Consider the following 288,358-nt stretch of genomic DNA (forward strand, 5'->3'; position numbering starts at 1 on the left):
AAGGAAAGAAGGAATTCAAAGGTCACAAATCCTACAAAGAAAAAGGTAAGAAAACTTGTTTTATGGCTAAAGTAATGATAACAGTGAAGATGAAATAGTATATATTGCTATAAAAGATGAATCTAATGATGAAGGAGATAAGATGGCACTTATCTCTCATTTTAGCAAACATGACACATGGATCATACATAGTAGATGTTCTCACCATATGACTAGAGATAAAAATAATTTTGAACATTTTGAGCACTATGATGGAGGTAGTGTAAGGTTTGGGAACAATGAACCTTGTTGCATAAAAGGGAAAGGTCGATCTCACTAACCAATGAACTTGTATGTGACAATACCTATTGGGTGGAAGGACTAAAACATAATTTTCTAAGTGTGGCACAACTGAATAAAATTGGATGCAAGGTAGAATTCATGAATGGCAAGGCAAGATTATTGGATAACCAAGGAAATCTTATTGAATCAAGAAGGCAAACAAAAGGTAACCTATTTTATCTTGACCTTGGTGATTGTTCATGTTTCATTGCTCAAGTAGAAGAAAGTTGGCTATGGCACAGAAGAATGTGTCATGTAAACTTTGATAATATAGTCAAGATCAGCACACTTAGAAGGGTAAGAGGTCTTCCTAGTTTGAAAAATCCTGGTGTTGAATTGTGCAAGAATTGCCAAATTAGTAAAATTAGTTAGAAGATGTCTTGGAAATTGTACATACTGATTTATGTGGACCCATTGGAATAGAAACCTATAGTGGAGAAAAGTTTTACATTTTTTTTGTTGATGATTATTTTATAATGATGACTGTTATGTATCTCAAAGAAAAATCAAAAGCTTTTGAGAAATTCAAATGGTATCTGGCTAGAGTAGAAAAAGGAACTGGAAAAAGATTGAAATGCTTAAGATCAGATAGAGATGGTGAATTCATCTCAAATGAATTCAAAAATTTCTACATTGAAAGAGGAATCAAAAGACAAGTATCAACCCCTTATGCTCCTGAGTAGAATGGAATAGCTAAAAGAAGAAACAAATCCATTATGGATTGTGCAAGGACACTAATGATTGAAAATAATTTTTCTATCAAATATTGGAAGGATGCTATTAGCACTGCAGTTCATACTTTGAACTAAGTTTAGTTGAAGAAGGACTCAAACAAAACTCCCTATGAGCTATGGTAGGCTATAAACCTAGTGTAAGTTACTTGAAAGTATTTGGTAGAAAATGTTATATCTTAAAAGAACATAGAAAAGAAAAATTTGATGTAAAGGGTGATGAAGGTATATTTCTATGATATTCTTGCAAAAGTAAAGCATACAAATATTTGACTTTATCCACTCACAAAATCATAGAAAGTGTAGATGTGAGAATTGATGAGTTTGCAGAAAAGACTAAAGAAGAAAGAAAAAAGGAGCCAGAAGACTATAGAATATTTGTCTACTCTGTACGTGAAACATTACCAAACACATTTGAGAAAAAGGAGACTTCATCTCCTAAGCTCTCCAAATCTCCATCAACTACCAAGCTACAAGAAGTTTGAATTGAGTCATAGGGACCCAAGTCACATTCAGATACTACCGAGTTAGTGCATAATGAGTCTAAAGAACTTGATCCACAAATAGAAGGACTCGAGCCAAAAGTTGAAATTCAAAATGAAGACAATGACTCATTCAAAAGTCAAAGAACTTGTATTGGCCAAATATGTTAGAAGGCATTATGCATCTGATTAGATTATTGGAGACAAATCTAATGGAACAATGACAAGAAGCAAATTAAAAGGTACATGTTTACTTGTTGAATTTGAACCCAGAAGTGTTAAAGATGTACTAGAAAATGAAAGTTGGATTAAGGCTATGAATGAAGAAATAGAGTAGATAGAAAAGAATAAAACTTGGACTCTTGTACATAGGCCCAAAGATAAAAATGTAATTGGTACAAAATTGGTATTCAGAAATAAGCTAAATGAAGTTGGAAAAGTGTCAAGAAAAAAAGCAAGGTTGGTATGGAAAGGTTATTGTCAAGAAGAAGGTATTGATTACGGTGAAACTTTTCCCCCTGTTGCAAGATTAGAAGGTATTAGGACTTTATTGACTTATGCATCTCACAAAGGATTCAAAGTATATCAATAGATATTAAATCTGCATTTTTTAATGAAATACTTGATGAGGAAGTCTACACTGCTGTAGTAGCAGAGCGGAAAATATGATAAGTAATGTTTTGCATTTTGTGTGTGTTTTAAATTTAAATGTTTTCAATAATTTCCTACATGTGGTGGCATACCTGGAGTAGCAATTCGATGAGCTCTCTAGATATAGCCACCTAGGACCAGGTGTGTGGATTTTAAAATTAGAATAGTTGTTTTAATTCATAGTTGTGCTAAATAATTAAAGAGAATTCCATCAAATACTGGTGATAGATAATAGGCAGTTACAAGAATATCCATAATTGCTGCATGGTATTGATGGTAAAAAGCATCTTTTAGATTCCTATTCTTAGCAATTACAAGAATATCCATGATTGCTGCATGGTATTGATGGTAAAGTATCTTTCAGATTCCTATTCTTAGCAGTTGCAAGAATATTCATGATTGCTGCATGGTATTGATGGTAAAATGTCTTTTAGATTCCTATTCTTAGATAGAAAAGAAAATATTTTTATTACTACTGGACAGCAAGGCCAGTTAGACTTTGGTTATTGAAAAGCCAATCTTTTATGTAAAAAAGGATTCGAACTTGGGGAGGAATGGGAAGTTTTATGTCCCCTTTGGTTTCCTGCATTTTTTTTTAAAGATTATGGTTCTACTATTATTCTTCATGTATTTCTCATGGCAATCAGTTTAGGGAATAACAATTGCAGAAAAAATGTACTTTGATGCGGGGTCAATATCTCGGGTTTGAACCGTTGGATTTCTCTCAAATTTTTATGTGTTGTTTGAAACCTAGTTATGCCAAATATTAATGGTTGAATTGAGTAAATCTTTTCTAGTTCAAAAGTTATTCATGTCTAAGTGTGGGTCTATCTGAAGGCAGCAAGAAGATATTTTGGGGGATTTATTTTAAGAAAAAAATGTACTCTGATGTGGGGTCAATATCTCAGGTTTGAACCGTTGGATTTCTCTCAAGTTTTTATATGTTGTTGGAAACCTAGTTACGCCAAATATCAACGGTTGGATTGAGTAAATATTTTTTTGGTTCGAAAGTTATTCATGTTTGAGTGTAGGTCTATCCGAAGGCAGCAAGAAGATATTTTGGAGGATTTTATTTTCAAAGTTTTGTTTATTGAATCTAATTTTAGTGTGTGATCTTGAAGGTTGTAGATGCCCCTTGAAGCAACTTAGTTGAGTGACTGATTCCTCCTAAGTTTTCCAAGGTGTGGCTCTGCATCATTTTTGGTATCAAAGCTTGAGAGTTGCAGGTTGTGAAGTTATATGTTGAACGCCCCTGATCAAGATTCTTCAATAGGGTCAAACAAGATGGTGACCAATGCAGAGTTAGCGAAGAAAGTCGAGGAGCAAGAAGAACTTCTCCAGAAAGAGAATAGAGAGTTGAAGGGGATAGTGGTAGAATTAGCCAGTAAGTTGGAATATATGCAGAATGTAGTTGAGAAGGAAGAAATGAAAGAAGAAATGGAAGAAGAGGAAGACGTAGCCGACAGTGAAGAAGATGCAATATCTGAGAACGAGAAGCCATTTTTTAAAGCATTAAAGGCTTTGGGAGGAAAATTTGTTGAGTTACCGATGTTTATCAGAAAGATGGATGCTGAATTAGTATTGGAATGGATTGAAGCTCTAGAGAATCATTTTGAATGTGAGAAAGTTTCAGAATCACAGCAAGTTAAATTAGCTAAATCTAGAATGAAGGGAGCAGCCCTTACATGGTGGAATTTTGTGCAAGAAGAAAGGGTAAAAGAGGATAAAAGGAAGATTTGTTCATGGAAGAAGATGGTGTCAATGATAAGAGAGACATATCTCCCTGAAGACTATGAGGTACAGTTGCATCAGAAGAGGCAGAATCTCAGACAAAGGGATATGGATGTCTGTACTTATATAGAAGAATTTCAGAAGTTAAGTCTAAGGTCAAAATTTGCAGAACCTGAGAGTATCAAGGTAGCAAGATACCTAAATGGTTTGAGGATGAACATACAAGAAGAGTTGCAGTTGTTGAGTCCTAACACCGTAGCTAAGTGCTATCACCTAGCTTTGAAGGTTGAAGAGAAAATCAAAAGGAGACAAGAAAATAACAACAGAGGCAGAGGAAGGAAGCCATTTAGAGGAAGAGGTACATTTACAGGAAGAAGTCCAAATTTTCAACCACAAATAGAGCTGCATAATGAAGTTAACAAGTTTGATAATTTCAGAGGAAGTTTCAGAGGTAGAAGGCCAAATTTCAGAGAAAGATCACCAGGAAGGATGAATGGACTAATAAGATGCTACAACTGTAATCAGGAAGGTCATATGGCACACAAATGTCTAGCAAAAGCAAGCTCTAGTACTCATGGAAAAAAGAGAATACACCTGGCACAAGAAGCAGATTTACAAGAAGATTCAAAAAGTTATGGTTATCCAGAAAAGGGGGAAGCACTTATGATGAGAAGAACACTATTGAAAATGCCTGTCAAAGAAGAACCACCACAAAGAAAGTCCATTTTTAGAATTACCTATAAATCTGGAGGAAAAGTTTGCAAGGTATTGGTAGACTCTGGTTCTAAGAAAATTTCATAGCTCTTGAAATGGTGGAAAAGTTAAAGTTACCAAGAATACCACACCCATATGCTTACAAAGTATCTTGGCTAAATAAAGGGCAGCATACAATAGTAGAAGAGCAAGCTTGGGTGGAATTTCAGATTGGAGCCTATAAAGATAGATTATTGTTTGATATTGTTAATATTGCTTTTGATTCTTCTTGACTTGGCTCAACTAAAGGTATCAATTCAATGACCTTTCCATTTTTTGTAATGGTATACGTATTCTTCACTCCATCGTGATGTGCCTTGAGATCATATTGCCATGGTCTGCCAAAAAGTAAATGGCATGCATCCATATTAACAATATCAAACAATATCTGAAATTTAGAAATTTCTGAAAGAGGTGAAAGGAAAGAAGTGTCCACTCTTTGCACTAGTTCCTGTACTCAAAAATAAATTACAAAATGATGCTGAAAATCAGACTGAGGAAGAAAATTTAGAGATGGAGTCTTCAAACTTGAAGGTGGAAGTGACAGAAAAGAAGAAGGAAAGGGTGCCTAAAGAAGTGGAACCAATTCTGGACAAGTACAAAGAAATTATAGCTGATGGAATACCAAGAAGTCTCCCACCAGTGCGAGAAATTAGTCATTGTATTGATCTCATACCAGGATCAACATTACCCAACAAGGCGACATATAAGCTAACACCACAAAAAAATGAAGAAATGGCAAGACAAATTGAAGAATTTGCTGAAGCTATTAAAGAGGTCCAAGATCAAGTCAAGTTGCAGGTACAGAATTCAAATCAGAAGTACAAAGAAGTTGCTAATCAGAAAAGAAGAGAAGTACAATTCGAAGTTGGTGATTTAGTATGGGAATATTTGAAGAAAGAAAGGTTACACCAAACAAAGAATACAAAGTTACTACCTAAGAAGGTTGGTCCTTGTCAAATTCTGGAAAAATATGGACATAATGCATACAAAATTCAGTTACCTACAGACATTGGTATTTCACCCATATTTAATGTTTGTAATCTCACACAATACAAAGGTTCTGAAATAGAAGCCATACATGAAGATTCAGTAATAGAAGATCTGCAACAAGTACCTAAACTAGCACCACCTCAATTGGAGAAAATGCTAGATACAAAAATAAAGAAGACTCGCAGACAACAATACACTCAATATTTAGTCAAATGGAAGAACAAACCAGTGACAGAGGCTATCTGGATGGATGAGAAACAAATTAACAAGTATGGTTCATCCATTCAAGATCTCATCTCAAGTGGACTTGAGATTCTTTCTACAGGAGAGTATGCTGCAATAGCAAAGTGGAAAATATGATAAGTAATGTTTTACATTTTGTGTGTGTTTTAAATTTAAATGTTTTCAATAATGTCCTACATGTGGTGGCATACCTCGAGTAGCAATTCAATGAGCTCTCCAGATATAGCCACCTAGGACCAGGTGTGTGGATTTTAAAATTAGAATAGTTGTTTAAATTCATAGTTGTGCTAAATAATTAAAGAGAATTCCATCAAATACTGGTGACAGATAATAGGCAGTTACAAGAATATCTATGATTGCTGCATGATATTGGTCGTAAAGCATCTTTCAGATTCCTATTCTTAGCAATTACAAGAATATCCATGATTGCTGCATGGTATTGATGGTAAAGCATCTTTTAGATTCCTATTCTTAGCAGTTACAAGAATATCCATGATTGCTACATGGTATTGATGGTAAAACGTCTTTCAGATTCCTATTCTTAGATAGAAAAGAAAATGTTTTTATTACTACTCGATAGCAAGGCTAGTCAGACTTTGGTTATTAAAAAGCCAATCGTTTATGTAAAAAAAGATTCAAACTTGGGGAGGAATGGGAAGTTTTATGTCCCCTTTGGTTTCCTGCATTTTTTTCTCAAGATTATAATTCTACTGTTATGCTTCATATATTTCTCATGGCAATCAGTTTAGGGAATAACAATTGCAGAAAAAATGTACTTTGATGCGGGATCAATATCTTGGGTTTGAACTGTTGGATTTCTCTCAAATTTTTATATATTGTTTGAAACCTAGCTACACCAAACATCAAGGGTTGGATTGAGTAAATATTTTCTGGTTTGAAAGTTATTCATGTCTGAGTGCAGGTCTATCCGAAGGCAGCAAGAAGATATTTTGGGGGATTTATTTTCAAAAAAAAATGTACTCTGATGCAGGGTCAATATCTCGGGTTTGAACCATTGGATTTCTCTCAACTTTTTATATGTTTTTGGAAACCTAGTTACGCCAAATATCAATGGTTGGATTGAGTAAATCTTTTCTGGTTCGAAAGTTATTCATGTTTGAGTGCGGTTCTATCCGAAGGCAGCAAGAAGATATTTTGGGAGATTTTATTTTCAAAGTTGTTTATTGAATCTGATTTTAGTGTGTGATCTTGAAGGTTGTAGATGCCCCTTGAAGCAACTCAGTTGAGTGACTGATTCCTCCTGAGTTTTCCAAGGTGCAGCTCTACATCATTCACTAAATAGCCAGAAGGTTTTGTTGATCCAGACAAAAGGGATATGGTTTACAAATTACACAAAGCCCTATATGATCTAAAACAAGATCCTAGAGCCTGGTATGAAAGACTACATAACTATTTGATATAGATTGGTTTTCAAAGAAAAAATGATAACAATGACCTATACATCAAGGAAGGACTGGATAAGAAGATTGTGTTGGCAGAAATATTTTTCGATGATACTCTATTCATAGGAAATGATGATCTATGCATGGCATTTTTAGAACAAATGAATAAGGAATTTTAAATGTCCATGTTTGGTGAAATAAAATTCTTTGTTAGATTATAAATACAATAGAACAAAAATGCTATCTATATCACTCAATCTAAGTACATTAAAGAGATACTCAAGAAATTTGGAATGGAAGATTCAAAACTAGTTGGAACCCCCATGTGTACTAGACTTAAGCTTACAAAAGATGATGACTCCAAAGAAGTAGATCAAATCCTATACAAATCAGCGATTGGGAAACTACAATATGTGGTACATACAAGGCTTGATATTGCCTTAGCAATTGGGATAGTGGCAAAATTCTCAACTAAACCTAGAGAAAACCACATGATGGCAATAAAAATAATCTTGAGATATCTGAGAGGTACTGAAGACTATGGCTTATGGTACAAACTTGGAGGTAACCTTGACCTTAAAGTATTTACTAATGTTAATTGGGAAAGAAATCTTGATGACACAAAAAGCACTAATGGTGGAGCATTCTTTCTTGGTAAAAGGCTAGTATCTTGGACAAGCAAGAAGCAAAATTGCACATCTCAATCCATAGCAGAAACAGAATATGTAGTAGTAGCAGTGAATTGTTCTAACATTTTTTGGTTCAAATAGTTGTTGGAAGGAATGAAAGTTGAAATCAAAGAATGAATAGTGATGTATTGTGATATTAAAAGTGCAATCAAAATAACAAAGAGTCCAAAGATGCATTCCAAAACAAAGCACATTGCTATCAAATATCACTTTGTAAGAGAATTAGTATAGGATAAAGAAATTAGATTGGAATATGTGCATACAAAAGAACAAATTGCATATATAGTCACAAAGCCATTACCTAAGGATACATTTTTGTAACTAAGAGGTAAGCCAAGGGTCATTCCCCTATTTGAAGTTCACTAAATAAAGTTTAGTGATGCATCAATAGGAACCAAGTTGAAGATCAAATTAGTTGATGTAGTATTGACAAAGACATATTGTAGATGAATTTGTACTCAAGGTATATTGGCACTAATCAAAATTGTCTTTGGAATGTGTTGTCAAAGAGGGAGAATTTTACTGTCATATCTTTCTAAAATTTTATAGAGGGAGAAGTTAAGCAATTCCTTCATAAAGGGAGAATACTAAAATCAAAGAGGGAGAAACTTTCTGAAAAAGGAAGTCTTGTTCCCAAAATTTCATTGTGCTATGACATGTGTTTCCATCAATGCCAAAGAGGGAGATTGTTGGATACAATTTTTTAATTGTGTGTTGTCTTTGATGTTGTACAAATGTCATATCAGTTGACAGTCAATGCATGCTAAGCTCACTTGGTCAGTGAAGATAGTTTTCATAGTCTACCAAGCATTCCCAAGTTTACCTTGTGCAAAAGGTAGTTTCTACTGAGCTCACTCAGGCATTGAAGGAAGTTAAGCAAAAAAGAGTGTTAACCAAGCTCGCTCAATTAACAAAGGGAAAGTTGAACAGAGTTAGTGTTAACTGAGTTCATTTGGTTACTAAAGGAATTTTGTAAGTTCACAGTGTTAACTGAGATTCTATTGGTTAACACAGGAAATCACTTCAGAATTAGTTTCTATCAAGCAAGGTCAGCTACCAAACGATTTGCTTATTTTGGCATGTAAAGCTTAATTAGTTTACCTATTGATTCTAGTTGACTAAGGTGATGAATATTGACTATTCTAATTTTTTTTTGAGCCAACTTGACAATGTCAAAGGTATAAGTAAAAGGTCAAGTTGTGATTTCAAAGTGTGTGTGAGATGCAATTGAATGTACTATAAGAAATAAGAAGAGAGGAAGTGAACTTGAAGGATAAGCATATAACCTTGTAGAGTAGAAAAGTTTCATTCGATCAATGAAGGACCAAGTATGAACTAGAGTAGAGATCTATAATAAGCAATCTAGTTACATCAAAAATTAGGTCATTTCAATTTTACTCTTTAACCATTGTAGCAGTGAACTAAAATCTCTTAACACTGTTGGTTTAACAACCATTTGTAAATCTTCTAACAAGGTGGCAATTCCATTGAATTGTTTCAAGACCTTTTGCAAGGTCACTCCTAAGAGGGTGATTAAATCCTTTAATAGGGTGACACCTAATAGTGTGTTTTGTAACCTTTAATAGGGTTGGCTCCTAAGAGGGCTCACTTTAGAAGAATTAAAAATAGTAACCAGTTCCATTAGTGGTTTTTCCCAAATTGGGTTTCCACATTAAATCCTGATGTCTTATTTGTTCATGTTATTTCTTTCATGCTTGCAAGTAATCATTGATAACATCTTAAGATTTACTAAAGTAATTCACACTATGCATTTATCGAGTTACAAAAAATTCTCTGTATTTACCGAATCTCAGTAGTGATCAATTTTATCAGTCTATATTTTATAGTTGACATCTAAGGGATCTAGGATTTATTTTAGTGGTAACTAATTCACCCCCCTCTCAGTTACTCCTCTTATATTTTAAATAGTAATCATACACATCAAACCCTACTATTTTCTTTTTAACAATTTTAGATAGTTTGTATTGAAATCCTTTTAATCAAAGTTTGACCTAATAGTTATTGGAGAACTTAATAATCTATGTAAATCCTTAACAAGGCGACTATCTAAATGGAATGATCAAACTCCTCTGACAAGGCCACTCCTAGAAGGGTGATTAAATTCTCTAACCAAGTCACATTTAATAATTTGTATTGTAAACTTTAATAGGGTTTTCTCCTAACATAGTTGACTTCAAAATATTGAAAAAGTGGTGACATGTTGCTAGTGGTCTTCTTCAAATTGGGTTTTCACATTAAATCCTAGTGTCAAACTTGTGTTGAATTTTTTTTGGTGTTTTACATTTACACATTTTACATTTAGCAAGTTTATTATCTTAGGACAATGAACTACTAGTAATTTTATTTATTAGTCAAAAATAGAGACCGATCTACAACAAGATAAGCATAACAATAAATGTTTAATGTTTTATTTTTCAAGTGATACTTATGGACCTTGAGAAACTAATTCACCCCCCTCCTTCTCACTTATTGTAAATATTCTAACAAACATCTCTCAGTTGAGAAGATCACTCCAAGAACTTTATTATGTTGGAAACAATTGATTAATTGTGTATTGTCTTTGATGTTACACAAAATGTCATATTATTGCCAATCATTTTATATTGAACTCACTTGGGCATTGAATATAGTTTCTTGTGTCTACCGAGCATTTTAAAGTTTTCTTAGTTTAGAAGAAAATGCCTATCAAATTCACTCGGGCAATAAAGGAAAGTTTCTAGAAGTTAAGTGTTAATTGAGCTCAGTCATTTAATGAAGGGAATGTTGGGTGGAACTAGTATTAACCAAGATCACTCATTTACTGAAGGAACTTTGTAAATATTTAGTGTTAATCGAGTTCACTTGGTTAACATAAGAAAATTTCTCTAAGTTAGTATCTACTGAGTAGGGTTGGCTAACAATTTTTGTTTTTGTTTTGGCATATTAAGTTCAATTGAATTGTCTATTGGTTCAAGTCGATTGAAAAGATGAATATTAATTATTCTAAGTTATATTCAAGCTAACTTGACAATGTGTAAGATATAAATATAAAGTCGATTTGAGGATTGAATGTGTAGAAGAGTATAGAAGATTTGATGATGCTTAGAGGAAGCAAATTAGAAGGATAAGAACAATATCCTTGTTGAGCTGCAAAGATACATTCGATCAAGAAGGATCAAGTATACAAGCCAGAATTGAGATGTAATCAGCAATTAGGTTGCACGAGAAATTGGGTCATCTCATTATTACTCTCTAACCATTTTAGTAGTGATCTAAATCTCTTAATAGAGTTGGCATAACAACTATTTATAAATCCTCTAAAAAGGTGGCATTTCTATTGAATTCTCTAAAGACCTCTAATAAGTCCACTCCTAACAGGGTGATTAAATCCTCTAATAGAGTCACACCTAATTATTGGAACAATTGATTAATTGTGTACTGTCTTTGATGTTATACAAAATGTCATATCATTTCCAATCAATGTATGATGAACTCACTCAAGAATTGAAGACTTGTTGTGTCTACATAGTATTCTAGAGTTTTTCTAGTTCAAAAGGTAGTATCTACCAAGTTCACTCAAGTGTCAAAGGAAAGTCTTGTGAAAGTTGAGTGTTAACTGATCTTACTTAGTTAATGATGGAATATTGGATTGAACCAGTGTTAACTAAGCTCACTTATTACCAAAGGAACTTTGCAAATATGTAGTGTTGACCAAGTTCACTTGGTTAACACAGGAAAATCATTTATGTGTTAATGTCTACCGAGTAGGGTTGACTAAGAAAGGATTTTCTTGTTTTGGCATATTAACTTCAATTGATTTGTCTGTTGGTTCTAGGCAACTGAGAAGTTAAATATTAATTATTCCAAGTTATATTATAGCTGACTTGGCAATATGAAATATATAAATATAAGGTCAAGTTAAAATTTAGAAACTGTGAGTGCAAGGAAGATAATTGAATATTTAATGATGATAAGAGGGAGAAAATTAGAAGGATAAGCATAATATCCTTGTGAAGCTGAAAAGATGCATTCAATCAAGAAGGATCAAGTATATGAGCTAGAATTGAGATCTATAATCAATAATTTAGTTGCATTTAAAATTAGGTCATCTCATTGTTACTCTCTAATAATTGTAGCAATGATCTAAATCTCTTAATAGAGTTGGCTTAGCAGCTATTTGTAAATCCTCTAACTAGGTGGTATTTCTATTGAATTATCTAAAGACCTCTAACAAGGCCACTCCTAATAGGGTCATTAAATCCTCTAACAGGGTCATAGCTAACATTATTTTTTGTAACCTCTAATAGGTTTGGCTCCTAACATGGCTCACTTTAGAAGAGTGAAAATCAGTAACTAGTTGCAATTTGTGGTTTTCCCCAAATTGAGTTTCTATGTTAAATCTTGGTGTCAAATGTGTTCATGCTATTTCTCTTATGTTTTTGCACCTATGTTAAACTAATAGTAATCATAGATAATATCTTAAAATTTTCACATTAAGTATTTTTTGAGTATTTTCAGTGTTTATTGAGTTAAAACATTTTTTTGTGTGTTTACTGAGCATCAACAAAGTTTAGTTTTTAGAGTTTATTTTGTACTGACATATTAGGGATCTAAAATTTATTTTTGTGGTAACTAATTCACCCCTCCCCTCTCAGTTACTCCTCTTATATTTTTGAGAATTGGTATCTTAGATTTTGGTGCTTGTAGAGAAGGTTTCAAGGACCTAAGCTAAAGTTCAAGATGTCTTACAGATGAGAGATTCCCAAGTTAAGATAAGACAATTTCACAGCATGGTGAGGACTTATGAGGTTACATCTAGCAACTATCAGTGATTCATGGTATAAGTATCTTGATACTAAATACAAGACTCAAACTACCAGAACATTAATTGTTGAAGATATAGGTGAAAATAAAATTCATAAGATCATGATGATTGACATTGCATCTGCTCTTAATTATGCCAAATTTGATAAAGTCAAAGACTATACTACAGCTTATGATATGTGGATTAAATTGAAAGACATATATGGAGGAGATGATAATGTAAGAAGAACTAAAGTAGAGAGTCTCAAAGAATAGTTTGATCAGACAAAGATGAGAGAAGATGAAAAAATTGCAAAATATGTGGAAAGAAACAAAGCACGTGTAAGTGCAATCAAAGAATCTAGAGGAGACATTGATCACAAAATAGTTGTAAGAAAAGTACTCAGAACCCTTCTTCCTATCTATGCAACTAGAATGTCTACTATTCAAGAGATGAGATGTGATTCAAATAGTAATATAAATTTGGATGCTCTAGTTGAAAGATTGATAGCTTTTGAGTTAGATAACTATGATAACTATGTTCCTAGTTCCTATGGTATTGACTCTAAATTTAAAGCCAAACTCTCACTCAAGAAAAAGAGTAAGAAATCAAAGGCCAATTTATCAGGAAGTGAAGATGAAGAAGAAAGTTCTAATCGTGATCTTAAAGTTGTTGAAGCCCTACTTGCAAGGATATTTTATAAAGGCAAAGCAAACTACAAAGGCAAGATTCCTCTAATTTTCTTTTCTTGTGAACAAGTTGGTCATATTATTATAAGATGCCCAAATAGAGAAAATAAGGAGGAAAAGAAAAGAAATAAGTACAAAGGCAAGAATAAATTCAAAAACTATAAGGACTACAAGGAAAAAGGTAAGAAATATTTTTTTATGGATAAAGATTCTGATAAAAGTGAGGATGAAATGGTATATATTGTTGTAAAAGATGAATTTGATGATGAAGGAGATAAGATGGCACTTATGTCTCATGTTAGCAAAAATGATACATTGAATATTGATAGTGGCTACTCACATCATATGGCTAGAGACAAAACAAAGTTTGAGCACATGGAACATTATGATGGTGGTAGTGTGAGATTTGGAAACAATAGACCTTGTTGCATAAAAGGAAAGGAATGTATCTCATTAACCAATGAACTTATATGTGATAATTCTTATTGGGTTGAAGAACTAAAGAACAATCTACTAAGTGTAGCAAAATTTACTAACATTGGATTCAAGGTAGAATTTATGAATGGGAAGGCCAAACTATTGGATAAAAAGGGAAATATAGTTAGATCTAGAAAATTATAAAAAGGTAACCTATTCTATCTAGATCTTAGTGAAAGTTCATGTTTTATTGCTCAAGTAGAAGAAAGTTGGTTCTAGCACAAAAAAATATGTCTTGTAAACTTTGATAATTTGGTTAAAATAAGAAAAAATAAAAAAGTAAGAGGTATTCCTAGCTTGAGAAAACTTGATATCGGTCTATGCAAAAACTATCAAATTGGCAAGATGGGAAAGACTGGCTAAAAAATTAAAAACTATCATTCTATAGAAGTCTTAGAGCTTGTGTATACAGATTTATGTGGACCTAGTGAAGAGAGAGTTATAGTGGAGATAAGTTTTTCATTCTTTTTGTTGATGATTATTATATAATGCTAACTATAATGTATCAAAAAGAGAAATTAGAAGCTTTTAAAAAATTCAACTGGTATCTAGAAAGATTAGCAAATAACTAGAAAGAAGTTGAAATGTTTCAGATCAAATAGAGGTGGTGAATTCATTTCCGATGAATTCAATGAATTTTGTATTGAAAAAAGAATTAAAAGACAAGTATCAGCCCCTAATACACCTTAACAGAATGGTACAGCTCAAAGAAGGAACAAATCCATCATGGATTATGTAGGAACACTAATGATAGAAAGGAATACTGCAAATCCAATACTAGAAGGAAGCGATCAACACTGCAGTACATACCTTGAACATAGTATAGCTGAAGAAAGACTCAAATCAAACTCAATCTAAACTATGATATGGTGTAGTGCCTGCCCCTAGTTCATATTTTGTTTTAATTGCCAAACTCTTTTAGGCCAGTTTTATACTTGATGTTTAGTAGCATTACTTTCAGATTATCAGATGTTGTTTTACACTCAATTTATTATATGATGAGATGACTTGGTACTCTATATTTCATGCATGTATGATGATTATTCAATGTTTTCAATTATCGGTGATGATTAGTTAGATGGTTTATTATCACATGTGCTTTCTTATGGATACTTACCCCATACTGCATGTGTATGGTGTGTGTGTTTGTTTTCTTTATGTATGGTGTCTCTGATGTGGTTAAGGAAGGGAGTCGTAGTCACCTGCTAATCGGGATCTACACGATGCACCACTTCCTGCCATTGTCTGTTTAGCTTAGAATATCATGTCTGTACATGCGTGGATTTTATGCAGGTTGCACGTATCGGGTATCGACTTCCCTGAATTGCCAGGATGAGCGTACCCTATCGCATTATCTCAATGGTAAGAGAGGGGAGATAACTCTTAAGTCCAAATCCTAAACCCTTTAGCCAATTGTCCTAATTGATAATTAGGGCAAGTATCTGAGTTAAGTACCCTCCGAATGCATCAAATGATGTTATTTCATGATTATAACCCTTTTGTTTGATTTAGTATGTATTTTTCTATGATGGGTTTTCGTATGTTGCTTTATGAGTCCTTGATGTATTTTCTATTAATTAAGTTATTTTAAAAAGGATTAATTAATGATTTAATTTAATAGAAAATTATTATGATATTTTAATATTTAATTATATTTAATTAATTGAGAAATTAATTAAATAAAAAGAATTAAATTTGGAAATAAACATTTTAAGTATAATTTTAGAATGTGATAATATTTATTTAATTTAATAATAATATATATTTAGAGTTCATTTTTAAATAAATGCTAAATATTATTATTACTTGAATTAATAAATATTTTATCAATTAAAGTTTCTTAAATAACTTAAAAGTGGAAAAGATATTAAATTATTAAAGGTTTCTAGATCGCATGATCTAAGCATGAGTTTAAATATAAAAGAAATTAATCAAAATGATTAATTAATGATTTAATTTAATAGAAGATTATTATGATATTTTAATATTTGATTATATTTAATTAATTGAGAAATTAATTAAATAAAAAGAATTAAATTTGGAGATAAAAGTTTAAGGATAATTTAGAACATTATAATATTTATTTAATTTAATAATAATATATTTAGAGTTCATTTTTAAATAAATGCTAAATATTATTGTTATTTAAGTTAATTAAATATTTTATCAATTAAGTTTCTAAAATAAATTAAAAAGTGAAAATATATTAATTATTAAAAGTTGTAAGATTGGATGATGCGAGCATGTGTTGAAAATAAAGAAATTAACTAAAAAGATAAAATAAGAGGAAATTATAATGTTATTTTAATTTCATAAAGTGCGCATGGGTTTAAAAGTAATAAAGATTAAAAATAGAAGTCAAGTGGAAAAATTAAATAAAGTTATTTAATGACTCATTTAATATGCATTAAAAAGATAAAGCAAAGATTAATAAAAGATAATTTTGAGTTAACTCAGTTGAGCAAAGAGTCCTCTCGGGTGAACGCACAATTAGTGCCCCGATTTGAGGAGAAAACTCCTTATCACAACTTTGGGGGGTTCATTTTGGGGGACACGAATTTGGATCGTGAATTTTGGAGACAGGAATTTTGGAGAGAGTTTTTGGAAGCAAATTTCAGAAGGAGAATTCTAGGAAAGATTTTCATAAGAAAGTTATTGAAGAGGAGCGAGTTCTCTTACAGATTTTGGGGATTGCGTATTAGCATCAGGTTCAGGTAGGGTCTGGTATTTTGACCCCTAAATGATTTAAGAAATTTAATATGTTTTGTCTACTTCGTGATTGTAAGAATCTTGTCATCTTGAATGTATCATTTCTTTGTTCTGGATCTTTTGCTATTCGATTTCATTTGTAATCTAGATTAAAAAAACTATTTAGGAAAAATGCCATCTTATAGTTTAAAGAAAGTAGGATTAAAATTGGGAGAGTTCGAATTTAAAGATGAAATTCTAAATTTAAAAATAAAAATAAAATAAATAAAATTGGATGGTTGGTAGTATTTTCTCTATTAGAGTTTAGAGGAAAATAATTTCAAAAATATATATATAAAAAAATATATATTATTAAATTGTTTGATAATTTTGTTTACATATTTATAGTAAAATAAATAAAATTTATTTTAAAAGAAAATGATTTTACATTACTATAATAACAAAGTTTCTTTTTATTATAAAAGTAGATTATATTTCACAAGAAATTGAGTAACAAATCATAACATATAACAAGTTTTATTAAAATTAATTAAAAATAAACTATAAATAAAAATATACTTACCCTTACCTACCTGTCGGCGGTCTGCACGAACTCCTGCAGTGAATCGCAGTGTACGTCACTGCTATGAGGGGGCTTTAAATGGGTCGCACGACCTATAGTACATGTCGACGACTGTTAATAAAAACAACGCCAGTTTTAATAAATCCGTGGGGGGTGTGTGATTTTATTTTATTTTTTTAAATTGATATGAATTTTAAATAAAGTTTGTTAAATCATGTTTATTGATGTTTTATTATTAATTTTATATAATTATTAGATATAGTATTAATTCATTTAAAAATATTTTAATTTAGTTAATTAAATTTATTTAGTAATTATTATTATTATTAATTAATAATTTTATTATTAATTAGTTAATGAATTAGTAAATGTTAGTTATATATATATATATATATATATATATATATATATATATATATATATAAAGGTTTAATTTAAATATTAATTATTAGATTAATTAATTAAATTTATTAAAGAATTTTGTAAATAACTTTGTCTATTACTTAATTAATAAATTAGTAAATAATTATTAATTATTAATTGAATTAATAATAAATATCAATTAATAATGTTAGTTGCATTTATTGTTTATAATTTAATTAATGGAGTTGGGAGTATTGTAATTGTAAATACGAGAATGGGTTAATGGTAAGGGTTAATTGCGAAAACTTAATACTTCAAACATACATGAAATTAGAACTTAAAACCTTACATTAACTTAACAATATATTATCATTCATGTCCAACTGTGTGATAATTCTATTCTATGTGACTTTTTCTGTTATCTATGTTTTGGGGGTTGTTTTAGCATTGACTAGTTTTAGGTTGTTACCAGAGGCTCAGGGTTTGTGAATGTGATGATATGATGATTTGGTCTCGATCTTTCTTAACTCGACCATGGTAATGTGATGGAGTGCTCTATGACATGATTGTATTTACTAGTTGTTATTGCTTTCAGTCTTCTTGTGCGAAGCTGAAGTGTATGTATATAAGATACCTGACTTAACCATTTTTGAGTCATCGATCAGTTATACTTGGCTTGCTTTTCGGTCGCTTGAGAGGACTGAAGTGTTTGTTATGTTCTTGATGATGTCATGTGTTGACTTGACCATTTTGGAGTCTTTGATCAGTATTGTGATTTATTTTGGGATACTTTCTGGTTGCTCATTGGATAACCATTGGATTTTGTGATTTATCATTGATGCCTTCAGTTGCTGATAGAGAACTGTTGTGATCATATGATTATTATTTGATGCTTACCTGTTGCTCATGAAGAACTAATGTAAATTTTGTGGCTTATCTTTTATGATGTTTTTCAGTTGCTTGTATAGGACTGAGGTGATTTTATTATGATTCTTTGATTTGTGATTTCATGAGCCTAGGGTAGGTTATCTATGTGTAGTGTTGGGAAGTGGCTTGCAATGGGGATCGGGGCCCTAAGAGGCTGCCTGGAGTAACCCATTGTAAGTTATTTTAACAAGTGAAAATATCTCACCTAAATACTAACTTAAATGAACCTAATAAGATAATTGTATGTTCTCTCCCATGCCTTGAGTGCTAGTATAGGCTAGGATGGGGTAGAGAGAACGCTTGGTTACGACCTTGCATTCCGCAGTATGCCTCGTCAGTACGAGAGGATACTAGTGGCCGCAAGAATCACTAGGGACCCGAGATTCCTAAGGGATTGCTCGGGTAACTTCTACGTGACTTTTGTGATGACACTTTCCCGCTTGCATAGCAAGTTTCCTACGTGTCTTTGTGGTGCCTCTGGGTCTAGATGTTGTTCTATGTTGGAACCTTTGAGTTAGTATACTTTTAGGATTTCCCAGACTTAGAGAGTACTTGTGTTTTGTGTTTTGATACCTTGTTGGGACTTGAGACTATCTCCTCAGTGCGGTGGGAGTGGACCATTTAGGTTCCACGTGGTCGGGTGGTAGTGCTTTTACTCTTACCATTGAGATCCGTCCGTGGTCACCGTGGCTGAAGCTTTCTTGGTTGGCATTTACCTTCACTATGTTCTTGGATTACTATGATGGATGGTTAGATTTTATGATAGATGTTTTATCATTATGGATGTATGGATGTATTGGGTATGTTATTAGTTTCATTTATTTTACTGTACTTTACATCATGGATTTGAGGATGATGTATCTCTATCTTTACATATGTATATTCTTTTAAGCCTTTCATACCCTGTAACATGTACAGTCGATGATTGAGCATTCCGAATTAAATTTCCAAGAGGCATTCAGAACAAATGTATATTATGGACATTGGACTTTCTGATTATTCTTTCATATGTATGTGGTAGTTGTTAGACTTAGAATTAATTAAATTTAAATGTGACTCAACGTCTTGGGATCCTTAAGGTGTAACTTGTGATGTATGTTTGTTGATGATTACATGTTATTGCTTCTGCTACTATGTGTTTGATGTGTATGTTATACTTTCTTACTTTTAAAAAAAAAATGTTTTGCAAACTTAGTGAAACTCTAGGTTAATTCTTTTGGATCCCTTGGTGGGGCGTTACATATGGATACAAACCTAGTCTAAGTTACTTGAAAGTATTTGGTAGAAAATGTTATATCTTGAAAGAATCTAGGAAAGATAAATTTGATATCAAAGGTGATGAAGGCATATTCCTAGGATAATCTTGTAGAAGTAAAGAATACAAATGTTTGAATTTGTGTGCTCATAAAATCATAGAAAGTGAACATGTGAGAATTGATGAGTTTGCAAAAAACAGTGAAGAAGAAAGCAATAAAGAACTTGAGGATTTTATAAGATTTGTTTACTATAAAATTGATACCCTGCCAAGTCTATCTAGTAGATATGAGGCTTTACCTCCTGAGTCCCCAAAATCTCCAAGAGCTACCGAGCTACACTCTGTGCAACCCGAATCATAATCTAAAGGACTTGAGTCACAATCAAAGGCTATCGAGCTATTACTAGAGCAAACCAATTCTGATGGATCTAAGTCATAGATAGTGGGACCTAAGCTTCATATTAAAGTTCATTGAGAAATTAGTAAAACAAACTCCAAATCCAAAGAGCCCATGCTAGCAAGATATGTCAGAAGACATGATGCACCTAATCAAATCATTGAAGAAAAATCATGTGGAATAATGACAAGAAACAAATTGAATGGCACATGCTTACTTGCAGAATTTGAACCTAGAAATATTAAAGATGCTTTGACTAATTAAAGTTGGATTGAAGCAATGAATGAGGAAATAGAACAAATAGAGAAGAATAAAACCTAGACTCTTATACCTAGACCCAAGGATAAAAATGTAATTGGCACAAAGTGGGTATTTAAAAATATGCTAAATGAAGATGGAAAAGTTTCTTGAAACAAAAGAAAGGTTGGTATGTAAAGGATATTATCAAGAAGAAGGTATTGATTATGGTGAAACTTTTGCTCTTGTTGCAAGATTAGAAGGTGTTAGAACTTAACTAGCTTATGCAGTTCATAGAGGATTTAAAGTTTATCAAATGGATGTAAAATCTACATTCTTGAATGGAATTCTTGATGAGGAAATCTAAATTGAATAACCTTAAGGTTTTGTAGATCCTAGCAAAAGAGACATGATAAATAGGGATCACCAAGATCATCATCCTCATTATCTAGAAAAGAGACTAGAAAGGATGACAAAGTAGTGGTAAGTGAAGTAGACTCTAGATACAAGGTATATACTGTAGGAAGGTGCTCATCAAACTAGACATCCCATTAAAATAGGACCTCTTTGGAATCAAGATCAAACAAATTGTAGGCCTTAACATCATTAGAGTAGCCAACAAAAATAAGTTGTTAGCTCTTCTACTCGATTGCTCTTCTCTAAGCATCTGGTACAAATGCCCATGCTTCACTACAAAAACTTAGAATGAAGATACATCAGTCTTTACATGAGACCAAGCCTCCTTAGGAGTCATATGTCAAATAACCTTGTGAGGCATCTAATTTTGAATATAGTTGGCACAATTGGCTGCATCTTCTCAAAAAGACAAATCCATGGACTTGGACTAAATCATACAGTTAGCCATCTCCCAAAGTGTTATGTTCTTTCTCTTAGCCACACCATTTTTCTAAGTGGTGTAGGGCACTAAAAATTGATGCTAAATACCATGTGTAAAGAAAAAATCCCTAAAAGCTTGGTTCACATACTCCCCCCATTATCTGTGCATATCCACTAAATATAAAGACCAGACTGATTCTCTACAAATTTCTTGAAGACTCAAATTGAATCAAAGACATCACACTTGTACTTCAAAAAGTACACCTATGTGCATTTGGAGAAGTCATCGATGAAAGTAAGCACATATTTGGCACCCAAAAAAAGAGTCAAAAATGATATGAGGTTACTATGAATCAACTCCAATTGTGTCAATGCATGAGTGGCTCATTCATGTGGAAAAGGATCCCTATGTCTACCAAGCACACAACTCTAAAAAAAACCATCTATGTAGGAAATTTGGGGAAGCCTAAGAATAAGTGTCTATGTACTCATGTACTAAAGATATTTATAATTGACATGGATCAAACACTCATGCCAAAATCTACATATTGAATCTGCGTGTGCTTCAAGATAGGAATTTGTGTCATTAGAATACTCAAATCCATCAAATCTATAAAGGTGAGATGCAGAGCCAACACTCCCAGTAGCCACAATCAACTCAAAATAAAGTAAGTCTCAAATAACCACATCATGTTGTAAGAACTCAACTATCTTACAAGAGCTAGAGTGGCGAATTTGATAAATAGACAATAGATTCATTGAGACGTTAGGGACAAAAAGAACATCTTGAAGACAACCCCCAGCTAATGCAATAGAACCAAAACCCATGACTGAAAGATGTGATGAGTTCTCAATAACAATTTGTGAAGTAGCACAAGGAGCAGGTGAGATGACCAAATATTGGATGTTTTTCATATGGTGAGAGGCATTGCAATCAAGAATCTAGGTAGACCTTTCCCTATAGAGGGGGATGAAGACTCAGGAGCTGAAATGTGATGCTCCTACATGGCTTCCTCTAAAACCTCCAAATTTTTTCAACACCTAGAAATGGGATGTCCATCCTCTCTACTAATTTCTTCTTAGTCTTGTAGGTAGACTCGATAGACTTTGATGAAGATTTATGCTTGGAAGGGTTAGTTGGAGGTTTGGAATAAGTTTTTGGTGTATCTTTCTTCGGTTTGGCTTTCTGTTTTGGGTTCCCTTGAGAAGTCTGAGCAACCAATGCTTGGCTAGAAGATCTAGAGGTATCCACCTATTGGATCTTCACATGTTCCTGTGTCAACTGATCACAAAATGTCTCGAAAGAAGGCATGTGTTGTTTATTAGCCAAGGCATGCATAGTGGAGCAGAAAGTGGAAGAAAAGATTTGTTACTATCCTCATAACTTTGAGAGTACCATAAAAATACAATCATCATCTATATTATTTTATTTTTTCCACATCCCTATAGAAAGAATGCAGAGAAGGAGGAAACTAAAGCCTCTACTTTAACACCAAAAAATAGGAGATCAAATAGATTAAAACAACATGAAACCTACATCATCATTGCTATCTTGAAATGAGCTTTTCAACACTTCTTTTAGATTAAAAAAAAAGACCTCTGTATGCTCAAGTTATGGCCAAAAAATGAATTGTTGCTCCAAAATCAAGCTCAATAGAAAAATATATTCATGGGAAAAATTTGACAGTCATATGGCCATCAAATGTTTATCGCTAGTAAATGATGTTAGCTACCAAAAAAGTGATGTTAGTGGCCAGAGAAGAGATGTTAGCAACTGGAAAGGTGACTTTAGCAACTGCCAAAATCATATGCCAGAATGATGATGTAGGCCTACCTGGAAGTGATGTCACTGCTGGGTTTCTATGTGAACTTGCCAAAAAATTACATTAGTAGGCCATCAGTGGCTAGGCAAAGCAACACCAATGGCAATGGTCACTGGGTGGTATTGGGCCAATAGTAGTGGCTAGAGGGTGGCCCACCAATGGTGGTGGGGAGCAAGTTGCATTGTGGCTGGTGTGTCAACTGTGGCTGAGCACAGGTTGGGTGTAGGTGGCACTCCGGTGACATCAAGGTGGTACCAGGTTGACCAGTAGGTGGAGTAGCATAAAAACTAATTTTTTTGATTTTTTTGTTTTTTTTGAAATTCGCCAATTTTTTTTTCAGAAGCTATAGTGTCCAAAAATTGATAATTTTATATATTTTTGACTGTACCAAGCCTTCTGAGCATGATGGTAGTATCTACCTTTGCTCAAAATGCACCAAAAAATGTGCCTCCTCTTGATTGAATAAAAAAACTCAAAAAGTAGAGGTTTCTATATGTAAATAATAGCTTCAAAATCTCCAAACCAAGAAGTAGCATGGATGCTTTGATACATGTAGAAGTTTTGAAATCCAATTTCATAGATTGCTAAGAATACTTGCATGCAAATAACCTTTGCTAAAGAGAAACTAGAGAAGGAAAAAGGTAGAGCTTGGAAAATCTCAACAATGTGAGAGTGAAATTGTATTCCAAGCTATGAAAACAAAAAGTACAAAATTTAAACCCTAAAGGTGAATGAAACCCTAAAGGGAAAGAAAACTAGGTTTTCACATTATAATTAATATAAAATATTAATTATATGCACCTAAGAGAAAGCTTAATTAGACTAGAGTAATACATGACTTAATTAACTAAATCAATATGATCTAATTAATACGTGTGAAAAAATAGTTACTCAAACATTAAATTTCCAAAAATGATGATTCCAAAGACATAGATTAGACCACATATTAATTAATGATTGGAAAATTGTAGTATGTAGTGCATACAAGGCCTGATATTGCATTAGTAGTCGGTATGGTGGAAAGAATCTTAGCAAAACCCAAAGAAAATCACATGATGGAAATCAAAAGAATTATGAGATATCTAAAAGGTACGAGAGAATATGGTTAATGGTACAAAATAGGAGGCTATTTGGATTTAAAAGTATTCACAGATGTTGATTGAGCAGGAAGTATTGATGATAGAAAAAGCACCATTGGTGGAGCATTCTTTCTTGGTAAAAGACTAGTGTCTTGGACAAGCAAGAAAAAAAATTGTATCTCTTAGTCCACAATAGAGGCAGAATATGTGGTAGTAGTAGTCAATTGTTCTAATATTTTTTGGTTCAAGAAATTGTTGGCAAGTATGAAGATAGAGATCAAGGATCTAGTAATTATATACTGTGATAACACTAGTGTAATCAATATATCAATGAATCCAGTGATGCATACCAAAAAAAAACACATTGCTATAAATTATCATTTTGATGTAGGGAGCTCCCCTTAATACCATAAAATCATAATAGAAAATGCTAGAAAAAAGTATGGACTTCTTATTTGCACCACAAATGTGGAATTACAAAATTATTAAGTACAATATGCTAACCCACATGGGCACCTTCAGTATAATAATTTGCAAGACAAGCTGCGAACTATCATTGGGAGTTGTCCTAGATAATGTTCGGGCCTTTTTTAAATAAGTAGTTTCATGTCACCTGAGAATATTCTAGATGCTCACTGAAAAACCCTAACAACACACATAAATTTGGCCAAATACGTCTTTGACAAATTATTTTAGAAATTCTAGTAGCCCAACTTTTGAAGGCCATAACTCACAGACCGTTGCTCTGATTGGCTATTATAAACATTTTTCAAAAATTTCAGCTCTTGATCCTCAGGCTCAAAATTGTGCTAGCGCCCTTCCATGAAATTTTTGAATCTCATTGTAGGCACTCTAAGGCCTCCAACGGTAAGGTTGAAGATTTTTTTGCAAGTTTTTCCACTAAAAATCTGCAATAATTTGTTTGATACTAATGCTTGAGCAATGAGATTTTTATGGTAGGCTTACAACTCTAAAAACTTTCCTATAGAAAATGAGAACATTCCTAGCTTGTATGACAAACTTGCCAATAATAGTAAGCTTCTATAAATAGTAACCACCTTGTCTACTAGTCATTATTAAAATAGAAAAGACTAAAAATGTTCAGAGGAAAACCAAGATAGTTAATGTCCTCCTTTGCTACCCATGATGAATCCTCAATTGGTCTCCCTTTCCATTTGACCAGATATTCCTCATAAGTTCTATTTTTGGTACTTTTCCAACACGACATTCTAGTATCTCCTCAATCTCCTTTGTAGTCAAACTAGCTGTTGGAATGCTCTACTATGCTTCTGCAACTTCATCTCCATCACCTCCTTCATAATACTCTATCAAATCTAAAATATCAAATATTGATGAAATATTCAATTCAACGGGCAACTCCAATTCACACACATTGCCAGAATCATGTCTCTTCACTATCTTGCATTTCAACTTATTATATTTACCCACTAGAAAATGCTCCTTTATCAAATGAACCATGACTTTGTCTCCAATCTTAAATTTCTTATATCTCCTTTTACAATCTAACTTAGCCTTATAATGTGTATTCATCTTTATGATGTGTTGCCTCACTTCCTCATGGATGTTCTTCACATGTTGAGCAAAATCTTCTACTTGAGCACTAGTTATCTCTCACTTATCCAACTACGTTAGTTCAAAAGCATTTTTAGGACTACTCCCATATAAAATCTAGAATGGTGATTTACTAGTACTCCTATTGATAGAATCATTATATGCAAATTTCTACTGTGGAAAAATTATATCCCATCCTTTTGGTTTATCTCCAACCAAGCATCTCAGTAAATTTCCCAAACTGTGATTGACAGCTTCTGTCTATCCATCAGTCTATGGATGATGCAATGAACTGAACTTCAAATCTATCTTCAACTTCTGCCACAATGTATGCTAGAAATACCCAATAAATTTTTTATCTCAATTTGAAACTGTACTCTTTGGTAGACCATGTAATCTCACTTCTCTAAAAATAAATCTGCTACATGAATAACATCACTAGTCTTCTTGCAAGGAATAAAATGTGCCATCTTTGAAAACTTGTCAACCACCACAAAAATAGAATCATGACGATATTGTGTCCTTGCTAATCCAAGAACAAAATCCATACTAATATCCTCCCATGGCTTCTTTGGTACAGGTAATGGCTGATACAACCCTATATTATGGTTCACTCCTTTCACCATCTAACATACTCTACAACTTTGTACAAACTTCATCACATCTTCATACAACTGTGGCTAGTGTTAATTTTCAGCAACCAAAGCTATGGTAAAATTTCTAGCCAATCCTCTACTATGCTTCTCCTTGATGAGATTCTCTCTCATTGAACTTTTGGGAATGCACAAATGGCTTCCTTTGAATAGTATATGATCTTGGATCATGAAATCAAACCACTTTGTCTTGTCAAGTGTGACATGTTCTATACAAGCCTTCCATGCTTTACCAAAGTTAGGATCATTTGGATACAATGTATTGAGTTTCTTGAACCTAACCACCTCTATCTACATTTCTATCGACAAAAGTTGTCTTCTACTAAGAGCATTTGCAACTTTTTTAGACTACCCACTCCTGTGTTTCAAAAAAAATATAAAACTCTGTAAAAACTCAACCCACTTTAAATGCCTTTGGTTCAATTTTCCTTGACTATTTAAATATTGTAAAGCTTGATGATCAATATACAAAACAAACTCCTTAGGAAGAAGATAGTGTCTCCACTTCTGGAATGCCTGAACTATAACATAAAATTTCTTATCATAAAAAAAAATATTTTCTTTTTGCATCATTCAACTTCTCACTAAAATAAGAAATAGGTCTACCTTCCTAGCTGAAAATAGCTCCTATTGCAATACCATTAGCATCACAATCTACTTGAAAAACCTTGTTAAAATTAGGAAGCACTAAAATAGGTTTCTCAGTAACTTTTTGTTTCAACAGATTAAAACTCTTACTAGCTCGTACAGTCCACTTAAAATCTTTCCTATCCCCTCTCATTATTTTTGTTAAGGGTCAACAAATATTGCTAAAAATTATTATGAACTTTTTGTAAAATTTAGCCAGTCCATGAAGAGATCTGACCATTGTCAAACTCCTTGGAGTAGGCCATTCAAGGATAGCCTTTACTTTTTTTTGGTCCATTTTCAAACCTTCTCCCAAGACTACAATTTTTAGGTACACCAGCTCTTTCTATAAAAAACTGCACTTCTTCAGGTTTATCATCAACTTTTCTTCCCTCAACTTATCAAACACCTTGTGACTATGAAAATGATGCTCCTCTAATTTCTTACTAAAGATCAATATATCATCTAGGTAAAAAATGACAAACTTACCCAAAAAATCATTCAGTACCTCATTCATGAGCTGCATGAAAGTGCTTGTTGCATTGGTTAGCACAAAAGGCATGACTAACCACTCATATAGTCCTTCCCTTTTATTGAAAGTAGTCTTTCACTCGTCAACTTCTCTGATACAAAACTGATGGTACCCACTCTTTAGATCTATCTTTGTGAAATACTTAGGTCCACTCAAACAGTCCATAATATCATTCATCCTTTGCAATGGAAATCTATATTTTATTGTGATCTTTTTTATAGCATGAGAATCTATGCACATCCTCCATTCTTCATTCTTCTTTGGTACTAATACTGGTGGTACAAAACATGGACTCGGACTCTCTTGAATCAACCCCTTCTACAAGAACTCATGAATTTTCTTGTTCAAATCTTCACTTTCTGCTAGTGTCATTCTGTGCATTGCCTTGTTTGAAAAATTGGCTCCTAGAACCAAATCCATCTAGTGATCGATCTTCCTTGAATAGGGGGCAATCCATTAGTTACATTATGTGATACAATATTAGAAAAATATTCCAACATATAAGCAAATTCTATAGGTACCTCCTCTATTTCTTTACTATCTTTAGGAGTTATAGAAAAACACATATGCTCATTTTTCATACCTTTAAGAAACTATTTTCCATCAACAAAACATATTCTGGCAGCACTACATACCTTTTCTTCTTTATCCTTCAATGACTTCAACTTATGTTTCACTTCAACCTTAGTTAGAGTGTAGGTATTTTCTTACCCATTGTGTATAGCATGCCTATCAAACTACCACGACCTATTGAAGAACATATGACATATGTCCATAGGTATGATATTGCAAAGTACCTCATCTTGGTAGCTTCCAATCTTGAACTTCACTAACTATTGCTCATTGACCATGACATTGTGGTCATCTTGCACTCAAGCAATACGATATGGAAATTGGTGTTTCTACCTCTATAGCTTCAATTTGGTGACCACCATTTCTGAAACCAAAATTTTAGTACTTCCACCACCATTTCTGACACCAAAATTTTAGTACTTCCACCATCAATGATCAAATCACAACACTTATATTCACATCTGCACCTTGTGTGAAACAAACTCCTTCTTTGTTTAGGTTCATTCTCACCACTCAGTAAGACTCTTTGGTTAATAAGGACTTCTCTTTCAACATCTTCAAAATGTTAGGATTTGGCATCTTCATCAATATGTGCAACACTTGCCTAACCTTTTGTTCTTTGATTAGTCCTTCCTTGGCGTTGGGTACATTCAAATGCTCTATACTCTTCTTCTTTGTAGTAAAAACATTTTTCATAGAAGCCTCCTCTTCAAAATCCTTGTCTGCTACCTCTTCCTCTCTAATCTCTATTGTTATGATCATGGAAATGATTGAAATTGTTTCCCCTCTGATTCTAACTACTACTTCCAACGTCATCCTTGTTCTTTTGATCATCATTACGACCACCATAAGATTGTCCACAAGATCTTTGACCATGACCTCTTCCACTATTCTTAATGTCAAACTTCTTGCTCAATTTCTCCTCAGCTCTTAGGGAAAACTAGTATGCCTCCTCAATACTGCTCATTCAAACTAGAGTTAGCTCATCCTAAATGTTGAGCCTTAACCCATTAAGATAATGAGTGACTTTTTCCTTATTAGTTTCTGCATTGCCAGTTCTAATGAGAACTTAGTAGAACTTCTCGGTATAATATTTTACAAATTTTCTTGCTTGCTTCAACCCTTGCATCTTCTTCAACAGATCAAGTTCATAACCCATAGGAATAAATTGTTTCTTTAGTTTATCATTCATCTAATCCCATTTAGTCATTTTGTCCTTTCCCTTTCTATTTCACTCCAATTAAACTTCCTGCCACCAGATCTTCCCATGTCCCTTTAGTTTTGGCTTCACAAACTTGACCCTATTAGGATCATTAATATCTTCATACTCAAAGTACTCCTCTAGTTCATTGATCTAATCAATCAGATCCTCTGAATTAAGATTTCTAAAAAATGTGGGAACCTCAAACTTAGGTCTTTTTCCAATCTTGGAGAGGGCCCCAAAAAGCCTATCTTCCTCTAGATTTAGAACTACCTCTGCTTCAACATTTTCTTCTACTTCATCCTTATCCTCACTTTCATTTGTTATGGGAAGATTTATTCCTCTACACATTTGTTCTTCGAATGCTTGCATTTGTCTTTGGAAGGCTCAGAAACCCTTAGGTGTAACACCTAAAACTCTTTTGCCACATTCTCTTCATGGAGGCATTTTTGTGCTTCCCTTGAAACCCTACGAAAAACTGCCTCACAATTGGTGATCTGTCTATATGCTCAGCCCAAGCCATGGTTGTAGTTTGAACTGCCTAGTAGTTAATGATATATCCACACACCCAAGAACTCTACCTCTTGTTGGAAATATTGAAGATATAATAGGTTACTAAGAGGGGAGGAGTGAATTAGTAACAATAAAACTTTTAAGTCAATTCAGAATAACCATATACAACATCCACTCATCTAGCCTGCTGCATAAAAGAACTATTAAACATTTAAACCATATATGCACAGAGATTTGGTGACCTAGAAACCTTCAAAAATAGAAAGTAAAATTGGGGTGGGGATGATACCCACAAAGCTTCATTACTACAGTATGAAGTTGGCCGGTTAAGGCTTACAATGATCACTTCTGGTGATCTGCCCCGTTAGGAGCACAGAGGATTGCTAGATCCACCTTGTTAGAGGATTTACAAACATACTTTACAAGTATGCACTCTGTTAGGAGATTTGAATAAAAATGGTTAAGTCTACCTTGTTAAAGGATTTACAAGAATGATTCACCTGTTAGGATGAACCAATAGATCAATTTACAACTTGACTAGATTCTTTATTATAGATCACCTTCTGTGATTGATGAAATCATTTCAACTACTTGTAGACCTTGTTGAGTATTCTTTACTGCTGATGAATTCACATTATCATAATTCCATATATTCCACTTCTCATATCATATCTTATGTCCCTTTTTTTTATGCAATATTCTATATCTTGTATTTCTATTGAATGATATAATACATTACATATATACCATTCCAATAATTATTCATGCAAGGTCGGCCAAACACAAGTAAACAAAATATAACTAAGTCAGCCAAATAGTAAAATAAACTCAAGTTTTTCAGATAGACTTGATGACCTTCTGATACGTGGCATCCACTATGTTACTCGGCATCATCATGCACTCAATAGAGGTAGGGGCTCGGTTCATACTAGTCATACAATGTTTCCTAGAACTCGGTAACCATTGGTGACTTGGTAGATATAGTGTCACTCGGTAGAAACTAACTTCTTCATTAACCTCCTGAGCTCGGTTATCACTGAGTCCTTCCTCACTCAGTTAATACTGAGTCCATCTTCACTCAGTTAACACTAAGTGCATCTTCACTCGGTTAACACTAAGTGCTTCTTCACTTGGTTAACACTAAGTGCTCGGTTTGAACTATGTCTTCACTGCTCAGTTTGGACTGTATCTTCGACACTTGATTTGAACTGTGTTGCCATCACTTAGTTTGAATTGTGAGATGAGTGTTGTCACTAATGGAAAATAACTTTATGCTACACCTCTAATACCACTTGATGCAGGGAGCTCCACTTAATACCATAAAATCATTATAGAAAATGTGAGAATAAAAATGGACTTTTTATTTGCACCACAAATGCAGAATTACAAAATTTATAAGTACAATATGGTAACCCACATGGATGCCTTCAATACAATAGTTTTCAAGACAAGCTGCAAACTATCACACAAAGCTATTGTAGACAATGTTTGGGCCTTTATTAAATAGGAGGTTTTATGCTACCTAGGAAGGTTCTAGATGGTCAAACTTAATACCTAGGGCTGATAGACCCTAACAATACACATAGAGTCTGCCAAATACATCTTTGAAAAACTATTTTAGAAATTTTGGCAGCCCAACTTCTAAGGCCATAACTAATGAACCGTTGCTCTGATTGGCTCAAAATTTTGCAAGTGCCCTTTTGTCAAATTTGTGGACCTCATGTAGGCACTCTAAGGCCTCCAACAATGAGCCTAAAGATTTTTGTGCAATTTTTTCCTCCAAAAATCTGCAATAACTTGTCTGATACTAATGCTTAAGCAATGAGATTTTTATGGTAGGCTTACAACTCTAAAATGAACCTTCCTATAGAAAATGACAACATTATGAGCTTGTATGAAAAACTTACTAAAAATAGTAAGTTCCCATAAATAGTAACCACCATGTCTACTAGTCCTTATTAAACTAGAAAAGACTAAAAAATAAAATACTTTTTGGGTGATGCAAGATTGCCCTTGCACCCATGATGCTACTACAACACATTTCTTAAAATAATTGGTACAAGACAAAGAGGTAAGATTGGAATATGTGAATACAAAAGAACAAATTGCAGACATATTCACCAAGCTATTACCTGAGGATGCATTTCTATATTTAAGAGGTAAGCTAGGGGTCATTCCCCTATCTAAAGCTCACTAACTAAAGTTTGGTGATGCATCAACCAAAGCATGTTGAAGACCAATTAGTTTGTGCAGTATTATAAAGGGAATATTGAAAATGAATCACTACTTGAGGTACATTGATATTCACTGATTACTATCTTTGGCATGAGATGTCAAAGAGGGAGAAGTTTGATGTCATATCTCATGGAAATTTAGTAAAGAGATGTATAAAAGTAGAATGAACTTGGTCTAACAACAAAGGAAAAGTTTGAAGTTATAGGAGACAAGAAGTTTTTCGATAGAAGGAGAAATTGAAGGAAAAAAGAATTTACACTACTAGGGGGAGTTCTCATGGATGAGAATTAGAATGAAACTAAGGATAATTTCTTTATTCTTGCTCAAAAAAATAATTCATTAAATTATGAAATTTTGTGTTGCCATAAATGCCAAAGAGGGTTATTGATGGAAAAATTGATTAATTTTGTATTGTCTTAGATGTTACACAAATCCTCATATCATTGTAAGTTAGTGTATGTCAAACTCACTCAAGCATTGAAGACAATTTTTTGTGTTTACCAAGCATTCCAAAATTTGTGTAGTTCAAAAGGCATTATCTACCAAGTTCACTCGAGCATCAAAGGAAAGGCTTGTGAAAGTTAAGTGTTAACTAAGCTCACTCAGTTAATGAAGGAATATTGGATGGAACTAGTGTTGTTTAGTGTGGAGATTGATCAGTCCCCAAGTGGAAGATTGTTAGATTATGGCGACTGATTAGGAAAGTACTGTACATACTTCATAATTAGTGGGGTTCGAGCTGACGTTGTAGTCGACATATGGTCGACATGTTGTAACCCTAAAATGGATAAAATACTTGTATAAAAGGGTTTAGGGTTAGGTATTTTTATTATGTTGTGATGAAAAATTGGTTCTTGCGATGGTATTGAGCTATAAGAGATTACAGACTATAATCAGGTTGTAATCACTAGATTGTAGTAAGATCGGACTTGTTGTTTGGTGGATGTAGCTCAAGGATTGGGTGAACCACGTTAAATCTTGGTGCCTTGTGTTCATTTCTGTGTGATCTATTATTTTTTGTTATTGGTTATATTTGCATGTAGTTTATATTTTTGTCTGTGGTTTATCCTAACAACCAGTATTAAGCAAGCTCACTCAATTACAAAAGGAACTTTACAAATATGTAGTGTTGACTGAGTTCACTTAGTTAACATAGGAAAATTGTTTGTGTTAGTATCTAAGGATTTTCTTGTTTTGGCATATTAAGTTCAATTGATTTGTCTATTGGTTCTAGCTAACTGAGGAGATGAATATTAATTATTCCAAGTTATATTCTAGCTAAATTGACAATATGAAAGATATAAATATAAGGTCAAGTTGAGATTTAGAAAGTGTGAGTGCATGGAAAATAATTGAGAATTTAATGATGCTAAGAGGAAGTGAATCAAAAGGATAAGAAGAATATCCTTGTGAAGCTGAAAAGATATATTCAATCGAGAAGGATCAAGTATACAAGCATGAATTGAGATCTATAATCAAAAATTTAGTTGCATCTAAATTCAGGTCATCTCACTATTACTCTCTAACCATTGTAGTAGTGATCTAAATCCCTTAATAGAGTTGGCTTAATAGCTATTTGTAAATCCTCTAACAAGGTGGCATTTCTATTAAATTGTCCAAAGACCTATAACAAGGCCACTCCTAATAGAGTGATTAAATTATCTAACTAGGTCACACCTAACAATGTGTTTTGTAACCTTTAACATGGTTGGCTCCTAACAGAGTTCACTTCAAAAGAGTGAAAATTAGTAACTAGTTGTAATTGGTGGTTTTTCTCAAATTGTGTTTCCATGTTAAATCTTGGGTTCAACTATGTTCATGCTATTTCTCATATGTGTTGGCACCTAAGTTAAAGTAACACTAATCACATATAATATCTTAAGATGTCATCTTAAGTATTTGCCAAGCATTATTAATGTTTACCAACTTACAACATTTTTCTACATGTTTGTTGAGCATCAATAGAGTTCAATTTTTAGAGTTTATTTTGTGCTAACATTTAAGGGATCAGGGATTTGATTTTGTGGTAATTGATGTTTACATTCAAATCATGTTTGTTATTAGTGAGATACACTTACTTGGATTGTGAGTTCATACTAAGCATATTCTATAGTTAAAAGTTTAAATCAAGCATTTCAGTTGTTACCAAGTACTACAATTGCTACTGAGTCCTATGGTTAGAGCTTAGTTTGAACCAAGTAGTTACTACAGAGTTGAAGAAAAATAGCGTAGATTGATCATCTTAGTGTATGTCAAGTTTACTAGTGTAAATCAAGTTGTGCAGTGTTTATCAAGTTCACAGTTGATATGATTTGAGTCTAGTGTTATCCGAGATACTTAGTGTTAACCAAGAGACTCAGATTATATTGAGCTCGAGGTGGTAGTATTTATCAAGCTATGCAGTGTGAATCAAATGATTCAGTTTATATGCCAAGTTTCATAGTATTTGTCAAGTCACCAAAGAAGACTAAGTTCAAGACTACTTAGAAGTGATCAGTATGGATCGAGCTTCTACATCTACCGTATGCATGAGGATGTCTAGCATTGATAGTGGATGTAAAGTATTAGAACCTCACTGAGTTAGTCTTTAGAGCCGAAGTTCCTACAATTTGTCTAACTTTGTAATATTTTTGTAAACTTGTATTGTGGCTAAATTTGTAATTGTGTAATTGGATTTGATATATATGTAATGTATTGTATCACATCCAAATAATATATTGAATAATGTAAGGAAGTATTGTAATAAAAAAAGAATAGTAGAAGAGAAAATTGTTGGATACAATTGTTCAATTGTGTTTTGTCTTTGATATCACACAAATTTCATATTAGTCATCAGACAGAGTCTACCGAGCTCAGTTGGTCAACAAGGCAAAGGACAGAGTCAACCAAGCTTAGTTGGTCAACAAGGTAAAGGACAAAGTCTACCAAGCTCAGAAGGTTAGTAAAGAAGGTTTATAGTGTCTACCGAGTAGATAGTTGTTACCAATCTTTTAAGGTTAAACAAATAAATTTATTTGTTATCGAGCTCACTCGATCATCAAAGAGAAATATGGCAGAAACATTTCTTACCGAGATCTCATGGATAGCAAAGGAATTTAGTTCTTACTGAGTAAACTCGGTAGCCAAAGGATTTTGCAGATGCTGCAATGTTAACTAAGTCAAGACGGTTACCTTAGGAAATTATTTGTGGAAGCGGTATTCGCCGAGTAGGGTCGGCCAATGAAGGATTTCATTGAAATAACATTTCTTTGTTTGAAGTAATATTTGTAGCCAACTAATGTATGGTTTATTGGTAAATGTAACATGTGAATGAGCTGACCTGATAATCTGAATGGTATATGTAAGAGGTCAAGTTAAAAATTCTAAGTGTAAGTGGTAGATTTGACATAATATAAATAAGAGGAAGACTGATTATTATGCAAGAAAATTTTGAAGAATGATCAAAGATCATTGAGGAGTAGAAAAGCTATATTTGATCGAGGAGGATCTAATGATGCAAAAAAAAGACTTTTAATTAGCAAATTTAGTTGCATCTTATTCAGGTCAATTCATTGTTACTTTCTAACCATTGTAACAGTGATTTCAAATCTCTTAACAACGTTGGTTTAATAGCCATTTTTTAAATCCTCTAACAAGGTGACAATTTAATTGAATTTTTCTAAAGACCTCTAGCAAGGCCACTCCTAATAGGGTGATCAAAATCCTCTAATAGGGTCACACCTAATAGTGTGTATTGTAACCTTTAATAGGGTTGGCTCCTAACAGGGCTCACTTTAGAATGGTGAAAATTTGTAACTAGTTACTTGATAGTTTTTTTGATATTGGGTTTCCACGTTAAATTTGATGTCTCTTGTATTCATTTTATTTACCATTGCATGCATGTTTTCTAGAAGATCAGTAACAATTTAATTTATCGAGTTACAACGTTTCTGTTATGTGTTCCGACTATTAGCAGTAACTAGATATTTAAGACATCTAAGGGATTTGTGGATTAGTTTTTGTAGTAACTTATTCAACCCCCCCCCCCCCCCCCCCCCTCTTAGTTACTCCATATTTAATCCTAACAATTGGTATCAGAGTTCTTGGTGCTTTAAGGAAAATATTTGAAGGATCTAAGCTAAAGATCAAATTGTCTTACAAGAGGGAAATTCCAAGACTTAATAGGGACAACTTCTTAGCATGGCAAGGATTGATGATACTTCATCTAGCTTCTACTGGTGATTTAGGACTGAAGTATCTTGATGAAAAATATGCAAAACCTACTGGTACACTATCTATCAATGATATTGCTGAAAAGAAGACTCACAATAACATGATGATAGACATAGCATCTACTCTGAGTTATGAAGAATTTGATGACATAAAAGATTGCAAAAATGCCTTTGAAATGTGGAACAAGCTCAAAGAGATCTATGGAGGAGATGATAATATGAGAAGAGCCAAAGCAAAAGTTTGAGCAAACAATTTGATCAAATGAGGATGAGAGAGGATGAAAACATTGTAAAGTATGTTGAAAGAGTTAAAGCATGTGTTAGTGCAATCAAAGCATCTAGAGGAGATATCAAGGAGGAGACAGTTATAAGTAAAGTTCTTAGAACTCTACTTCCTATTTATGCAATTAGAGTTTTTGTAATTCAAGAAGGAAAATGTGAAGCAAATCATAAAATAAATTTAGAGGCAATAGTTGGAAGATTGACTGCATTCAAGCTAGACAACTATGAAGATTATGTTCCAACTACCAAAAAAATTGAATCAAAATTTGAAGCCAAGCTTTCACTTAAACAAAAATGGAAGAAGATAAAGGATCCACAGTCAAATAGTGATGAAGAATCAAAACAGAGTTCAGACAGTGATCTTGAGGTTGTTGAAGCTATACTAGCAAGAAAATATTCAAGAGGAAAAGGGAAATACAAAGGTAAGGTTTCTCTAATCTATTTTTCTTGTGAAGAAATTGGACATATTGTTGCTAGGTGCCCAAATAAGTAGAACAAGGATGAGAAGAAAGGTCACAAGTACAATGTCAAGAAAGACTTCAAATCATTCAAGGATAAAGGTAAGAAAACATGTTTCATGGCAAAAGATTTTAATGATTCTAATGATGAAGAAGAAGATAAAATATTTTACATTGTTGTAAAAGATCAGTCTGATAATGATGAAGAAATGGCACTCAATTCTCATATAAGTAGAAATAATACATAAATTATAGATAGTGGTTGTTCTCATCACATGACTAGTGATAAAACTAAGTTTAAACATTTTGAAGACTATGATGGTGGCAGTGTAAGATTTGGTAACAATGAACCTTGTTGAATAAAAGGAAAAGGAAGAATATCACTGACTAGGGAACTTGTATGTGATAATGCATATTGGGTAGAAGGACTAAAGCACAATTTGTTGAGTGTGGCACAACTACTCAATAATGGATTTAAAGTATAATTCATGCATGGAAAAGAAAGACTATTGAATGACAAAGGTATGCTAATTGGCTCAGGAACTCAAACAAAAGGTAACTTATTTTATCTTGAACTTGGTGAATGTTAATTTTTTATAGCTCAAATTGAAGAGAGTTGGTTATGGCATAGGAGGTTATGTCATGTAAACTTTGACAACTTGATAAAAATCAATAAATTTAGGAAACTAAGAGGCATTCCTAACGTAAATAAACCTGAAGCTGGTTTATGGAAGAATTGTCAAATTGATAAAATTGGAAAGACTAGCTTTAAAAGCAAGAACTATTAGATTGAAAAAATTCTAGAAATTGTGCATACTGATTTGTGTGGACCTATTGGCATTGAAAGTTATACTGGTGAAAAAAATTTCATTCTTTTTGTTGATGATTATTTAAGAATGATGACTGTCATGTACCTAAGAGAGAAATCAAAAGCATTTGAAAAGTTCAAATGGTATTTGGCAAGAGTAGAAAAGGAAATAGGAAAAAGACTAAAATGCTTAAGGTCTAATAGAGGTAGTGAATTCATTTCACATGAGTTCAATAACTTTTGCATTGAAAGAGGAATCAAAAGACAACTTTTAGCACCTAGAACTCCTAAATAAAATGGAATAGCAAAAAGAAGGAATAGATCTATCATGAATTGTGTAATAACCTTAATAATTGAGAAAAATATTGCTATCAAATATTGGAAGAAAGCTATTAGCACTACAGTTCATACCTTGAACCGAGTACAACTGAAAATGGATTCATTCAGGACCCCCTATGAGTTATGGTATGGCTACAAACCCAATGTAAGTTACCTAAAATTATTTTGAAGCAAATGTTACATTTTGAAAGAATCTAGAAAAGGTAAATTTGATGTAAAAGGTGATGAAGGAATATTTTTGGGATACTCTTGCAAAAGTAAAGCATATAGATGTTTGAATTTATCTACTCACAAAGTCATAGAAAGTGCACATGTGAAAGTTGATGAGTTTGTAGAAAGAACTGAAGAAGAAAGAAAAAGGGAACTTGAAGACTATAGGAGATTTGTTTACATTGAACCTAATAAAATGCCAAATACACCTATCAATAAGGAATCTTCAACTCCTGAGTCTTCAGTAACTAAGTTGCAGGAAGTTCAAACTAAGCTAATACCTACTGAGTTGAAAGAACTCAAGCTGCAAACAGAAGCTACCAAATCAGTATCTACTAAGCCTGAGAAACTAGAATCAGAACTAGAATTTGAAGCATAGAAGGTTAACAAAGCAAGTCACCTAAAAGGCAAGGAGCCTGTGTTAGGCAAGTATGTCAAGAAACATCATGTACCAGATCGGATCATTGGAGATAAATCAGAAGGAACAATGAAAAGACATAAGTTGAAAAGCACTTGTTTACTTGCTGATTTTGAATCTAGAAATGCCAAAGATGCACCAAACAATGAATGTTGGATTGAAGCTATGAATGAAGAGATAGAGCAGATAGAGAAAAACAAAACATGGACTCTTGTACCTAGACACAAAGACAAGAATGTGATTGGAACTAAGTGGGTATTCAGAAACAAGCTAAATGAAGATGTTAAGGTATCAAGGAATAAAGTTAGACTAGTATGCAAAGGATACTCTCAAGAAGAAGGTGTAGACTATGGAGAAACTTTTTCTCTTGTTGCAAGATTGGAAGGTGTCAAAACCTTACTTGCATATGTTGCATACAAAGGATTCAAATTTTATCAGATGGATGTCAAATCATCATTTCTCAATGGCATAATGGATGAAGAGGTTTGCATTGAACAACCTAAAGGTTTTGTTGATCTAAACAAGAAGGACATGTTCTGCAAATTGCATAAAGCATTGTATGGTCTGAAGCAAGGACCTAGAGCATGGTATGAAAGACTGCATAACTATCTTATTCAGATTGGTTTTTGAAGAACTAATGACAACAATAGTTTGTACATAAAGGAAGGACCAGATAAGAAGATTGTTTTGGCAGAAATATTTGTAGATGATACTTTGTTCATAGAAAATGATGATCTTTGCAAAGAATTTTTAGAACAAATGAAAAAGAAATTTGAAATGTCAATGTTTGGAGAAATCAAATTCTTTGTTGGTCTTCAAATTCATCAGAGTAAGAATGGTATCTACATTACTTCTATGTGTATTGGATTAAAACTTACTAAGGATGATGAATCAAAGGAAGTAGATCAGACATTGTACAGATCTACATGATTGGAAAATTGCAATATGTAGTGCATACAAGACCAAAAATTGCTCTTGCAATAGGAATTGTAGCAAGATTCTCAGCAAAAAAAAAAAAAATCACATGATGGCAATGAAAAGGATCATAAGATACTTAAAAGGAACTAAAAATTATGGATTATGGTATAAACTTGGAGGAAATTTGGATTTAAAAGTATTCATTGATGTAGATTGGGTAGGGAATGTTGATGACAGAAAGAGTACAAGTGGAGGATCTTTCTTTCTTTGAAAAAGGTTGATTTTTTGGACAAGTAAAAAGAAGAATTGTACATCTCGATCCATAGCAGAAGTTGAATATGTTGTAGCAGTAGTAAACTGCTCAAACATTGTGTGGTTGAAACAATTATTGGAAGGTATGAAGAAAGAAATCAAAGAACCTGTTGTTATGTTTTGTGACAACACAAGTGCAATTAACATATCCAAGAATCTAGTGATGTATTCAAAGACCAAGAATATTGTCATAAAGTATCACTTTGTTAGAGAATTAGTACAAGAAAATGAAATCAGATGGGAATATGTCCATACAGAGAAACAAATTGCTAAAAATATACAAAGCCTTTACCTAAGGATGTATTCTTGTATCTTAGAGGTAAGTTAGGGTTCATTCCCCTATCTGAAGCTCACTAAAATATAGTTTTAGTGATGCATCAATAGAAATAGAATTGAAGATCTATTAGTTGATGCAGCAAACCAATGAAGACATTGCATATGAATCAGTGCATCAGATACAATGCTATTCAATTGATTTGTGCTTTCTTTGGCATGTGTTGTCAAAGAGGGAGAGTATATTATCATATCTTTCTGAAATTTGCAAAATAATAAGAGTTTGTGTAAGAGGGAGAGATTATTATGAAAGAGAGAGATTGCCACATTTGAAGAAGAGAGTGAAGTATTTTGTCAGTAATGACTTGTTTTTAAATTTCATTCTGCTATGACATATTGTGTTGCCATCAATTCCAAAGAGGGAGATTTTTGGATACAATTATTCAATTGTGTGTTGTCTTTAATGTTACACAAATGTCATAGTAGTCATTAGACAGAGTCTACCAAGCTCAGTTGGCCAACAAGGAAAAGGACAAAGTCTACTAAGCTTAGAAGGTTAGTAAAGAAGGTTTACAGTGTCTACCGAGTAGATAGTTGTTACCGAGATTTCAAGGTTAAACAAAGAAATTTAGTTTTTGTCGAGCCCACTTGGTCATCAAAGGGAAATATGACAAAAATAGTTCTTACCAAGCTCTCATGGACAACGAAGGAATTTAGTTCTTACTGGGTAAACTCGGTAGCCAAAGGAATCTATAGGTGTTGCAATGTTAACTGAGTCAAGATGGTTAACTCAAGAAATAATTTGTGGAAGTAATATTTGCTGAGTAGGGTCGGCCAATGAAGGATTTCATTAAAATAACATTTATTTGTTTAAAGAAATATTTGTAGCCATCTAATGTATGGTTTATTGGCAAATGTAACATGTGAATGAGCTAACCTGATAATCTGAATGGTATATGTAAGAGGTCAACTTACAAATTCTAAGTGGAAGTGGTGGATTTGATGTAATATGAATAAGAGGAAGACTGATTATTATGGAAGTGAATTTTGAAGAATCATCAAAGATCATTGAGGAGTAGAAAAGCTATATTTGATCAAGGAGGATCTAATGATGCAGAATAAAGACCTATAATTAGAAAATTTTGTTGCATCTTATTCAAGTCAATTCATTGTTAATTTCTAACCATTGTAGCAGTGATTTCAAATCTCTTAACAGAGTTGGTTTAACAACCATCTTGTAAATCCTCTAACAAGGTGACATCTAAGGGATTTGTGGATTAGTTTTTGTAGTAACTAATTCATCCCCCCTCTCAATTACTCCATCTTTAATCCCAACAAAAATTATAAAGACTATAATAGTATAAGGACCTGGGAAGATTCATCTATCACAATAGGGTAATTTGTACACTCAAAGGAATCTCATTCAGGAAACCAAGTTGCAGATCAAAGATTTGTTAGTGTCTCATCCTAATAGGTTGATCAATGAAATTCTTTAACAAGGTAGACCTATCATTCTTATGTAAATCTCTTTACCGAGTGAATACTTTAGTGTATGTTTGTAAATCCTTTTGCAAGGTGGACCTAGTAGTCCTTATTGCTCCTAATAGGGAAAATCATCAGAAGTGATCATTATAAGCCTTAATAGGACAACTTTATACTGTAGTACTAAATCTTGTGGGTATCATCCCCACCCTAGTTTTACTTTCTATTTGGAAGGTTTCTGGGTCACCAAATCTTGTGTTGAAGTGTTGTGTATGCTTTCATGTTTTTTAATTTCTCATGCATGTAGTAATATTAGAATTTATATAAAAGATTAATTGCTAATTTGGATAAATTTTTAGAATTTATTGATTCAGCCCTCCCTTCTCAGTTACTCCTCTTATATTTCCAAGAGTAACAATTTTCTTTGTAACCTTTAATAAGGTTGGCTCCTAATAGTGCTCACTTTAGAAGAGTGAAAATTAGTAAATAGTTGTAATTGGTGGTTTTTCACATTAAAATCTTGGTGTCAATTGTGTTTATTTTATTTCTTTATATGTTTGTAACTAAGTTAAAGTAATATTTATCATAGATAATATCTTAATTTTTTCATGATAAGCTTTTACTAAGTTTTTTTAGTATTTGTTGAGCTTCAACACTTGTTAATGTAAACCAAGTGCTTGTGTATTTGCCAGTTACAACAAAGTTCTATTTTTCCTAATTCTTTATTTGCATTGGCATCTAAGGGATCTATATTTTTAAAGCAACGGATTCACGCCTCCCCTCTTAGTTACTCATTTATTTTCATCAATTGGTATTAGAGCTTTTGGTGTTTACAGAGAAGATTTTAAGGACCAAAAATAAAGATCATGATGTCTAACAGGAGAGAGATTTTGAAGCTGGACCAAGATAACTTTGCAACATGGCAGAGACTTATGAGGCATGGAAACTATCAGTGATTTAGGATAAAAATATCTTTATATGAATACAAAATCTTATTGGAACTTTATATATTGAAGATATTGCTGAAAGGAAAAATTATAACATCATGATGATTGACATTGCTTCTACTCTTAATTATGCTAAATTTATGAAGTCAAAAATTGCACTACAACTCATGACATGTGGATCAAATTGAGAGCCATCTATGGAGGAGATGATAATGTAAGAAGAGCTAAAGCCAAAAGTCTCAGAGGACAATTTGATCATATGAAGATAAGAGAAGATGGAAATATTGCAAAATATGTTGAGTGGATTAAAGCAAGTGTGAGCACAATCAAGGCATCTGGAGGAGACTTTGATGACAAAAAAATTGTAAGCAAGGTACTCAGAACCCTTCTTCCTATCTATGCAATTAGAGTGTCTACTATTCAAGAAATGAGATGTGATCCAGATAGAAATATAACTTTGGATGCTCTAGTTGGAAGATTGACAACCTTTGAGTTGGATAACTATGATAACTATGTTCCTAGTTCCAAAGGCATTGAGTCTGCATTTGAAGCCAAGCTTACACTCAAGAAAAAAGGTAAGAAAACAAAAGCCAATCAATCAGAAAGTGAAGAAGAAAAATCAAGTTTAGATAGTGATCTTGAAGTTGTTGAAGCTCTACTTGCAAGGAAATATTTCAAAGGCAGAGGAAAGTACAAAGTTAAGATTCCCCTAATCTATTTTTCTTGTGAAGAAGTTGGTCACATTTTTGTGAGGTGCCCAAATATAGATGAAAAGATCAAAAGAAAGGTAATAAATACAAAAGAAAGAAGGAATTAAAAAATTTCAAAGACTACAAGGACAAAGGTGCCAAATATTATTTTATGGCTAAAGATTTTGATAATAGTGAAGATGAAATGATATATATATATATGTATGTATATGTATATATATATGTATATGTATATATATGTATATATATACATATATATACATACATATAGATATATATGTATAGATATATATCTATATACATATAGATATATATGTATTTATTATATATATATATATACATATATATCTATATGTATATAGATATATATCTATACATATATATCTATATGTATGTATATATATATATGTATATATATATATACCTATATATATATATATATGTGTATATGTATATAGATATATATATATCTATATACATATAGATATATATATATGTATATATATATATATGTACATATATATATATACATACATATATATACATATATGTATACATACATATATATATGTACATATATATATACATACATATATATACATATATGTATATGTATATATATGTATATGTATGTATATATATGTATGTATACATATCTATATGTATATATATGTATGTATATATATATGTACATATATATATGTATGTATATATATATGTATATATATATATACACATATATATACATACATATATATATACATATATATACATACATATATGTACATATATATATATATATGTACATATATATATATATATATATATATATACATATATATATACATACATATATATACATACATATATATGTACATATATATATATGTACATATATATATATACATACATATATATATATATGTACATATATATATATATACATACATACGTATATATACATACATACATATATATATATACATACATATATGTACATACATATATATATATATATATATACATATATATACATACATATATATATATATATATATATGGATCTGATGATGAAGAGGATAAAAGGGCACTTATCTCTCATGTTAGCAAAAATGATACATGGATTATTGATGTATTGTCATTGTTCATGTCATATGACCAGAGAGAAAAGAAAGTTTGATCAGATGAAATATTATGATGGTAATAGTGTAAGGTTTGGAAACAATGAAACTTGTTGCATAAAGGGAAAAGGATGTACCTCATTAACCAATAAACTTAAATGTGACAATGCATATTGAGTTGAAGTACTAAAGCATAATCTACTAAGTGTAGCATAGTTTAATAAAATTCGATTCAAAGTGGAATTCATTATTGGGAAGACCAAATTGCTAGCTAGATAAGGAAATCTGGTTAAGTCTGGAAAACAAATAAAAGGTGGTCTATTTTACCTATATCTTAGTGAAAGTTCATGTTTTATTGCTCAAGTAGAAGAAAGATGTTTATGGCATAAAATATTATGTCCTATAAAATTTGATAGCCTCATCAAGATAAGCAAAAATAGAAGAGTAAGAGCTATTCCTAGCCTAAGGAAACCTGATATGGGTCTATGCAAAAATTGACAAATTGGTAAGATGGGAAAAACTAGTTTTAAAAGAAAAAACTATCATTCTAAAAAAGTCTTATAGCTTGTACATATAGACTTATGTGGACTTATTGGAATAGAGAGTTATAGCTGAGATACATTTTTCAGTCTGTTTGTTGATGATTATTCTATAATGATGACTATAATATATTTGAAAGAAAAATCTGAAGCTTTTCAAAAATTTAAGTGGTATCTAGTAATAGTAGAAAATAAAACTGGAAAGAAGCTATAATTTTTGAGATTGGACAAAGGTGGTGATTCATTTCTAATGAATCCCATGAATTCTACATTGAAAAAGGGATTAAGTTACAGGTGCTAGTCCCTGGTACACCTCAGCAGAATAGTATAGCTGAAAGAAGTAATAGATCCATCATGGATTGTGAAAGAACATTGATGATAGGAAAGAATGTTGCAATAAAAATATTAGAAGGAAGAAATCAGTATTGATGCATACCTTGAATAGAGTATAGTTGAAGAAAGACTAAAATTATACTACTTATGAACTATGGTATGGCTACAAACCTAATGTAAGTTACTTGAAAGTATTTGGAAGAAAATGTTACATCTTAAAAGAATCTAGGAAACGTAAATTTGATGAAAAAGGTGATGAAGGCATATTCCTTAGATACTCCTACAGAAGTATAGCATTCAAATATTTGAATTTGACTACTTATAAAATCATAGAAAGTGCACATGTGAGAATCGATGAGTTTGCATAAAAGAGTGAAGAAGAAAGAAAGAAAAAAAATAAGGATTATAGAAGATTCGTTTACTATGAACGTAATACTTTGCCAAATCTATCTAGAAATTAGAAGGTCTCACCTTCCAAAGTCCCCAAAATCTCCAAAAGCTACCAAGTTGTAATTAGTGCAAACCAAGTTATATTTTGAAGGACTCGAGTTGCAGTTAAAAGCTATGAAGCTATTGCTAAAGCAAACTAAGTCTGATGGACCCAAGTCATAGACAATAAGACCCAAGTTTAATACATAAGATCGTGAAGAGCTCAGTGGAATAGACTCCAAATCCAAAGAACCTGTGTTAGCAAAATATGTTAGAAGGAATCATGCACTTGATTAGATCAATGGAGACAAGTCAAATGAAACAATGACAAGAAACAAATTGAAATGAACATATTTTCATGCTAACTTTGAAACTAGAAATGTTATAAATTCTTTGGATAATGAAAGTTTTAGTGAAGCAATGAATTTTTTTTGAGATTTTCAAACACACTGATAGTTGAACTATGAGAGTTGGAACCTTTATTTGAGCGAAATGGGTATCCAAAAATGTAAAGACATGAAACAGAAACTAAGTCTAAGTACATTTTTTTGGGTGACATAGGATTGCCCTTATACCTCTGGATGCTCCTGCATTAGACACCCAGGGTAGACTGAAAAGTGACCCTGTCACTTTATGGATGGTAGAGGAAATCCCAAATGGGAAACCTCAACTGCTGAAATCCAAGTTGAGTCCTCGATCGGCCGTCCTTTCCATTTGACCAAATACTCTTAATACTACCTATTTCTGGTACTCCTACCCACATGATGATCTAGAATGTCTTCTATCTCCTCATTCTTAGAAGCAAGAATTGGACATGGCTCTAAAACCAGCTCCTCATCTGCACCATCATCATGATACTCTATTAAATCTGCAATGTTGAAAATGGGAGAAATGTGAATACCATCTGGCAACTCCACCTCATATGCATTTCCTAAGTTATGTTTCTTCAAAAATTTGTAGGGGCCAAATTTCTTCATTTTCAGCTTGTTGTAAGTACCAACTGGAAATCTTTCTTTTTGTAAGTGCACCATGACTAGATCCCCTACTTGGAATTCCTTATGTCTTCTCCTTTGATCAGCCCTAGCTTTATACTCTTGATTCATCTTGATAATGTGTGCTTGAACCTCCTCATGTAGAGTCTTGATGTGTTCAGAAAATTCCTCAGCTTCAGCACTTGTTCTCTCCCCTTGTTCTATCTTCCTCAATTGTGGTGCAGTCCTTGGGCTATTCCCATATACAATTTGAAATGGTGATTTTCCAGTACTCCTATTTATAGAGTTATTATAAGCAAACTCTTCCTGTGGTAGAATCAAATCCCATCCCTTGGGCTTATCTCCAACTAAACATCTCAACAAATTGCCCAAACTTCTATTTACCACTTCTATTTGGCCATCAGTCTGTGGGTGATGCGTGGAACTAAATTTCAAGTTTGTTCTCAACTTCTTCCACAATGTCCTCCAGAAATACCCCACAAATTTAGTATCTCTGTCAGAAACTATACTCCTTGGAAGACCATGTAGTCTTACCAACTCTTTGAAAAAAAAGTCTGCAATATGGACAACATCATGAGTTTTGTGGCATGGAATGAAATGTGCCATTTTGGAGAACCTATAACCCACCACGAATACTGAGTCATTACCCCTTTGTTTCCTTGGCACTCCAAGAACAAAATCCATACTTATGTCCTCCCATGGCCTTGATGGAATAGGCAATGGCTGATATAGGCCAGTATTTTGACTAAACCCCTTGGCAACTTGACAAACCTGGCAACTCTATACAAACTTCTTCACATCCTGTGAAATTTGAGGCCAAAAATAATGTTCTCTAAGAATGGCAATGGTCTTATCTCGACCAAAATGTCCTGCCATCCCTCCACTGTGTTCCTCCTTAATCAGCTTTTCCATCATGGAACTCCTTGGAATGCACAATTGACTACCTTTGAACAACATGCCATCCTGAATCAAGTAGTCTAACCACTTGGTTCTATCTATAGCAATAGGTTCTTTACAAGCTTTCCATGCTTCAGCAAAATCAGGATCCTCGGGGTACAAATTCTTGAGTTCATCAAACCCAACTACTTCAACCTGCATTGTTGTAAGCAACAACTGTCTCCTACTTAGTGCATCTGCAACCTTGTTAGATTTTCCACTTCTATGCTTCAACACAAATGTATAACTCTGCAAGAATTCTACCCACTTCATATGCCTCTGATTCAATTTACCTTGGCTATTTAGGTACTGTAATGCCTAATGATCAGTATACAAAACAAATTCCTTTGGTAATAAATAATGCCTCCATTTTTTTAAGGCCTGAACTATTGCATAGAACTCTTGATCATAAACAGAATACTTCTTCTTTGCATCATTCAATTTTTCACTAAAATATGCAATAGGCTTACCTTCTTGGCTTAATACAACCCCAATAGTGCTACCACTAGCATCACAATCCACCTGGAATACTTTTCTAAAATCTGGAAGTGCCAACACAGGCTATTCTGTCACCTTCTTCTTTAGCAATTCAAAAATTCTTGCAGCTGCTGCAGTCCATTTGAACTCTTTTCTATCCCCTCTTATTGTATCAGTTAGGGGTGCACATATGCCACTGAAATTCTTAATAAACTTCTTGTAAAAACTAACCAGACCATGAAGACCTTGGAGTAGGCCATTCCAAGATGGCTTTTACCTTCTCTAGATCCATTTTGAGACCTTCAGGTGATATAACAAATCCCAAATAGACTAACTCCCTTTTTTCATAGACACACTTCTTTAGATTAATTAACAGTTTCTCTTCCCTTAGCCTTTCAAGGACAGTACGAATATTAAATAAATGTTCTTCCAAAGTCTTGCTGAAAATTAAAATATCATCCAAATAGACAATAACAAATTTTCCCAAGAACTTCTTAAGTACCTCATTCATGAGCCGCATGAAGGTGCTTGGGGCATTTGTCAATCCAAAGGGCATGACTAACCACTCATAAAGACCCTCCTTGGTCTTGAAGGTTTTTTTCCACTCATCTCCTTCTTGAATTCGTATCTGATGATAGCCACTCTTCAGATCTATCTTTGTGAAGTACTGAGCTCCACTCAAGCAGTCCATCAAATCATCCATCTTTGGTAAAGGAAACTGGTACTTGATGGTTATCCTATTTATAGCTCGAGAATCTGTACACATCCTCCAGTCTCCATCCTTCTTTGGTGCAAGTACTGCAGGTACTACACATGGACTCAGGCTCTCTCGAATCAAGCCCTTCCTCAACAGCTCCTGAACCTGTCTATGTAGCTCCTCTGTTTCAGTAGGAGTCATCCTGTGAGAAGCCTTGTTAGACCAACTAGCTCTTGGAATTAGATCTATCTGATGACTAATTTGCCTTACTAGTGGCAATCCATCTGGAACATTATCCGAGATAATATCTCCAAACTCCCCTAGTAAATTTGAAACTTCAAGTGGTATTTCACTACTACCTACTTTATCTTTCCTAGGAATCAAAGCATAGCACATATGTTGATGTTTCATGCCATCTAAAAACTTCCTTCCATCAACAAGACAAATCCTAGCACTGCTACATACCTTTTCACCTTCCTTTTTCATGGGCTTCAATTTGTGGCGAACTCCATCCTTTGTTAGAGAGTATGTGTTTGCATGTCCATCATGTATTGCATGTCTATCAAACTACCATGGTCTACCCAACAATAGATGGCAAACATCCATCGAAATAACATCACAGAGAACTTCATCATGGTAACTCCCAATTTTGAATTTTACTAAACATTGTTCACTTACCAGGACCTTATGATCATCTTTTACCCAAGAAATCCGATAGGGTTGGGGATGTTTCTCCCTTTTGATCTTTAGCTTAGAGACCATCTCTTCTGATACTAGGTTATCAGTGCTACCACCATCAATTATCACGTCCCAACATTTATCCTCACACTTGCATCTAGTACAAAACAAACTCCTTCGTTGTCCTAGTTCATTCTCACCACTTAGTAGGACTCTTTCATTTACCAAGGTCTCTCCTCTTTCTGCATCCTTTGAATGTGATGATTGTGCATCCTCATCCACATGAGCAACCCTAGCTTGGCCCTCAGCTCTCCTATCTGTCCTCCCTTGTCGTTGAGGGCATTCAAAGGCACGATAACCTTCTTCATTGCAATGGAAACAGGTACCATGGAAGCTTCCTCTTCCTTGTCCACGTCCTCTACCTCTTCCTCTTTGATTTCCAAAGTCTTGATCATGGGAGCGGTTGAAACCCTCATTCCTCTAGTTTCTGCTAGTACCCACATCTTCATGTTTCTTTTGGGTTTAATTGCGGCCTCCAGATGATCTACCGCTTCCCCTTCCCCCTTGACCATGCCCTCTTTGTCTTCCTTCAAACCTTTTACTCAGCTTCTCTTCAACTCGTAGGGCAAACTGGTATGCTTCTTCAATGCTGGTTATTCTTACCAGACTTAATTCCTCCTAGATGCTAGGTCGCAACCCACTGATATAATGAGCAACCTTCTCCTTATTTTCTTCTGCATGCCCTGCTCTAATCAAGAGTCGGTAAAACTCCTCTGTATATTCTTGGACTAATCTTCCTTCTTGCTTTAACCCATGCATCTTCTTAAACAGATCAAGCTCATAGTCCACAAGAATGAACTGCTTCTTCAATTTGTCCACCATGCGATCCCATCTTGTGATCTTCTCCTTTCCTCTTCTAAGTCTTTCCAGTTGAACCTCTTGCCACCATATTTTGGCATGGATTTTCAGTTTGGCCTTTGTAAACTTAACCCTATCTGTGTCCCTTATATCCTCATACTCAAAGTATTCTTCCAGTTCATTGATCCAATCGATCAACTCATCTGGTTTCAGATTTCCTGAAAATATACCCACTTCAATTGTAGGTCTTTTCCCAAACTTAGTAATGGCCCTGAAAAGCCTTTCCTCTATAGGATTTAGAACTTCCCCGTCAACTTCCTCTTCTAGTCCCATTACTTCCTCTTCATTGTCATCCTCACTATTGTCACCTACGGCAACATTTGCTCCTCTACGAAACTCCTCTTGCAATGCTTGTACCTACCTCTGGAGGGCTCTAACCTCCTTAGGATCAATAGCTCTGGCCCTTCCACCACACTCTCTTCGTGGAGGCATCTTCTAACTTGAACCCACAACCATACAGTCTTGGTGCAAACTGCCTCACAGTCGGCCCTCTGTCTACACACTCAGGAAAACCCGCTTTGATACCACTTGATGGGGACAGAACCCAAGAACAGAATGGACACAATAGAAAAGGGAAATTATATTAACTGAAAAAATAAGCTAGTACAAATAGTACAGAGAAAATAAACTTCAGAACATGCCCTAAGGGCTTACAATAGCATAAATCTGGAGAATATTTCTCCTTTTAGCACCTCCTCTCGAACTCCACTCTGAACTGCCTTTTACAATGCCAGAAATCTCCTTAAATAGACCCTAGAGGGTTAAGGACTGGGAGTACATTCTAGAAAGTGCTAGTAGGCATCCACCGACGAAATAGAAGGTTCCAAAAGCTGTGTTAGAAGTCGGTGCAAATCTAGAAGAATCCAGAAACGGTAACCGAACTTTCGAGAGGCATAACTTTTGAACCATAGCTCCGATTGACGAACCGTTTACATTTTTGGAAAGCTCTTGAAGCACTCTATAGCCCTATGGACAAGCCTAGCTTGTCCCCCATTTTTTGACCCTTTTCAAGGTCATTTAATGCCCCAAACCTGACTTTGAAGCATTCTTAGGAGGTCTCCAAAACCCGAAAAGCTACAATAACTTTCAAACCGTGGGGCCTATTGACCTGATTCTTTTTTTTGGAATGCTCTAAATCATGATTAAATTCATTTAGCCAATTCACACCTTCTAGTTTACCAAAATGATGACCCAAATACATGCTCCTATTTTTTTGGGATTTTCAAATGCACTGATAGTTGAACTATGAGAGTTGGAACCTTTATTTGAGCCAAATGGGTATCCAAAAATGTAAAGACATGAAATAGAAACTAAGTCTAAGAATATTTTTTTGGGTGACACAAGATTGCCCTTATACCTCTGGATGCTCCTACATCAATAATGAAATAGAATAGATAGAGAAGAACAAAACCTGGACTCTTGTTCCTAGACCCAAGGATAAAAATATAATCATCACATAGTGGGTATTCAGAATTATGCTAAATGAAGATGGAGAAGTTTCTGAAAAGAAAAGCAAGGTTAGTAAGTAAAGGTTATTCTCAAGAAGAAGGTATTGATTATGGTGAAACTTTTGCTCCTATTGCAAGATTAGAAGGTGTTAGAACTTTACTAGCTTATGCACAACACAAAGGATTTAAAGTCTATCAAACAGATGTAAAATCTACATTCTTGAATGAAATTCTTGATGAGGAAGTCTACATTGAACAACCTGAAGGTTTTGTAGATCCTAGCGAAAAAGATATGGTCCACAAATTACACAAAGTTTTGTATGGTCTCAAGAAAGCTCCTAGAGCTTGGTATGAAAGAGTTAATAACTACTTGATGAAGATTGGTTTTCAAAGAACAAATGATAATAGTAGTCTGTATATCAAAGAAAGACTAGACAAGAAGATTGTTTTCTCAGGAATATTCATGGATGACACTTTATTTACAAGAAATGATGATTTGTATGAGATATTTTAGAAGAAATGAGTAAAGAATTTGAGATATCTATGTTTGGAGAAATAAAATTCTTGTTTGGATTGCATTTTTAGCAATAGAAAGATGTTATCTACATTACTAAATCCAAATATGTCAAGGAGATACTAACTAAATTTGGAATGGAAGACTCTAGACCAATTGCAACTCCTATGTCTACTGGACATAAGCTTCCCAAAATTGATGATTCCAAGGAGGTAGATCAGAGCATATACATATCAATGACTGGAAAATTATAGTATGTGTATATGAGCAATGTTAGTATGCTAATAGAAACCAAATTTAAATAAAGCTTCTACAAATTAAACAAAATTCATAAACTTCAAGATAGACTAAGATGAGCTCTCAATTGAGAATATTAGCCATTAATGGGCTCTGTCAATGAGAAACTCTCTTGTAGAGTGGCTTTGTCTAAATAGATAGGATGTATGCTCAAGCTTATGCTTAAAAAAGGGCTTCAAATGGAGTTGGAATTTGGGTGTGAGTGTATGGTTTTGATGTAAAATGGATTCTTAAAATGGAATTATGATTTTACTTCATGGATTGTGTTGTTTTGCAAAGGGGAAGGATCCAATTTATAGGCAAGAGGCTTGAGGGATTGAGGGCTAAGATGCAAGGATGGAAAAAAGTTCATGGAGGGCTCAGATTGCATGAGAGGAGAGCACATGGATTGTGCTTCCTTACAACCAATTAGGGAGTGACACATGTCACAGGGTGAGAGGATAGAGGAAAGGGGAAGGATGAGTCAACAAAGGAGGCTCAAGGGATAAAATCTTCATAAAGACCCTCATAATTGCTTGTAAGAGCAATAAAAGGGCTTGGAAGAATCATTTATGGCCTAGTGGGCTTCATAAAGTTTTATGGTTGGGATATTTTGAGGGAGATGAGAGGAATTTCGACTTGGGCTTGATTAGAAAGGTTTTAAGCTTGCTTAGGATTGTGCAAATGATTAGAGGAAGGATTAGGATGGTTTAGGATTAGCTTAGGGATAGGCAAGTGGATGGCATTTAATGAGGCTGGGTGAAGGAGGAGATATTTGTTAACTTTGGCTTGGGTTAGTAAGTCTTAACCCATGTTTAGGGACTGTGACAAGGTTAGGAGGGGATTAGGATTAGGTTTAAAGACATCTTCTAGAAGAGTCTAGACTTTGGATGAGGATAAAGACTTTCTAGAATAGTCTAGAACTTCCTAGGATGAGGATGAAGACTTTCTAAAAGAGTCTAGAACTTCTTAGGATGAGGATAAATTAGATTTTAGGAAATAAATAAAGTTTTATTTATTTCAAGGGTTTGGGTTGAAGAGATATTTATTAAAACTTTTTTAATAAACATGAGGATTAATATTTAATCGTAATTAAATATTTTGAGTTGGGATTAGGGGTAGGAAATGATGGGATTAGCTTTTAATCAAAATTAAAGAAGGATTAGAAGATTTTGGAAGAGGTTAGTGGTCTTAAGGAAATTGACCAAGTTTTGGGCAAAAAATAAATATTTTTTTTATTTTGGATTTTTTGGTCAATTTATTAATTAAATAATTAATAAATAAGGAAATAATATTTAAATAAGATTTAAACATTTTTGGGAGGGATTCCTTAATTAAATATTTTTAATTAAGATAAAGAGATTTAATGGCATAAAAATTAATAAATAAATTAATAAATGATGATGTCATCGAAACTTTTTTTCAAAAAATAAAAATATTTTATTTTCTAAAGGATTTTTAGGTGTCTACAGTATGTAGTACATACAAGACCTAATATTACATTAACAGTCGATATAGTGGAAAGATTCTTAGCAAATTCCAAAGAAAATCACATGATGACAATCAAAAGAATCATGAGATATTTGAAAGGTACTAAAGACTATGGTTCTAGCCAATTAAGTTTAATTGAAAGGTACTAAAGAATCTTGTTTTGGAATATTAAGTTTAATTGAATTATCTATTGTTCTAGCCAATTGAGAAGATTTATTCTAAGTTGTATTCAAGATGGCTTGACAATGTGTAAGATATGAATATAAGGTCAAGTTGAGGATTGAATGTGTAGAAGAGTATAGAAGATTTGATGATGCTTAGAGGAAGAAAATTAGAAGGATAAGAAGAATATCCTTATTGAGCTACAAAGATACATTTGATCAAGAAAGATCAAGTATACAAGAAAAATTTGATAGCTATAATTGGTAATTCATTTGCACTAGAAATCAAGTCATCTCATTTTTACTCTCTAACCATTGTAGCAGTGATCTAAATGTCTTAATAGAATTGGCTGAACAACTGTTTTTAAATCCTCTAACAAGGTGACATTTTTATTGAATTGTCTAAAGACCTCTAACAAGGACATTTCTAACAGGGTGACTAAATCATCTAATAGGCTCACACTTAACAATGTGTTTTGTAACTTTTAACAAGGTTGGCTCCTAATAGAGCTCACATTAGAAGAGTGAAAATCAATAGCTAGTTACAATTGGTGGTTTTTACTAAATTGAGTTTCTACGTTAAAATCTTAGTGTCAATTGTGTTCATGTTATTTCTTTATATGTTTTCAACTAAGTTAAAGTAAGCTTAATTATGTTGAGCTATCATTTTACATGATGCTAAATGATAGATATTCTTCTGAACTCCTCCCTTGAAAAGCTGATTTCGTGAATCGACTCTAAGGTTTCGGGTGATCTTGCAACCTACTGGAATTTGCTCAGTTGAAGATCAATGTGAAAGTTCACAAGGAGGTGTTTTCTGGTTCATTTTGATTTTAGATGAAATGAAGAATTTGCACACTGTTTAAAAAATAACACTAAAGAAGAACTATGTTTTTGTATTTTTATGTTTTTTAAGAATGCAATCTAATAGTGCAGCTAGTATGAAATCCTATTTTAAAAGGGGGTTAGTAAAATAAATAAGAAGAAATTTAAAGAAAATAACATGAAATTAAAAGCAAATAATGTCAAATTCAAATCCTAACAGGTATAAGCTACAAAAATAACACGTCTGCTAGTTAATCTTTCAAAGAGATTGGTAGGTAACCAATGAAATTAGGAGCAATGCTTCCTCAATTCCATTGATGCAATTGTCGGTGAGAAACTTTAATGATCATATGATATTTCACCCTTCATAAAATTGCAAGGCCACAGAAAGTGTACTCATGTGAGACACAGAGTTATGTAGGCACAATTTGATCATTTCTTCTCGAGCTAGATATGTGAGTGGAATTTGTTAAAACCATAGCAAACACCAGAACTAAAAGATTGCAGAATTGGAAACAAAGAAATCAATCTTTTGCTCAATCACAATTCCATTAACTAGGATTGTGGATCCCTAAAGCTAAGAGTGATGATTGATTCTGAGAGATATAGTTGCACAAGCTGGGGTAGGAGAGACGGATGCTAGATATGGATGGGGGATAATGGAGATGAAGGGAATCCATTAAAGTTGTTTGAGCAAGGGAATACCTCAAAGAGAAGTACCACTATGTAGTTGAGTACTAGATTTTCTATATGACTGTTGGTTAATTGCCAAGGTTACCAAGAACATCAAGGCCTTTTCACCTACTATCCAGAAGACTAATGAACTGACTCAAAACAAACCTACAAGGATTGCCCCAACATCACACATGAATCTTAGAAGAATCAAAGTGGAACCAACACTAGGTAACCCACAAGCAGAAAGGAAAAACAAACAAAAGACTTGATCAAGACCTTATGCCCAGATTGCCCCATTCGCAGTATACCATGAAATGGAAGATTGTGGCAACCTTGAGGAGGGAACAAAAAGATTGTTTGGAAAAGATACTTCAAGACCCAAAAGGGAAGATTCCAAATCAAAAGAAAGAAAAAATCCAAAAGAGAACCATTTGCCAATGAGATGGGTGAGACGAGGTACTAAAAGACCAAAATCAGATATGAGGAAAACTATATCCTACAAGGATCTATTGGAGAGCACCTATGCTGATGGATCTAGATGAGTGATGTGTTTGGAAAGCTAAACTAAGAATGATAACACTTTGGTGATAGGATATCTAGCTAAAGGTGAAATGGAATAGCTAACCAAGGGTTGTGTGATGTGGGCAAGATGCTAATCAAGGAGGAACTGACACGAAAGCTAGATAGATACAATGGTACTAAGCTAAAGAGGATGTACAAGCTGATAGACTCAAATATGTTACAAATGTACAAGGTAGTTCATGTTTTGGTTTTGTGAGATGGAAATGTTTGTGAAGGGTGGGATGTCTATAATAGTTGATAGGAGGATAGGTAGATGGTTTGTGAAAAGCTTAAGGAAAATGGGATTCTTTGTGTGCATGTGATAGGCTACAAGCTAGGATACAAGCTTTGGTATATAATACAAGCTAGAATATTGTACAAGATGTGGACAAGATTTGGATATAAAAGCTATGATACAAGGGATGATACAAGATTTACAAGATGGGGTACAAGATTTACAGGCTGAGGTACAAGATTTACAAGCTGTATAGGAGGTATTTATAAGCTTCATTAGATTTTGGATATTTGGTTGGAACACCAAGGGAACAAGCAAGTGTTTTATGGGATGGTGGGTGAATGCATGAGGGATAGGAAAGTGATAGATAATGGATTAGTCTTAGTACACAAGGTGCTTGAATTACTAGGCTTTCACCAAGGTACCTATCCAAGGCACTTGAATTGCCAAGTTTTCACCATTGGACACTTATTTCTCTTTACTATTTTTTTGTATTTTTCAAAAGCTGGGTATACCAAGGATCTTCAAGCATAGAACTTCATGAGATGAATGATGTTAGTAAGATCATTCAAGAGTTCTCCTTCTGGTGTAGATAGCCGATAGGCTCCAGAGCTAAAGGATGCAGTGACAACATAAGGACCAAGCCAGGTAGGTTTAAACTTGCCTTTCTTTTCTTGATCTGCTTAGACTTTCATGTTTTCTTTGAGGACCATGTCACTCAGGTAAAATTGTTATGGAAGCACCTTCTTGTTGAAATTCCTTTTGAGACAATTTTAATAGACTATGAGATGATCATAGGCTTGTTGTCGCTTCTCGTCTAAGAGATCTAGCTGGGTGAGTCGAGCTACTCTATACTCTTCATCTGATATTTGCTCTTGGAAAGATATGCGCAAGGAGGGAAGTTTGACCTCTATGGGTAGAACTGCTTTGGCACCATAGACTAGGGAGTATGGAGTTTTTCCCTGTGGATGTACAGAAGGAGGTTCGATAGGCCCATAGGGCTGGATTTATTTGTAGGTGCCAATCGCAGCCGAAATCATTGACAACTTTCTTTAGGATTTTGACAAGGGTTTTGTTGGTTGCCTCTGCCTAGCCATTACCTTGTGGGAAATATGGGCTAGAAAAGTGGTGATGGATATGAAGGGAAGTGCATAGTTCTTCCATGTTGAGATTTTCAAAGTTACCTCTGTGGTCAATGAAGATGGTGGATGGGATGCCAAAGCGACAAACAATGTGGTACAAGATGAACTTGGAGATCTAAACTCTTGTAGCTGAGACTAAGGGGACTATTTCCACAGATTTAGATAAATAGTTTGTAGCTGTTATTATCCATTTATGTCCATCAGATGAGAGAGGTGTGATAGTTCCAACTAGATCAAGGCCCCAACAAGTGAAAGGCCAAGGTGGTGCAATAGGCTGTAGATCCTGTGCTGGAGTGTGCATGAGATTTGCGTGTTGTTGACATGGGAGACATTTTCTAAGAAAGTCACAGGAGTCTTCTTCGATGCTAGGCCAATAGTATCCTACTCTAAGTATTTTTCGTGCTAGGACAATACCACTTGTGTGGGCACCGCAAAGTCCATAGTGCATTTCTTTTAACACCATTGCAACCTCATTTTCATCTAAACATCGAGAGAGAGTGTCATGATAACCCTGACGATATAGGGTATTTGCTATGGTAACATAGTGGGATGATTTTTGGATGAGGTTCTGGCGTTGGGTATGTGTGAGGTGAGGGGATATGATACCATTGTTAAGGTAAGCATATATCTCATGGTACCAAGGGGATTGGGGACCAACCAAGATACAAACATAGTTTGAGTCATCATTCGGATAGGCAGGTGTGAGGAGCTACTCGACTAAAAACTCATACTACGCAGTTGCTTGGGGAATTTCCAAGAGCGAGCTAATAGTAGCCATAGCATCTACTGCTTTGTTCTGCATTTGAGGCACTTGTGTAAATTGAAGCTTTGTAAAATGTTGGGCTAGCTGATCAACTAGCTCTTTGTAGGGTAATAGCTTTTAATCTTTGGTTTGATATTCATTTAGGGCTTGCTTGATGATGAGCTAAGAATTGCCAAAGATTTGTAACTCAGTGATAATCCATTCTATAGCTATCTTTAATCTTGCTATGAGAGCCTCATATTCAGCTATATTGTTGGTGCTAGGGAATTGTAGCTTGAAGGCTTTTGGAATTTAATCTCCTTGAGGTGTGACCAACAATATTCCTGCCCCTGATCCATGAGATGTGTATCAGCCATCAAAATAAAGTTTCCATGGGGGCTGTTCTTCAATTAGATAGACATGTTCATCTAGAAATTCTATGATCAAAGGATATGCATCTATTAGAGGTGCATCAGCTAGGTGATCGGCTATAGCTTGCCCTTTGATTGCCTTTCTATCCACATACTGGATGTCAAATTCACTAAGGAGCATAACCCATTTGGCCAAACGGCCTATAAGTGTTGTTCTATAGAGCATATACTTGAGAGGGTCAATCTTGGACACTAGTTGGATGGTATGACTTAGCATGTAGTGGTGAAGCTTTTGAGTTGAGAAAACAACTATGAAACAAGCTTTTTTCATAGGAGTATAATTGAGTTCATAACCAACTAGGGTTCTACTAATGTAGTAGATGGCTCTTTCTCTGTCATAGTCATCGAGCTATGCTAGAAGTGCCCCTAGAGTAGTAGGCATTGCTGATATGTACAAGATCAAGGGACGAACAAGAACTGGTGGAACCAAGATAGGGGGATTGGTGAGATATTTCTTGAGATGATCGAAGCTATGTTGACATAAGGGATCCCACTTGAAGTTTTCATCCTTCTTCAGTAAATGTGAAAATGGCGTACACTTATCTACAAGCTAGGAGATGAAGCACCGAATGGATTGAATCTTTCCTTGAAGAGTGCAAAGTTGTCACAGTGTCTGGGGAGGAGGCATGTCTAAGATAGCCTTGACCTTCTTGGGGTCGATTTCTATACCTTGTTTAGAAACTATAAAGCCTAGAAGCTTGCTAGATGTGACCCCAAAGACACACTTCTTAGGATTCAACATGAGATGATATTTGGCTAAGCTATTAAAGACTTTCTCTAGGTCAGCAAGATGATCTAAGAAGGTGTGAGATTTAACCAAGATATCATCCACATAATCCTCCAAAATTCTATGGATGAGATCATAAAAAATGGCTGTCATAGCTCTTTGATAGGTAGCCCTAGCATTCTTTAGGCCAAAAGGCATCATGTTGTAGCAAAAGGTTCCCTAAGGGGTAGTGAATGTTGTCTTATGTTGATCCTCTTCTACAATCTTGATTTGATTGTACCCAAAAAATCCATCCATGAGGGACAAAATTTCATATCCAGCTGTAAGATCTACAATCATATCTATGTTGGGCAAGGGAAAATCATCTTTTGGACAAGCTTTGTTAAGATCTCTGAAATCAGTGCGGATTGAAGTCACCTGAAGGTTTAGTGACGGGGACCATGTTGGAGATCCACTCTGAGTAGTCAATAGGTCCAATAACCTTAGTAGCTAACATTCATTCTAATTCAACTTTGACCAATAAAGCCACCTTGGGGTGCATTTTTCTAAGCTTTTGTCTAACGGGCTTGATCTTTGGATCGACTGCAAGATGATGCACTACAAGCTTTGGATCAAGTCCTAGCATGTCCTGATATGACCATACAAATCAAAAAATGTTCTCTCTTAAGACCTCAAAGAGGAGGTTAGCTTGGTCTTGTGATAGGGATGTAGCAATGTGAACAAGTCTGGGGATCTCTAAAGAACCGATGTTGACTTCTCTAGTATCCTCAATTAGAATAGAAGACACCTTTGGTCGATTATCTTGAGGAGGCAATGCTAAATCCTCATGTTCAGCTTGTGACTCTAGATCTTCTTGCTGAGGGGCTCTCTTCACTACCTTAGCTAAACTTGGATTCACCTTAGTTCCAGTTTTGGGTGTATCAAAACTAGGTTGGGGATTTTCTCCAAAATACCCCTTGGGATCTGGCTTATAGATATAGGCAGAATCTGGCTTTGTTTTCTTGTGAGGTGTTTCAGCTTCCATGAATCTCAGAAGTGCTTCCTCTGATGTGAACTCATCAATGTGTATGACGCTTGATTGGTCCCAATCTATGACTTGTGGATGGGAGAGTGGTAGGTCAATGAAATGGATGGATAGTTCTTGGAGAACAGAGTCTCCCAGGGAGATTTGGTATAGGATATTGTCGTAGGCTCTCTTTTCAACTTCCTTAGGAATGTCTTCAATTTTGACAAGGTTGCGGTGAATGTTTGAAAAAGTGTGACCATTCTCATTGGTGCCCCCACTTGTGGGTATGCCAAAGCCAAGACCAGACTTCGATTCCCATTTGTGTGCATCGATGGGGCACTGCATGCCTCTTTATTCTGGTCCTAGACCACCACCTTGATAGTTCCATTTGTTAGTGATGATCTTATGTTCTTAGGGATACTTCTGGCTAAAGTGATCAAGGCGTGCTTGATTTCCTGGAGGTGCATCCTTATGTAACCAATTGTTGATATCTGGAGTGAGCTCCTCATGAAGAGGGATTTTTGAGGATACAAAGGTTGTTGGGCCAAACTATTTGTATCAAGGAGGTGGAATCTCCTTAGTTTTGTGATATGTTGATCATCCATGGGTGTGTGGATCAAGTGGAAGTACCTCAACAACAAATGCATCTAACATACTATACTCTCCACAACCTTTGTTATTGATCTTCATGGTAGATAATGTGGAGGCGAGGATGGTTTCTGGGTCATTAAAAGTGTGGGATGAGCTGGCAATGGCTATGCCGATATCAATTCCAAGGCAATGATTTGCATATGAGGCTTCAACCACATTGCAGTAAGCAAAGGGTTCTTGATCGGCATGGATGGTTACCTCAATGCCCTGATGCAAAAATTTGACACACTAATGGTAAGTGGATGGAATGGATTTCATGGAATGAATCCATGGGTGACCAAGGAGGATCTTAAATGGTAAGTTTAGATAAATAACATGGCAGACTATTTCTTGGATGATTGGCCCAACCTTGATTGGCAAAAAAATAGTTCCTTCTGTGCTTCTTTCCAAGTTGTCATAAGCTTTGATGGTGATAACCTCACTAATGATGTCTGCCTCAGTATACCCAACTTGTTTTATGAATTTTAGGGTGCAAATATTCAAGGCTGATCCATTATCTATCATTACTCTTTTTACGGAAAAATTGGATATCATTATGGCTATGTGGAGCGGAAGGGTGTGATCTAGCTTGACCACAGGTATGTTGGTGGGTTTGAATGATAGGGTACATGAGGAGGATAGGTGTCTAATGAGATTACAAAAATCAGTAGCGTTGATATCTGAAGGGACATGGGATTCTATGAGAGCACTCTCAAGGATGTTTTTGTAAACATGACTAGTGCAGAGAAGGTCTAAAATGGAGATTTGGGCTGGCATGTTCCCAAGGTGTTCTAAGATATTGTACTGGCTTTTTGATGGAGCTGATGGTGCTGGTGAAACTGGTGGGCCTACAATGTTAAATTGTGCTCTTTGAGTGGTGACTGCACACTCATTGTTTGGTCCTTAGATATTGATAACATTGACAGAAGGCTCTTTCTCAGATATACAACCTATGAGGCTACCATAATCTATATAGGATGAAGTGTGATCATTGTTCTTCCCATGCTGTTGGTTTGGCTGGCAGTTGTTGGTGTTGTTGTTGTTGGTTTGGATAGGTGATTTTCCAAGATTTTGGTCGTTGTGAGGGGGAAAAGCATTTTGATAGATCTGTAAGCCTACATTGGGAGAGGTTTGGGCACCAACGGTGATTTCTTTCCAATCAATGAGGTCCTGCACATAATCTTTTAGTTTCATGCATCTGAGGGTGGTCTGATCTCTTACCTTATGAAATTTGCAGTACTCATTGTCTTTGTACCATGCAGCTTTGGATTGGCTTGGGTCAATTTGCTGGGTAGGAGGAAATTTGATAAGATTTTCCTTAGTCAATTTCTCAAAAATGGCATCCAATGGCACCAAGGGGTGTATAATTTCTAGGTGTAGGTTAGAACTTGGGCTTTGGTCCTACAACTACATTGATGGCATTAGCTTGATTGCTAGACCCTTGAAAGTTGGGTCTTGGATTGTGGCCTTGATAGCTTTGGTGATTCTGGTGTTAGTAGTTGATAGTTTGTTGATTGTTTGGTTGATAAGGTGGGTTGGACTGATTTTGGGAAGGACCAACAATATTCACATGTTTGGCTTCAATGATGCTGTCTATTGCAACGTGCTTGTTTTTGTTCCAATACCTGGACTTTTCATTAGAATGTGATTGATTTTGGTTGGCTTCCTTGTAAATCTTGACCACACCATCTTTAATGAGTCCTTGCTCAAGGATCATTTCTTTTTCTTTGATATCTTTGTAGGTCTACAAATAGTTCATGGTCATGTGGTGAGCCAAGCTGGGATGGGCATTATCAATAAACATTTTCACCAAATGGCACTCTTGCAAGGTGCAAGATATGAGGGTGGTAAGGGTTTACCATCTTTACAGATATTCGAGAAGGCTTTCTCCACCTTTTTTCTTAGTGTGGACAAGATCAACTACTGATAGCTCTGTTTCAACAAGATGGGCATATTGGGCTACAAATGCCTCAGACAATTTAGCAAAGTTTTTAATTGTGCCATATGGTATTCTATAAAACCATTCAAGAGCTGGTCTGGCCAAGCTTTTGGGAAAGAGACACAAAAGGAAGACGTCATCGTATGCCACTTCTTGGTAGTGCATGTAAAATTCTTTGATATGTGTGATAGGGTCTCCTTTTCCTCTAAATTTGTCAAACTTGGGTGTCTCAAAATGTTTGGGAAATGGTGTCATTGTAATGGCTCTATCAAATGGGTAAGGACACACATTTTCAAATTTGAAGGTTTTTGGATCATTTCCTTCTTGGATGTTCTTCAAAGCTGTCTTCATGGCTTCCCATTCTAAATTAATGGGTGATGGTTGGGGTGCACCCAATGTAAGAGTACCCTAAGGTAGGTATGTGCTAGATGGGGCAATGGAACATGGATGGCTTTGAGGTATGGGCTGGTAGGGATTGTACATGGCTTGGGAAACTAAATGGTGGATGATGGGTTGCTAAGGTGGAGGAGTCACATATTGCTCCATGTGTTATGAGGCTTGCTGCTGATATGGGATTTGGGATAGGGATTGAGGAATGTAGGCTGGCTATGGGATAAATGGATTGCTTTGTGGAGGTAAGGTATAAGATGGTTGTGAAACTTGGAAAAAGGATCGGGGAGCTTGTGGAACTTGACTTGGGATTTGAGGAGTTTGACCAATATATGTGGGTTGTGCCCCCATTTGGGAGGGTATCATGGAAAAGGAGGCCAAGTAATTGGTGGTTGGTGGTGGTGGATTTCCTCCCAGAAGTGGCATAGAAAAATAGTTAGTAATAGGAGGTAATGGATTAGTTGGTGGTGGAGGTGGTGGGAATTGAAAGCTTGGAAATGGAACTGATGGGGTTTGATAGCTTGGTGGTTGGATTTGAAAGCTTGGTAGAGTGGTGGTAGGAGCTTGGATCACTTGAGAGCTTGGAAAAACATTGGTAGTAGCTTGTGGGGTTTGATAGCTTTGTGGAGTGAGGGTTGTAGCTTGTGGATTTGTGGCTGATGGCACTAAGCTCCAAGGACCTAGTGGAAATGATAGAATTGTGTTCTAAGCTAAGGTAAACAAGCTGGGCATGATGAAAGGTTGATTACTTGACCCCATGGGTGGCATCCCGATTGCATATTGCTGAGGTTGGCCAAAGATACTAGCAATAATTTAGGAGATGTGTGGATTTGGAAGGCTGGGTTGGAGAGCAGCAGTAGCAATAGCGAAGGGACTTAATGGTGAGGTGTTTTGGGCAAAGGGGGTTTGGGATGGAGTGGTATGGACCAATTGTGGAGTGGTGGTGGCTGGATTGGCTTGCGGAAGGGAGATTTCAACTTTAGTGGAGGCTGGTATGTTTGGGTCTATTGGATCATAAGGACTAGTTTGAGGCTCTTCTTTTGGCTCATATTGAGGATAATTTGAATCATAAGAGTCTATTGGGAGTGGTAGTTACCCAAACAATGAGTGAGATGGTTTTGATAAGGGAGGAGGTCTTCCAAAGTTGAAGACTCTGATGTTGTCCCTTCAAAAGTTAGCCATGATTGTTTCTTTGTTCTTGTCTATAATGGCATTCACTAATACTGCATTTCTTGGTTGGTTCATGAAAGCTTCAATGTTAGTAGGTGATGGTATAGTGTTCTCTGGGCTGAAGGATAGTTGACTACTCAAGGGGAGCGAAGCTATTTGATCCAAATGATAGGGCTCCATTATTTCCTTCTTCTTTTTACCTAAGTGAGTGGCAGGTGGCATGAAAATGTAGAATGTTTCCTAGGGATGAGATGCAAAAATATTGATGGATGCAAAAGGGGAAGGCTTTTCTATGCAAATAATTTCCTAGGTTGACACAAAACTATATGAAAAAACCTAAGGAGGATTGGGTTGGGGATTCTAACTTCAAAGATGTGTTGCCAAAGCGTGAAAGGTCTACTTTCCTATGTGCAAGCTTGGTGGTGATTGTGTCAACTTAAGGATAGACTGATGATCCTTTAGTAAGAACACAAGATTAACCACTTGTGGATCCCAACCTTTAGCTCAAGGTGATGAGGGATAACAAGTGACAAAGATAGATTACCCTAGACAAAGCTCTGTCCAAGGGATAACCTTGGTGAGATTGGTGGATTGGCAAGATGGTAGGAATGGCAAACTTTTGGCAAGGTGACAACAATTTTGAAGGCTTGGATGTGAAGCTTTTGGATTGCTGGCTAGATGGTTTGGTTCTAAATGAGATGGATGAGCTAAAATGCTTAAGGGGAGGACTAAAGATGGCTGGCTTAACTACAAGGATGACTCTAAAGTGGAGCTTATGTAAGAAGATGTGGAGAAACAAGGGGGTCTAATGATAGAAATCATGCCTAGTTGGTAAAGCATAAGTAGGGTTAACTCCTGGATGTTGGTTAAGTTGGATGGTGGGATCTAACTAGGCATCTTGAAGGGCTTCATCAGTAGCTTTGTCCTCTTCTTTGTGGAGTTATGCAATTCGAGGGCTTGGTGTTATTTCCTTTCTCTTGGTTGAAAGTTCTTAGTATGCCTGAGATGGCTTGAGTTTGGCTTTGTGAAACTTCTGTTTGGGTTTGGGTTGTTCTAACATGAATTCTTGAATCTACTTGGCTTTTAGAGATCTTAGTTGTTTTGCTTTGACTTGTTCAACTCTTGAAACAGGCAGTGACTATGCTAAGTATGCCCTAAGCTAGGATTGACCAAGTTTGGCAAACATTCATTCAACAAATAAAAAATCAAGCAATAGATAGGAACAACCAAATAGAAGTTTTTGATTCTTAGAATGTGATACTTGCGCCAAGGAGTGTGTATGTTTTACAAATGTTTTGATCAGTCACTTCAAACACATTATGATCCGATTGACGGATCTAGACTAATTGTAGTATTGAATACTTAACTAAAAAGACAACTCAGCGGAAGTCTTAATACATTTAACATAAATGAAATTAAGCATCACAAACTCAATAACTTGAGGTGAAATAAATAGAATTGAAAGAGAGAAGAAGATAGAAAGTGAAAATAAAGTTTGATTTCAGAGTTCACCACAAATGTGACTACGTCTCCGGTTCGGCTCCAATAGAGTACAACTGATCCAATTAATCTCTAGAAATCAATTACAAAGATGCACCAAAGAAAACCATTTCTTCTAGCACTTCGATAGCATAACAATACTTTGAAGTAAGAAAATGGCTCCAAAAAATTTCCTTAAAAAAATCTCCCTATTCCTTTGGAAAATTTCACCAAGAGAAATTTCTCTCCAAGTCTCCCTTAATTTCCTATTCCTCCAAATTACATCCTACCCCCCTTTTTATACAAAATAATTTACTTAAATTGGCTCAAAACCAATTAAGTTAATAATAGGGAATAAAAAAAAACACCCGCCCTCGAAAATCTCCTTTTCCATTTTTACATTTTGGCATTTATATAATTTAGGGGTTAATGTTGTTAAAAATAACAAATAAATCTATTTTAAGGGGGCTCCGCTATTTGATATAGGTTAAATAACACATCTACCATGCATTTAACAAGCCACATCAGTGGTGTATTGGCATGTAGCTATTTCAGGGGCAGCTAGGTCGAGGATTCAACTCCCACCTATGCATCTTTTCAAACGGCTTTGGCGGCATTCATAGTTTAAATAGAAAATCTATTACAAAGTTGCTAAATGCTCCACGTGGCCTAGTGACAAGGAGGGAAAGTAGGGAATGAGACATTGAGGGTTCAAACCTCCTCAATAAATTTTTAAAGCACCAAATTTGAGCTTGAGGTGCCATGTGGCACTATTTTATTTTCTCATATTTTTGACATGTGTCATCACTTGAGCTGCTGATATCATGAAGACATCATCACTATTACATTTTGCCTCCAAAATTCAAATGGACATAACTTTCACATATGAAGTCTGTTTTTGATGAAATGAACTCTGTTGGAAAGTTCTTATCAGGCTCTTCATTTTGAAATCCATTATTAACCACTTTCAAGATGGTTTGATTTTTCCCCTTATCTAGCCCTCTGGTCTACCTATTGACCAGTACTTTGACCGAGCATAACTTGCACAAACAAACTCCTTTTTGCTCTGTTCAAGTTGCATTGGAATCAAGACGCTGAGATATTTCTGATGGTGCAAAAATTTGAAGATTTGAAGACACTTCAATTTTCACTAAAATTATCCACCAGATTAGGCCTCCCCACTGAATACCTTTTGGACCTCCAAAAGTGACATTTACTCTGACATTAAGTGAGGACTTGGCCTCCCCACTTGTCCTGTATCACCTGTACATTTGAATACCTGACTCATAAGAACAATGAAGACTGCAACAACATTGTTGATCATAAACATTATTCTATCACTTCCATAAGCATCTACATCAATTGTCGTAGCCACTAACCAACAAACATTGACTAGCATCAAGTTGAACAATAATGCAAAAATGAAAGAGAATAAATCAACAACTTATCAATCCTTCATAACAAGAACATTTTTACCCAAGGAACCATCCATGCTTTCAATCATCATTCCCTCATGATGTACTAAAATTGCATCCTGCAACATCTAACCCTAGTTAGCTACTCCAAGTTCACGTGTAGAACCACCTGTACTGATAGACATAAGAGTTAACTCTTTACTTGCATTAATTACCCTCTTTAATTGCCCTATGTTTGCAAAAGAATGATCAGTCTTAATTCTGTGAGAATGTACAACATATTGAATGCCATCTTTAAACAAGTGATAATTATTCTTCTCCCTATAGAAAATTGCATTTCTATCATAAAGATAAGGGCTACCAAGCAATATCCCATAGATATCCACAAACTGTACTTTATCCACAAACTTACTAGTGATTGCAAATCGTAAGGTGCATTGTCTTGTTACTTGCAGCTTATAATTTTCACAAATCTACCCTAGTGGATAAGGTTTCTTATGTAATGTGGTTTTCAATCCCAAGTTCCTCACAATACTTTCAGAAATCAAGTTCACTTGAGAACCACTATCTATGAGTGCATCAATTTTAGTGTTCTTAGCAAAAACCCTTAAATGAAACAACTCATTCCTTTTCTTATCTTTAGAGAAATCATTAACTGTAGAAGTAGAAGCACAACTAGTAATAGAAACACTAGAACTAGGAGCTTTACCTTTCAAACCCATAGCTATTATCTTAGTCTCATCATCTGAATCTGAACCAAGATGCATAACAACATTTTCTACTTTCTCCTTATCTTTCTATTTTTGATCAAATTTTTGAGCCCACTTGGGCTTCAATTCAAGATGCAACTTCCAACAATGTTCTTCATCATGACCCTTCCTATCACAATGAGTGCAAGAAAGTTTATCATCCTTCTTAACTGTAGCTGCCTTCTTTCCTTTCTCTATCTATGCATTCTTAAAAGATTTATTTACATCATTATCAAACTTATCAATAAAAGATCCTTTACCCCTTAACTCTAAGTGTGTAGCTTGAACAGAAACTTCATCCAAATTACAAGGGTTCAATACCAAAATAGAATGTCTAAGGTAGGAATGAAGACCTCCTATGAATTTTAACAAAGTATCCTGGGTGTACAAAGGAACATTCAAAGCAATAGACCTTTTCCTAAATTCATGGGTGTACTCTTGGACAGTTTGATCTTTCCCTTGCCTAAAAATTTGCCAGTCCATCATTAACTATTGCATATGTCCTAGGGGATAAAACTGCTTCTTAAGAGCATTCACAAACTCTGCCCAAGTTAAACTAACTCTACCATGTTGTGAAACTTCTACCTTAGTCTTACTCTCCCACCAAGTTAAAGTTGTACCTCCTAACCGAAGAGTAGTTAATTGAATCCTATCAACATCATCAAATAGGTTTTGGACTCTACAATAGACTTCTACTTGTTGAATCCAATCATCCAATTTTTCAGCATCAAGTTCACCACAATACTAAGGCAAGTCAAATTTTACATCCAGTTTGATCTTAGGCTTATACCCACTCTTAGAAGAATTAAAAGAAGTAGAATGAGGAGAAGATGGAGAATAAGGAGAAGATGAAGAAGATGATGAAGATGGGGATGGAGGTTCAAGAGTGTCACTACCACCTCCTACTCCTTTGGCTTTGTCATCCTTTAATGAGGATTTTGCTTCCTCCTTCTTCTTAGCCTTATTTTCCTTTCTCAATTGTCATTTGTATCTCTCTTGGAGAAGAATGTCCACCTTAGCCTTCATCTCGATGAATGCTCTTCGAAATTCCATCTCACTGATCTCATCAGGAACCTCCATTCAAGAAATAGACATCTTTGGAAATTTCCTATGCTTCTTGATCTCAGGATTAAATTCTTCAAGCTTTCCTTCGCCCTTTTGAATCCTAGATTTTGTTAGCATTCAAGAAAACAACTGTAGTAATAGTCAACCTGGCTCTGATACCACTTGATCTGATTGAGGGATCTAGACTAATTGCAGTATTGAATGCTTAACTAAAAAGACAACTCAGCGGAAGTCTTAATACATTTAACATAAATGAAATTAAGCATCACAAACTCAATAACTTGAGGTGAAATAAATAGAATTGAAAGAGAGAAGAAGATAGAAAGTGCAAACAAAGTTTGATTTTTGAGTTTGCCACAAACATGACTACGTCTTTAGGTCAGCTCCAATAGAGTACAACCGATCTGATTAATCTCCAGAAATCAATTACAAATATGCACCAAAGAAAACCATTTCTTCTAACACTTTGATAGCATAACAATACTTTGAAGTACAAAAATGGCTCCAAAAAATTTCCTAAAAAAAATCTCCCTATTCCTTTGGAAAACTTCACCAAGAGAAATTTCTCTCCAAGTCTCCCTTAATTTCCCATTCTTCCAAATGAAATCCTACCCACCTTTTTATACAAAATAATTTACTTAAATTGGCTTAAAATCAATTAATTTAATAATAGGGAATAAAAAACCCCCCCCCCCCCCTCGAAAATCTCCTTTTCCATTTTTACATTTTGGCATTTATATAATTTTAGGGGTTAATGTTGTTAAAAATAACAAATAAATCTATTTTAAGGGGGCTCTGCTGTTTGATAAAGGTTAAATAACACATTTGCCATGCATTTAACAAGCCACATCAGTGGTGTATTGGCATGTAGCTATTTTAGGGGTAGCCAGGTCAAGGGTTCAACTCCCACGTATGCATCTTTTTAAATGGCTTTGGTGGCATTCATAGTTTAAATAGAAAATCTGTTACAAAGTTGCTAAATGCTCCATGTGGTCTAGTGGCAAGGAGGGAAAGTAGGGAATGAGAGGTTGAGGGTTCAAACCTCCTCAACAAATTTTTAAACCACCAAATTCGAGCTTGAGGTGCCATGTGGCACTATTTTATCTGCTCATATTTTTGACATGTGTCATCACTTGAGCTGCTGATATCATGATGATGTCATCACTATTACATTTTGCCTCCAAAATTCAAACGGCCATAACTTTCACATATGAAGTCTGTTTTTGACGAAATGAACTCCATTGAAAAGTTCTCATTGGGCTCTTCATTTTGAAATCTATTGTTGACCACTTTCAAGATGGTTTGATTTTGCCCCTTATCTAGCCCTCTGGTCTACCTGTTGACCAGAACTTTGACCAAGCATAACTTGCACAAAAAGACTCCTTTTTGCTCTGTTCAAGTTGCATTGGAATTAGGATGCTGAGATCTTTTTGATAGTGCAAAAATTTGGAGATTTGAAGACACTTCAATTTTCACTGAAATTATCCATCAGATCACATTAACACCCTAGATGGTTGTCTGCAAGACTGACAGTTGGTTTAGCTAGGGAGTCCTCGATATACCCATGGTATGTGAGGCTCAAATCTGTAGATGAAACCAAAACAATGTCACACAGCCGAGAGGAGCAGTAACCCACTTCTCCTCTTTCACTTCTCAAGGGTATAAAGTTCCTTGAGGCTTAGCCCAAGCAACAAAATCTTGATTTCAAGAGAGGTGTCTTTAGATTCACCTCCCAATTTTTATACTCTTTCGAAATGCTAGAGTTGAGGTCATCCAAGGGGTGATGAAATCCCCAAGCAGGCCTCTTAAAACTTAAACAAGATTTTGGATCCTAATCTTATGTACACAAGATGGCCTCAAAAGATGATAAGGGGAGAGAAGACTTGGATGATCTTGGGCTAAAAAAAATGTTTGTTCTTTTACCAAATGACTCTTATGTGTGCTAATCTAGACTTTGCAAGCACTCATGTTTAAGATGCAAATGTTCAATTCCAACTTTGAAATGTGCCAACAAAACAAAATCGATCGAAGAATGCGAACAAGAAGAAGAGTTAGGGTCAACAAAAAAGTAAACCCACATGCCCAGAGGCCCTCCATGTCAAGTATTGATTAATTTCCTTTAAGGTATTCAAGAGTTGGTGTGATTTTGTTTTAAGCCCAAAACAAAGATGTGTGAAACTCAATTGTCAAGCGTGCACTCGGAGGCCCTCCACATCAAGTTTTGTTCATTTTTTTATGCCCAAATGAAGTGTTAGCGAGACTAATGCTCATTCAAGAGATTTTCTAACTTAGAAAAACCACTAAAAACCTAAGTGAGTGGAGTTTGATTTGCATGGAGCACTTAACACCCTCTTAGGTAGACCCATCCCCATAGATGGTACTGAGATTGCAACCAATGGTTAAATTGATGGGTGATTAAAGAGGGTGAGTCCAACTACAAACTCACTCAAAGCGTCTTTAATTAGTTTTTATAACTTAAGAAATTTCTAAAATGTGTATTCTTTTTATGCCCCAAAAGATGAAGTGTGATGTATTGTAATGATTAATTGACCCTTTTGCATTCAAGACTGTGGTTGTTTGTTTTAAGCATGCATTCCAAGAAAAACATTGATTTTAATCCATGGCATTCAAGATTGTGTTTGAGCAACATTCATTTAAAGAAAAATGTGTTTAAGCATGCAAGTTCATTTTTCAAGTGCATTAAACCATGTAGGGAGAACCTACAAGAAACATGATTAGTGGTTTTATAGATGCTCGAACCTGCAAAGCTACAAAAGCCAATTTGATTAGTAACCAAAAATCTCAAAAATTTAAAACTTAACTATGAGGAAAATAAAATCAACTTTTTTTGTTCTTTTTCCTAGGCATAAAAATGCTTTAAAAAACCTCTACTCTATGAAACCACCAAAAGTGTAGGAACAGAGATGCTAAAATAAAAATGCAACAATAACAGGCAGAGATGATAGTTCATCAGGCGGAGATGCCAAATTGCAAAAATGTTGAACTAGAAAGATGCCAATCTGTGGAGACACTGAACTATGGAGACAACAGAGAAAGAGGCAGACACGATAGTTCAATTTGATAGCGCAGAAAATAGGAAACTAGGCAAAGACGTTGAATTGCAGAGATGACAGTTCAGTTTGGTAGCGACGGAGACAATAGAAGATTAGAGGCGATGACGGAGATGATAGAGTATCTGGCAAAGACAGTGAACTGAGGAGATGATAGATAAGATTGTGAAGATGATAGTTTTGGTGGCGATACCAACAACAGGAGACCAGGCAGAGATGCCAAATTGCGAAGATGTCCGTTTAGTTGCGAAGATGACATAGTATCAAGCGCAGATGATAGTTTGTAGGTGTAGACGCCAATATGCAAAGATGACACTATGTGAACAAAACTGAAATGCGCAAGTTTTTCTAGAATTTTTTATTTTATTTTATTATTTTCAAGTTTTAGAGGGTATGTCTTTCTCCCAAGTGTGTCCTTTAACTTGAAAAAATAAGCAAAACACCCTACAACCCACTCAAACAAAAGACACATTAGATGGTTAGTTTACAAGAAGAAAACATAGGGTGAAATGGATGGATGAATGTCCCATAGTGGAGTCCCACCAGGTGTGCCAAAATGTATATGAGCAATGTTAGTATGCTAATAGAAACCAAATTTAAATAAAGCTTCTACAAACTAAACAAAATTCATAAACTTCAAGATAGACTAAGATGAGCTCTCAATTGAGAATATGAGCCATTAATGGGCTCTCTCAATCAGAAGCTCTCTTGTTGAGTGGCTTTGTCTAAATAGATAGGATGTATGCTCAAGCTTATGCTTCAAAAAGGGCTTCAAATGGAGTTGGAATTTGGGTGTGAGTGTATGGTTTTGATGTAAAATGGCTTCTTAAAATGGCATTATGAATTTACCTCATGGATTGTGTTGTTTTGCAAAGGGAAAGGATCCAATTTATAGGCAAGAGGCTTGAGGGATTGAGGGCTAAGATGCAAGGATGGGAAAACGCTCATGGAGGGCTCAGATTGCATGAGAGGAGAGCACATGGATTGTGCTTTCTTAAAGCCAATTAGAGAGTGACACATGTCACAGGGTGAGAGGATGGAGGAAAGGGGAAGGATGAGTCAACAAAAGAGGCTCAAGGGATAAAATCTTCATAAAGACCCTCATAATGGCTTGTAAGAGCAATGAAAGGGCTTGGAAGAGTCATTTATGGCCTAGTAGGCTTCATTAAGTTATATGGTTGGGATATTTTGAGGGAGATGAGAGGAATTTCGACTTGGGCTTGATTAGGAAAGTTTTAAGCTTTCTTAGGATTGTGCAAATGATTAGAAGATGGATTAGGATGGTTTAGGATTAGCCTAGGGATAGGCAAGTGGATGGCATTTAATGAGGGTGGGTGAAGGAGGAGATATTTGTTAACTTTGGCTTGGGTTAGTAAGTCTTAACCCATGTTTAGGGAATGTGACAAGGTTAGGATGGGATTAGGATTAGGTTTGAAGACATCTTCTAGAAGAGTCTAGACTTTGAATGAGGATAAAGACTTTCTAGAATAGTCTAGAACTTCCTAGGATGAGGATGAAGACTTTCTAAAAGAGTCTAGAACTTCTTAGGATGATGATAAATTATATTTTAGTAAATAAATAAAATTTTATTTATTTCAAGGGTTTGGGTTGAGGAGATATTTATTAAAACTTTTTAATAAACTTGAGGATTAATATTTAATCTTAATTAAATATTTTGAGTTGGGATTAGGGGTAGGAAATGATAGGATTAGCCTTTAATCAAAATTAAAGAAGGATTAGAAGATTTTGAAAGAGGTTAGTGGTCTTAAGAAAATTGGCCAAGTTTTGGGCAAAAAATAATTTTTTTATTTATTTTGGATTTTTTGGTCAATTTATTAATTAAATAATTAATAAATAAAGAAATAATGTTTAAATAAGATTTAGACATTTTTGGGAGGGATTACTTATTTAAATATTTTTAATTAAGATAAAGGGATTTAATGGCATAAAAATAAATTAATTAATTAATTAATTAATGATGATGTCATCAGGAATTTTTTCAAAAAATAAAAATATTTTATTTTCTAAAGGATTTTTAGGTGTCTACAGTATGTAGTACATACAAGACCTGATATTAGATTGACAGTCGATATAGTGGCAAGATTCTTAGCAAATCCCAAAAAAAATCACATGATGACAATCAAAAGAATCATTAGATATTTGAAAGGTACTAAAGACTATGGTTCTAGCCAATTAAGTTTAATTGAAAGGTACTAAAGAATCTTGTTTTGGAATATTAAGTTTAATTGAATTATCTATTGTTCTAGCCAATTGAGAAGATTTATTCTAAGTTGTATTCAAGATGGCTTGACAATGTGTAAGATATGAATATAAGGTCAAGTTGAGGATTGAATGTGTAGAAGAGTATAGAAGATTTGATGATGCTTAGAGGAAAAAAATTAGAAGGATAAGAAGAATATCCTTATTGAGCTACAAAGATACATTTGATCAAGAAGGATCAAGTATACAACAAAAATTTGATATCTATAATTGGTAATTCATTTGCACTAGAAATCAGGTCATCTCATTTTTACTCTCTAACCATTGTAGCAGTGATGTAAATCTCTTAACAAAATTGGCTGAACAAGTATTTTTAAATCCTCTAACAAGGTGGCATTTTTATTGAATTGTCTAAAGAGCTCTAACAAGGCCATTTCTAATAGGGTGATTAAATCGTCTAATAGGCTCACACTTAACAATGTGTTTTGTAACTTTTAACAAGGTTGGCTCCTAATAGGGCTCACATTAGAAGAGTGAAAATCAATATCTAGTTACAATTGGTGGTTTTTACCATATTGGGTTTCTATATTAAAATCTTAGTGTCAATTGTGTTCATGTTATTTCTTTATATGTTTGCAACTAAGTTAAAGTAAGCTTAATTATGTTGAGCTATCATTTTACATGATGCTAAATGATAGAAATTCTTCTGAACTCCTCCCTTGAGAAGCTGATTTTGTGAATCAACTCCAAGGTTCCGGGTGATCTTGCAACCTACTAAAATTTTCTTAGTTGAAGATCAATGTGAAAGTTCACAAGGACGAGTTTGCTGGTTCATTTTGATTTCGGATGAAATGAAGAATCTGCACACTGTTTCAAAAATAACACTAAAGAAGAACTATGTTTTTGTATTTTTATGGTTTTTATGAATGCAATCTAATAGTGCAGCTAGTATGAAATCCTATTCTAAAAAGGGGGTCAATAAAATAAATAAGAAGAAATTTAAAGAAAATAACATGAAATTCAAAGCAAATCATGTGAAATTCAAATCCTAACAGACATAAGCTACAAAAATAACACGTCTGCTAGTTAATCTTTCAAAGAGATTGGTAGGTAACCAATAAAAGTAGGAGCAATGCTTCCTCAATTCCAATGATGCAATTGTAGGTGAGAAACTTTAATGATCATATGATATTTCATCCTTCATCAAATTGCAAGGCCACAGAAAGTGCACTCATGTGAGACAGAGAGTTATGTAGGCACAATTTGATGATTTCTTCTCGAGCTAGATATGTCAGCAAAATTTGTTAAAACCATAGCAAACACCAGAACTAAAAGATCATAGAATTGGAAACAAAGAAATAAATCTTTTTCTCAATCACAATTCCATTAGCAAAATTCACAAAAATATGACACATCTAGGAAAGAATTACTATACTCCAAATGCAAGCACCAAATGCATAATTTTATTGCAAAATAATGATGGCCTCAATTACATATTACAAAGGAGTATTTATAAGAAATTGTCTCCTCAATTTTTGTTGAGAGTGAGAGATATCTTCATGCAATAAAATTATTTTAAATAATAAAACAAACTAAATATATAGAAACTAACAAATCTAACTGGTGCTAAACAATACTCCATCCATATTTTATTCATTAATTGGATGCATGAGCTTTTACATGTTAAAAAATAAAGAATTATGAGAGAAGAAAGAATGAGAAAGCTTTGATTCAAATTGGGAGTGTCTAGAAGTGCATGGCATAGTGTTAATTGGCATGCATAGAGTGCAAGGCACGTGGTGCAGTTTGAAGGCTATGAAATGGTGCACACGTGAGGTTGCAAAATTGTGTGTGTGGGGGGTAGGGATTCAGTGTGGTGGTGAAGGTGACGTAGGTAATGTTGTGCATGAAATAAGTGTTCAGTGGGTGATTGTAGAATGCATGTGTATGAAACACATGACCCTTGTGAGCTGTGCGAAAAGGGTTTTTGTGATGGTGTAGCATTCTTATAGATTATTGCAGTAGGCATGGTGACAGGCCCATAGAGGTGCATCGCTAGGATTTTGGCAAAATGTGGTGAGCTCACAAATTGTGAAAGTGAGTGCACATGGATGGTGCATGTGGTGTGGTGCAATGCATAGTGGCGTTCATGTAATGATGCACACATCCACAGAGGAGTGTGGGGAGCATGTCGTTTGTGAGTGAAGACAAGGTGTGCTTTGATGTTGGGAATTTATTTGTTTGAGGTTGCATGGTAATGAAACGTGTAAAGTGTGTGGTCCTCAACAAATCTGACAAAGTGAGTGTGGTGCGCAATGCACTGCGGGAGTTTTTTTTCATGTTTATGCTTCATGCACTTTGTGCACCTTAGTGAAGGTGCGGAGTAGAAAGAGAGGCACTAGAATTCTTGTGTGGAGTACAAAGAACTCAGATGACTTTGGAGGTAGAACTGCAACACAAAAGAAATGAAAATAGTGGAGGGTTTGGTGGGGGATTTTAGGCTTATATAGCCTCACCCACCCTCGCGATGCACCCCTGTACAAGTGCGTGCCACACACCATCATGAGTAGTGCACCCCTCGTGCACCATATGAGGTGCACAGGTGAGTAAATTTTATTTTTTTTAAATAATATTTTTCTAAATGTTATATTCTTCATGACTTTTCAATTTTTTAATTTTTTGTTTTTTCTCAAATTTTCAACTCTTTAACATTTCTTCTAATCCTTGAATTGTGAGTTTGGGGACTCAAAAAAAAGTAAGGGGTCCCCATTGCTAGTAAGAAATGGGGTGTGTGTTGTGGAACCACAACAAATAGCCCCAAAAAATGGAAGAAATGAAAAAAGCATTTCTTCATAAAATATCCTTTCAACGTGTGTCAAACACCAACAAAACTTGAAACACCTCAAGCATATTTTGAATGACTTTGTAATAAAAAATCTAGAATCCAAAATCCTTTCGAGCTCAGTGTGTGAATTGTGTATACATTCTCTCTAACATTTAAGGACACAATCCATGAAAGTCTTCTAACAACATTATAAACAATCTTTCACTCTTCCTAGTTCATCCATTTTAGTTGTTTATCAATTGAAATCTTGACTAGATGAGAGAATCAATTTGAGGGCTCTTAGAAGGATGTCACCTTCTTTTATGCTTTTGAAATTTTTTTAATAATCATTCCATGTAGTTCACAGTGTTGCTATCTGATGAAGCAATGTTTTGGATACAAGATACTTTATTTTGAAAACATATCTTTTGTCATGTTAGATCTTTTAGAATCCTTCAGTCCTAACACCATTCTTTTCTTTTATTTTTTATCTTTTGTTTTAATCATTTTGTTGGTAAACAGATTTGTTCTTTTAGATTATTACTCTTTAATGCCCAATTTAGAAAATATATTTTCACAAATAGTTGGAAAGCTCTTCATGGATATTTTAGCTTTCCTCTGAATTGGTAGGTACAACTCCTTGAAATAGATATGCAATGAATTATTTTTTCTTCCTAAACTACTTTGGGGTATGTTCTTAACCCAAGAACAATAGAGGGTTAACCAAGCTAGACCTAAATAAAATCCAACTCAGGTAGATAAAAACTTCTCAATATTGAAATAGATTTATGTATCCATACATCTTATGAATCCATATATTCCATCCACATAATTAACTGGTGTTGAACTAAGCTGATTCAAATCTAGACTATGACTAATAAACTGGAAATGCTAGCAGAATCCTTTCATTAGATGAACTATAACAATACTTATCACATTCATCTATTTCCTCAAAATAGGAGAGGTAAAACTTTGTTCTTCCCTTGTTCCAATTCAAACAAAAGAGAAAACATGAACTAAATACAACAGTAACTGGAACACAAAATGATTGACATAAAATACCATTCAATTGTCTCTACAAGAAAAAGTACCTCACACCAAAAATTTTCCAACCTTTTATTAATATTTTCAATTCATACATATATAGTTTTTGAGATGACCATTATAACAAAAGTTTAATTGATTCATCTCCTAATGGTGAAAAATGGAAAGGTGCAAGTTTTTCATATTAGAAAATTTCTAAAGAAAAAAAAAAGAGGGAATAACATGAATCATTTAGAATTCTTCCCTTTCCTGTTTTTGCTCTATGTGACTTAGCAGCAACCATTATTGGAATCAGCTCCTCATGATTGAGCTCGTGTATATTTGTGAATCTCAAAACCTATTTTGTGTGTTCCCTTGCCAACTCTTTTATGACATTCAATTGATCTGACAACTCCTCCATGGCCACATGTATCCATCCACTAAGTACTTGGAGTTCTATAGTTCTATTCTAGCTACTAGAAACCACTATGGTCAAATTATCTAATAAGTTAGAGAAGTTACTTTACATCACTTCTACTCTAATGAGGTCCTTTCCTTGACCACTAGTTTGAGAGTCAATGTATAGCCCTCTCATCAGCTAAAATCCTATATCTTGAGTCTTCTTTAGTTTACCCTCTATCTCCTTGAGCCCCTTCTCAACTTCTTGGATCATTTCTAACTTGAACTGCATACTTTAGAACCATTCAAACAAGGGTTCATTCCCTTTCTTTAGAATCTTGGCTTCGACTACTTCTTTTTCTTTCATCTGGATGATCACCATTAAAAGGGATATGCATTCATCACACCTAACTCTTTCTCTGGCTAGAGTATTACTATTAGATAATATATTATCCTTTTATGTTTCAAGTCTAAGGATAACATTTCCAATTTGATCTATGAAAGAAATTCCTTCTGATTTGAGTCTCTCAATCCACTCTCTACCGATCTGGCCATAGTGCCTATCTTCTTGATGCTAGGAAATGAGAGCTTGCACTTCAGCTACACTAGGAGTCTAAGTCATAGACATATTAGAAATAGTTTCTAGTGGAGTGACTAGCTACCTAAAAAACTCATTCAATTCTTCTATTTCTACTTTCATCTTGATCTTTGACAATTTGAGACTCTCTAATTGTCCTTTTATCACTTCATTACTCGATCTCCAGAAGCCATCCTTTGTATCATGTTTGGCTTCCCCAAGGTTGACTGAATGCAAAGTAAAATCATCAGGAGTCATACCCTCAATTCTCCCTCCTTTGTTTGGCTTTGTTATCTCCATTTTCAAGTGCCTTGTTTCTTGATCTTGCCCAAGTATGGATAGAGTCTTCTACTTCTTGACCTTTGCCAATTTAGTCTTAGAATGAACCACGAGGAATACAATGTCTTTTGCAAAAAAATCTCATCCTTTCTCTTTCTTTTCCTTTATGAATTATCTTCTAGCCAAGAATCGATTCCTATCATCTTGGAATTTATTCTAAGTGATTAGATGTTGAACATCTTTTGCTTCACTGGAGTCATGGCTACAGTAGTTGAATAGAAAAATTTCTTTGAGTCCTTTGAGATGAGTCTAGAAGAAGAATCGCCCTTCTCCCTCTCCGAAGCCTTCTTCATTTCTTTGTCTAATTTAGTCGAATCACTGGTGCTACTTTTTCCATCCCCCAAGTCTATTATCTGTATGGGGGAGCCACTTGGTCTCAAAAGTGAAGCACTTACTAATGGCATAGGGCTATGATCTAGGAGTTGATCACCTTCGCCCACACATTGAGTTGGTCTAGTGGTTGAAGCTATGGTCACACCCACTATAGCACTTTGAGATGAAGTACACATGGTAGCATCTAGAGAGGCTTGACTGGCTACACCCTTACTCTGGCTCTTTCTGGTTGTCCACTCGACCCATTTCCTAGTTATCTCGATTATCCTTTCCATCATAACATTGAGACTCTCCTCCACATCCACATATGGCTCAGAACTGATAGGAATTCCCCTTAATTTAGTCAAATATGTATTGCTATACATATTTTGACCATCATCCTCTAATCCTTCTACATTGAGATCAATACCATATGTCTTAATTTGTTCCACCATGAGTTTGGAAAATGCATGATCACATCTCTCCAACTCATTTCTATAATCTGCCCAATAATCCTCTAGAGTGGTTACATGTTTGATCACACTCCTAATTTGAAGCACATCCCTTGCATATCCATTTGGATCAAACATGAGCCTCACAACTTCATATTCCTCCAATTTGTACTTATTCTCATATGTCTTGAGCATGCTTTTAGCATCAGACCGAGAATCACAACTGTAAGCCCTGACCTTTATGGGGAACTCATATCCCTTCTTCCTTAGACTGGCACTCAAGACATTCACTTGGATAGCTTGTCTTATGATCTCTATGATTATGATCATGTCACTTGGGTATCTAGGTAGCCTTAAAGGATATCCGTCGAAAGCTGCAAGATGCAAATATGAGAAGGATGAGAATTGAATGAAGTAGCTACCAAACTGACTAATGGCTACCATCACTTTTGGGCTAAACCTCCTCTCCTAGCATTGTTGTAGCTCCATGCAAATCCTCATTGTAAAAGAGTCATTAATCTTGACATACTCTACATAACTATTCTGTAACTGTGAGCATGAATAAAATTCATAACTTTTTACATCATCAAGAAAATCCTCTACTCCGGGAAGCCCTAACCACAATTGTGAAGAATCCAACATATAAGTTAGGACCTCATATGCCCAATCAACATAATGTGTTTCTGAACAAATGATTTGCATTAAAAAGAAATATTGTTCTATGAAATTGAGTCCTTCTACCTCACCTTTCAACTAGTGCAAAAGAACCAAGATGCCCATGATTTTGGGCTTGAGATTAGTGCCAAAAAGGGTCTAAGAAATCTTACTCTTTTTTCCTCGTGGCTTTTGGAAGCAAGACCTCATGATATCCTTCTGCCACACCATCTTCTTCAAGGAGAACTCAGACATGGCTCTTCCCATGGTCAATTCAGAAAATTCTTCCCATTCTAGAATTCAAAGGCAATTAATGACAGTTGGCCCATCAATTTAGATCAAAATTGTATGATACAACAACATAATTTGTTTAGTACCTGGATTGTAATAGTTAATGCATTCAACAATCAGGTCAAGGGTTTCAATTGCTACTAGAAACCTGACTACTTCTACTAGCATGGTTCCTTAAAATTTCTCTGTTATTGGGTGGATTGGCTCCATCTTCAACCTTCTTTAGAAATCTTGCATTTTGAAGAAATGGAGTGAAGTATCTATAACATTCTACATTGTCAACTTGATCTCATTCAGTCCATCACAACTAGTGAATCTTGTTGCCATCTTAACTAAGATAGAGATGAATTGTAAATCTTATAATTGAAAATAGTATAGAGAGTACAGCTTTATAGCTATGAGGATTCTAAAATCACTATTCAATTCAATAGCATAATAGTTCAAATAAGAAAGTTGTAGTTTGAAAATCTGTTATGTCCATCTCTATATAGAAATCCCAATCCACCCACTAATCTTCAAGATCTGTGCCACACAAGTGAATAAAAGGATATATCCCTCAAATTAGTAAATGCAGGGCTTTCTAATGGTTTTTTACATGTCATTTCACTATTCCTATTGGCTAAATAGTTACTTTCTTTTACTATAGACTTACTTTCTCATTTTTCACCAAGTTGTGGAGAATTAAGAATGGAGTAACCCATGGGGAAAAATCCACCCAGCCAAATTTTTTTCAAGATAAATTCCCAAATGTGATAAAGTGGTTTCCATCATCCTTTTGAAGTATCCTACAATTGATCTATGAGCCCAACATGCTTGCAGAAGTGATTTTTCAATGTATGCGAAAAATCACTTCAAAGGGTTCAAAATCGATCGTGGAGAAGGCAACTTCTATTTTTCTACCTTTGTTCTTATTTTCACTTAGTCCTTTAAGTCAAGGTGTCTCTAAGCTTCAAATAATCTTGAAAGGGCTACAAAAATGAAAAAGGAACCCACTTACTTGCCTTTCTCCCTTACAAATGTCTTTGTCAGAGAACTGACTTCTTGGGTCGAAAACCTACTATGGAGAAGCTACTTCAAAGTTTTCCACTAGATGTTATTCTAATAATTATGATGATTTCTAAGTAACTCCCGAGGTAAAAACTACAATGTAGGAACAATATATCCGTAAAAAAACTCATTTCCTCCTTGTTTTAGCTTGTCTATCTCTTTTGTGGACCTCTACAAAAAATCACCCTCACACTTTGAAATTTTGTCAAGGAGAAGCCAATGCTAGTTTTTTTGCAGACTTCATTTTCTTTATATGCAAACTATAATAAGTTGCAAGAAATTTCATTCTTGGAAATAACTTTGTGAAGATCATGATATGACCTAGGAATCTCCATCAGAAGGTTCCTATACTACCCATAAAATTCATGACAACAAGGGAAACCCACCCGGTTATGTAACGCAGGAGAAGAAGGAAGATGAAAATTTGATGGAGAGACTTTGCACTTGGGGAAAAGTAATAGACTAAGACATACCTAAACCCAATTAAGACACAAGACCATTTTCCACTTTTCATAATGGGTATAGGATCAAAAGTGGGGCAACAACTGGCTTTGATTGGGGACTTGGGTTGAGTAAACCCAAGGAAGGATCTCAAAATCTCTAGTTTTTTGAAGGAAGGTAAAAAGGTGGCAACACAACAAAACACAATGAGACAAAGAATAGGGAAAAAAAAGCAAAGGAAAAAAGACTAACTAGGAAACACAAAATGATACTAAGCCTAGCTAGAATACAAATACAAGGGTTGCCTATTTTCAGTTAGTAATTTGATAAAGCTTCAAATCCTAACCATTATAGGTTAGGGGTAGTACTTCGCAATCTTCATATGTCAATTTGAAAGAATTATTTTCAAATGCCTAAAGAATTCTGAATGGTCCTTTCCATAAAGTATCAAACTTCTTATGCATTCCTTTCAGCGCGCTTCACTTTTCCCAGAGCAACACGCTATCTCCTACCATGAATTTTTGGGGTCTTGTCAAATAGATTCTTCACTTGCATCTGGTGTTGTGTGATGTGATCTATGATTTCCTCCCTTTCTTCCTCAAGTTTTCTCAAGTACAAGATCCTCTTTTCTAAACCATCTTTAAAAACATCATCTTCAATCATTGTTCTTAGTTTATTTGTAGCTAATTCCAGAGGTAAGGGGAGGTTAGCTTTAGTTCTGTAAACTAATTCAAAAGGAGATATGCCAATTTCCCTTTTAGGTGTTCCTCTAACAACTGAAAGCACTTCATGAATCTTTTTATGCCAAGTCTTTTGGTTATCTGAGACAATTTCTTAACAATATTCATCAAATTCTTATTATTGGACTTAGCTTGACCATTTTCTTGAGGGAAGTAATTAGATGAATGTTCGAAGGTGATCCCATATTCAAAGAAGAAATTGGTAATTTCAATTGAAGAAAAATAAGATGCATTATCCATCACCAGTTTAATAGGAACACTAAACCTCACCAATATGTTCTCCTTTATGAATTCACACACCACTTTGAAAGTAGTTTTCTTAGTAGCCTTAGCTTCTACCCACTTGGTGAAGTAGTCAATCATAGTTATCACATATTGGTGATCAACACTAGATGTAGGACTAATCAAACCAAAGAAGTCAAGACCCCATTGTTGAAAATGTCCTTCGATGATAATAGGTCTCAATGGAAGAGTGGCTAATTGAGGATGTCTAGAGAACATCCTGCACTTCTCACATTTTGCTACCCAGGCATATGCATATTTAAACATCCCACGCTAATAATAACACTACCTTAGTATCTTAAAATTTATGACTAAAGATGAGAAATGTCCTCCACAAGGTTCATCATGAAATCTTTTCAACAGCTTTTATTTCTGTTGTTTGTCTATGCACCTAAGGAAAGTGCCATCAATGGGCTTTTTGAATAGTTTACCATCCCAAACCACATACTTAGTTGCTTTCAGTTTGAGATCCCTCCTTTGTTTTGTAATCAGACCCTCTGGTCATTCACCATACATTAGCAAATAAGAGATATTTTCAAGCCATGAATCATAGAGGCCTACAACCAACACTAACTGCTTCTCTCCCAATTCTTTTGATTCTTCAGTTATCTTGTTTTCTGTAATTGCCTTGCACAGAGAATTTCCCCTTATCAGCTTGGTAGGTTTTATTTTTATATCATACTCATGTATCTTTGCCACCCATGCTCCTCCAACATTATAGCCCACATTCTACTGTGTCAATACACTCTTTACTACTACATCTGGGACAAAGACCATAGAATGTGAATGCAAGATATAAAATCAAAAAAATTTAAGGGCTTTAACCACTACAAAGGTGTTCTTTTCATTCTGCAAATATTTCAATTCATGATTCTTCAAAGGTATACTCATGAAAGCTATTGGGACTTGTACCCCCTCATTATTTTCTTGCTTAAGTATGGCTGATAGGGTGTGTTCAGAAGCATAATAACAAATAATGAAATCTTTTTTATAATTTGGATGACATAACATCAGGGTATTAGCAATATCAGTCTTTATATCTTGAAAGGCTCACTTTCCCACCTCATTCCATTTCAAACTTGAATTTCCTTTCATCATATCCTCTATATGTTTAGTTGTTTCCATGAAATCAAGCACAAACCTTTTGAGGAAATTCACTTGCTCAAAGACAGATTTAACTCTTGTTTTCTTCAAAGGAAAGCTCAATCTTTGAATGGCCTCTACCTATTCAGGTTCAATCCTAGTGCCTTCTTGGGACACTATATGACATAGGAGTTTCCCCTCTATTACATAGAAAACTAACTTCTTGGGATTGAGACAAATTTTGTGCTCTCTACATCTTTGTAAAACTTTCCTCAAATCGTCCATATGATCTTTCCTTTTTCTCAAGAACATGGTGAGGTCATCCAGGTATATGACTATGATTCAATCTTTCAAATTAGTCAATGTCTTACTCATGCATCTTTGGAATGTAGCACTAGCATTGATAAGTCCAAAAGGCATTCTGTGATATGCAAATGTACCCCAAGGAGTAGTGAACATCATCTTATGTTGATCTTTCTCCTCTACCTTGACATGATTATAACCTAAAAATTTGTTGAGCATAGACATCATTTTAGAACCTACCACTCTTTGCAATAAATAATCCATATTAGGAAAAGCAAAGTTATCTTTTAGGGACACTTGGTTTAGATTGCAAAAATTGACACAAAATCTTATTTCTCTATTCTTCTTTCTGAAGAGTACTATATTGGCTATCTAGGTAGAATGATGAATGGGATAAATGGTTCTTTCTTTTAACATCTTATCTACTTCCTAGAAGATGGCATCTGCAACTTTAGGATTGTAGTTTCTTTGTTTCTGTTGGAAAGGGACTACATCAGGCTTTAGCAGGATTTGTTGTTTTACTTCCCCATCTCTATAACTTTAAAAATCTTCATAACTCCACACAAAAACATCTCTATATTCCATGAATAGAATTATCACAGCTCTTTTCTCTTCAGGTAAACAACACTTGTTGATGTCAATCATTCTAGGATTATGAATATCTCCAATATTAACTCCTTCATATTCACCCATTGTTTGCCCCTTTTCTGCTCTCTTCTACTTTATGTAAGCATCATGTCTATTAAATAGTTTTTCTAAAGCCATGAAATATGGAGGAATAATGTTACCTTTCAACTAATCTTCTCCATTTTGATTTCATTCCCCACTTGCAGCAGAGCTTTCATGATTACTTCCACTGGATTCATGCTCGAAATTAGACTTGTCATTTTCAAGGAACATCTGAAAACTGTTATCTACATTCAAAACTTGCCATGATTCTATGTTATCTAGAACTGCAGATCGATACACAATTTTGATCTAATACTTTTAGTCTTTGAAATCTGGGTGAGGAAGTAATAGGGAGGTAGAGACTACTAAGGAATTAGCTTTGATATTCATCTCTCTTGAAACCACTTCAATAGAGAAGGCATCTAGACCTTCAATCTCATCCCAGACTCTCTTTTTGTAATTCTTTAGCTTGTGATTTTTAATAGAATACTGCCCTTTTACCTACTTTACAATAAGATTTGCATCACCTTGAGCTTTTAAAATCTTTATCCCTCTTTCTTTTACTACTATTATCCCCAATAATAAGGCCTCATATTTCATGGTGTTATTTGTATTCCCAAATTCTAATTTGAAAGCCATAGGTTCAGGTTCTCCTTCCAGGGATATCAATACTACACCTACTCTAGATCCTGAGGTGGCACAACTTCAATCAAATTCAAGCATCCATATACCTGATGCATCTTTTTTTCCTTTAAAAATTTCCTTGCTTTGACTTTCATCTATTTGTTCATTCTAGCCTTCTTAAGTAAATAACATATAGTTGCCAAATTCTAGCTCTGGGTAGAGAATTTGAGCTTTAGGGTCATCTAATTTCAAGACTGTGAACTTTTCCTTCTCCTCAGGTTCTAATTTAAATTTTTTATTCCCAATAGGTATCACCACCTGAGACTACTCTAGCTTTATTTCTCCTCCTAAGTCTCAACAAAAACTTCTACTTAAAAGAAATCCATAACTAGCTGGAATATCAGCTACCAGAATAGTCAGTAGGAGCTTCTTCTTTGGGTGAGAAGCTAAGGCTACCTAAGCATCTTTAATCTGCCCAAGTAATGGAACTTGTTTAGCATCCATCAAGTAGCACCTTCCATGTACTTTAGTGAGATTGAGACCCAAGGCTTTGGCTATGGAATAAGGCATAACATTATATGATGTACCTAAATCTATCATACAATTACTAAGTTTACATCTATTGATATACAATGAAATATAAAAGGCTTAGGTTTTTGCCCTAGGGATGTTCCTAAGACTATAGAGTTTTCTTGGTTAAATAAACCAGATGTCAAGATTTCATCCTCTTTCTTAACCATTACATATCAATTCACATCTAATGTACTTCCTTTACACCTATCTACCAGTCTTTTTAACTAAGAAGGATGTGACTTTAAATAATCAATAGTGGAAATTTGAATTTTTGACTCTTCACAAAATTGAATAAAATCAAAGGATGTCTTGTCCTTACCCATTTGTGACGTAATTGTTCCTTGATCAAAATCTGTATTACTTATCAAAGGAATAGAGTCATTTTTGTGAGTGTGACTAGAGGATTGATTCTTCAACCTTTAGCCATGGGTAAGAACTATGTATGAAGTTCCATCGATGGTTGCATAACACTCACCTTTTGATTCAAAATCCGATTTGTATTTGAAAAATAAATTTCTAGAGTCACCATTTGGATAGGAATCAAGCTATGAACAAGGAGTCACAATGTTTGATTCATTAGTAAATAAAAATTGCATCATGCGGGTAGTCTTCAGACAACTCTCACTGTCATGATCTATGGTCAAATGAAATACACACATATTTCCTTTTTTTGGTGCCACCTCAATTTGCAACTTGGTTTGTGAACTTGTAAGCTACTGAAACCTACTTTCATTGCTTCTTCTCAATGAATTTTGATAATTATGCTGATAGGGACTATTGAATCTGGGTAACTACTTCATTGCTACCAACTCATTTGAAAATATTTGAATCATCTCCTTTGATGACATGGTATTACTAGAAATTCCTTTAGTTTGAAGTTCTCATTTGCATTTTCCTACAGAAATAAAATCATCCTCACACTCAATCACTTTCTTTTGTGTGTCAGCTAGATCCATGGGATGTGCTCTCCTTAAATCATAATTAACATCTGGAGGCATTGCACTAATAAAGAAGTTTTTCAAATTACTAGGTGTGGGTCTATGAGCAACTAGAATTCTATTCATAATCTTATTGAATTTGACAATGAAATCCCTCATGTTCATAGTTGGTTGCTTCTTAATTGAAGTCAACTATGTTAGCAGGGCATGTTCATCTTTTGCTATCTTAAATCTTGTCTCGAAGGTTGTCCTCAATGTATCCCAATCAATTATTGAGTTGTCAGCTAGATGATAAAACTAGTCCGCAGCATTATCTATGAGGGTCTCTATGAACAACCTTATAGCAACAACCTTATAAAAAAAAAATTCTTCCTAAACTACTCTGGGGTATGTTCATAACCTGAGAATAGTACAGGGATAACTGAGCTAGACCTAAATAAAATCCAACTTAGGTAGATAAAAAATTCTCAATACTAAAACATATTTATGTATCCAAACATCTTAGGAATCCATAAATTCCATCCATATAATTAACTAATGTTGAACTAAGCTAATTCAAATCTAAACTATGACTAATAAATTGGAAATACTAGCAAAATCTCTTCATCGAATGAACTATACCAATACTTTTCATATTCATCCATTGCCAAAAAATAGGGGAGGTAAAACTCTATTCTTCCCTTGTTCCAATTCAAACAAAAGAGAAAACATGAACTAAATACAACACTAACTAGAATAGAAACTCATTGACATAACATACCATTCAATTGTTTGTGCAACAAAAAGTACTTCACACCAAAAATTTGCCAACCTTTTATTAATCTTTTCAATTCATGCATATAGAGTTTTTTAGATGACCATTACAATGGAATTTTAACCAGTTCATATTTTGAGGGTGACAAATGGCAAGGTGCCAGTTTTTCATATTACAAAACTAAAAAGGAAAACAAAATGAGGACATAACATGAATCATTTAGACTTCTTCCTCTTTTCTATTTTTTCTCTATGTGATTTGGCAGCAACCATTATTGGAATCCACTCCTCATGATTGGGCACATGTATATTGGTGAATCTCAAAATCCATTTTGTGTGTTCCCTTGCCAACTCTTTTACGACATTCAATTGATCTGGCAACTCCTCCATGGCTACATGTATCCATCCGCTGACTGCCTAGAGTTCTATAGTTCTGTTTTGGCTACTAGAAGCCACTAGGGTCAAATTATCAAAAAAGGTAGAGAAGTTACCTTTCATCACTTCCACTCTAATGAGGTCCTTTCCTTGACCATTGGTTTGAGAGTTAGTGTGTAGCCCTCTCATAAGCTCAAATCCTCTATCTTGGTTCCTCTTTATTTTACCCTATGTCTCCTTGAGCCCCTTCTCAACTTCTTGGATCATTTCTAACTTGAACTGCATACTTTGGAACCATTCAAACAAAGGTTCATTCCCTTTCTTTAGAATCTTGGCTCTGACTGCTTCTTTTTCTTTCATCTGGATGATCATCTTTAAAAGGGAGATGCATTCATCACACCTAACTCTTTCTCTAGCCAGAGTATTACTATTAGATAATATATTATCCTTTTCTGTTTCAAGTCTGAGGATAACATTTCCAATTTGATCTATGAGATAAATTCCTTTGTATTTGAGTCTCTCAATCCACTCTCTACCAATCTAGCCATAGTGCGTATCTTCTTGGACCTAGGAAATTAGAGCTTGCACTTCAGCTGCACTAGGAGTTTGAGTCACTGACATACCATAAATAGTTGCTAGTGGAGTGACTAGCTACCTAATAAACTTATTCAATTCTTCTATTTCTGCTTTCATCTTGATCTTTGACAATTTGAGACTCTTTAATTGTCCTTCTATCACCTCATTACTTGATGTCCACAAGCCAACCTTTGTATCATGTTTGGCTTTGCTAATGTCGATTGAATGCAAAGTAAAATCATCAGGAGTCATATCCTTAATTCTCCCTTCTTTGTTTGGCTTTTCTATCTCCATTGTCAAGTGCCCTATTTTTGGATCTTGCCCAAGTATGGATAGAGTCTTCTGCTTCTTGATCTTTATCAATATAGTCCTAGAATGAAAAAAGAGGGATATAGTGTCTTTTGCAGAAACACTTTCATCCTTTCTCTTTCTTTTCCTTTCTAAAATATCTTAGCCAAGAATCGATTCCTATCACCTTGGAAGGTGTTCTGAGTCATTCGATGTTGAACATCTTCTTCTTCATTGGAGTCATGGCTACAACTATTAAAGAGAAAGGATTCTTTGAGTCCTTTAAAATGAGTCTGGAAGAAGCCTGGCCCTTCTTCCTCTTTGAAGCCCTTTTTGTTTCTTTTTCTATTTTAGTTGACTCACTGGTGCTACTTTTTCCATCCCCCAAGTCTACTATATGTATGGGGGAGCAACTTGGTCTCAAAATTGAAGCACTTACTGATGGCATGGGGCTATGATCTAGGGGTTGATCACCTTTGCCCACAAGTTGAGTTGGCCCTTGGGTGGAAGCTATGGAAACACCCATTCTAGCACTCTAAAATGAAGTAGGTGTGGTAGCTACTAGAGAGGCTTGAGTGGTTGCACCCTTACTCTGGCTCTTTCTGTTTGTCCACTCAACCCATTTCCTAATTATCTTGATTATCCTTGCCAACATAATATTGAGACTCTCCTCCACATCCACATATGGCTCATAACTATTAAGAATTCCCCATAATTTAGTTAGATATGTATTACTATTCATATTTTGACCATCAACCTCTAATCCTTCTACATTCAGCTCAATGCCATATGTCTTTATTTTTTCCACCGTGAGTCTAGAAAATGAACAATCATGGCTCTCCAACTCATCTTTGCAATCTTCCCAATTATCCTCTAGTGTGGTGACATGTTTGATCACACTCTTGATTTGAAGGATCTCCCTTGAATATCCATTTAGATTGAACATGGGCCTCACAACTTAATATTCATCCAATTTGTACTTATTCTCGAATGCCTTGAGCATGTTTTTAGCATCAGACTAATAATCAAAACTCTAAGCGCTAACCTTCATGGGGAACTTATATCCCATCTTCCTTAGACTGGTGCTCAAGACATTCACTTGGATAGCTTGTCTTATGATCTCTATGAGCACAATCATGTCGCTAGGGTATCTCAGCAACTTTAGAGGAAATTCATCAAAAGCTACAAGATAAAAATATGAGAAGGATGAGAATTGAATGAAGTAGATGCCATACTGACTAATGACCGCCATCGCTTCTAGGCTAAACCTCCTCTTCGAGCATTCTTGTAGCTCCCTTCAAATCCTCATTGTAAAAGAGTCATTAACCTTGACATACTTTGCATAACTATTCTCTAATTGCAAGCATGGATAAAATTCGTAACTTTTTACATCATTAGGAAAATCCTCTACTCTGGGAAGGCCTAGCCACAATTGTAAAGAAGCCAACATATAAATTAGGAAAGAAGACATGTAGAAGGTATTGTAGAACTTTGTAGCACTAAGAGGTTTGGAAAGATCTTCACTCACCTCATATGCCCAATCAACATAATGTGTGCCTGAACAGATGATTTGCACTAAAAATAAATATTGTTCTACAAAATTGAGTGCTTCTACCTCACCTTTCAACCGATGCAAAAGAACGAGGATTTCCATGATTGCAAGCTTGAGATTATTGCCAAAAAGGGTCTTAGGAATCTTACTCTTAGGTCCTCATGGCTTTTGGAACCAAGACCTTATGACTTCCTTCCATCACACCCTCTTCTTCAAGGAGAACTCAGACATGGCTCCTCCCATGGTCAATTCAAAGAATTGTTCCTGCTCTAGAATCCAGAGGCAATTGACTATAGTTTGCTAGTTAATTGAGATCAAAACTATATGATTTGGCAACATAATTTGTTTAATATCTAGATTGTAATGATTAATGCATTCAACAATTAGCTCGAGGGCTTGAATTGCTACTGGAAACCTAGTTTCTTCCACTAACCTACTTCCTCAGTGTTTCTCTATTATTGGGTGGATTGGCTCTATCTTCAACCTTCTTTATAAATCTTTCGTGTTGAAGAAATAGAGATAATTATTTGTAACATTTTGCAATGTCAACTTGATCCCATTCAGTCCATCAAAACTAGTGAATTTTGTTGCCATCTTAACTAAGATAGAGATGCACTGTAAATCTTAAAATTGAAAATAGTATAGAGAGTAGAGCTTTATAGTTGTGAGGATTCTAAAATCACTATTCAATTAAATAGCATAGTAGTTCAAATAAGAAAGTGGTAGTTTGAAAATCCATTATGTTCATCTCTATATAGAAATCCCAATCCACCCATTAATCTTCAAGATCCATGCCACATGAGTGAATTAAAGGATAAATCCATCAAATTAGTAAATGTAGGGGTTTCTAATAGATTTTTACATGTCATTTCACTATTCCCATTGGCCCAATGGTTGATTTCCTTTATTACAGACTTACTTTCTCTTTTTTCACCAAGTTGTGGAGAATTAATAATGGAGTACGCCACGGGGAAAAATCTACCTAGACAGATTTTGCTCAAGATACCTTACCAAATGTGATCAACTGGATTCCATCATCCTTTTTAAGTATCCTACAATTTATCTATGAGCCCAACATGCTTGTATAAGTGATTTTTTAATGGATGCAAAAAATCACTTCAAAGGGTTGAAAATCCACCGAGGAGAAGGCAACTTTTTCTTTTTTTGCCTTTGTTCTTATTTTCTCTTAGTCCTTTAAGTCAAGGTGTCTCTAAGATTTAGAAAATATTAAAAAGAATATGACAAGGAGAAAGGAACCCACTTACTTTCTTTTCTCCCTTACAAGTTGCCTTTGTCGAAGAACTAACTTCTTGGGTCGAAAACCCATCATGGAGAACCAACTTTAGATTTTTTCACTAGATACTATTCTAATAATTATGATGATTTCTGAGTAACTCCCAAGGTAGAATACTGTAATGTAGGAACAATCTATGCATAAAACAACTCAATTCCTCCTTGTTTTAGCTTGTATACCTCTTTTGTTGACCTTTGTGCAAAATCACACTCACATTTCAAAATTTTGCCAAGGAGAAGCCAATGCTAGGTTTTTTGCAAACTTCATTTTCTTTATATGAAAACTATAATAAGTCACAAGAAAGTTCATTCTTGGAGATGACTCTGAGAAGATCATGGTATTCAATCCAAGAATCTCCATCGCAAGGTTCCTATACAACCCTTAAAACTCACGAAAATAAGGGAAACCCACCTAGTTATGTAATGTAGGAGAAGAAGGAAGATGAAAACTCGATGGAGATACTTTGCACTTGGGGAAAAGAAACAAACTCAGACATACCTAAACCTCATTAAGATAGAAGACCATTTTCCACTTTGCATAATGGGTTTAGGATGAAAAGTGGGGCAACACTTTTGTATCTTGAGTATGCTTAGATTGTGTAGCCAAGACATTAGTGTCATTTCTTGGATTCTCTATTTTGTGAACATCCCTTGCATTCATCTTTTAGAACTTTAGAAACTCTCATGCCAAACAATGATCTTAGGAACCCTTTGAGAAGACACCTCCTATTTGAACCAATTTTAGTTTGAATTGTCCCTTGGTGCCTTCGACCTTACTTCAACAATACCTAAGATGGTTGATTCTTAAGTTTACAATGTGTTGAGAGCTCGTTGGTTAAGAACCCTGAACTTACGACTGAAAATCTCCCTATTTTTGCAAGCAACATCCTTTGTTTAGTTTGTATAAAAAACATAGTTGTCCAAATATTTTGGCAAAGAAATACCTCTCCCTAAAATTGGAACCAAAGAGTGGTTAGTGAAATATCTTAGGATAAAATCTCAAGTGCACCTTAACCTCTGGGACTGACACAACATTGGAAGCAAACATGTGACTAGAAGCAAACACACAATTGAAAGCAAATACACAATTGAAAACAAACAGTCCTATAGAAAATAAACACACTTGCAAAAAATCAAACCTAACTAATTGCAAAAATAAAACCTAACTAATTGCAAAAATAGAACCTAACTAATTTTTGTTTCTTCTAGGCTTCAAAATAATGTTTTAGAAATTTCCCATTTAGGGGCAATGGAAAAAATTCCCCTTGTAAGGAACTGAGCCTAAAAGTGTTTTCTCTGAGGATTTTTGCAATCTAATAAGGACCCATCCACACGTGCTAAAACTTTGTATGATTGCCCAACTTTTCTTTCACCTTATCTAATAATTGAACAAGGTCAAAAATCCTAAATGATTTTACAGTGGCTCTCTTGTCAAACCATCCCTTCATGACAGCTTGATATTTAGCCATCTGCTCCAATGCAATTGTCTATTTCTTGTCCATCTCTAAAAGATTCATCAATCGAATTTGTACTTTGTTAGCATCTTCAGCATACCCACTTATGAATTTCAAAATAAGAATCCTAAGGTTAGGTGGGAACACTAGTTCTTTTCTGTAAACCAGTGAGTATGGAGAAGTCCCCAAAGCATTTTTAACTCTTACACGATTTGTCCATAGGGCATATTTGAGTTGCATATGCCAATATCTCAGGTTCTCCTTCAAGAATCATCTTAGTACTATGATCACGTTCTTGTTTGTTGATTTTGGTACCCCATTTCCTTGCGGGTAATAATTTGAAGAGAACTTGATAGTGATTTGATTTTCAAATTCCCACTAGGTTAGGAATGTTGATGCAAAAGCAAACCTGTTATCACACACAAGGGTGAATGGCATTCTGAATCTAGTAACAATGTGTTTTTCCAAGAAGTTTATTACCACCTTAGCAGTACAGTTTCTAAATTTTTTTGCTTCCATCCATTCTATGTAGTAATTTGTAGTTGTGAGAATAAATGCTTGTCCAGTTGATGATGGTGGACTAACTAGACCAATGAAATCCAGCCCCGACTTTGCAAAGGGGCACACCTTGTACACTTTCTATAATGGAATCACCAAGTTCCATTCTTTATTGGCACCAGTTTGATAGATATGGCAAGAGCACACATGTTCAAAAGTTTCTTTGAATATCGAGGGCCAAAAATAACTCAATCTTAAAATCATGTGAGTCATTACTTCTGCTGAACCATGTCCTGTACCATAGTTGTCATGAAAATGTTCTAAGACTTCCTTTGCTTTTTCACGTCCTAAGCATTTTAGATAGATCCCTTCATAGTGCCTTTTATATAACGTGTTGTCACGTAACATGTAGGATTCACACTTCATTTTGAGTCCCCTATGTTGTGAACTATTCATCCAACTGGGACATTGGTCCTGTAGAAGATAGTAAACAATGTCTTGATACTAAACATCTATCACCACTATAAACAATGTCTTGATAGTAAACTCCTTTCTCAAGTGTAAAGAGAATTCCTCCGATCAAATTTTTATATTCTACAACATTATTAGTACATCTAAACTATAATTCATATGCTACATAAAAAGACTTACCTTTTGGGTTCACCAATTCTATACCTATGCTAGCCCCTAATTTGCATTTGGAACCATCGAAGTGAAGTGTCCAAATTTGATCTTCCTTGGAATTTCTAACCTTGTGATTGTTCATTCTTAACTTCTCTTTTACTTGAGAGTTAAAAGATTGTTTCTTGGGAACCCATTGCAACTTTTCGCAAGGTGGACTTGATGATTCCTCTTTGTAACTTGTTGATAGCAGAAATGTATGTTTTTCTTTTTTGTCTTGAATTTCTTGTATCAATTCTTTAATTTCATCTATTTTGGGTTTAGGATCAATGACAACCGAAGTACCCTTGGCCTTTTACGTAGTGTCTTCTTCTCTGAATCTTGATCATTCTTGGGGGAGGAGAAGACAAACCTCCACCATCTAAAGAGATATCACTATATGATAAATTTAGATCTTCAATTTCCTCTTCCACCTTCTTTGCTGACTCAGTTGAGTTTATAGGACTTTGATCTATTACGAGTCCCTTTTCTAGAATTTGATTGTCCTTGCCTTGCACCACATGTGTTAACACCTTTGTGACCACTTCTTGACATGATGAGAATTCAAATTTAGAGTGGCTAACTTTTTGTAATAGGGAAAATCCTAGGAGGAGTGAGATACTAGGATTGGCCTCTTCTCCCAAGCATTAAAAATTAGTCACCATGTTATCTATGAATTGTGTCACGATCTCATCCTTTGTGATTGATATATTGAGTTCTTTATCCTGATTGCTTGATGTTTTGGTGCAGATCGTATTGAATGCCATCACTTTGTATAATTCCAAATCTGGTTGGAGAAATGCGACCTCATTTGGAGCATTGTATTAAGTGACTATCATTTTCAATTTGGGTTTTGCATCTATCTTGATTTGATTGTTCAATCCCTTCCATGGTAACCATAGCTGAGTGAAATCCATAGAAAACCATGCTCTTAGGAATTTTGTCCATTCTCTACTTAGGAGCAACCCATATGTCTTTGGAATTTCAACTACATGTATATCAATGACATCTTGAATCTAGGGATCAATTGTTAACTGTATTCGAACGTCTTTCAATACACCAATGACTTTCACCTCTATTTTTTCCAATTGTATCACTATATTGGAAAGTTGACGACTTACCCATAACCTTTGTGCTATTAATAGTGGCATGAAATTACATGAGGCTCCTGAATCAATCAAGAAATTGTGGAGAGTCTTTCCATATATCCTAATGCTGAGCAAAAATGGGGGTATTTCAACCTTATCTTTAAACATAGTGGGCATCACTTCTGCAACATTGACTTGTTGAGATATTATCTTTTGAGGGACTGTATTCATGTAATGGGGTACCTTTGTATGATCCAGAGTCTTCATGAGTGCTTCTCATTATTGTAGACAATTTTGCAACATGTCAAACATGGACATTTTTGCTTTGGTTTGTTTCAAGTCTTCGATGGCACTATAGTTTTCAGTAGACCAAGTGAAATTTTTCAATATCATTTGCACATTCACTTGATTCTTATTCTATTGTTCTCCATATGGTGTCCTAATTGGTGTCAGATTATTACTCACTCTTAGATTAGGAGGAGTTGGTTGTAAAGCTAGAGGAATTCTATCTATCAAAGGTTCCTTTCTATTTCTCAGATTATAAATGTTTTAGTTGTCATTGAGAAAAGAAAACACCTCTTCATGCTGAAGGTCAGGTTCCTGACTGAATGGAAAAGAGAACTCTAAACTAATCGATTGTTCTACCTACACATTCTATGTAGAATCATAGGATTCTAGTAGCATAGCATTAAATTGTACAGGAGGAGCATTATCATTTTCTTGTGAATTTTGAGTCATCTCTTAATTCCCATTATAATATGAACCATCATTGTTGGGTACATTCTGACTATCATCATACTGATTAACATCTGCATACTAAACATTGTTGTTGTTGTTGGCAGGAATGCTCTCATTATTCGGTCGAGTGTTCCACTTTTAGTTCTATCTTTTGAAGCCATTATTGTGATTAGGAGGATTGAAGTTGTTCCTTCCATTGTTGTTTCCAACATTATTGTTTTTGTTTCAACTAAAGTTCTTGTTATAATTCTAGACATAATTGTTGTTGTAAGGATAGGCATTGTTTCTTTGAAAGTTGTTGTTTTGTCCTTGTGATAACCTTAGAGGAGTTAGTTCATTATTCATTTGGTACATAGTTTTTTTCATTTGACCAAATTTGGAAACAAAGCCATTGTTTTCTTCAGCGGGAGTTGCTAAATTTTTCTCAAAGAAGGCAGCCTTCAGAGGTTCAAACCCTGGATAAATTAGAGTGGGACTTTGCAGAGTGGGTGCCTATTGTAATTGGATATGTTGGAATCATTGTGATAGATGGAGTTGGAAGCATTAATCCTCTTTTGTTAGGATTAGCTTACTTAGTGAAGGTAATTTCTTCTGCGAAGACTTTATCCAATGTGTTGATATTCAAAGTAAGAAGTCTTCTCAGAAAGATGGCAGTAAGATGGTCCCTAGCTTTCAGATAAATCTAAATAGCGGATTCAATTAGTATAGTTTATGGTGCCTCTAGCTTGTGATATTCCATATGAAAGTGATGGTTGAAGTGAGAAACTCTTTAAACTGGGTCCCTTTTGATTGATATGAATTGTTGATCTATCACAGCTGGGTTGATGAATGTTTTGAATTGTTCTAGGAACAATTTTTTGAAAGTATTCCAATCTCTAGTACATCCAAGTGGCAAATTAACGTACCAATTAAAGGCAATTTCCTCCAAAGAGTAGGGGAATAAATGAAGAACCACATCCTCGTTAGCAACCTGCTTGCGGTTGCAAATTTCTTTGAATACTTTAATGTAATCTGTGATAGTTCATGTCTCACCATAGATGAACCTTAGGCAAAACTTCTCGGGATTCTTGGGGAGGTCATGGAGAGCACCTCTCAAGTTTATTGGTGAGTCTATAGCATTTGTGAAAAAGGCCATTAGAGGGTTTGGTGGACCTAACTATGGTTTTTGAGATTAGCTATTAGAATATGTAGTGGTCTACTAGGGGGTTGCAGTGGAGGTGGAGTTGAAGAAGATGACGAAAGTTTGACTAGAAGAGGTTGAATTGAGGGTATTCCCTTGTCACTATGTGGTTTTTTGAAGTGGGCAAGCTCAAGAAACTTGTGTGCACTTGACAAAGAGCACAATATTCACTAAAATGGGGATTCTAGATCAGAACCCTCCAGTTTGCATCAATTCTAGAAAAGTGCACCTTTGTAGAAGTACACTCTCTCACATCACTAAATTTTGTGCACCATAGAGTTTTGCACACCTACAAACTTGCATAGCTACAACTCTATGTAATTGCATACCTATAGACCTGTGGAGCTATGCACCTGCAGACCTATGAAGCTGTGCACCTATGCACCTAAATTTCTCAAAACTCAAAAAAAAAATTGAACTTGTGTGAAGTGCAGATTTTTGTAAAAAGGTACAGAATTTCAAAACTTTGGCAAATTTTCCTTCCTTTTTTGAGAATCAAAAGTTCAAGCCCTCCTTCTACCACCACTTATGTTGAGCTATCATTTTACATGATGCCAAATGGTAGGAATTCTTGCAAACTCCTCTCTTGAGAAGCTGATTTTGTGAATCGACTCCAAGGTTCTAGGTGATCTTGCCACCTATTGGAATCCACTCAGTTGAAGATAAATATGAATGTTCATGAGGCCTTTGCTAGTTCATTTTGATTTTAGATGAAATGAAGAATCTGCACACTATTTCAAAAATAACCCTAAAAAAGAATTATATTTTTGTATTTTTAGGATTTTTATGATTTTTATGAATATAATCTAATAGTATAGCTAGTATAAAATCCTAATCTAACAAGGGGGTTAGTAAAAAAAAAAAAAAAACTTTAAAGAAAATAACATGAAATTCAAAGCAAATAATGTGGAATTGAAATCTTAATGGAAATAAGCTACAGAAAACAACACATCTACGAGTTAAGCTTTCAAATAGATTGGTAGGTAACCAATGAAAGTAGGAGCACTGCTTCCTCAATTCCATTGATGCAATTGTTGGTGAGAAACTTTAATGATCGTATGATATTTCACCCTTCATCAAATCGTAGGTCCACAGAAAGTGGACTCATGTGCGATAGAGAGTTATGCAGGCACAATTTGATGATTTCTTCTCAAGCTAGATATGTTAGTCAAATTTGTTAAAACTATAGCAAACACCAAAACTAAAAGATCGCACAACCAAAAAAAAATCAATAAACCGTTGGCTCAATCACAATTCCATGAACAAAAATCACAAAAATATGGCACATCTAGGAAAGAATTACTACACTCCAAATGCGAGCACCAAAAGCATAAATTTATTGCAAAATAAAGATGGCCTCAATTAGATATTACAATGGAGTATTTATAAGAAATCCATCTCCTCAATTTGTGTTGAGAGTGAGAGATATCTTCATGCAATAAAATTCTTTTAAACAATAAAACAAACTAATTATATACAAACTAACAAATTTAATTGGTGTTAAACATGACTCCATCCATATTTTATTCATCAATTGGATGAATGAGCCTTTAAATGTTAAAAATGAAAGAATTATGAGAGAAGAAAGCATGAGAAAACTCTAAGTTTAATTGGGAGTTTCTAGAAGTGCATGGCATAGTGTAAATGGGTATGCATGGAGCGCAAGGCACACAACATAGTTTGAGTGGGATGGCATGCAGGCTGTGAAATGGTGCGCACACAAGGTTGAAAAATGGTGTGTGTGTGCGGTAGGGCTTTACTGCGGCAGTGAAGGTCACATAGGTGATGTTGTGTGTGGCACAAGTGCATAGTACGTGAGTGCAAGGTGCACTTGTATGAAACATGTGACCCTCGCAAGCTATGTGGCAAGGGTTTTTGCAATGGTGCAATGCACTGATAGATTGTAACAACAAGTGCAGCGATGGGCATGACAGACGTGTGCACCTTGGGAGTCAACAAAATATGGCATCCTTGTAGATTGCGGTAGCAAGTGCACATGAATGTTGTGTATAGTGTAGCACAATGTGTAGTGGCATTCATGTGGTGATGTGCACAACTACAGAGGAGTGTGAGGAGCACATCATTTGTGAGTGAACGTGAAGTGCACTTTGACGGTGGGTATTTATATGTTTGAGGTTGCATGGCAATGAAATCCACAAAGTGCACAGTCCTTGGCAAATTTGACGAAGTGAGTGAGATGTGCAACACGTCATGAGAGTTTTTTTCATGTTTATGCTTCATGCACTCTGCACACCTTAGTGGTGGTGTAGAGTGGAAAGAGGGGCACTAGAATTCTAGTGCGGAGGATGTGAGAGCTTAGATGACTTTAGAGGCAGAATCGTGGTGCAAAAGAAATGAAAATGGTGAAGGATTTTGGGGGGGTCAAGGCTTATGTAGCCTTGCCCACCCTCGGGGTGCATGGTACACCCCTGCACAAGTGCGTAGGTGCATGTCATGCACCACCATGGGTGGTGTGCCCCCCTCATGCCATATGAGATGCACAGGTGAGAAAATTTATTATTCTCTATTTTTAAACAAAATATTTTTCCAAATGTTATATTTTTTATGACTTTTTGATTTTTCAATTTTTTTGTTTTTTCCTATTTTTTGTTTTTTTCTTTTTTTTCTTTTTTTAACTCTTTAATATTTCTTTGGATCCTAAAATTATGAGTTTAGGGACTTGAAAAAAAAGTAGGGGGTCCCATTCCTAGTAGGGATTGTGGCATGTGTTGTGGAAGCACAACAAATTACAAATAATATATTAAGGTTTTCATGATAATCTTTTACTGAGTTATTTCATTATTTTTTGAGATTCACCATTTGTTAATGTAAACCAAGTGTCTATGTATTTGTTGAGTTAGAACAGAGTTTTGCTTTCCCTAAGTATTGATTTTTATTGACATCTAAGGGATTTGGGATTTAATTTTAGAGAATTTGATTCACCCCTCCCCTCTTAGTTACTCCTCATTTATTTCCATCATATTTAGCCACACTCAATTGAAAAAAACAAACACCTACTTCTAACTATATAAATGATGGCCCTATGCCACCAAGACTTCATGGAATCTTCTTACTTATGTCATAGACATGATTTTCATTAACACTCTCATGAGGCAAATTAGAAGTATCAATATCATTATTATTATCAAAAATATCAGGACCCTCGGTCAACTCATTAGAAAAAAAATGTAATTAATTTCTTCACTTTCATAATGCATATGCAAACTAGAATCAACTTCAAAATGACGTTCATTATGAAAGTACAGATCAATATACCCATGGAATTCTAAACCAATCTAAAAGTAATCCTCATCATGGAACTCATGCATGCTATCAAGATAAAAAAGGAAAAAATTATACTCAATTTGATAGAGGAATTTTGGAAACATTATGAAAGGCTAAGTTACTGAGAGGGGAGGGGTGAATGAATAACTTATAAAATTTAATTCTTAATTAGCAATTAATCCTTCATGTGAATTATGATCTAATTGCATGCATGAGAAACTAAAAACATTAAAGCATTCATAACACTCTTGACACACAATTTTGTGACCCAGAAACCTTTGAAATAGAAAGTAAAATTGGAGTGGGGATGATAGCCATAAACTTTACTACTACAGTATATAGTTGGTTGGTTAAGGCTTACAATGATCACTTCTAATGATCTACCCTATTAGGAGCAATAAGGATTGCTAGGTTCACCTTGCAAAAGGATTTACAAACATACAATGAAGTATACACTCGATAAAGAGATTTACACAACACTGTTAGGTCTACCTTGTTAAAGGATTTGATTGATCCACCTGTTAGGATGAAGCAGTGGCTGATCTCTAATCTACAACTTGGTTTGTTACTCTCTTTGTAATTCTCTCTTCTACTCTTCTCTAATTATTACATTACTTCCATCTCATGTGATTTTTATACATTAAATGTGACAAAATTCATTACATATATAACAATTCAATTTACAAATTACAAAGTCAGCCAAAATACAAGTTTACACAAATATTACAAAGTTAGCCAAAGTGTAGAAGCTTGGGTTCTAAAGACTGACTTAGTGAGATTCTAATACTCGGCATCCACTATTAATGGTTGACATCATCATGCACTCAGTAGACATAGAAGCTCAATCCATACTGATCACTTCCAAGTAGTCTTGAGCTTGGTTTGTACTAGTGACTCAACAAATACTATGAAACTCAACATATAAACAGAATCATTTGATTCACACTGCATAGCTCAATCAATGCTATCACTACAAACTCAATATAAACTAAGTCACTTGGTTAATAGTGAATAGGTTTGTTAACGCTAAACTTGCATCACATCAACTATGAACTTGGTAAGCATTGCACAAATCAATTTACACTGGTAAACTTGGCATACATTGAGATGCTTTATTTACACTATTTATCATCACCGTAGTATTAACTACTTGGCACAAACTAAAATCTATCAAAAGGACTTGGTAGCAATTGTAGAGCTTGATAGAAACTAAAATGCTTGGATAACATTGTTAATTGTACAATATGCTTGGTAGATACTTACAATTTTAATAAGTGTTTGTCACTAATAACAAACATAACTAGAATGTCAAAAATCTCCCCCTTTGGCATTAGTGACAAAAACTTATTAGTCAAAACTAAATTCAATAATGTTCAAGAACATTTTATATCTATCAGCTTATGTCTCCAACTTGGTAGAGTATACTATTTTTGAGATTTTTCATAATTGGTTTTGTAAGAGATGTATTTTTGTACATGATAATGCTCTTGTATACATAATATACAATATACTATACATCTTTTCACAATACATCTTCTCCCCTTTATACAATATACATTTTCTCTACAATCTTTCAGTCTTTTCCCTTTTCTCCTTACATCTTCTTACATCTTCTCTCTATACATCTTCTCCCCCTTTTTGACATTAATGCCAAAGATTTATGCTATATATTTACACAATAATACCAAAATGTGACAAGAAATTTGAATGTACCTTTAGGATAAGTGCCAAATTCTTGTCCTAATTCTCTTGTAGCACCTTCCATGCATTTAATGCAATCTGAACTTTTGCTAACAATTCTATCATATGGTCTACAATGGAAAATTTGATGTCATGGATAAGCATTTTTTAATGTACAATGTGCTTCTATAGTGCATCCATATTTGGGAGAATTATGTTCTGAATATCTATCAATGTTGATCTAATTCTTGCCTCTTCTCTTAGCAATTCTACCTACTTTTCTATCAGGAATATGATCTTATTGAAGTGGACAAAGCTTGAACTTGTGTCAAGTTGCAATTGTTGTACAGTTTCCTTTGAATCCTCATCAATTTTTGATAATTTATCTCTTATTTCTTTTGTGAAAATTGATGTATCACAAAGTTTACCAAAAAGTAAAGATGCATTAATGCAGGAGGTCTCTAGAGACCCTAGAATAGTAGATAATTCTACTTGATGAATGGCAATTTGTTTAGAAATAAGTTCTAAAAAAATTTCTCAAAGTTTTTCTCAGCTTTCTGTAACAATTTGTCCTATCCATCCAAATCTTCATTATATTTTTGGATTGCCTCTACTAACTGATACAAAACTGGTTGAGAAGTATGAACCTCTATGCCTAGAGCCTTTGCTAGAATATTCTTAGCATCCTCAGTTATCTTAAATTCCTTATTTGTTTCCTCTCTAAGCCTTTTCTACTTGGCTTTCTTTTGAAGAAATTCTCCAAAAAAATTCATCTAATCTGGATTGAGATTGGAGATGTTCCAATTAGGAATGACAATCTCCTCATCAAGACCTATATCTTCTTCCTTCTCTTTGCCTCTTACCAAAAATTGTGTGCTTGATTGAGGCTTAGTCTCAACTATCCTTGCACTTATTACTTGCATGGTAGGAACAGAAAAAATTGTAGAAATAGTAGAATTTTTTGAAAAAGTGGATACCACACTCATTGAAATACCAATAGTAGAAATGTCTGATGTGGCCAGAATTGATGTAGAGGGAAGAGCTCATTGCTTGGTAGATGAAGTGTTGGGCACTTTTATCAATGAAGTGTTTGTTCTTTTAGTGTTGATCACAAGAAATCCTATTGAAGCTATCTATGGGCTTGGTGTTTTCAATGTTTTTCTTGGAGAATGAGGAAGTGAGGCTATGGCCACTACAATAATCTTTACTAGGTCATTCTCCTCAATAACTTGTACATCTTCCTTAGTAGTTTCCTACCCCTATTCCTCTTCATCATCTACATTATCAAAATGAGTCACCTCTTCATTATTAATCTCTTCATCTTTCTCCTGATCATCATCATCATCATCTTTTTCACTTACATTAACTACAAAATCACTTGGATTGTGAAGAATATAAACATTCTTCCATATTTTTTTGTTGCATTCTTCACAACATGCTCAATATCCTTTAATAGTATAAGACAAGTATTGAATCTTAAAGTTAACTTTTCTTCATTTTTCTTCAGAGATTCTTTCTCCTCCTTGTCATCCAAATTTGGCATTAGTTTCCTTAGGGTCTATGCATATATATATTTTGAAATTTTCATGTCATGCTCCCATCTTGGCTTAATCTTTTCCATCAAAGCATTAGGAATCAGTTGAGCTAGCTAGTCAAGTGAGTACTTCCACTTACCCATTTTAGATATTAATATATCTTCTATTTTCTTTTGCTCCTCTATAATCTTGGTCTCATCTTTCAATGCCTTGAAGTTTGTAATGCCAGATCCTAATTCTAATTCCCTCATTGTTTCCTCAAAGTGGGTGGAGACCTCTTGAAGATTATGTCTCCCCCATCTTTATCTACTTTCTTCCTGGATGATCTTCTAGTGAACATAGCAATAGATATCTTGGTAGGTTTGGTAATAATTACTTTACCTTTCTTCTTTTGTGGCTCTTCTTCCTCTAATTTTACTTCTTCATCCTCTCCTTTTCCTTTAGTCAGTAGAAGAGTGGAACTAGTTTTCAATTTCGCAATTCTCTTCTTGCCCTTGTTTACTACCTAAGGAAGCTCGATTTCTAGCGCTATTATGGCCTTTTCCTTAGCATAGGTGCCAAAGTAAGAAGTCGTAGAATCAACTAGCTCATTTAACAATGCCTCAATTCTATTTTTGATATCATCAATATTCACCTCATATCCTTGAGGTTTTACTTATGCTATTATTTCCCTAACTACCTAAATGTATACTTTGTGACTATCAACCATGAAATAAGCATCATCTTTGTAATCTTCAACTAACTTCTTGAAATTCTAAATTTGTTATTTATTTTCTCTTTAAATGCATATATTGGAGTCGATGAAATCCAACTTTGAAGATGCCCAAGATCACCTACATGCAATAACTTATCAAAGGGAAGCCACTGAAGGAGGAGGGTAGAGTAAGGGAAAAACCCTAAACGGACATGAGAGAGAAAGATATTGCAACACAAGAAATATGTATTTACAATATAAAAAATGTGAAATGAAATAAAATGAGGGAGCTCAAATATAAAGAGCTCAAGGAATCTCCTTGAACAAGCTAGAAGACGTTAGGAGATAAGTAAGACAACTAAGCATACATCCACATGAGATAGAAAATCCTGGAACAAGGTGAGAGGATAAGTATGACTTAGTAGAGAACAAAATCTCGTATTGTCAACAACTTATAAAAAACTCCTAGACTACAACTAATAAATGAAATGCATTTACCTAAGTAAGCTTAAGTAATAGAATGAATAAATAATTATTAATTATTTTCTCTAACACCCCTCCTTAAGTGCAACTTAGGGAAATGCCTTAAGCTCACAAAACTCAGAAATGCACAAATGGGTCCCAGCAACAAGGCCATGTTAGGTACCCATGTACAACTGCAAAGAGATGCAACCTCTAAAAATGGAGAAAGAGAGAAAACCATGTGGGAAAAACCCTCCCCCAAAAAGAGGTAAGAACCTAGTCAAGAACTAAAGAAGCCTCCAACTAGGGAAATGTCCCCTAAAACAAGAACAAGGAGTGATCATGAAGAGCATCACTAAAGCATGAAGAAGCCACAAAAACTCTACCATAGAGAAGAAATTTTTGATTTGAAGAACCTCCAAGGAAGAAGAAGACACAAACTGAGCATGTCTATATGGTAGATGATCCATCTCACCCAAATGCATAGGTAGCCAGGTACTGCAATTGCCTTGTATACAAGATCAACCACTGAATACATAGTTCACACTATCAAACCATTGAACAAAGGATGCATTAGAGAAATAGCATAACCCCCCCTTAATGCAGACAAGGTGAGATGACAAGCAACAAAGAAGGTGGGCCAAAAATCTCCTACGGACGAACCAAGAATGACGAGAGAGGAAGAGGTACAAAAACCTATAAAGACATGGTCACAACGATGCTACATGGGGTTAATGTCATGGATGGATACTCACTTGAGAAAGGGAGAAGACCTAAAATAGAAAACAACTATCGCCCCATGGTGCTTTATAAAAATAGTGCATGTACAACTAACTCAAAAACAACATTTATGAACCTGAAATGCAAAAGAGACACTTTATCTTAGTGCTTGTACAAAACTGCTTACAAATGATGTCTACAATAATTAGAACAAGGAAAAAGCTAACCAAAAAGAAAGTACAACCTAAATAAAAAGAAACCATGTCAGGAAAATGATCCTCAAACTTGAAACACCCAAGATATTCATCATATAACAAAAATGCCAAAAACATGATAGAAAGAGCATGAGCTAGAATCTAAGGAAAATGACTACATTTCTGAAAAGGTGACAAAACCAACTTTCTAAAAATATAACATTTTCAAAAAATTGACATGGGAAGCAAACGATATGCATGTCAGAGTCAAAAATACAACTTCAGACTTCAACTAAAAAATGGGAAATAAAATTGCATCAAAACCTAAAAGTGCCTACACCAATGTCTCTATCTTGGAACTAGCTTTTAGACACTTATTTTGGATTGCAAAAATATCTTCGTATGTTCAAGTTATGACCAAAAAACCACAAGTAGGTCAAAATGACCTTGGAGAGGTACAAGGGTTGATGCAAGGATGATGTCATGCTGACATAAGTAGATTGTGAGCTTAAATTTGATAGCTTGGAGACTGTCACCGCAAAGAAAGAGAGCACATGGCATGCCACATGGTAGATCAATGTGGTAGCCACATGGCAAGCATATGATGTGGTAAGGGCCACATGGCAAAGTGTCATTTGGGAGCCCTGCCACGTGTCACACGCAGAATGGCTAAAAAAACCATGAACGTTGACTATGTCGTGACTACGCAAACAAAATCCAACTTGGCACTACTCACTGTGTTAGGTGGCAAGATTAGAGTAGACACTGGCAGAGAGGAGCATTCTAGAAGAAATCAACTGGCAAAACCCATGGTGGTGGAGGAAGCAGAAGCACCGCTAGTAGAAAGAACCAAGGCACTGTCGCGCAGGCAGAGGCAGGGACTAAGTGTCTCAAGGGTGGCATAGCCTATTGCAGTGGGGCATATGCAAAGCGTGAGTGGCCCCATAGTGGTTTTTGGGCAGAGACACGATGGTGCACTCTATGCTAATTTTTTAAATTTTTTTAAGCTTGTGCGTTCATACAATCTAATAGAAGGTCCTCCGAGCTAAAAAAAATTTGCCTCCCAGAGCCCTGTCTCCAAAATTGATGAATTTTATATGGATCCTAGTTGAAAAGTGCCTTCTAAATCCAATGGAAGCATCTATTTGGGCCTAATGTGCCCTAAAAATTTGTTGTTCCCTCGAGTTGAAGAAAAATACACAAACAAACTAGGGTTTGTGACTTCAAATCATAGCTTCAAAAATCTCTCAATCAAGCAATAGAAGGAAGGCTTTGATACCATGTTGGAGTTGATGAAATACAACTCTAAAGATGCCCAAGATCACCTGCATGCAATAACCCGTCAAAGGGATGCCAAGGAAGGAAGAGCATGGAGCAAGGGAAAAACCCTAAACGAACATGAGAGAGAAAAAGATATTGCAACCCAAGAAAATATGTATTTACAATATGCAAAATGTGATATGAAATATAATGAGGGAGCTCGAATGTAAAGAGCTCAAGGAATCTCCTAGAACAAGCTAGAAGACACTAGAAGATAAGTGTGACAACTAAGCATACATCGACATGAGGTAAAAAGTCTTCGAACAAGGTGAGAGGACAAGTATGACTTAGGAGAGAACAAACTCTTGTATTGTCAACAACTTATAACAAACTCCTAGACTACAACTAATAAATGAAATGCATTTATGTAAGTAAGCTTAAAAAATAGAATAAATAATTAATAATTAATTATTTACTCTAATAACGTCAAAGTAGTTGTCCATAATGCTTGCATAATTCTCTCCCATTTTAGCAATATACTTATTAATCTAATATAGAATGGGTACATCTTTTCTCCAAACTATAGTACCTTTTGATGGGAAGAACTTTTGAACATAGAAAAATAAATAGGTCAAGAGTGAACCAAACTTACATGGATTGTTTTTAGAAATTTTGATCCTCTCCATGTTTTTGTTGAAGTAATTTAGTAGTAACTCAGCAAGGTCAAGTGAAAAATTATTTTTGACCACTTTGTATGCCAAATCAACTTCTTTTCAAAATACACTATTCAGCTTGCTTGAGCTATAGATTTTGCAGGCGATGAAATGTATGTTAAATTTCAATTCTATGTCAATCACATAGCTTATCTTCATTCCCCTTCCATCCCACTCGGCTAGGGTTTTCTTCTCCAATTCAACTCAACCTAGGGTTTTAGTCATTTTCACCTTTGTCAACATGGGAAGACTAGTGATCATGTGGATCATCTTCTTAGTTAGCAAAATTGGTTGTTCTAACCACAACTAACCATTGTGCACATGACTAAGGATAAATCTTATCCATTTTACTTGGAAATCTAGTGGCATATGAGGAATGTGATTTAAAATTTTTTTTTGAGATGTTGATGCTTAGGTTTCAACACACCATCAATGCATAACTCCTTCAAACATTCATCCATCTCTAGTGTTATGATATCTTGAATAGTACATTTGAAATGTGAATGAATATCATTAATTAATAGTACCTTTGGAGGAGTTTGATACTATGCTCCACTCAAATCTAGGGTTTCTACAATGGTAGGAGTCAACTTAAAATTTGGTGCCTTCCATTCTACACCTTGAACCAGCATATCTGAACCTTTCTTCTTCTTTTTTATTTCTGGTGGATGCCATCTTCCCTCGGTAGGGTTTGAAAAAATATGAAAACTTTTAGTAACAATTTGTTCAAATCACTTGAATGCTCAAAAGATCACTCTACATAACTCTTGAAAATTCATGGTGAGAAATGACTTTGATTTCACCCTGTTATCAAATTTCTCCTTTTGATTGCCATAAATGCTCGATATGATTATTCACTCAAATGACAGACTATCATCTACTCCGTTTGCATTAAATACTTAGTAGATTCTTCCATGATTTAGGTAACCATACAAAACTTAGTTACTCCTAACTATGCTTGGTAGAGTCTACAACCTGACCTCCCTTGGTAAGGATAGTAACTCAATAGTGATTACCATCTCTTACTCAATGATCCCTTTGCATCTTGAATGCTGATATGGATCTTTCATCCTATTAACTGGAATTGATATTAGATTTCTTCTTCAATATCCTAGTTCCAGTTCTCCTTGGATAAATCATGTGGAAATGGTGGAGTCACCCAATTCTTGAGTGACTTGAACATCATTGCTCAAACTTGCATTTTTAGAAGATTTTGGAACCCATTTCTATCTCATCTTTTTTCTAATGTTATCAACTTTTTTCTTCTTTTCATCTTCAATTCTTCTAGTATTTATATAGTTCTTGGCAAGATGACCAAGTTCTTTGCCAATGAAACATCTTCTAGTAGTATCTCTTTTCCTCATGTGATGTTTCTCATAATTTATTCCAACATGTCCAAATTCTTAACAATAATAAAATTTGCACCAAGTGTTATAGTCCCAACCAAATAAAGCTTTTACAATTTGTTCTGTTGGATTCAATATCTTAGTTTTTCATTTTGATGACTTGTGTCCATATTTTTTACATTTTGTGACATTTACGTTCAAACTTTGGTTTTTCTTTGCATTCATTTGCCCTATGACATTGTTGATTACAATTGTAGCATTTTCCATTGAATTTTGCTTTCCCATGGCACCAACATTTGTTTGATGTATGACCTATCTTACCATAGTAACTACAAGTAGATCTTTGATTCTTTTGAGCTCTAGATGATTCACCTTCTTCAGTATATCCAATTCCTACTTTTCCTTTTTGTCTGTAATGACTTTGCTCATTCATCTAATTCATGTCTACTTTAGATTTCATCATCCTTTTATTAGTTTTTCTTCCAATGTTTAGATCATTCTGCAATCTTTCATTCTCTAATATTAGATTCATAATTTTTTCATTTGCATTCGTGAGCTAATAAATGAAGTCTACTTGCAGAAGGGATAGGTGTCGAATTTCATTATTCTTTCCTTCTATCTCTTCTCTTATCTTTTTTTCTCTTCTATGACTTCACATAGTCATACTGACTGAATTTCTTGCTCTCTTCTTAGTTTTCTTACTTCTTGAAGTGTGGTTTTCTTTTAAAATATTTCTTTAATTGCTTCATCATCTTCATCTAAATTTCTTGAATGGATGTCTTCAATTCTTTATTCAATGTAGAGTGGATCATTCATCTGGATTACAAGATCTTTTCTTCTTTTTAGGGATTGAGAGAGTTGCTCTTTTTCTTTTTCTTTTTATAGGCAATTTCAAATCTAGCTACTCATTGTCAATATCCTTGTCAAGTTTGAATACCTCCATTACCTCTAAAATATTATGAAAGGCTAAGTTACTAAGAGGGGAGGGGTGAATCAGTAACTTATAAAATTTAACCCTTAATTAGAAACTAATCCTTCATGTGGATTTTGAACTAATTGCATTCATGAGAAACTGAAAATATTAAATCATTCATAACACTTGTTGGCACTCAAAATTGCAGCAATAGGAAGTTGTGTTTGCCATTGAATATCTCACACCCAAAAAAAATTGTAACTCACCGCTTTGGGAATGTCTAGTGTCCATACCTAAGAACCTATGTTTCAGATTTTGAGCCGTTTCGAGTTTGTTTGACTAGGTTTTGAATCCCTCAAACTTGGTTAGTTACTATTTCGATACTTTTGCACTTTGCACATAATTGTGGGAGGCCCTATTTGACGAGTTATAATCTTGACTCAGTTGATCAAAATATTTTTAAAAAAAATTTTGTTGCATTAGAGACATTAGAGACTTGTTATATTTTGAGTTTCAAGTTATGCTGAATCCGTTTGATCAGTTTTGAAATATGATTCCAAATGCAATTTCTATCTTTTTACTGGTGTCAGCATTTGCAGATTTGTTGGAACCCCTGCTCATGATGCTATATCTTTAAATCCATGATAGGTGAGGTTTGATGGATTTTACCACTATATTTTCCTCTAAAAATACTTTAAGTTTTCTAGTTTTTAAGTCTTGAAAAATTCATCTACACACTTTTCCAGGTCCTTTCCATTTACAAAAAATCATTTTTTGTCATTGTTTCAATCTGTAGAATCCTAGTAGCCTACTCTGACTGCTCACCATTTGCGCCCAATTATTTTTCATGAGCCCAAATTACATATTTATAATTTCCTCATGATAGAGAAATAATGTCCTAGTTTTCATCTTCCCAAGTGTCCATTTGCCTAGTTTTCAAAGCCAAATCCGAACCCAAATTATTGCTTTCTGACATGTTTACATGCAGGTAATTTTGAGAGGTCAACTTTGATAGCGAATATATTTTGACCCCAGATTCATCATGAGATGATATTTGACAAGTTAAAAGTGTGTGGAATAGAGATTCAATGTGCCAAATTGCAAAGCTTGGTCAGGTGTTTGAGTCAATTTTTAAGGCCAGTCAACAGACTTCCTGGCATGAAATTGACAGTTTGCAGATTATGTAAAATGAGCTTCAAATTGATTATTTAGTAGTTGGATTTGATTCCAGTCAGTATCAGATGATGAATATATTAGTTTGAAGGTTCAGTTGTTCGAAAACAAATTTATTTTTTTAGTTGGACCCTCTCTGGCACTTGACTGACTCCAGTTAGATTGTCAAGATGTTTGGGCATAGAACAATGTATTCAGGGGTTGCAATGTTTGAAATGAAAATTTTTTAGTTATATTCTTTTCAGAAGAATATCATGTTGAAGTAATGTTTGGTGGTCAACAAAGGGATATTTTTTCTTTGATTGATCCTTCTCTTCTCTGCCCAATTGGATAAAGCTCAATCCAAAGTCATATGCATATTTGTATTTTGGTCAAATGAATCTTTTGACAAAGAGGTCCAAAGAATGGTGGTTGATTCTTCAAATACCTACCATAAGGTAACTAGTTATTTGCAAGAGTTTGCTCTTAGTTTTGTCAGCAGAATTGAGCTACATTCAGGAAAGAATTTGATACTTGATGTATTTGGCATGGAAACTAAATTGACAATTGACAATTTTCTATACAAAAGAGTGAATATTCCTAATGAAGGATACTTGTTGATTGAACAAATGGAGGCATTGGTTTCAATTGATGTCAACAGTGGTACAAGTTTTCTTAGTAAAGAGATGTGTGACAAGGCATCATGAACATAAAGGAGACCACAAGAATTTAAAGCACAATATCCACAGTGAGGCCATGACATAAAGACAGGGAATCCTAGCTAAGTTAAAATTGCACATTATCATTTTCTTCTCCTGATTAAAGACAATTATAAAGAGATCTCCAAGAGGATAATTCAATCCTCTGTTGTGTCCTATCCTCCTAATGCTACTATGGAAAGATATATTGGAGGCCTAAATTAGTTCTAAGTTCTAAATAAGAATAGTTAGCTACTTGCTATATGTCACTATTTCAATTCCCCTCCACACTTGCCCTTTCTTGCATTCTTCAATTGCCTCATCTAGAAAGTAACATCATAATGCTATGTTGGAAATCTACTACAAGGGTAGTTGACTCTAGAAAGAGGAGATAAGCAGTCAATAAACAAGGAGCAGTATCCACATTTTAAAGGGGGAGCCAAGCATCTGTAGAACACCCCATATTTAAAGGCAATAGTAGGTAGGAGTGGAAGCTGTTGCCAAATGAGCACATCCATGCCTAAAAATGGGAGTCATAGTGTTGATAGAAAGGGGATCGATGTTTTCAATGGTGGAAACCACTGACAAAGTAGAAAACGTCCACACATGAGCAAAATAGAACACAAAAAAGAAGGGACAAAGTTTTTAAAGAGAAGAAGATGGAATCCCATGCAATCAGTAGGGAAAAAGCAACAAGAAAAGATCTGCATTTGAAAAGACAGATGACATGCAAAGCCATGAGCAAAGACTCTCATGCTGAGAACAAAGAAAGTTTTTTGGTATAGTCAAAGTTTTAAAATGTAACCTCACAACAGGAAAAGGGATTAGTGTTCTCCGAAGATGTCTATGACATCACACCATTGAGGAAATCAAAACAAAAAATAAAATGATAGCCAATGCATATAAAAAGTCATCCTACACAGCAAACAAAGGAAAGATCCTGACTTCAAAGGGAGAACCATTGAAAACAAAGAAGAACTCCACGCCATGCCATAAAAAGACAAGCCTTCACACCATTTGTTTAAAAATAGGAGCTCACACATGGTCAAAGGCACAGGGAGTGGTCAAAGACCCATGTCAGCCAAATGGATTAATGGAGAAGTTGCCAAAAAGGAGAACAACATAGTCGGCATAGAGGAGAGCAGTTGTAGACCCAAAGAAGAGCTGCAACACAAGGAATAGAAAATTATGTCAATGGAGAAACACACAGAGGATGGGGGTGTCTGAAGCTAATTATCCCACATTGAGGATGTGACAAGTTTTATAAGGTTTAAATAACATCATGCATAATCATTAAGTGTCTAATGACAAATATCTTTTGAAGTCACATGCTCATGTAGAGGGGCATGTGGGGTCATAGTCCATATATTTTGACACCCAACGTATATGAGTGCAAGATAATGCAACTCGCGTGAGCATAAGAAAATTTCAATGCTTCTACAGGCTTACACTTGAGCATATGAGAGGAGTTTAAAAAGTAAAGGCTTCCGATGATATGAAAAAGCATGTGTCTCGTAGGGGAAAAAATCAAAATTTTAAGAGGCTCGATCTTTTGCTCAAGCTCAAGCTTGTAGGAGCGTAAAGATAAGGTATAAGGCATTTCGACTATATGCAAAAATGAAGATCCTGTGAGAACATAAAGGTGTATGAGCGTAAAGGAAACTTCAAAGAGTCCCGGTGATACAGTGATGTAAGAGAGTGTAAAGGGTAGCATTCAGCGAATGCACATAAAGGAAAAAATTAAAGCCTTCGATGCTACAAGAAGTGAAAATAATGGAATTAAAGGATTAATTAATTAATTAATTAATATTCTAAATTGTTGTAAGCCAGTCAACTTGCAACAAGTGGCAAGGGGACTTGAGAAAATGAATGTAAAATAAAATCAAAACTCAAGGAAAGTTTCAATGCATGATAATTTAAAATGAAAGTTTTGAATTATTTTGAATTTTAATATAATCTAACTATATGAATTTTTAAAAAAATTCATTTTATTGCAAAACCATGGCTCAAGACCCTGAATTTCAAACTGCCATAATAGGGGCATTTTTTGTCCAAAATATGCACTATAGTATACTGTTGGAACTGAGAGAAGCTGAATTTTCTAGTTTTGAGGTCATATTTTGCACAACAATTCACTGATTTAGTCTATAAGTAGTTTTGCAAATTTTGGGGCATTCTCGATGGAATGAGCAGAATTCAGCATGAAGCATCAAGATCAGATAAAAGGTAGATGTGAAGGCTTGGTGAAGTTTGGATGTGAAGAAAATCAATTCTAAATGGTTTTCTTGGCTTTTAGAAGTAATTTTTTAACTAATTTTCATTTTTACCATGGGTAAAGATTAGGCATGAAATCAGTTACTTGTTAAAATAGATATTTGAGATATTTTGTGCTTGTAGAGGCCTAATGATGAATATTTGATTCACCAGTTGAGGGGAGAGATTAGAGAGTTTTTTTTAACCTATTGAGAAGGTTTTCCAAGTGGACAGATGTCATGTTTTGATCAAATCTAGGAATTAACTCTTCTCCTATATCTTCTTTTCTTTTCCTCATTGTAAGGGTTCCAATTTTTGGAGAAAAACAAGTCACTACTGTGATACCATGTTTTGGATCGAGTTTTGATGTGTTTCCATACTATGATACCACATATTTTTCAACAAATCTCTCTTGTATGAACAACAATAGGAAGATAAATACAGCTAGTTCTAATATGTCAAGTGTTTTCATGTTTTGATTGTACGCATTTGATTGTACTATTTCAAGGAAATGAATACAAAGGAGCAAGAATTTTATTAGTTTTATTCTGATTCTCGTCTCTAGTCTTATTAGATTTTCAATGTTTTATGATCTTTGAACAAAGAGCTTAGGTCATAGTTGTAGTCCCTTAAGGTTGTATGTTGATTCATTGTTGCTTATGACTCAAGGAGTTATGTAAATACTTCAGGGAATCAATAGGGTTGCAAGTTTATTGAGAAGGATATCATGTAAGAATGAGATTTAGATTGAACATGGATGTCTATTTGTAAGGTGAATGGATAGATCATATATCTGAAGATACAAATATGTCTCAGATATCTATATGTATGTGACTAATTCATGGAATTTTCCAATAGATAAGGCATTGATCATTTATAGGATCACTTGTTCATGTTGCTGCATATTAGGGGTTTTGTTGAATTCAAAATCTTTTAATCAAATCAGTTTAGTTTTGTAGTGGGTTGAAAGGAATTAACCCTCACTCTGTTAGATTGTGGTGATTGATCAAGAAAGTACTGTACATACTTCATAATTAGTGGGGTTTGGGGCATCGCCTTGAAATTTTTTTTTTGGTACTATTCTCCATTTGTAGAAATTTTTTTGGTACTATTCGCCATTCATAATTTTGCCACTAAAGTTATGGCTAATCATGGCCGACATGTTATAACCCTAAAGTGGTTTAGTACTTGTATAAAAGGGTTTAGGGTTGGGTATTTTTTATTTTTATGGTGTGATGTGAAATTGGTTCTTGTGGCGGTATTGAGCTATAAGGGATTACGGATTGTAACCAAGTTGTAATCACTAGATTGTAATAAGAGTGGACTTGCTGTTTGGTGGATGTAGCCCAGGGATTGGGTGAACCAGGTTAAATCTTGGTGCTTTATGTTCATTTCTATGTGATCTATTATTTTCTATTATTGGTTATATTTGCATGTAGTTTTTATTTCTATGTGTGGTTTATCCTAACAAGTGGTATCAGAGCCTAGTTGTTTTTCAGTTATCCTCTGCAGGAAAGTTTCACAGTTGAGTGGGAGTCTCATGGTTGAGTGGGAGAAATGGCAGATGAGGGTAAGCTGAAGGTTGACAGGTTTAATGAGCAAAACTTTTCGTTATGGAAGATGCAAATGGAAGACTATCTATATCAAAAGGATTTATGGAAGCTGTTGGAAGGAAAAGCCAATAATTAGGGAACTATGTCAAAGGCTGAATGGGATCTTTTGGATAGAAAGGCACTTGGAATAATTTAGTTATGCTTGGCACCATCGGTGGCATTTAATATTACAAAAGTAAAGATGACAAAAGATTTGATGAAAACCCTAGCGACACTGTATGAAAAGCCCTCTGCTTCAAACAAGGTATTTCTCATGAAGTGTTTATTTAATATGAAAATGGAAAAAGGTGGATCTATTGCAGATCATTTAAATGAGTTTACTACTATTACTAGTTAGTTATCTTCTTTGGGTATCAATTTTGATGAATAAATTAGGGCTCTCTTGATTTTGTGTTCTTTTCCTGAAAGCTAGAATGGCTTCGTAATGGCGGTGAGTAATTCTATTTTTGGATCTAGTACCCTAAAATATGATGATGTGATCGGTGTTGTTTTGAGTGAGAAGACTCATAGGAAATCCTCACGTGGATCTACATCAGGAAGTGCTTTGAATGCATAAAGCAGGGGTAGAACGATTAAGAGAGGAAGTAACTCTAGAAATTGTGGAAAAGAGGAAAGTTAAATGGGAGGAGGTCTCAATCGAGAGGACCAAACGATTGTTGGTACTGTGGGAAACTAGGCACAAAAAGAAAGATTGATGGAATCGAAAGAAAAATGAAGGAGATAAATCAGATGGAGACAAGGAGGAAAATGTGGTAAGTAACAAATTCGAAGAGGATGCTTTGCTTCTGTCTTTAGAAAGTGTAGATGATTCATGGGTTTTAGATTCTGGTGCTTCATTTCATGCTAAACCTCATAGAGGTTATTTCATTTATTATGTCCAAGGGGATTTTGGACTTGTTTATTTGGGGGATAATGAACCCTGTCAAATTGTTGGAAAGGGAAAAATTAAGATTAAGTTGCAAAATGGGAATCATTGGCTACTACATGAGGTAAGACATGTTCCAAGGCTGAGTAAGAATTTAATTTCAGTAGGGAAACTCGGTGATGAGGGTTGTGTAGTTACTTTTAATGATAAAAATTGGAAGGTTTCAAAAGGTTCCCTTGTAGTAGCAAAAGGTGTGAAAGTAGGCACCTTATATCTTTGTACAAGTCATATTGTTCCTTCTACTTTGATTGTTTCAGAGAAAAATGAATGTTCAGAAACAATTGCTGCAGTTGAGCAGGGAGAACAAATAGCTGTTGTAGATTCTAATACAGCATTGTGGCACAATAGACTTGGGCACATGAGTGAGAAAGATATGAAAGTACTTCATTCAAAGAAAGTTTTACCAGGTCTAAAATGTGTTAATATTGATTTTTGTGAAAGTTGTGTGTATGGAAAAAAAAAAAGAGTGAGTTTTGTAAAGACTGGGAAGGAAAACAAAAAGGAGAAATTAGAGCTTGTGCATATAGATGTATGGGGACCAGCTCAAGTATCTTCCCTTGGTGGCTCTCATTATTATGTTAAATTTATTGATGATGCAACTAGAAAAGTATGGATTTATTTCCTTAGAAAAAAATCTAATGTATTTCAAACTTTTAAGAAATGGAAATGCTTGGTTGAAAATGAGACTTGTTAGAAATTAAAATGTCTCAAATCTGATAATGGTGGTGAGTATTGCAGTCATGAATTTGAAGATTATTGCTCCTCTAATGGTATTCATAGAAAAAAAATTGTTCCAAGGACTCCACAGGAAAATGGAGTGGTTGAATGCATGAATAGGACTATAATGGAGCTTGCAAAGAGCATGAGGTTGCATGTTGGGTTGCCATTACACATGTAGGCGGAGGCTATCAATACTACAATATATTTGATTAATAGAGGTCCCTCTACTCCTTTGGGTTGTGGTATTCTAGAGGAGGCATGGACTGGTAAGAAGGTGAGTTATTCTTTTCTCAAGACCTTCGGTTGTGAAGCTTTTGCTCATATAGACTCTGAAAATAGAACCAAGCTAATGTATATGAGCAATGTTAGTATGCTAATACAAACCAAATTTAAATAAAGCTTCTACAAACTAAACAAAATTCATAAACTTCAAGATAGACTAAGATGAGCTCTCAATTGAGAATATGAGCCATTAATGGGCTCTCTCAATGAGAAGCTCTCTTGTTGAGTAGCTTTGTCTAAATAGATAGGATGTATGCTCAAGCTTTATACTTCAAAAAGGGCTTCAAATAGAGTTGGAATTTGGGTGTGAGTGTATGGTTTTGATGTTAAATGGCTTCTCAAAATGGCATTATGACTTTACTTCATGGATTGTGTTATTTTGCAAAGGGGAAGGATCCAATTTATAGGCAAGAGGCTTGAGGGATTGAGGGCTAAGATGCAAGGATGGGAAAAAGCTTATGGAGGGCTCAAATTGCATGAGAAGAGAGCACATGGATTGTGCTTCTTTATAGCCAATCAAGGAGTGACACATGTCACATGGTGAGAGGATGGAGGAAAGGGGAAGGATGAGTCAACAAATGAGGCTCAAGGGATAAAATCTTCATAAAGACCCTCATAATGACTTGTAAGAGCAATAAAAGGGCTTGTAAGAGTCATTTATGACTTTGTGGGCTTTATAAAGTTTTGTGGTTGAGAATATATGTGAGAGATACCATGAAATTCGAATTTGAGGGTTTAGGGGGGTTTTAAGCTTGCTTAGGGTTGTAAAAATGATTAGAGGAAGGGTTAGAGATGGCTTAGGACTAGGCAAGTGGATGGCAAGTGGATTGCAATTAATGAGGGTGGGTGAAGGAGGAGATATTTGTTAACTTTGGCTTGGGTTAGTAAGTTTTAACCCATGTTTAGGGAATGTGACAAGGGTAGGAGGGGATTAGGATTAGGTTTAAAGACATCTTCTAGAAGAGTCTAGACTTTGGATGAGGATAAAGACTTTCTAGAATAGTCTAGAATTTCCTAGGATGAGGATGAAGACTTTCTAGAAGAGTCTAGAACTTATTAGGATGAGGATAAATTAAATTTTTAGGAAATAAATAAAGTTTTATTTATTTCAAGGGTTTGGGTTGAGGAGATATTTATTAAAAAAAATTTAATAAACATGAGGATTAATATTTAATCTTAATTAAATATTTTGAATTGGGATTAGGGGTAGGAAATGATGGGATTAGCCTTTAATCAAAATTAAAGAAGGATTAGAAGATTTTGGAAGAGGTTATTGGTCATAAGGAAATTGGCCAAGTTTTGGGCAAAAAATAAATTTTTTATTTATTTTAGGATTTTTGGTCAATTTATTAATTAAATAATTAATAAATAAGGAAATAATGTTTAAATAAGATTTAAACATTTTTGGGAGGGATTCCTTAATTAAATATTTTTAATTAAGATAAAGGGATTTAATGGCATAAAAATTAATTAATAAATGATGATGTCATCAGGGATTTTTTCAAAAAATAAAATACTTTATTTTTTAAAGGATTTTTAGGTGTCTACAGCTAGAAGCAAAATCAAAGAAATGTGTCTTTGTTGGATATGGCATTAATGAATTTTGGTTATAGGCTTTGGGATTTTGAAAATCATAAAATTGTTAGAAGTCGGAATGTCATATTCAATGAGAAAGTGTTGTACAAAGATCTGTTGTAGCAACATTAGAAGAAAGAAGATGATTATGTAGTGTTGGATGATACTCCAAAATCTATTGTTCTAGCCATTCCTCATGATGTGCAACAACTGCAGCAACAAATACCACACACACCAATGAATGTTAGATGGTCAATGAGGCAAATTAGACCTCCACAAAGATTTTCTCCCTCTTTGTATTCTATTTTAATTACTAATGCTGGTGAACCTGAAAGTTATGATGAAGCTATGTAGGTGGATACTAAGATTCAGTGGGAGTCTGCAATGAAAGATGAAATGGACTCTTTGTTGAAGAATAAGACATGGGATTTGTGCAAGTCACCTACATGTAAAAAGGCTTTATAGAATAAGTGGGTTTACAGGTTGAAAGAAGAGGAGGAGGTAAGAAAATATTTAAGGCCAGTTTAGTTGTAAAAGGATTTGCATAGTAAAAGGGAATTAACTTTGATGAGATATTTTCTCCTATTGTTAAAATGACTTCTATCCGTACTGTTTTAAGTCTTGTGGCTATTGAAGATTTGCATTTAGAGCAGCTGGATGTTAAAACAACCTTCCTTCATGGTGATTTGGATGAAAAAATCTATATGGCTCAGCCACAAGGATTTGAGCTCAAAGGTAAGGATAACTTAGTGTGCAAATTGAAGAAAAGTTTATATGGCTTGAAGCAAGCACCTCGGCAATGGTATCTAAAATTTGATAGGTTTATGCATAAGCATGGCTATAACAGGTGTCATTTAGATTATTGTGTTTATTTTAAGAGGTTGGTTGATGATAGCTACATTATTTTATGTTTATATGTTGATGATATGCTTGTAGCTAGGTCTAACATGGATCATATTAAGGGGCTGAAACGTCAGTTAGCACATGCATTTTCTATGAAAGATTTGGGGGCAGCAAAACAAATCCTTGGTATGAAGATTTGTAGAGATAGGAAGAACAGAACATTGATGCTATCTCAGGCTGATTATGTTGAGAAGGTGTTGCAATGTTTCTCTATGGAGAATGCTCAAGCTGTCAGCACACCTTTACCTGGTCATTTGAAATTGACTAAGGAGATGTGTCCTAAGACACAAGAAGAGGAGGATAAGATTTCCAAGGTACCTTATGCTTCAGCTATAGGAAGCTTGATGTACGCTATGGTATGCACTAGGCCAGATATTTCCCATGTAGTGGGAGTCGTTAGCAGGTATATGAGTGATCCAAGATTCGAGCATTGGAATGTTGTCATGTGGATTCACAGATATTTAAGAGGAACATCCAATAAGTGTTTACACTTTAGGGGATCTACTACTAATTTACAGGGCTATGTTGACTCAGATTTGGTAGGGGATATTGATACCAGGTAGAGTACTATAGGTTATGTCTTTACTGTTGGTGGGGCAGCCGTGAGCTGGGTTTTTAGGTTACAAAAGATTAATGCTCTATCCACTACAGAGGCAGAGTATGTTGCTGCTATAGAGGTAGCCAAGGAGATGATATGGCTTCAGTTCTTCTTGGAAGAATTGGGACATCCTTAGAAGGATAATTATTTGTTCATAGATAGTCAAAGTTCCATTCATCTTGCAAAGAATGCAACTTTGCATTCTATGACCAAACACATACAATTGCGGTACCATTTCATTCGATTAGTTTTGGAGGATGGATAGTTAAAGAAGGAGAAGATTCATACTAATGACAATCTAGTAGATATGTTGACAAAGGTTGTAACACTAGAGAAGTTGAACTCCTCTTCAGCTTCAGTTGGTCTTTTAGACTAAATATGAATAAAAGAATAGTAGAGTCCAGGGTGGTTTGATCCATTGGGAGCCCCATGTGGTAGTGGTATTGCTACAGGATCAGTCTCCAAGTGGGAGATTGTTGTTTAGTGTGGAGCCTGATCAGTCCCCAAGTGGGAGATTCTTAGATTGTGGTGACTGATTAAGAAAGTACTATACATACTTCATAATTAGTGGGGTTTGGTGACTGATTAGGAAAGTACTGTACATACTTCATAATTATGAAAAAAAAAATTGGTACTATTCGTCATTTGTAGAAATTTTTTTGGTACTATTCGCCATTTGTAGATTCGCCCCTAAATTTATGGCTAATTATGGCCGACAAGTTATAACCCTAAAGTGGTTTAATACTTGTATAAAAGGGTTTAGGGTTGGGTATTTTTTATTTTTATGGTGTGATGCGAAATTGGTTCTTGCGACAGTATTGAGCTATAAGGGATTATGGATTGTAATCAAGTTGTAATCACTAGATTGTAATAAGATCGGACTTGCTATTTGGTGGACGTAGCCAAGGGATTGGGTGAACCACGTTAAATCTTGGTTCCTTGTGTTCATTTCTGTGTGATCTATTATTTTTTGTTATTGGTTATATTTGCATGTAGTTTTTATTTATGTTTGTGGTTTATCCTAACACACTCAACTTGTGAGATTCATAGATTTGCATTTAGCTACTATAGATTTGTGTCATTTCATGAGTTATTAGGAGATATAAGGGGTTTTCATTTGTAGTAATTAGGTTCAGATTTATGTTTTAAATGCACTGGTACCATATCTTAGAACCTCAAGGTTAACCTACCTAGGTCTTGTAGAGCTTGAAGTGAAGAAGGAGTTATGCCTTAAAGTTTGCCCAAGATTGTAGTTAGGTGTATCTATCATGGGAAGTTGCTAGCCTTAGATGCATTTTTCTAGTTTCTTGGTTACTTTCAAAACTATTAAATCAGGAGCCTACAACACTTTTGACACACAAATTGCTAACCCAAAAACCTTCCAAATAGAAAGTAAAACTAGGGTGGGGATGATACCCAATAGCTTTAGTATTATAGTATACTATTGGCTAGTTACAGCTTACAATGATCACTTCTAATGATCTACCATGTTAGGGGAAATAAGGATTGCTAGGTCTACTTTGCAAAGGATTTAAAAACATATAATGAAGTATGCACTTGTTAAAGAGATTTACACAAGACTGTTAGGTCTACCTTATTTAAAGATTTGATTAATCCACCCGTTAGGATGAAGCAGTGGCTGATCTCTGATCTACAACTTGGTTTGCTGAATGAGATTCCTTTAAGTGTACAAATCACCTTACTATGATAGATAAAGTATTGCTACTCCTTATACTACTATAGCCTTTGTAATTCGCTCTTCTACTCTTCTTTGATTATTACATTACTTTCATCTCATGTCATTTTAATACATTGGATGTGACACAATACATTACATATATACCAATTCAATTTAAAAAGTACAAAGTCAGCCACAATACAAGTTTACACAAATATTACAAAGTCATCCAAAGTGTAGAAGCTCGGGTTCTAAAGATTGACTCGGTGAGGCTATGATGCTTGACATCCACTGTCAATGCTCAGTATTGTCATGCACTTGGTAGATGTAGATGCTTGGTCCATACTGATCACTTCCAAGTAGTATTGAACTTAGTCTACATTGGTGACTCAGTAAGTACTGTAAAACTCATCATATAAATTGAAACATTTGATTCACACTACATAGCTTGATTAATGCTATCACTACAAGCTTGGTATAAACTGAGTCACTTGCTTAACACTAGACTTGCATCACATCAACTACGAACTTGGTAAGCACTGCACAACCTGATTTGCATAGGTAAACTTGGCATACACTGAGATGCTCAATTTATACTATTGATCATCACCATAGTAGTAACTACTTGGTACAAACTGAAATCTATCCAAAGGACTCGGTAGAAACTGTAGAACTTGGTAGCAACTAAAATGGTTCATTAACACTATTAACTATACAATATGCTTGGTAGATACTTACAATTTGAATAAGCACATGTCACTAATAATAAACACAATTGGAATGTCAACAAGGACATCATACATGCCATGATTGTGCATCTCTTCTTGTACAATTGACTATAAGGAATGCATTAAATTTGATTTATCTTCACTATGAGAACAATTAACCTACAAATCATATTTTGGATGTGCATAAAATTCTTTACCATCCTCAAAAAACTAGTTAGTTACCACGTAAAAACAACTACTATGAAAGTGCTCACAAAAAGAAGGCTTATTAATATCACGGTCATCATCAAATACTTCAATAGAAAAAACCTTAAATGCATCAAAACCATTTTCATGTGATTCATCAACACAAGAAGAAAACTCAAAATTTGAAGAACAATCTTCAACACCACCCTCTTCATCATATGGAAAATCAAAGCTTATTTCATGTGCATAAATCCCACTATCACATACTTCACTCAAATCTTATGAAGAGCCAATTAATTCTTCATTAATCTCAACCTCAAAAACCATATAAGAAACTTCAATAGGAGTAAATCAAAATTAACACTTGTAGATATATCCTCAAATAAGATTGAAGAATTCAAATCTAACTTTAAATCAATACAAACAATGATAGTGGTAGCTCTATCAAATGCATATTGATCATGCAAGACTTCATGTTCATGCAGAGTTTCAACTTTATAACCAATATGTTTGAATGAACAAAGAATCTTTTTTTTGGTTATGGATCAAACCTTGGGAAAATAACTTCAATATAAATTGAATTAGATCCAACACACTTAGAAATACCTTCAATACTTTTTGGAATTGTTAGAGTAATACAATATTTTCTTATTAATTAAATCATGTTGGCTTAATTAGTAAGTCACTTATTATCTCTTGTTTACTTAAGCTAAACTTTGGGCATGTAATAATTAATTCTTTTATTAATTATTATATTGTAATCTAGGTTTTACCTTTTTACGATTTTTATCTCCTTTATAAGGAATTTTCTCTTTATACTAATTAATTCACTTTTGATAAAAGAAATTTCTCTTTTTTCTCATCAAGAATGTCTCATCTATGGATTTAGGAATTTCAGCCTCCATAGCTTTTGCTTCTCACTCTCTTTGATAGGTGTTAGCATGCAGGTGATTCTTGGGAGCTATGGCATTGATCTTTCATCAAATTCAACATGGTACCAAAGCTCTAGATCTTCATGCCCCTATTTTGTTTATGACAAGTTTGACTTGGCTTTTAGATCAATTATTTTTCTTTCAAAGAGTTTCATTTTTGTGAGTTTGATTATATTGGATCTAGGGAGTTTCCTTTTTTTGATGCACTTTGAGCCCAAATGGACCTCACCATTGAGCTCAGAGTTCCCAAAAATCATTATTTTCATATAAAATTTATCCAATTCAGACATAGCTGGAATATAAGGAAAAATAATTTGTTCTTGGATTGGGCATGCTTCTCAAGGCAACAATTTTATGATATTTTGGCATGAAAATCAAGTTATTTTGCACAAAATGAAAATTTTTTGGCATGGAAATCAAGGTTTTCTGGTACAAAATTGAAATTTTTTGACACAAAAATTGAGATAATTTTTAGTACATAATAGCATGCTTTTTGACATAATTTTGGTACAAAACTTGCACATTTCTTGAGATAGTTTTTGGTACAAACTAGCATGCTTCTCAAGGTAATTATTGGTATGGTGGGCACACTTCCTTATGCATTTTAGCATGTATATTGAGCCAATGATTTTTTGTCTTGTTATTATAGCTCTTTTTGACCTACCTATGATATTTTGGTCATAACTTGGTCATCTCAACTTCATTTTTGACAAACAAGATATCATCGAAAAGTGGACTCTAAGCACGTCATAATGTTACAATTTATTTGGACTTTTGATGTAGTTTGGTTTCTTGTTTATGAAGTCAAAGATAAAAGTTCTATTTTTCACTCTATGAGACATATCTTGAGCCTTTTTTAATCCAATTTAGGAAATCTTTATATCATTGGAAAGGTTTGTTAGAGCTCTTTCTAATGAGTCTAGTTATTTTTATAGATTCAGGTTTAGGCACATTCTATTCAATTTTTTATTTTATTTTTTGTATTCTAGTGGATATATTTTTTTTTGTAATTCATGTGATTGATTTTCTTGCTGATGATTTTTTATGGGTTGTACCATCTCTTGTATCATCCTTATACCTCTTTTGATCTTTTTTGACATCCTTTTGTAGTATTTTTGCAAACACACTAAGATAAAGTGCCACTTGATTTTATTTTGAGATGTTTCACATCTTTGTGTTTTTTTTTACTCACACTACATTATAAAGTTCCTTGGGGGGTTTCACGTTGGCCATATTTTCCATATTCCTTTGTCAAGTGAGTGTTCTTTCCATGATATTAGCCTCATGATGTATTGATGTCACGTGTCATTATAGGTGTTTGTACTTCTTTTGCACTCTAGATGTTCCTATTTCTTCTTTTTGCAAGAGATATTGCATTCATTTGTGTTCATGTCTTACCTCTCACCATTATAGAGGGGTTATGTTGGTTCTATTTCTTTCTTGGTTTGATGGAGTGAGCCATGTATTCATTATTTGATCCTATATTCTAGGTGACTGTAGTGGCTAGATACCTCTTGATTTCAGTGAGATGGATCATTTACCATATAGACATTATTTCATTCTTGTTTTTGGAGGACATGAAGATACCTTCCATCTTTGATTGGTCATCTCTTTAGACTTAGTCTTTTCTACCTGGTCATGTTCTATATAGTGGAGGTTCTTGAGATCAACACTTTGTTAGTGTTTGCAGCTTCAAGCTTTAGTAGTGTTCTTCATAATCATCTTTTCTTCCTATCTTCTAGGATATTCCATAGAATTTAGGCTTCTTTTTTCCTTCACTTGTTCTTTTTAGCATTATTTCCATCTCTTTTTGGAGTAGGGTTTTTCCCATGTGGTTTTCTCTATTTCTCCTCTTTTCAAATATTTGATTGTGCTTGGGTACCTCATTAGGCTTTGTTGTCAGGACCCAAATTTACTTTTAGTCATAATTTTGAAGTTTTTAGCTACTCCCTAAGTTTATCTGGGGGGGGGGAGAGGGGGGGTGTTAGAGTAATAAAATATTTTCTTATTTATTAAATCATATTGATTTAATTATTAAGTCACTTATTATATCTAGTTTACTTAAGCTAAAATAATTAATTCTTTAATTAATCCTTATCATACAACCTAGGTTTTACCTTTTAGGGTTTTGATCTCCTTGATAAGGATTGATCTCTTTGTAATAATTAAATCACTTTTGATCATAGAAAATTCTCTTTTTACTCATCAAGAATGTCTCATCTATGGATCTAGGAATTCCAACCTCCATAGCTTTTCTTTCTTTCTTTTTGTGATAGGTGTATGCATGTAGGTGATTCTTGGGAGTTGTGGGGTTGATCTTTCATCTACTTCACTAGGAAAAATTAACTATGAATTCACAATGGTAGCTACAACAATATAATTATCCTTGTCAAACACATCAACTTTATGCAACCATTCATGTTTATATAAAGTTTCTTCCACACAATGTACATGCTAAAATGAAAATTTAGGAGAATCAAGATATCCATCATACCTAGCATTTGTGTTCAAACTTTTTTCCTTGTAGAAACTCATGGATTCTAGTGCCAAATAGATCGAATGATCCTCAAATGTATATCTTTTGTAATCATGAGCTAATAGTACTGAAATCTTCTCACTACTTAGCAATGAATCCCCATTAGTTTCCCCTTCTTGGTTGAAAGTATGAATTAATTTATGTGGAACACTCATAACAACAATATCATTAAAAAAATAATCTACAAAATTTAGAAACATTTTTACAACTTTTAACCTTATCATCCACATGATTAACACACACCATTGTTACTACTATTGCAATATTCCTCCTCTACATACAAGCTATCATAAGAAACATTTTTAGTTATGTATTCATCTTCTTCATGTTGAGACTATTCTTCTAAATAGTTATATGACATACTATCATATTTCGATTTGATATAGGGAGGACTAAGGATAACTAGGGCCAAAGGCACACCTAGCTACCAAAGTCACTTGCAAGAGTAACAATAACAAAAACACAATACAAAGAACAACAATGAAAGAGATAGAAAAGAAAAGCACTTTATTGATTCATCAATTCATCCCAATACATGCTCAGTTGTAAGGCCTTCTGGGTTATGACCAACATTACTATTCAAACTTTGATCTTCAACGATGATCTTTGTATTCTCACTCTACTTCTACTCTTCCTTATCTACCAATCATGCCTAAGAATCTACCCAAGACCCCTTTAAGTGCATGCACAAACACATGTCGACCTATTCCAAATTAGTAACTAAATAAATCCTTACATTAAATGGAAATCCAATCATAAGTTGGCTCTCAACTAATATTAAATAAAAAAATTAAATATGAAAAGTCGGCTTGAATTGGAACCAAACATAGACAACTTGGCCAAAGAAGGACCAAAACAAATACTAGCACTCAACAATGCTTGAAACATACATGAACTTAACACCAGCAAAAACTCGATGACCACAAAGAACTTAGCACTAATAGGAACTTGGCACCAACAAGAACTTGACAACAACTAAGAACTTGTCACCAACTATGACTTAAACAACGAAAAAGAACTCGAAACCAACCAGAAGCTTGGAAACAAATAAGAGCTTGATAGCAATGTGAGCTCAACAATAATAGAGAAACAAGGAAAACATGCAAGATAACAAAGCAACTCAAGATTCTCCTACATTAGGATTTATCACATTCACTAAGGTTTTTAACATCCTCACTATCATTAACACAAGATTAAATGTGACTAATATCCTCCAACATAAGTGCATTAATCATTTTCATTGTTTTATGAATATGGTGAATATTTTCTAGTCTCATTTCAGCTAACCAATTGATTGAATCAGGTCTACGTATGCATAAAAATAAACAAGACCATAACACTTCTTGAGGTCTTAAAGATATATGAAATTTAATTATTTCTGATTTAAATTTATTATAAATAGAATCTCATATTGGTCTTTAGCATTTCCCACTCTCATTCTTATGAAGAAAACAACCCAGCTATTAAATTCTCTTTTCAATGTGGTAATTCCTTCACAATCACTTTGATAACTTAGTAATCCAGTTTTAGATGTAAGATCTATATCCATTTTAGTATTACACATCTTACTCTTTTTGCCAAAATCACTAAATAGAGACAACCATTTATGCCAAATAGAAGAAACATAAAAGATTTTTGATGTTCTTTACAATCAATAATCCATATCTAATTCTACAAAGTTTCAATAGTTACAAGATTTTCCCACATCTGACAAATTTGATATTAAATTTTTTGTAGTAGTTCTTCTCTTTCAACATTTTTTATACTTCAATAGGAGACTTCAATAAGTTGAAAATATGGCGTATGATAAATTACTTCTTGTGTTACATTTACCTATGGCTTCTAAGATAAGAAACCTGCATACCCTTGAGAAATTTGCAGCCACTCCTTACTTCAAGAAGATTGAAGGTCACCCATAGATCTGAACTATAATACATCTCCAACATATGCTATATGTCAATTTCTTCAAATATTTATAACATTGAATGTTTTAGTACCTTTTAGTACTGGTTAAAGATGAGAGTCACCACCCCATATAAGATTTGGGCCAAATCTTTAACAAGATCTTGCACAATACTTCAAGACTCATTTGCCTATGTGACTCAAAGCAGAATGACATGATTTTTCCTCAAGAAATCACAAATTTTCTCACTTAACAGGGAAGATTCAATTCACTTATATACACTTCAATGGACAACCTACTAAACTATATCAAAGTTGAAACTAGTATGGATGCTGCACAAATTTTCAACACCTCTAGATATGGTTTTTCTTCACTTTCCCTAGAAAAGTCACCATTTTCTTCCCTCCCAAAATTGCATTAGGTTTACACTACAAAATAAAAACCACCATGCCCTAGCTGAAACCTTATGAATTATCCTAATTCAACAATGAGGATAGAAAAAAATGGGGGTGGACCAACTAACAAGGTTTCTTATAAAACTTATATACTTTAGACCCAACACAACCTATGGGGGATTCCTTTATGCCATGATATTTTCATACACTCACCTCTCTCTTGGAATCAATTAAACATGTAGCTCCATTATTCAACTTCAACACATTAAGGACAAGAAGATTTGCACTAAGAACCTTTAGATCTACCTTTCACATGTGGAGGATGGAGCTGAAATGTGATGCCCTACTCGGAGATCCTTGGAAGCAAGGATGAAATACAAGCAAGATAAAAAAAAATTTAAACAATTGTAAGTATACATGACAAAAACATACATGAATCAAAAAGATCACAACAGAAGACTGACAATCATCCAAACACCAAAAGATCTCCAAATGCCACTACTAACCAAAACATAAATAATGAATCATAAGAGATCAACCAAGCTAATAGAAAAATGTTGACTCCTAAAAATTGGCTAAGTCTAAAATCCTAAAGCCTTCAAATTTGTCTAAGTCTAAATTTTTGAAGCCCTGAAATTTCATAGAATCTTTATTTTCGCTCATAGAGGTCTAGAACCTATCTCAAATGAATTATCACATGTATTAAAACATATATTAAGTATAAGGAATTAAATATACATCAACTTATACTTTAATGATATATTTTAAACCCCTTAGGAAATATGTTTTAACTAGTAAGATGAAAAACCAAGAAAAGTATCCAAAACCAATATCCAAACTTTTCTCTGACAAGCCTAGATAGCCCCTATTTTTCACAGGAAGACAAAGAATAGTAGATTTTCACATGAAGAAGTACCACACGCCATGTGAAGAAGTGCATTTTTGTGTGAGGAAGTGCATTTTGACATGAGAAAGCACCTTTCCAACAACATAACTGATGTTAGGTTTCATGCAAAGAAGTGCAAAGTTATGTGAAGAAACCCAATAGCCCACACAAGGACTTGCATTCTCACACTAGAAAGTACAATCTCGTGTGAGATCTCAAATTAGCATGCAAGAACAAAAAGAAAAAAAAAATAAGGAAGCTACAAAAGAAAGTTCCTCCACACTAGGGAGTACCAAATCCACATTTTGAGGTAATAACACTTGACATAAATAGAAAGAACGGAAAGCTAGAACCTAACCATCTAAACAACATTGAAAGAAATAACAAAAAGAAAACATCACAGTGTACTGAAAGCAACATCACATTTAAACATAATTAACATCACAATGAGAAAAATAAACAGGTAGTTCCTCCTAACTGTCAATGGCATCATAAGACCATCATGGGCCCTAGCCATCCCCCATCTGTAACATCCCAAGCCATCAATTAGATCATCAGTACTGTCGTAATAGGGATGTCACTATTAAACATGCTACAACAAGCATAAGGAAATCTAACATGCTAGAAGTAAAGCATAAGGAAATCTCACTTAACAGGGAAGATTCAATTCACCTATATACACTTCAATGGACAACCTACTAAACTATATCAAAGTTGAAACTAGTATGGATGCTGCACAAATTTTCAACACCTCTAGATATGGCTTTTCTTCACTTTCCCTAGTAAAGTCACCATTTGCTTCCCTCCCAAAATTGCATTAGGTTTACACTACAAAATAACAACCACCACACCCTAGCTGAAACCTTATGAATTATCCTAATTCAACAATGAGGTTAGAAAAAAATGGGGGTGGACCAACTAACAAGGTTTCTTATAAAACTTCTACACTTTAGACCCAACACAACCTATGGGGGATTCCTTTATGCCATGATATTTTCATACACTCACCTCTCTCTTGGAATCAATTAAACATGTAGCTCCATTATTCAACTTCAACACATTAAGGGCAAGAAGATTTGCACTAAGAACTTTTAGATCTACCTTTCACATGTGTAGGATGGAGCTGAAATGTGATGCCCTACTCGGAGATCCTTGGAAGCAAGGATGAAATACAAGCAAGATAAAAAAAAATTTAAACAATTGTAAGTATACATGACAAAAACATACATGAATCACAAAGATCGCAATAGAAGACTGACAATCATCCAAACACCAAAAGATCTCCAAATGCCACTACTAACCAAAACATAAATAATAAATCATAAGAGATCAACCAAGCTAATAGACAAATGTTGACTCCTAAAAATTGGCTAAGTCTGAAATCCTAAAGCCTTCAAATTTGGCTAAGTCTAAAATTTTGAAGCCCTGAAATTTCATAGAATCTTTATTTTAGCTGATAGAGGTCTAGAACCTATCTCAAATGAATTATCACATGTATTAAAACATATCTTAAGTATAAGTAATTAAATATACATCAACTTATACTTTAATGATATATTTTAAACCCCTTAGGAAATCTGTTTTGAACTAGTAAGGTGCAAAACCAAGAAAAGTATCCAAAACCAATATCCAAACTTTTCTCTGACAAGCCTAGATAGCCCTTATTTTTCACAAGAAGACAAAGAATAGCAGATTTTCACATGAAGAAGTACCACACGCCATGTGAAGAAGTGCATTTTTGTGTGAGGAAGTGCATTTTGACATGAGAAAGCACCTTTCCAACAACATAACTGATGTTAGGTTTCATGCAAAGAAGTGCAAAGTTATGTGAAGAAACCCAATAGCCCACACAAGGACTTGCATTCTCACACTAGAAAGTACAATCTCGTGTGAGATCTCAAATTAGCATGCAAGAACAAAAAGAAAAAAAAAATAAGGAAGCTACAAAAGAAAGTTCCTCCACACTAGGGAGTACCAAATCCACATTTTGAGGTAATAACACTTGACATAAATAGAAAGAACGGAAAGCTAGAACCTAACCATCTAAACAACATTAAAAGAAATAACAAAAAGAAAACATCACAGTGTACTGAAAGCAACATCACATTTAAACATAATTAACATCACAATGAGAAAAATAAACACGTAGTTCCTCCTAACTGTCAATGGCATCATAAGACCATCATGGGCCCTAGCCATCCCCCATGTGTAACATCCCAAGCCATCAATTAGATCATCAATACTATCATAATAGAGATGTCACTATTAAACATGCTACAACAAGCATAAGGAAATCTAACATGCTAGAAGTAAAGCATAAGATAATCCTATAAGTAGATAACATCAGCTATCATATGCTAATCAACATCATAAGGAAATGCATCAAAACTAACATCATCTAGCATGATATACAAGCATCCTTATAAAAGCATAAATCACAAGAAAACATACTCTAGAACTCAAAGTACCAAGTGAACACATCCAACAATGGTTGAGCTAGAACAATAGACTGTCTTTGTACACCTATTCCTAGTAGTAGTGAAGGTAGCTACACCTCCCAACCATGTGTCACCCATAGGTCCAAACCTACCATGCTGATGGAGATAATGATCCAACCACAAACACATGCAAAACACATCCAAGGCTAACACACACCCCAAGCAGTATGATGAATAAATCCAAGACATAGACAATGCATAAACTATAGGTCATAGTCAGACATCTCAATGGGCTACAATGCAGGGGTTGACATCATGGAGAGTCACTTGGCATCAACAAGCCCAAGCTAGTATTGGTAGCATCAACTTCCCAATGGAAGGCACATAATTTCGGGCAACCTCAACTTCCCAATGGAAGGCGCACAATTCCCACTTTTAATTATCTTATATTTTATTACCACACAAATATTTTAATTATAGTTATCACTTATATAAAACTTCTTCTACCAACCAATGGGAAGTAGTAACTAGGTTGTAGGATAGAAGCCCCTCCATATGCTACCCTACCCTACCCATGCTCATCCAACAATGAGTGCCCGTAGGCATGCAAATTCTCAACCCCTCCCAAATGATCATAACTTTGAGAAGTACCATGGAAGATTAGGCCCCACAAGTCACCCAACAGAGTACTCATGTGTGGTGCACCACCATCACAAAGATCATAACAAAAGGACTGGATGAGAACACAAAGCAGGAAGTCAATCAACCGAAAACATAATTAGGATGATAGATGTTACACACATCTTGATGCAAAACCAAAATGCAATCATGGTCTAACTAATATCCAAATGGATCATCTAGGTCCACAAACCACATTGTGTCAAGAAAACTAGAGAAAATAGGGTGGCACACAAAATAAGGTAAAAACCCCAAATTTTGGAAAAATTTCAAAGTTAAAACCCATTTGGCCTTTGGGTGGAAAAACCATAAAAATCCATTTAAATAAACAAATACAGACATCATATGCAAAAATGGCCAACATAATGGCTCAAAATCCCAAACCCCCCTCCTGAAAAGAGGGAAAACTTTCATACTCGATGAACTAAGCAAAACTAGTGAACAGAAATAGATGAAAACACTAGTTCTCAACCTCCTAACATACTACTACAAGAAACAAAAGCTAAAATGAAGCAAAAGCAATAAAATGGAAACGGCCTACCTAAAACCAAAAGGGGCAAAATCTATAAACAACCTAATAAAATAAATAACCCACTAAAACTGCTGAAAGTGGTAGCAAAGCAAGGTCTCCTTGAGCCGGATCCAATGACAATGACCTCATGAAAATCCCATGCTCACAACTCCTAGAATGAATAGAAAAAAAATCCTTAAGAAGAGGATTTCCAAAATAGCTCTCAAATTTCTATTACTAAAAAGTGAGAAGTGAGTAATGAATTCACTTTTCCAATACTTATTCACTTTTTGAGTGAAGAGTCAATTATGGAAAATAGCTAGCTGGAGTAGCTAAACTTTGAATAGACCCAAATGAAAATAGGTTATTATCTATAACAAAAATTCACCTAAGGCAAAGCTGCCAGAAAATAAATTTGAAAATATTTAAAGCCTAAAAACTCAAAAACACAAAAAATCACTTAACACTTTTGCGACAGAGCAAACCTCCAAATGCATAGACACACTCATAGGTCTAATCACATAATGTAGATGAGTTCGTATTTACTAATCATCGAAAGGTTTAGATTAAAATAAGGATACGTCGACCATACAAGGACAACATTGGTAAAATATGAATAGTTGAATCACTAACTCCATGTGCCACTACCAGGGATATAATTCTTGTACACTAAAATACACAATCAAGTGCAATTGCATATAATATCATAGTTGAAGCAACGTGTATTAAAATACCTATTTAATCCATTTACATCACTTACATTCATAGAAAGCATAAAGATACAAGAATGAAGTAAATAACCGTGGCATAAAATTCATCTCATAACATAATCAACAAATATGTCCAATAAACCATATAACTAGATACTCTCATAGATCTACTGTCATCTCAAAATAGCATCAACATGCAAATATGATAAATTGAACATCATAGTAGTAAAGCATCTATGGTACTGAATCAAAGTATAACATCTAACCCTTAGGTCATCTCAAAATACATATAATAAGAGTATCAAGTAGCTTTCGAATAAAAAATAGACAAGGTACAAACTACAAACACTAGAGGCACTACATGAAAAATAACTTATAATAAGTTAAACGTGATAGGTAAATGGTTGTTTTGATATCTGAAAAATTTATCAAGAACCATGAACTAAACAACAAGAAATTGTATGGTCCTATACTTGAGATCAATGTCTTATTCTCTCTGGGTAATGGAGTCATGAGGAGTAAAATATTACATAACAAAATTTGTGATAGCAATGAGATCTAAGATATGTTGTCTTACAATATTCTTTACCAATATTCATGTTTCAACGTTCTTATCAAAATCCTTATAAAAGGCTTATCAATATATGTCCTTTTCAAAGCATTTTAATTGATTCCTTGAATTAGAGCACAAAGGAGAAAAGATGTATCTCATAATAAGACCAGATAAATGAAGAAACCCTTGATTTAATCATCTAGAACTTGAGAAAATATGACAATAGAGAGATCTAAAACTAAATGTATTATTCAAGAAAAATCATGCTACCTTTTATCATACAAGAAATTACAACTCAAAGATACAATATCCTACAATGTCTCAACATAGATTCCATTAATCTGTAGTAGGAAATGTATAATGTGTTGTTCATATAGAAGAAAATGTTGACGAATGGTGGAATCACAATAATTAAAACTTATCTAATAGGATGAAACCCACCCTATACAATGAAATGAAAGAGAAAGGTAAAAAAGGAGAAGAATCTTAGATCTAGTCTATAAATACCATTTGTCTCTCTCTTCTCTCTTTCCCCTTCAATTGAATACCAAATATTCATCATTTCTCTCAACAAAGTTAGCAAAATATCGCCAAATGATGAAGAAACCAACTACCTGGAAGAAGCCAAATTGCTACTAAAACTTCTTCCAAAAACCCCACTAAATAACCTCCAAGGCAAAAAGGTTCCAACAAGAATATCTCTGCCAAATATTGAGATGACCTATTTCACCATTTGTCCAGAAACTAAATTTGAAGATCTACTGAAAAAGCCAAAATAAATTGTTAAGAAGGCCGTTGTTTTACAAAAAAAGGAATATTTTTCACCTTGTATGACCTACACTTATTTTAACTATAAAATCATGATCTACACTTTGAGACCTTTCCAATGACTTATCATATAGTCAAATCTATACAATAAAGTGTAAGAACATTAAAAATGTGTGTATAGGTCTTATTGAAAAGAGTAGGTGATATTGATTGGTTGAAACCCTTAACTTTTACTTTCACATGATTGGCCATCGCATTTTGTATGTGGGTCCCACTTTATTATCTTCATGTGTAAACCTTAATTTAATTTATTTCAATATCTCATGTTTAGCTTGGATGAGGAGATATTAAATAATCTAATGAAAATTTGAAATTTATCTTATCCCTCCAAACTATTGTTAAACATGGGTTGATTGCACCTAGGCACCACATTGAAACCTCTTATTAGCTCCTATAACTAACCATACCATTAATTGGATCACCACCTAATAATGCCATGTCACTACCGCTACCACATGTCACAACCACACAACTTTGTAACCTTCATGGTGGGACCTTCTTGAACATAAGAGAAGTTGTGCTTGCCTTCATCGCAACCTCATAACCATTTGGCCTAACTGCACACTTACCACTATGAAGTTGTGACTAATCGCTAGTGGTTAGTCTCAAACTCAAAACATTATCTACTAACATATTTTGTTACCATGAAAATTTGCAAAACCATTGTTAGCTTCCTCATAACCTCATGACCTTCTATTCCTAACCATGTATGGCCCTTGTGAATTTACACACCTTTATCCATGTGCCTCATAGTACTTGACTATTCACCGTATGGTCCAACTCATTACTCATGTCTATGCTATGATGGTAAAAATTCATTTACCTATGGCACCATTGGTCCCACATGACCCACATACATGTGCCTTCACATGATAATTGTTGGGTGAATTCACATTGTAAATGGTTAGCATCATTAATTAAAAATAAAATGTAATGAACTTACCCCCTAAATTTGGGACTAAGAATTTAAGAAAGATCTATATAAAACATGCCCTTGTGAACCTGCGATGGCCAAAATGGACCTTCTACTTTTTTTATATGCAAAAACAATATGAATGCCACTTTGAAACAACATTAATGTTGCTAGTTACACAAATATCTTGTGCTTGGCATAGAAATCACCATACATCTTAGGAAAAATAACATCAACACTCACCATGGGAAAAAATCTAATGTTTTCCATGCAATATATTCATGCCTCCACATGAGTAAGCTAAATTTTGAGTTGAGCATGTAAGAAATCCATATCTTATCAATGCTTTCTATATGTAGATAGGCCCTTGCAACTTGGGCATAGCTGATTCAAATTAAAATACTATTGTCTAGCCTGAAAGAATCTGATGATGTATCAAAATAATATCATCCTATGGTGAATGGGCTCTACCATGTGTTCATGAAGAACACAGGCTAAAGGAATCCATTTAGAATGACAAAGGAATCATCCTCTTTTGACTTGGACTTGGCTATCTACATGTCACATGTTGTTCACAATACATCATTAATTTAATTACAAATTTAAAAAACTCAAAATTGTAACACAATTCTTCAAAACTACACTTTAGATGTGGGTACAAACTTGAGGAGATCTACCTTCCATATCTTTCACTACTCCTATTAAAAAAAAATAACCATCAATCTTCAATCACTCACCCGAAAACAAAAAAAGGTGCTCAAATCAAATTGGCACTAGCCATCCAAAATGTATATTTACACAAAATTAATATTCTCTTATTGCCAATCATTTTTGTATACTTGGATGTTCCACGATGGGTAGTTCCCCTTGTTAAAAATGGTGCCGCCCTTTTAAAGATGCATTCACAATTGAGGAAAATGTAGCATTGGGTAGTGATCCTATTCAAACACCTACCACATTTGATGGTATGCACTTAAAACATGGTTGAATGCCAAAAAATTAGGCTCTCTCCCTTTTACCTCTACTTTAACTAGCTTTCTTAGTTAAAATCATATAAGAATCCTATGTAACATATCCCTAAGACCAACATATCAGGTTTGACACAGACATCATGAAAATTGATAGACTATCTATATCTTATAATGGAGAATGATTGAAATAATCCTCTTGTTTCTTGTTCTTGCAATGAGAAGATTGGGAAGAAGAATATAATAACAAAGGCTCCTAACTTAGTGATAATTAGAATAATAATCGTGCATAATTCACCTCTTCTAAATATGTTCCATCCCACTGATGAAAAATCCATAATAGATTATCTCATGAGAGAAGCTTTATATAATAGTCACATAGGAATAACCATAGGTGGAGTGGACTTCAGCAAGCGTTAGCATTGTGAACTCTCTGGTATGCTTAGTTACCTCTTATATTATTCACTACTAGTGTAATGTCATGCATCCAGTTGATCTTGAATGATGATACGTGTAATCATTGAAATTCCATGAGATTGCATCTTTCATTAAAAATATTTTTCTAGCTACATAATGTAAGATAGACATTCAAAATTGAAAGAATACCTTTAGTGATCAAGGCATCGTGCTTCTATTTGGGGCACATTATCCCAATTTGATGAATTCTTGACTTGGTTAGCCTTAAAAAATGATATCTTCATCTGAATAGGTATTTGTACCTGACACATGTGTCATCGGTCAAAATTCCACTCTACAAATTGTCTCCTCATGATGATCACTAGATAAAATGCTATTCACATATGAAGTTTCATATTTGAAATTATTCAACATTAAACATATTAGCTAGTGATAAATTTCACATGAATTGATCCTCAAAAAGAATTCAAATGTTCACTTGAAAATTTGCAACTCTAGATATAGAATATTCCCTATATAGAAATTATATAGGCACATTTTTGGCTAATGATAGAATACTGAGTAAATTTTGCAAGCATGCAAAGTTAGCTTCTTGGATTTGTAGAACTAGGTGTTAGAAAGTAAATTTCACTAGAATTAGTTATCCAACTATTAAAATGCTTATCAATTTTATTAATCCTTAATCATGTGAAAAATATAATCAAAGACCATAAGAAGATATACATACACAATAACACTAGATATGTTAACATGGGAAACCCTTGATTAGAGAGAAAACCCTGATTGGGATGGCACCCACAAAACGATGTACTAATATAAAATTTTCTTGTAAGAGAATGGACACTATTAGGAGCCAATTAAATACATTCATTACATATTAATCCCTATTAGGATATTCCAACCCTGTTAGGAGTTGTAGAAGACATAAGGACCCACTGTCCAAATAGCTTCAAGGGCAAGCCCACTAAACTTGCTATCCAACTAGTCTTTGCAAAATAATAGAAATGAAATAAATCCAGCTCCTCTTTCCTCTTCACCAAACTTATCCTCTTTTGATCTTGATACTAGATCACCAATCTCGCATCCAAATAATCCCTTGGATCACTTACATTCATTTACCAACTTCACATATCACTTGCACAGTTCACACTTCATATGTCACATAACACATTTCTTCACAAGGAAAATAATCTTCCTTTATATCACATCCTCAAAATAATTCCTTGATTTGGCCTTGAGGCTTTCCCAATTAATTATAATATGAGCTCATTAAGTTCTTATAAAAAAATACATATTTTCATAATTACAAATCACTGTTGGCTCGTACTATTTACAACTTCTCACATGTGTAACCTCTAACCTTGTGCACTCACTGATGTCATTATCAGGTTGTCTACTATCACAATCTAATTGTTGTCATCCTAATACTATCTCAGTTAAGATATACAAATTAATCACTAGAAACCACTTATCAGGTACTTTATCTACTTATTTTCTTCTGTAATTCTTAAATAACTTTCATATTTCTTTGAATCTTTGTATATGTACTTATCCACTTCATCAATATATTCCCTAGAACACATCCTTAACTATGCTTGACCTAATTGTCAAGAAATTATGTGTAGGACCTTGTTTGCTAAATGTTACTCTATCAGTCTTCACAAAAATCATACTATGTTGACATCAATGAAAAACACAACTATGAATGCAACATTGCAATCATAAATATTTTCTCCAATGTTTAGGATACTTGCCAAAGGAGTACCATTAGCATTGATGCTAACAATCTCCCTCTTTGGTATTGATTGCAACATAGATGAAAACATCTAAGTTCCAAGAATATCAAATCAAACTTTGTTGCTTGTTGTAGTTCTCTTTTCACAAATCCTCTTCATCAATCAAATTTGAAACTCATAGAAACAATGCTCTATCTTCTTCCTTATTCTTACATGGATGAAAATAAATTGTTCACAACTTCTTTCCCATTCAAATTTTCTCCCTATTAACATCAATAAATTTACATGAACAATTCTCTCTCATACATACATCTCCCACGTACTACCAAAATATGTAGACATGTACTCTCTCTCCCCCATTGTGCTAGAGGATGTTATTCATGAATACTTCTCCCCCATTTCCATCAATGAAAAAGGATTCATTATGTCAATCATCTTCTCCAATTCTTCAATTAACTCAAGTGTCCAAAGACACTTTTTGATATCATTTGAAAAGACTTCTTGATGACTCTGCTCATCTTAGATACTCCCCCATATAGGAGGCATCAACATTCAGTCTAAATAAACAAAGTTATTATGTACCACTATATTGATGCACTTGTTGCATCATCTACTTAGAATTAGGAAGGGGCATAACCTAGGTATACCTCACAATTAATCAAATGTATCTTTAGGAAAAGGCTTCATAAAGATATATGCAATCTTCTCTTTGTACTTACATACTCTAATATGATCTCTAAAATGTTCTCACTCAAAACATGATACTTAATGGACATATGCTTAGTCTTAGAGTTCAATACAAGATTCTTAGACATACTCACTATACTTATGTTATTATAGTGTATGATAACAAGTTATGAATACTATATCACAGTGCCCTTTAGCATCTGCTTCATCCACATGATCTGTCTATGACTGTTTGTTGCTACTACATACTCTTCTTTTGCTATACTTTGTGAAATACAATCTTGTTTCTTTCTTATCCAAGAAACCAATCTTCCTCCAAGGAAAAATGATCCACCACTAATTTTTTCCTATCATCCATATTGCCTTCCCAATCTACATTAGTATATGCACACAAAGTAAAATAGCTTGATCTATCATACCATAATCCAAAATTAGGTGTACCCTTCAAATATCCAAATATTCTTTTTACTGATTCATAATTTTATTTCTTAGGATCATCTTGAAATTTTCCACTATCCCAATTACATTTTTCATATCTAGTTTGATGTGAGCCATGTATTACAAATGTCCAATCATAGATCTACATTTCTTTTGCTCAACTATAGGTGTCTCATGTTTTCTATATAACTTGTGACAAGTTTCCATAGGTGTACCAACATGCTTACAACTTTCTAAGAAAAATATTTTCAATAAGTCTTTCTTATGCTTTTCTTGTGACAAGAAAATACCATCACTGTTTTGTACAATTTGTAGACCCAAGAAAAATTCCATCTCACCAATCATACTCATTTCAAACTCATTCTTCATTTCATCAAAAAATTTGTCACTTTCTTCATCATTACCTCCAAAGATTATGTCATCAAAAAATATTACAATGATCAGCAATCCATTCTCAATTTTTGTCAAATATAAGTTACTATATGATGTACCTTTAGCAAATCCTAGCTTTTCCAAATATTTGTACAAGTTAGATTTTGGAAAAATATTTGGAAAATATATGATGCACCTTTAACAAATCCCAGGTTCTAGGTGCTTGCTTTAGACCATACAATGTTTTTTTCAATCTGCATACCATGTCTTTTTCTTATATCAAAGGGAAAACTTCAAGCTACCCAATGTAGACTTCTTCAATTTCTCCATTCAGAAATGTTGACTTTACTTCCATCTAATATACTTTGAACTTCTTACTTGTTTCATAAGCCAAGAACATTCTTATTTATTCAAGTATGGAAACAATGACAAATGTCTCTTTATAATTTATGCCTTCTTTTTGTGAATATCTTTTGCATACCAATCTTTCTTTATTCCTCACAACTTCACCTTCTTCATTCATCTTATTTTTGAATATCCATTTAGTTCCTATAATATTCTTTTCTTTAGGTGTAGGAACCAATTCCCATGTCTGATTCTTCACAAATTGATTTGATTTTTCCTTTGTTGCCTAAATCTAATGACCATCTTTGCTTGCCTCATCTACACTCTTTTGTTCAACTTGATAAATCAAACATGATTTCTCATATACTCTATTTATATTCACCACTCCTTTGTCTTTACTTCCAATAATCTAATTCTCAGGATGATTCTTTGTCAAATTCGTATTTGGTGTAGGAGTTGTCGCTTCAATTATTATTTCTTCTCTTGGTTATGATCTTAGTTCTTTTCTTTGTTCAAAAATTTGAACATTATTCTACAAATTATTGTTAGTCTCAAAGAAAACTTCAATATTTTTTCTAATAGTTTTAGGATTATCTTCTTCATCATCATAAATATAATCTAATCTTATTTCTTTAACTCCAAACTTTTCATCCAATTTCACATTTGCACACTCAACAGTTATCTTAGTTCTTGGATCAAAATATCTATAAGCTTTTATTTTCAATGAATAGCTAAGGAACATACCTTCATCGCTTCTTGCATCAAACTTACCAATATCATCATCTCTCTTTATGTAGCATTTACTTCAAAAAAATTTGAAATATTTCACTAAAGGTGGATGTCCAAACCATAATTCATAAGGAGTGTTGTTTGTTCTATTTATAATCTATACTATTTTCATGGTTATACTATTGTGTTGAATGCTTCTCTCCAAAATGTCTTGGATACATCATTCTCAAACATCATTGCTCTTGCTACTTTAGTTACAAACCTATTTTTTCTTTCAACAATCCCATTTTTCTCAGGAGTCTTAGGTGTTGATAGTTGTCTCTTAATACCAATTTCTTCACAAAAGATTTTGAACTTTCTAGAAGTAAACTCTCCACCTCTATCTGATCTGAAACATTTTATCTTTACACTAGATTCATTCTCAAATATGTTCTTGAACAACATAAAATCTTCAAATGCTTCAGACTTTTCTTTAAGAAATGGTATCCACATCATTCTAGGTACATCTCTAACACCAAATGCACTACTAACCTTCAAAATATTATCAAAGTTTATAGGACAAAATATTTAATGCCAAAACCAACTATTATCCACCATTTCAACCAAACAAATCATCTCTTTAGGTTTCAATTATAAAATGTTACCTCTATATCTTGTACTAGTTCCAATCAACTTACCATATTTATCTTTGATAATACATGTTTTCTTTGTGAATTAAAATTGAAAATATTGAGTTTTGAAAATGTATGAAGAAGGTTAAGGCCAACAGAGTAAAGTTTTTGGTATAAAGGAAGACCTTTTGGTTTAGAAAATTTACCAATTGTATTGTAATGCTATGATTGACTTATATGCACTATGATTATATTATGAATGTGAAAATTAATTGGTTATATCAAAGAAGAGAAGATATATGAATGTTGTGTATGCAAAAGACTACAAGGACTGATCAAATATACAATATATCAATACAATCAAATTTTTTTATCTATCTATTTAACTTGTAAGGTTACATATTCATAATTGGCTAGTGGACTCAACTTGTATTTTTTATTTTGACTAAAACTATTAATAGTGTTGTGGCTTTTAACAAGGCCTAGACATCTAACTAGACCTTTGTTCCTTCTAAAGATCACAAAACTTTCATCCAATAATCCCTTGGATCACTTACTCGAATGCTATATACACTCTACTCCTTTTTGTACTTTGCACTTCATACAATGCTTAATACACTTTCCAAACAAGGAAAACATCTTTCCTTTATACCATATCTTCAAATTAATTCATTGAATCATCCTTAAGGCATTCCCAATTAATTATAACCACAATAGCACTATTAGCTCATAGTATATACAAAACCTCACATGTACAATACTAGGGCTTGTGCATATGCTAACATCATCATCCGACTATCCTATGTCACTATCTAACTACACATCTTCTTATTACATCTCAGATGAAAGATATAATACAAATATTAAAAACCTTATCCATACAAGTACAATCTCTCTGTATTATTCTACCAATTTTTTTAGACTTATTGCTATGTTGACATCAATGACAAACGTAGTGATGAATGCAACATGTCAGTTGTCTCTAAATCTTAGGATACTCCCCCAAAGTAGTATCATGAACATTCATACTAACATTTTATAGATTGTACATAAGTTTTGGACATGTGACACATGGATGTACATGAGATAACTAGGGCCAAAGGTACACCTAGCTATCAAAGCCACCTAGAAGAGTAAACACTACAGAAAATAACACAAAGAACACTAACCAAAAGAGATAGAAGAGCCAAATGCTTTATATACTCATCAAATCATCAATATACATGCCCATCTATAAGGCATGTTGGGTTACGACCAATATTACAATTCAAATCTCAATCTTGAATGATAAACTTCACATTCCAACCTTACTTCTGCTCTTCCTAATCTACTTTATACATCTGCTATGCTTTGTAAGACTCTACCCAAGACCTCTTTGAATACTTGCATGGCCACAAGTCATCTTGTTATAAATTAACAACTAAATAAACCTTTACATTAAATACAAACCAAACAATGAGTCAGCTCTTAACAAATACACATCACAAAATTATAAAGCAAGGTTGGCCAAAACTGGAACCAGACACATATAACTCAGTCAAAGAAGACCCCAAATAATACTAACACTTAGAAGTTCTAAGAACTTGGCATCAAATATGAACTTGAAAAACACCATGAACTTGACAAACACCACGAACTTGACAAATATTGTGAACTCAAAAAAAACCATTAACTTGGAAAACACTAGGAACATGGAAAATGCTAGGAACTAAAAAACCATCGCAAACTCAACATCCTCAGGAACTCAACATTACAAGGCATTAAAACTTGGCAGCACATAAGAAACAAGGTGAACATGTAGGATAACAATGCAACCCAAGATGCTCCTGCGCCAGACAAATGGGGTTGAAAGAAAAGATTCTCCTAAATCATTAAGATGTCACAACCTAAGTTGAATCCAACTCAGATTGGGAAATACATGTAGCATCTTCAATTGGTCTATTTTTTCATTTTACCAAGTATTCATAGTAATCTTTTCCTCTTGTACTCTTACCAACTTTTCAATCCAATATATGTTCAACCTCTTCAATTTGCTTCTTAGGATGATTATCTAATATGTATCAACTTCATCACCTAACTCATGATACTTATACAAATCAGCAATATTGAATATAGGAGATATATCCATGTCATTAGGCAACTTAACTTCATTCGAATTCTCATTGTAAAACTTTCTCAAGATCTTACAAGGTGTAGTGCCTCTCCCATTTGACTTCTATAAGTCATCCTGATGGATGCAACCTTGCTAATCTTTTGTTGTGATGGGATCATGATTGTGACCCTGAGTGGTCTACACTGTCAAGGTGTTTGGATTTATGTTTCTATATCAGTTTCTTTGATTATGTGTTTGACTGATCTATGAGATTATGATGTGATTTATGATTCACTGAGGTTTGTGCCAATGGGTACCAGGATTGATGTAGTATCATGAGGTTATTTCATGATTACCTTGAGATGTGTGTAGAGATTGCACCATGTACTATTACCATGCTACACTGGACTAGGTTCTTGTAGTAGTGGTTAGTCATGCTTATGACTATGGTTGTTTATGTGTTTAAATGCCTTTTTAATGCAGAGTAATCAATCATTATTAAATGCCTTATTAAATGGTTAAGTAATTAGAATGGATTGTTCATGTTGAGTTCTTTGGTTATGTATTGCAGACATTTACCTTGTTATATTTTGATCTAAGAGATATTTGTTCTTATGTGATGCTTTATTTTTTAGAGGACCTGAGGGTCAAATGTTACACCTTGATTCTAGTATCATGGATTTTACACTACTATGTTGTTCAGTTAATCATATTGCATTATGATGCCATTTTGAGATGACAGTGTGTTTTATGATGATATCTAGTTATCTAGTAATTGGACATACCTCTGGTTTTGTTATGTGATGGATTTAATGCTATGGTTATTTACTTCATTCTTGCGTTGTTATGCTTTATGCGAATGTGAGTGATGTAAATAGATTATTTTAATATAATCAAATAAATGGTTAAATTAGGTGATTTAATACATTTATTGCTTTGGCTATGTTGTTATATGAAATTGCACTTGATCATGTTGTTAGTGTACAAGAATTATATCCCTGGCAGTGGCACATGGAGTTAGTGATTCATCCTTTCATATTTTACCAATGTTGTCCTTATATGGTCGATGTATCCTTAATTAATGTTTAATTTAAACCTTTCGGTGATTATTAAATCTGAACTCATTTGCATTATGTCATTAGACCAGTGAGTGTGTCTGTGCATTTAGAGTTTTGCATTGTCGCGAAAGTTGTTAAGGAGAATTTTATGTTTTTGGGTTTTCGAGCTTTAAATTGATTTATTTTAATTCTGGTAGCTTTTCCATAGATGAATTCCTATTTATAGGAATAGCCTATTTTCATTTGGGTTGATTTGGGGTTTAACTAGGTTGGCTGATTATTTGCCCTAATCGATTACTCACTCGAAAAGTGAATAAGTATCCAAAGAGGAATTTAATTCCTCACTTCTCACTTTTGAATTAGAAAGTTGAAGAGTAAACCCTAAAATCCTCTTCATGAGGATTTATTGTTTTGTTCATTGTGGGAGCTATGGGCGTGGGATTGTTGTGAGGTTTGGATCATTGGATCCAGCTTGGGGAAAACTTGGATTGCCGCAATTTTTAGCTACTTTTGCAAGATATTTATTTTATGGTTCAGATTCCCATTTTTCCCTTTTGGATGTGAGGTAGGGCTTTCCTGTTTTATTGTTTCTGCTCTGTTTCTGCTTCTATTTTTGGTAGCCATTTGTTTGGAGGCTGAGAACTAGTGTTCCCCTCCGTTTCTGTATGTTAGTTCTACTCAGTTGGGTGGGTACAAACATTTCCCTATTTTTCAGGATGAGGGTTTGGATTTTTGGGCTGTTATGCTGGCCATTTTTGCATACAGTGTCTCATTCCTTTTATTTTTGGATTTTTGGGGTTTTTGAACCCAAAGGTCAAATGGGTTTTAATTTTGGAATTTTTTTAAAATTTGGGGTTTTTACCTCATTTTGTGTATCACCCTATTTTCTTGGGTTATCTTGGCACAATGTGGGTTGTGGACTTGATATGATCCATTTGGATATTAGTTAGACCACTATTGCACTTTTTTTTGCTTTGGGATGCATGTCACATCTGTACTCCCAACTTTGTGTTCGGTTGAGTGTTTTTCATACCTATTGTTATGGTTTCTGTTGGACCTTTTCTTTCTTTTCATGAGCGCTAGGATTTGTGTAGAATCTACACTCTTGGATTGAGGCTGGTTGAGTAAGTTCATGATGTTTGTTCTTGTTGCATCATTGGGATTCGTGTAGAATCCATACTCTCAGATTGAGGCCAGTTGAGTGATTTCATGATGTATGGTTTTATTGGCTTTGGGATTCATGTAGAATCCATTCTTCCTGTGTTGCTTTTAGTTGGGTGTTTTCTTTGCATTGTGTTTTCATTCCTATCCTTGTGTTGTGATCTTCATGATGGGGTGTGCTACACACGAGTACATGTGCATACATTTGTCAAGTGACTTGTGAGGCCCAATATTTCATGGTACTTTTGGAAGTTATGATCATTGGGGTTGGGTTGGGAGTATGCATGCCCATGGGCACTTGTCATAGGATGAGCATGGGTAGGGTAGGGTAGCATATGGAGGGGGCTTCTATCTTGCAGCTTGGTGACCTTAGTCCCATAGGGTTGGCGGAGGATAGAAAGTTTTAAATAAGTGATAACTAAATAAAATGCATGACTGGTAATAAAACTTAAATAAAATGTGTGTGTGGGGTCCTCTGTTGAGGAGTTGAAACGCACGATCCAAGCTTGGGCTTGTCGATGCCAAGAAACTCTCCATGATGTTAGCCCCTACTTAGTAGCCTATTGAGTGTCTGACTAGGACCTGTACTCCTTGCATTGTCTTAGGTTCTTGGTTGTAGCCATCATACTGTCTGGCGTGAGTGTTAGCCATGGATGTTGTTTTTGTGCGTTTGTGGTTGGATCATTATCTCCATTAGCACGGCGGATGTGGACCTATGGGTGCCATGTGGTTGGGAGGTGTAGCTACCTACACTACTGTTAGGGACTGGTGTATAGAGATAGTCTTTTGTCCTAGTGTGACCGTTGATGGATGTTTTCACTTGGTACTTCAAATTTCGGAGTATGCTTTCTTGTGATTTATGCTTTCATTGGAATGCTTGGATATCATGTTTAGATGATGTTAGTTTATTTGACACATTCCCATATTATGATGTTTAGCATATGATTAGATGATGTGAATTGTTGTAGTAGCATATCTATTGCTTATTGATGTTTAGCATGTAATACGTGATGTTATCTACTGTAGGATTATCTTATGCTTTTCTACTAGCATGTTAGATTTCCTTATGCTTATATTGTAGAATTTTTAGTAGTGATGTCCCTATTATGACAGTACCGACGATCGACTCAGTAGCTTGGGATGTTATGCGTAGGGGATGGCTAGGATCCATGATGGTCTTATGATGCTATTGATGGTTGGGAGGAACCGCATACTTAATTTGGTTGTTTTGTAATTGTGATATTATCTCTGTGCATTGTAATGTTTCTTATGTTCAGTGTGATGTTGCTTTCAATTAACTATGATGTTTCATTATGTCATTTCCTTGATGTTTGTTTAGATGGTTAGATTCCTTCTTTCTGTCTTTCAACTTTTATCTTGTGTTCTTGCCTTGAATTGTGGTTCCGGTACTCCCTGGTGTGGAGGTTCTAACTCTGTTTGGCTTAACATTCTTCCTTTGTAGTCTTCTTCTCTTTTCCTGGGCGACCATGTGTTAGCATGGTGCGATAAAATAAAGTGTCACACGCCCATTTAAACTCTGTCGTGCACACCTTGATTGTGTCGCATGCCTCTTGGAGTTTTGTCGTGCGATAGTTCACAGTATCACACTCCCTTTGAAGAAATGTCATACAATACACTTCCAGTATCACATGCCCCTTGGAGAAGTATTGCCCAACCCTTGATTGTGTTGCCATCCTTTTGGAGAAATGCTGCACAACACTGGTAAAGTACCACACAGTGTTGATAAAGTGTTGCATGGTTTTTATGAAACCTGTGCAGGTGGGTAGACGACACTTTTTGGTTTGATCTAAACTTTTTAGGGATGGTTTGATGTACCCTCTTAGGTGTTCTTCAATCCCTTGGTGTTACTTTTTGTTTTCTCTTGTGTGTGTTTCTGTAGTCAGTCTCTTGAGGTTTAAAATATATCTTATACTTAAGATATATTTTAATATATGCGATGAATCTTTTGAGATAGGTTTCAGACCTCTCAGAGATAAGTTAAAGATTCTAGGAAATTTTACGATTTCAGAAATCCAGACTTAGCCAATTTTTAGGGCTTCAAGATTTCAGGCTTAGCCAAATTTTAGGATTCTGCATTTTATTGCAGCTTGGTGTTTTGTTGATGAGTGGTCATTTCCTGAGCCCTCATCTTGTTGTGGTGGTTGTTGGCTTTTGTTTGCGTGTGTTAGTTGGTAGTGACATTAAGAGATTTGTTGGTTGCTAGGATTGTGGTGAAGTCTTCTGTTGCGATCTTTGTGATCCCCATATGATGTTGTCATGTGCATTCATACTTGTAAAGAAAAATTATGGCTTGTATTTCATCCTTGTTTCCAAGGACCTCTAGGCGAGGCATTACAAAAGGTCCAAACTTCTTCATCTTCACCTTAATGTGTGTTCTAGTAGGAAATCTTCCTTTCTTCAAATAAACCATCACCTCATCAATAACTTCAAAATCATGATGTATTTTATACTTATCAACATTCTCCTTGTACTTAATATTACTTTGTTCCAACCTCAACTTCACTTCCTCATGCAAAGACTTCATAAAATCAACAAATTCTTCCCCTACAAAATTTTCCTTTCTTCACCAGCAACATCCCTTAAATCTGATATCCCCTTAGGTTACATTCTAGTAACAATTACAAAAGTTGTTTTCCATGTACTACTATTCACAAAATTGTTATATGCAAACTCAACTTGTGCCAATACCGGTTCCCAATTACTTGGCTTATCTCCAACTAAACATGTCAAAAAATTACCCAAGCTTCTATTCACAACCTCTATCTATCCATCTTCATGTGGATGGAATGTAGAGCTAAACTTCAACTTAGTTCCCATATTCTTCCATAATATCTTCCAAATGTAACAAAAAAAGTACTATCTCTATCATAAATAATACTTCTTGGTAATCCATGCAACCTAATTGAAGAAAAAATCAGTCTTCTTACATGGTATGAAATGTGCCATCTTAGAAAATCTATCCTCAACAAAAAAATATAGAATCATACCCCTTTACTATCTTAGGTAATCTAACAACAAAATCCATAGTGATGTCACTCCAAGACTTATCAGGAACAAAACTAGGTGTATACAAACCAAAATTTTGACTTACTCATTTTGCGACTTGACAAACTCCACAACTCTTTACAAACTTGTGAACATCCTTATACATCTATGGCCAATAATATGTATCCTTCAACAAACTTAGTGTCTTATCAATTCTAACATGTCTAGCCAATCTACTACTATGCTTAATCATATCACTTCTAGGTATACACAACTAAATTGTTTTGAACAACATACCTTCTTGAATGAAATACTCATCATACTTATTCATGTGATTTGATAAGCTTGGTTCAATGCACTCTCTCCATGCCTCAAAAAAAAGGGTAGTTATCAGACAACTCCTTCATCTCATCAAAACCAAGAACTTCAACCTTCATCTCAATCAACAAAGAACATCTTCTACTTAATGCATCAACAACTCAGTTAGTTACTCCACTTTTATGCTTAATCACAAATCTGAAACTCTGTAAGTACTCAATCCCACTTCATATGTTTCTAATTCAACTTATGTTGGCTTCCCAAGTATTGTAAGGCTTTATGATCAATATACAACAAAAAATCCTTAGGAATCAAATAATGTCTCCACTTCTTCAAGGCTTAAAAAATTGCATAAAACTCTTGATCATACACATAATACTTCCTTTTAGCATCATTTAGCTTCTCACTAAAGAAAGCAATACGTTTTCCATCTTGACTTAATACAACTCCTATTGCACTACCACTTGCATCAAATTCAACTTGAAATACCTTGTTGAAATCAGGCAAAGCCAATACAAGTAACTCAACAACCTTTTTTTTCAAAGTCTCAAAACTGTTATTAGCTCCATGTATCTAGTTGATTTCCTTTTTGTCTCCTCTCATTGTCTCAGCCATAGTATTACAAAAATAACTGAAATTATTTATAAACTTCTTGTAAAAACTAGCCAAACGATGAAATAATCTTACCTCACCCACATTCTTAGGTGTAGGCTATTCTAAAATTTCTTTAACCTTCTCAAGGTCCATTCTCAAACCATCAGCTAAAATCACAAGCCTCTCCTCTTGCATAAAAGAACACTTTTTTCAAGTTAATCATCAGCTTTTACTCTTTCAATCTCTATAATACTTGTCTAACATGCTCAATATGTTCTTCCTTAGTCTTATTGAATATTAGAATATCATCCAAATAAACAATCACAAACCTACCCAAAAATCTCTTGAAAACCTCATTCATCAACCTCATGAAACTACTAAGAGTATTAATCAAACCAAAAGGCATTACAAACTATTCATACAAACAATCTTTTATCTTGAAAGTAGTCTTCTATTCATCACCTTCTCTAATTCTAATATGATGATAACCACTCTTCAAATAAATATTGGTAAAATACTTTACTCTACTCAAACAACCCATTATGTCATCCATCCTCAGCATAGGAAACCTATATTTCACTGTGATCCTACTGATAGCTTCGAAATCAATACACATTCTCCATTCTCCATTCTTCTTAGGTGCCAATACAATAGGTACAATACATGGACTCAAACTTTCTCTTATCAAACCTTTGTGCAATAACTCATGCACTTATTTGTTAAGTTCTTCATTCTCAGTAGGTGTTAATCTATACGATGCTTTACTTAGAAAACTAGCTCCAAGAATCATATCCATGCAATGGCTTATACTTCTCATTAGATGTAAACCATCAGGTATATCTTCTGCAATAATATCTCTATACTCATTCAAAAAAATTGTAATTTCCACTAGCACTTAGTTAATACTACCAGTTTTCACTGTCACTTAGTTACCACTAACTTCTACCACTCGATCACTACTGACTGGCACTTGGTTAACACTATTTTATCCTACTTAGTTGCTACTAGCACAACTCAATCTCCTAGGAATTATAGAAAAATAGATTTGATTCATCTTCATTTCCCTTTCAAATTTCTTTCCATTAACCATGCAAATTCTCACAATAGTACAATTAATCTCATTAGGACTTTCAATCAAAGGCAATAATATTTTATTTCTCCCATTCACCCAAAGAGTATATTGAGTCTTCCATCATGTATAGCATATCTATCATACTTTCAAGGTCTACCCAACAAAATATGACAACAATTCATAGGCATAATATCACACAGAATTTCAATAAAAGAATGTCCAATCTTGAACTTCACAATACATTGTTCACTTACCAATATCTTATGCTCATCTTTGATCCATGAAACATGATATGGTTTAGGATGCTTTAACTTGTACAACTATTACTTTGTAACCAATTCTTCTGATGCCAAATTTATAGAAATTTCACTCTCAATCATCACCTTGCAACATTTTCCAGCCATCTTACATCTAGCCTTGAAAATACTTCTTCTTAGGATAGGTTCCTCATCACTTCCCTTATTACATAAGGTTCTTCTCACCGTCAGACTTTCTCTAGCCTTTGGTCCACTTGGTGAACCCTCAATGTCTCCTTGAACCACATAATTTCTATTACCTTACCCTCTTTTAGAGGATCTACATTCAAAGGGTTTATGTCCCTCTCTACCACATTTGAAACAATTACCACAAAAATCACCTCCAAAATAAGAATTACCTCTTCCTCGGTAAGAACCAATATCTCCTAGGTAAGAATCACCACTTTACACTTCATCTTTCTTTTATCATCATTCTTCCATTCAAATTTGACCTTATCTTGCACAAAATTGTAAGATCTACCATCTTCACCATAAGATCTATGTCTACCTCTCTGGAATCAACCACCTCTTTGTCTTTGTTCATGCTTCTTCATCAAGATCTCCTTAGCTTTCAAGGCATATTGATATGCTTCCTCCACACTTTATAATTTCACAAAACTTATCTCATCTTGAAACCTAAATCTCAACCCATTTGTGTACCTTGCAATTTTCTCAACATCATCATCATCTACATGTCCATATTTGATGTCCAATCTATAAAATTCCTCAATATACTTCTTTATAGTCATGTCCCTTTGTCTCAATTTTTGCATATTTCCTAACAAGATAAATTGGTAATCAACAAGAATGAACTTTTTCTCTACCTTGTTCACCATTTTCATCCAAGTCCTAGTCTTCTCCTTTCCTCTCCTTTCTCTATTCATTTGTAGATGCTCCCACACCAGTGAAGCATAAACCTTAAATCCAGTAACTACACTTTTCACCATACTATTATCAAGAGTGTTTTCATACTCAAAGAATGTCTCTGTATCATATATCCAATCTAACATAGAATTGGTATCCAATTTTCCATCATAAGGAACAACTTCTATAGTTGGCTTTCAATTTTCCCTAGATAATACTCTAAACAATATTACCTCATCTTGATCTTATTTAGGTAATGGATTAGGGTTTGGTGATGTTTCTTGATCATAATTCACATCATAAAGATACACTCCTCTCCTTTGGGCCATCTCCACAACATATAATTTGGTTTCAATTTGTCTCAATGTATCTAATATGACATTGTTAGCATTTCATCTACCTCAAAGCATCTTTAAAATTAGGTTCTTGCAAGATCATAACCCTCTGCAAATTGTAGGTCAAATCTTTAGTTATGTCACCCCACGACCAAATCAACTCAGGGTTCTACATGATCCAATCTCTACAAGGATGAACCTTAAGCTCTAATACCACTTGACATAGGGATGTACATGAGATAACTAGGGCCAAAGGAACACCCACCTATGAAAGCCACTTGAAAGAGTAAAAACATTAGAAAAAACACGAAGAGAAAAAACCAAAGGAGATAGAAGAGCTAAATTATTTATAAATTAATCAAATCATCAATACACTTGCCCAGCTATAAGGCTTTCGAGGTTACGACCAACATTAAAAATTTAGACTTCAATATTCAATGATAATATTTACATTCCAAATTTACTTCTACTCTTCTTGACCTACTCTCTCCATCTACTATGATTCTTAAAGCTCTACACAAGACCTCTTTAAATACTTGCACAACCACAAGTCAACCTATTACAAATTACCAACTAAATAAACCCTCACATTAAATGCAAACCATGTCACAAGTTGACTCTCAAAAAATGCACATCATGAAATTAAATAAGCAAGGTCAGCCGAAACTAGAACCAAACACTAACAACTCAATTAAAGAAGACCCAAAATAATACTAGCACTTAGCAGTACCAAGAACTCAACATCAACTATGAACTTGACAAACACTGCAAACTCAAAAAACATCAGGAACTCAAAAAATGTTGTAAACTTGGAAAATACCACAAACTCAGCAAACACTAGGAACTTGACAAATGTCTAGAACTCAACATCCACAGGAACTCGGCAATATAAGGTATTGCAATTTGATAGTAACTAAGGAACAAGGTGAACATGTAGGATACTGATGTAAACCAGGATTCTCCTACATTAAAATGTGGATGATGGTGTTGAGAAAATTGCAAGATACATAAATGGATTGAGATCTGGGATTCAAAATGAAATAAATTTTGTGATGTTTGAAATTCTGGATGAAGCATATCAATATACCTTGAGAGATGAGGAGATCTTGACCAAGAAGCATGAACAAAGAAAAAGAGGTAGATGTGGTAGATTCCAGAGAGGTAGAGGTAGATCTTATAGATAAGGTGACAAATATGATAATGATGTGCAAAATAAGGGCAAATGAAAAGAAGAATGATGACAAGGGCAAGACCAAGTAGAAAGGTGGTGATTCTTATCGAGAAATTACTAGTTCTTACCAAGGAAGAGGTAATTCTTATTCTAGAGGTGGTAAAGAAGGGCATAGATCCTTTGAGTGTGGATTATCTAAAAGTGGCCAAGGTAACATAAATGTTGTGGTTCAAGGAGACACTAAGGGTTCACCTAGTGGACCCGACGCTAGAGAAAATTTGATGGTGAGAAGAACCTTATGTAATAAGAGAATTGATGAGGAACATGCCCTAAGGAGAAGTATTTTCAAGACTAGATATAAGATGGCTAGAAAATGTTGCAAGGTGATCATTGATAGTGAAAGCTCTATAGATTTGGCATCAAAATAATTGGTTACAAAATTTTAGTTGTAGAGGTTGAAGCATCCTAAACCCTATCATGTTTCATGGATCAAAGATGAGCATAAGATATTGGTAAGTCAACAGTGTATTGTGAAGTTCAAGATTGGACATTATTTTGATGAAGTTTTGTGTGATATTATGCATATGGATTTTTGTCATATTTTTTTGGCTAGACCTTGGCAATATGATTGATATGCTATACATGATGGAAGATTGAATCAATACACTCTTTGGGTGAATGGGAAAAAAGAAAATATTATTACCTTTGACTGAATGTCCAGATGAGGTTAATTGTACTATGAATATTTACATGGTTAATGGGAAGCAATTTGAAAAAGAAGTGAAGAAGAATTAATTTTGTTTTCTACAATTCTTAGGTAGCTAAGTTTTACCAGTAGTAGTCAAGTGACAGAAAATAGTGGTGACTGAGTAACAATTAGTGATGGCTGAGTAGCAGAAACTAGTGATAGTTAAGTACCAATAGAAAATGAAAACCTGTTGAATGAGTATAAAGATATTATTACAGAAGACATCCCTAGTGGTTTACCACCTATAAGAAGTAGAAGTCATTGTATGGATCTAATTCCTGTAGCTAGTTTTTTGAATAAAGCACCATATAAATTGACAACTATAGAGAATAAAGAACTTAATAGACAAGCACATGAGTTATTGCAGAAAGGTTTGATTAGAGAAATTTTGAGTTCATATGTTTTACGTAAAATATTAACACCTAAGAAGAATGGAGAATGTGTATTGATTTTAGATATAACAACAAGGTCATAGTGAAATATAGGTTTCCTATTCCAAGGATGGATAACATAATGGATTTTTTGAGTGCAGAAAAATATTTTACAAAGATTGATTTGAAGAGTGACTATCATCATATTAGAATTAGAGAAGGTGATGAATGGAAGACTACTTTCAAGACAAAAGATGGTTTGTATGAATGGTTGGTAATGCCTCTTGGTTTGACTAATACACCTTGTACTTTCATGAGGTTGATAAATGAAGTTCTCAAGAGGTTTTTGGGTAAGTTTATGATTGTTTATTTGGATGATATTTTGATATTCAGTAAGACTAAGGAAGAACATCTTGAGCATGTTATACATGTATTGCAAAAATTGAGAGAGGAGAAGTTGATGATTAACTTGAAAAAGTGTTCTTCTATGCAAGAGGAGATTATGTATTTTGGATCTTTGATTTCACCTAATGGTTTGAGATTGAATCCTAATAAGGTTAAAATAATTTTGGAATGACCTACACCTAAGAATGTGGGTGAGGTAAGATCATTTCATGGTTTGGCTACTGTTTATAGGAAGTCTATAAAGAATTTTAGTTCTATTTGTAATGATATTACTGAGACAATGAGATGAAACAAAAAGGATCTCAAGTGGACACATGGAGCTAATAATAGTTTTGAGACTTTGAAATAAAAGGTTGTTGAGTTACTTGTATTACCTTTGCCCAATTTGAATAAATTATTTCAAGTTGAATGTGATGCAAGTGGTAGTGCAATAAGAGTTGTATTAAGTCAAGAAGGTAAGCTTGTTTCTTTATTTAGTGAGAAATTGAATGATGCTAGAAGGAAATATTTTGTGTATGATCAAGATTTTTATGAAATTGTTCAAGCCTTGAAGAAGTGGAGATATTATTTGATTTCGAAGGAGTTTTTGATGTATACTGATCAAGAAGCTTTAAAGTACTTGGGAACTCAACACAAATTGAATCAAAGATATATGAAGTGGTTTGAGTACTTGTAGAGTTTCACATTTGTGATTAAGCATAAAAGTGGAGTCACTATCCAAGTTGTTGATGCATTGATTAGGAGACATTCTTTGTTGACCAAGATGAAGGTTGAAGCTCTTGGTTTTGATGAGATAAAAGAGTTGTATGATACCGACTCAAATTTTTCTAAGGCATGGAGAGACTTTGTGGAAGAAGATGGGTACTAAGATGATGTTTAATTCTATATTCCACCCATAGACATATGGATAGATAAAGCTTGTGAATAAAATCTTGGGTAATTTATTGATATACTTAGTTGGAGATAAACAACATAATTGGAAGTTGGTGTTGACACAAGATGAATTTTGATTTAATAATTTTATGAATAGGAGTACATGGAAAACATCTTTTGAGATTGTTAATAGAATGCCGCTTAGAGGAATATCTAAATTGTAGGATGTTTCTTGTGAAGAAAACAAAAGTGTGTTAGAGTATATAGTCCACTGATATAAATGAGAGGGAGGGGGGTAAATCAGTTATCCAACTATTATCACAATTATCAACCTTAAAAAAACTTAATCATATGAGTAATATAGAGTGAAACCACAATAGGATACTCATACACAATAACACCAAATATGTTAACTAGGGAAATCTTTGATCAGAGAGAAAACCTTAATGGGGATGGTACCCATAGGATGATGTACTAGTATAAATGTTCCTTGTTAGAGGATAGAGTTTGTTAAGAGTCTATGAATGTGCATTTGATACATATGGGTCCCTTTTACGAGTTGTGAAAGACCATTGCACCCACTGCCCAAACAACTTCAAGGGAAAGACCAATGAACCCACTATCCAAATGATTTTTGTATTATTCCTTGCAAAATAATAGAATTGTACTATACTATTGCTTCTTATTTCTCTATCATATCAACCAGAATTTTTCTCATTTTGATCTTATAACCAAAACAAAAATATCACATCCAATAATCCCTTAGATCACTTACACACATTCAGTAAGCACTCTACTTCTTTTCACACTTCACACTTCATACATTGATCACAACATATTAGAAAGGAGGAAAAAATGTTTCCTTTATACCTTATCTTCAAAATAATTCCTTGAGTCATCCTTCAGGCTTTCTAAATTAATTATAATAAGATAATTAATCACTTACAATTACAATAGCATTGTCGGCTCAAAGTTCATTCAAAACTTTAAACATGAGATACTAGAGATTATGCACTTGCTAACATCACCAATAGATTACCCTCTATCATTTCCTGACTACACATCTTCTCATTGCATCTCAAATGTAAGACAGCAAACAAACATTACGAACTAATTTCCCAATACTATGTCTATGAACTGCTCTGTGTATATTGGGTACAACTTCCCTAAGTCTTTGACGTAGACTCAATGCAGTTGACCACGTCATCATGACACAATGTAGAACATATCCATAACTATGCATCACCAAATAATCAAACCATTGTCCATACCATCAAGATCTTTGTCTGCTACTCAACCAATCTTTACCGAAACCATGCTATGTTGACATCAATGATAGACATAGTCATGAATGCAACATGTCAATACTCTCCCATGCTTAGGACTCTCCCCAAATGTAGTATCATCAGCATTCATGCGAACAAAGTTTTGTAGGGGTAGAATTTGATGATTTTATGGATTCTTTGCATAAAGAAGTGAAGTTGAGGTTGGAACAAAGCAATCAAAAGTATAAGGAGAATGTTGATAAGTCTAAAAGACATCATATTTTTGAAGTTGGTGATGAGGTGATGGTTCATTTGAAGAAAGAAAAATTTTGTGGTGGGACATACAATAAGCTGAAGATTAGGAAGTTTGGACCTTGTAAGATCTTGAGAAAGTTTGATAGTGGTAATGCTTATGAAGTTGAGTTACCTGATGACATGGATATATCTCCTATATTCAATATTTTTAATTTATATAAGTATCATGAGTTAGATGATGAAGTTGTTGTATCAGATGATTATCCTAAGTAGATTGAAGAGGTTGATCATATATTGAATTAGAGAGTTGGTAAAAGCACAAGAGGTAAGAATTACTATGAGTATTTGGTGAAGTGGAAGAACAAACCAGTTGAAGATGCTACATATATTTCTCAATTTGAGTTAAATTTAGTTCAGGTTGTGACACTTGCATCATTTAGGAGAGTCATTTCTTTTCAACCTTGGTTGTCTGATGTAGGAGTATCTTGGGTTGCATTGCTATCCTGCATGTTTTCCTTGTTTCTTTTTTGTTTTTGAGCTCTTATTTATTGTTGAGTTCTTGGTTGGTGTCGAGTTCTTTGTTACTATCAAGCCTATAGTTGGTGTCGAGTCCTTAGTTGCTGTCAAGTGCCTATTGGTGCCTAGTGCCTATTGAAGTTGAGTTCTCTATGGTTGCCTAGTTCCTATTGGTGTTGAGTGCTTGCTGATGTCGAACTTGTGTATGTGTCAAACATTGTCGAGTGCCACTTTTTCCTTGGTTCTTCTTTGACCAAGCTATCTATGTCTAGTTTCAGTTTGGTTCAACCTTGCATATTTAATTACATGATGTGTATTTGTTAGCAGTCAATTGGTGGCTTGCTTTGCATTTAATGTAAGGGTTATTTTAGTTAGTAATTTGTAATAGGCCGACTTATAGTCATGCATGTATTTAAAGGGGTCTTGGGTAGAGTCTTAAGATGTTTTTGAAGGAAGATAAGGCAAAGTCAAAGTAGAGTAAGAATGCCAAGATCATAATTGAAGATAGAAATTTATATTGTGATTTTGGTCATAAGTATTATTAGTTGAGTTGAGGATTTGTAATGGTGACATGTGTTAGTCTTCATTGAGTTGAAAAGATGAGAACAAGCAATATATCCAATAAAATCTCATATAATTGTCAAAATGTTTGGTCATCTCTATAAGTATTGATTGTGGAGAATAATGAGAAACACTTTCACAGATTAAGTATTATTAGCCACAAATGTATAAGGATGTTCAAAAATTTGTAAAGAGTTGTAGAGTTTGTCAAGTTGCAAAAGGAGTAAGTCTAAATACTGGTTTGTATACAACTATTATTATTCCTGAGAAACCTTGGAGTGACATTAGTATGGATTTTATTCTTGGATTACCTAAGACTACAAAGGGGTACATGATTCTATATTTGTTGTTGTGGATATATTTTCTAAGATGGCTTAATTTATGCCATGTCAGAAGACATCATATGTTGAGCATGTTACTGAGATTTTCTTCAAAGATATTGTTAGATTGCATGGATTACCAAGGAGTATTATTTCTAGTAGAGACAATAAGTTTATTGGTTACTTTTGGAAGACTTTGTAATTGTATATGGGCACCAAGTTGAAGTTTAGTTCTACATTCCACCCATATACATGTGGAAAGATAGAGCTTGTGAATAGAAGCTTGGGTAATTTGTTGAAATGCTTAGTTGGAGATAAACCACATAATTGGGAGTTGGTATTGACACAAGTTGAATTCGCATATAATAATCTTGTGAATAGGAGTACAAGAAAAATACCTTTTGATATTGTTACTAGAATGTAGCCTAGAGGATTATTTGAATTGTAGGATGGTGCTAGTGAAGAAAAGAGAAGTGTTGTAGGGGTAGAATTTGTTGATTTTATGGATTCTTTGCATAAGGAAGTGAAGTTGAGGTTGGAACAAAGGAATCATAAGTATAAGGAGAATGTTGATAAGTCTAGAAGACATCATCTTTTTGAAGTTGCTGATGAGGTGATGATTCATTTGAAGAAAATAAGATTTCCTAGTAAAACATACAGTAAGCTGAAGATGAAGAAGTTTGGACCTTATAAGATCTTGAGAAAGTTTGATAGTGGTAATGCTTATGAGGTTGAGTTACCTAATGACATGGATATATCTCTTATATTCAATATTTTTTATTTATATAAGTATCATTTGTGAGATGATGAAGTTGTTGTATTAGATGATTATCCCAAGAAACAGATTGAAGAGGTTGAACAAGTATTGAATCATAGAGTTGGTAAAAGCACAAGAGGCAAAGATTACTATGAGTATCTGGTGAAGTGGAAAAACAAACCAGTTGAAGATGCTACATAGATTTATCAATCTGAGTTGGATTCAACTTAGATTGTGATACTTATGTGATTAAGGAGAATCATTTCTTTTCAATCTTGGTTGTTTGATGTAGAAGCATCTTAGGTTGCATTGCTATCCTATGTGTTTTCCTTGTTTCTCTGTTGTTGTCGAGCTCTTAGTTGTTGTTGAGCTCCCGGTTAGTGTCAAGTTCTTTGTTGTTTCTGAGATTGTAGTTGGTGTCAATTCCTTAGTATTTGTCGAGTGTCTGTTGGTGCCAAGTGCCTATTGGTGCCGAGTTCTCTATGGTTGTTGAGTTCTTGTTGGTGTTGAGTGTTTGTTGATGCTGAGCTCGTGTATGTGTCGAATGTTGCTGAGTGCTAGTTTTTCCTTGGTCCTGCTTGGTTTGCATTTAATTTAAGCATATATTTAGTTAGTAATTTATAACAAGTCGACTTGTGGCTGTACATGTATTTAAAGGGGTCTTGGGTAGAACCTTAGGATATTTTTGGAGGAAGATAAGGAAGAGTAGAAGTAGAGTAAGAATGCGAAGATCATCATTGAAGATTAAAATTTGAATTGTGATGTTGGTCACAACTTAGAAAGCCTTATAGATGGGCATGTATATTGATGATTTGATGAATCTATAAAGTTTTTCTTTTCTATATATACTTGGTTTGTTGTTCTTTATGTTGTGTTTCCATTGTCTTTACTCTTGTAGGTGACTTTGGTGGTTGATTGTGCCTTTAGCCCTAGTTATCCATCGTCCTCCCTATGTCAAAAGATGAGAGTACATTATGAATAGCTATTATTCACAAATAATTATGTATGTACATAGTTGACTAAATATAGAATGTGTCAATAGTTGTGCATATATGGACATAGATTGAATATGAAATAAGCATTAATATATTATATTAATATTCTTGGACCAATCCATTGACTTCATAATTTATGCATCCATTTTTCTTAAATAAAAATGTCATGTCCCCTTTTCAAATAATTAAAAAATAATAATCTTTGCTAAGGCAGGTAGGCCCAAGAAAGTGAAGTTTCGGAAAAAGGGGGTTAATCTTTGGAAATCGTTGGACTAATAAATAAAAATTACTATTAAAATATGTTTCATTAACCTCTCTTGGACGTGAGTTACAGTTATGCCCTCTTTTAAGGAGTTTGGAGGCATTTTGGGCAGATTGGAGAACTTGATTTTTGCTCATTCTTTGTTATTCTTCAGAGGCTGCCAAACCTGTGGAGAAGGAGACCCAAGAACGGGAGTTTGTAGGTTTCCAGGGAGACCCAAGAATGGGAGTTTACAGGTTTCCAGGAAGGCTAAGGATGGAAGTTTGAAGCCATTCCATGTGCATGCTCATACAGAGTTTGCCTTTGTGTTGAACAGTGCAGATTTGTGGATGTTCGGGTGTATTTTTTGTATGAGTTTGGTGTTTTTAGTTGAGTATTTCATATCAGTTTGGGTTGCTTCTGTATTTTAGACTTTAAGGTGTTAAAATAGAGCTAAATATATGTATTGGGACCTGATTAAACTTTTGAGATAGATTATTAGTGTTTTTGTGGTGTTTCCGGGCATTTTTGTATTAATTTCGGGAGCCCGATGAGCATAGTTTTTTTTCTACATTTGTGAACTGTTGTGTAAAGGCTATACAGATATGGAAATGTCATTTTGTAGGCTGTTATGATGCTGAAATTTCTGCAAAAATGTCCATTTTCAGATTTATTAATAATTTGTGAAGTTGTGAAGCTTTTGGCACTATTTTTAGCATACTCGATTTGGGGTTTCTTGAGAAATTTGGTGGATCTTTGTGATATTAGTTGTTTGATCTTAAAGATCTGATTAGAGGTTGGAAATATCATATAGAATCAGAGAAAAGGGACATTTCAAACAATGTAACCATTTTGGTGCAATTTGATGTGCAATAAGAGCATGTGTGTACCAATAACTATGCACTTGTAATGTTTACTTAATGGTGTAATGATGCACTATTATTAGGTGTGCAAATTATTTATTTTTAACATTTATATTTTGTATGAATTGGGGATTCCCCCTATATATAATCTTTTAAGTTTTTATATTTTAATCATAAGAATATTTGCATAATTCCTAAATTAAAATATGATATTAAAAAAAATTGTGTTTTTATTAATGTATACATATGAACACAAATTGTGTTCTTTATCAAAAAGTATCAGAATTTTTATAAAATAATTATAATAATTAAAAAATTACCATAGGAAAGAATAAGGAGTTGAATACTAATAAAATTATAAATAATGTATAAATAAAATTGATGTTTGAGCTTTCAATTTATTGGAAAAATGAAATGACATATAATTAAAATTATTTTAATTATATTTTAGTAAATACAAAATAAAATAATTATCATTTATTATTAATTATTTTATTTCTTGAAATTAGGAAAAATAATAAAAATAAATATTAAAATTTATACTTTATTTTACAAATTTTAACATTTATATCTGATAATCATTTCTATTGTGTGGAAATAAAAATAATGTCCTAATAGTTATTATAACTTTACTCCGAATGAAATTGAAAGCAAAAGTCTACTAAATGAATTTAGACTTCTTGTAGAGTTCACAAGGAAATTTTTTACCTTCGTAACAAGCAGTTTTCTCAATAATTAAAAGGTGCACTTGTTGAAGACTGATTGCCCATTTCTAAACCCCTTTTGATTTAGTGGAATCTAGAAGTCCTCCAAAGGACAAAATTAATGTCAATAATAAAAGCTCCCTTTTTCCAAGCATGCCCCACGCAACTTGAAGGATGTCACTTCAAACTTTAAGGACCACCAATAAAATGTGCTCACTCGTACTCTGCTACAAACAAAGGTGGTACAAGTTGCAGGGAGACGTGATACGTTTATTAGATCATGTGGGCTTGTCCATACAAGACCTTCCTCTTATAGAAAGATATAATTGTTGTTCTACTACACTAAAATAGGTATATGTCCACTACCTAGTTTACGTACCTCAGAGGATATAATTGTACCACTGCTCATATTTTCTATCTGCAAGGAGCCAGTCTCTTGTCTCTTCATGTCTTCCATTGCCCTGCAACATGAAGGCAGTCCAACATTATTCAATTGAAACATGTATTATCTTAGGCTCCCCTAGTTGAGTTGAGGATTTATAATGGCGACATGTGTTAGTCTTCACTGAGTTGAAAAGATGAGAACAAGCAATATATCCAATAAAATCTCATATAATTGTCAAAATGTTAGGTCATCTCTATAAGTATTGATTGCAAAAAATAATAAGAAACACTTCCGTAGGTTAAGAAGAAATGTCTAGTCTATGTCATTTCAAAATGTGCAATGGGCACACTGTTTGATTCACCACCCTCGGCTGATACTGTTTTCAGCTGTAGCCGTGTTTTTCGTCCGGTTTCAGCTGTGAATTCAATCGTGGGGTGATCTTGTATCCCCTTTTTGAATTGTAATCTGAGTATTTTTTTAATAGAAAAGAACTATTCATCAAAAAAAATAGACACAATTTATTTAACCTTCATGACACGATGGCTATGATTCTCTGTGAAGGAGAGAAATTAAAACATGGTCACTTTTTCTCCAAAGATTAAAATAGGGGCATACATGAAAAAGTTTGAAGAATGTCCAAACTGTACATTTTTTGATTATAAATGTAGCATCTTGAAGTCTGCTATTCTATTTTAGGTGATTGTTTTGTTCGTATTTTACAATAGCTCTATTTTGCAAGCTTGTTGCATAGACCCCATCTTCTCACAAGTTGGGTGACGCTTTCTTTTGAAGTTGCCAATTCCATTTGTTTCAATATCTCAGTTTCATACACATCCTGAAACTATCTCATTCCAAGAGACAATATTACACTGACCTTTCACGGATGTATGCTTACGATTGCATCACAACTACAGAATTAATGGACGCGGCAGAAGTATGGTCTAACACTGTATCAGTGATGTGACTCCATCCAATTATCCCTTTCACGCTAGAAAAACTACGAAGCCCATTCGATTTGATTGAATAGGAAAGCTAGATATTTTTCATCATTCTTCCTCGCTTGCACTGTACTAATCATCATGGCTTATTAGCTAGCGTGCAAACCGTGTATATAAATAGAAACTGAACCAGACCAACTTGCCTGGACCTCTAAACGTTGTTATAAAAGGTAGAACAACAATTGAAGTGATCAATAAACTAGTTCTTGAAGGATTACTTATTAGTTAAAATTTTATGAGGATATGTATGTATCATTTCTAAGTAATCTTAGAATCATATATAGATGGGCTCTTGTGCTAAACGAATCTTTCTTTTTCGACAAGAAATTAAAAGTAGCACATAAGGGTCAAAGTGATTAATTTATGAGTTAAAATTTAATGAGGATAAGATATGTATGTATCATTTCTAAGCAATCTTAGAATCATATATAGATGGGCTCCTGTTCTAAATGAATCTTTCTTTTTCCATAAGAAATTAAAAGTAGCACATAAAGGTCAAAGTGATTGTTGCAAAGTGTCATTTAAAATATTTTTCTTGTTGTATTGCTATTTGTTTACTTTGACAATAAAAAAATTTACAATAATTTAAATGCTTAGCTACAAATGCCCCAATAATCATGGAGTATTGTATCATAAAGTTGCACAAAAATAATTCTAAACACTTTTTTATGTGCAAAAAGGATAAAAAAGTCATATATTGCCCTACCAGATGATTTTCTAGTGGGCTTTTAATTAATAGAATCCAATGACTAGTAATTAGAATATGAATGATAATTGGTGATTTTTCCCTAGCCAAAGCTTGATTCAATCTTATGCTTCTTCACATTCATAAGTTCGGAGTGTTCATGACCAACCAACTTAAAACAAAAACTATGAACATCTTAAATACATCTTGTTCAAAATAGATTGATACAAGTATGAGTGTGTTTCAATCATTGTGTTGTCACCGATCTCAAACCTACTACTTGCTAGTAAGACAATTGCTTAGATGATTTGAGTACTATCATTTGTTTGATCGATGAAGATGATTTGATCAAATGCAGTAATAATAGCACCTAGAGGAAAGGTTGAGATATGATATGCAAAAGGAGTACAAGGATCAGTTAAGATAGTGATGTTATAGTGCATTGATTATCTACTTAAGGTCATAAGGGACAAATACACTGATTAAGTCCAGAAGAATAAGTAAAACGAATTGAGTCTACCAAGCTTAACAATCTGCACAATAGGTGTTGAACAATATTAGTGTAAACCAAGCAAAAAATTAGTTGGAGTTGAGCAAAGTCAAATTTTAGTGTATGCCTAGTGATATAGTATAAGTCGAGTCAAGTTTAGTTGATGTTGAGCACCAGTAAACTTTAGTTTGTACTGAGTGATTTGATAATGGATACTAAGCAACATAGTTTGTGTTGAGCATCAAAAGCAAGTTAATGCCAAGTGTCAGTGTTATGAGAAAGATCGTGAATTCGATGAATCTGAGCTGACAAGTTTGATTTCTTGGATTCTGTGAACCATGTGGAAGATAAATTTGATGAGTTGGTGGCACACTATTGAAGATGAATCATTGTGAGGCGAATTCATAGGGGATTGAAGGAGAAGTTTCTAAAAGGGAAAAAATGAAAAAATTGAGTAGATTCATTGAATCCTACCTAATCCTACCTAACCCTAAAATGGACAATACAGGATGAATGACAAAAGATCTTAATTTTTTATTTATAGAGATTGATGGTTAGAAGCAAAGTTGTCATGTGTGAGAACCTTGGGAAGACAAGGAGTCTAAGGTATTGTTTCATTCAGTGACCAAAGAGAAGAGACTTCTATTAGCAAGATGTTGTCATGATTTTAGCCCCCTGTTCTTAAACTTCTAAGGTTGATATCAAGTTAAGGGTTAGGGTCTTATTTGGTTCTAGTTTTCAATTTAGGGCTTCTTCTTTCATCTCTTCCCTAAGTTTATATTGGTGGGAATCAATCAAGTTAAAGTACATTCCAGTCTTGCTAGGTGATTTAGGTGGGAGGGTAAGTATGAATCCATTCTTAGATGAGAGGGAAGCAATTCTAATTCTTTGAGAACTTCTAACTTCATGGTCAAAGGTCTCTATCTAAAAGAAGGATACATTTAGAAGAGATCATAGGAATATTTAGAGAAAATGGTAGAGGAGAGCATTAAAGACCAAGGCTAAAAGATGATATGCAAATCGTGAGAACAAGCTAAATACAATATTAGTTGAATTCTATGTAGAGTGAAAACTTAAAGATGTAGAAATGGTGAGGAACTAGGTCAAAAGTGGTATGACTCTTATTACAATCCAATTAATGAATTATATTTAATCTGCATATTTCCACACCTAAGTTGACAAGTCAAATGGCTTAGGGATTAAATTCAAATTGTCAAATGAAGATCAAATCGATGGATGACATTTTAAGATGAAATTATAAGTACTAAAAAATGCATATCCTTAGTTTTTAGATCTCACAAAGATCCAAGGTCATCGTTATGTCACTATGGAGAGTTGCACAAAAAATAATCATAGCGACATAATGATAGAAGGACACATGTTCCTCTGGGTCATTTCCTTTTGCGGCTGGTATGGTGTCAAATGAGGTGACAAGTGTCTTTATTTAATTGGTTCTATATGAGATAGAGTCAGGGTTATGAAGAGATTCTTTTCACCATTGATCTCTAGATTAATCGATAGTTTTCGCTGTATCATTATAAAAAGTTGCTCGATTGTTAACTATGGCAACATAGTGATAGAGCAACATGTGTCTTGATGGGTCCATCACTTTATATAGTCATCAGATTCTCTAAGCAATAAGATAGTCTCACTCGTTTGCTATGATGTACATAGTTGGAAGGTGGACTTGCACTGCAAACCAAACAAGAGATCTTTTTCACAACTATTAGATCTTAAACAATCAACACTTATTGTTATGTTGCTTACAAAAGATGCAAGAAAAATAATCTTAGTGACATAACAATGATTTGACGTGTGTACCTAGGTGGACCCATGGAGAAAGTCATAAAGGGAAATGGATGGGTTTTAATCATGATCGTTGGTTCAAGATCAACGGCCAAAATTCAAAATCATTGTGACCATTGAGATACAAATTATATGGATTTGGTACCAACAACAGAAAATGAAGGAAATGAAGAGTTTAACAGGGTTTTCTAAAGCCACATGAAAATGAATAGTTTATAGGTGTTCTAAGAGGTTCCATAGGATTAGGACATTGTCGGGAATGATGCCACATATCTATACCATGTTGAAGATTAGATATTTTTCATTTATTATTCATACTTTCTTTGTATTTTGCAATTGTTTCTCTAATAGAACTGAGGGAAGATAGAAAACTATAAATGTAATTTCTTTTAATAATATAGAGGTTGGAAAACTTGATGGTGAATTGGTTTGTAATTCCATTTACCCTATTTGATTGTCATGTTTTGTGGCCCATCCATAGAGTACTCTTGCATTAAGAGTTGAAAGACAATCATGTATGATTTTGTGTATAATCAGATGAATTTCATTTCACTTTGATGTTTGCAATATAGTGATTCCATTTACTTTCTTCATATATGGTTCTATTTATTCTCTTGTTAGTTTCATTGAGAAATGAAAGATAAATGTATATAAATCTATTAGTTATTGGTAGGACTCCATTTCATTCAAGTTTGATAGTGAAAGAAATTCTATTTTCCCTCATGTGCATATCTTCTTCATTCCTCTTCTATATTTAGATGTTAATTTGCATGTAGAATAGAAGTAAGGGTTAGAAATGTCAAGATAATCTACTACAATCATTCCATTGAGTGTGATAGGTTATTCAAACCCATCTTGCCTAAATTTTTTGTGCCTACAAATAATTTGGTTATCTTTTACTACTCTTAGGTTAAGAGCTTATAATGTCAAAACTTTTGATCACATAAAAAAAATTCATTTCATATCATTGCAAATCATAGGGAGTTGTACATAATAATTAAGAGGGTACTGATATAATACATACACTGACCCATTTGTTGGTAAACATCCTTTTGTCTCTCCAAATATTCGATATCAAAGAGTTAGGTTATAAAATCTAATAGGAGGACAAACTATTGACCAACACAAGAAAAGAAAGAAGGCTTAAGGGTATGGATGCTTGAAGGGTGAACAAGCTATCGAAGATGAAATGTGTGAAAGCCAAGTAGAATGAAGGATTGAAATAGAGATTTGTAATCTTAAAAGTGTGTTGTAAGTTGTTATCAAATCAAGCCTTACTATTACTTCCTAATCAGTGTACTAGTTATTACTGTTACACGTAAAATCATTGCGTCAAATGCATTATTAAATCTATTATGTTTCATGCTTACATATCTACAAAGTTGATTTGACAGTAACCTAAAAGTTTAAGTGATTGTACAATCTAATGGATGCATGCATGATGAATATATTTTATGGATATGGGTTTCCACATAAAATCATTGCGGTTTTCCCCAAATTGGGTTTCTACGTAAAATCATTGTGTCAAATGTGTTATTAAATCTATTATGTTTCATGCTTACATATCTGCAAAGTTGATTTGATAGTAACCCAAAAGTTTAAGTAACTATATGATCTAATGGATGCATGCATGATGAATATATTTTATGGATATGGGTTCACTAAGCTGTGAAAAGTTTTATTTGTACATCTGGACCTTGCATAACTAATTCACCTCCCTCTCAGTTATTCTAAATGGTGCAAGAGCACACCTAAGCTACCTCCTATGTTTGAAATATTTTTGGCTTGTACTTGACTCTACCCAAGTCAAGAGCATAGGTTAGTTTTATTTTATACCTTAGAAGGTCATTGTCATTGTTGGCTAGGTGAGTTAGTCACTAGGACTAAGGTCACACATATATCCATTGTTAGTTGTTATTTCAACTTCTCAGTGTTTAGAGGTAATAGTGAGTTGGAGTCTTTAAATGTGTCCTAATATATAAAATAGGTTGGAAAGATGCTATAAGGTCATTTATGTTTCTTATGCATCGACCTAGAGGGGTTAGAGGTCCTAGAAAAAAGGATCATGGCATAAGTGCAAGGATGTCAAATCTTGTCAAAAGGTTGTCATGCAACATTTGCAATTTATTGCAAATATTGCATGCAACTCGATTACCTTGGATCCCTTGAGTATGGGGAGTGGAAAATCCACTAAGATGGCCTAAAATCTAGGGAAAAAGCATCTAATACTTTTGAAGGATCAATCTCAAGTTGGGAGGTTGGATTGTAAGAAGTTTTTGTGAATACAATAGTGACTGTGACTGTGAATAGTGTGCAGATTGAGCATTTTCATCTTGTTTGGTGTAATATGGATCAAAAGAATTGATTTGATGATTGTATAATGTTCCTAGGTTAGTGTAGATATTTTTTTATTCAATAAGCAAGTTGATTGACAGTGTGCTGGTTATAAGAAAACAATTTTTACTTTCATGGCTCCCACATAAGATTCAACCCTTGAAACTTTGAAATTATTGATGAATCTTAGAGTGGATCCATTTTACATGATGTATAGCAAGGTAGGAGTCCAAGGAAGTCATGCTAGTATTTTAGAACTCAATCCCTAGGTGAGCTAGGAAGGCCCAATTAGAGGTTTGACAATGTTGAATCTAATGGTTAAGTATAGGGGATAAAAGTGTTGTATGGAACATGTACACTTCTGAGAAGGTTTTAGTTGTATCTTGACATTTCATGATCATTGAGGTCATACCAATCCCTTTGAGTGAGTTTTCAAACAAGTTTATGGTCTTGTCCTAGGAAATAGGCCTTTTAGCCCTATTAGACCTACATAATAGGAATCACCTATACAAATAACCTAGGAGTCTAATAACTATAGAATCATTTAGGAAATCCAAAAGGGTGCTCAAAACTAGAATTAATTTTCTCGGTTGTTTGGAGATTTTTTGCAAGAAAGTGGATTTAGCGATTTTAAGGGCTAATTAAAATTAGGCCTAATTAGGCTTCCTAGAGTTAAAACCTTGATATCGATAAGGAAGAAATCTAAAGATCTTTCTAAATGGACTCAATTTCAAGCAAATGGAGTGATCTCATGTTGATGGATGACCCTGGAATGAAGGATGAAGTTTTTGAGAAAGTTGCACTTAGAGCTCTCTAAGTGTGTGTGGAGAAGAGTACTAAACTAGAGTGTTGGCCTTTTGAGGGTAAGCACAAAGGATAAAACTCTTGGGGAGGAGTTTGGGATTTGTATTGGTTAATTACCTACACCAATCATGGACCTAGGAAGGCTAGGTTTTTATAAGAGACAAGCTAGGTTTCTTAAGAAGCAATGCAAGAACTCTTTGAAACACTCCCCATATTGGTATCAGAGATTGTTTTGATTAGGCTTGTGGTGGATGTTGTAGTCTACTGAATAAATGGGAGAGAATACACCAAGTGGAGAAATAGAACACAAAACCATGGTGATTAACATCGAGTTAATGAAGAAGGTTGAAGAACAATAAGAAGATAGCAAGTCACAAAGGGAAAGACTAGCTCAAATGGGCCAACTCTTGGGTGAAGTCCAAGGAAAAGCTATTAGAGTCAAAGAGAAAATTGACCAAAAGGAAGAAAAAGAAGCAAGGGAGAAGGAGCTAGAGTTGGAAGAAGAAGAACAGACACCTGACCTTGTTCTTCCTAAAGAACCAATCTTAAATGCATTGAGTGGCAAAGCTTTAGAAGGTGTGCCACTATTTAGAGGAAAAATGGATCGAGATTCAATTCTAGATTGGATTAACAACATTGAGAACCATTTTGAATGTGATGGTATCTCTAAGGCAAAAAAATTTATGGTGGTCAAGTCTAGATTAAGAGGTTCATCTCTTACTTGGTGGAAGTTTGTGCAAATTAAGAGAGAAAAGGATGGAAAAAGTCCTATAGTTACATGGAAGGGTATGGTAAAAAAAGTGAAGCAGACCTATCTTCCTAATGACTATGAAGTTTAGCTTCATAAGAGGAGACAAAATCTTAGACAAAAAGATTTGGATGTCAAAGCATATACCGAGGAATTCAAAAAGGTATGTTTGAGGTCTAGGATAGTTGAAGATGAAAGCATCAAGCTAGCAAGAACTTGAATGGCCTCAAATAGTCTATTCAAGAAGAGATGTGCCTACTAAATTTTAAAACCATTAGGCACTGCTACCAAATGGCCTTAAAGATTGAAGAGAAAAGAAAGAGGAAGCAAGAAACCTCTAATGGTAAAGCTAAGAGCAATGATAAAAGAGGTCAAAGAGGCATCTATGGTAGAAAAAGTTTAGATTCAAGGGCTCAAGGTGAGGTAAAATTTAATGAACAACAAGAAGTAAGCTCAAGTAGAGGTGGTAGAGGAAGAAACTCTAATTCTAGAGGAAGGAGTGGTGGACAAGGAGAAAGAGGCAACTGCTTATCCAATATGAAGTGCTACCATTGCAATAAAATGGGGTACCCTTCTTATAGATGCCCAGAGAAAGGTGGTTCATCACAAGGAGGTGACAAGAGAACAAAATTAGTTCAAAATGAGTCCAATATAGCAGGAAAGCATGTTAAAGTACCACTGGATTTAGAAGAAGGAGAGAACCTTATGACAAGGAGAAACTTTAATCAAAGAACCATTGAAGGAGGAGCCAATCCAAAAAAAGATATTTATTTAGAATGAAGTGCAGAATGATGGATAAAGTGTGTAGAATCATCATTGGCTCATGGCCAACTGAAAACATTATTTTAGAGGAGGTAGTCAGCAAGCTCAAATTGATGAGGATACCCCACACCAATCCTTCCAAGGAGTTCTCAATTGGAAGGTATATAGATAAAGTTTTATGTGATTTTCTCTTAGGTGGACCATGGAAATTCGATTGCCAAGATATCCATGATGGAGGAAAGAACTCCTACACTTTTAAGAAGGACAATGTGACTTTCAAGATACAATCATTTTTGGAAGAGGCTGAAGTAAAAACAACTGGTCCAAATGTACTTATGGTAAGCAAAAAAGAGTTATTGCAAACCATGGAAGAGAGTGAAGTTGTAGGTTTTGCATTGGTGTTGAGATCAAAGAAGGAAATGAAGGTAAGGAGACTAAGATGGTAGAGTTACCTAAGGAGATTCAAGGGATGTTACAAGCTTACCAAGGTATTGTAAGTGATGAAAAACCATCAACCTTACCCCCTAAAAGAGCCATAAGCCATAGGATAGATCTTATCCCAGGAGCTACCCTACCTAAAAAAGTAGCCTACAAGATGATCCCTCAACAAAATGAGGAAATAGCAAGACAAATACAATAACTCCTAAACCAAGGCTTCATTAGGAAGAGTATTAGTCCATGTGCCATACCTATTGTACTTATAACAAAGAAAGGAGGAACTTAGAGGCTTTGTATGGATTCAAGAGCCATAAATAGGATAACCATTAGGTATAGGTTCCCTATCCCTAGCATTTAAGACCTAATGGATTGTCTAAGTGAAAATAAGTACTATAGCAAGATAGACTAGAAAAGTAGTTATCACCAAATAAAGATACATAAAGGAGATGAGTATAAAAAAACCTTCAAGACCAATGAAGGATTGTATGAATGACTTGTCATGCCATTTGGATTGTCTAATGTGCCTTCCACATTTGTGAGACTCATGAAGTTCTTAAGGACTATATAGGCAAGTTTGTAGTTGTATATCTAGATGATATACTAATCCATAACAAGACAAGGAGTAAGCACCCAGAACAACTTGACATTGTTTTTAGTGAGTTCATCAAAACTGAGGTAGTGTACCTTGGGTTTGTTTTATCACATGATCAATTGAAAATGGATACAAGAAAAGTGGAGGCTATCATGATTTGGCCTACTCCAAGGTTAGTATAGAGGTAAGAAGTTTTCATGGTCTTGCACAATACTATAGGAAATTCATAAGACAATTTAGTGCAATTTGTGGTCCTATGTTAGATACTATCAAGGGAGGAATGAAAACTAAGTTTGTATGGAGTGAACATGCTAACAAGAGTTTTTAGTTACTGAAGGAGAAGATGCTACTCATCTAGTTTTAGTGTTGCCAAGTTTTGAAAATCTTTTCACTTTTGAGTGTGATGCTAGCAATGTGGCAATTGGGGTTGTTCTAAGTCAAGAGGGAAAACTAGTAGCTTTTCATTCTGAAAATTGGAGTGAGGCTAAAAGGAAGTACTCCTCATGTGATCTAGAAATGTATGCATTAGTCCAAGCTCTGAGAAAGTGGAGGCATTATTTTCTTCCCAAGGAATTCATTATGTATTCAGACAACCAAGCACTTAGTTTCTTGAATTCAAAAGAAAATTAAAGTCAGGAGCACATGCAGTGGGTTGAATACCTACAAGCATATACCTTCAATATCAAACACAAGAAGGGTGTTCTCAAAAAGGTGGTAGATGCATTGTCTAGAAGAGCACTGCACTCCAAGAAATTCAGTTGAAGAACATGGGAATAGATCATTTTAAGGATCTATATGTAGATGATGAAAGCTTTGCTAACCTATATAAGGTATATGCTAAATAAAAGAATCATTTTCATAGTAGGTATGTTGAATATGCTTTGCAAAGTGATCTCTTGTTTAAAGAGAATTGGTTGTGTGTTCCTAGAGGCTCTATTAGAAAGAATTTGATATAAGAAAACATAATGGTACTTTGAGTGGTCATTTTGGGATCACTAAGACTCAAGACCTTATTTCAAGGTTTTACTATTGACCTAGAATGAATCTTGATGTTAGGAGGTATGTGGAAAGCTATGTTATATGTCAAAAAGTCAAGGGCACTTCAACAAATATTGGTCTTTACCAACCACTACAAATCCCTACTAGGCAATAGAAATGTTTAAGCATGGATTTTGTATTTGGGTTACCCAAGACAAGAGGAGGCATGGATAGTGTGCATGTGGTTGTAGATAGGTTTAGAAAAATGACTCACTTTGTGCCATGCAAGACCACTAATGGTATCACTCAAATAGACTCTCTAGTTTTCAAAGAAATTGTGAGAATCCATGGGTTACCTATCAGTATTGTGTTAGACACGGAGACTAAGTTTATGAGTCATTTTTGGAAGACTTTTGGCAAATATTGGGCACCAACTTGTCTTTTGGATCAGCTCAACACCCCTAAACTATTGGTCAAACCAAGGTTGTTAATAGGAGCATTGGGAATCTTCTAAGATCTTTGACAAAGGAGTATAGATAATAGTGGGATCAACTAATTGGACAAGCTAAATATGCCTAAAATGACACCATAAATAGATCTACATGGAAGAGTTCATTTGAGATAGTTTATGGACTACATCCTAGAGGTGTCTAGGATTTGAGAGATTTGAAAAATGGAGTGAAGGCAAGTGGTTATGCTGATGATTTTGCATATGCCATGAATGAGGTTCATGAAACAGTGAGGACAACATTGACAGAGAACACCATGAAACATAAAGCAAAGGTGGATGAAAGTAGAAGGGTATTTGAGTTCAATATTGGTGGCTTAGTCATGGTGCATCTTAACAAGTCAAGACTAAATAAGGGAGTCCCTCTCAAGCTATAGATGAAGAAAACAATGCCCTATCCTATATTGGATAAGTATGGTGACAATGCATTCAAGGTTGAACTGCCGAAGGATAGTGGACTATCACTAATCTTTAACATTGTAGACTTAGTCCATTATAGAGGACCACAAAAAAAAGTGGATTAGACTTTGCATGAAGTGGTTAGAGATGTAGAGGATATCCAATTACCTATTGCTATAGCTATAGGACCACACACCTTTCTAGACATCAGAGTCTATAAAAAGACTAGAACAAAGGAGTACAAGAAAAACTTGATAAAGAAGCATGGATAGATGGATACTAATGTAGTATGGATAAAGGAATTAGAGTTCAATAAGTTGGAGATGGATCCAAATATCCTTAATCCAAGGGTAGATTGATCTTTTCATTTTGGGAAGGACAGTGCAGGAGCACAACTAAGCTACCTCCTAGGTTTGAAATATTTTTGGCTTGTACTTGACTTTAGCCAAGTTAAGAGTATTGGTTAGTTTTCTTTTAGACCTTAGAAGGTCATTTGCATTGTTGGCTAGGTGAGTTGGTCACTAGGAGTAAGGTCACATATATAGCCATTGTTAGTTTTTATTTCAATTTCTTAGTGTGTAGAGGTAATAGTGAGTTGGAGTGTTTGAATGTGTCTTGACACATAGAATAGGTAAAAATAATTCTTTAAGGCCATTTATGTTGGTTATACATTGACCTAGAGGTGTTAGAGGTCCTAGAAATAAGGATCATGGCATAAGTGTAAAGATGCCAAATGTTGTCAAAAAGTTGTCATGCAACATTTGCAATTTATTGAAAATATTGCATGCATCTCAGTTACCTTGGATTCCCTAAGTATGAGGAGTTGAAAATACACTAAGATGGCCTAAAATCTAGCTAAAAGGCATCTAATACTTATTGAAGGCTTAAGCTCGAGTTGGAAGGTTGGATTATAAGAAGTTTTTATACATACAATACTGAATGTGACTGTAATTAGTGTGCATATCGAGCATTTTCATCTTGTCTGGTGTAATATGGATTAAAAGAATTGATTTTATGTCTTTATAGTGTTCCTAAGTTAGTCTAGAGAATTTTTCATTAAGTAAGAAAGTTAATCTGAGTTAATCTTGTAGCTAGGGGAAAATTAATTTAGCTTTGATAGTATGTTGGTTATTAGAAGACAGTTTTTACTTTCATGGTTCCCACTTAAGATTCAACCCTTGAAACTTTAAAAACATGGATGAATCTTAGAGTGGAGCCATTATAAATGATGTATAGCAAGGTAGGAGTCCAAGGAATTTGGGCTACCATTTTAAAACTCAAGCCCTTGGTGAGCTAGGAATGCCCAGTTACAGGTTTGACGGTGCTGAATCTAATGGTTAAGTGCAGAGGATAGAAGTGTTGTATGGAATAGTTATAGTTCTAGGAAGGGTTTAGTTATATCTTGACATTTACTGATCATTGAGGTCATAAGAATCCCTCTGAGTGAGTTTCCAAACAAGTATATCATCTTGTCTTAAGAAATAGGCCTTTTAGCCCTATTAGACCTACATAATAGGAATCACCTATACAAACAACCTAGGATTCTAAGACCTAAAAAATCCTTTAGTAAATCCAAAAGGGTGCTTGGAACTAGAATTTATTTGCTAGGTTATTTGGAGAGTTTTTACAAGAAAGTGGATTTAGCCATTTCCAAGGGCTAATTAGGCTTTCTCAAGACAAAACCTTAAAATTTGTAAGGAAGAAGTCCAAAGATCTTTCTAAATGGACTCACTTGCAAGCTAATGGAGTGATCTCATGTTTATGGATGATCCTACAATAAAGGATGAAGTTTGTTAGCAAGTTGCACTTAGATCTCTCTAAATGTGTGTGAAGAAGAGTACTAAACTAGAGTGTTAGTCTTATGAGGGTAAGAACAAAGGATCAAACTCTTGGAGAGTAGTTTGGGATTGGTATTAGTTAATTACCTACACCAATCAAGGACCTAGGAGAACTAGGTTCCTAGAAGAGACAAGCTAGGTCTCTAAAGAAGCAAGGCAAGAATCCCTTGGAACATTCACACCATATTGGTATCAAAGATTATTTTGATAAGGCTTGTGGTAGATGTTGCAATCAACTAAATAAGTGGGAAAGAATACACCAAGTGGAGAAATAGAAGACAACACCCTACTACACAAATCATTGGAGATAAAGATGCAAGACCAATGAAAAGGAACATGTTGAGAAATGATACATGCTTTCTTGGCATGCATGAGCCTAAAATAGTGAAAGACACATTAGAAGATATGGAATGGGGTAAAGCCATGAAAGAAGAGATTGAATAGATTGAGAAAAATAAGACATGGACTCTAGTTCCTAGACCAAAAGATAAAAATGTGATTGGCACCAAGTGGGTGTATAGAAACAAGTTAGGTGAAAATGGTGAAGTCACAAGGAATAAGGCAAGATTAGTCTGCAAAGGATATGCACAAGAAAAGGGGATAGACTATGAAGAAACATTCACTCTTGTTACAAGATTGGAAGGAGTAAGAACTCTACTTTCTTACTCTACATACAAAGGTTTGAAAGTTTATCAAATAGATGTTAAATCTAGATTTTTGATTCACATATTGGAAGAAGAGGTTTATATAGAATAGCCAGAAGGATTTGATGATGTTAACAAAAAAAACATTGTATGTAGACTACACAAAGATTTATATGATTTGAAGCAAGCACCAAGCGCATGGTATGAAAGACTTCACAATTATCTTGTGAAAATTGGATTTGAGAGGAATGATGATAACAAAAATCTATACTTTAAGACATAGAAGGGAAAAGGTATTTTACTATCTGAAATTTTTGCGGATGATATTATATTTGGAGGTCAAGATACTTTATGTAAAAATTTTGCAAATAAAATGAAGAAAGAATTTGAGATATCTATGTTTGGAGAGATAAGTTCTTTGTGGGTTTCTGAGTATGTCACATAAAATATGGTATATAAACCACTCAATCAAAATATGTAAGGAGATATTGAAAACTTTTAGATTGGAAGATTGAGAGCTACTAAGCACACCTATGGTGAAAGGACATAAATTGTCAAAGAATGATGATTCAATTGAGTTGAATCAAACATTGTATAGGTCTATGATTGGAAAATTACAATATGTAGTACATAGTAGACTTGATATTGCATTATCTATGGGGATAGTTACAAGATTCTCTACTAATCCAGAGGAGAATCATATAATGGCTATTAAGAGAATAATGAGATATTTGAAAGGAATAGAAGACTATGCTCTATACTACAAGAAAAATGAGAAATTTGAATTGAGATCCTACACTAATGCTGATTGGGATCGAAATATTGATGATAGTGCTGGTGTTTTAAAATTCACAATGATAAAACCTTCTAGAGGGAAACATAAATGGGAATGTCTAAGGGTTAACTACTTCCATGTCTTCAACAATACCCAAATAGATCTGGAACAACGTAATGAAGCACAAGGCTTCCTTCACTTTTGGCTCTGCAATACCAAGGTAGGAGTACCTAGAGATCCTACTGTGTAACTAGTGCAAGCAACCATAGTCTAGAATCTGAACAAAGAAAATTAAACCGTTACTTCTCCTATTGACTCATGCAATAACATAGATCTACAATAGCTAAATGCAAGACAATGCAATTCATAAGCTGAGTGAGGGCATCCTGTTTTAGCTCTTCAAACATAAAATATAAATATTGTAGTTGATTAGTGCCTCATCCATTGGGAAATTCACAAATCCCTCTCATGCATTTTGGATATCTAAGACACATATTCTATGCAAAGACTCTAGATCCATCCTTCTACCTTATAAATTGGATATCAGTGTTCAATCTAAATCTCATTCTTACCTGATATCCTCCTCAATAAACCTACAACCTTGTTGATTTTCCTAAAGCATTTACATAACTCCTTGAATTATAAGCAACAATGAAACAACATACAAGCTTAAGGGACTACAACTATGATCTAGGCTCTTTGTTCAAAGATTATAAAACATTACAAATACTGAGAAAGGAGACAAAATTTGAAATGAAACTCAACACCTACTATTCTTTGTATTGATTTTTTTGAAATAATACATGAAAATGCATGAAATTGATTCACAAAATACCAAATAAACTAGATTGTACAATATACATATGCTGTCATACAAGAGAGGAAATGGGAGGAATGAGAAACCGATGGGATGGGAAGGGGGTATCACAGCCAAAGCATAGCTTCATGGTTTAGAACCAAAACATCCTAGATACTATCCATTCAGACTTCATCGATTCCATAAACCATTTCTACTAAATGTTTTCATTCCAGAATGTCTTTTCCAATTTCTAACTCCCTACTTTTCCCCTTTTTCCAACCTTCAAATGAAAGAGAGAAAATACATATATGTGATGAAAGAATTCAATCCTAACCAAGATATATTTTCCATTTCCTCTTTCATTCCAAAAAGATCTAATTCTTCAATAATGACTCCAACTTTAATCCCGAAATTCATTAGAGCTGGAAAAAAAATATTCATCATAACTAAAAATTGGAGCCAAATTATACTAGAATGACATAATATTCTCAAAACTAACCTAACAGACCTTTTACCATGTGTTTTTACCAGGCCTATAAATATATTTTAAATTTTCACCATTTTCATTGAAAAGACCCAACTTTCACATTTCTACCTATAAGTTGAACCAAATTTGGACATTGCTCAAAACTGGACTTCATGAAATGAATAGGAATGGCAATTTATCTTCATGGGACACATAGAGGTATTGAATGCATGGTGTTAGAAAAATTAAACATCTCTTATGCCTCACAACTATAGTTAGATACATATGCATTAAAAAGTGCTTACAGGGCTTATTTTCTCAACTCAAAAATTAGGGCTTCAAATTTGAGTTCCAACAATGGCTCTATCTGGGGATGCATGTCCCCTGTAGGGATGACAAGGATTGAGATTTTTGTGAGAAGCAGGCCACACACCTAACAACAAAAATTCACTCTCAAACAACTTTATTGAAAGCAAGAAAGCTACTCCTACTATGTAAAAATGTGGCCTTAGGCCACCAAAAAAATTTCAAAACTTCTAACCTCTATCAAACACATGATTCTCATTTACATCTCCCTGAGGTAAGCTTTAAATATCATCTCCATTAGTTTCACCATACAAATTAGATCTTCTCATCAACAGATTAGGTGAAACAACATCATTCTCATAGTGCATATAAAAACTTAAATCACTTTCTTCTGCTTGCTCAATATGAAAATGTATATTAGCATGCTCTTGAATATGAAAATCAAACTGAGAACCATCATGAATATATGATTGATGCATGCTATCAACCGGAAACATAAAAGTTTGGTATTCTACTTCATTAAATTTGTTACATGAATCAATTTGTAACTCACCTTGTGTATCTGGGTGTGAAGAGTATACAAAATTTGATCACTACCTACTTGCAGTAATGTTACTCATTAAATCAGATTTGTCTTTCATTGAAACCTCTTCACATTCTTCAAATAATGGGTTTCTAAAAACCTATCCTAAAAGTGCTGATCTAAACCATGCTGATCACAATCATTTTCTCCATCTAACAAAATGTTAGAATAAACCTTGAAATTATCTTTACAAGACTTATCAGTACATAAAGAAAATCCACATTCAAATTGACAACTTTTACTATTTTTCTCCTCATCATATGAAACATCAATACACATTGTAGTAAGACCAACATGAGAAGAATCTAAAACAACATCAAACTTCTCTTTAGTAACATCCCTCACATCCAACAAGTCATCATGCACAAAGACATTTGAGGTATTGTCATATACACCTCCAAAATCTGACAAAGATTGTTCGAATTCTATATCTTTTTCCACATCAAACTTTGGGGAACTAGCTTGACTGAATGAAGAAATATTATGATGGAAAATATGAGCATCCTTAGAAACACTTACATGCTTTTCAAAATCATGAGCCAACAAAGCTGAAATTTCATCAGGGCTCAAGAAGACTACTTCACAAATCTTCTCCTGGCTGTGATTATCATCCAGATGACATGAAGAATTCATAACAACAAAATCATTAGTATAACAATTTGACATACCAACATTATTACAACATTCATCCTCATCATGGAAAGAACTATTTGCACTGTTGTTATATAATTCCTCAACTTCATATTTACTTTAACAGGGTTCATTTTCACTTTCATATCCATCTTTTTCATGTTGATTGCAATATTTTGATTCATTAACATTTGAATCCACCTCTTCACAATCAGAAGACAAAGCATCTTTATATACAGATTCATTACATTCATTATTACCTTGACTTTCAACACACTCATTATTATCATTTAAAGATATATCATGAACTCTATAATTATCACTTTCCATCTCCACAAATCTTTCAAAATGCAAAAACTTTTGTAATCTTATAGGTGTTGGCCAATTAACTGAATCAAGAATCACAACATCAAGGAAAACACTAGGTAGAGAATACTCCTCAAGTCTGTAATAAAAATGCATCTTGTTGATTACTGATTTAATCTTTAGATAGCACTAAAATCTACTAAGACCCTTAATATCACCAATTGTATTTCTTATGCCAATGACAATATTATTATGAATCATTGTTTTCAGCCTAATAATATTTGCACAAACACTTTCAGGAGTTGGCACATCATTTTTAGACCTAGACTTTGAATCTATCTTTTAAAATCTTAAACGTCTACCTCTATTTTCTTTGTGTTGAAACCACTAGATGGAGGTGACCATTTTTATCATTCAACTTTAATGAAAGACAAATACATGAAAGCTAGAAATACCTTTATGTTTTGCTACATGAAACCTCTAATCTACTGATTGACACTATGCAAACATGAGGTCCTTCACACCATAGATAAAATCTTTGTAGAGTCACCACCTCCTTGAAGAGGAAAATGAAATCATAATAGTGATTCACCTTTTGAAATTAATTATTTTAGTAGATAGAAACAACCACATAAACTATCAATCAAGAAACTTATATTTCCTCTTTTTCAACAAACTAGATCTGCTCATAAATACTGAAAGCCTTCAATATTAAAATAAACCATGCACTGGCACAAAGATTTAGACTAGAGTCACCACTCACACTTTGTGAGAATTGATTTGAAACAATTTATCACATGTAAATTCTGAACCAGACTTTCAATATGAAAAAACTTGTAGATCATTAACACCTTGAAAAGAGAGTACACTTCATAAATCAATTCTTGACTTTTAAAATTTTCTCAACAGCATATGTAAAAACTAAACTAATAGAAGATAGACTTATAATAGCCATAAAACACAATTTACATCCAATTCTAACAACATACTGCTATCCACGAATAAAGCTTAAATAGGGAACACAAAACCTTGCATACAAAACTAAATATGCACAATATATCAGAGGTTTCTAGCTCCATAATTCAAGCATTTATAACCTTTGTCCCTAATAGAGTCACCATTTTTTTGGTCTTTTAAAATGCATAGTGATAAAACCTTCTAGAGGGCAACATAAATGGGAATGTCTAAGGGTTAGCTACTTCCCCTTCTTTAACAATACCCAAATAGATCTAGACCAACATAATGAAGCACAATGCTTCCTTCACTTTTTGCTTTGCAAAACCAAGGTGGGAGTACCTAGAGATCCTACTATGTAACTAGTGTAAGAAACCATAGTCTAGAATCTAAACAAAGAAAATTAAACCCTTATTTCTCCTATTGATTCATGCAATAACATAGATCTGCAATAGCTAAATGCAAGACAATGTAATTCATAAGTTGAGTGAAGGCATCCTGTTTTAGCTCTTCAAACATAAAATATAAAGATGATTTGAATTTGATTTGATTTTATGTGGGTGGGGAAAGTGGATGAAAACCAAGTATGGACAAAAGACTAATGATCTTGTAGCGGATCAGTGCCTCATCCATTGGGCAATTCACCAATCTCTCTCATGCATTTTGGATATCTAAGACACATATCCTATGCCAAGACTCCAGATCTATCTATTTACCTTGTAAATTGGATATCAATGTTTAATCTAAATCTCATTCTTACTTAATATCCTCCTCAATAAACTTGCAACCCTGTTGATTTCTTTGAAGCATTTACATAACTCCTTGAATTATAGGCAACAATGAAACAACATACAACCTTAAGGGATTGAAACTATGCTCTAGGCTCTTTGTTCAAAGATCATAAAACATTACAAATCACTAAGAAAGGAGACAAGATTTAAAATGAAACTCAACACCTACTAGTCTTTGTATTGATTTTCTTGAAATAATACATGAAAATGCATGAAATTGACTCACAAAATACCAAATAAACTAGACTATACAATATATGTATGTTGTCATACAAGAGAGAAAATGGTAGGAATGAGAAACCGATGGGATGGGAAGGGGGTATCATAGCTAAAGCATAGCTTCATGGTCTGGAACCAACACATCCTAGATACTATCCATTCAAAATTCATCAATTCCATAAACCTTTTCTGCTAAATGTTTTCATTCTAGAATATCTTTTCCAATTTCCAACTCCCTACTTTTCCCCTTTTTCCAACCTACAAATGAAAGAGAGAAAATACATATATATGGTGAAAGAATTCAATCCTAACCAAGAGTTTTTCCATTTCCTCTTTCATTCCAAAAGGATCTGATTCTCCAATCATGACTCCAACTTCAATCTTGAAATTCATCATAGTTGGAAAACACATATTCATCATAATTGAAAATTGGAGCCAAATTATACTAGAATGGCATAATATTCTCAAAACTAATCCAATAGACGTTTTACCATGTGTTTTTACTAGGCCTGTAACCATATTTTCAATTTTCACCAATTTCATTAAGAAGGCCCAAATTTCACATTTCTAGCTATAACTTGAACTAGATTTGGACATTGCTCAAAATTGGACTTCACGAAATGACTCAGATGATAAATTATCTTCATGGAAAACATAAACGTACTCAATGCATGGTGTTAAAAAATTAAACACCTCTTATGCCTCACAAGTACAACCAAGTACATATGCATCAAAAAGCACTTATAGGGCTTATTTTCTCAATGGTACTCAAAAATTAGGGCTTTAAATTTGAGTCCAAATAGATAGAAAGAGCACTAGTGGAGGAGCATTTTTCTTAGGAAAAATGCTGGATACATAGACTAGCAAGAAACAAAATTGCATATCTCAATCTACTATTGAAGCTAACTATGTTGCTATAATAAATTGTACAAACATTGTATGGATCAAATAGCTACTCAAAAGTATGAAGGAGGAAATCACCAAGCCTATGATATTTTATTTTGATAATATAAGTGTTGTAAACATATCAAAGAATCTTATGATGCATACAAAGACTAAGCACATTGTAATCAAGTATCATTACTTGAGAGAATTAGTTCAAGATAAAGAGGTGAAGATGGAATATGTTAACACAAAAGAGAAAATAGCTGATATCTTCACAAAAACATTACCTAAGGATACTCATGAGTATCTAAGAGGAAACTAGGGGTAATACCCCTATCCAAGGCTATTTAGACACATGAGAAGTGCATTGCATCAAATAAGATGCTTGGCATATGTGACACATTGATGCAGTGGGTCTTACTTTATAAGTTTCCTAAAGTAATCAAAGAGTTGGAGCTTCAAATCAGTCACAAGCTAGGTGACAGAAGGAGAAACTGCAAATGTTCATATCTACATATTAAGATGACATGTCTTTGGAATTTTTGTCAAAGAGGGATGTTATAGAAAGCATACAGGGAGAAAGAAATCCAAGGGAGATAGAAGATACATATAAAAGAAACATGGAATATCTACTCAAAGGGAGATGGTGTTGAGGGAGATATAAGAAGTGATCTAGAGAGAGTCATAAGGATGAGTTGATTGTTTGTTAATCAGAATAAAATTTTGAATTTTGTAACCTATTTAGAAGATGAAAGTTGTTGATAGAGAGAGAGATTTCAATATAATGAATTCTTTTCTTTTTGGCATTATTGTTGATTGTACTAGTTGAACTAGTTTTCCATCAATGCCAAAGAGGGAGATTGTTGAAAATAGATTGATACAAGTATGAGAGTGTGTTTCAATTATTATTTTGTCACTGATGTCAAACCTACTACTTGGTTGTAAGATAACTGCTTAGATGATTTCAGTACTATCATTTTTTTGATTAATGAAGAGAATTTGATCAATGAGGTAACAATAAAACCTAGAGAAAAGGTTGAGTTATGATGTGGAAAAAAAGTACAAGGATCAGTTAAGATAGTGATGTTATAGTGCATTGATTGTCTACTTAGGGTTGTAAAGGATGGACACATTGATTAAGTTCAAAAGAACTAGTAAAATGGATTGAGTCTACCAAGCTTAACAATTTGCATAGTAGGTGCTGAGAAATGTTAGTGTAAGTCGAGCAAAAAATTAGTTGGAGCCAAGAAAAGTTAAATTTTAGTGTATGCCGAGTGATACAATATAAGAAAAGGGAAGTTTAGTTGATGTTGAGCATCGGTAAACTTTAGTTCATGCTAGGTGATTTGATAGTACATGTCGAGAAACATAGTTTATGCTGAGCATTAGAAGCAAGTTAATGTTGAGTGTTAGTATTATGAGAAAGATCATGAATTCGATGAATCTGAGCTAACAAGTGTGATTTCTTGGATTGTGTGAACCATGTGGTAGATATTCTTGATGAGATGGTGGCATAGAATTCAAGATGAAATATTTTGAGGTGAATTCATAGAGGATTGAGGGAGAAGTATATAGAAGGGAATGTAATGAAAAATGGGTAGATTCATTGAATCCTACCTAATCTTATGTAAACCTAAAATGGATGATAGAGGATGAATGAAAAAGGATCTTAGTTTTCTATTTATAGAGATGGCTGGTCAAAAGAAAAGGTTGTCATGTGTGATAACCTAAGAAAAATAATGAGTCTAAGGTATTGCTTCATTCAATGACCAAAGAGAAGAGACTATTATTTGCAAGCAAAGCAAGAAGGCTTAAGGGTATCGATGCTTGAAGGGTGAACAAGCTATCAGAGCTGGAATTTGTGAAAGCCATGTAGAATGAAGGACTAAAGTAGAGATCTATAATCAACAAGGGGTGTTGTAAGTTGTTATTAGATCAAGTCATACTATTACTTTCTAATCATTATACCATTCTATGGTAAATCCTTTGGATTAATGTTTAATAACAATCATTTGTAAATCCTTTAACTAGGTAACATTCCAAGTGAATGATCTAAAGTCCTCTATCAAGGCTTACTCCTAATAGGGTGACTAAAATTCTCTAGCTAGGTAACATTTAATAGTGTGCATTGTAACCTTTAACAGGGTTGGCCTTTCATAGGGCATCACTTCAAAAGAATGAGAATGAGTAGCATGTTAATATTAAAAAAAATAGTCCACCAAGATAACTGAGAGGGGGGAGGGTGTGTGAATCAGTTATCCAAAAATTAAAACATTTATCTTCTTTAAAAAAACTTAACCATTCAACCAAAGTAAACAAAAATCATAATAAAATGCACATAGACAATTACACAAAATATGTTGACTAGGGAAACCCTTGATCAGAGGGAAAACCCCAGTGTGAATGACACCCACAAGATGATGTACTAATATAAATATTCATTGTTAGATGATGGACCCTATTAGGATTTTATTACAACATTTAGTACAATGAGTCCCTATTAGGAGACTTTAAATCCCTATTAAGAGATTCCAACCTTGTTAGGAGTTGTGGTATAATGTATGCAAGATGAGCCCACTACCCAAACATGCAATTTCAATTACAAGAAGATCTCACTACTCAAACACGTAATTTACTATTATCTTCCTCTTTCCTTTATTCTATCAATTGAACCAATCATTGTTAGACCTTTTAGACTAGGTCACAAAGCTCAGATCCAAATACCAAACATTAGATCACTCAAAAAAACCTCAACAATGAAATTTCCTTCACTTTCACACTACTCTTCTCAACTTCACATTCTGCACTCTCTGTTGCTTATAATAAATCATAACATAATATAATTCCATTACCATGATAAAGGAAAATGTCTTTCCTTTATATCAAGTCCTCAAAATAATTCCTTGAGGCAATTGTTAGACCTTCTAAATTAATTATTATAGGACCACATTAAGAACACATTACACTTAGTGATAACATTAATATTTTTCCGTGCAACTTGAATAACTTTTTATACATGTAATATTATGGCAATAGAGCTTAGCAACATCATCACCAACATGTATTCTTCATGTTGTCAATCTTGATTCTCAGAATAAAAACTCTGCTAAGAGATATAACAAGTTTACCAGAAAATGCTTATGTAAACTCTATCTCAAAACAAAAATCACCAAAACTTACATAACTTCTTCTAGACCTATCCTTTCTTTTTTTGATGTTAACTTCATATACTAGATTCTCACAAGTATCTCCCATGACCTTGGATGGTGTAAACACTCAACTAGCCATCCATGCCAACTTGATCTTTCTGTTGTTCTTTTGCGAGATACTACAAAAACTTTCTCTATTGACATCAATGATAAACTCAATCATGAATGTAGCATATCATCATAGAAACATATATACAATACTCCTCCATAGGAATATCATCAAAATTCATTCTTGTAACCAATCTTCTAACAATCTCCCCCTTTGGCATTGATGGTAACATAGATGAAAAACATCTAGTTCCAAGAATACCAATAAAAGACTATTCATGAATCATTCTCCCCATTGATATACCTCAATGTTCTTTTTGTCAAACTGTCATTCCATGCTATGCTTATGCCAAACATGCAAAAATTCAACATAATGTTTGTTATACAATATTCTCCCTCATTGACATCATTGTCAAAGTTTTCAACAACCAATATCTCTGCATCAAATGCTACACCAACTATTTCTTTCTAGCTTGAGTATCAAAAGGCACTATTCAAAAGAACATCCAATAAGAGTCCTAGATGACTCTATCCATCATAGATACTGCCCCATTCAAGAAGCATTAACATTTGGTCCAGAAAAAAAATGTACTTTGTTACCCTGGATTAATGCACTCTTCCATCTTCTACTCCAATGTACGAAGGGGTGTAGCCCCAAGCATACCTTGTAAATACTCAAAAGTCTCTTTGGGAAGAAGCTTAGTGAATATATATCTACAATATTCTCTTTAGTTCTTATATACTTCAATTTAATTTCCTTATCTACAACTTTCTCTCTCAACATGTGATACTTAATACAAATGTTCTTGGTCTTAGAATGCAACACTAGATTCTTAGACATATTTACCATGCTTGTGTTATCACAATATATGACAATAGATTCATTGATTTCTATCCTTATATCCTTCAACATCTTCTTCATCCAAATGGCTCAATTGCAATTATTTTCCACTACAATATGCTCTACTTCCACTATACTTTGTGATGTACAATCCTACTTCTTGCTTAACTGAGAAACCAATCTTCCTCCAAGAAAGAAAACTCCACCACTGGTGTTTTTTCTATCATCCATACTGCCTACCCAATCTGCATCAATATAAGCACTTAGAGTGAAATCATTAGATCTATCATACCATAATCCATACTCTGATGTTCCTTTCAAATATCTAAATATCCTTTTTACTCCTACATAATGTGCTTCTTTGGGATTAACTTGGAATCTTGCAACAATTCCAACTACATTTTCTATATGTAGCCTTGTGTGAGTCAGATATTGCAATCCTCTGATCATAGATTTATACTTTTTCTACTCAACAATAGGTGTCTCATCCTTTGTAGATAACTTGTGTTCAGTTATCATGGGTGTTCCAATGGGTTTATATGCTTCCAATCCAAACCTTTTAAGTAAATCCTTCAAGTACTTAGTTCAAGAAATAAATATTTCTTCTTTATTTTGTACGATCTACAATCCTAAGAAATATTTCATCTCTCCTATCATACTCATCTCAAATTCCTTCTTTATCTCTTCAACAAACCTTTTTCTTTCCTCATCATTTTTTCCAAATATTATATCATCAACAAATATTACCAAAATCATTAAACCATCATCAATTTCTTACCAATACAAATCACTATCTACCATACCTTTACTATATCCAAGTTTTGTCAAATGTTTGTCTAACATTATGTTCGAATTACAATAGGAAAGGTAAAATTTTTTTTTTTTTGGGGGTGGCGGGGGGGTGGGGGGAGGGTGTGAATTAATAGTTTAACCTAAGACCCGTAAAATTTTCACCACACATCCATCTCATACATTTAGCAAATAGATTGAAATACCATGTAAAACATGTAAACATATAAATATTCACACACATATGACACCAGAAATGATTACCCAGAAACCCTCCAATGAGAAGGTAAAACTAGGGTGGGGATGACACCCACAAATCTTCACTACTATAATAATAAAGTATATCTAATGAAGGTTACAATGTTTTGACCATGAAAGATGATCTACCCTATGAAAGGTCTACCCAGTTAAAGGCTTACAAAGACTGTTAGGTCTTACCTTGTTAGATGATTTCAACACCCTATTAAAAGTTTTCCTAGTGAAAGGACTTTAACTCACAATTAAGTTAGGACCCTATTAAAGGATTTCAATACAGCTTGTTAGGACTACGTTGTAAAGATATTTTGACTAAAATCACCTATCAGATTGTCTCAACATTGATCCTCCAGTCAACACTTGATTGGTTGATGATAGATCACCTCTAAAATGATGTATTTCTTGATTTTCCTTGATCATATGTCTCTTTGTTGTATCCTTTTCCTTTCCTCTATTATGCTCTAACTGATTCAACAATGCAATCTCACTTCATAACTCTTTAGCCACCATGAATGATCTATTTTTGCATGAAACTACTCTCTTTACAACTTGAAAAACTTATTTACACTCTTCATACCATAGATAGTTTAGGGTTTTTCCTCCTTAAAAAGACTTTGGTGACTTAGGGTTAGGTATGAATCCATGACTGTGATTCATCCAGTTTTCCACTTAAACCTTTGATTTTTCTAATTGGATACATGTAATTGCATTAGGAATCCAACTTAAGATTCATCCTTATCTCCAAAAATATTGCATTTCATCTTTAAGTCAGCTAAAAAATGGTTTACATAGTTGTTTGTGCCTTAAAAAAAAAATGTCAAAATTGTTTCACTTGACATTTAAAGTCTCTAATGCTTTGCATATACTGTTCTTTATGTTGTGACTCAACATCTATATCCCTCGACATCTACTATTTACTTATCTTTAGTGTTACTTAGCATACACTATCTGCTCAACACTTTTTGGGACTCAACATGTGAATGGCTTGACACTCACTATTGACTCGGTGTGCTTTATTAATATATATGTGTTATGCTGGCATGTACTACTTGTTTGACACAAACTAAGTAAATAACTTAAGTGCATTGACACTCACTTGTCAAAACCAATCTGAGATAAAAAATCTCCCCCCTTGACACGAGTGTCAAAAATACTTGAGTTTACATTAATATCCTTAATCTCACAAGAATAACATATCTCTAACTTGGCTTATATACAAAACTTCAAAATTTCAAAATTTTGTAACAACTTAGATACCTCAAAGATTTGATAAGTCCCCCTGAGTTGATAGGTCTATTCTGTATCCAAAATTTTGTACTCCTACTAATTAAATGTGTCTTAACTGATACTCTTTCATCTGATACTTCTTGTATTTTGATGCTTGTAATGCTTGCTTAGCTTATTCTATCTTTTCTCTAGCCCTTTTCTTATTCTTATCTCTTAAAATTTATGCTCCTTTATTTCTTATTCTCCTTATATCTCCCCTAAAATTTTCTCTTTCTTTTCTCCCCCTTTGGCTTATTCTCCCTCTTTATTCTATCTCTCCTTTATCTTACTTGGTACTCTTCCCCTTTTAACACTTATGTCAGAGGGCTATACACTTATAGTGTGTTTTTCCAAAAAATATTTTTGAACATCTTAGATTATCTTGAGAGTGAAATCCAAATTCTCACATGTAACATCCAAAGACTTGATTTGGATAGCAAGCTCAGTAGTAAGGTGAACTATCCATCTAATGTTGAAAGATTGGGGTCTTTCTTCAATAGAGTTTCAACATAACCTAGTTCCTTGTGAAATATTTTCAATGGGTGGTCAAATTTGTCTGAATGTTAATCAATTTAGCTCTTATGCTAGCCTCATCTGTAGCCAATGTAGCTAATTGACTTTGGGTTTGTAGTAGTTTTCTAAAGTGCTTTTCACTCTGAGCTAGTGTCATTGATAGTTGTGTACCTAATGGACTTATCTGACTTTCCAAGCTCAAAATGTGACTTCTAGTCTCTTGGGTGAAGAGTGTCGGATTGCACAATTTTGTGTATAATGAGAAGATATTCTCAAGTACCTTATTTACAACCTCAACCTTAGTTTCCAATGCAACTTGTGTTAGTTCTATGTCACCTGATATCTTTTCATTCACTTTTCTCTGAAATTTATTTTTTGACCATTCTAACAATTTTGCATTTGTATCTAGGTCGGTATCACTCACCTTTTCCACTATGTTTGTTAGTTTTTTAGTTAGTGGCTTGGTCTTATCTAGAGTTGGTAGACTAAATGCATCTAAAAAGATGTCTTTAATATCCTACATTACTTTCTTCTTCCTGTGCTCCCTTCTAAGCATTTCTTGATGCTTCTTCCTTGCTAGGGCTGGTTGGACTATGCCCATTTGGTCTATAGTCATTGTGTCATAATTTTACTTTGGTAGAACACTTTCTTCATCAAGGCTCACATCTCCATATTGGATTACTTCCTCTACCTTTGATTTACTCATACTCAGCATTGAGATCTACAATGGAGTTGCATTTGTGCTCAGCTTCTAAAGAGTTTGAGTGGAAAGAGTACCAACTATTGGTAAGGTTACTAGGGCTTGTATAGCTACTTGTTCCTTCATTCTAGGTGCCATCTCTATCTCTTCAGGCTTTCCCTTCAATTCCATAATGACTTATCATGCACCTTGATCTTGTGTTGTAGGTGCAAATAAGTTTATCTGACCCATTTCTTGATGTTCTTCAATAGTACTTGTGTTTCCACCATATCTTTTTCAAGTGTATCAACCTTGTCTGATATAGCTTTAGGTACTTTGTCTAAAGGTTTTACTTGAGTGACTTGAGGGGGCATTGTAGGGGGTTCTTGTGTATTCACCTTTTCCCTTATTGTATTAGTCATTATGTTTTGCAATTCTTCCATACTCACCAATATAGGATTATCACATAGTTTTTCCTGTAGTGTGGATTGATCTAATATCTTTTTGAGATCTTCCTCTAAAAGGGAATTTTGATGTTTTGAGCTATGTCATCAAAGACATCCTTAATAGTTAATGTTTCAGTATTCTCATTTGTTTCATGTTAGGGGTTGACACTAGGCAATTGTGTGTCTTGCACACTCTATTCTTCTTACTACTCTGGCTCAGTTGTTGCCTTGTCATCTGTATGCATTTTAGTTCCTCCCTCAATAGTGTCATCATGATCATCTTCATTATCATCATCCTTTACCTCTATGGACTCTTCCTCACCTTCCTTCATTGTAGTTAACCCATATGTAAGCTTCCACATCTAAGTGGTCTTCTTAACTACATCCTTAATGTTATTTTGCAAAATACTAAAGGCTTTGTATTTAGGTACAAACCTAACTACATATTTCTTCATAGCCTTAACAATTTGACCCTTACTTAGTTCAAGCATCACTTGTACAAGAGATGTCTCTCTAATTTTTTTCTCCAAGTTCAAACAATAGTGCCATTTCTACTCAACTCTATCATACAAACTCTTAAGCATTGAGTTGGAAATCTCTAGTGGGGTAGACTTGAATTTTTCCATCATGACATATATAGCCTTCTCTACTTGATTCTTCTCCACTTTACCAAAATTATCAAAATCTACATGAGAAAATCCAAATAGATCTACACTATTCTTAATATTTTATTTTCACAAAGGTTCTCAAGATCTGATAAAGGATTATGACTCACCAGTTTGCATTGGTTATTGTCATCTAATTCTATTTTCTCCTCATTTGATTAGGTTTGTCCAACATATTTCCTCCTAGGTCTTTTCTGCACTTGACCTCCTTGTTCTGTAGGCTTTGTCTTTTCTTTTACCTTTTGTGTAGTTTCACATGTACTAGCTTTGTAGTAGGTGCAGTAGGCTTGGCTTGGCTTGGTTTGATATTTTTCTTAGCCCTTGTCATAGGTTGGGCCTTGGCCTTCCTCTTCTTTTTTTTAGAGGGGGTAGGTGCTTCTTTGATTTCTTCTTCCTTGGCACCTTCAGTAACTTCAGTCTCCTCTTTTTCCTAGTCTTCTCCCACACCTTATGCAAGTGCAAGTGGTGCTTGTTTTTGAGAATCTTCTTCCACTTCATCATCATCATCATCATCTTCTTCTTCTTGCTCAACACCTTCTCCAGCTTTTTCTTTCAACTTCTTCACCAATTCATCTTTCTTCTTAATTACAGAAGCAATTTTTAGTTCCATTGAGATATTGGACTTTTCCATGTCATAATTTCCAAATGGCTTTCCATTTTTGTCAACCTCTTCTTCTAGTAAAGATATTATAGCTATAGAAGCTTCATCCACATTGATTTCATATCCTAAGGGTCTCAACCATCTCACCCTTGGTGTAGCAGCTTGTACAAAAGTATAGTCAGCATCTACAAGAAAATAGACATCATCATAATTCTTTTCTACTAGAGATATAGGTATTCTCATTCCCTTCTTCATTGATTGTTTGAAGTCCTCAAAATAGCTTGTCATCAAAAATTCAAAATTCTTTCCTATTTTCTCAATGTATTCACCAATCTATACTACCGTTGATCTATTTATTTTCAATGCAATTGTTCCAAAAGTAGGAAAAGTGTTCTGCACATAAAAGAATACGCATATCAATATAGAACCAAATTTACATTATGCAATTTTTGTCTTTTTGATTGCTCCAAGGTTCTCAACTAGTTGCTATAGTTGTAGCTCTGCTAGATCATATGCATGTTCTTTCTTGATAATTTTATATCCCACATCTACTGCTATACATCGCACACTATTTAATCTACTAGATGGGTAAAACTTGTTTGAAATGACCTTGAAAATATTCTCTATAAATGGATTATTAATTGTATCAATAGTCATGCCTCTCTTGTTCCATATAGCTCCAATGTTCTTCTCAATTACTTCCTTTGTATCACTTCTCAATGTCTTAGGTTGTTCTAGGGTTGGATAACCAAAAACCCTATGAATTATCCTCTTGGTTATTTTGATAGGTCCATTATCTAGCCATAATGAACTATCATGTATTCTACTCAAGACTATCCTAATCCATTCAATTTTGAAGACATTTGGGAATTCTAGGGCTCATGTTAACCCTTTCTTCTTAACAATTTTGAATTCTTCTTTCAAAATACCATTATCATAGAGCCTATTGTATGCTTCTACCATTGCTATAATTTTTTAGTTATAGCATTTTCTAACATGTTGTACCATTAAAAAATTTAGTTGTATCATGGATCACACATTAAAGGGGTCTTGCTTGTAAGAAATATCAAGAATAGCCTTGAAAATGGGTTCCTTAACTTCATTACTAACCAATTGAATGTTTAAAACCTCCTTATCCTCTACATTCTTTGAAATAGATGTCATTCTATGAAACTAGGGTTTATGAAAATATAAACTGTGTAGCTCGACTCTTGATAAATACCTTATGAGATCTAATGAAATGATGTAGAATCGTTGTTCAAATCTTCTCCAACTACTTTGAATGTATTTTGATCACCTTTGCTCTCCTTGCTCTTTCTTGATTTGGAAATGATGAAAAATGATTCAAAAATTGATCAAATACTAGTTGAAACCCTTACAATAAATATTGAGTGCTTACATAGTTGTAAGCTTAGCATAAATTAATTTTAGGCTAACTCAGCAACCATTAACATTTTATTTTCTTGGAAACCACTATGAGCTTGGAATCTTCTAGTACTTTACTTGGCACACATAGGAAGTATTTCATACTCGGCAAAGACATGAAAAATTTAAAGAATTTTCTTGAACATCTTGAATCTTTGTTCATGTACATATGATCTTCTTAGTACTAAATTTCTTTGGAACTGATGTATAATAAAACCTTTAAATATCAGTGTCACATACCTCTTGATTGTTTAGTTTGATGAGGTGTGATCACTTGACCCATTGGGTGAAGCGATCTCCTCTCCATTTAATGTGCTACAACCATTCTTTTTCTTCCATGCCTTGTTCATCTCATCTCTGATGTGTTCAAGATCTACCTTTCCTTTTCCTTTATCAAACTCATAGCTTGGTCCCTTTGAACTTTTTGGGAAATATTGATTGATGTGACTAGTCTTCAAGTAGCTAAAACTTGTGATTTGACTTAACCACCTTTTGTAGTCACCTTTGAAGTGTGTCCTAATACAATTATCAAGAACATGTCCATATTATTGACAATAATGATAGCTATATCTTATATTATAATCCCATTTATAAGAGTTTCCATTGTTCCTTACCTTTTCTTGTGATGGTACTCAAAAATGCATTCCCATTTTGAGTACCATTCCAAATTTTGAGTTAGTTTGAGCCCTATAAACAAATTTCCTTGCTTGTGTACCCAACTATTGTATTAAAGTCTAAAAGGTGTTTTATGTTTCTAACACCTTACATTAAAAATATATATGTGTTATATAATGTTAAACTAACATTCTGAACCATTCTATGAAGTTCCATTTTGAGTAGTGTTCAGTTCTACATTTTTACCTAAGTATCAAACAACAATAGGAGGCCTAGTTTTCATTTGAATATCTTGTACCTAATCATGTTTCATGACTCACCACTTTGGGATTATTTAGTATGGATATCAATGAACATATATTTCAATTTTCAAGTCATTTTGATATGTTTTGACTAGGTTTTGAATCCCTCAAAGTTAATTATTTATCTCTATCATGCTAATGCAAATTGTCTAGAAATCTGAGAGGCCTTATTTGACCAATTATAACTTTGACCTAGTTGACCCTACTGAGAAAATTCCTTCTTCATTGCATTTTAGTAGTCACACACTTGCCACTCTAGATTTGAGCTTATGAAAAATCCATTCGATCAGTTTTCAAATGTGATTTTGAATGCTATTTATAACCTTTTGCTGGTGTGATGAAATGCATATTGGTTCGTACCCCTATTCGGGATGTTATAACTTTAAATTTGTGATTTCCTAGATCAAATAGCTTGTACCACTATATTCTACTCTGAAAATACTTCAAGTGATCTAGTTTGTAAATATTGACAAATCCATCTACATTTTATTCTAGGGCCATTCCATTTGCAAAAAACACTTTTCTAATGTTGTCCCCTAGTTTGCAATTATGAGTAGCCCACTTCATGGCTTGCGAAATGTGTCTTGTGATTCTTCATGAGTCCAAATCACAAAATTATATTCCCCTCATGGAAGTGAACTAATTCCCCAATTTTTGAGCCTTCAAGCATCTGTTTGCTCAAATTTTGAAGCCAAAACCAAACACAATTTCTAGTCTTCTAACTTGTTTATCTAGAGGTAGTTTTAACTGAGCTACTTCGATGGTCAATATCTTTTGACCTCAAAATAATCATACGATGAGATTTGGTAGAGTGAAAGAAAATGAAACAAAGTATCAACATGCCAACTTTGAGAGCCTAGTTACCTATTTGGGTCAATTTTTAAAGCTAGCCTATAGGCCTTCCCGTTAGTGAATCACAGTTTGCAGAAGGGGGTGAAATGTGTTCTAAAGTTTTATTCATGGGTTTGAATTTGATTCTAGTTAATAATAAGGTCTTGGTGGAATAATTGGAAGAGTCAGATGTTTTATTTCAATTTTTTTTTTAGTCAGACCCACTTTGGGGTCCTACTATTTTTGTTAAGTCATCAATATAATGGGATGGAAAATGTTATAGAGCTCAAAGTTGATAGTAATACGATAGTTAAATGTCTATGATAAGTCATTTGACATCAAGTGGGACATGCAAAATGAATGTACAAACATGTTTACTCCAACTATGCTAATATTAAATCTATATGCCTTCATACAATGAAAATATTAAGGATAATATCTTGAGAGGAAATGGTGTGTTTTCAGATAAATGGGTTAATTGGAAGCTATTTCAAACTATTAGACAAATGCCTTAGTATATTGCTTTGCCCAGGGTTATTGGTGTAGAGACATCTAAGAAAGGAAACAATCAATTGAAGACATCAAGAATACATGAATGTTCAAAGACATCATTAAGGGTCAATTGGAATGTTTTAAAGCTGAGCATGGCCATATGTAATGATCAAATTAATATCATATGTCTAAATCCTAAAGGTCCTGATAAGAACCTTAGGATAAGAATGATGTAAGGGGGGCCAATAGTGCCCATATAAGATTAGAATAAATAAAAGGGTCTTATATAGATTATATTTACCTTTAAAAACATTGAGAACAAATTAGAATAAGGTTTGAATAGAATAAGGAATTAAAATGTAAGTTAGAAATTTAAATATTTGAATTCTAACAATTAGGAGCATTTAGGAGGGGAAATGAGTTTAGCTAATTAAACCACTTTGTAACCACTTGGTTTCAGTTGTGGAAGTTTCCAACCATCCTAGAAACATCCTTGAATCTTGGGAGAAGAAGAAGTACAGATTGAGGAAGCATTTGTATGGACTTCATTCTGGAAATGCAATAACATTCATAGTTTCTTGCATATTTGGACTTTTTCATTGTATTTAATTCATTCTTTGATCATTGAAATGTATTAGAGGATGTATTTGAAGTTTTTTTGATCCATTTTATTAGGTTTACATTTGAAGTTTTCATTTATTTAGACAAAGTGCTATAGATAGCTGTTTTCACATTGTTTCCTTTAAGAAAAATATTGTAACCATCCCCTTTTTGTTCTAACCATGACTTGTAGATGGATTATTAACATGTATAATATGTAATTATGCATAATAATTCAATTAAAAGTCAAATAATATAGATGATCATCCAACTGGACAAGTTTGGAGTGTTTGGGTGCATGAAAATGCATTAAATTTGATGCCATAGGTATAGTAGTGGGAGATCTGCTTAAAGGAGGCCATATTTTTATGTAAAAAAATCAAAGTACTCATCATAAACATGGTGTAGGATCAATAAATAGGTCTTGGAAGTGAATTCTTGGTCGAATTGAAGAGGCCCTAGTTTTTGGCCTTGTTTGGTGAGGGTTTCATAAAAAACACATATAGAGAGTTGTTGGGTTCAATCCAATTGAAGAATACTTAGTTTAGGATAATATTAAGATAATTTATGAAGTTTTATGGTTGGGGGATAGTTATTAAATATAGTTACTTTGTAAATGGAAGGGTTTTTATGCCTAAAAAGTGGCCCATGGTGTTACAGAACAAACATGGTCCAAAAAAAACATACCTCATATTTTGATATGTTATAGAGAAGCCAAATGGGTATCCTAATCTATAATTTATTTTCTTTATGTTATGGGAAGGTGTGGAGAAAAATGCAAGAAGACAACATTTGAGGGCTAATTAGGGCTTGTAGGTGTAATAGGTTGGGACGTTTGGTTTGCCTTAGAGATAGTCTCTTGATATTTGATAAACTGGTTATTTGGGGTGTATTAGGGTATCTAAAACCATTATATTAGTGAGAAGTCTTTGAAGAAGTCATTTACCTGATTTGGGAAACTTAAGCCTTATGGTTGCAGTCAAAAACCTTTTGGAAAATACATTGTTCAGAGTATTTTCAAATAGAACTTGGAAGGTCGCATCTTGCTCTATATTAGTTATCAAATCAAAATGTAGTTCACATGACAAGTATAGCCTGTAGATTTAAACAAAAAACAAAAGTGTGCATCATTGCTTTTGTGACTATGGAAAATAATAGATGTTTGTACATCTAGAAGATGTAACACTCAATTTCAATGAGGGAAGTTGATTAGATGAGGAAAATCCACCTTAGTTTTAGAATGATATACTCTACCATGAATGGTGAATTAGCAAAGGCATTGAGCCCCTTTAGCTAACCGCATCCATATTGAGAGCAAGATATAATGCAGATTTTTCATTTCATGTTAGGGAGGAGTGTCCATATGCCAAAAGAAGAGTAGGGAAAAGATTTGTGGCATCAAATGTTTAATGAATGATGCCAGAGAAAGGGACATGTGCCAAAGGGTAGAGTAGATCTACAATGCATATCATAACATGAGAAGATAGTTGTATTAGTCTAAGAATGGTTTTGACACTTGAGTGCCAACACACTTAACCACTTTCTACATTAAAGCTGAGTACACTATGTATTCCGAGCCACAGCTTGTGCCAAGTTAGGAAAGCCATCAGGTGCCAAGTGATCTTTAGGTGCCAAGAAGCCTTTAGGTGCTGAGTGAAGATCAAATGCTGAGTGACTACAGGTGTTGAGCATGATCCAAGTGCTGAGCAATATTCAGGTGCTGAGTCATAAACAATGCTGAGCAAGATAGGAATGATATAGGAGCCAAGTTACAGAAGGTGTTGAGCATTAGGAATCAGTAAGTTCTGAGCAACTTAGAATCAACATATGAGTTTGTAACTTCACAAACTCTAAACCATTTTCATGGCCGACATATGATGAATCTTGAAGGATTTAGGTGATAAGATCAAATCATTTATATTTCCTATGCAATCTACATGCAACCAATAAGAAAAATGGAGAAGGCATGCAACCAATGATAGAAGTGTAAGGAATGAGTGGGATATAGAGATTTAATATGGATCGTAGATCCACATCTAACCCTAAGTCTTCGAGTGTCTTTATGAGGAAGACTAAGTCTCATTGTATGTAGAGGGATGAAGGTGTGGAAAGAAAAACTATTTTTCAGAGTGAAGAATATCAGATCTATGAGGATCGAGATCATTTGAAAGCAGATCAAGTGCTTGTATTCAGTAATAAAAGGATTGTAAGCTATTAGGTTTATTATACCTAATACTCTTTAGCCATTGTATTAGAAAGGAAATCCTATGATGATAGGTTAGCTTAATAGCTATTTTGTAGATCCTTTAAATAGGTGATTAAATCCTTTAATAGGGTAACACTTCTTGTAAAGTGTTCGTAAATCCTTTAACCAGGTCACTATTGATACAGTGTAAAGCCTTTAATAGGGCAGATCATCAGAAGTGGTCAAACATTATTACTGTAGTGATTTTGTGGGTATCATCCCCACCCTAGTTTTACCTTCTTATTCTTGGAGGGTTTCTAGGTTACCAAAATCTCAAGTGTTATGTGGTGATGCATATTTGTTTCTCATGATTGCTTAATGTTTATATGCATGCATGTACATTTCAATATTATATTATTAAGGATTTGAGAAAAATAGGTTAGAAGCTAGTACTTCTGATTCACCCCCCCTTCTCAGAAGCATTCTTTCCATTAAGATATTCCAACAAGTTGCCCACGTTGAAGAAGGAAGACCACTATAGCGAAATGAAGGAAAGCATGAACTACATGCTATATGAACATTTCCCACTCCTATTCACATTGACTCATGGCTATGCCCAAGTAAGAGGGACCCATATTCAAGGAAATGTGGAGATGTAGCTTGAAATTTGAGACTAGGATCTCAATTGATAGGGAAATTGTGGAACTTGTGAGGAAAAGGCTGACCATATGGGGCATTCTTCTAAACATAATCATCTCCCAGGTGGAATCATTGAGTTCTATAGTTGCTAAATCATGTGGATCAAGGATTTTTATGTTTAGGAGAAGATCATATCAAATGGGATAGAGATATCACACAACAAGGGATCCCCACACAAAATAGAAAACCACCATAATACAGGAGGCCATAACATGAAAGGATCTTCATGTCCAAGACATGATGAGTGCCCTGCCATGTTGAAGAAGCAATCCATGTAAGGGAGAGAACCCATATGGAAGAGTGAGGAGATCAAATGACAATACCAATGATTGAATCAGGGTCTCCACATTAAAAATAAACTATAGTCAAAAGCGCTAGAGGAGCAGTTCATTTTGAAAACTGCCTTCAATGCTTTATCCCATATTGAACAAAAAATGGTTCAATAAGATTTTTAAAATCCACATTTCTCAATCAATGAAGTGTCTTCAAGACGTGCAAGGCTTATGAAAGTCATTTCTCATGTGGAGGGGTCCATCGTAGCTAGTTGGATGCAAAGTCAAACAAAGTTTTGACTTAGATTTTGAAGTGCCTTATTGTGTGATTGTGAAGTAGAAAATGGAGGTTTTTGATGTTACACAAATCATGGTATCATTAGAGGTAAAGTTTGGATACCTGATACTATGATTGGCATATGGTCAGGGATAAATTTTGATGTACTATGATGTTATGAAATCTCGTAAGATCATAGAAGAAATTTCAAACATTCACGATGCTAGAATGAGAATAGTCATCAAATGGTCAAGAAGATAAATATCGAGCCTTACGATTTTATGAGGGTCATCATGATATTGTAAAATGAAAAGTTGAGTCTTAAGATCATACAGGAGGGGAAGATTAAAAAATTTCAAATGGTTTAAAGGTGGGGCCGACCTGGGCAGTTGACGAATGAGAAGTAGACATGTGACATCATTTGATTGGAGGGATAAGGGAAGAATAAATAATAATTAAGTCAAAATATTTTCAACGCATGAATTTTGAAGTTGAGAGATTTGAATAAATTTAAGATCTTATATAGTTCAACTATGCAATTCTTAAAAAAAAATCATTTTAAGCTCTATTCATAGCTTGGGGGTTGTAATTTTGATTTGATCTCAGGAGCATGATTTTTGTCCAAGATGTGCACTATGATATACCGTTGGAACTAAGAAGAGATGAATTTTCCATTTATGTAGTCTTTTTTTATACAGGTTTTCACTAGATGCAGCTATAGGAGGTTTTCTGATTTTGGGACATCCTTAGTGAAAAATGCAGATTTTATTGTTGTAGACAAAATTAAAATCAAATATGGAAAGATTTTGATTAGGTTTACATCATATTCGATTTCATTGATAGTTATGAGGGATGATTTGATTGTTTTAAAGGAATTTGGAAATAATGAAGAGTTTTCCGACATTATAGTTGAATTTCATGGCAAAAGCTGAAATGACAAGCCAAAATTAGATTTGAAGCTCCAACACATTCTATGATATATATATGATTTTTCTTCAAAGGATATTTTGCTGATTGTTTTGAGGGACATATCAGATATTTTGTTACATCATTTATGGTTTTCATTACTAGTAGATGAAGAAGTTCAATTTCAACAACATCAGAATGAAGACATTTTCAATGGGACACATGTCAATTTCAGATTCCAGATCTAAAATATCTTCTCTTCTATATATCTTTCTTCTTTGCTCATTGTTAAGGGTTCCAAAGTTGGAGAATTTCCTAACTACTATGATACCATTCACAATATTCCTGTATTATGAATAGCAACATTGTATTTCTTTTGAAGCACTTTATACTACACAGCCATTCCTTGGTATTGTTTTCTAAGTTTTGATATATAGATGATGTGTTAGTTTCAATGAAATTAATACAAGAGCTTCATTTTTCTTAGTTTCATTATGATTCTCATCTCCTTCCTTTGTTATTTGCAATTTTTTGTGTTCAAGAATAGAGAGCTTAAACTCAATTGCAATCCCTTAAGATTGTATGTCTGGATAAATTTTCTATTGGAACAAAGGGCCAAGGAAATGATTGTTTAGCTTGACTAAGTTGCAAGTTTCACTAGGAGGATATTACAATAAGTATAAGAGTTTCTATGAAGATAGATGTCTATTTGCAAGCTAGATAGATAGATCAAATGTCTGGATATATGACTATACTACAGATGTCAATCTGTATGTTAAGGTTTAATTGATGCTTAATGGATAAAGGACTGGTCAGCTTAGAGGTTACATGTTTTTTCTGTTGCATAACTAGGTTATGTTGATGATTCAATTATTAGTTGAATATCTTTTCACTTTATGTTTAAAGAATTGAAAGAATTTTCTTTCACTTGGTTTATTAGGTTCATGTACCTTGTTATTAGCTATTTCATGACCATGAATGCTTGCATAAACATAGAAGATTAAGGGGTTTTATTTGTTATCTAGATTTAGTTGTATGCTTTATGGTACCATATAAAGAATCTAAGGCCCAGCCACCTAGGTCTTACAAAGCTTGAAGAATAAGGAATTATACCTTATACTTGCCCAAAGATTGTAGTCAAGTGCATCCATCATAGGAATTTGCTAGCCTTAGATGTATTGGTCCAATTTCTTGGTTATCTTTAAATCTATTAAATAAGGAGTCAACAACCTATCCTTTTAATGAGCACATGAGTTTAGATCTGCATTCAAAAGCTCTATGTCCATACTTTTGATAGTTATAGTAATATCCTTCAAATTTTTGTGTATGAATGGTCTTGGTTCTACATTCATGTGCTTGATGGCCTTTTTTGTTGCACTTATGATAGTGAACCATGTTCTTATATTTGACATTCTGATTTACAGTCTTGCTCCTACACACATTAGCAGTATGTCCTTTCTTACCACAATTATGACAAGTATGTTTAGAGTTCTTACCTTTGTTGCTCCTTTCTTTAGCACTTTTGGATGACTCTCCTTCTTTAGTACTTGTGTATCTTAGTCAAGATGTATCATTATTGGTTCTAAGAGATCTCAATAATTGCTCAAAGTATTTGATGGCTTCAATTGTTTTGTTGAAAATTTTAGTATATTCTTTTCCCCTTTTTAGATCATTCTACAATTGCTCATTCTACAGTTTCAATGTTGTTATCTCATTGTCCTTGACATTCAATTCATAGTTTGCATTCACCATTTGACTTAGAGTATCCAATTGCATCTTGGAAATTTTGTTTATCTTTGCTGACTTCTCTTCCATTTTTTTGCTCAAAATTCTTTTGTCTTCTTCAATCATGGCTTTGTCTTCCATAGATTTCTTCTTCTATTCAGTCACCTCACATATTAGTATGGCTTGTGATTCTTGCTCTAACTTGAGCTTTCTGATTTCTTTAGCTTCGACTCTATTCTTTTCCATTAGATCTCCAACTGCTGCATCAAATTTATTGGAGTCTCCATTTGTAAATAACTTACTAGTGTCTATCTCTTTATATTGTGTGTCATTCTCTGCAATAGCAATTTCTTTCCTTATCTTCAATGATTTCTTTAGTTCTTCTCTTGCTTCATCTAGTTGATGTAGAATGAGTTGTATTTCAATTCCCTAATTCACAATAATCTTTCACAACTTGTAGACTTCCATTTCAAGGTCTTTCCTCAAAGTTGCAAAGCTTCTCTTTTAGAGGACAAGGCTCTGATACCAATTGTTGGAATTACAATAGGAAAGGTAAACTTCGAAGGGGGGGGGGGGGGAGGGCGAATCAGTAGTTTAACCTAGGACCCATAAAAATTTCACCACACATCCATATCATACATTTAGAAAATAAGCTAAAATACCATGTAAAGCATGTAAACATATAAACATTCACACACATATGGAACCAAATATGATTATCCAGAAACCCTTCAATGAGAAGGTAAAATTGGGATGGGGATGACACCCATAAATTTGCACTACTACATTAATAAAGTGTATCCAATAAAGGTTACAATGTTTTGACCATGAAACATGATCTACCCTATGAAAGATCTACCCTATTAAAGACTTACAAAGACTATTAGGTCTTACCCTGTTAAAGGGTTTCAACACTCTATTAAAAGTGTGCCTGGTTAAAGAACTTTAACTCACAATTGAGTAAAGCACTTTGTTAAAGGATTTCAATACATATTAGGACTACTTCATTAATATATTTTGACTAAAATCACCTATTAGAATGTCTCAGCATTGATCCTATAGCCAAAACTTGATTGCTTGATGATATATCACCTCTAAATTGATGTATTCTCGATCCTTCTTAATCAAATGTCCCTTTGATCCTCTGTTATGCTCTAAATGATTCAACAATGCAATCTCACTTCATAACTCCTTAGCTACCATGAATGCTTTGTTTTCACATGCAAACTACTCTCTTTGCAACTTCAACAACTTATTCATGCTCTTCATATCATAGATAGTTTAGGGTTTGTGCTCCTTAAAAAGACTTTGGTGGCTTAAGGTTAGGTATGAATTGACGACTGTGATTCATCCATTTCACTGCTTAAACTTAAACCTTCCCCTTTTTTGATTGGCTACATGTAATTGCATTTGGAACCCAACTTAAGATTTGTCCTTATCTCCAAAAATATCATATTTCATCTTCAAGTCAACTCAAAAAATGGTCTACATAGTTGTTGTGACTTAACAAAAAAATCTCAAAACAGTGTCAATCAGCATCTGAAATCTCCAATGCTCGGCATATACTATTCTCTATGCTATGACTCAACATCTGTATCACATAACATCCATTATTTACTTAGTTCCTATTTTACTTGGCACACATTATGTACTCAACACTTTGAGTGACTTAGCATGTGAATGGCTTAGCACTCACTATTGACTCAACATGCTCTATTAATATATACATGTTGTGCTTGGCATGTACTAGTTGTTTGGCATGAACTAAGTAAATAAATTTAGTGTGTTGACACTCACTTATCAAAACCAATTTGAGATCAATGCCTTGCATACCAAGTTTTGGGTGCTTTCTTTAATCCATATAATGCTTTCCTTAGTTTACATACTATGTCCTTGTCATCTGTCAAGGGACATCCTTTAGGCTATTCAATGTATACCTCTTCTTCAAGTTCTCCATTTAGAAATGCTGACTCAACATCCATCCCATATATTTTGAATTTCTTCTATGTTGCATAGGCTAAGAATAATCTTACTACTTCTATTCTAGCCACTGGAGCATAGGTCTCCTTGTAATATGTTCCTTCTTCTTGTTAGTAACCTTTACATACCAATCTTTCTTTGTTTCTTATAACTTTTCCTTGTTCATTCATCTTATTCCTAAATACCTATTTAGTTCCTATCACATTCTTGTCTGCTAGTCTAGGGACCAATTCCCATGTCTCATTCTTTACTATTTGATCCAATTCCTCTTTCATAACTTGTTTCCAGTAATCATCTTTACAATCTTCGTCTGCATTCTTAGGCTCAACTTGAGATATCAAGCATAGTTCTTCATTGACTATACTTCTTGTCATCACTCCTTTATCTTTTCTTCTAATGATCTACTTGGATGGGTGATTCTTTATCATATTCTTTCTTGAAGTAGGAGTTTCTATCTCAACTCTTAGCTCTACTGAAGGTTTCAAGCTTTTTTCGTGCCTTGACCCTCCTTCATTCTACAAATAATTGTTAGTCTCAAGAAATACTTCATAATTCCTTGGCTTAGTAACAACATCATCATCTGAATTGTAATCAACTACTCTCTTTTGTATTATAAATTTCTCATCAATTCTCACATTTGCACTTTCCATAATAGTTTTAGTTCTTTGATTATAACATCAATAAGCCTTTCTTTTCAATGAATAACCAAGAAACATACCTTCATCACTTCTAGCATCAAAGTTACCAATATCATCATCTCTTTTGATATAACTATTACTCCCAAAAGTTCTAAAATACTTAACTATAGGTGAGTGGCCAGACCATAGTTCATAAGGGGTCTTGTTTGTGTCTTTCTTGACTTACACTCTATTTATAGTGTAGACTATTGTATTCATAGCTTCTCTCCAAAATGTCTTGGGTACATCATTTTCAGGTAACATAGCTCTTGTAACTTTTGAAACTTACTTGATCCTTCTCTCTATAATGCCATTCTATTCTAGGGTTCTTGAAGTTGATAACTATCTCTTAATTCCATTTTCTTCACAAAACATGTTAAACTCATTTGAAGTAAATTATCCTCCTTTATCTGATCTTAAACATTTAATCTTCATACTAGATTCATTCTCAATTCTATTCTTCAATATCTTAAACTTATCAAATGCCTCAAATTTCTCTTTAAGAAATGAAACCCACATCATTCTAGAAAAATCATCAACTAGAATCATAAAATACCTTTAACCATAGAATCCTTTTTTCTTTGTAGGACTGTTGAGATCTATATGTACAATCTCCAACTTTGATGTAGTGGTAAACTTCTTGTTGGGAAAAGAAGTTATGTTATTCTTTTCCAAAAAACACTCTTTGTAAATTGTATCAGTAGGCTTTATAATCTTTGACAAATCTCTAACTGCAAACATTCTACTAGTCTTCACAATACTATCAAAGCTTATATGACAAAATCACTTATGCCATAGCCAACTGTCACCTACCTTTGCAACCAAACATATTATTTTAGTAGGATTCAACTGAAATAAATTACCTTTAGATTTGGTTATTGTTCCATTACCTTACCATCTTTGTCTTTAATCATCCATGTCTTTTTTGTGAACTGCAATTGATAACCATTTTCTACTAATTGTCCAACACTCAAAATATTGTGCGTTAAACCATAAAAAAAGTATTCATCTTTAGTGTTAGTCTTGCCATCAAGATCTATAGATCCGATACCTTTAACTTGGCATGTTGCATTGTTTCCAACTCTGACAATTCCTCCATCCTGACTTTTGAAGTCAACAAACTTGTTCATGTCACCAATCATATGATGTGAACAACCATTGTCATTTATCCAAATATATTTCTTCTCAACCTGTGACACCAAAGGTACCTACTCTGGACTTTCTTCTTTAATTGCCACAAATCCAATTTCATCATCACTAGCATTTAATGCTTGTTCATTAGAATCATGATCTTTATTTACATAAAAATGTTCTCTATCCTTTCTAGGTTTGTGATTTCCCTTATACTTTTTCTCTCTTTTAGGACACTTAGATGCATAGTGACCATATTCACCACAAGTCCAATATTGAAAGATTTTCTTACCTCCTTTTCTCTTCTTACCAAAAGGGCTACTCCTTCTTCAATCTTTCTATCCTCCTTAGATCTACTACTACTAGAAAAATCTTCTCTATAACTTATGCTCCTTGATAAATTAGGTTGAATATTCAAGGCACTAAAAGCTATCTCTATTTTGGTTAATTCTCCAGATTGTCTAAGTTCATTCTCAATTACTTCAAGCCTTCCATGCATTATCTCCTTTGTAAAATCTTTGGTACAAGATATCTTCAACTGTATCATCTAAACTGCTGACTTGAATGGTGGTATTTGAGTCTTCAATATTTTCCATATAACTTCATCATCTCCTTTGGTTCCCCCTTGAGCTTTGATACTTGCAATAATTTTTTATATTCTACCTATATATGTTATTATAGATTCAACTTCCATCATTTTAGCATCTTGAAATGCACTAATCCAACTTTGTAATCTCAACTTCTTAGAATGTGCATCTCCTTCAAAACTATTTTCCAAAGCTTTTCAAATCAACTATGAAGTAGCAAGCGATTTTACCTGATTGTGCTCAATTTAAAGAAGTGCAGTCAATAGTGCTTCTTTAGCTCTCATTTCACTTATAAAAAGATCTCTTTTTTCCTTGGTACAAGTTTTCAAGTCCTCTTCAATAATGATTGTCTTTGCTGATTTTGTTAAGAGCCAATATCCTAGACCCATACACAATAGACGTGTCTTTATCTTTTATTTCTAGCTATCATAATTTATTCCATTGAACTTCAGACTATCTTTCCTAAACATATCCTCCATGGATCTCCCAAACTTTTTAAACTTTATCTTCAAGGGGCCAAGGTCTGATACCAATTGTTAGAAACAATTGTCCACCAAGATAATTGGGGGTCCAATAATTAAAACATTTATATTATTTAACCAAACTTAACCATTCAACCAAAGTAAACAACAACCATATTAAAATGCACATAGACAATTACACCTAATATGTTGACAAGGGAAACCCTTGATTAGAGGGAAAACTCCAGTTGGAATGTTGCCCACAAGATGATGTACTAATATAAACATTCCTTATTAGAGGATGCACCCTATTAGGAGTCTATTACAAAATTTAGTACAATGAGTCCCAATTAAGAGACTTTGAATCCCTATTAGGAGATCCCAACCCTATTAGGATTTGTGGTACAATGTATAAAAGATGAGCCCACTACCTAAACATGCAATTTTAATTATAAGAAAAGCTCACTGCTCAAACAAGTTATTTACTATTATCTTCCTCTTTTCTTTGTTCTATCAACCAAACTAATCACTGTCAAACCTTGTAGACTAGGTCACAAATCTTGGATCCAAATATTAAACAATGGATCACTCAACAAAACCTCGACAATGAAGTTTCCTTCACCTCCATAATGCTCTACTCAACTTTGCATTCTGCACTCTCTGTTGCTTGTAATCAATCATAAAATCATATAATTCCATTACCATTGTAAAGGAAAATGTCCTTCCTTTATATTGAGTCCTCAAAATAATTTCTTGAGTTGGTTGTTGGATTTTGTCAATTAATTATTATAGGACCACATTAAGAACATGTTACACTTAGCGATAACATTAATCTTTCACCTAGCAACTTGAATAACTTTTCGTAAACACAATATTATGGTGAGCAAACCTAGCCATGCCATCACCAACATGTCTTCTTCATGTCCTCAACCTCAATTCTTAGAATAAAAAATCTACTAAGAGATATAATAAGTTTTCCTGAACATGCCTATATAAACTCTATCTCAGAATAAACATCACTAAAAATTACATAACTTCTTCTATACTTATCCTTTCTTCTTCCAATGTTAACTACATATAACAAATACATAGAAGTATCTCTCATAACCTTGGATAATGTAAACACTCAACTAGACATCCATACCAGCTATGTTGACATCAATGAAAAAATTAGTCATGAATGTAACATATCATAATAGTAACATATCTACAATATTGCCCCATAGGAATATCATTAGCATTCATGCTTGCAACCAATCTTCTAATAGTTACTAGTAGTTTTTCCCAAATTGGGATTCCACATAAAATCATTGTGTCAAATGTGTTATTGAATCTATTATGTTTCATGCTTACATTTTTGCAAAGTTGATTTGACAGTAACCTACAAGTTTAAGTGATTGTATGATCTAATGGATGTATGCATGAATGTATTTTCTGGATATGGGTTCACTAAACTATGAAAATTTTTATTCGTACATCTAGACCTTGGATAATTGATTTAGCCCTCTTCTTAGTTATTCTAAAGAATTTTGACACATCTATCTAAAAGTTTTTCATTGTAAAATTGCTTCATATTAAATTACATTAAGAAGTATTTTACAATAATTACATGGACTCTTCATTGGAAATGGTGATAGAATTAACGTCTATGAGAAATAACAGTTACATAAAAATATAACTAATATTAGAAAATAATAAATTGCATATAAAAGAACACAAGAAACCAAGATTTAATGTGGTTCACCCAATCCCTAGGCTATGTCCACCAACAATAAGTCCAATATTATTTTTATCTAGTGATTACAACTTGATTACAATCCATACTCCCTTATAGCTCAATACCGTCACAAGAACCAATTTATGAAAATCTCTAATCCTAAGCCTTTTTATACAATCTTTTTTTGCTTACAAAATTAGGGCTAGAATAATAGAAAAATAGTAGTTGACACCTTTTATAATATAAGGTCATTTTTGATTTAGGGATGCTACCCTTGAAAACCCCATGTGGCTATTTCCCCTCGACACCACCTTGTACTATGATAGGGAGCACACATGGGGTGTTGCCCTAGGACCCCACAGGGGAGCTGTCCCTTAACCTTGTCTTGGGGGCACTTTACCCAAACCCCCATATAAATAATATAGGGAGAAAACTACATTGAATAAACCTCCGAGTCTGATTAGGCTCCACATCACAACAATCTCCCACTTGGAGACTAATCAAGCTCCACAACAATAACCTCCCACTTGGAGATTGATCATAACATTGCTAAACATGTAGCTCCCACTGGAATATTAAACCACCCTAGACTCTATTGTTCTTTCATTTTGTTTAGTCTAGAAGACCAACTGAAGATGAAGAGGATTTTAGCCTCTCCTTTTTTACTACCTTTGTAAACATATCTACTAGATTGGCATTTGTATGCATCTTCTCTAGCCTTAACTATCCATCATACAAAACTAACTAAACAAAATGGTACCATAACTTAATGTGTTTTGTCTTTGAATGCAAAGCTGAATTCTTTGCAAGATGAATGGCACTTTGACTATCTATAAATAAATAATTATCCTTCTGAGGGTGTCCTAACTCTTCCATGAAGAACTGAAGCCATATCATCTCCTTGGCTACTTGTGTAGTAGCAACATACTCTGCCTTTATAGTGGATAAAGCATTGACCTTCTCTAACTTAAAAATTTATCTCATGACTGCCTCACCAACAATAAATACATAACCTATAGTACTCTACCTAGTGTCAATATCCCTTGCCAAATATGAGTCAACATATCTTTGTAAATCAATAGTAGAGCCCCTAAAGTGTAAACACTTACTCAATGTTCCTATTAGATATCTAAGAATCCATTTTAAAGCACTCCAATGCTTAATTTCTAGATGACTCATATACCTACTAATGACTTCCACTGCATGTGCACTATTTTTCCTAGTACATACCATAGCATACATCAAGTTGCCTACAACTAAAGCCTAAGGTACCTTGGACATTTTGTCCTCCTCTTGTGTCTTGGGACACATCTCCTTAGTCAACTTCAAATGACCAGGTAAAGGTGTGCTGACAACTTTAGCATCCTTCATAGAGAAATATTGCAACACCTTTTCAATATAACCAACTTGAGATAAAGTAAATTTCCTATTTTTCCTATCTCTACAAATCTTCATACCAAGGATTTGTTTTTCTGCCCCCAAATCCTTCATAGCAAATGAATGTGTTAACTGTTCTTTTAACTCCTTAATGTGATCCATGTTAGACCCAACTACAAGCATATCATCAACATATAAACATAAAATGATGTAGCTTCTATCATCCAACCTCTTAAAATAAACACAATGATTTGAGTGATACCTACTATATCCATGCTTATGCATATACCTGTTGAATTTTAGATACCATTGCTGAGGTACTTACTTCAAGCCATATAAACTTTTCTTCAATCTACACACTAAGTTCTCCTTACCTTTGACCTCAAATCCCTGTGGTTGTGCCATATATATCTCTTCATCTAAATTACCTTGAAGAAAGGTTATTTTAAAATCAAGCTGCTCGAAATGCAGCTCTTTAGTAGCCACAATACTTAAAATAATGTGAATATAATTCATTTTAACAACAGGAGAGAATATCTCATCAAAATCAATGCCTTTTTTTGTGCAAATCCTTTTACAACTAACCTTTCTCTGATATCACTTGTTAGAATTAACCTCAGACAGAAATAACAGCTCCATGCTATTTGCGTAAATAAGTATTTACTATTTACACTTAATTAGGTTAATGCATTACTTTATTATTTTGTATTATTTTATTATTTATTTAGGTGAGACACTTAGGAGTTTGTGTACTCTCATGAGTTGTCATGTTGATAACACAGAAGTATGCAACTCTAATTTAGCACATGGTGTTTACAACACTAGAGTTTGCATCATTCACTAAGTTGTCATGTAGACAACATAGTAATTCACACTCCTAATTTAGCACATGTTGTCTACAATACTAATTTGCATGATACACCATTATACGCTTATCCTCTCATCATCACACTTACTTCTATGCTTAATAGAGGATAGCCCATATCTAGTGGACATGTGTCTAGTTGTATGATGTATCCTGTTGCTAACTTCTATGCATTCTAGAAGCTCTCTAGAGGCCTTTAGATATAGGCACTCCTAGTGTACTTTTATATGGCATATTGAATGAATATAAAATCATTCTAATCATACTCTTTCATTGGTCTACTATTGTGTTTGTGTTTGAGTTCCTTGGTCTTGGGTAAATTTTGGCCTAAGCCAAATTCTTACATGGTATTAGAGCTCAGGGAGATTCTCTACACATAGCCATTTGAGACTGTTTATGCTTCAACACCTTGACCTAATTCCAGAGTATCTACATAAATTAGGAGCATCTAGAGCTAGATCTGACCTCGCCATTGCATTTGAAATATTTATTCGATGAAGATTGACTAAAAATTTGCCTATGCTAGGCTAAAGTTGATCATGAGGCAATTTTTTTTGCAAAGTGGCACCCAAAGGTACCGATTGGAAAATTAGGTATGATCATTTAATTGATCTAATTATTTATTATTCAAATCTAATTTAATTTTCTCTCTACATTTTTTTTTTGATTTGGGTATTTTTGGATTTTTTGTTTCCCAAGTAGAAATTTGTTTTTGCAGAACTGGGTAATCACATCTCGACTTTGCAATTTTGGAGGAATTTTGTGTTTTCATTCGCAAGATATTATTCTCTCATTGGTGGTTCATGCATTATAATTTTGGCATACAAAAAATTGGACCAAGCACCAAGCACCACTAAGACATTTTTGGTGGACAAGTGAGCTCAATTAGCAACCGAGCCGCTTAGTTATTTTATTTGAAGTGGAAGTTTTTATTTAAACACTCTACATGAGTGTATCCCCACACATGTGGGATTATTCCAAAATATTTTTGGCATCCATAATATAGTCTTGACCCAATAAAGCCAAAAAAATCTGGCAACGTCAAAAATTTATCCCGATGTAGTTTGAGAAATTTTCATGACACAACGAAATCAGTTCTGTCCCCTGCTACAAATTCCTCTGGCAATGACTATAACAAATTTGGTCATCACACAATAAAACTAGCAACCAAAATAGATAGTGTACATGAGGACTCTTTGTAGTGCCATGCGGCAATTTTTAATTCGCTCTTGACAACCATGCCATCAAGTGATAGTGCATGATAGATTAATGCCACATAATCCCCTACATCGCCCAAATATCAATCCACATCATGCCACCTGTTGGAACTAAAAATTGCATGGTCAATTTTGAGAACCATTGAAAAAATCAAGCCCTTAAATGTTTTTAAATGAGATTGTACTTGGTTGTCAGTCTGAGGCCTAAGACGTGTTTAATGTTTCTAACACCTTTCATTTAGTGCATCTATGTGTTCTATGAAGGTAAACTGACATTTTGAACCATTCTGCGAAGTCCCATTTTGAGCTAGTGTCAAAATTTGCAATTCTGCCCAAGTGTCAAATAGTGATCAGAGGCCCAGTTTGAATTTGAATATCTTTTACCCAGGAATGTTTCATGGCTCAAAATTTTTGGGATGCTTAGTATGCATATCACAGAACCTATGTTTTAATTTTCAAGTCATTTAGAATCCGTTTGACTAGGTTTTGCACCCCCCAAAGTTGGTCATTTACTATTATGTGCATTTGACTAGTTGTTCACAATTCTGGGAAGCCCTGTTCGACCAATCATATCTTTGACCTAGTTGACCCAAATGAAAAAATTCTTTTTGCATTTTGTTCCAGGGGTCAGACACTTCATATGTTCCAATTTTGAGATGATGAAGAATCCATTTGATCAATTTGGTAACATGATTAAAAACCTAGTTTATATTATTTTGTTACGACTAAGGTATCCTGATTGATCTGTACCCCTGTTTGGCACGTTATAACTTTGATCCTGTGATTGGTAAGCCTAAGTGAATTTTACCATTGTGTTGTGTCCTAAAAATTCTTGAAGTATGCCAGTTCTTAAGTCATGACGAATCCTTCTACATACTTTCACATGTCCGTACATTTGCTAAAAATTACTTTTTGACACATTTCTCAGTTAAAATTTCCAAGTGCCTGTTTTCGAAAATTCACCAAATGTGCCCTGTGATTCCTCATGAGCCCAAAACATGTAATTATATTCTCTCCATGGCAAAGAACTTATATCCTAGTTTTCAAAACCCCAAGTGATCAATAACCCAATTTATAGTGCTGAACTTGAGCCCAATTTATGTTTTTTAACATTGTTTGCCTACAGGGTAATTGAAGCATGGATGTTCGGCAATTAAAATCTCATGATTGGGAATCCATCATGGGTTGAAAATTTGCAGTTTGATAGAGTATGCAGTATTGAACACTCATGCCGATTTTCCTGGCCTGGTTACTTGATTGAGTTAGTTTCTATGGCCACCTGGCGGGCCTTCAGACACAAATTTCACACTAGTGCGGAAATGATTTAAAATGAAATTTTAAATTGATTGTTTTACACCCAATCATTACAATGCTTCACTGTAGTCATTGCCATTATCTTAGTTCACTAAATGTATTAGATTGGACTTTTTCTCAATGATAAAAGAATCAAATAAATGTGAAGGGCTATTTGTTTTGACAATATAATGTTTTATCACAAGAAGAAAACTAAGAAAATGTGCAGTTGCATTGAGAAAAATAGAGGGCTTTCATGCCATAACAGAGGCATCACCAGGAAAAGAGTCATTCATCCACAGGCAAGGAAGAAGGGAAGCACTAGCTGAGAGTCTCACGTTTTAAATAAGATAACCAGCAAGGAACTCCATGTGTTGGAGCAAATCACAGAGCAGCCCACATTTTTGGGACATCCATATGTTGGAGGGCATCCAAAGAGCAGAATAAAGCTTACAAAGGGAAATGCCACTGTCCAAGGCAATAGGAACATCAAAAGGCTCCACGTTTTGGCAGATGGACCATGAAAAATGCATCTCATACACTGAATGGAGCCCCACAATTAAAAGACAAGTCCATGGTAGAAAATAATGCAGCGATGCACATTTTTGAGAGGGGCCATGTGAGGATAAGTGCAGGAATTTACACAATGGGGAGGCCCATCAGAGATGGTACATGATCCATGTATGAACAAGGGAGCTACTCACTCCAGCAAAAAAACATTGAAGTTGTTTTATCCCATATTCATTGTGGGAAAGAAGTTTTGATTATTTAAATACAAATCTTTACCTATGCTTAGTGTCCACAAGACAAAGGCTTTTGTAAAGCCAAAGCTAGTGCAGGTGGGCCCGTGGTTGGCTAGAGACAAGTAAAATTTTGAAGAAAAACGTGCAGACAAAAGGATGATGTCAGAAAATCTGATCGGGAAAGTTCAAAATCTGGCAAGTCGCCATAGTGCTTGTCGGAAATCTCAGAAAATTCGGCTAGCGACTTGGCAAGTTGCCGAAAAATTTCAAAATCTGGCGAAAGTCCAATGTGCAACATGGGGCCCTCTCAATGAATATGGGATTGACATTTGGCATGTGGCAGATTAAGGGGAAGTAGAAAATGATTTTAAAATTATATTTCATAATGTTTGAACGCTTGAGTTTTAAATTTGAAAAGAGTTGGAATATTTTTAAAGTTTTATATAGTTTGACTATATGAACTTTAAAAAAAAAATTCATTTTTTTTAATGCCTTTGTTCAGTCTGGGAGGCAGTTTTTCAAAGTGAGATTCAAGGGGTTCCCTGAAGGCCAGATATGCCTTATCATATACTGTCGGAATCGAGAAGAGTTTAACTTTCCAAATCTAGAGTTTGTTTTTGTATAGATGCTTCTTGGTCCAAGTTATAGGAAAATTTGTGAAATCAGAGGCATTGGTAACAAAATAGGTTGAGTTCTTTAGTGATGATTAAGATTGGTTAGAGGACAGTTTTAAAGATCTATTGCAATTTAAAAGTAAAGAAAATCAACTTGAGGTTGTTTTCTTGTCTTCTCAAGGCATTTTCAACTGATTTGTTACTTCTACCTTGAATTCATTTTTACATCAGGATCAATTACTTTTCTCATCATCAGATTTTGAGATATTTTTGATGCCTTTGAGAGATGGAATGAAGAGGATCTGATATGCACTTATAGAGAGAGGTTAGAAAGAAGCTTTTGTTCTTCTAGGGAAGGATTTCCAAACTGACAAGTGTCAATTACAAATTTAATCCAGGAATTGCCTTCTCCATATATATTCTTTCTTCTCCTCTGAAAAAGGGTTGTTGGTTGGTTTTCTAGTTCTAGTTTTTTGGACAGAGAAACCATTCTTCAGCATTTCTTCTTGTATTGAACAACATTTTGAGTTTTATGCAAATAGTTCATGTCTTCTAGGTCATCTATGAAGTATTCTGTACATCTTTCATGTATTTGATTTCAAAGAAAGTAAATAAAGAGCGGCAATGGTTTCAAATTCAGCCTGAATCTTGTCTCTTGTTTGTGTATCTATAATATTTTCTAGTTTATGATTAAAGACCATATATTAGGTTGCTTCTCATTTAGTGATGTATGTGATTGAAATACCTTGCTTATGAACCAAGAGCCATATAACCGCTTGGTGTTTATCACAGGGTTTACTAATTTCATGATGGGATATTCTGAGTATGAGATTCATTTTGATGCAGATGCCAGTTCAAAAAGTGAAGGATAGATCAGGGATCTTGATCTAGAGATATGTCTAAGATTTCTAGGAGATGTATGGTTATAATTCATTTAATTTCCCAATAGATAAAGCACTGATCATAGATAGGATCATTAAATTTTGCTGCTCATGCCTGGGTCTTGTTGTCATCAATCTATTAAATCATTTTCATTTTATGTTGAAAGGTATTCAAAGTATAACCCACACTTAGCTTTCCAGTTTCATGAGCCATGTCCTTAGCTATTTCATGCTTGTGATCTCCTGGTTGAGCATAGAAGAATTAGGGGTTTTTATCTACATTAAATAGATTTAGTGTATGCTTTGAAAACTGGTACCATATAACGAATCTATAGGTTCACCCACCTAGGTTTTGTAGAGCCTAAAGTGCAGAAGGAGTATAGCCTTATAGTTGACCTGGTGCCTGAATGGGCATGTTGAAAATGGGAGTTAGCTGCCCCTAGATATGTTTTGTTCTCATCGGGGTAATTGGAAACGGGTAACATTTTCAAACACCAACAAAATGGCAACTCTACTGGGGACTGTATTGAATCAGATTTAAGACAAACCTTGAGAATTTAAAAGAAGAGATTCAATATAGTAGAAGAAGTGCATAAAGGATTTACAACAGTAGGTTATTTGATGTATTTTTCAGGTCTCTTACTCAAATATCATGCACCCCAGTAAGTTTTATCCCTGGACAATAGTATGCTATAAAATTGGATGAAAATTGTGTTCTATGACTGTCATTAGTCTATCTTCAATCAGTTCAGTTTTAGCAAGTGTTGTTGCAAAAGTTTTAGAGTCAAGAAACAATTTATATAGTGTATTTTCTTTTCAAGGTGTTACTGATTTGTAAGTATTTCGTACATTGAAGGTCTGGTTTAGATTTGTCAAGTGACTAATTGTGTTTTATTTCTCACAAAGTGTGAGTGGCAACTCTCAAATCTCTGTACCAGTTTGTTCCTAGTTGATTTCATTGTAAAATTTTTGAAGGACTTTCAATTGTATGAGCAAATATGAAACTGTTGATGTCTCTTGGAAAGGAAGTTTTAAATTCTTGATAAGTTTTTAAAGTGCTATTTAAAATCTGTTGTTATAAGAAATTGAAGTGTAAAAGGTGAATCACAATAGTAATTATTATTTTCCTCTTGCAAAGAGGTGGCGACTCTACAAAGTTTGATCAGTGGTGTAAAGGATTTTCAGTCTTGCACCTATGCCAATGATGGAGACACCACCCACACAGAATGGACACAACAGAAAAGGGGAAATTATATTAACTGAGAAAATAATCTAGTACAAACAGTATAGAGAAAATAAACTTCAAAACATGCCCTAAGGGCTTACAATAGCATAAATCTAGAGATAATTTCTCCTATTAGTACCTCCCCTCAAACTCCACTCCGAACTACCTTTTACAATGCCAGAAATCTCCTTAAATAGACCCCGGAGGGTTAAGGAGTAGGAGTACATTCTAGAAAGTGCTAGTAGGCATCCACCGACCAAATAGAAGGTTCCAGAAGCTGCGTTAGAAGTCAACGCAAATCTAGAAGAATCCAAAAACGGTAATCGAACTTTCGGGAGGCATGACTTTTGAACTGTAGCTTCGATTGACGAACCGTTTACATTTTTGAAAAGATCTAGAAGCGTTCTATAGCCCTATGGATAGCTTTGATCATCCTCCATTCTTTTGGCCCTTTTTGAGGTCATTTAATGCCCCTAACCTGACTTTGAAGCATTCTTAGGAGGTCTCCACAACCCGAAAAACTGCAATAACTTTCAAACTGTGGAGCTTTTTGACCTAATTCTTTTTCTAGAATACTCTAAATCAAAATTACATTCATCTAGCCAATTCAAAATTTCTAGTTCACTAAAATGATGGCTCAATTACATACTCCTATTTTTTTGAGATTTACACGAACACTGATAGTGGAACTGTGAGAGTTGGAACCTTTATTTGACCCAAATGGGTGTCCAAAAATGAAAACACATGAAACCGAAACTAAGTCTAAGTATATTTTTTTGGGTGACATAGGATTGCCCTTATACCTCTGGATGCTCCTGCATCAGACACCCAAGGTAGATTGAAAAGTGACCCTGTCACTTTATGAATGGCCGAGGAAATCCCAAATGGGAAACCTCATCTGCTGAAATTTAAGTTGAGTCCTCGATTGGTCGTCCTTTCCATTTGACCAAATACTCTTCATATTGCCTGTTTCGGGTACTCCTACCCACATGATGATCTAGAATGTCTTCTATCTCCTCCTTCTTAGAAGCAAGAATTGGACATGGCTCTAACACCAGCTCCTCATCTGCACCATCATCATGATACTCTGTTAAATCTGCAATGTTGAAAATGAGAGAAATGTGAATACCATCTGGCAGCTCCAACTCGTATGCATTTCCTGAGTCATGTTTCTTCAAAATTTTGCAGGGGCCAAATTTCTTCATTTTCAGCTTGTTGTAAGTATCGGCTGGAAATATTTCTTTTCGTAAGTGCACCATGACTAGATCCCCTACTTGGAATTCCTTATGTCTTCTCCTTTGATCAACCCTAGCTTTATACTCTTGATTCATCTTGGTAATGTGTGCCTGAACCTCCTCATGTAGACACTTGATATGTTCAGCAAATTTCTCAGCTTCAAAACTTGTCCTCTCCCCTTGTTCTATCTTCCTCAGCTCTGGCGCAGTCCTTGGGCTACTCCAATATACAATTTGGAATGGTGATTTTCTAGTACTCCTATTTATAGAGTTATTGTAAGAAAATTCTACTTGTGGTAGAATCAAATCCCATCCCTTGGGCTTATCCCCAACTAAACATCTCAACAAATTGCCTAGACTTCTATTTACCACTTCTATTTGGCCGTTAGCCTGTGGGTGATGCGTAGAACTGAATTTTAGGTCTATTCTCAACTTCTTCCACAATGTCCTCTAGAAATACCCCACAAATTTAGTATCTTTGTTAAAAACTATACTCCTTGGAAGACCATGTAGTCTTACCACCTTTTTGAAAAATAAGTCTGCAATATGGACAGCATCATGAGTTTTGTGGCATGGAATGAAATGTTCCATTTTGGAGAATCTATCAACCACCATGAATACTGAGTCATTATCCCTTTGTGTCCTTGGCAATCCAAGAACAAAATCCATACTTATGTCCTCCCATGGCCTTGATGGAATAGGCAATGGCTGATATAGGCCAGTATTGTGACTAAACCCCTTGGCAACTTGACAAACCTGGCAACTCTGTACAAAATTCTTCACATCCTATGAAATTTGAGGCCAAAAATAATGTTCTCTCAGAATGGCAATGGTTTTATCTTGACCAAAATGTCCTGCCATCCCTCCACTGTGTATCTCCTTAATCAGACTTTCCCTCATGAAACTCCTTGGAATGCACAATTGACTACATTTGAACAACATGCCATCCTGAATCAAATATTCTAACCACTTGGTTCTATTTTCAGCAACAGGCTCTTTACAAGCTTTCCATGCTTCAACAAAATCAAGATCCTCGGGGTACAAATTCTTGAGTTCATCAAACCCAACTACTTCAACCTGCATTACTGTAAGAAACAACTATCTCCTACTTAGTGCATCTGACCCCATATTAGATTTTCCACTTCTATTCTTCAACACAAATGTATAGCTCTGTAAGAGCTCTACCCACTTCATATGCCTCTGATTCAATTTACCTTGGCTATTTAGGTACTATAATGCTCGATGATCAGTAAACAAAACAAATTCCTTTGGCAATAAATAATGCCTCCATTTCTTTAAGGCTTGAACTATTGCATAGAACTCTTGATCATAAACAAAATACTTTTTCTTTGCATCATTCAATTTTTCACTAAAATATGCAATAGGCTTACCTTCTTGGCTTAATACAGCCCCAATAGCACTGCCACTAGCATCACAATCCACCTGGAAAACCTTTCTAAAATTTGGAAGTGCCAAGACAGGCTGTTCTGTCACCTTCTTCTTCAGCAATTCAAAACTTCTCATAGCTGCTGCAGTCCATTTAAACTCTTTTCTATCCCCTCTTATTGTATCAGTTAGGGGTGCACATATGCCACTGAAATTCTTATTAAACTTCCTATAAAAACTAACCAGACCATGAAATGATCTTACCTCAGTAGCAGACCTTGGAGTAGGCCATTCCAAGATGGCTTTTACCTTCTCTGGATCCATTTTGAGACCTTCAAGTGATATAACAAACCCCAAATAGACTAACTCCCTTTTTGCAAAGATACACTTCTTCAGATTAATTAATAGTTTCTCTTCCCTTAGCCTTTCAAGGACACTATGAATATGCAGTAAATGTTCTTCCAAAGTCTTGCTGAAAATTAAAATATCATCCAAATAGACAATAACAAATTTTCTCAAGAACTTCTTAAGTACCTCATTCATGAGCTGCATGAAGGTGCTTGGGGCGTTTGTCAATCCAAAGGGCATGACTAACCACTCAAAAAGACCCTCCTTGGTCTTGAAGGCTATTTTCCACTCATCTCCTTCTTGAATCTATATATGATGATAACCACTCTTGAGATCTATCTTTGTGAAGTACTGAGCTCCACTCAAGCAGTCCATAAGATCATCCATCCTTGGCAAAGGAAACCAGGACTTGATGATTATCCTATTTATAGCTCGAGAATTTGTACACATCCTCCACTCTCCATCCTTCTTTGGTGCAAGTACTGCAAGTACTGCACATGGACTCAGGCTCTCTTGAATCAAGCCCTTCCTCAACAACTCCTGAACTTGTCTATTTAGCTCCTCTGTTTCAGTAGGAGTCATCCTATGAGTAGCCTTGTTAGGAAAACTAGCTCCTAGAATCAGATCTATTTGATGACTGATTTTCCTTACTGGTGGCAAGCCATCTAGAACATTATCAGAGATAATATCTCCAAACTCCCCTAGTAAATCTAAAACTTGAAGTGGTATTTCACTACTACCTTCTTTATCTTTCCTAGGAATCAAAGCATAGCACATATGTTGATGTTTCATGCCATCTAAAAACTTCCTTCCATCAACAAGACAAATCCTAGCACTGCTACATACGTTTTCACCTTCCTTTTTCATGGGCTTCAATTTGTGGCGAACTCCATCTTTTGTCAGAGAGTATGTGTTTGCATTTCCATCATGTACTGCATGTCTATCAAACTGCCATGGTCTACCCAACAATAGATGGTAAACATCCATCAGAATAACATCACAAAGAACTTCATCATGGTAACTCCCAATTTTGAATTTCACTAAATATTGTTCACTTACCAAGACCTTATGATCATCTTTTATCCAAGCAATCCGATAGGGCTGGGGATGTTTCTCCCTCTTGAGCTTTAGCTTAGAGACCATCTCTTCTGATACCAAGTTATCTGTGCTACCACCATCAATGATCACGTCACAACATTGATCCTCACAGTTGCATTTGGTATGGAACAAACTCCTCTATTGTCCTGGTTCAATCTCACCACTTAGTAGGACTCTTTCATTTACCAAGGTGTCTCCTCTTTTTGCATCCTTTGAATGTGATGATTGTGCATCCTCATCCACATGAGCAACCCTAGCTTGGCCCTCAGCTCTCCTATCTGTCCTTCCTTGACGTTGAGGGCATTCAAAGGCACGATGACCTTCTTCATTGCAATGGAAATAGGTACCAGATAAGCCTCCTCTGCTTTGTCCATGTCCTCTACCTCTTCCTCTTTGATTTCCAAAGTCCCTATCATGGGAGCGGTTGAAACCCTCATTCCTCTGGTTCCTGCTAGTACCCACATCTTCATTTTTCTTTTGGGTTTCATTGCGGCCTCCAGATGATCTACCGCTTCCCCTTCCTCCTTGACCATGCCCTCTTTGTCTTCCTTCAAACCTTTTATTCAGCTTCTCTTCAACTCATAGGGAAAATTGGTATGCCTCTTCAACGTTGGTCATTCTTACCAGACTTAATTCCTCCTGGATGCTAGGGCACAACCCATTGATATAATGAGAAACCTTCTCCTTATTTGCTTCTACATGCCTTGCTCTAATCAAGAGTCGATAAAACTCATCTGTATATTCTTGGACTGATCTTCCTACTTGCTTTAACCCATGCATCTTCTTAAACAAATCAAGCTCGTAGTCCCCAGGAATGAACTGCTTCTTCAATTTGTCCACCATGCGATCCCATCGTGTGATCTTCTCCTTTTCTCTTCTGTTTCTTTCCAATCGAACCTCTTGCCACCAATTTTGGCATGGCCTTTCAGTTTGGCCTTTGCAAACTTAACCCTATCTGGGTCCTTGATATCCTCATACTCAAAGTATTCTTCTAGTTGATTGATCCAATCGATCAACTCATCTGGTTTCAAATTTCTTGAAAATACACCTACTTCAATTGTAGGTCTTTTTTAGAACTTAGTAATGGCCCTAAAAAGCCTTTCCTCTACATGATTCAGAACTTCTCCATCAAATTCCCCTTCTGGTCCAATTTCATCTTCTTCGTTGTCATCTTCACTTTCATCACCTGCGGTCACAGTTGTTCCTCTACGAAGCTCCTCCTGCAATGCTTGTACCTGCCTTTGGAGGACTCTAACCTCCTCAGGATTAATAGCTCTGGCCCTTCCACCATGCTCTCTTCATGGCGGCATCTTCTTAACTCAAACCCACAACCACACAGTCCTAGTGCAAACTGCCTCATAGTCGGTGCTCTGTCTACACACTTAGGAAAACTAGCTCTGATACCACTTGATCGGGACACCACCCACACAAAATGGAAACAACAGAAAAGGGGAAATTGTATTAACTAAGAAAATAAGCTAGTACAAATAGTACAGAGAAAATAAACTTCAAAACATGCCCTAAGGGCTTACAATAGCATAAATCTGGAGATAATTTCTCCTGTCAGTACCTCCCCTCAAACTCCACTCTGAACTGCCTTTTATAATGCAAGAAATCTCCTTAAATAGACCCCGGATGGTTAAGGAGTAGGAGTAAATTCTAGAAAGTGCTAGTAGGCATCCATCGACCAAATAGAAGGTTCCAGAAGCTGTGTTAGAAGTCGACGCAAATCTAGAAGAATCCAGAAACGGTAACCAAACTTCCGAGAGGCATAAATTTTGAACCGTAGCTTCGATTGATGAACTGTTTACATTTTTGGGAAGCTCTCAAAGTGTTCTATAGCCCTATGGATATTTTTGCTCATCCCCCATTTTTTTGGACCTTTTCGAGGTCATTTAATGCCCCTAACCTGACTTTGAAGCATTCTTAGGAGGTCTCCACAAGCCAAAAAACTACAATAACTTTCAAACCGTGGTGCCTTTTGACCTGATTCTTTTTCTAGAATTCTCTAAATCACAATTAAATTCATCTGGCCAATTCACACTTTCTAGTTCACCGAAATGATGGCTCAATTACATAATCCTATTTTTTTAGGATTTACACGAACACTGATAGTGGAACTATGAGAGTTAGAACCTTTATTTGACCCAAATAGGAGTCCAAAAATGAAAACACATGAAATAGAAACTAATTCTAAGTATATTTTTTTGGGTGACACAAGATTGCCCTTATACCTCTGGATGCTCCTGCATCAGCCAAATTAGCAGATCGAAGTTCAGCATCAGCACTGGAGGTATTTTGATTTTCATGCTTCTTTTCATGGAAGTCAAGTGTTCAAAAAAGTTGCCTCTATTCAGTGATTTTCAGCACTAGAAAGAAGAGGTGGAAATTTTGTTTTATAATGGAGTCAGATCTCAGATCTGAGATTAGTTTACCAAATTCTGACGGTTTGGAAATCGTGAATAATAACATTGCTATGTTGAATAGACTAATTTACGAAAAGATTGTCAATATTATAAGAACTGAAGTAGGTAGTACTCAAGGTCTAAGTGTCGAACAATGTTATTTAAGGCTTAAGTCAATAATCAGTAAGATGCCTTTTAATTATAGACCTGAGGAATCTTCACTACCTAGTGTTTTCCTTGATGTTCTAGTACCTGATTCAGTCAATTGGCCAGCACCTATAAGGTTACAAATAATTTTGCAAATTGAAAAATTCATTGAGGAGATGGAAAGTGGTGATTACAGATTTCATGAAATATCTCCTAATGATAATGAGTGTGCTGAAAGCCAAGGTAGTAATGAATACAATGAGTCTGTAGAGAAAGATAATTTGTCTTCCGATTGTGAAGAGGTGGATTCAAATGTTAATGAATCAGGTAATAGTAATCAGAATGAAAAAGATGGATATAAAAGAGAAGATAAATTAAGTTACAGTACATATGAAGTTGAAGAAAGTTGTAACAACAATAGATCCAGTGATTGCCATGATAAGAAAGAATGTTGTAATAATTCTGATTTTCTAGATTTTTACACTAATGATCTTCCTGTTGCAAGTTCTTCATGTTACCCAGATGACAATCACAACTAGGAGAAGATTTGTGAGGCAGTCTTCTTGAGCTCCAGTGAAATCTCAGAATTGTTGGCTCATGAGTTTGAAAAGCACGTAAGTATCTCTAAGGATCTTCATATGTTCTCTCATAATACTTTCTCATTCAGTCAAATCAATTCCCCAAAGTTTGATGTGGAAAAAGAGGTAGAATCTAAACAATCTTTGTTAGACTTTGGAGGTGTAGATGACAGTACCTCAAATGTCTTTGCACATGATGATTTGTTGAATGCTGATTATGTTAATGAAGGGAAGGTTAATGCTATTTCAGGTTCTTTTCATGTTGATCTTGCTAAACATTGTTTTGATTTTTCATATGATGAGGAGGAAAACAGTGAAGGTTATCAATTAGATTATAGATTTTCTTCATGTGCTGATAAGTCTTGTAAAGATGAGTTCAAGGTGTATTCCGAAATTCAGTTTGATGAAGAAAATGATACTGATCAGCATAGTTTAGATCAACACTTTCAGAATGAATTTTCATGTATGGTGACTAATCAATGTTTTGAGTGTGAAGAGGTTTCAGTGAAGGATGAATTTGATTTAGTGAATGATACGACTGCAAGTAGACAACAATCAGATTCCAAACACTCTTTGTAGCCGGAGACACAAGGTGAGTTGCAAGTTTTTGGTCTTTGCAACTTGGTGAATGATGTAGATTTTGAAGTTTTTGTGTTTTCGATCAGCATGCATGAATCATCATTGGATTTTGATTCTCAGTTCAGTTTGTGTAGTCATGAGCATGCTGATGCTTTTTCTCATAGTGAGCATGAAGATGAAATGGTCTTTGAATTTTATATGCATTATGAGAATGAAGGAAGTTGTTTTATTTTGCCAAGTTATTTGTTTCAGTATGATGATCTAATTGGTGAAAAAAATGATAATGAGAATTTTAGTTTACCTTAGGGAGATGTAAATGAGAATTAGGTTTATGACCGAGGTAAGGAGTTCTGAAACTTTTCAGTGGCCCGGGTCATCGTGTGTACATAGTAGAGTAGTTTCCCTATTTTCAATAAAGCTGTTTGAGAAGTTTTTGCTATCAAGTGTGTGGTCTGCTTCTCCCAGAGATCTGAAATCTTGCTATGCCCACAAGGGACATGCATCCCCAGACAGAGCCACTGTTGGGACTAAAAATTGCATGGTCAATTTTGAGAACCATTGAAAAAATCAAGCCCTTAAATGCTTTTAAATGAGATTGTACTTGGTTGTCAATCTGAGGCCTAAGAGGTGTTTAATGTTTCTAACACCTTTCATTTAGTGCATCTATGTGTTCTATGAAGTTAAACTGACATTTCAAACCATTCTGCGAAGTCCCATTTTGAGCTAGTGTCAAAATTTGCAATTCTGCCCATGTCAAATAACGATCAGAGGCCCAGTTTGAATTTGAATATCTTTTACCCAGGAATGTTTCATGGCTCAACACTTTAGGGATGTTTATTATGCATATCAAAGAACCTATGTTTAATTTTGAAGTCATTTCAAATCCATTTGACTAGGTTTTGCACCCCCCAAAGTTGGTCATTTACTATTTTGTGCATTTGACTAGTTGTTCACAATTCTGGGAAGCCCTGTTCGACCAATCATATCTTTGATCCAATTAACCCAAATGAAAAAATTATTTTTGCATTGTGTTCTTGGGGTCAAACACTTCATATGTTCCAATTTTGAGATCATGGTGAATCCATTTGATCAATTTGGTAACATGATTAAAAACCCAGTTTATATTATTTTGTTACGGCTAAGGTATCCTGATTGATTTGTACCCCTGTTCGGCAACTTTGATCCCGTGATTGGTAAGCCTAAGTGAATTGTACCATTGTGTTGTGTCTTGAAAATCCTTGAAGTATGCCAGTTCTTAATTCATGACAAATCCTTCTACATACTTTTACATGTCCGTACATTTGCTAAAAATTACTTTTTGACACATTTCTCAGTTAAAATTTCCAAGTGCCTGTTTTCGAAAATTTTCCAAATGTGCCCTGTGATTTTTCATGAGCCCAAAACATGGAATTATATTCTCTCCATGGCAAAGAACTTATATCCTAGTTTTCAAAACCCCAAGTGATCAATAACCCAGTTTATAGTAACGAACTTGAGCCCAGTTTATGTTTTTTAACATTGTTTGCCTGCAGGGTAATTGAAGCATGGATGTTCGGTAATTAAAATCTCTTGACTGGGAATCCATCATGGGTTGAAAATTTGTAGTGTGATAGAGAATGCAGGATTGAACACTCATGCCGATTTTCATGGCCTGGTTACTTGATTGAGTTAGTTGTTACGGCCACCTAGCGGGCCTTCAGACACAAATTTCACACTAGTGCGGAAATGATTTAAAATGAAATTTTAAATTGATTGTTTTACATCCAATCATTACAATGCTTCACTGTAGTCATTTCCATTATCTTAGTTCACTAAATGTATGAGATTGGACTTTTTCTCAATGATAAAAGAATCAAATAAATGTGAAGGGCTATTTGTTTTGACAATATAATGTTTTATCACAAGAACAAAACTAAAAAAATGTGCAGATGCATTGAGCAAAATAGAGGGCTTTCATGCCATAACAGAGGCATCACTAGGAAAAGAGTCATTCATCCACAGGCAAGGAAGAAGGGAAGCACCAGCTGAGAGTCTCACGTTTTAAATAAGATAACCAGCAAGGAACTCCATGTGTTGGAGCAAATCATAGAGCAGCCCACGTTTTTGGGGCATCCATATGTTGGAGGGAATCCAAAGAGCAAAATAAAGCTTACAAAGGGAAATGCCACTGTCCGAGGCAATAGGAACAGCAAAATGCTCCACGTTTTGGCACAGGGACCATGAAAAATGCATCTCACACACTGAATGGAGCCCCACAATTAAAAGGCAAGTCCATGGCAGCAAATAATGCAGCAATGCACATTTTTGAGAGGGGCCATGTGAGGATAAGTGCAGGAATTTACACAATGGGGAGGCCCATCAGAGATGGCACATGATCCATGTATGAACAAGGGAGCTACTCACTACAGCAAAAAAGCATTGAAGTTGTTTTATCCCATATTCATTGTGGGAAAGAAATTTTGATTATTTAAATACAAATCTTTACCTATGCTTAGTTTCCACAAGAAAAAGGCTTTTGTAAAGCCAAAGCTAGTGCAGGTGGGCCCGTGGTTGGCCAGAGACAAGTAAAATTTTGAAGAAAAACGTGCAGACAAAAGGATGATGTCAGCAAATCCGATCGGGAAAGTTCAAAATCTGGCAAGTCGCCATAGTGCTTGTCGGAAATCTCAGAAAATTCGGCTAGCGACTTGGCGACTTGCCAAAAAATTTCAAAATCTGGCAAAAGTCCAATGTGCAACGTGGGGCCCGCTCAACGAATATGGGATTGACATTTGGCATGTGGCAGATTAAGGGGAAGTAGAAAATGATTTTAAAATCATATTTCATAATGTTTGAACGCTTGAGTTTTAAATTTGAAAAGAGTTGGAATATTTTTAAAGTTTTATATAGTTTGACTATATGAACTTTTAAAAAAAAATTCATTTTTTTTAATGGCTTTGTTCAGTCTGGGAGGCAGTTTTTCAAAGTGAGATTCAAGGGGTTCCCTGAAGGCCAGATATGCCTTATCATATACTGTCAGAACTGAGAAGAGTTGAACTTTCCAAATCTGGAGTTTGTTTTTGTATAGATGCTTCCTGGTCCAAGTTATAGGAAAATTTGTGAAATCAGAGGCATTGGTAACAAAATAGGCTAATTTCTTTAATGATGATTAAGATTGGTTAGAGGACAGTTTTAAAGGTCTATTGCAATTTAAAAGTAAAGAAAATCAACTTGAGGTTGTTTTCTTGTCTTCTCAAGGAATTTTCAACTGATTTGTTACTTCTACCTTGAATTCATTTTTACATCAGGATCAATTACTTTTCTCATCATTAGATTTTGAGATATTTTTGATGCCTTTGAGAGATGGAATGAAGAGGATCTGATATGCAGTTATAGAGAGAAGTTAGAAAGAATCTTTTGTTCTTCTAGGGAAGGATTTCCAAACTGACAATTGTCAATTGCAAATTGAATTTGAAAATTGCCTTCTCCATATTTATTCTTTCTTCTCCTCTGAAAAAGGGTTGTTGGTTGGTTTTCTAGTTCCAGTTTTTTGGACTGAGAAACCATTCTTCAGCATTTCTTCTTGTATTGAACAACATTTTGAGTTTTATGCAAATAGTTCATGTCTGTTAGGTGATTTATGAAGTATTTGGTACATCTTTCATGTGTTTGATTTCAAAGAAAGCAAATAAAGAGCAACAATGGTTTCAAATTCAGCCTGAATCTTGTCTCCTATTTGTGTATCTGTAATCTTTTTTAGTTTATGATTAAAGACCATAGATTAGGTTGCATCTCATTTAGTGATGTATGTGATTGAAATACCTTGCTTATGGAACCAAAAGCCATATAACCGCTTGGTGTTTATCACAGGGTTTACTGATTTCATGATGGGATATTCTGAGTATGAGATTCATTTTGATGCAGATGTTAGTTCACAAAGTGAAGGATAGATCAGGGATCTTGATGTAGAGATATGTCTGAGATTTCCAGGAGATGTATGGTTATAATTCATTTAATTGCCCAATAGATAAGGCACTGATCACAAATAGGATCATTAAATTTTGCTGCTCATACCTGGGTCTTGCTGTCATCAATCTATTAAATCATTTTCATTTTATGTTGAAAGGTATTCGAAGTATAACCCACACTTAGCTTTCCAGTTTCATGAGTCATGTCCTTAGCTATTTCATGCTTGTGATCTCCTCGTTGAGCATAGAAGAATTAGGGGTTTTTATCTGCATTAAATAGATTCAGTGTATGCTTTGACAACTGGTACCATATAACGAATCTATAGGTTCACCCGCCTAGGTTTTGTAGAGCTTGAAGTGCAGAAGGAGTATAGCCTTATAGTTGGCCTGGTGTCTGAATGGGCATGTTGAAAATTGGAGTTAGATGCCCCTAGATATGTTTTGTTCTCATTGGGGTAATTGGAAACGGGTAACATTTTCAAACACCAACACCACCTCAACCAAACCATATGTGAGTCACCTGTCATGCAAGCAAATACAACTACTAAATCCGTACAGTCTGTACAATACTGACAACATGCTGTCGCCATCATAGGTTTGAAGGTGTGCTGATGTTATCATTTTATGAGCCTAAATTTGATGGTTGTTTGACTATCATTCCTAGCCAAATTTGAACTATTGTGATAGCTATATGACTGTCAAATTTAACCCCATCGTTTGCTAATGCAACCCATGTCTAGATTAATTTTTGATTTTGCAGTCTGACTTTGGGAGGCCATATCTCAGTCATCCGAGCTCCAAATCAAGTTTGATTTTTTTTGAAACAGGGTAGAATTTCCTAAAAAATTTAATGGTGCATCTTTTTCCTTGTTTTGGTACATGGATTTGTTAGAATTTTCATTTTTTGGTGAATGTACTTGCATAATCCTACATTTTGCAACTTCAAATGCTCCGTACGAGCACATCAAGAGTTGAAAATAGGTTCTATTTTTTTCAAAGTGTGTTATTTTCTATCTACTTTCCATATTTGTAGATAGATTGTAGGGTTGTGTGGAAAAAAGAGTCATTTTCAAAAATAAGGCTTTTCTTTACTTTGTATTGTTTCAGAATTGTAGCACATTGTAAAGTTCTAGATTTGTAATTTATTAAGAGGTTGTAACAAGCAATATTAAAAGTCCATGAGGGCCAAAACTATCAAGTGGCCATTATAATCACACTATTGATAAAGTGCCAAAAGCATATCTTTTGGTGGGTTTCTTGATTTAGTGAAAAGGGGGGGTGTTCTTGGTGTTGTGTTCTCTCTTTTCTGCAATTATTTTTCATTTTCTACATTATAGGAAATTTTAAATCCCCTAAATTAACTCCACATAACTATACTACATGGTCCATCAAAATGTGGTATCATTTAATGCATAATGGAGTTTCTCAATATGTAGATGGTACACTTCCTAAACCAATAGGTGATAATGTATCAGCAAGTGATATTTTAGCTTGGGTAGCAATGGATAGGAAAGCCCTTGGTGATATATGTTTGGGGTTTGATGAAAAGATCATGTATCAAATTAATAAGTCTTCTACATCCAAGGAAGCTTGTGATACCCTTGAAAACTTATGTGGTAAAGTGTCTGAAGAGAATGTATTCAAAATTGAAGATGAGCTTGTCTCCTTAGATCCTAAGTCATATGATTCAATACAGGATTTCATCATTAAGGTGAATGAACTAAGGACAAATCTTACTAATTGTCAGAGTCCTATCAAGGATGAAAAATTGATCTATCTCATACATAAAAAGCTGCCATCGGAGTATTCCACATTTTTTTCTTCTTTTAACACCTCAAAGACTACATTAGGGTCTGCCTATAAGAAAGTCTCTTTTGATGAATATGCTGATCTATTGAATACAAAAGAAAATAAGTTGAAATCAATGGGGATTCTTAAATCACCTAAGTCTAAAGCATTGGTGGCCAACAATGAGAGTTCTCAAAATTCAGTTGGATAGTCTTCAAATAAAGGAAGGAGTAAGAAGAAGAAGTGGAAGAACAAATCAGAGGATGCAAAAAATACAACACCACAATCCAATCAATAAGGAAATTCTTCCTCAAATTCCAACAAGAAAGGGGACAACAATAAGGAGAAGAAAAGTGTGCCTATTGCAAGAAAATGGGTCATGAAGAACATGAGTGTTATCTTAAGAAGATTGATCAGTTGACCAACAACATGAAGAAAACAAAATTTCCATTGCCTAGAAGTTGAAATCAATGGGGATTCTCAAATCACCTAAGTCTAAAGCATTGGTGGCCAACAATGAGAGTGCTCAAAATCCATCTAGACAGTCTTCAAATAAAGGAAAGAGTAAGAAGAAGAAGTCGAAGAACAAATCAGAGGATACAAAAAGGACAACACCACAATCCAATCAATAAGGCAAGTATTTCTCAAATTCCAACAAGAAGGGGGACACCAATAAGGAGAAGAAAAGTGTTCCTATCATAGGAAAATGGGTCATGAAGAACATGAGTGTTATCTTAAGAAAATTGATGAGTTGACCAACAACGTGAAGAAACATAATGTTCCATTGCCTAATGATTATAATGATAAAGGGTCTTCTTTAGATTCAAAGGGCAAAGGGCAAGCACTCATGGAAAATTCAAAATTTTCAAAGAAATGGATACTTGATTTAGGTGCCCCCTATCACATGGGTTCTTCAAAAGAGGATTTTTCTTCAATGAATTAGTCAAAGGTACCACACATCTTTGTTGGAGATGATACTAAAATGGAAGTTGAAGGAAAAGGAAACATGGAGATGGAAAATGGAGAGTTTCAAGATGTTCCCTATGTTCCAAACCTGAGTTTAAATCTCCTATCAATCTACCAAATCACTCACCTTAGAGATGGACATAGAGTTGAGTTCCTTCCTAAATTAGTTCAGGTGCATAGTCTAAAAGATGACTCATTGGTTATAGAGGGGAAAGTGAATCATGAAAAAAGGTTATAATCTTTCTCCCATTTTGTGTCTAAGTCTCCTTCAAAGGCCTTGTTATCACAATCAAATTCAAACATGCAATTATGACATCAATGGCATGGACATCTTTCTTTCTGCTATCTTCAACAACTTTGCACAAACAAAATGGTCAAAGATCTACCTAACATCAACTTTTCCCATAGTGAATGTTCAACAAATTCAATGGATATGCATCCAGAAGGGAAGCTACAAACAAGGAAGTCTTCAAGAGTAATAGTTGTTCTACAGATGGTTCACATGGTATTAGCAAGACTTTTTGCAGCTAGCCAGGGTTGCTCATACTGACTTTCATTGATGACTTTTCAAGGTACACTTGGGTCTATTTTCTTCATAATAACAATGAAGTGTTGGAAAAATTTATAGCCTTCAAAATTCATGTTGAATAGAAATCGAGAAAAGTCATCAAAGTTCTAAGAATGGACAATGGAAGCATGTATGTAAACAGAAGACTAAAAGACTTTTGCAGACTTGAGGGAATTCATCTTCATAATCTGCTAGCATTCAGTCCACATAAGACAGATGTTTCAGCTTTGAGGATCCACACACTTGAGTCCATGGCAAGTTGCATGATACAAGCCAAGTCTTTTGATCCATCATTAAAAGTCGAAGAAATTAGTAGTGCCACTCACATTCTTAATCGGTCTCCTCATCTAGCCTTAGATGGAAAGACTCCTTTTGAGGCATGGTGCAATAGAAAACCCATTGTGACATACTTCAGAGTCTTTAGTTGTCCTGCATGGGCAAACACATCTTCCAAGGGGATGCAAGGCATAGTCATCTTGACCTTGTACTTGCATTAGTTATGAAGACAATGTAAAGGCATACAAACTATTAGATCCAGAGACACATCATATTTTTGTGGAGAAAGATGTATAATTTGAGGATAGTTTACCTAGCTTGTCCTCTAATCCTCTCTACACATCATACCATGTGGAAACTAATAGTGACCTCAATAATAGTGCTTCAAAAAATTCAGACATGTGGGGTTCTATCGATAGTTGTAGTGAGAGGTCACTACATCAGTTCAGTCCACATGCATACGTCACCACAGTGATAGATCCAACATAGCAAGGTACATCTAGTCTTCTAGGTCTAGCTTCAGGGATAGATTTGGGGGACAGTATTGATGATCTACCTCTTCTTCTTAATGAAGCAATACCTTCTTCAGTTGTCATGAAGGCTCCATTTGACCCTCTTGTTCATTCTCTACATGATCAATCATCACAGGTTGAAGTGATTGTGGATAATTATGATCAGTAGTTGTAGAGGGCTTCTTCATCAGTTGAGTAGACATACAATTCTTTGAGATAGGTTCTTCAACTAGTAGAGCAGGTTTTAGAGACATCACTTATCCATCGGATTCTTTCCATGCATAGTAAAAGCATCTCATTTGTACCCTTGGCCCTATTTCTTCCAAAGGGGAGGAACACCATTCTACAATCTTGGATCAGCTTCTTCATTGGAGCAGTCACTGGTAGGCATTCTTCTTTTGGGGGGGGGAACCTAACATGGGTACCTAACATGGCCTAGTAGTTGGGACCCATCATGCATTTCATCCTAGTTTTTGTAAGCTTAAAGGCATTCCCCTAAGTTGCACTTAAGGGGGGGTGTTGGTGTATATAAGTATTTACTATTTACACTTACTTATGTTTACTTAGGTTAATGTATTATTTTATTATTTTGTATTATTTTATTATTTCTTTAGGTGAGACACTTAGGAGTTTGTGTACTCTCATGAGCTATCATGTTGACAACATAGAAGTACACAACTCTAATTCGGCACATGGTGTCTACAACACTAGAGTTTGTATCATTCACTGAGTTATCATGTAGACAATACAATAATTTGCACTCCTAATTAAGCACATGTTGTCTACAAAATTGATTTGCATGATACACCATTGTAGGCTTATCCTCTCATCATCACACTTACTTCTATGCTTAATGGAGGATAACTCATATCTAGTGGACATGTGCCTAGTTGTACAACTTATCATGTTGCTAACTTCTATACATTCTAGAAGCTCTTCAGAGGACTTTATATATAGGCATTCCTAGTGTACTTTCATATGGCATATTGAATGAATATATAATCATTTTGATCATACTCTCTCTTTGGTCCACTATTGTTCTTTTGTTTGAGTTCCTTGGCCTTGGGTGAATTCTAGCCTAAGCTAAATTCTTACACATGCAAATATAACCAATATCAAAAAAGAATAGATTGCACATAAGAGAACACAAGACACCAAGAATTAATGTGGTTCACCCAATCCCTGGACTATATCCACTAACAACAAGTTCATTATTATTATTATCCAATTATCACAACCTAATTACAATCTGTAAACCCTTATAGCTCAATATTGCTGCAAGAACCAATTTTTGAAACACACCTTATGAAAATCCCTAACCCTAAGCCTCTTTATAAAAGCTTTCTTCTAGTTACAAAATTAGTGCTAGAATAATAGAAAATAGTAGCCGATGCCTTTTATAATATAAGATCATTTTTGGCTTTAGGGGTGCTATCCCCCAGAACCCCCACAGGGTCATTGCCCTTTGACCGCACTCTATACTATAATAGGGAACACACTTGGGACACTACCCCAGGACCCCATCTTGGGGGCACTACCACCAAACCCCCATAGAAATAATATGGGGAAAAAAATACCTCGAATAAACCTCTAAGTCTACATCAGAACAAATGGGTCCTTTTATAGCACACAATATCAAGAAATTTGTTAGTTAGTTCAATGAGTTATACCTTACCCTTTAGGATTTGAACTTTCTACCTCTCATTCAAGAATAAAAGTTCTCCAATATTAGGTCAAATCAATAATAAACTATTAGGAATTGAGGACTTTATTGGAACTTGGATGAGTTGTTGAGATATTGTATTAATGACTCGTTTTATCATTAATGACATCATATATTTGTATGTTCATGATAGGGACAAATTATGTACATCATAGGCTAGTTATTAGTACAAGGTGAGTTAGTGATAGTATTATGTATGTGAGCTTACATGTGTGCAATAGAGTGAGTATAGAATTCATATCTATATTTTCTATGCTTTATGTGAAGATTAGGTTCAATTACAATTTATTTGGTGTAGACATGTAGTGAACTAGTGTACAAGAAATAGTGATAGAGATAATTGTTTGAATTTTGGTTATATCTTTTTTATGAGTAGGAATTAACCATAGTGAGCTTAGAAGATGATAGGAGATGTTTTGTACATATGTGTTTGTGTTTAGAATGCTTATGGATTATTCTAGAAAGGCTGTCAATGATTAGTGTGTGCTATATTTTACTAGTAGCTGATTGTGTTGAGGAAATGTGTGATTCATTATTATAAAATGTAATATATTTATCATAACATGTGAGAATTATATTTTAATGATTCTTATAATAATGATGTGTATGCCTTAGTATAGTCCTATGTAATTAAATGTACATTGGGAAAGCTCTAATGAGATGACCTAATTAGTTATTTGTACTAGAGTATAAAGGAAAGATATTTTCCTTAGGCATGTGTGAATGTATGATTAGATGAGCATGATGTGAGATTTAATGTTAAATTATTACTAAAGATAAAAGCTGATGTTGGTTGATTGGAGTGATATTCTATTAGGAATAGAGGTTTTTCTTTGGCACTTGGATTTATCACTTTGATCTTGTATTGATAACTAGTTAAATGTCATTGATGATAACATATTCTTATGTGATCATGACAAACAAATTTTTTGTATATCATAGGATGATTAGTACCACTATGAAGTTGGTATATGACATGATATTACTAGAAAGTAAAGTCCACCAAGATAATTGGGGTGGGGGGTGAATCAATTTTTGAACTAATACAACATTTATCAACCTTATTAATACTTAACCATGTGAGAAATATAACCAAAAACCATAAGAAGATACACATACACAACAACACTAGATATGTTAATTAGGGAAATCCTTTATCAAAGGGAAAACCCTAGAGGGAAAAATAGTACCCACAAAATGATGTACTAATATAAAAGTTCCTTGTAAGAGGATGAACTTTGTTAGGAGCCAATGAAATACATTCAGTACATATCAGTCCATGTTAGGAGATTACAACCCTATTAATAGTTGTAAAAGATATATGGACCTATTATCCAAACATCTTTAGAGGAAAGACCATTGAACTTACTAATCAACTAATCTACTTATTATTCCTTATAGAATAATAGAAATTAAATATGTTTGACTCCTTCTCTATCCTCTTGAATGGACTTAACCTCTTCAAATTTAAATACCAGATCTTTAAACTCATGTTAGACTGATCCCTTTGAATTCTTACATCTATTTACCAACTTCACATGTCACTTGTACAATTCACACTAGTAGAACTTACTCACACTTGCATATATATTTCATCAAGAGGTAAATAAACTTCTTGTATACCATATCCTCAAAATAATTCTTTGAGTCATCCTAAAGGCTTTTGAAATTAAATATAATATGACCCTAATAAAATAGTAAAAAATATTACATCTTTTCAGAGTTTACACATTACTATTGGCTCACACTAAATACAACTTTTCACATATTATGCATGTGATATCCAACCTTGCACACTCATTGATATCATCATTAGGTGGTCTATTTCCATTGTCTAAATTCTCTCATCATGATTCTACCCCTATTAAGAGATACAATATATAACCCTCAAAAATTACTTCTTGGGTGCTCTATTTGCACACTATCCTATGTAATTCTTGAATAACTTTCGCTGTATTTTCCTCTCTACACACTTGCTTGTCCACTTCATTAGGAAACAATGTAGAATGTATCCTCAACTATGTTGAACCTCATCCTCAATAAGTGGTCTATACAACCTCATTCTTTATCTACTGCTCTATCAGTCTTTACAAAAAAATATTATGTTGACATCAATGACAAACACAATCTTGAATGCAACATGTCAATATTGTTAACTACTCTAGCTATTCTTAAGATACTCCACCAAAAGGGAAACCATCAAAATTCATGGTAACAATCTCACTCTTTGGAATTGATGGTGACATAGATAAAAAACATCTAACTTCCAAGAATACCAAATCCAACTTTGTTGTTACTGATCTCTTCTCTTCAAATCCTCTTCATTAATCAAATCTAAAACTCATAGGAACAACTCTTCATCCATTCTTTCTCATCCTACTAGTGCAGGAGCACCTATCCCTCCACTCCCTAGAGAAACTATCATTTTTAACTCTTCATGAGTTATATTAAAGGGAATTTGTGCCTAATAGACATTTGTAATAGGTAGAAATAGTTACCCAATAAATCAAGCCTATTTGTGAGAGCTAGTCCCCATTTGGTGCTTTATAAACCATGGGTTTTGACTATGATCAAATGAATACCTTAGACCAAGAATAGGTTAGGAGTGTCCATAGGTTTTATAAATATGTTTTAGACCCCTAGGGCACAAGACAAGGGTCCTAGTTGGATTAGATTGCACAATTTACAAAAATTCCCAAAAGTTGCATAATGCAAGAAAAGTTGCTTGACAACTTTTGCATACTTAGTCCCCAACTATCACAACCTTTGAATATCAGCTAGATTGGTTATGAGAAGTCTTCAAATATCCCTTTTAGGTGGGTAGAAAATACAAAATGTAATTTTTCCATTTGAATCAATAAAAGATCCCATTTTTCCTTGTAAAATGTTGCATTTCAAGAGTGTACGGGTTGTTATGGATTGACATGTGTGAATGAATGATTGATTTCAAATCCTAAACTTATTAGTAGAATAATGTAAGTTTTTTTAGGTTGTGAAGTTCTCTACAACCAAAGATATCTAAGTTTCTTTCTCGAGTGCATCAAACCCCTCCATTTAGTGACTAGGTTTAGTAATAATGCCCTAACTTTCATTCCCACCGTGGAAACTTCATGCCACTTAGTAAAATGAAATTTAGAAGGTTGTAAAGTAATATAATTAAAGGATGGGAGATGGAAATCAGGACTACCAATTTTTCTAGCAAGCCCTAGGCCAACCATCTCAATGTGTTTGGTGTAGGACAATAGCTATTCAAGTGTTGCAAGCACTTATGGGATGGATAAAACCATTATAAAGGTGGATAATGATATCTTATAGATCCATAAATTTTTCCTAGTTTATACCTTAACCTAGTCAATCATCTATTTAGTACTTCCTTCACAAACCCTAGTAATTAGGCCAAACAAAGGAAATTGTTGTATTTTTGGTAAGGGGGTCATCTAACCAGTTTGGAGTCTAAAATTTTGAAATATGAAGATTATTCCAAAAGGGTGTCCATATATGAAGTTTTTTTTATTCTTCAGATAAATTTAAAACTAAAACCCAATTACCTTATTGATAGGACTAATTGGGGTTCCTAGGCCTAAAAGACAAATTTTCTATCTATGATCTTTGGAAACAAGATAGGCTAACCAAACCCACCAATTTGAGTTTTTTTGATGTTTAGGAAGCTTTCCAATCCGCTATAAACTCATAGGTTCCCATTATAAGCCTAAACCTAGTATTTGGAGATTTTGTGCTTTAAGACCTAGTTGTGCTCTTTTGGTTGCCTAGGCCATGTTTTTAATTAACTTTGTTACAAAGGTATAGAGTCCTCTCTTAACTCCATTTTTGGCTGTTCAGATTAGGTAAAGGCCATACCACATAATTTTTTCTTGTTTTAGGGAGATCTTTGAATCACTTACATGGATGGGCATCAGTTGATCACACTTCTCCCTCATTGTTATCACTCAACATTTCTCCCCATTGACATCCATCTATCCATGAATAATTCTTCCACATACATGCATCTCCCACATAGTACCAAAAGATGTTTTTGATGCAATCTCCCCCCCATTTGCATTAGTGAAAAAGGAATCATTATGTCAATCAACTAATCAAAGTCTTTAACTAGCTCAAGTGTTCAAAGACATTAGTCTATACAAACTACTAAGAGTCCTTGATGACTATGTTCATCAAAAATACCCCCCCATATAGGAAGCATTAGTATTTAAATAGTGCTCTCTACTACTAGAATGATGTATTCTTTGTATAATGTACTTAGAAGTAGATAGGGATGTAATCCCATGCATACCTTGCAAACACTCAAATGTATCCTTAGGAATAGGCTTGATAATTTTTTTTGCAATCTTCTCTTTTGTATTCATGTACTCTAATCAAATTTCTTTGTTTGAAAATTTTTCTATCAAAAAATGATACTTAATGGATATATGGTTAGTCCTAGAATGTAACACATGACTCTTAGACATACTTATTGTACTCACATTATCACAATGTATGAGAACAGGTTCTAAAAACTCTATCCTAATGTTTTTCAACATTTGTTTTCTCTACATGGTCTGATTACATTTTTTTGTTGCTGGGATATACTTAGCTTCTATTGTACTCTATGAAATATAAACTTGTTTCTTTCTTGGCCAAGAATCTAATCTCCCTCCAAGGAAAAATGCTCCGCCACTTGTACTCTTTATGTCACCCATACTGCCTATCCAATCTACATCAGTATATGCACACAAAGTAAAGCCACTTGACCTGTCATACCACAATCCAAAATGAGGTGAATTTTTCAAATATATGAATAAATTTTTTACTCCTACATAATGTGATTCCTTAGGGTCTGATTGCAATCTTGAAACTATACTAACTATATTTACTATATCTTCTCTAGTGTGAGTCAAATGTTGCAAACATCCAATCATGGATATGTACTTCTTCTACTCAATTGCAGGTGTCTCCTCTTTTCTAGATAACTTATGACCACCTATAATAGGTGTTCCAACATGCTTACAACTTTCCAAGCCAAATATTTTTAACAAGCATTTCAAATATATAATTTGTGATAAGAAAATACTTTTAATCTCATATTGGTTTTGACATATCAGTCACAATATACTTAAGTCATTTATTTTTTCATGCTAAACAAGCAATACAATCCAAACATAAGTTGTTAGATAATATATTCTGAGTGAAGGATATTTAGTATTTGTTGAGTAACTAGTAAGTGTTGATTAGATAGTATGTGCCAAGTTATTTTGATGTCAAGTGATCAAGGGATGCTGAGCCATTCAGAGGCCAAGTTACAACATTGAAGTTGCAATTGATGCTGAGTATCAAGGACTTCAAGTGTCAAGCTATATAGTTTCGACGTAGTTGGTTGTAATGGTACAAAATTCTATGTAAACCATTTTTGGGCCAACTTAAGGATTGTTTTTCAATCTTAGATGATAAGTAAAAATCTTAATTTTGAATCCCTATGCATTACATGAATCCAATCAAAAAAAGGGAACGATTAAGTGATAATATGGGTGAATCACAATCATTGATTTATACCTAACACTAAGTCACCTAGGTCTTCTTAAGGAGAACAAACCCTAAACATTTTATGAATGTTGTAAGGAAAAAAATAGAAGTTTGCATGTGTAAATAGAGCATTCATGGTGACTAAGGAGTTTTTATTTGAGATATATAGCACAATCAATTAGTGGATAATAAAGAAAAGGAATTAGAAGACATTAGAGATACATGTGATTAGAAAGGATCGAGTACACATTAACAAAGAGCTGATCTCACATAAATTAATAGAGTGCTAATTAAAGGACCATTGCTAAGAAATTGTAATAGGTGAATCAATTAGATCTCTTAACATAGTAGTCTTGAGAGACTATTGTAAATCCTTTAAAAATGTGCTTAATTTATTTTAAGTTAAAGTCAATTTACTAGGCACACTTCTAACAAGGTGTTGAAATCCTTTAATAGGTTAAGATCTAACAATCTTGTAAGCATTTAATAGGGTAAACCTTTCATAGGTTAGATTGTGTGTCATGATCAAAATATTATAACCTTCATTGGATACACTTTATTACTATAGTAGTGGAGATTTGTGGGTTTCATGCCCACCCTATTTTTACCTTCTCCTTGGAGGGTTTCTAGGTAACCAAATATCTTGTGTCATACATGTGTTGAATTTTTTACTTTCATAATATAGATGCATATGCTTAATTTGGTATTTCAATTTATATACATATATTGTGAGATGGATGTATGGTGAATCATTTTGACATTGAATTTTTAAGTGATTACCCCACCTCCTCAGAGTTTACTTTCCTATTGTATTTCCAAAAAATAGTATTAGAGCCTAGTTCTTTGGAAAGTAAAGATTTAAAACTTTGAGGAAATACCTTAGAGATGGAAGTCTCCAAGTTGGGAAAGACTATTGAGAACTAGAAGATTGAAATACAACTTTCCCTACATCAGTTGAATGAAACACAAAATGAGTTAAAGAGATCACTGAAGAGAAGGAAGGAAATAACTATTGAAGAGAATGACATAGAATACCAAGAGATTGACATTGCTAAATTGTTTGTAGATGGAAACAACAATGGATTTGATGTAGTAGTTCAAGATCTAGTGGAAAAGAATGGAGCCCTAACTGAAGAGGTTAGAAATCTCATGAGAGAATAAGAAGTCCAATTAGTATTGTTGTGTAAGGTGATTGAGAAAAAGAAGAAAGCTAAAGAGGACAATGTCATGATTGAAGATGACAAAAGGATATTGACCAATAGACTGGAAGAGAAAACATTAGAGGTAAAGAGGATTTCTAACATGAAATTGGAAACATTGAGTCAAATAATGATTGCAAATCATAATTTGAATGGAAAGGATTAAGATCACAACACTAAAGTTGCAGAATGAACAACTAAGAAATGATCCAAACAAAGAAAAAGAGTTTGGTAAAACTTTCAATAAACCTAGTGAAGCTATCATGTACTTTAAGAAATTGATGAGATCTCCTAGATACAATAGTGACACTTTTGGATTGGGTTACTCTAATATTGAAGAAGGAGAATCATCCAATGTTTTCAAGAGCAATAGTGCAAATCAGAATCCTAGGCAGACGTTCATGGGTCATTGCCACAAATGAAACAAACAAGGACATTTGAAACATGACTGTAGAACCAAGACCATAAGCACACTAAGATTTGAAGGATATTGCTATACTATTAGAATTATGGACATAGAGTATATGAGTATAGATACAAGATTGAATGGTCATAAAAAAAGAAGACAAAGGTGAAGCACAATAGAAACTCTTATAATTGGGATTATAATGCTAGGTATAGTTGTCAATATTATCAAGAATATAGACATGTTGAAAATTGCATAAGAACACATTTCAAAAGTGACTACAAAAGATGGTTGAGTCAAACTAAAATTTTTAGCTATTTAAAGATTGGTCACATAAGCAAGAATTGTCCAACAAGGTCAAAGGCACTGAGAAGTGAGTTCAACAAAGGAAAAGGAAAGGGAGATGTTGACAATATCATGAGAATTTCTGGAGTTTGATGAGAATATCAAGGATTCGTCCCACTTTGTTAATTTCATCAAAGATACCAAGCTGGAGAAAAATGACATCTTGGTCAGCTTTGATGTGGTCTCCCTCTTTACCAAGGTTCCTATTTATGATGCTATTGAAGTGGTGAAGAGCAAAACTAACATTGAGATCGCCAATCTTGTTGATCTATGCTTAAGATCAACTTTCTTTTCCTTCCAAGGGGTCATCTACGAGCAAGTAGATGGTGTCGCCATGGGCTCCCCTCTCTCCCTGGTGATTGCTAACCTTTATATTGAGCATTTTGAGGAGCTGGCCCTTAGTTCTTTCCCCCTCAAGCCAAAATGGTGGAAACGGTATGTTGATGACACCAATGTATGTTGGCCCCATGGGATGGAGAAACTTGAGGAGTTTCACAAGCATATCAACAATATTTCTTCTTGCATTTCTTTCACCAAAGAGCTTGAATCCAATGATCGGTTACCCTTCCTTGATGTGTTACTCATTAAGAAATCTGATGGATCTCTAGGTCATCGGGTGTTTCGAAAAGCCACCCACACTAATTTGTACCTCCATGCCTCTTCTCATCACCATCCCAGCCAAAAAGTTGGCATCCTTAAGACCTTGGCTTTAAGGGCCCACAGAATTTGTGATGATGACCACATAAATCTGGAGCTTACCCACCTTCGCCAAGTCTTCAAACTGAATGGGTACTCTAGTAAACAAATTTTGAAGGCCTTCGCCCAGGCTCGTTCTTTCTTCTTATCCCTCTCTGCTCCCAAACCCAATCCCTCTCTACCCCCCTCCTTTGTGTCTCTTCCCTTCGTTGATAGTGTCTTGCAAAAGCTTGCCAAGATTTTGAGTAAAAAAGGCTTACGGGTGGCTTTCAAAACCTTACATAGGATAAAAAACTGAACCCCTGCACTCAAAGACTCCAATGATGTCTTTTCAGAATCAGGAGTCTACAAAGTGTCTTGCTCTTGTGGTATGCCTTATATAGGGTTCAAAATTCAGCCTTAGCTAAACACTTATCTACCACCAAGCATCACATCTTCCTGGAAGATGCTCATCTCTTATTTCAAGAGGAAACTTAAGGAAGCAATTGTAATCAATGGTCATCCCATCAACCTCAATAGGGACGAGGGATGGACCTTAAACCCCTCCTGGTTTCCGATGTTAGCCAAGTGCCATCGATCCTAGTCTTGCGATCTTCGCTCGTCCTCTGTTGTTTCTTCTTTTTTTCCTCTTTGTCCCCTTGGTGCTGGTTGCTGGTCAGTAGTGGTCCCCTGCTCCTTCCTCTTCTTCTTTTTATTCCTCTTTGGTGTCTTGCTCTCCCTCTTCGGGGCTCCCCGTTTCTCTCCCTTCCCCCGAGTTTTATTTTCTCATTGGTTGTTGGGTTTGGCTTTTCTTCCTTCTTTCAGGTTCTCGTGCTCAAGCTCTGTCTCATTTTCATTATTATTGGGGGTAGTGTTATTGTAGGTAGTGTCATTTTTTCTTCTTAGTCTTGCCAACTAATTTCAATATTTATTTAGTTTTCAATTGTCATCTTTTTTTTGTTGTTCTTTACTTTACCTTTATTCCCCCTTTTTTTCCTTTAGTTTTTCCTCTTATATATATATATATATATATATTTGTCATTGGTTTTTATTTTTACTTTTCTTTATCTATTAGTTTTTTAATTCTTTATAACTGCAATATTTTGTTTTCAATAATATTAAAAGCTATTTCATTTTATATTATTTTATCTTTTTAATTTCTTATTTGTTTAGTTTTCATTTTTATTTCTTTTTGTTGTTAAAAATTTGTTCACTCCTTTATTTGGTTTTTTTAAAATTTTTTAAAGACTTTATTTACCGCTTTTATATATATATATTTCGTTGTTCTTTATTTCGTAATTCTTACTTTTGTTCTTTTTTATTGCATTATTTTGTTTTTTAATATTAGTATAAATTAGTATTTTTTTGTTTTAGTTTTAGTTTTTCAATTTTGAATTTTTTAAGTTTTAATTTTTTGTTTTTTCATCTCGATCTTCTCTTCTCTCCTCTACACCAAATGCCCTCTATTTAATTTTTTGAATCCAAGTTCTTCTTCCCCCCCCTCTCGATCTGCATGCTACCTCAACTAATCCCCCCCCCTTTCTCCCTCTCTTCCTCCTTTTTTAATCTCTTTGCTCCCTCCAATCTGCCACTTTACATTTTTTCTCTATTCTCTTGCACTCCTCATCCTGATGATGGATCACTGTGTGTGATCCGAAACATTGATGCTTAAAAATTACGACACAATCAAACTCCAAAAATTCTCATGATATTACTAATGGATTGTGGAAATCAAATGACATTGATGTTGACAATGTTAGAAACAAGATGAACAAGAAATGGAAAAGAAAGGAAGATTGTAACACATCAAGTTTAGATGGGCTCACTTCACCCAATGGGTTAGGTGATCACACCAGCTCCAATAAAGCAATCAAGAGGTATGTGTGGGACTGATATTTAAAATTTTGAAGAAGGAGATTGTTGAAAATAGATTGATACAAGTATGATAAATGTGTTTCAATCATTTTTTTGTCATTGATGTCAAACTTTCTTTTTGCTGATAAGAGAACTACTCATATGATTTAAGTACTATCACTTGTTTGATTGATGAAGAGGATTTGATAAAAAAATATGTAACAAAAGTACCTAGAGAAAAGGTTGAGTTACAATATACAAAAGAGTATAAGAATTGGCTAAGACAATGATATCATAATGCATTAATAATCTACTTAAGGTTACAAAGTCTAGCTACACTAAGCAAGTTTAGAAGAACAAGTTAAACAAAGTTTGTCTACCAAGCTTGACTGAATGGATAGTAGGTGCCAATCAAAGTTAGTGCAAGCTAAGCAGAAAATTTGTTGGAGCTGAGTAAAAGTTTATTTTAGGGTATGCCAAGTAAAATACTAGATGCCAAGTAAACTTTATTTGATGCCAAGCACTAGTAAAATATAGTTCATGCTGAGTGATTTTTTAGAAGATGCCAAGCAATGCAGTATGTGTTGAGCATAAAAAAAAAAGTTAATGTTGAGTGCTAGCATTATTAGAAAGATCATGAATTCGATAGATCTAAGCTGACAAGTTTAGTTCTTAGATTATGTGAACCAAGTGGAAGATAATATTGATGAGCTAGTGGTATAGAATTCATGGTAAACTATTTTGAGGTGAATTCAAAGAGGATTGAGGAGAAGTTTATAGAAGTGATATGGAATGAGGGGTAGATTCATTGAACCCTACATAATTTTTCCTAACCCTAAATTTGATGATGGAGAATGAATGGAAAAAAGATCTTAATTCTCTATTTATAGGAATGGCTGGTCACAAGCAAGGGTTGTTATGTGTAAGAACCTAAGGAAGACAAGGAGTCAAAGGTATTGCTTCATCAAGTAACCTAAGTAAAGAATCTGCATTGGCATGTTAAGCAAGAAGGCTTAAGGGTATGAATGCTTGAAGGGTGAACAAGCTATTAGAGTTGATATGCGTGAAAGCCAAGAAAAATGGATGACTAAAACAAAGATCTATAGTCTACAAATGGAGTTGTAAGTTTTTATTAGATCAAATCCTTACCGTTAGTCTCTAATAATTGTATTAGTCTAGGGTAAATCCTTTGGATTAAGGTTGACCTAAAATTCATTTGTAAATCTTTTAATTGGGTGAAATTCCAAGTGAATGGTCTAAAGTCCTCTAACAAGGATCACTCCTAATAGAGTGATTGAAATCCTTTAAAATGGTCACATTTAATAGTATGTATTGTAACCTTTAATAGGGTTGGCCTTTCATAGGGAATTACTTCAAAAGAGTGAAAAAGAGTAGCATGTTACTGGTGATTTTTCCCAAATTTGGTTTCCATGTAAATCATTGTGTCAAATGTGTTGTTGAATTTGTTATGTTTCATGTTTACATTTCTGCAAATTGATTCGACAGTGACCTACAAGTTTTAAGTGAATGCATAACCTTATAGATGCATGCATGATGATAAATGCTTTATGGGTTCACTAAGCTATGAATTTTTTTGTTTATACATCTAGACCTTGGATAGCCGATTCACCTTCCCCCCTTAGTTTTTTTTTAAGAATTCTAACAATTGGTATCAAAGCCATCTACGTAAGAGGACTAGTTGTAAGGTACTAGAAGCACAAAGATCAAGATGTCAAAAAGGGATGTACCCAAGATTAATAAAGATAATTTTCATACATGGAAAATTTTGATGAAGCTACACCTTGGAGGACTTGGAGATCATGCACAATCTACCATTACTACTAAGCACGTTGATCCTATTGGAGCCCTATCTATCAAGGATATGGAAAAGAAGAAAGAACACAACTAGGCAATGCTAGAGATTGCCTCTATCCTAAGCTATGCTAAATTTGATAATATCAAAGGTCTTGATAGTGAAAAGAAAATGTGGGATGCTTTAACCACCATCTATGGAGGAGACAAGAATGTTCTAAGAGCCAAAGCTAGAAGTCTCAAAGGTAAGTTTGAAGATATGAGGATGCAAGAAGGTGAAAATATTTCTCAACATTGTTCAAGGATAAAATATGTTGTTAATGTAATAAGAGGAGCTACTGGTACAATAGATGATGATACTATACTAAGAAAAGTTTGAAGAATACTACTACCTATATAGGCTATTAGAGTTTCTAGAATACAAGAACTGAGATGTATACCAGTGAATACTCTATCTCTTGAAGGTATAGTATAGGGTAAAATTTAAGAAAACCCCCTCCAAGAAAAGATATAAATTATTGGGGAACCTTTCATTATTTTAAAAAACCAAATTAGTTTTATTAGCGAATCTCTCAATTTTATATTTTAAATATAACTTACATTGGTAATTATTTTGGAATCATGATTTTTGAGTGGAAAATATTGGTGAATCTTAATATTAATAGGAAGTTTACTTATCGTCATGGAATATTACAAACCAAAATTGAACATGTTTTATCTCATGGAAATTATGAGGATAATTACATTATATTTTAAATTAATAGTGAAAACTAAATATTGATAATATACCCCTATAGTAACTAATAATTATGATAATTATTGGTGAATTAAATTAAATTTCTTTGATAATATATAATATTTAAGTGAATCAAATCTAATCATGTATTGAATATTGTGGCAAATCTTTCAGTTTAATTGTTTTAATAAAAATAAATTATTGAGCGATTTTGAATATGTTAGAACTAAATTTAATAAAAATGTAGCAATTTAGGTTGCATTAAATATTTAATTATTAGCCAAATTATTTTTAAAAATTCTAAAATTCACAGAATTACGAATATTCACTACTAAAAAATACCCTAGTATGGTAGGTAGACTTATTACTTTTGAGCTATCTAACTTTGACAATTACAAATCTGAAAAAATTAAATCTGATTCCAAAGCTAAGCTATCATCGAAGGAGTCTGATGAGAAGAAGAAAAAGGAAAGGGCAAAGTATGTGTCCAATAATAGTGACATAGATGAGGATGATGTAGAACAACTTGAAGCATTATTGGCAAGGAGATTTCACATGGGTAAAGGCAAGTTTAAAGGTAAATTACCTATCATTCGTTTCAATTTCAATGAGGTTGGTCATATTGATGCTAGTTGTCCAGAGAAGAAGAACTATAGAGGTGGTGAAAAGTACAAAAGTAGAAGAGATGAAGACAAAAAAGGCTACAAAGACAAAGGCAAGAAGTCTTGATACATTTTTGAAGAGAAAAAAAGGGATGAATCTAATGAACATGATGTTGAAGTGGTGTATGTTGCAATGAAGGAAAAATCTGATGAAGATGAGGCAACTACACTTGTGTCTTCTATGAACAAGAATGATAGATGGATAATTGATAGTTGATGTTCACATCATATGACTGGAGATAAAAGCAAGTTCATTACCTTAAATTGTTATGATGGAATAGTGTAAGATTTGGTAATGATGCACCATGTTTGATAAAAAGAAAAGGTTCCATCAAACTCATAGAAAAAATTCTATGTAACAATGCTTACAATGTTGAAGGACTTAACTATAATCTATTGAGTGTGTCACAATTGAATAATTTAGGATGTAAGGTTGAGTTTGAAAACAAGATTTCTAAGATATATGATACCGATGGAAAACTGATTGGAAAGGGTGATTAAACTAGGAGTAATCTATTCTATCCTAATATAGAGGATGCTACTTGTTTAACTGTAAAATTGGATGATGTGTGGCTATGGAACAAGAGGTTATGTCAGGTTAATTTTGATAACTTTGTTAGTATTAGTAACATGAGAAAAGTTAGAGGTTTTCCTAAGTTGAAGAAGCCTGATAATATAATGTGCAAACAATGTTAGTTAGGCAAAAAGACAAAGTCAATTTTTAAGAGTAAGACTCATACCTCTAAAGGAATACTAGAGATTTTTCATACTGACTTGTGTGGACCAATTGAAGTGCAAAGCTAAAAAGGAGATAAGTACATTATGCTACTTGTTGATGATTATTCTAGAATGATAACAATCATGTTTCTAAAATAGAAATCCGATACTTTCAAAATGTTTAATTAGTACTTAGGGTAAAAATTTGATTTGTTTGAGATCTAACAAAGGAGGAAAATTTATATCAAATGAGTTTGAGATGTTCTGTAATGACAGAGGAATCAAAAGACAAAGATCTGCTTCTAGATTCCCTCCACAAAATGGAATTGCTGAAAGGAGGAATATGTTTGTAATGGATTGTGTTAGGACACACATGATGGAGAAAAATGTTGCTTTGAAATACTAGAGAGAAGTTGTAAGTACAACTATCTATACTTTGAAATCATGTAAAAGTTAAGAAAGGTACTCACTCAATACCTTTTGGACTATGTTATGGATACTCACTTAATGTAAAATATTTTAGGCTATTTAGAAGCAAATGATTTATTCTTAAATATTCCAAAAATGATAAAATAGATGCAAAAAGTGAAGAAGGTATATTCCTAGGTTATTCCTAAAGAAGAAAAGCTTATAAGTGTTTAAATACTAATACTAACAAAGTTATGAAAAATGCAAATGTGAAATTTGATGAATATATAGAAGTACATGAGATTGGACCTATGAAAGAACTAGAAGAATACAAATCATTTATATACTTTTACGAAGGTATGTATGCTGAAGAAGAAGATGTAAATCAAGCTACAAACCAACAACAAGTTTTAGTAATTGTTGAGTCACATAATATGAATGTCGAGTTGCATTCAAGAACTGAGGCACATTCTGATATAGAAATTAGTGTACATGAGAGAGATGCTAAAATAGCTGACAGAGATTTCTATAGTGACTCTAAAATAGATTGACCAAATGAGGAAACTAGAGCTGAACCAAGATTGTCCAAATATGTCAGGAGATGAGCCATAAATTATCAAAGAATGATGATTCAACAGAGGTGAATCAAACATTATATAGGTCTATAATTGGAAAATTACAACATGTAGTACATAGCAGATATGATGTTGCATTATCTATAGGGATAGTTGCAAGATTATCTGCTAATTCTAGTGAGAATAATTTGACGGTTGTAAAGAGAATAATGATATATCTAAAAGGAATAGAGGAGTATGGTCTATGATATAAGAAAAATGAAAATTTTGAATTAAGAGCCTATACTAATGCTGATTGGGCTAGAAACATTGATGATAGAAAGATCACCAGTGGAGGAGCATTTTTCTTAGGCTAGAGGCTGGTTACGTGGACTAGCAAGAAACAAAATTGCACTTCACAATCTACTGTAGAAGCTGAATATATTATTGCTATAAATTGTACAAATATTGTATGGATCAAATAGCTACTCAATGGTGTGAAGTAAGAAATCACTAAACCAGTGACACTTTATTTTGATAATACAAATTCTATAAATATATCAAAGAATCCTATGATGAACACAAAGACTGAACAAATTGCAATCAAGTATCATTACTTGAGAGAATTAGTTCAACATAAAGAGGTGAAGATGGAATATGTTAACATAGAAGAAAAAATTTCTGATATCTTCACAAAAGCATTACCTAAGGATGCTCATGAGTATCTAAGAGGTAAAATAGGGGTGATACCCTTATCAAAGGTTATATAAGTAAAAAAATGAGTGCCTTGCATCAAACAAATTGATTTCCATATGTAACAAATTGATGCAGTGGGTCATACTTTAAGGTCTACCTAAAGAAATCAAAGAATTGAAACTTCACATCAGTCATGAGCAAGGTGACAATAGAGAAATTAAAGAAGTTCATATTCGTATATTAAGATGAATTTTTTTTGGCATTGTAGAGAGAAATACAAGAGTTAAATTGATTTTGAAGGGAGAGATTCAATAGAGAGGGATAAATCCTAACACATAGTATGAGGAAGAAAATGCTAACTACTGAGAAAGATAGTGTATCTATTGAAGATCATCTACCTAGTAAGAGGGAGATATGAGAGAGAATGTAGAAGGGTGATGCAATTTAGAGGAAGTTATAAGGATGGCATAGAAGAATTTTCAAAAGATGAAAGTTGCTGATAGAGGGAAAGATTTCAATACAAGGAGTCATTCCTTTTAGTATTTTGTTGGTCTAACTATTTTAACTAAGTCAGTTTGGTTTTCCATCAATGCCAAAGAGGGAGATTGTTGAAAATAGATTGATACATGTATGATAAATGTGCTTCAATTATTGTTTTGTCACTAATGTCAAACTTACTTTTTGTTGGTAAGACAACTGCTTATATAATTTAAGTACTATCACTTGTTTGATTGATGAAGAGGATTTGATCAAAAAGATGTAACAACAATAATTAGAGGTAAGGTTGAGTTATGATATACAAAGGAGTACAAGAATAAACTAAGACAGTGATATCATAATGCATTGATAATCTACTTAAGGCTACAAAGGCTAGTTATACTAAGAAATTTTAGAAGAACAAATCAAAAATAGTTTATCTACCAAGCTTGATCGAATGGATGGTACGTGTTGAGAAAAGTTAGTGCAAGCTGAGAAAAAAATTAGTTGGAGCTAAGAAAAAGTTTATTTTAGTATATGCCAATCAAAACAGTAGATGATAACTAAAGTTTAGTTGATGTTGAGCACCAGGAAACTTTAGTTCATGCTAAGTGATTTTTGAGAAGATGTTGAGAAATGTAGTATGTGCCAAGAATTAGAAACAAGTTAATGTCGAATGCCAACATTATTAGAAAGATCATGAATTTGATTGATTTGAGCTGACAAGTTTGTTTTCTTGGATTATGTGAACTAAGTGGAAGATAAGATTGATGAGCTAGTGGTACACAATTCATGGTAAACCATTTTGGGGCAAGTTCAAAGAGGATTAAGGGAAAATTTTCTATAAGTGATATGGAATGAGGGGTAGATTCATTGAACCATGCCTAATCTATCCAAACCCTAAGTCATTTCAAAATACACCTTGCATTCAGTTTATCCCTTGATTTCCTTTGAGAGCCAAAGTGGCTTGCTCATCCCCCCTACATGAATTGTTCACCCCACCCCCCACAATATGCCATATACCTCTGCTTGCACAACTAGAATGCAATGGTAAAATCTATATGCACCGCCCCAGCCCAATGCCTTGCCACATATTGTAGTGGGGGAAAATGTCATGGTAGGGGACCATCAGTCATTGTCCCTACCCCCTTTCAATTGGATGATGGAGAATGAATTGAGAAAAGATCTTAATTCTCTATTTATAGGGATGGTTGGTCAGAAGTAAGGGTTATCATGTGCAAGAACCTAAGGAAGACAATGAGTCAATGGTATTGCTTCATCAAGTGACTTAAGTGAAGAATTTGCATTGGCATGTTAAGTAAGAAGGCTTAAGGGTATGAATGTTTGAAGGGTGAACAAGCTATCAGAGCTTAAATGTGCAAAAGTAAGAAAAATGGAGGATTAAAACAAAGATATTTAATCTACAAATGGAGTTGTAAGTTGTTATAAGATCAATTCCTTACTGTTATACTCTAATAATTGTACCAATCTAGGATAAATCTTTTGGATTAGGGTTGACCTAACATTCATTTATAAATCCTTTAACCAAGTGACATTCCAAGTGAATGGTCTAAAGTCCTCTAGCAAGGCTCACTCCTAACAAGGTAATTGAAATCCTTTAACAAGGTCACATTTAACAGAGTGTATTATGACCTTTAACAGGGTTGTCCTTTCACAGGGCTTCACTTTAGAAGAGTGAAAAAGAGTAGTATGTTGCTGGTGGTTTTTCCCAAATTGGGTTTCCATGTCAATCATTGTGTCAAATGTTTTGTTGAATCTGTTATGTTTCATGTTTACATTTTTGAAAATTGATTTGATAGTAACCTACAAGTTTTAAATTTTGTTAGTTTTCATGTTACTTTCAAGCATGAAAAGTTTCACTATGGTTGCTAGGTGAAATATAGTTAACACTGAGCTATCACAAGTGATAGTGTTGATCGAGCATGTAGTGGTTACTGAGCGTAAATGAAACTTCATGGAAGATGACTAAGTTAAAAATCTCTATTGAAGTCAAGCTTATAAATGTGTAAGAACTAAGCATTAAATTTAAGAGTTTAAGGTCTATATGATTGATTTCTACTCATTTGACATCATTCAAATTTGAAGAAGAGCACAAAGAACTAAAGCAAAATCAAAGAGATCATTGTAAGAGTTTGCAAACAAGATTCAACAATTACTTGACACCATCTCAACATATTTACAAATCTTTTTATCATGTGCCGAGCTATGCAATTTTAATTTTTATAAACACTAGGTTTTCATAATGACATATAGTTCTTCAGCTCCTAAGGTTAAAGAGGGTAACAAAATTTTAAATGTACAATTGATAAGCAATGAGATCAAACATCCAAATATTAGAGCTATTCCTAATACTGCTCACAAATAAGATCCATCTGGTGCATTATCAATGATACCACCACACGTTTTAATGATTTAAGATGTGAGATGTTGCTACACATGCATGGTGGGTAGCATAGGTAACATGGGAAACTATGTAAAAATGGAGCATTGAAAGATGAATTCAAAATTGTAGAGAGAAAAGGGTTAACTAGTGCCCTAGATTTTCCCAACACCTTCAAAATAGAATTTATAAAGATAGTTATGAGAAAAATTCATGATAGTTCTATATGGTTGGAAAATGGACTAGTAAAGATCACAAGGAAAATTGTACATAGAGTAACAAGGTATCCAACCCTATACTGACCTAAAACCATGAGGAGTGAAGAAAAATAAGTTCTTGAGAAGAATACAAGGGTAGTGTGGAACAAAAGGGGAATGGAAATTGACACTATCTCAGATCCTCTAATTGCTTTTATAGTAAGGATTATAGCACACAAATTCTATCAATCTAGTAGGCTCAACACTGTAATTTGTATTGTTGTTGACATGGGCTACAAGATAGATAAGAAGGATCATACTTACGACTCTACTAAGTTGTAGTTACAACAATTAACTAAAAAATTGGGAGAAATAAGAAAGACCAAGATTGCACAATAAAAATTTGGTTCAATTCTTGTATTTATATTCTTGTATGTATATTCTTCTATGTAGAAAATACATTCCCTACTTTTGGTAAAGTTGCATGGAAAATAGATAGATTTATTGCAGTGCAAATAGGTGAATTTATTGAGCAACTTGGAGAAAATTTTGAGTCTATAATGACTAGATACCTTGAAGATTTAAGAAGTAAATGAAGAAAAGAATGAGAATACTAGTTTCACTAGTTGAGAAGCATTTCAATGATGTTTTCTTTCTAGTTGACACTATATTCACATATGTACATAGTTGACACTAAATTCACATATGTACAGGTTGCAGTCCCAAGAGTAAGATGGTTAAGACCACTAGGCTATGAGATTAATGTGCATGAAGCCTCTGTAGCTATTACAACATTACTTATAGAAGAAATAGATAAGAAGGCTACATCCTTTGGAAATAATGATGTGGCTTAATCTAAAATTACAATGGATTTAAAGACTACCTCAATCATAAGAAAGAAGAACAAAATGGTCAAGAAACTCAAGGAGAAATTTGATGAGGGGGCTACCTACCCAAGCAGCATTGGCCATTCTCAAGGTCAAGGTGAAGAACAAGAAGAAGAGGTAGAAATTGAAGAAGGTGTCAAGGGACAAGAAGTCACTAAAGTACCTACAATCACTGAGAAGAAGAAGATAAAAGTTAAGACTCCAATAGTGAGCAAGCCAAAGAAGGCTGCAAAACTCACACAACCTAAGCCTACAGTTCCTACTATTAGAACAAGCACAAGAGCTATTGTTAAAAAGGCTCAATATGAATGAAAGAAAAAAGAGAATAGGGCTAGATCAGCTAGTAAATAAGAAGAGATTGAGAAGAGACTGAAGAGAAATTATATAGCTCTAGCCATATCTAATGAAGAGACAACACAATCTAATGAAAATAGCCAATTCAAAGTGGGAAGTCATTGTCCTTCCTTAGATTTAGACAATATACGTGAAAACGTAAAGAAGAATGTTGACTTATTTGGTTTCACACATATTGAGTTTGATAAACTTGGAAAAATTAAGATGAACCTAGTAGAGGATTCAATATATGCCATGATGGAAACATTCAAATTGACTCTAATTGAGAGTTTCAACTCATTACCAAACGATCTATATGGTAGAGTTGAGGTCTCAATAGAGAAAGACAAATTAGAGAGACTACACTTGTACAAGTGATTCAAGAATTGGATAGGGAAACAATGACCAAGGAAATAAAGAAACATGTAGGGAAATTTGCACCTAAATACAAAGTATTTAGCATATTCTAGAACAATATTGAGGATGTTGTATAGAAGACCACTCAGTTGTGGAAGTCACTTTATGGTTTGACAAGACCTAAGACAATAGTGTAGACACCCATTGAAGTAGGTGAGGACAAAGACGAACAATAAGTAAATGAGGTTACCAAAGAAGACACTAAAAAACATATAGTTGTAGAAGGCACTAAAATAAACATAGACACTTAGGCACTAGCTGAGGTTGAGTAGTAGAAAGAACAGAGTGTACTAGATACACTAGTGCTGAGTGTTAGTCCTCAACATGAGTTGAATACATACACTAATACTATAAAGATTAAGGATGTTTCTAATGCTATCACTTAGAACATCAACCCTCTTATAGAGGAAGACTTGAAGAAGATACTGGTAGAATCTATTGTTGAGATCTGATTGAAAAGATCATTGTTGAGAAAGATGATTGGAAGAAAGGAGATTTTTGAATATGACTATGTGTTTCAATCATTGTTTTGTCACTAATGTCAAACTTTCTATTTTTTGGTGAGAAAATTGCTTATAAGATTGAAGTACTATCACTTATTTTATTGATGAAGAGGATTTTATCAAAAGATGTAACAATAGCACCTAGAGGAAAGGTTGAGTTATGATTATGTAATAAAGTACAAGGATCAGTTAGGATAATGATGACATGATGTATTGATAATCTACTTAAGGTTAAAAGGGTAGGTTAGACTTAGAAAGTTTAGAAGAACAAGTTACACAAAGTTTGTCTACAAAGCTTGACTGAGTGGATAGTAGGTGTCAAGAAAACTTAGTGTAAGCTAAGAAAAAAATTATTTGGAGCTAAGTAAAAGTTCATTCTAGTGTATGCAAAGCATAATAGTTGACGCCAAGTAAAGTTTAGTTGATGCTGAGCATTAGTAAACTTTAGTAGGTGTCGATTAATTTCATAGTGGATACTAAGCAATGCAGTATTTGTCGAGCATCAAAAAGATGATAATATTGAGCTATTGAATTATTTAAAAGATTAAAGATTTGATGAATCTAAGCTAACAATTTTATTTTTTTGGATTTTGTGAACCAAGTGGAAGATAAGGTTGATGAGCTGGTGCACAAAATTTGAGGTAAATCATTTTTAGGAAAATTCAAATGGATTCTAGGAGAATTTTCTAAAAAAGATATGAAATATGGGGTAGATACATTGTATCCTACTTAATCTATCCAAACCCTAAATTTGGAAGATGGAAAATGAGTAGCAAAATATCAAAATTTCCTACTTATAGGAATGTCTAGTCATGAAGAAAAGTTTTTATTTTAAAGAACCTAAGGGAGACAAGGAGTTAAGAGTTTTGCTTCATCAAGTGATCTAAGAGAGGAGTTTACAATGACATGTTAAGCAAGAACACTTAAAGAGATGAATGCTTGAAGGGTGAAAAAACTTTAGAGCTACAACGAATGTAGGCCAAGAAAAATTGAGGATTGAACATAGATCTATAATCTGCAAGAGAAGTTGTAAGTTGTATCAGATCAAAGCTCTACTATTACTCTCTAAAAATTGTATCAGTCTAGGGTAAATCCTTTAGATTAAGGTTGACCTATCAGTCATTTGTGAATCCTTTAACCGAGTTGCATTCCAAGTGAATGTCCTAAAGTCCTCTAGCAAGGCTCACTTCTAACAAGGTGATTGAAATCCCTTAACTAGGTTATATTTAACAGTGTGTATTGTAACATTTAATAGGGTTGGCCTTTCATAGGGAATTACTTTAGAAGAGTGAAAATGAGTGCCATGTTATTAGTTGTTTTTCCCAAATTGAGTTTCCATGTAAATCATTATGTCAAGTGTGTTGATGAATCTATTATATTTCATGCTTTACACTTTTGCAAGTTGATTTGATAGTATGCCACAAGTTTTTAGTGACTGATGCATGCATGAGTATGAATTTTTTATGGGTTCACTAAGCTATGATTTTTATTTTTATTTTTACATTTGGACCTTGGATAACTAATTCACCTCCCCCCATGCCCTCAGTTATTCTAAAGTATTCCAAAAATTTGTATCAAATCTATCTACTTAAGAGAACTAGTTTGAAAGTACTAGAAGCACAAAGATTGAGATTTCTAAAAGAGAAGTACCCAAGCTCAATAGAGATAACTTTCCTACATGGAAAAGATTGATGAAGCTACACCTAGGGGGACTTGGAGATCATGTACAATCTACCATTTATATAGAACATGTTGATCCTGCTAGTGCCCCAACTACTGAAGATATTAGGAAGAAGAAAGAACACAACCAACTAATACTGGAGATTTCCTTTGCCCTAAGTTATGCCAAGTTTGATGATATTAAAGGACTTGATAGAGAAAATAAAATGTAGGATGCCATAACCACTATCTATGGAGGAGATACAAATTTTTTAAGAGCCAAAGTTGAAAGTCTTAGAGGTAAGTTTGATGATATGAGAATGGAAGAAGGTGAGAATATTACTCAATATGTTGAAAGGATAAAAGAAGTTGTCAATGCAATAAGAGGAGCTACTAGTAATATAGATGATGAAACTATTTTAAGAAAAGTTTTGACAACACTACTACCTATATATGCTATTAAATTTTTTGCAATTCAAGAACTAAGATGTATTCTAGGGAATAAGCTATCACTTGACAGTCTGGCAGATAGACTCACCACTTTTGAGCTATCTACCTTTGATAATTACAAACTTGAAAAGATTGAATATACTTTCAAAGAAAAGGTGTCATTAAAGGAACCTAAAGAGAAGAAGAAGAAGAAAAATAAAAAGTATGTGTCTAGTGATAGTGATATAGATGATGAGGATGTTGAACATCTTGAAGCACTATTAGTAAGAATATTCCATAAAGGTAAAGGCAAGTTCAAACATAAGTTACCCATCATTTGTTTGAATTGCAATGAGTTTGGTCATATTGTTACTAGCTATCTAGTGAAGAAGAACTATAGAGGTGGTAACAAATACAAGAGTAGAAGAGATGAAGACAACAAGGGTTATAAAGACAAAGACAAGAATTCTTGCTACATTGCTGAAGAGAATGATATGGATGAACATGATGATGAGGTGGTATATATTATAATGAAGGATGAATCTGATGAAGATGAGGCAACTGCACTTATGACTTGTGTGAACAAGAATGATAGATGGATCATTAATAGCAAATGTTCACATCACATGACTAGAGAAAAAAGTAAGTTCATTACCCTGAATTGTTATGATGGAAATAGTGTAATATTTTCTAATGATGCACCATGTTTGATAAAAGGAAATGGTTCTATCAAACTCACAGATAAGATTTCATGTGACAATGCTTACTATGTTGAAGGACTAAACTATAACTTGTTGAGTGTGTCACAATTGAACAATTTGAGATGTGAGGTTGAATTTGAAAATAATATTGCGAAGATATATGACACAAATGGGAAACTAATTGGAAAAGGTGATCAAACTAGAAGCAATCTATTCTATCTTGATATGGAGGACACTACTTGTCTTCTTTTAAAATTTGATGATGTATGGCTATGGCACAAGAGGTTGTGTCATGTTAACTTTGATAACTTGGTTAGTATTAGTAAGATGAAGAAAGTTAGAGGTTTACCTAAGTTGAAGAAGCCTGGTAATGTACTATGCAAACAATCTCAGCTAGGCAAAACGAGAAAGTCAAGTTTAAAAAGTAAAACTTATACCTCTAAAGGAATACTAGAAATTGTTTATACTAACTTGTGTGGACCAATTGAAGTGAAAAGCTACAAGGGAGATAAGGACATAATACTGTTTGTTGATGACTATTCTAGGATGATGACAACTATGTTTTTGAAATAGAAATTTGATGCTTTTCAAATGTTTAAGTGGTACTTAGCAAGAGTTGAAAAGGAAATAAGTAAAAGTATAAAATGTTGGAGATTTGATAGAGGAGGAGAATTCACATCAAATGAATTTGAGATGTTCTGTAATGACAAAGGAATCAAAAGACATATATCTACCCCTAGAACACCTCTACAAAATAGAATAACTAAAAGGAGAAATAGATCTATAATAGACTATGCTATATCACTCATGATGGACAAGAATGTTGCTCTAAAATATTGGAGATAAGCTATAAGCACAACTGTCTAAACCTTGAACCATGTGCAAATCAAGAAAGGTACTCATTCAACACCTTTTGAACAATGGTATGGATATTCACCCAATGTGAAATACTTAGCTGAACCAAGATTGTGTAAGTACATCAAAAGACATCATCTTGCTACTCAAGTAATTGGAGATAAAGATGCTAGAATAATGACAAGAAATAGATTGAAAAATGAAACATGTTTTCTGAGCATGAAGGAACCCAAAATATTAAAAGATGCACTAGAAGATGTTGACTAGTACAAAGCCATGGAAAATGAGATTAAGCAAATAGAGAAGAAAAAAATATGGAGTCTAGTTCCTAGACCATAAGACAAAAATGTGATTGTTACCAAGTGGGTATTCATAAAATGGATAGATGAAAATGGTGAAGTCACAAGAAATAAATCAAGATTAGTTTGTAAGGGATATGCATAAGAGAAAGGAATTGACTATGGAGAGGAATTTTCACTCGTTGCTAGGTTAGAAGGAGTAAGAAATCTACTTTCTTATGATGCATATAAAGGTTTCAAAGTTTATCATATGGATGTTAAATTTGTATTTTTGAATGACATATTAGAGGAAGAAGTTTACATAGAACAGATAGAGGGTTTTTCTAATGTTAACAATAAGACTATGGTATGTAGATTGCACAAAGCTATATACAATTTGAAACAAGCACCAAGAGCATGGTATGAGAGACTTTGAATACTTATCTTGTGAAAATTGGATTTGAAAGGACTATTGATAACAAAAATCTGTACATAAAGATAAAGGAAAAGGTATTTTATTATCTAAAAAGTTTCTTGATGATATCATATTTGGAGATCAAGATTCTCTTTGTAAGGATTTTGTAAATCAGATGAAGCAAGAATTTGAAGTGTCTATGTTTGGAGACATCAAATTTTTTGTGGGTTTGCAAGAATATCAAATGAAATATGATATATACATCACCTAGTCAAAGTATGTCAAGGAAATATTGAAAACTTTTGGATTAGAGGATTCCAAACCAATAAGTACACCTATGGTGATAGGATACAAATTGTCAAAGAATGATAATTTTGCTGAGATGAACAAAACAATGTATAGGTCTATGATTGGAAAATTGTAATATGTAGTACATAGCAAACCTAATATTGCATTATCTGTAGGGATAGTTACAAGATTCTCTACTAATCCTAGGAAAATCATTTAATGGTTGTGAAGAGAATAACGAGATATCTAAAAGTAACAAAAGAGTTTAGTCTTACTACAAGAAGAATGAAAAATATGAATTGAGATCCTATACTGATGCTAAGTAGGCTAGAAACATTTACAATAGAAAGAGCACTAGTGGAGGATCATTTTTCTTAGGCAAGAGACTAGTTACATGGATTAGCAAGAAACAAAGTTGTACTTCACAATCTACTGCTAAAGTTAAATATGTTGATGCTACTATAAATTGCACAAACATTGTATGGATCAAATAGCTACTCAAAGGAATGAAGGAAGAAATCACATAACTAGTGATAGTTTATTGTGATAATACAAGTGCTATCAATATATCAAAGAATCTAGTGATGCACACAGATAAAAAACACTTACAATCAATTATCATTACTTGAGAGAGTTAGTGCAAGATAAAGAGGTGATGATGGAATATGTTAACACAAAGGAGCAAATTGTTGATATCTTCACAAAACCATTACCTAAGGCTTCTCATGAGTATCTAAGAAGTAAATTAGGGGTGATACCCCTATCAAAGGCTACCTAAGTAACAAGAGGAGTGACACACATCAAAAAAGTTGATATTCATATGTTACACATTGATGAAGAGAATCTTACTTTAGGAGCTACCTAAAGTAATTATAGAGCTGAAACCTAAAGCAATCAAAAGCAGGGTGACAGAGGGAGAAATTGAAGAAATTGTAAAAGCCCGTATCTGCATGTTTAAGATGACATGTTTTTGGCATATGTCTTTGGCATTTTTGTTAAAGAGGGAGATATTCTATTGATCAAGAACTAGAACATATAAGGGGAGATATTCTACTAATCAAAGAAGGAGATAAATCAAGCCAGTATTAGTATAATTAATAAGAAAGAGAGAGATATTCAAGAGACTATTGATCAGAGAGATAAAAAACAATTTAAGATAGATGGAGAAATCCTAATATACTTATTCAGAGGGAGTTATAAGAAAAAGTGAGTTTTGTAACCTAATCAGAAGATGCAAGTTGTTGATAGAGGGAGAAATATAATTTCAATTTTTCTTTTTGGTATTCTCTTACTATTTTAACCTAGTCAGTTTTGTTGATTTGGTTGATCAGTTTGGTTTTCCATCAATGCCAAAGAGGGAGATTGTTGAGATTTGATTGAAAAGATCATTGTTGAGAAAGATTATTGGAAGCACAAGATTGTTGAAGTAGGCTATGTGTTTTAATTATTTTTTTGTCACTAATATCAAACTTGTTATTTGCTGGTGAGATAATTGCTTATAAGATTCAAGTACTATCACTTATTTGATTGATGAAGAGGATTTGATCAAAAGATATAACAATAACACTTAGAGGAAAGGTTGAATTATGAATATATAATGAAGTACAAGGATTAGTTAAGATAGTGATGGCATGATGTATTGCCAATTTACTTAAGGTTACAAAGGTTGGTTACACTTAGAAAGTTTAGAAGAACAAGTTATAGAAAGTTTGTTTACCAAGCTTGACTGAGTGGATAGTAGGTGTCAAGAAAAGTTAATGCAAGCTAAGCAAAAAATTAGTTGGAGATGAGTAAAAGTTCATTCTAGTGTATGCCAAGAAAAATAGTTGATGCCAAGTAAAGTTTAGTTGATGTTGAGCATCAGTAAACTTTAGTAGGTGCTGAGTAATTTCATAGTGGATGTCGAGCAACACAGTATGTGCTGAGCATCAGAAGGATGTTAATGCCAAGTTGCTGCATTATTTAAAAGATCAAATATTTAATGAATCTAAGCCAACAAGTTTGTTTTCTTAGATTTTGTGAACTAGGTGGAAGATAAGGTTGATGAGCTGGTGGCATATAATTTGAGGTAAATCATTTTTAGAAAAATTCAAATGGATTCTAGGAGAAGTTTCTAGAAGAGATATGAAATATGAGTTAGATATATTGTATCCTACCGAATCCACTTGAACCCTAAATTTGGAAGATTGAAAATGAGTTGCAATATATCAAAATTTTCTACTTATAGGGATGTCTAGTCATGAAGCAAAGTTGTTATTTTCAAGAATCTAAGGGAGACAAGGAGTCAAGTGTTTTTCTTCATCAAGTGACCTAAGAGGAGAGTATTTAGAAGAGTATTTAATGGCATGTTAAGAAAGAAGGCTTAAAGAGATGAATGATTGAAGGGTGAACAAGCTATTAGAGTTATAAAGAATGAAGGCCATGTAGAATTGAGGACTAAACAAAGATTTGTAATCTATAAGAGAAGTTGTAAGTTGTATCATATCAAAGCTCTACTATTACTCTTTAAGAATTGTATCAATATAGGGTAAATCCTTTGGATTAAGGTTGACCAAATAGTCATTTGCAAATCCTATAACCAGGTGGCATTCCAAGTGAATGCTCTAAATTCCTCTAATAAGGCTCACTTTTAACAAGGTGATTGAAATCCCTTAATTGGGTCACATTTAATAGTGTGTATTGTAACCATTAACATGATTGGTATTTCACAAACCATCACTTCAAAAGAGTGAAAAGAAGTAGCATGTTATTGGTGGTTTTCCTCAAATTGATTTTCCATGTAAATCATTGTTTCAAGTGTGTTGATGAATTTATTATGTTTCATGCTTTACATTTTTGCAAGTTGATTGGACAATAATCTACAAGTTTCTAGTCACTATATAATCTTATGGATGCATGCATGAGTATAAATGTTTTATGGGTTCACTAAGCTATGAGAAGTTTTATTTATACATCTAGATGTTAGATAATTGATTCACCCCCCAATTATTCTAAAGTATTCCAACATCCACTCACTAGACAAAACTTTGTGAAAATGCTTTACTAGTAAGTGTTGATGAGATTGACAATTTGCAGGAGAGGAAATTTAGAAACAAGAGACATCTACAAGCCCTCCTCAATCCACCATGGTACAAGCTACATTACCTATTGTAGGATATCAAAGGAAAGAGACAAAATCTTCTACTATCAGTACATTGGTACAAAGTACTTTAGTCTCAGTCAATGAAAAGGAAAAAAAAATGAAAAGGATGAGATACATGGAGAGAAAAAAGATGGAAAAGAAGAGAATGAAGAAACAAAAGGACACATAGGATACAATGTTACTCTTGGACCTAGTACACAAGATCAAGGTGCAATTGAGAATGTAGAGAAAGCAAAGAATAGGACTAGAAAGCTACATTTGATTATACAACTTGAGAAGAAACTTGAAATACAAACACTAGGGACTTTTTCAAAACCTACTACTCCAAGATAAGCTCTTCATAGACTAAGTATACAAGCTATACCTTTACAGTCATCAAGGCCAAGTCCAAGTACATCTAGGGTAGATGAAATTACATCATTTGAAAAAATGATTGAGTTACCAAAATTTGATCTTGAAACCATCACTGTTAAATAGATGAGCATACTACAAGATGTGCTTGCAAAGAAGAAAAACAAAGAAATGCTCAGAAGGGAGCATAGGTAGAAGCAAGCTTTACTACATATCAAGGAATTTTTTTTGATGCATTTGCCCTACTAGCACTAGAAACAAAGCCTATCAAATTAAGCCTAATGAAAAGATATCAAGTGCTATTGCACTATCACAAGTTGAGTTACCAACCAAAGTTGACAATGTGAAAAAGGTACTAGAGAACATTTTCTCTTTATATACAAATTGTGAAATCCAACACTTTTCACACAAGAAGTCAAGAGCCATATAATTAAGTTGGAGAGTCATATGCAGTCAACTTGCATAACTCTACCACGGTCTCTAGCTCAAAGTGAGAAAAATTTCAAGAATTTCTTGAACTCCTAGAGTTAGTTAGTAGATGAAGCTAACATAAAGGCTAAACTAATTAGCATCTAGTTAATACTAACTCCACATATGGAGATATTCTACAAGAAACTAGCCTTTGCTGAAACATTCATGAAGAAAGATCCACATATTTCTACTCATGAAGGCTTAGTACACCATTTAGTTGAGCTATCCATCCAAATCATATAATTAGAGGTATCTTGTGACAATTAGGATGCTACTATGAAAATTAATCTTGAGGTCCATAAAACATTTTTGGATAAACTAACTATAAGTGTATAACCCTTTGACATATGTATAAAAAAAGGTGGATAAATAAGAGAAAAAAAAGTATGGGGGAGATAATGGAGGAGATAATATTTTTTAGGGGAGTCAATGATAAAAATAGAGTAGACAGATCAACTCATGGACATCTACTCAGCAGGAGGAATGATTTTGGTTCAAATACAAAATAACGCACTTAACTCAAGGCGAGTTATTGAATTTTGAGGTATGATTGACGAGTCACATTTTTTTGCAAAATTTTAAAGTTTTGAAATTTTGTATATAAGTGGATATTGTTGGAAATATGACCAATCAATCAAATAAGGTGAGATATGTAGTTGTCATTTATGGCAACAATTTTTTTTTTTCAATTTAGTCATGACTATTTGTGAAGGAAAGTTATCTAAGTATTAGACAATGCTACAACATGACAATATTTGTTGATAGTGGAATATTCCCTTGGAAAATTCTCTTGTGTAGTTAACCCTAGGTGCATGACATCATCCTAATGATACATACTAGTGTGCATGTCTGTACAATCAAATGAGTTCAATTTATGAGAGAAATATTGATGTAGATACCTCACAGTGCAAAATAGAGCATGTTAGCAAATTGACTTGTACAACTTGCAAAAGTTTTTGATTACTAAATCTTGTTGGGCTGACTCTAAGGATGATATGTAAGCCAAATAAGGAAGAAATTATTAATATTTTTGATATAAGTAAAGAAACTCAATTGCGAAGTAAAATGGTGAGAATGTGAATGTGATATTATGATATGTGATGCAAAGCAATGTTATGCGAGATATGATGCAAGTTGATATGTGTGTAGTCATTCTTGTATGAAGAACTAACAATTAGAATTATTGCAAAGTACAATAAGTTATCTAGTATATGTATACCTATTCTCTTGAAGAACTTATTGTATAGTTGCATGTTAGGGAAGTGGACTCTTCATGCACACATTTGTATATGATCTACCAACTCTTAACAAGGTTGAAACAACTCCTAATAGGATTGAGGCTCTTAACAAGGCCTAGTCTCCTAACAGGGACTCAAGACACTATACATTCTTCATAGACTCCTAATAGGTTCAATATTCTTAACTGGATTCTTATATATAGTCAATCATCTAGTGGGTTTCATCCCCACCGGGGTATCCCCTTGGCCAAGGTTTCCCTAGTTAGTTAGCAAAATATGGTGCTATGATCCCTCTCTATGTATGGTTGTTTTTAGTATTAAGCATTTTTGATTTATTTTCTTATGCATGTGGTAAAGTAAATAATAATATTTAGTTGTGGGAAAAAAGATTGAAAATACTAATTTACCACCCCCCACCTCCCCCACCCCCGCAAGTATTATCTATTTCTAACAAATAGTATCATAGCCTATTTATTCACAAGAGGCTTAACAACTTGAATAAGATTCTTATGGATATGGATTAATTGAAGAAGAATCTTCAAGAAGCTCTTGAAAAAATTGATCTACTTATTGATGAAATAGTGGCCTAAAAGATAGATATAAAGATGCAAAAGCTTACATTGGTGAACTAAAGGACAAGATAAATGACTTGAAGCAAAAAGGACCTAGTGAGCAAACTAGTGATGATGATATTGAAGATATAAAGAAAGAAAATGAGATCTTGATGTTGATCTCAAATTGGTTTTGATAACTGAGTGTCAACACGCTTAAGACATTTACTTAGTTTATGCTGAACCAGTAATGCATGTTGAGTATAATATGTAAATACAAGACTGTACCAAGTTGCAATGAGTGTCAAGTCACTCATCTTCTAAGTCACTCAAGTGCCAAGAAAATAGACCATGTTGAGTGATTCAAGTGTCAAGGGAATAGTACATGCTGAGCAATTCATGTGTCAAGTCAAAAATAGAATTACAATATGTGTTGAGCATTAGTAACTTTAAGTGCCAAGTAACACAGATTGGACATAATTGTTTGTGATTGCACGAATAACTATGTAAACCATTTTCAAGTCAACATAAGGTTAGATTTCAATTCTTTAAAGATAAGGACAAATTTATTTGCAAAATCCCTATATGTTTGCATGTACCCAATTAAAAAATAGGAAAGATGAAGTCAAAAAAAGAATGAATTTCAAAAATAGATTCATACCTAACCCTAAGCCATGGGGCAATAGGCTTGGGCTAACTCAACTTAGCTTCCTTCTTAGCTTTAGTCACTAGTTGAGTCTTAGCCATCCTCTTCTTTGACTTGGCAGGAGTAGGTGCTTCCTCAACTTCTTCTCCCTTAGCACCTTTAGTCTCCTCCTCTTCTTGGTTTTCTCCCATAAGAAGAGTCAATGCAATTGGTGCTTGGGCTTGGGTCTCTTCTTCTTCTTCTTTGTTAGCACACTCTCCAAACTTAGCATTTAATTTCTTCATTATCTTTTCCTTTTTCTTCATGGCAGAGGCAGTCTTCAATTCCATTGTATTTTTGGACTTTACCATCTCATAGTTTCCAAATACCTTTATAGTTTTATCTACCTCTTCTACCAGTAATGCTATTATGGCTATAGAGGATTTATCTATATAATTTCATAACCTAAGGGTCTCAACCATCTCACCCTTAGTGTAGCAACATGTACAAATGTATAATTAGCATCCACAAGAGAACATACATCATTATAGTGTTTCTCAACTAAGGACACTAGTATTCCCAATATTTCCTTCATTGATATCTTGAAGTCTTCAAAATAACTTGTCATCAAAGATTCAATTTTTTTTCCTAATTGCTCAATATACTCACCAATCTGTATTGTTATTGATCTATTGGTTATCCACCTTACTATACAAATGAGGGAAATGTGTTTTGAAAATAAAAGAATATACAAATCAAGATGGTACCAAATTTGCATTGCACACTTTTTGTCTTTCTAATTGCTCCAAGGTTCTCCATCAATTGTTTAATTGAATGTTTGCTAGATCATATGTGTGCTATTTCTTTACAATTTTGTATCCCACATCCATAGCTCTATAGGGCACACTATTCAATCTACTAGATTAGTAAAACATGAGTGAAATTACCCTCACAAAAAAGTTAATTAGTGGATTAGTAATTGTATCAATTGTCATCCCTCTTTTGTTCTAGAGAGCTCTAGTGTTCTTCTCAATTATTTCCTTAGAATCACTTCTCAGTATCTTAGGCTGATTTAGGGTTGGGTAACTAGTAACCCTATGGATTATTCTCTTAGTAATTTTTATAGTTCCATTATCCAACCATAATGAATCATCATGAATTTAGCTAAGCATTATCCTTATCCACTCTGTCTTGAATACATTCAAAAAATTAGAACTTGTGTTAATCCCTTTATCTCAAAAATTGGAATTATTCTTCTAAAACACCATTGTCACAAATTTTTTTGTATGCTTCCCTAATCTCCATATCACCAATGCTTCCTATCTTATAGTTATAGTATTTTCTTACATCTTGTACCATAATCACATTCAGTAGAATCATTGACAATGCACTAGAAGGGTCTTGCTTATATACCATATTAGGAATAGCTTTGAAAATGGTTTTCTTTACTTCATTACTCACTAAATAAAAATTAAAAACTTCCTTTGCTTCTACATTCTTCAAACTAGATGCCATAATGTAAAACTAGGGTTTACAAAATTTAAACTGCATAGCTCAGCTCTTGATAAATACCTTATGTGATATGATGAAATGGTGAAGAATCTCTACTGGAATCTTCAACACTATTTGGAATAATTTTCCAAATCTCCTTCTACTTTGTTCACACTTTCTTGAATCTGAAATGATGAAAAATGAGTTAAAATTGATCAAATACACTTTAGAAACTTTGCAATGAATGCTGAGTGCTTATACAACTGTAAGCTCAACATCAATTAATTTTAGGCTCACTTGGCATCCATTGACATTTCAATCATTCGACAACCACTATGAGTTTGGCTTACACTAGCTATTTTGTAAGTTGGCATCTTCTAACATTTCACTTAGCATACATAGGAAATATTTCATGCTTGGCAACAACATGAAAAACTTAATGATTTCTAACAAACATTTTGCATCTTTATTCATGCTACTATAATCTATATAGTGCTAGGTCATTTTGGAACTGATGTATGATATACCCTTTAAATATCAATCCCACATACCTCTTGATTGTTTATTTTGATGAGGTGTGATGACCTAATCCATTAGGTGAAGTGGTCCCTTCTCCATTTGATGTACTACAATCATCCTCCTTTTCCCATGTCTTGTTTATCTCATTTCTAATGTGTTCAAAATCTGCCTTGCCTGTGCCTTTATAAAATTCACAACTTGGTGCCTTTGACCTAGTTGGACAATACATACTGATGTGACTAGTCTTCAAATAGATGAAAAATGTGGTTTGGCTCAACCAACTTTGGATGTTCCCTTTGAAGTGTGTCCTAATACAATTCTTAGGAGTATATCCATATTCTTGACAATAATGAGAGCCATATCTTATGTTATAATCCTAGTTGTAAGAGTTTCCATTGTTCCTCACCTTTTCTTGCCTATTTGATGACTACATGAGTTTGGATATACATTCAAAAGGTCCATGTCCATACTTTTGACCCTTGTAACAATGTCCTTCAAATCTTTGTGTTTGCATGGTCCTAGTTTTGCATTCATGTGCCTAATGATCTTTCTCGTTGCACTTATGGAAATGAACCATGTTCTTAGGCTTGACATCCTAATTTACAGTATTGCTCTTGCAAAAATTAGTGGTATGTCCTTTCTTACCACAATTATGACAAGTAGGTTTGGAGTTTTTACCTTTTTTGTTTCTTTCTTCTGCACTTTTGGATGACTTTCCTTCTTCAGTGTTTGTGTATCCCAGTCTAGATGTAGCATTATTAGATCTAGGGGTTTTCAATAGTTGCTCAAAGTATTTGATGGCTTCATTTGGCTTGTTGAAACTTAAAGAAAGTTTATTTTCTCTCTTTAGGTCACTTTGTAGTTGTTCATTTTTTAGTTTCAATGTAGTTATCTCAATGTCCTTGACATTCAATTCATTGTTAGCATTTATCATTTGACTCAAAGTAGAAAATTGCATGTTGGAAATCTTGGCTAGTTTTGATGATTTCTCTTCTACTCTATTAGCCAAAATTCTTTTTTCTTCTTCTATCATGGCTTTTTCTTCTATGGCTTTCTTCTTTTGTTTAGTCACCTCACATAGTAGTATAGCTTTTTATTCTTGCTCTAACTTGAGATTTCTAATTTTCTCAGCTTGGATTCTATTCTTTTCCATTAGATTTTCAATTGCTACATCAAATTCATTTGAGTCACCATCTGTAAATAGCTTAGTAGTTTCTATCTCTTTGTATTGTGTGTCATTCTCTATAATGGAAATTTCCTTCCTTCTCTTCAAGGATTTCTTTATTTCTTCTCTTTCTTCGTCTAGTTGATGTAGAATGAGTTGTTTTTCAATTCCTTGATTCTCAATAGCCTTTCCCAACTTGTAGACTTCTATTTCAAGATCTTTCCTCAAAATTAGAAAGCTTCTCTTTTAGAGAACATGACTTTGATACCAATTGTTGGAAATACAATAGGACAGGTAAACTTTTGAGAGGGGGGTTGAATTAGTAGCTTAAACTTGGACCAATAAAAACTTTCACCATACATCCATCTCATACATTCAATGAGAAAAATAAAATAACATGTAAAGAATATACATTGAAATCATGTAAACACATAAGAAATCATACATATGTGACACCAAATATGATTACGTAGAAACTCTCCAAGTGAGAAGTTAAAATTGGGGTGGGGATGACACCCATAAATCTTCACTACTACAATAATAAAGTGTATCCAATGAAGGTTACAATAGTTTGACCATGAAACATGATCTACCCTATGAAATGTCTACCATGTTAAAGGCTTACAAAGACTATTTAGTCTCAACTTGTTAGAGGATTTCAACACCCTATTAGAAGTGTACCTTAATAAAGGACTTTAACTCACAATTAAGTAAGCACCCTATTAAAGGATTTCATATAGCTTGTTAGGACTACTCTGTTAAGAAATTTTGACTAAAAGCACTTGTTAGAATGTCTCAGCTTTGATCAATTGGTTTGCACTTTCTTGCTTGGTTATAGATCACCTCTAAACAATGTCTTCTTGATCATTTTTTATTAGATATCTCTTTGCTATATCCTTTTCTCTATCCTTTGTTCTGATCTAACTAAATCTACAATGTACTTTTACTTCATAACTTCTAAGCCACCATGAATACTCTATTTTCATATGTAAACTTCTCTTTGTGCTCCTTTAACTAATGTTTTGAGTTTAGGGTTTTGTGCTTGTAAGATGATTTAGTGACTTAGGTTTAGGTATGAATCTACGACTGAGATTCATCTATTTTGCCACTTAATCCTTCCCATTTTCTAATTTGCTATATGTAATTGCATTAAGAATCCAAATTGAGATTTTTCCTTGTCTCCAAAGTATCAAAATTCAATCTTAAGTTGGCTCAAAAATGGTTTACATAGTTGTTTGTGCATTTACAAAAACATATGTCAAAACTGTGTCACTCAACATTTGAAACCTCTGATACTCAACATACACTAATCTTTCTACTATGACTTGATGGTTGTATTTCTTGGCATCCATTATTTACTCAACTCCTGTGTCACTTGGCATATATTATCTACTCTACACTTGAGTGACTCAGCATATGAGTGGCTTGACACTCACTATGACTCAACATGGTATATATATACATATTGTACTTAGTATGTACTACTAGTTTGGCATGAACTAAGTAAATAACTTAAGTGTGTTGATACTTAATTATCAAAACAAATCTAAGATCAAAATATAGATGCTATAATTTGAGAAATAAGACTATTATGGAAAGTGCAAATGTGAGAATTGATGGGAAATTTAGAATACAAGAAAGAATAGTTTATTACAATTCAAATGATGATGTTGTTGCTAAACCAAGGAATGATGAAATATTTCTTAATACTAATAATTAATTCTATAATGAATAAAAACTAAGGTAGGAACAAATCTTGGAACCTTCAGTAGAGCAACGAGTTGAGATAGCAACTCCTACTTTGGGAAAGAATATGATAAAGAATCACCCATATGAGTAGATCATTAGAAGAAAAGATAAAGGTGTGATGACAAGAAGAAAAGTCAATTAAGAACTATGTTTGATATTTCAAGTTGAGCCTAAGAATGTAGATGAAGCATGAAAATATGATTATTAGAAACAAGCTATGAAAGAGTAATTGGATCAGATAGTAAAGAATGAGACATGGGAATTGGTCCCTAGACCAAGAGACAAAAATGTGATAGGAACTAAATGGGTATTTAGAAACAAGATGAATGAGAAAGGTGAAGTTGTAAGGAACAAGGAAAGATTGGTATGTAAAGATTACTCATAGTAAGAAGGAATAGACTATGAGGAGACCTATGCTCCTATGGCTAGAATAGAAGTAGTAAGATTATTCTTAGCTTATGCAACACAAAAGAAGTTCAAAGTATATTAGATGGATGTCAAGTCAACATTTCATAATGGACAACTTGAAGAAGAAGTGTACAGAGAATAGCCTAAAGGTTGTCCTTTGACAGATGATAAGGACATAGAATGTAAACTGAAGAAAGCATTGTATGGCTTGAAGAAAGCACACAGAACCTAGTATGCAAGGTTGGACAAGCATTTGATAAAGCTTGGATATAGAAAATTTATGGCAGATAGTAATCTGTATTGCAAAGAAATTGATGATGGTTTGATGATTTTGGTAATATTTGTTGATGATATCATATTTGGAGGAAATGATGATTATAGTGAAAATTTTGCTAAAGAGATGAACATGAAATTTGAGATGAGTATGATAGGAGAAATGACATATTTTTTGGGATTATAGATTGTATGCAATAAAGAAGGAATCTTTATTTTTTAGTCTAAGTATTTGAAGGATTTACTAAAAAGGTTTGGTTTGGAAACATGTAATCTCATTGGAACACCTATGGTAATTGGACACAAGTTATCTACAAAGGATGAGATACCTATTGTTGAGCAAAAGTATATATCTATGATTGGAGGTTTGCAATGTTTGACTCACACAAGACCAGATATAGAAAATTCACTTAGGATTATTGCAACATTCTAAGCTGATCTGAGAGAAGCACATCTTGCAATCGTCAAAAGGACATTTAGATATCTAAAAGAAACATCTAAGTTCAGATTGTGGTATGATAGATCTAATGATTTTACTTTATGTGCTTATATTGATGTTGATTGGGTAGGTAGTATGGATGATAGAAAGAGCACCAGTGGTGAAGCCTTCTTTCTTGGAGGAAGATTGGATTCTTAGCTAAGTAAGAAGTAGGATTGTGCCTCACAAAGTACAATGAAAATAGAATATGTTGCAACAACAAACAATTGCAATCAAGTTGTTTGGATGAAGTAGATGTTGAAGGATATAAGGATGGAAATGAGTTAAGGTATTGCCATATGTTATGAAAACAAAAGCACAGTAAATATGTCTAAGAATTTAATGTTGCATTTGAAGACCAAACATATTTCTATTAAGTATCACATGTTAAAAGAAAAAGTTATAGAAAAGAAAATTAGATTGGAGTATGCAAGCACTAAAGAGAATATTATAAATATATTCACTAAGCCTCTTCCCAAAGAGACTTTTGAGTATTTGCAAGGCATGCTAGGGGTTATGCCCCTTCCTACATCAGAGTAGAGATGCAAGAGTGCATTAGCCTAGTGTAACAAAGCACCATTGTTGTTTGGGCTAAATGTTGATGCTTCCTATATGGGGGAGTATCTGTGATGCATAGAGTCATCTAGGACTCTTGTTCGATATTGTTTTGAATAGAGTCTTTGGATACTTGACCTAGTAAGAATCAATTGTTGCAAATTTTGATGGTTGAAAAAACCTTTGACATTGATGTCAATGAGGGAGAAGTGTGACATGAAATACATCATGAGGAGAAATGAGAAGATAATGAGGAAGAACATCTTGGGGAGAAGCAAAGACAAGTAAAGAAAAGTACAAGATGTTTAGAAGAAGTACAACATCGAATGATAGTTTGATAGTAAGCACATTTGAAGTATATCTATATTGCCATCAATGCCAAACAAGGAGATTGTTGGAAGCATGAGTGCTAATGATATTCTTATAGGGTAGTATTGTAGATATGTTACTATGATGATACGTTACATTCATAACTAAGTTTGTCATTGATGTGAATATGGTAATTTTTTTTGGTATCCGACAGAAGAACAACAAAAAGATCAGGTTGGTATGGATGGCTAGTTGAGAATTCTCACTATCTAAGGTTATGAGAGATATATCTGAGTATCTAGTATATGCAATTAATGTTAGATGAAGAAATGATAAATCTAGAAGAAGTTATGTAAGTTTTGGTAACGTTTTTTTTGAGATGAAGTTTACAGAGGCATGTTTTGGTAAACTTGTTATATCTCTTAGCAGAGTTCTTATTCTAAGAATAAAGGTTGAGGATATGAAGAAGACATATTGGTGATGATGTGGCTAAGTTCAATATTCATAATATATTGTGTATGAAAAGTTATTCAAGTTTCAAGGTAGAAGATTAATGTTATTGCTAAGTGTAACGTGTTCTTAATGTAGTCCTATAACAATTAATTCAAAAGGTCTAAAAACTAACTCAAGGAATTCTTTTATGGACTGAGTATAAAGGAAGGCAATTTTCCTTTATCATATGTTGTAATGTGAATGAATGTGAAGTTGAGTAGAGTTGAGAGCAAGTGAAAGAAACTTCATTACCAAGGTTCTATTGTGTGATCTAAGGGTTGGTATGTGGATTTGAGGTTTGTGACTTGGTCTATAAGGTCTAACAATGATTGGTTTTGTTGATAAAATAAAGGAAGAAGAACATAATAGTAAATTACTCATTTGAGAAGTGAGCTCTTCTTGTAGTTGAATATGCATGTTAGGGCATTGGGTTATTCTTGGATACATTGTACTAGAACTTCTAACAAGGTTGGCACAACTCCTAATAGGGTTGGAATCTCCTAACAAGGTTTCAAAGTCTCCTAATAGGGACTCATATGTACTAAATATTGTAATATATTTCTAATAGGGCCCATCCTCTAACAAGGAATATTTATGTTAGTACATCATCTTGTGGGCATCATTTTCACTGGGTTTTTCCCTCTAATCAAGGAGCTCCCTAGTTACCATATCTAGCATAATTGTCTATGTGCATCTTATTATGTTTTTTTTAAATTTGGTTGAATGGTTAAGTTTGTTTAATGAAGATAAATGTTCTAATTATTGGATAACTAATTCACCCCCCCCCCCCAAAACTAGCTTGGTGGACTATTGTTTCTAACATCATATTGCATCTTATTAGTCCTTATTTTGCATCCCTTATCATTCATATTGCATTCATTAGGCTTCACTTTACATCCCTTAGTCTTTGCATTTCAACCCTTAATTTTCATCTTGCATGGCCAACCTTCATCTTGCACACTTTAACCCTCATTTTGTGTGTTCTACCAATCATTTTACATCTTCATTCTGATCATAACATTTTCCTCTCTAATTTGGCTCTTTGGAACAACATTCTAGAACTTAGAAAACCCAAAAAAACTCTAGTTTCAGCCTAGCTTACCAACTACACTCAAACTAGCCCCAACTACACCATGGTTGCAGTTGGCTTTGTCTAAGTGCACTTGGATTCTTGAAAACCTAGTTTAGACTTCTAGATAACATTTTGGGTCTTTAGGAGTTTTGCTAGGTGTGTAGATAGGTCCCCCTCTCGTAGCATGTCTTGAACTACATTTTGCATGTCCTAACCTTCATTTTCACACTTAAGTATTCATTACTTAGGTCATAACCCTCATTCTACATCTTCAATTAGATTGTAAAATCATCTAAAACCATCTATATCCTTGGCATATCAACCTAACAATAACCCAACCTAGAATCAAAAACCTTCAACCTAGTCTCCCAAGTGCACCATGAAACTACCAACTACACTCAAAGTGGCCCAAAGTGCAATATAAGCATAGTTGGTGCATTTGGAGTTTTGTTGGTTCTATCATAACACACTTGGGTAAATGCATAACCATTTTGGGCCTCCAAACTACATTTTGGGACCCTAAAACTATATTCAGAAGCATTTTTGACACCAAAAATCATTTTGTATCCTAGGACCTTTGTATATTGCATACCCAATCAGCATCCATCATTTTGATCACTCTAAACCTCATTTTGAACCCAAATCCTTTGAACTTAGTCAAAAATCATAACAAAGTATGAGCCCTAGAGTATCTCCTAATGTTGATGGATGATGGATCTTGACTAGTCATTTTCTTATTTTTATCATTTTCTTTGGTCAAACCTTTCTATGTCTTGATGGATTTGACCTTGTCATTTTTATCAACTTGATCTTTTCATCTTTTATCTCTTTTTGGTCAAGATCCAAATTCCAACATCACAAGGTTAAACTCTTAGACAAAATACTATCCAAAGATTTGATCCTAAGTTTAAAACCTTGCATACACCATTTTCATAGAATTATCACATTTCTAGTCTTCCTAAACATCATTTTGATTAACCCTATTCGCATATCCCCTTCATCTTTTAATGTTCAAAACCCTAGCATCATTTCCAATATCAAACCCTCTCAACTTGTCCATCAATCATCTTGTCTCCTTGATCTCATATCCTCATGTTGCATGTCTTAAATGTCATTATCAACCTTAGCATATATTCCCTTGCATAATGCAACTTGCATACATTAACCTCCAACATCATTTACAATTCCAAAGTCTAACCCATAACCTTCATTTTTCATACCCTTTAGTCAAAATACAAAATATCATTCACATTTGCATTTGCATTCTTTCCTTAGGAAACTTGCACCTTGCATATCAAAACCCAGGTCATTTGGCATCCTTAGGTTGCATAACACTCCTAAACACCTAAAAATCCAAAAAACCTCATATGTTGCATACCCACTTCTAGATTGTCAAAATTTTCCCTATTTTACCAACTACACCCTTGTTTTACTGACTACATGCTTCACGTGCATAGTTGGTAGCTTCATAGAATGCTTGATAATTAGTGATTTCATTATAGGTTCCAAAACCCTAATTTACTTTCTCATAGCTTGCATTGAATCCTCAGACCCTAGAAAACACCCAAACCACTCAAATTATTCACATTCTACATATTGGTAAGCTTAACTCATCCTTTTACCAACTGCATAGCTTTTTGTTACCAACTACTTACCTTTAGGTCCCCAATTTCACCAAGGGCACACTTGGTAATGTCAAAGCATAGTTGGTAGTTTAGTTGCACACTTGGGAGGAAAATTATCCATTTAGGGTTTCCTCTATTGCATTTGCATCCTTAGGTATCATGCCAATACTTATAAGGACACAATTAGCCTAGAGACCAAAAGTACTATATCAACCCTTTTTTTTGAGGTACAAACACAACCCAAAGCATAACTTAAAGCTCATCTAAGAAAAAAGAAGAGAAAGAAACCCTAATAAACATTTGACAAAGACCAAATTGAAGCATTATAACTATTACTTGTGGACCCCTTAAGCATGTATCCACAAGAGCATAACCATCAAGGAATGATATAACCAACAATAAAAAAAAACACCTACTATGAGATTTCCTTCAATCACTTCCTCTACACATAGAATGGTTCAATCAAGTCCCATTTCAAACCCATATTCATACCTATACCACCTGGATGTGGAAGTGTGCCTACAACTTTTGAGGATGAATAAACTTACACATTAGAATTTAGTAAACCTAACATGAGTACATTTAGTCCTCTAAAAATTCAAGGTACTCTACACCTAAGTGATGATTCTGACATACATTATGGCATCATTGAGAAAGAAATGGCTAAGGCTTGACAAGACAAGAACTTTTACAAAAAATTTAAACTTATGGCAGCCCAAGAAATTATCAAATTTAATCCACACTTGGAGGGACCTAAGTCCAAATATCAAGACACCCCAATGTTCAAAAACATACAACCCATAATTAATATATACTTGAACAAGGGGAAACAACCTTTGGAATTTTCAAACACACATATAACACCTATAACTTCTCACCAAGAATCAACCATTAAAGTCCTCCAAAGCACTTTTGAACACATTAACATCAATCCCTTGTTTGATGAATCTCCATCAATAAATGGTAACAAGACTCATCCTAAATATCCTAAAAGGACATCAGGAATTGACCTCAATCAAATAATGTAACAACAAGACATGCCTAAGGGGACTTGCAATCTAGGGATGCCAAATATACATCTTTTGGAGGAAAATCAACAAAGTGCAGCCTTGCTCCTAACTTTACCAATTGTTATGACATCAAATGTTATGGAGCCTCCTATGAGTACACCATGTGAAACATCAATTGTAAAAAACCCCTATTGACATACAATAGAAGAGTCTTATCAAAATATCACCCACCCCCAAAAGGTATACATCTCATTATGAAATGAATATGATGTTCCAAGTATTAGAATATATAGTCCACTGATATAAGTTGGGGTGGTGGTAGGGGTTTGGGTTGTTATACAACTATTATCACAAACATTAACCTTAAACAAAATTAACCATTTTAGTAATTTAACCTAAAACTACAACAAGATACTCATGCACAATTAACACTAGCTATGCTAACTAGGGAAATCCTTGATCAGAGGGAAAACTCCAATGGGGATGATACCCATTAGAGGATGTACTAATATAAATATTCCTTGTTAGAGGATAGACCTAGTTAAAAGTCTATTAAAACATTTAGTACATACGAGTCTCTGTTAGGAGACATTGAATCCCTTTTAGGAGTTGTGGAAGATAGTTGGACCCACCACCCAAATAACTTCAAGTTTAAGATCAAAAAACCAACTATCCAAATGATCTCTATATTATTCCTTACAAAATAATAGAATTAAATTGTACTTTTTCCTCTATCTCTATCCTATCAACTAGACTTCTACTTCTTCAGATCCTGTAACTAGATCTCACACTGCAAAACCAATAATCCCTTGGATCACTTACATGCATTTAGTAAGAATTATGCTCCTTCTTGAGCCGTGCACTAATACTTTTCATTCCACTTGGTTCTCTTTCCTCCAAGATTCTATTAAAAATAAGGAAAACAAATTTCCTTTATACTGTATCTTCATAATTATTCCTTGAGTCAACCTTGAGGCTTTCTCAATTAATTAAAATAATATTATTAATTAATTCATAATTATAAAAACATTGTCATCTCATAGACTATATAAAACTTTACACATGTGAAACCATGTCTTGCACACATGATGGCATCACCATACAATTGACCTATATCGTTGTTAACTATACAACACCTTCATTACATCTTAGATGAAAGATAGCAATAGATAATTAGAACTTTGTTTTCTAATGCTTTGTTTCTACATTGCTTCTAGTAAAATAGGTGTATCTTCCATACAATATTGAATAAACTTAATCCTTTGAACCATGTCATATGGACAACATTAGAAACATGTCCTCCACTATGCATAATTTGAAACTTTCTCAGCTCCTACACATACTAAGATTACTGACTTCTATTCTTCCAATCTTAACAAAATTACTCTTATGTTGACATCAATGACAAATAGAATCATTAAGGCAACATATCAATACTCTTTAATTCTTAGGATACTTCTCCAATGTAGTATCATCATGATTCATGCTAACAATCTCCCCCTATGGCATTGATGACAACATATATGAAAAACATCTAAGTTCCAAGAATACCAAACTATACTATTCTTCTGTCTTCTTCTCAAATCCTCTTCATCAATTTAAGATATTTTTGGAATGTTGTACTAACCTTCTTCTTCTATTAGGATTGGTAATAGTTGTTTACAATAAATAACTTCCAATACTCTTTGGCTACATTTGTGCACTTGCATGTCGTTCTACAAACTTACATGAATCTTTCTAGATTTCCCTAAAGAGATAAATCTCCCCCATTTCCATCTCAATAGGTACTTCTTTTCTAATGTACTTTCACTCAATGTGAATTTTAAATAAATGCCAATACTCTTTGGTTGCATCTATGCACTTACATGAATCTTTCTAGATTTCCCTAAAGAGATAACTCTCCCCCATTTTGATCTGAATAGATGCTTCTCTTCTTATGTATGTTCACTCAATGTTTTTTTCATGTGCATTCTCTCCCCCATGAGTCTTACATATTCCCCCATACAATAGATATCAACATTTAGTCCAGTCTAATCATAGTGCTATGTACCACTAGAATAATGCACTCCTTGCATCAACTACTCTAAACTATGTAGGGACATAACCGCTAGCATACCTCTTAGGTACTCAAAAGTATCTTTAGGAAATGACTTCATAAAGATATCTACAATTTGATCTTTGGTGCTTACATACTCCAACCTTATTTCTTTCTCTATTGCCTTTTCTCTCAAACATGATACTTTATTTATATGTGCTTAGTCTTAGAATGTAATACTAGATTCTTAGACATATTTACTATACTTGTGTTATCAGAGTAAATAATAGCAAGTTTACTAAACTCAATTCCAATATCCTTCAACATTTGTTTCATACACATAACTTGATTACATTTATTTTTTGTTGCAACATAGTCTACCTCACTTGTATTTTGAGATATATAACCATGTTTCTTGCTCAACTAAGAAACCAATCTTCCTCCAAGAAAGAATGTTCCACAATTGGTGCTCTTTCTTTCTTCTATATTGCCCACCTAATCTACATCAGTATATGCACACAAGGTAAAATCACTTGATATATCATACCATATTCCATAATCAGATGTGCCTTTTAAATATTTGAATATCCTCTTTATTGCTACATAATGATACTCTTTTGGATCAACTTGGAATCTTTCCACAATCCCAATTGCATTTGCTATATCTAGTCTAATGTGAGTCTGATATTGCAATCGTCCAATCACAAATCTATATTTCTTCTATTCAATTATAAGTGTCTCATCGTTACTAGATAACTTGTAACCAATTATCATGGGTGTACCAATAGGTTTGCAATTCTCCAATCCAAATATTTTCATCAAATCTTTCAGATACTCAGTCTATGAAATAAACATGCCATCTTTATTCTATGGAATCTGCAATCCTAGGAAAAACTTCATTTGTCCTATCATGCTTATTTCAAATTTATTTTTCATCTCTTCAACAAACTTATAACTTTCTTCATCATTTCCTCTAAATATTATGTCATCTAAAAATATTACAATGATAAATAGACCATCATCAGTTTTCCTTAAATAAAAATTACCATTTGTTGTATCTTTTATAAATCCAAGCTTTGATAAATATTTGTTGAACCTTGCATACCAGGTTCTAGTTGCTTGCTTTAGACTGTACAATGCTTTCTCTAGTTTTCATAAAAAATCTTTATCTTTGATTAGAGTGGATCCATCAAGTTGCTCAATGTAGACTTATTCTTCAAGTCCTCCATTAAGAAAAGCTGACTTGACATTCATCTGATAAACCTTGAAATTCTTGCTTGCTGTATAATCCAAGAACATTCTTATTGCTTCCATTCTTGTCATGAGTGCATAGGTTTCTTCATAATCTATGCCTTCATGCTGTGAGTAACCTTTGCAAAAAAGTCTAGCCTTATTTTTCACAACTTCTCCTTGCTCATTCATCTTATCTCTGAATACCTATTTGGTTCCTATCACATTCTTATCTTTAGATATAGGAAATAATTCCCATGTTTCATTCTTCACAATCTGATCTAGTTCTTCTTTCATAGATTGCATCCAATGATCATCCTTACATGCTTCATCTATGTTCTTAGGTTCCACTTGAGAAATTAGACACAATTCCTTATTTACTTCGTTTCTTGTCATCACACCTTTATTCTTTCTCTCAATTATCTTCTCTAAAGGGTGATTCTTTCTCATGTTTCTACTGGAAGTTGGAGTTGACATCTCAACTTTGATCTCTTCCCTAGGTTTAGATATTTGATCTTCTCTATGCTCAATAGATACTTCATTCTGCAAATTTTTGTTAGTCTCATAAAGAACTTCAATATTCTATCTAATAATTCTAGAATTATCCTCTTCTTCATCAGAATCATAACATACCATTTTCTCTTTAGTACCATACTTTTCATCAATCCTTACATTTATGTACTCAACTATTCTCTTAGTTCTATAGTTGAAACATCTATATATTTATCTTTTTAATGAGTAACCAAGAAACATACCTTTATCACTTCTAGGATCAAACTTACCAATATGACCATCTCTCTTTATGTAACACTTACTTCCAATTTTTTTGAAATACTTAACTAATGGTGAGTGACCAAACCATAAAGAAAAAGGTGTCTTGCTCATAACTCTTCTGATCTATACTCTGTTTAGAGTATAAACTATAGTGTTAAGTGCTTCTCTCCAAAATGTCTTTGAGACATCATTCTCAAATAACATTGCTCTTTCTGCTTCTGCTACTAACTTGTTCCTTCTTTCAACAATCTGATTGTTTTAAGGTGTTCTAGGTGAAGATATCTATTTTTTGATTCCATTCTCTTCACAGAACATGTTGAACTCTCTAGAAGTAAATTTTGCACCTCTATCTGATCTTAAAAACTTGATCTTAATACTAGATTCATTTTGAACTCTATTCTTGAATATCTTAAATTTCTCAAAAGCTTCATATTTCTCTTTAAGAAATGCCACCCACACCATTCTAGTGAAACCATCAACAAAAATCATAAAGCACCTTTCACTATAGAATCCTCTAGTTCTTGTAGAACCACTTAGATTGGTGTGAACAATCTCCAATTTCTCTATAGTGGAGAACCTCTTTCTATGAAAGGACACTTTCCTTTGCTTAGCCAAAATACATTCCTTGTAAACAACAATAGAAGGCTTAATAATCTTAGGCACATCTCTTACTATAAATTTATCTCTAACTGTCAAAATATTATCAAGGTTTATAAGATGTAACCTTCTATGCCATAACCAATTGTTATCAACCTTTGCAACCAAACATGTTATTTCAATAGGATTCAAGTGAAATACATTACCTCTAGATCCAATTCTAGTACCAATCAGCTTATCATCTTTGTCTTTGATAATGCAAGTATTTTCTATGAACTGCAATAAATATCCCTTGTCTACCAACTATCCAACACTTAACAAATTATGTTTGAAACCATCAACAAAGTAAACATTGTTAGTGTTAGTTTTACCTTCAAGAGTAATAGATCCAATCCCTGTAATATGGTAGGTTGCATTATTACCAACTCTAAAAATACCTCCATCATGATTTCTAAACTTAAAATTTTTGTTCATATCACCAGTTATGTGATGTGAACGTCCACTATCAATTATCCCATCTGATTTCTTCTCAACTTCGGTAACTAGAGCTCTTTCTTCTCCAATTTCTCTATTAAGGTTATCTTCCTTAATAGCTACAAATCATAATTCATCACCACTTTCACTCTGATCCTTTTCATCAGTTTTTTCATCCTTATTAGCATATAAGCAATTTCTATCCTTATCTCTTCTAGGTTTAAATTTTCCTCTAAAAGTTTTCTCTCTTTTAGGACATTTAGATGCAAAATGACCATATTCATCACAAGTCCAACACTTAAAAATTTTCTTACCATATTTTTCTCTACTTACTAGAAGGGTCATTCCTTCTTCAATCTTCTTATCTTCTTCAAATATGCTACTACTAGCAAAGTCTCCTCTTGTTCTTGTACTTTTTGATAGATTAGGTCAAATGTGCATAGCATTGAAAGCTGTCTCAACTTTAGCTAATTCCCCAAACTATCTCATTTCTACTTCTACAGGTTCTAATGTTCCAAGGAAAGTTTCCTTTGTGAAATCTTTGGTTTAGGGCATTACAATTTGAATCATCTGAGTGGTTTCCTTGAATGGTGGTGATAGACTTTTCAAAATCTTCCATATAACATCATCATCATGTTTAGTTCCACTAAGAGATCGAATACCTAAAATAATTTCTAATATTCTTCCTTTATAATTTCTGATGGATTCATCTTCCATCATCTTAGCATCTTGAAATTTGCAAATCCAACTCTATAATTTCATTCTTTTTAATGATCATCACCTTTCAAAGTAACTTCTAATGTTTTCCAAATTTCATTAGAATTTTGAAATGTCTTTACCTGGTTGTATTCATTCTCAGGAAGAGATGATAGTAGGGTTTCTTTAGGTCTCATGTTAAACATGAACAAATATCTTTCTCCCTTAATGCATTCTTCTATCTTTGACTCTTCAATAGTTGCCTCCTTAGCTTTCATCAAAAGCCAATATCCTGCACCCATGCACAAACTGGTCAAATTTTTGATTATCTTTCCTAAACATATTGGCCATTAATCTCCCAAAATTTTTAAGCCTTATCTTCAAGGACTTGATGCTCTAATACCAAATGTAGTGCCTTCCCTAGTTCGCATTTTGCTAACGTTGTTGAACTCTTTTAAGAGCTAGTTTTATGTTGATGGTTAGCAGCATTGTTATGAGATTAATAGATATTGTGCTATGGATTCAGTTTATTATGTGATGAGATTACTTAGACTCTACATTTCATGTATGTATGATGATTATTTTTAGTGTTCGCAATTATTGATGATGATTATTACATTGCTTTCAGTTATTAATGATAATTAGTAAGATGATTTATTATCATATGTGTTTTCTTATGGATACTTACCCCATACTTGCATGTGTATGGTGTGCATGTTTGCTTTGTATGTTTTCTTTTGTATGGCGTGTCTGATGTGGTTAAGGAAGGGAGTCGTAGTCACTTGCTAGTTGGGATCTACACGATGCACCACTTCCTGCCATTGCCTATTTAGTTTAGTATATATTGTGTTTGTACATGCATGGTTTTTATATAGATTGTAGGTACCGGGTATCAACTTCCCTGAATTGCCAGGATGAGCGTACCCTATCACACTATCTCAATGATAAGAGAGGGGAGATAAATTCTCAAGTCCAAATCCCAACCTTTTAAGCCATTTGTCCTAATTGGAAAATTAGGACAAGTATCTGAGTTGAGTACCC

This window comes from Cupressus sempervirens, chromosome 5, assembly GCF_028749045.1.
Source record: "Cupressus sempervirens isolate cs-2001-9-10 chromosome 5, ASM2874904v1, whole genome shotgun sequence".
NCBI lineage: Eukaryota > Viridiplantae > Streptophyta > Pinopsida > Cupressales > Cupressaceae > Cupressus > Cupressus sempervirens.